A 282,624-nucleotide genomic window follows, 5' to 3' on the forward strand; every position below is an offset into this window, starting at 1 on the left:
CAACAACAGTAGTCCCAGAGCACAGAGAGACAACACACATTGGCATCTTCAAGGATGCATGTACACTGGGCAATACTCATTTACTCTGCAATCACGAATGGGAATCCTTTAAGCTGTTGGCTTACAGTATACGGAATTTAAAGCCGTGTAACCTCAGTTGGGCCATAGAACGCTCTTGTCACAGGATGAGAATAATTAATCGCGCACCGAGAACAATCTGGTATCTTGTTCACAAAGAACATCTGTCCTCTCTAAAGAGTGGTTGATAAAGTGTCTATAAGAACGCTCTCTGATTGTTGCCTTAATTTACTTCGGATTCATCTTCTTTGGTTCTTTCGGTAAAGTCACGTAGAATGAGAATAAAATGATAGAATAAAATAACACAATAAAATTCCCACGACGTTTCGGCCACAACACAAGTGGCCTTCATCAGGTGAAGGGACTGGACTGTCCAGAGGACAGCGTTGGAGTGAAGACAGCCAAGCCCAGGTCGCTTCCTTTAAGCTGTGTGGGAGGAAACAAAAAACGCCTTGACAAAGGAATTAGCATAACAATGATGTACTGGACCGGCACGGTGGGGGTGGGGGGGGAAGGAGTTTACATAATGTTGGTGTGAAGGGAAATAAGTGGCTGTGAAAGTTTGGGATACCACTACTTAAAAAAATATACTGTACCATTGAAAATTAGTTTAATGTTTGGTTTGATTTAGAACATCTTTCCAATGAATGCTTAATTTGAAATAATCCTCTCGGTTAAAATTGTGTCTGTGTTTGTAAATCTGAATTGCCTCGTGGACAATTCTCTGATAAAAACCCGTGGGTTTGCAGAGAACCTTGGTATCGGAGAAAACTATATCGTGATCACCCACAGCGTTGTAACAGCTATGTAACAGCTATTAACAGTAACTGGGTATACACTACACTATATAATGAATACCATATAGTAAACCAATAAAAAAAACTAAAATATAAACTACCTCAATGTTATCAATAAACTATATATTCTCCAATCAGCTAAGCTACCAACAATAAGTCGTTATATATCACAATGCTATATGGCGAAAAAATGGGTGGATTCTTACCCTCAACTTTAGCACCACGGATAGCTACGAGCCCCGTTCAGACGGACGAGTTCATCCATGGTCGGAACGGAGGAGGGGGAGAGAGACAGCTGCGAGGCGCTGTTATACTCCATGTTGTAAACCATACCATTAACCGTGGTGTGAGAGGTATTAAGAGTCAATGCCAGCGAAAGAGCTGCGGTCTGAAGGTCATCGTAAAATACAATTAATTAAGTACCGAAATGGTTTAAAACATCTTTCCAATGGTTACTAAGCCAGAATCCATCTTCTCGGTTGAAATTGTCTCTGTGCTTGTATATGTAAATGGCCTCATGAACGAATCTCTCATGGTAGCCGGTTGGTTTGCAAAGAACCTCCGTCTTGGAGAAGTCAATGTCATGTGAGCCCACTGAATTATAACAGTGATCTGCCACGGCAGAGGAGTTCGTTCTACCGTGTTTCAAGTCTGCTTTATATTCGCGGATGCGGTCCGAGATATGTCGTTTGGTTTCTCCAATGTAGCTACTACCACAGAGGCACTTTAGTTTGTAAACGCCCGGGTACTGTATGTCTGGAACAGCATCTTTTACAGATGGAACCTGATCACGGATTTTATGTACTGTGTTGAATCGGACCTGGATCTCGTGTTTATTCAGGATTTTGGAGATATTTTTAGTGACCCCTGCAATGTAGGGTAAGGTGATGGTTTTGAGTGGCTCCACAAGAGGATCCTTCTTCATGACTGGAGTGATGGCTTTGCGGATTGTGTAGTCGGAGTAACCATTAGCCCTGAGAGCCTGGTGTAAGTGCTTGAGTTCACTGGTAATGTGTTCCTGGTCGGAAATGCATTGGGCTCTATGGTATAGAGTCTTGATGAGAGAGTTCTTCTGGGATGGATGGTCGTGGGAATCCGGTTTCAAGTAAGCATCTGTATGGGTAGCTTTCCTGTATACAGAGTGGCTCATTGAATCATCATGTCTCGTTTTAATTAAGACATCCAAAAAGGGTAGTTTGCCTTCTTTTTCGACCTCCATGGTAAATCTGATGGCTGGGTGTATGGAATTGATGTGGTCACGGAATTGGTCTAGAGCAGGCTGGCCATGTGGACAGATGACAAAAGTGTCATCCACGTACCTCTTCCAAGGTTCTCTGCAAACCCACGGGTTTTTTTTATCAGAGATTTGTCCACGAGGCAATTCAGATTTACAAACACAGACACAATTTCAACCAAGAGGATGGTTTCAAATTAAGCATTCATTGGAAAGATGTTCTAAATCAAACCAAACATTAAACTAATTTTCAATGTTCTTTGGTTCTTTCGGTAAAGTCACATAGAATGAGAATAAAATAATAAATTGATAATATAAAATAAGACAATAAAATTCTCACGACGTTTCGGCCACAACACAAGCGGCCTTCATCAGGTGAAGGGACGAGACTGTCCAGAGGACAGCGTTGGAGTGGAGACAGCCAAGCCCAGGTTGCGACCTTTAAGCTGTGTGAGAAGAAACAAAGCGCCTTGACAAAGGAATTAGCATAGAATTTAGCATTGAAATAGCTAATCACTCAGCTATTTCAATGCTAAATTCTATGCTAATTCCTTGTCAAGGCGTTTTTTGTTTCCTCCCACACAGCTTAAAGGACGCGTCCTGGGCTTGGCTGTCTCCACTCCAACGCTGTCCTCTGGCCAGTCCGGTCCCTTCACCTGATGAAGGCCACTTGTGTTGTTGCCGAAACGTCGTGAGAATTTTATTGTGTTATTTTATTCTATTATTTTATTCCCATTCTACGTGACTTTACCGAAAGAACCAAAGAAGATGAATCCTTGCAGTCACGAAAGCTTTAAATCGAAATTTACTTTGGATTGTATTATGTTTTGTTTGCTGTGTTGACATCTTGTTTCGACGCCTTGTTCAAGCTATTTTCTTAAAATGTTATAATTTCGTGCATTATTACCGCAATTGTCTTTGTCTTGTACTTTACGTTGTCACGTAGGCCATCTTTCCAAGACTCTTTATCTTAAAGGGCGTATATATAAGTACAATTATAATACATGGACTCCTCTACTTACGAACACTTGACTTACGAACTTTCAGAGATACGAACAAACCTGTCCGTATGGCCAGTTGCCTGTTCAGACTGAGAGTTCAACTGCCGCGCAGTAGATGGCGGTGGTGGCATCTACATCTGCAGAACATGAAAAACCAGTGGCATCTACATCTACAGGAGATTATACAACTTTTAAAGCCATTCCCTGTGTTTAGTGTACATACCGTACAACATGTGTTGGAATCGACAGGTGCAACGTTGGACTTGCGAACACATCGACTTACGAACAGACCTACGGAACCGAACTCGTTCATAAGTAGAGGAGTCCCTGTACTACTATTAAAAATTATCTATGCGTCGAGTTTCCTGGCTGGCTACTTGACTGGGCTCCACGCCACCACATCAATAATTCGATTGTTAGTGGCTGCTGCGGGCCGATACCGAACACGTAGCAGTAACGAATACAGAAGACTGACATCGTTCGTTTAAATTGCCCTAACGTTCCAATGTGTACTCCTACGAATGTGATTCTTTTCGCTATAATATTCGTTGAAATCCTAGAGAATATTAATACAAATTTCCAAGCGAAAAGCGGATTGCTTTTATCGCTCCGAGTATGACAACGGCAGCCGTCTCTTATTTTCCGTTGCAGAGCAAGGGTATCTCTATTTACACATATATATTCACAATAAATTATACTTATGTAATATTTGGTATTTTAAACTGTATCATCGAGGCAGGTGATTAAGATATCTGTCAATCAACTGCTGGATGAGTGCCTCCCCATGATGTCACCCACGTGAATTGCATGAACATATACTTCACCGTTCACAGATATAGCTCGTCACCGATGTAAGCCGTGGCCAGGAATCAAACTAAGATCACTGGGGGTTTGTCGCGCAGTGCGCTACTCATTGTGTATGTACGCACTTTAAACTTCTTTCGCACCGTACATAGTCAAACCGTGCTCATCGTAGGTGCCACTTTTCCTTCTCGGCCCTGATGCAGAACTGCAATTGGAACCCCCCTCCCCACGCGTACAATGATTTGACGTTAATTAAGAATATTACTTAATGCGCTGGCTGCCTTCTTGGCGTGATTTAATATAGCTGCAGGACAGAAAGTCATCTTTCGTTCATTTAGTCATGACAAGGTAATTCTGTATTGAATAGCAAGGACGTGAGGTGTACATAGATACAAGTTAACGTAAAATGCTTTAAGAAAAAAGAAAAAAAATCCAAAATTCATTTTCAATAATTAAATCGGTAGCATGGATAGCAAGAGGGTCACGCTATGTGGCGCAAGTGACAGAGAAAAAGGGAGTGACCTACATTGCGACGTGAGAGGTCGAAATAATGTACATGTACAGTATATAGATCAGCGTTCACACCTGGACATACTTATTAATATTTCTCCCATAAACGAAACAACGCAGTGCTTAGTGTACTGGTGTACTCATGCGTCTGCACGTTACGCATACCACGATCCAAAGTAATATAGATGTCTCGACGATGTCCCATCTCAAAACACAAGTGGGTTGATGAACATCGACTCACAGTTTACTACTCCATTGGAAGTGATGTCCCACCTGAAGATAAATCGCTTGAATCACGTGTTGGTAGAAAGGCAGCTTCGTCCAGTACTCGGTGTATATATTGCCACAATGGCTCAATTGCCACCATTTCTCGGCCGACTTTGGCAATATTTCCACAAATAACAGGAGGCGCCTTTTCCAGCGGCACGCGAGTCAGTGCTCTGCAGCGCATCGTGCGCAAGCGAGCGAGCACTTGTCGCTGAACGCACGCGAGTTAGCTGGTGCGATGCAACACGCGCGGCCGTGCGTGTTGCATCCTGACACAAGGAGCATCTTCGACAATTTCTGAGCAACTATTTGACGGAAGCAAACATACCAAAAATCAATCCCTGAGATGGTTTTCAGGGAACGCATTTACTGTATTCAGTTTCCACGTTGTATGAAAGCACCCTGATAGAAGTCTCACATTCAGGCGCAATGAAATAAAACGCCCACTCTACAGGGTGGTCCAGATGTCTTGTGCCCCAAATTGAATTGATCTCGAACAAACCCCTGAGCATTGCTCCTCTCGCGTATAAGGTCTCCCAGTCCTTTTTTGTGTTCAAAATGTATCCTGTGGAAAAAGAGCTCGTGTTCCCATCTCAGTATTGTACATTTTGCTGGAGCCTCTTTGTTAATTCATTCACAAAAATCCTGTCGAGCATCTTTCATAGTTTTTTTTACCGTTGTGTGATCTTTCGTGGGGCCCATACGCTCAGGACAAGCCGTTCTTCAATAGTATAGCACGGTTGGACATGGACGGTGCGAAATAAGTTTAACATACATACAAACTCGTATCAAACCTCTCGTGACCACAAGATGTATTGGGGGTCACAATGCATCTGGACCACCCTGTACTTTGCCTCTGATTAAATCCCTGTCCCACAATTATTATTGTACCGTCATTGATCACGGTAAAGATGTGCCAATTTCAGATATATTTGCCTGTAGTGTCGAGCGCTCCCAGGTGGATAAGCTACGGATTACATTTATCTGCATTGTTACAGGTAGGGCTGAATTTCAGCCGAAGGCTTTCTGAGTTTGTGACCCGGGAAATATTTCGGCATCGGTCACACGACATCTAAACTAAAATTTAACTTTAACCTATTTTTATTTTACCAGGTAAGGCCCACTGAGCTATATAGCTCTTTTGAAGAAGCGATCTGGCCACAAATGATAGCTCAACGAAGTGGTTTGTCAGGTGTAAATGAATAGCAGCCAAATACTCTAAACGCATGTCTCGACAATCCGGAGGACCCGGAGAAAAATCCACGCGACCACGAGGACAGAGACACCGAAAATCCAAATATACAGGCGTCAGGATAGGGATCGAACCCACGACCCTCCTGAATACCGGGCGATGTAGTTAACTTCTCGCCACCGCAGCGCTTAGGGGCCGTCCATAAATGATGTAACGTCATTTTGGACGATTTTTGACTCCCCCCCCCTCGTCACACGGCGTCACAAAAAGTCAGACCCCCCCCTTAAATATGACGTCACAAAGCTCTGCCCCCCCCCCCCAAAAATAAAACATGCTTCAAATCGCTTTAAACTATTGTCATTGTAGTGCGTATTTAATGTGGCGCTGCACTCTGATGTTGTAGGAGAAAACATTTATGAAAAAGTCTATTTAATTAAGTAGAACGTGTTGTCTATATTTATTTAAGGTTGTGCATTTTGATGTGACGTCACATTTCTCAACCCCTCCCCCCCTCGTCACACATCGTCACAAATGTCTGACCCGCCCCCCCCCCCTAGGTGCGTGACGTCATTTATGGACGGCCCCTTAATCGAGTTTATCTATTGGCCGTGACTACCAGTCGCGTGCTATGGCGGTCCTGTTCCTTGGCCAACTGAAGTCTTCTTATCAGTGACCGAAACAATATTCAGTGATGCATTTAGCCCTGGGTAGAGGTAAACATTTCAAATAACAAAAACTATATATCATATTTGATGAGTCGTGAAAGATAGAGTCAATGTGTACGTAAAAATATTAATTGAAAACTTGCATTTTATAAATACTGCATACATTTGAACTATTATGACAAGTATTTATTGCACCAAAAACGACTATAATATGCCCTTTCAATTAGCACTCTCATATAAAGTTGGTTTGTTGTTTTGAATTCACTTTTTGTTCGATAAAAACTATGGCAAATAATTTTGCATTCATTCATCTTTGCATTCAATAATGTGCATTCATTCTTTCTTACACGCATTCAGAATTGCGTTCATTCAATCATATAATTCATTCATCTGAAATTATTTCAATGATTTACAATTGTATGCATTCAATCATTCACATCCTCGCATTTATTCACTCATGTCAATTCACCCATCGTTGCATTCTTCCTTATTTGCTGTCATTCAATTGACGTTCATTAATGCATCCTTGTATTCATTCATACTCGGCATGCATGTATTCATCCTTGCATTCATTCAATGAAGCAATATATTTCATTCATCCTTCATCGCATTCATCCCTACATGCCTTCATTAAATTATGACGTTCATGAATGCACCCTTACATTCATTCGTCCTGGCATGCATTCATCCTTGCATTCATTCAATTCATCAACACATCCATAATTGCATTGCTCCTGACATTATTTCATTCAATTATGACGTTCATTAATGCATCCTTGTATTCATTCATACTCGGCATGCATGTATTCATCCTTGCATTCATTTAATGAAGCAATATATTTCATTCATCCTTCATCGCATTCATCCCTACATGCCTTCATTAAATTATGACGTTCATGAATGCACCCTTACATTCATTCGTCCTGGCATACATTCATCCTTGCATTCATTCAATTCATCAACACATCCATAATTGCATTGCTCCTGACATTCTTCCATTCAATTATGACGTTCATTAATGCATCCTTGCATTCATTCATCCTGGCATGCATTCGCCCTCGCATTCATTCAACCAACCAGGCTGCCCATTCATTCGTCCTTGCATTCATTCCGCCTTGCGCTCACGGAAACACAACGCATGCAAAATCCATTCGTTCATTTGTGCCATTGACCAAACAAAAAGAGAGAGGGCCACGGGGGGGGGGGGGGGGGGGGTGGTGCTCGTGGAGCGGCGCTGTCGAGCCCCGACTCGCCGAGCTCTTCCGGGGCACGCGGAGCCAGGCAGCCCGGCCACGCTGCGTGCTTCCCCGCCGAATCGCACCACCACCACCACCCCCCTCCCACCTCGACCAGCTGCTGCTGGTGCCATGCTGGGTCCGCTGCTGACCTCGAGCCGGTGACAAAAAGTGAGTGGGCGGGTTGCGAGCTCAGCGGTCCACAGCCCTGCGTGACTGACAGCTGATCTGCTGCTGCTGCTGTTGTTGTTGCCCGCTGTGCCAGGCTCGCGTGCGTTGATGCCTGTTGGTGTGGATGTCGCTGCAGGCTGCTGCTGCCGCTGCTGACGACTGCCGATCGTGCGATTAGGACCGCTCGCTCCCCGTGCATTGATGATGACGATGATGCTAATGTTGTTGTTTGCACGATGCCGCGGGCCGGTGTTGTTATCGTTTACATCGGAGCACATATTGATGCTATTCTTCGGGTCGGCTGTCGGACCGAGGCGCTGTGGTTGCTGTTGTCCATGTTACCGAGATAGATTAATAGCGGAGGGCAATTTTTTTTGCTGATGTGTGGCCGTTATTTGTTCGCTCAGATGTCCGCGCTGTTGCAGCCGCTAAAGTGCGAAAACAAATCGTGGTCGGTCAACAGTGGCACGTGGTATGGATGTCCAAGCTCCCGCCACGGGAATGTACAGTTTCCACATGCGACTTGGAACCCTCAGTGGCAATGGTCATGCGATGTGCTCATACGTGCGGTACCGTTACAGGTTTGTTCTGGATGATTGACGTCGATCTTGCTTGTCCGCCTTGTTCTTTTGACTTAAAACTTTCGTGGCTGCAGGAATTCATATTCTTTGGTTCTTGCGGTAAAGTCACGTAGTAGATCTTTCTATATAAAAAGGGAAATTTGTGAATGTGTGTGTGTCTGTTCGAAATGTTTAGCATACTTCCCGACATGCAACACACTTGAAACTTGCCATGTGGGTAGTTTCCAGACTGTACACAATGCAAAAATTATTAAAATAGACTTTAATATTTTTTTTGGGGGGGGGGGCGCAATGATGGATATTCTATAGGGGCCGTCCATAAATGACGTCACGCACCTGGGGGGGGGGGGGTCAGACATTTGTGACGATGTGTGACGAGGGGGGGGGGGGGTTTGAGAAATGTGACGTCACATCAAAATGTGCAACTTTAAATAAATATAGACAACACGTTCTACTTAATTAAATAGACTTTTTAATAAATGTTTTCTCCTGCAACATCAGAGTGCAGCGCCACAATAAATACGCACTACAATGACAATAGTTTAAAGCGATTTGAAGCATGTTTTATTTTTTGGGGGGAGGGGGGGCAGAGCTTTGTGACGTCATATTTGAGGGGGCGGGGTCTGACTTTTTGTGACGCCGTGTAACGAGGGGGTGGGGGGGTCAAAAATCGTTCAAAATCGCGTGACGTCATTTATGGACGGCCCCATATATAAAAGGGAAATTTGTGAAAGTGTGTCTATTCAAAATGTTTAGCATACTTTCCGACATGCAACAAACTTGAAATTTGGCGTGTGGGTAGTTTCCAGACTGTACACCATGCAGAAAGTATAAAAATAGAATTAGTATTTTGGGGGGGGGGCGCAATAATGGATATATTTTGCACGGCAAGTGAGCGGTGACGTCACATCTGTAACTGCTGTGACGTCACCCGCATGCGGTCGCGTCACACAGTGTGCCTGCTGACGTCACGCACCCCTCCCACCCTCCGCGTAGGCCGTGTATTAATCCAAGAGGAATCGAAGTCTCGGGCGAAGCCGGGTAGTAAAGCTAGTAGAAAATAAAAGAAAAATAATAAAAAGTAATATAAAATATTAAAATAATATTAAATATCATTTTTAGAAAAAATAAAAATATAAAATCTTATTTTATTTTCTATCTACGTGACTTTACCGAGAGAACCACAGAATAAGCCTTGTTGTTGTTGCGGTCTTTTGTGTTTGACAAAGTGGTCCTCCTACTTATTGGGGCTGCTGTTATTGACTTTGCTCCGTCCTTACTGTTAAAGTTGTAAACATTGATGTTGCATACGGCTGTGAATGTTCTCGATTATGTTGTTGTTGTAAATGACCCCCATTGCTTACGGTTAATTTTGCAGTCCGCTATTGTTGTTTGCCGTATCACCTGCGGCACCGTTGTGTCTTGAGAAGTCTGCAGTGGGTTTGCAAGCTCCCGTCGTGGGAACGTGGACTTTCCTCACCCACGGCCAGTGAGGCGCCCAATGGAAATTCGACAGTATTAGACGTGAGCACTGCCCGAGATGAATGTTGCGGACAGATTTGCTAATATCGGGTGCCCAAAACAAAATACCCTAATCGATATCGTCATGCGAGAATCTAGAGGAACAAAATCGATGAGGACACATTGTGTGCGTACCTGTTGCCTTACTTACATTCGCCACGACGACGCTCATGTTTACATTGTGTCGTCTAGCGTGCTTAATGTTGCGTCCAACTCATACCTTAAAGAGATGGCCCTTTGCCCAAGTAACAACATCATCTTCTGGCAGCTCGCCAGCATCGATTGGAGCAAACCTGAGTCTGCTGATGAGACACTGCGTGTCGAAACCGGTTTCAGAGCTCGCGTGCAGTTGTTGAATCAGTGCTGCTGAAGTGATGGGCTTCCAGAAGGCCGTGGGGGCTGATGGGTTGAGGACATTGTTGTTACTCTTTGGTTCTATTGGGTAAAGTCACGTAGGTAAAAAATAACAAAAATCACGACGTTTCGGCCACAACACAAGCGGCCTTCATCAGGTGAAGGGACGAGACTGTCTGGAGGACAGCGCTGGAGTGAAAAAGCCACGCTCAGATCGCGACCTTTAAGCTGTGTGAGAAGAAACAAAGCGCCTTGACAAAGGAATTAGCATAGAATTAGCATTGAAATGGCTGAGTGATTAGCTTGTGACTGGTCACAGAAATGGCTATGTTAAAGTTAAAGCATACACATCCGCAAAGGCACCCCTTGACAAAGGAATTAGCATATAATTTAGCATTTAGCATTGAAAAGTTAAAGTTGTTGTTGTTGCGTGAGGAGACAGATATTTGAAGGATACATTGCCCGCTGAGATTTTTGTTGATATTACGTATGCACTGTTTAATGTTGGATACCATCATTGTTGTTGCTTGTAATTGTTCATTGTTCATGCTCTCTCCGCTTCCTGCTGCTTTTGATGTTGCTTTTATTATATTATATTATTGTATGATTATTATCACGTTTTTGTAGGTGCTTTTGAGTTTGCTACGACAGTATGTGGTAGCTATTTACCTCGCTGCCGTCCATGAGTGCTGTTCTGATGTCCGGTACCTGTTGTTATCTCTCATTAATTATCATTCTTTAAGTGCTGTTACTTTTAAAACGTTATATGCAGTCAACAATGGTTATTTATTTATTTGTAGAACTATATTTTTGCACTGCACATGTTTATCGTGACGTGCTTTAGGGGCCGTCCATAAATGACGTCACGCGATTTTGGACGATTTTTGACCCCCCCCCTCGTCACACGACGTCACGAAAAGTCAGACCCCCCCCTCAAATATGACGTCACAAAGCTCTGCCCCCCCCCCCCAAAGAAAAAAACATTTCCATTTTGAAAATAAAACATGCTTCAAATTGCTTTAAACTATTGTCATTATAGTGCGTATTTAATGTGCCGCTGCACTCTGATGTTGTAGGAGAAAACGTATTAAAAATGAGGCGTAGAAAAGCTTAAATTTAGCATAAAATTCACTTGAAAATATTCAACGTCTAACTAAACTGCAGATGTTCAGAATATTATATTTAAATTATCTTATAATTATTAAATATTAAAAGTAATTATAACTATAAAAAAATACTTGAAACTTTGTAGTAGAACGAAGCAAAATGGAGAGTACAATTAGAACAATCAAATATTCATTCCACAGAATGAAAAGCCCTGGTAGAATCAGAATTAAAATGTTTAATAACATCATTAAAAACATGTTCAAAATGTATGTTTTTCCATTCTCCCATGGAGAAGCAAAATGCTCCTTCATGGAATAAATAAAAGGTGACCTTAGTAAATTTAAAAAATCAAATAGTTAATAATGAAATAAAAATTAGTGTTATAACAATTATGTAATTATATTATTGGTTCTTTCGGTAAAGTCACGTAGAAGGGAAACAATAAAATAATAAAAATCTTTTTTAAAAATTCTCACGACGTTTCGACTGCAAAACAAGCAATCATCATCAGGTGTGAAAACCACAGCAATCAAATGTGGAAAACATTTCTTGCTGTGGTTTTATATTTTTATTCTTTTATTGTTTCCCTTCTACGTGACTTTACCGAAAGAACCAATAATACGAATCCCTGCAGTCACGAAAGCTTTAAATCAAAAGTCTATATTTATTTAAAGTTGCGCATTTTGATGTGACGTCACATTTCTCAAACCCCTTCCCCCCTCGTCACACATCGTCACAAATGTCTGACCCCCCCCCCCTCCTAGGTGCGTGACGTCATTTATGGACGGCCCCTTATCTTTTCTATACTTTGCACTCCAATCGGTTTTTGTATTGCTCTTGTAACTTTCCGACTTGCCCCCTACTGGACATCTGTGAAATAGAGCCTCATAGCTCATCGGATTCCTCCAGTCTAAATAAAGATTCTGATTCCGTGAATGCACAAACACCCGGCATACGAACGTGGAATTAACATCAATGACTTGGGAACCCGTTGGGAATGTGCGCCACTCCATGCTCAGTTTAAGCAGAGGGACACTTCGATGTGTGCCTTGTCGATAATGTTGCTGTTTTGCATTATTGTTATTGCTGGCATTGTTGCTTGTATTGCTGTTGTTGCTTTTTGTCCTTGCTCTTGAGTTTTTCCCATTGTCTTTGGCCATTTTGAATTGATCTGAAAAAATATCGTGTAATCCTTCAATGGATGTTTCCCATTATCTAGAGTTGTTCACGGTTAAGAGGGGTGACCCAGAAGCGGTGGTATTATCTTCATATTCGCATTTATCTAAAGTACAAGCGAGACCTAGAAACAGCCTCCTGGAAGTACTGTAGTTATTATATTTAACACACTAATTGGGATACAACTTTTCTTGCAACATTGCCACCTACTGGCATACCTCACGTACAAAAATTGGCCACCGTGTTTCATTTCTGAAGAGTTGCCCTCTGCAGCCCGACTAATGCCGCGTGACCTCATTTCAGCCAATCAGAGTGCGGCATGGATCAGCATGTAAAGGAACATTAATGTTGCGAGGATGCGCATCCCAAAATCCAACTTTTCTCCCCAATTCCTATTATTCTAGAACATGTTCATTGCAGAGACATGGATGTAAATATGGACTATGTTGTACTGGCAAACATCCATTCGCATTAATGTAAACAGTTAAATGATACGTCTTGATTTCAAGCTTCCATGACTGTAGGCATTCTTTGGGTCTTTCGGTAAAGTCACGTGGATAGGTTCAAAGGAAATGTGTTTGGTTATTTTCTTTAAACCTATCTACGTGACTTTACCGAAAGACCCAAAAAATACAGTTAAAGGATAACCGCTATATACAAGCAATTCACCGTTTATTGTCTCAAAAAGCTGTATGCATGCCACCAAAGCACGTCAAGGTTGTAAGTAATTCAAGCTTAACATAACTCTAACATATGTATTGTATATAACAATACATTGATTGCTAGAGATGTAGAAAAGCATTGATCAATTACTTCAAATAAAATCTAATGCTCGATGGTAACCTGTAGGAATAAATAATGATTATTAACCATTCATATATATCGTTATCTAACTAGTTCATGCAATGCCTACAGCTACGACAGGTGCTACATTGTACCACAGTGGTAAAACCAGAATTGATTCTTGAATCGAATTGTGACCCCGAATTTGGTACAAATGATCGAATTACGAGGTGGGAGCGAATTTTTGCAGGTCTATTGTTTATCACACGTAACATGTAATTTCAATATGTACAAGGTTACGAACATCCTGCTATACAACTATAATGTTATATTTCTACACATGCACACTGTAGTAATGGTGAACAAAATCAGGTTATGAGCATATTTTGTCTTAGTTTTGACAGTGAATGAGGCTTTGGCTGTAATTAAAATTGTTTCTGTAAAGTTGTACTATCTAGCTTCTGCTTAAACCACATGCAGGTCTCCTTGGCCAGTTCCAGTATTTTAATTTGAGCCGATCGTCGGTGTGATTGGCAAGGGTTGTAAATCCCTGACGATGAGAGGGAATTAAGGCACGATTGCAGAAACACACGCGCCCTTTAATTTCCATCTCTGGTTCTAACTCTCTTCATCTGCCCCGGTGAAGGCTCAACGTGATTGTTCGACATGCGAGCACATTACGCAATTCTGTGGGCAGGTTGCGGCGAGGCCACAGGGTGATCCCCTTTGTTTAAGCTCTTTGCAGGCTCGTCCGGAACACGTTTTGTTCGTGGAAATGACAGATTGTCCCATGTTAATCAATTTTTTTCCTTTCACATAATCTCTCACGCCACGGGAAGCCATTGAGCTCCTGGTGAAAATTATTGTCAGGTTTTTTTTTGCTTTCGTGGATTTTCCTTTTTTGCCAAGTGGCCAATTTCTCTGCTTTCCGACGGGGATGCGAATCGGCCGAGAGGCACACTGCACGGATATGGAGTTGGCATACATCACCTGCCGATTGACACTCACTGCGATGCTCCCCCAAGCCTGCGATGCCACATTATCTGACATCAATCCCTCTTGTCAGAACATATTGCCACGCATATCTGTAAAAGCAACTGCATATAAACGAGGATAATTTGTTGAATTGACCCCTGGCGTAGGTTTTCGTGGTTGTGCCGTCCCCCTCTCCGATGTTAGCCGGTTGTACCGCATGTGTTCGGGGCGATGTCCGACGTTTCGCTTGCTCCACACGCTGGGAGCGTCCTCAGAAACTCAACTGAACAGCTTCACTTTTTCCCTCGATTGTAGAAATCGAACGCCATAAGGGTGCAACCGATAAATACATCAGAGACATATATGTATATGTGATATAGCATGTATATGATTCATATTATGCACAAATACAAATTGGTTGATTAATAGAAAGGACACAGGCTGATTCAACATTTAGCCCTTTGTTTGTGTATGGGCCTTACGTTGCATGGTGGTTGCCCGTGCGTTGTACATATACTGCACTATAATAACTTGCTGATAAAAAAAAATAATAGCTTCGTTTAATGTCACATAAAGAATATTGACTCTTCGGCTGACTGGTTCCAGCAACTAATGAGATTTATTAATAACAATACAAACCTTTTCTTATTTTTATTAAGTTTGACAAGTTTACTGAAGCATCAAATTCATAGTTCAAAGAGGAGTAATAAACAAGCTAGAGTCTAGTGTATGTTTTGTGCAATTGCAGTTGAACAAAATAATTCAGAACATATACATTTCTACTCAAAATACGTGCGCACCACAATGGCGTACATGCAACTCACTGGAAGGGCTGAGGTATTGGGCGGATATCTGAAAAGGTCAAATATGTGAACAGCTATAGGAAATGACAGGTACACCGTCGTGCAGAAATAGGTCACTGGACAAAAATAGAGCGCAGAGTTCTTTAACCATTGGAAAACGCCTTAGTGTACTCTACCAGTTAGCAAATGCATGCGACATTAAAAATACGTTATTGTGCGTGGAAAAATAGGAATTGTGAGCATTTATAGAAGTTGATACTTACACTATGCACAAATACTGCACTGGGTGTGGGCGGTTAATCAGTCAGGACTGTAATTTAAAAAAAAAATCTTTATATGTTACGCCGGCTCCACATTTTTGTTTTCCATTATAGTATGGCGTGGTCAGATTTCCGATGGGCTGCAGTTGGACACCAACATGTAGAGCAGGCATGCCATGAAATGACTGTCTTATTTGTTTTAACCACCACTGTCGTCCCATCACAGCTGGGCGCGACCACACGTTGAGCTGAGCGAGCTGACCGCCGGCGTGCGGGGGCCCGTCGCGTGGCGGGGGGCACCATGCCCACGGCCATCCTCCTCGACTGCTCGCTCTCCATGGCCTGCCCGGTGCCCGGGGTGGCCGAGGGGGCCGAGGAGCCGACACGGAGGCAGCTGGCCACCGCCGCCCTGTCGGCCCTCTTCCAGCACGTGCAGGCCCTCTACCGCCTCGAGTTCACGGCCCTGCTGGCCTTCTCGTCCCGCTGGCAGCTGGTGGTGCCCTTCACGCGCGACTACAACGCCCTGCAGGTGAAGGTTTGAGTGCGTGCGTCGTACCCGCCCTGCCGCCGCCGCCGCCGCTGCTACTGCTGCGGCCGAACGGCACGGTGCGTTAGGGGCATCTCTACGGCGATTGCCACTAGACAGCCATCACCAACGATGGTGGGACGCACCACTTCCAATAGTTTAGTCGACACGGTTCCATCACTGCTACCGTGCAGGTTTTCGCGGCTGTGCCGTAGAGCTCTCCGATTTGGTTCGGAGGTTGCGCTACATGTCGTTCGGCACAGCGTCCGACGTTTCGCTCCACCTGCTGGAAGCTTATTTGGGAAGTGTCATGCTGTGATTAATGACCTGCGTTACCGCCTCCCGTATAAGTACAAGAGAGGTTTGAATATTGTTGTTTACATTGCTGCAATTTGTTGATGTTTCCATAATTTTATTTCGTACGGTACATATTTTAATAGCTGTGGCTAGGAAAGCTTTTAAATTTAGAATAAGAATATCGAGAGGTTCCCACAAAATGAATTAAACAAAATGTATTGAAAAGGCATGAACTATTGTCTCTAACATATACCAAATTATTTACCCAACAACACTTCAGAATTATTTGTATTGTTTAGTTCAGCATTTTATTTTCAAAGCTCTGTTGTCCCCACATTGAAAGAGCTATTTGTGCGTGCCAGTTGTTTGCATTGAGAATTAAAGTGGGAGATTCTGTACGCATATTAACTGGTACCCATGGAAACCTGGAGCTGTCAGGTTTCTTAAGAAAGTCCCATGTCTAGGATTGTAATTCTAGATTTCAAGATTTCAAGTTGAAGTAGGATTGTAATTTAAGGTGTTTTTAGGTCACTGAACAGTAAGGCATAACTCTGGTGGCCGATATAAGATCCACAATCATCGTATTTTTCTTAAACATTCTATTTCCTAACAAAATAACTATCAAATACAAAACGCCAATAATGATCGAAGTTGTAAATAAATAGCTATTATAAATTAAATTAGTGCTCTGCATAAGGGTATTCTTCTTGAAAAATTATGTCATGGAAAACATAAGGCCATCAATTTTTGTAGTCGAATTATAGTAATTATGCATTGTGTAAATGACAGCATGTGTGATATAAGTGTTATAGATTGTCAAGTTGTCATGATTTGAATGACTTGTAGTTACTCTTTGCTTCTTTCGGTAAAGTCACGTAGGTAGAAATAATCCATCACGACGTTCCGATCGCGACACAAGCGCCCGTCTTCAAGTGAAAGAGAGAGAGAACGCTACTGAAACAAGGTCTTATGTAGGCTTCAGATGGGTGCAGCCTCAGGGTAAGAGGGCGGGGCTAGAGATGGTCTGCCTGAGGCTGTGGAAGTGGCTATTATAGTGTGAGAGATTAGCATATCAATGCACGATTAGCATCAATTCATGCATTGATATGCTACCTAGGTGTAATAATGCGTTGATTCTTAAGCTCACATGAGGTGCATAGAATACTGTTTTTGAGAATAAATATTTTCAATTTGTAATATATTTAATGTGCTGCGCTCACGTGACCCTTGCAGCCACTAGAATTTTCTATGTTCGCAATGTAAAACTAAAATGTATTTTTTTTTATTGAATCGCGACCCTGGATAATGACAATTGAATCGCCAGGGGGAGGTGGTGAATTGCTCCACCCATACGAAATGGGTTACAGTTTCCATTGTTTCTCCAACCCCATAACGTCTACCTTCACCCCAAAATCAACAACGTGACGTCCAGCTCACAAGTGCGATCGTTGCAATTAGTTTTGTGTGCGGTTCACAGAGTGCAATCGTTTTAAACCCAATGGGGAGGGTAATGTCCCCTTCCAAGAACCAAAAATCATCAGGACCTCATGTGTCATGGCCTGCGTACAGCAGCATAATGAGACACTTTCCCTGCCCCATCAATGTGATGGGTCTAAGCCGGCTGACTTGAGCCAGAACCAAGCGTGAGCCAAGCCATGAATAAGTATACGGACCGAAGGCTCGACAAAAATTCTACAGGTTACCATCGACGACACTAAGACCATGACAAAAGTGGGAAAAAAAATCTAAACTAAATTCACACAAATTCACTCCACAATCCGTAGATAATAAGCGGCTGAACTGGAGCAGGGAAAGTAATTTCCTGGCAGGAGATGAAATTGGGAACAGCTGTCCTCTGAAGTTGCACTCGATAATCCATTTCACATCTTGTTCCTGGGTTCATGGAGGATTAGTCACAGGTGGAATGCAACGGGGGAAATGCCACCTTCGAATAGGCATGCTTCTTTCCAGCCCAGCCGCTTATTATCTACGGATTGTGGAGTGAATTTGTGTGAATTTAGTTTAAACATTTTTTTCCCACTTTTGTCATCGTCTCAGTCTCGTCGATGGTAACCTGCAGAATGTTTGTCGAGCCTTCGGTCCGTATACTTATTCATGGCTTGGCTCACGCTTGGTTCTGGCTCAAGTCAGCCGGCTTAGATCCACGATTAACTTGAGCCGGCTCTGAGCATGGTCCCCGGCCAAGCTCAGGATTTCCAAGAGCTAAGCCTGAGCCAACCCATGGCTGAGCCACTCGCGCATCTTTTGAAGCAACTGAGCGGCTCAAGTCTGAGCTGGGCTGCGTTACAAACCAAGCCAGAGCTGAGCCGGCCCTTAGTCTGTGCATTTCATTTCGTCTTTGTCTTAGTGCAGTTGACCAAATTAGTCGAATATGTCGTCCATCCTTTTGAGACTCAAGGGTAATTCTTCAGACTTGACATGTATTACGAGGAATGATTCCGCCCTCCCCAACCTCTCCCCTGTGATTTGATATATGTATCGTGATTCAGCTCATGAGTTTATTAATTATGACATGCCTGTGAATGATAGCGCCTCTGTATGTATGTAAGTTGAAATACTTTCGCACCGTACGTAGCCAACCATGGTAATCGGAGGTGCGCGGAAAGGACAACAAACCAAACACAAAAATCAGTTCTAAAGAAAATAGTTTTCAATCGAGATTTAAAAGGGCATAGCTCCAGCGGTTTCCTAATATCGGAAGGAAGAGCATTCCAGACGGCCGCAGAAGTGCATCTGAAAGTGTGCGATGCAGTGACCGTCTTTGTTCGATGGCCAGCCGCAAGCCGCTGCGAGGATGACTGGAGTTCGCGTGATGGTTTCTGAACCTTGAAGAGATCAGCAGGGAATTGTGGTTCACTCGTGCAATGCGCTTTGTGTGTAATGAGTGCGACCTTATGGTGGCAGCAGGCGTAACTTTAACCCATTACGTCCAAAATATGTGAATTGAAAAAAGTTAATTGTTGCGTATTTTTATGCATGTATCTTGAGCGCAATCAAAGAAAAGAAATTGAATCGTTACAATGTTTCACGTCGAATACAGTAAACACTAGAGCTAGAGGTCAGGCTTCCATATTTCTTTCGCCACCACAAAATACTAAACATTGCCACTTATCGTTGAAGCTATTGTATAATAGATGGATGCGTTGTCATGGTAGTTGCTATTCTGTGTTCGTCCAAAACGTGGTGTTGCAGGTTGTGAAAATGCCCTAAAGTTATCCTTGCCTAAAATACCTGCTGATGTCTTTCAAATATATTACTGGGTCATTATGGGATAAATAAGCTGAACAATTGGGTTGATGTGGCCTTCCAAATCTTTCCCTGAGCCTGATTGGTTCTGCAGCAAATCCACGTAATGACCCATGTTCATGTGCAGTAGCAATCTTGTTTGGGTTTTAGATCATTGTGGTTACTTCCTTGTGTTGTGTGTCAATTGTTTCTTGGGTAATTATAAACAATGTTCGTCTCGTTCAATTGGGTATGTGAGTCTGTGCACAGTATATGAGGAAACAGATATTTACTTCAGCACAAACACCTTACGTCCGCTTTCATTTTCACATCCCGTTGTATTTTACATAATGGTTTTCATTATATTTTGAACCTTTCTTTATCTGCAAGAACGAAAGCAATTTGTCCAATTGTATCAACCAAGGGCAGTGTGAGATTGGATGAAACAACTGCTGCAGCAATTTGGCCCCTGTAACAAGGGGGGGTCTGCCTTCCTTATTACGCTTGCAATTGCAGTGTTTTGTTAATATTTGTTCATACCTGTCCATCTATGCGGCTGTATGTACGTGCTTCTTCCTGGGAGTGGGGAGCGGCAGTGCAGCGGTCCGCGCGCTGCGCTACGAACCCTGCGCCCGAGTTTTCAGTCCCGCTCACAATCAACACGAGCGACGGTTATTTGAGCCGGTCCTGGGCCTCCCTAAGGTCGACTCAGCCTCAAATGCCTACTGTACCCAGTACGGTGTGTAAGCATCGCAACTGGCGAGACAAAGGTGGTCTGGCGTTGTGCTGGCCACCTACCCCCTCGTGTACCGTAATGACCTTTATAGGTGCTCGCTAAAAGCACTTGCCCCAAATGTCTGTTGAGGCTATAAAGTGGATCTTTGTCTGAGTGGGAAGTATTGGCTACGTCAGCACACTCTGCTTGGAAAACTTGAGCTCGATATCTGAACCTGTCCTGGAGCTCTCATAGCTCAACGCATCCTTTATTACGTAGATACGAGTTGATAGGTTTCAACACCTTCTTTTGATTAACCAGGTCACAAGAACTCAAGAGTTCCAGTTTCAGTGTTGATCAGCAGTGGCGGCTAGCTGGATGTGAGAAGATTATTCATTAATGAGTTGAGCCAGAACAGGGTGGAGTGTTTCGGAAGATGACATCTGATCATGAAGAGCAACATACCAAAATAAAATGTTCGACAGGTGGATATTACCTGCCATGGCATATTGATCATAACCATGGGCAACATGACACATGTGCAAGGAAGTATGAAGAAATGCATGCTGGGAATCGCACTGAGGCAGAAAGAGGAGCACATGGATCAGAGAACAAATGCTAATTTGAGACATCTCATTGACTGATTTAGGAAAGTAAGGGGTGCTTGGGTAGGACACATCGCTAGAAATTATGAGAGTAGCTCGACAAGACGTGGTGATAGAAATGCAGTCAATGCTGAAAATATGCCCCAAGAGGATCACCACGGCAGCGATGAGATCGGCTCATGCACGGCAGCGACATGTGCTGTGGAATTACACTATCCTGAGGGATGGTCACAAAGTGGTGAGGCCTTCTTCCAGCCACGGATATAATTCCACTGATTATTATGAAGCCGGGATAACATTTGTTTTTGTCTGTACTGTTCTGTAATTACAATTAGATTCTGAGCCTATTGCTATGATTAATACTCCCTTCATGGGACCTCCTTTGCCAGTCCCAAAATATGATAATAGGTTTTTCTCCTTTTATCTGTACGCCTTTTGGCGTCCTCGGGTCGAACACCGTTTGAGACGAGGCTCAAAAGAAAGCTGTCTCTGGTGTGGGCCAATCTGTTTCAAAGACAATGCATATATTATCAGAGTATGTTTTTTTGTTTGCATTTTGACCACAGGTATTGTAGCTAATGCAGACATGATTCCTTGTAAAAGGTTTCAGTTTGGTGTTTTAACATCTTAACACCTTTGATTTAAAGCTTTCGTGACTGCAGGGATTCATAGTCTTGGTTCTTTCGGTAAAGTCACGTAGAAGGGAAACAATAAAATGATAAAAATATAAAACAATAAAATTCTCACGACGTTTCGACTGCAACACAAGCAATCATCATCAGGTGTGAAAACCACAGCAAGAAAATTTGAAAAAAAAATTGATGATTGCTTGTGTTGCAGTCGAAACGTCGTGAGAATTTTATTGTTTTATATTTTTATTATTTTATTGTTTCCCTTCTACGTGACTTTACCAAAAGAACCAAGAATATCTTAACACCTGTTTTGTTGCCAGAAAAAAGGGGAAAAACCTATCATAATACTCCCTTGTGAAATGAAACAGACTACGTAACAAATTAGCATCAGGTATATTTAATTATGATCTGTTGAGGCATATTTCTGCCTGAATTATTTTAAGAAGTGTTTTGCCGTGCAAATTCATGCCTAATAAATTCTACATGTAGCATTGCTCCTGGTGATGTGATGGTTGTTGATTTATGCATTATATTCTAAATAAGCTCGTTAGTATGTATGCCCTTCGTGTAATGCCAAAAGGGCTGATTGCACAACTGAGCTCAAAGAAAGTTATTTGATTAATTCTTCAGAGTCATGGAGTTCGTAATTATTTTGAAGTTTTTCTTTTAAGTGATAAGCACTCTTTATATATATAAAAAAAGATTATAATGAAAAAAAATATCCAGGAAAGCTTCAATGCTTTTGCTGCCACAAGTGTCATCACATGACGTCAATTTGACAATACCTGATCACCTTTTGCCTTAATTATTCCAATCTAAAAAGTTTGATTATAAAGTATTGTTCTAATGCTGGAACTTAATGTTAAAAATTAAAACAGCATTCTTAAAATAAAATAACACAATCAATTTATTATTTTATTCTCATTCTACGTGACTTTACCGAAAGAACCAAAGAAGATGAATCATTGCAGTCACGAAAGCTTTAAATCGAAATTCAGCATTCTTAAGTTTAAAATTAACCAAATGATTGCATCTAGTATATAAACAAGGAGAATAAATGTGAGACGTTTAAATCTAATTTTTTTTCATAACAATTAAAATAAAAACACGTGCAAAATTATAAATAAACTCCAAAAATGGGCCATTGATTCCATCAGTGACTACTAAATCCGAAGCTCATCCTTACTGCAAAGTCTACCTACGCGAGGCGATAGCAATACCATCCTGCCTACAAGGGAGGCACCCTGTGAATGGCGAGGCGCGTGATCAAGCGATGCGGCGATACGGCTGTGCGTTGCAGGAGGGCCTGGCGAGCCTGGAGGAGTGTGACAAGACGTGCCTGGAGGGGGCCTTGGCAGGACTGAGCCGCGTCGTGTTGGAGGAGTGGGGAGTTGGGACCCCCTGCCAGGTACAGTGCACCGAGAGGTGAAACCGCCGCTACTTTCGCGTTGAATTTCGTGCTTGTGCTGCAAGGACTGCCCGGTGTGTTTCTCGGGTTCCACCGCGTGATGTCACCTGGGATGTTGCGCTACATTTTGCTCCGCGCGGCTGGGAGTATTTGAGTGAAATGTCAAACACATGCAGTACAACTTTGTAAACGCATGAGAGAGAAAGCCCCCTGCTGTCCATGAGAGTCTTTAAAGTGAACTTTTAGTGATCAGCATTGAACGAAGCTTGTTTAGGAGCATACATTCTTAAGTTCATGGTATGTGCATCGAGGTACGTATTTATGAATCGATGTTTGAGGTGTGTGTGTGTGTGTTGTATGTACCGTTCCGGCCTTCATAGGTGCTCGCTAACAGCACTTGCCCCTACAGTCTGTTAAGGCTATATGGGGGATCTTTGTCTTTGTTTCGTGTTGTATGTAATGGGTTTATGTCAGCCATGTAGAAATTCACTAAACTGATGTTCACAGCCCACTGTTAAGAGACATTTGATTATCTCGTAAATCTCAACGTTGCCCCGAATTATGACATTTCACTTGTTCGCCAAGATGATGACTGGTTTCACGCTGCTTCTCGGTCATAATTTTGACTCCTTTCTCAGAAAAGAAAATCATAAATGTTTCCCTGATATATTTCTTAAAATATGAATGTAGTAAACCAGTCAATGAATCAGTTTGCATGTTTAAAACACAAAACTTGCATTCTACATTCAGGACAATCATTCAATGGTAATGTGGTACACTTAATAAAAACAGTATACTTAAATTAATTAAATTTGATATTTACTGTTGATATTCAGTTCAATAATGTGTGGTATATATTATATTTACTTAACAAAAATCTATCTCACAACAACAGCACATTGTCATAGACTATTTACATTTTATTAAGAAACAAATTGTGTAAATTCACAACTGTCAAAATATATAAATATAAATAAGAACCCAACACGTTTCTGCCTTTTTCGTGATATCACAAAATCGCCGACCTAAATAGCCTGAAAGAGTGGCGCAAATGGTGGGACAGATTGATGTGTGAAACAAGGGGATTGAATAGCGGTGTCATTGGCGCACATTATCTTCTACCTTAGGAAATCAAAGCCATTCTTCTGTCCCCGGGGATAACGGTCCATCTCCACGGCTTGAGGGCCAGCTGGCAGGGCTCAGTAATCGATCGGGGGCCGCTATTGTGCCGGTCCAAATGAAATTGCCTGCCACAATCATTGTGCCGGCCCGACAAGCCCCCCCCCGCCTCGCCCTGCGCCAGGTGATTGTGGTGACGGACGGGTGCCTGGGCGTGGGCCGCGGGACCCTGCGGCACTCTCTCGCCACGCTGGGCGCCCGCACGGACGACGAGGGCCGCTTTCCCCTGCCCTTCCCCTTCCCCGCGCGCCTCTACGTCATGTGCCTGGCCACCGTCGATGAGGTCACTCGCCTTTTTGATTTTGTTGTTGTTGTTGTTGTTGTTCGGGTCCTCCAGCTTTTCCCCTCCGCATTTAGAGTCGACGCTCGCTCAGAGTTATTTGGCTGAAATTCATTTCAATGTTGATGAGAGGCCACTATGTTGAACTATCATTCGTGGCCAGGTCGCTTCTGAAAAGAAGCTATTTATCTTAGTGGGCCTTACCTGGTAAAATTGAAATAGCGGGAGTAGTTTGTTCTTTCTTGTTTTTTTTTTTTAATCCACACAATGTTATCACTGACTTTGCTCTAGGCCGCACGGCACGGGATGAATAATTTATTTGGCACTGTCTTGCTCCACCTCCACTCATGGGACTTTGAATGAGTATTCTGCAATGCAGGTCCACATTGATATCAATCATCAGTCCCTACGTAAGCTTCAAATAAATTGAAAATCATTTGCAGGGTATTGCACTTAGCTTGATGTTGTTAGTATTTGACCGAACAAAATATTAAATATATAGAACTCTGCATAACCATGAGGAAAGAGTAAGAACAGAATAAGAGGACAAAACATTAGAGTGGTTGAAGATGCCATGCTAAATAATGGGAGCATGAAAGCAGAAAAAATTACGTTGGTCATTGAGAACATGCAAATGGCAGCTCGAACAAATCCAGATTTAACCAGAACATACGATAGGTGAAGAGTCATAAAGTAGTGACGGATTCTTATGCTGACCTATCCAGCAAGAACACACTACTATCACAATTGAACGATAATTTTTTAAAGATGAGATCGATGACGTTCAGGAAAGTGCACCTGCCCTGTGCAATATTAAAAATAAAGAAAGTTCCCAGACCGGACAGAATAACTGTGGGCTTCTTCAAGGTAGCGGGCCCCGCTGTAGAAACAAAATGAGGGGACCTACAAAATAAGCAGGTGCGTCGGAAGGAAGCCCAAGACCACTTCACATACCACATGCCGCTGATGCTAGTTGTGGCTGGGAAATAGATGTATAGCACAGTGAGCTAACCACTGTGCCACCGCTAACCTTCAGGTACAGTGTATACGTGTTACAATGTGGCACGTTTGTCAAGTTGAGAGTTCTAACACTGTCATTATTTTATTGGTGTTTTTTTTTGTTTTGTTGGAAACCAGTGGAATTAAAGTTAGCTAGTGGAGGCTATGCGCGCCTGTAATGGAGCACTGTGGAGGTTGCGAGGGTTGGTGTATCGCACAAATGTTGCCAAACTTTCTTCCCGTGGGCATCGAGGTGCCATACTCTGGCTTGCCAGGAGAAGATTTGTAAAAACACTCAATAATTGGCTGGAAGCATCTTAATCTATACGCACCTCGACGTTTGCGGATCGTGCGGCGTTGTGTGAGTGCAGTTCCATGAATGACGCTGCTACATGAAAATGTAATATTATTGTGAGCGTTTCTATTCTTGTGGATTTACACCTAATTTATTTTGGCCAGAGCAATTCAAATCTAAATCTACCCTTGAGAAAAAGCAGTTGAGGAAATTAATGTGAATCAATTATTGTGATGCTTAAAATGCTAATTGTAATACAATCCTTATTAGCGTTCACTTAATTCATCAGATCAGTGCATGTACACAATCCCTGTGATGTACTAATTACCTTGATTCCGTCAGTGACTGAAATTCGTCGTCCCTTTCAAGCACTTAAGTACTAACGCACAGGGATGCAAAACTACACTATGATCAAAATATGGGTGCTAAAAATAAATGTAGAATTAAATATAAATATAATTATAGGTATTATAAATATGGGAACAAAAAATAATATTTTGTAACAAATAAATAAAGCACGCTTTATCTTCAATGCAAAGGCAAAAGCAATGGAATCGGCGACTGCTGGATTGCAAGAGCAGTGTGATGACCGTTATCACCACGGCAGCAGCATTAACCGTCTTGAAATAAAAAGATACAAATGACATTGTTGTTGTTTTTGCCAACAGTTACAGAGCATAGGAGCCTTGGAGAGCCTGGAGAAGCTCATAGAGCTGAACAACGGGAGCGGGCAGATTGTAGCGGTGGAGGGGCAGCTGCTGCTCAAGAACGTCCATAACATGATCAGGTATGTGGTGTGTGTGTGTGGTGTGTGTGTGTGGTGTGTGTGTGTAGGGTGTGTATGGTGTATGCGTGTGTGTGTGGTGTGTAGGGTGTGTATGGTGTGCATGGTGTCGGACGGGCAACTCTGTCGTGGACAGTGCTGTGGGGGGAGGTCCAATTCCGATTGGCTCCTCCCACATGGCGTCTGTGTCCACCACAGTGGCTAAACGGGGGCTCTGGACGGGTGCGAGGGGCTGGTAACCCCTCCATCTTCAATTAATTACCACTAAACTACGAATACAAAATGTAACTAATAAGCTTGTGCCGGAGGCCCCGGGGGGACAGGCGTCTATGACGTCTCCTGGCCAAACCCCAATTGGCGGAGCCAGGAGATTGAATCTCTACCCTCGGGGCTCCTCCAGAAACAACGAAAAGCCATTACGGATGGCCACGTGGAATGTTCAAACGCTCACTGCGGAGGAGAGGCTGCCACTCCTCTGTCGGGAGCTGGACCGGTACCGCCTGGATCTCTGTGGCATTCAGGAGGTCCGGTGGACCGGTTCTGGCTCCTGCCACCATGAGGGGTGGACAGTCCTCTACTCGGGGCAGCCCGACTGCCAAACAACAGGGTGTGGCTCTTCTTTTGAACAAAAGAATGAAGGGGGCATGGGAGCATGGCGGTGAGGTGTGGGAAGCTGTAAGCCCCAGGCTACTTTGGGCTCGCCTTCCAATCAACCGGAGGCGAGGAGTGGTGGTCGTGGTTACTTATGCCCCCACCGAAGACGAACATCCGTGGAGGGATGCAGGCAAAGCCGATGAGTCAGATGCCTTCTATGACCTCCTGTCACAGGTGCTGGCTAAAGTGGCCCCTCCGGATAGAGTCATCTTGTTGGGTGACTTCAATGCCCGAATTGGTCATGATGCTGGCACCTGGTCTGGAGTGATTGGAGGGCATGGGCCAGATCAGCTCAATAACAACGGTAGGAGGCTGCTAGATTTTTGTGCAGCTCATGGGCTTGTAATTACCAACACGCTGTTCCGGCATCAGCGCATCCACACAACATCATGGATGCATGCCGGGTCCAAGCAAGAACATCTGTTGGACTACATAGTGACGGACCAGCGGATGCAAGCCCATGTACTTGACACCAGGACCTACCGTAGAGCTGATCTGCCCTCTGACCATCGACTAGTCATCTGTAAGATGCGCCTTCCATTCTTCCACTCCGGCGGTGGGTGTACACCCAGGACCCCATTCCAACCTAAAGTGGCCTGGTCTCAGTTATCTGATGAAAGTTGCAAGCGAGAATTTCATCATCGCTTGCGGCTGGGGTTGGCATCATCCCCCACTCCTACTGATGTCGAGGGTAAATGGGCGAGGTTTAGGACTGTGACTCATGCAGCTGCAATGGCTGCTTTGGGTACGCGGTCCATACCTCCCCAGAGACCCTGGCTGACAGAGGAGGTGTTCAGGATGGTTGAGAAAAAGCGACAGGCCCACTGTCATCGGCTACAGAATCCCACGTCAGAGAATGAGGAGGCTTACCGCAGTTTTCGCTCGGAGGTTCGGAGAACCGTGAGGCGCTGCAAGGGTGGGTGGTGGTCGCGGGTAGCTGAGGAGATGGAGTCTGCCTCAGTGGCTCATGATCACAAATCTCTATTTAACTCCATCAAAGAAGTAACCTGCAGCGCCACATATTACCATCATTAGGGGAAAAAACGGTGAGCCAATCTCCGACCCCCAGGAACAGGTTTGCAGATTTGCTGAGCATTTCTGTGAGGTCCTGGGGGAGGGAAAATCCCTCAGCCAGGAAAACATCATGGCACAAAGTGAGGATGACCCTGCTGAGGCTGCGGTGCCTCAAATATTGGAAGAAGTCACCCCCTGTGAGTGGCTGGCTGAGGTGCCATCTGTTGAGGAAGTACTGAAGGCGATCCGGAGTCTGAGACCAGGAAAGGCAGCGGGCAGAGATGATCTCCCAAGCGAAATGCTGAGGGAGGGTGGCGTTTGTGCACAGACTGCCCTAAATTACATCATAACAGTCTGGACCACTGGACGGGTTCCGCTTGATTGGAAGGATGCCCTGGTCGTCCCCCTCTTTAAGAAGGGAGACCGCACAGACTGTAAAAACTACAGGGGCATCTCACTCCTCAGTGTGCCGGGAAAGGTCCTGGCAAGGATTATTCAACATCGCCTTGCCAGGCACGCTGAGGAGAGGCTTGCGGAGCCCCAATGCGGTTTCAGGAAAGGGCGGTCCTGCACAGATGCCATATTTTCTGTCCGTCTGCTACAGCAGAGGTGTAGGGAATTACAGCAAGACCTACATCTCTGCTTTATTGACCTGGTCAAGGCCTATGATACCATCAGTAGGCCTGGGCTCTGGGTTGTTCTTCGTGCTTTTGGAGTACCTGACCCTCTGCTCACAATCATTAAGGACCTTCATGATGGTGAGCGGGCCCGGGTAAAACTACGTGGCCGGGAGTCAGAGCCATTCCCTGTACACCTTGGGGTGCGACAGGGATGTCCTCTGGCTCCCACATTATTTAACATCTATTTTGACCACGTAGTTCGTGAAGCCTTCAATAGCTGTACCGGGGGAATCTCCATATGGTACAGATATAATGGGAGGCTGATCGATGCCTGGGTGCGTTCAAGGGATGGCTCCCTATTGGTCAACCACGTTATGTATGCCGATGATTTGGTAATAGCCGCTCATTCAGAGGAGGAGTTGGAGACGCTGCTGCTGAGACTGAAGCGTGCCACTAAGAGGTGGGGCCTTTCCATCAGCCCCCCCAAAACTAAGCACCTGCCTGGGTATTTTATACCATCGGACACGCCACCCCCACAACTCCCAATCAGTGATGGGGCAGTTGTGGAGAAAGTGGAGAGTTTCCCATACCTGGGCAGTGTGCTTATGACCGGCTCCAGTTTAACAGCAGAGGTCTCACTCCGAATCAGTCGAGCGGCAATATCTTTTCATCGGTTGCGTAACGCTGTGTGGAAGCTACCTGGTCTGTCGCTCCGCACTAAGCTTCAGGTCTTCTCGCCCACGGTCATTCTCTCCCTTCTCTACGCTTGCGAAACGTGGACCCCCCTAATGGAACATCTTCGCCAGTTAGAAACATTTCGGCTGGCCTGCCTAGGCTGGCCTGCCTACGATCCATCCTGGGTTTAACCAGGCTGGATTGTGTGAGGAGCTCACAAATCCTTGAAAGATCTGGGCACGGTCCCATCGGTGAGCTCCTCCGGCAGGCAAGGCTGCGTTGGCTGGGTCATGTAGCCCGCATGCCCAGCCACCGCATGCCGAAACAGCTTTTGTTCGGCCGGATCGAGGGGGCTAAACGGGCGCGGCACGGGCTAGAGAAGAGATGGAGTGATGTGGTATAGGAGGACGTAGAGCTGAGTGGACTTGCCGATGACTGGTACCAGCGGTGTCAAGATCGGCCTCTGTGGAGGAGGCTCGTGAAGGACGCTACTGGGCAGTTGGAGGCAGTCGCCCTCCAACAACAATGGAGGGCGGAGGAGCGACGCTCACAACAACGAGCGGAGCGCCAGGTGGCTAAAGCACAGCAGGTTGGCACAGTAGGGGGCACAGGTGGTGCATCAGCCAGTCATCTCAGTCAGTCGACCCGTGGCACCTGGGTCTGCCCCGTGACCTCCTGTCAGCGGGCGTTCGACACTTCACGTGGCCTCAAGGTGCACATGGCCTGGCACAAGCGTCGTGGTGACGTCACCGCCATTTAGTGGCGAATGGCGGTTGTTGTTGGTGTGTAGGGTGTGTGTGGTGCGTATGGTGTATGTGTGTGTGTGTGTATGGTGTGTAGGGTGTGTAGGGTGTGTATGGTGTCTATGTTGTATGTGTGTGTGTGTATGGTGTGTATGTGCGTGTGTGTATGGTGTGTAGGGTGTGTATGGTGTGCATGGTATGTATGGTGTATGTGTGTGTATGGTGTGTATGGTGTGTATGGTGTATGTGTGTATGGTGTGTATGGTGTGCATGGTGTGTATGGTGTAAGTGTGTATGGTGTATGTGTGTGTGTGTGTATGATGTGTAGGGAGTGTATGGTGTATGTGTGTGTGTATGGTGTGTAGGGTGTGTAGGGTGTGTATGGTGTATGTGTGTGTATGGTGTATGTGTGTGTGTATGATGTGTAGGGTGCGTATGGTGTATGTGTTTGTGTGTGTATGGTGTGCATGGTGTGTGTGGTGTATGTGTGTGTATGGTGTGTAGGGTGTGTATGGTGTGTAGGGTGTGTACGGTGTATGTGTGTGTGTATGGTGTGTATGGTGTGTAGGGTGTGTATGGTGTGTAGGGTGTGTACGGTGTATGTGTGTGTGTGGTGTGTATGGTGTATGTGTGTGTATGGTGTGTAGGGTGTGTATGGTGTGTAGGGTGTGTACGGTGTATGTGTGTGTGTGTATGTGTATGATGTGTATGGTGTATGTGTGTGTATGGTGTGTAGGGTGTGTATGGTGTGTATGGTGTGTATGGTGTATGTGCGTGTGCGTACTCTCCCTCGTGGGCAGCGGTAGTGTAACGACTCGCGCACTGCACTACGTACGCAACGACCCAGGTTTAATTCCCACTCACAACCAGCACCAGTGAGGGTGATCTGAACTAGTCCTGCACCTCCCCTAGGTCGATTCAGTCTCCAATCAGTACTTGATGCGGTGTGTAAACATCGCCATGAGGGAGACAAAGGCGGACGGGTGTGGTGCTGGGCCACCCACCCCCTCGTGTGCCGAGCTGGCCTTTACAGGTGCTCGCTAACAGCGCTTGCCCCAACAGTCTGTTAAAGGCTATAAGGGGGACCTTTATCTTTGTAATCTCCTTCACTGGCAAACAGTAAATGATATCAGTATACATTAGACCTTTTCCGCGAACTACACTCACTGATTCCTCCACCAATGTTCATGGCTAGGTCTGCCAGACTCACTGTTTTGGCTTATTCACTCTGTGTTCAGCCACCGCGCTGCAGGTTTAATCACTGCTTTCTGATTCTTCCCTTGCTCTGCTCAACTTTGCAATTCCCTCCCCATCGTCTCGTTTTCATGAGAACCTTGCTGAATTTAAGAAACGTGTCACCCCTTATCTCGTACCACTTTGATCGTGCTGGTTATTGCCGAGCCACTTCAAACACATTGGGCCTTTGGGCAAGTGTGCTCGGTCACTGGCGTTTTTGTGACACAACCAACCGCCTCTTCAACTAAGATCAGATACACTTTCTGGAGCACTTTGAAAGGAAGATTACGCAGTTTCCAATAAAATAAAATCTAGAAAAGTACACCATCACACAGCAGTATCACCATATCCTGATGTATGTATGTATGCATGTTGAACTTCTGTCACACCGTGCATAACCAGACGTGCCCATCGGAGGTGCGTGGGGAGGACAACAAACTAAAGACAAAAAGCAGTGAGAAAAAAAAAATGAGTTTTCAATCTAGATTTTAAAGTGCATAGCTCCAGTGGCCTCCTAATATCGGAAGGAAGAGGGCTCCAGAGGGCCGCAGTAGCGCACCTGAGAGCGCACGATGCAGTGGCCGTCCGTGTTCGATGGCTCGCAGCCACAAGCCGCCGCTGCGAGGATGGCCGGAGTGTGCGTGACGGCTTCTTGCTCCTTGACGAGATCAGCAGGGTATTGCTGTTCAGGCACTTTGCGCGCGATGCGGCTCAGCGAACACCGGACAGACATGGTGAGATCTGCTCGACAGAGATGTTGCCTCTGCCCCACGTGGGGGTGTAACCCAGCGGCGCGTCGTGTGCGCTTCCGCTCGTTGCAGCAAGTTCACGCAGCAGGTGTACACACCTTTCCCGGCCACGCTGCGCTGCGGGCACCTGGCGTCCGACGTGACCCTCTTCCCGCGGCCTGAGCCCGTCACCCCAGAGCACGAGTTCGATCCTCGCCCCAAGTGCATCTCCTCTGGTACGGTGCAATAGGCATAGACAACGACAAAGACCACCACCCCCCCCCCCCCCCCCGTTATAGCCCCAACAGACTGCTGGGGGCAAGTGCTCTTAGCGAGCACCTACGAAGGCCGGAAATGCACATGAGGGGGTGGGTGGACAGCACCAGGCACGGCTGCCTACGTCTCACCTGGTGGCGATGTTTGTACATCGCACCAGATACTCATTTGAGGCTGAGTGGACCTAGGGGAGGCTCAGGATTGGTTCAGTTAATCATCACCCGTGTCGCCCATGAGCGGGAACGGAACTCTGGTTGCGGGGTTCGTCACGCAGTGCGCTAATTAAACCGGGCTTGTGAATTAACTCCCACTTCACGGTATGTAACCCCATTTCTTTTAAAGTCAGATGCAATCCCTCCCCACCCCCCAAAATAGGAGTTATCTTTATTCCTTTATTTTCTTTACAAATTGTATCCATATTATGCTATTAGCATCATCCAATGGGATGTTTCACTTGAGCAGTGCAACCCGTTGTGTTAGGGAGCGGCCGACGAAAGTAGATGTTTGAGAGAAATACTCTCTCGCTAATGTGTGTCGCATGATAGTCAAACCAATACGCTTAATTTTTGGAACAAGACTTTTGCTATATTTGGTGCACAACTAAATTTAACGCGATTGTTATTTGTGCACTTATTGTTGACTGTGCCGAGACCATCGACTTGAGTACACTTTAGATCTCAGTTTAAAGATGGGCAGCTGCCTAGAATGAAACCTCGGGACTGTGACCTCTGAGCTCTGAGTCACTCATCCACCTCCACTCATTCATTATCAGTTGTTTTGTAGATGCACACCTAGACTGACACGTGCTTGAAGCTTTCCCGCACCTCTGATTAGCACGGTTGGTCATACGTATGGTGCGAAAGAAGTTCAACATATTCTTGGGTCTCTCGGCAAAGTGACGTAGATCGCGTTTTCCTGAAGACGACCGCCTGTGTTGTGATCGAATCGTCGTAGTTTTTTTGTTATTTTTTGTTATTTTCTTTGAACCTATCTACGTCACTTTACCGAAAGACCCAAGAATATGAATTTCAACATACATACACATGCAAGCTCTGTAAAAAAGAAGAATCTTGCATGAGAATGCTATTTCTGTCACAAGCTAATCCCTCAGCTGTTTCAATGCTAAATTCTCCTGCGTTGATATGTAAACTCCTTTGTCGAGGCGCTTCACGCCTCTCACCGAGCTTAAAAGACGCTGCGAATCTTAGCAGCGCTCATTGAAGCTCTGTCGTCCCGACAGTTCTGTTCTTTCACCTGAAGAAGGCTACTTGTGTTGTGGCCGAAACGTCGTGAGAATTTTATCGTCTTATTTTATTCTCATTCTACGTGACTTTACCAAAAAGAGTTAAAGGATACATCTTGATTTCAAGCTTCCATGACTGTAGGAATTATTTGGGTCTTTCAGTAAAGTCACGTGGATAGGTTCAAAGGAAATGTATTTTTGTTATTTTCTTTGAACCTATCTACGTCACTTTACCGAAAGACCCAATAATATTAATTTCAACATACATACACATGCAAGCTCTGTAACAAAAACAGAATCTTGCATGGTAATGTTTTTTTCAGGCGCATTGCCATAGCGGCCTCTAGTGACGTCGCTGGGTTATTATGACTGCCTCTCTTGCGCTGTGCGCCGTGTCCATGCAGATATCATCCCTCCATAAGGAATTATAACTAAGGCGGCGTTGTTTTGCGATAGCGTTGAAATGTTGGCAACCTGATGCTTTTTTAACATTTCTAAGCTTTGAAAATTTTTTAAAACCTGAGTTGTATTCCAAAGAACATAACAGACGGACTGAAAACAATTACAGCTGAGACGCTGACAAGGGGCCGTCCATAAATGACGTCACGCACCTGGGGGGGGGGGGGTCAGACATTTGTGACGATGTATGACGAGGGGGGGGGGTTTGAGAAATATGACGTCACATCAAAATGCGCAACTTTAAATAAATACAGACAACACGTTCTACTTAATTAAATAGACTCCTACAACATCAGAGTGCAGCGCCACATTAAATACGCACTACAATGACAATAGTTTAAAGCGATTTGAAGCATGTTTTATTTTTTGGGGGGGGGGGCAGAGCTTTGTGACGTCATATTTGAGGCGGGGGGGTCTGACTTTTTGTGACGCCGTGTGACGACGGGGGGGGGGGGGGTCAAAACTCGTCCAAAATCGCGTGACGTCATTTATGGACGGCCCCCAAGCAGTCGGGACTCTAGAATCTCGATGTGATGTGTGTCTCCCACACCAAGGCAGCTGGTACAGTCTTCATACTACAGCGTGTGTTTGTGGAGCTGTAGTGTAGCGGGCAGCGCGCTGCGCTACGAACCCGGCTATCCAGTTCGATTCCGAATCACGGCCACCAACATAAAGTGACAATTATTTGAACCGGTCCTGGGCCTCCCCTAGGCCGACTCGGCCTCAAATGAGAACCTAGTGCGGTGTGTAAACATCGCCACGAGGGAGACAAAGGCGGCCGGGCGTGGTGCTGGCCACCCACCCCCTCGTGTGCCCTGCCAGATTTTATAGATGCTCGCTAACAGCACTTGCCCCAACAGTCAGTTATCTTATTAAACTACCTCAGCCTTCTGTCTCATTATACATATTTAGTAATGGACAACACCTTCATGGGCACATTGTATTGCTATGGTGAACTATTACGAATGAGGCGTGTGTGGTTGGGGAATAACTGGTAGAACAGCACGCTGTTCCCCCTGCCTCATATACATCATCATCGTCATCAATGCCTCATGTACAGGGTGGCCACAAAGTCCCTTTGCCTGATACAACATCATGTAACCTGTATTCGAACAGTTCCGTGTGCTGTCCATGCCCATCACGTAGCTGGAGTCGTGCTCCAGTTCTCCTTGACAGATTCTTCCAAGTGGGTGGCTGCGTCACAGTACAGGCAGTTCTGCACAGCCTTTTTATAGAGTTCCTCAATTTTTGTCAACATTTAAGTGCGAAGCATTCTCCTCGATGATTCAGCCACATCACATCAGAACCGCTCCACATCTGCCCGTCCACTGAATTCCTGGTCCAAATATTCTCTCGAATTGCGTCGCACGTAGCCAACCGTGGCCACCCTGCACACACCGTCACTGCGACGCACGGTCGCACAGCGAGGGATCCACGCAGGCTCAACGCTGATCCACGGCCACGCTGGCGGATTCTCATTCACCTTCATTCGCACGGTGGGCAGCTCCGCCTTCCCCGATGATGCCACAGCGTGGGGTGCATGTCGAGGGCCTCTCCGTGATTTTGGATGCCATTTCGTACGTATGTGTGCACGTTGAACTTCTTTCGCACCGTACGCAGCCAACCGTGCTAATCGGAGGTGCGGGGGAAGGACAACCAACTAAACACAAAAAGCGGTACTAAAGAAGTTAGTTTTCAATCTAAATTTAAAAGTGCATGGCTCCAGTGGCTTCCTAATATCGTAAGGAAGAGCGTTCCAGACAGCCTTCAGAAGCCCTCCTGACAGCGCGTGATGCAGTGACCCGTCTTTGTTCGATGGTTAGCCATAAACCTGTACGAGGTTAACCGGTGTTTGCGTGATGGTTTATGCTCCTTGACGAGATCCGCAAGGAATTTTTGTTTCATGTGCGGCAAGCACTTTGTGTGTCACCTCGGTACTCTGACCTAGAGCCAGGGGCCAGAATTTGAGAAGTCACATCAACTGCTCCAATTGTCGTAGATTGGTTTTGGTTTGACATGAAGGTAAATAGCCCAAAATTAACTCCATATGCGGCTATGAGGTCGGACTTGGGACAACATTGTGTGTACTGTACGCTCTACTCAGCAGGCAGCTGTCTCGTGTAGTTTCACAAAGTTAAACTACACGAGACAGCTGCATAAAGCGAGGGAAACTCGTACAGATCTTCTTATGGGTAACCACGGTAATCTTTCCCCCGATGGATTTGCAGATCTGCTTTGTCTAGATGTGCGTGACGTGCTTGTGACATCATCATTGAATGGCTGAAGACAACAACCTACCATCCGCCCGCTTTTTATTTACAACCTTTAGTTCATATAACTAAACGCTGACGGAGTTCCTTCGTCATTGTTAAGCGGAGTCTAATTGTAGAAGGCAAGATTGCCTACTTGGAGTTTGTTGCCCATGCTGTACATGCTAATTGGTGTGACTGAAGCATCTGTCTTCATTGAACTAATGTATCCCTGCTTGCGCAGGTCACGGCACGCATAAACCGGCTGACGCTCGGTCTCAACGTAGCCGTTTGCTGCTCGGCACAATATCTTGGCGCGCGCGCGAGACATTCTTCACAGGAACCGTGCCCGCTCGCCACGCACGGGCTCTCTCTCGGCGCTGGTCGGCCAGCCGGGTGCAAGTAGTTGCGCGTGGAGTTGCAGTCTCGCGACGACGTTCTAACGCTCCCGCCATCCCGCACCCTCCCCGCACGCCGTCTCTCCCGCACTCGGCTTCGTCTCGATCGTGCGGGAAGCCTTGGAGATTGTGGGGTTCCTGGAGCTGGCCGACGTGTCCAGTCCCCCCGTGCTCTCCCGTCACCTCGTGCTGCCCATCGCTCCGGCCAGAGGTGAGGGATGGCTCTGTTGATGCCTCTTGTTAACTGCCTCGCCTGGTAAGAAGGAGGTGGTGGGTTCGATCCTGACCTTGACGCCTGCTGTATATTTGGACTCTGCGGTGTCTCTCTCCCCGTTGTCGCGTGGATTTTTTTCCGGGTCCTCCGGTTTTTCCCTCCACATTTAGATTCAACGTCACGCGTTTAGAGTATTTGGTTGCAATGCATTTCCACGTGATAAGCCACTTTGATTGAGCTATCATTTGTGGCCAGGTCGCTTCTGAAAAAGAGCTTTACAGCTCAGTGGATCTTACCTGGTTAAATATTTTTTGTAATTTTAGTCTGGCATGATTTCGCAACATTTCACTCCATGGGTTGGGAACTTCTTGAGGAACTGAAGTCAGGTCCTGAAGAAGCTCAGAGCACCATACAGCACACCGGGTGAAAAACCTATACAGTCGAGGTAAAGAATTCCATTATGAGACCTCCTGTACAACTGTACGCCTTTTGGCATCTTCTGGTGCAACACCAGTGGAGACTAGGCTCTAAGAAAAGCCGTCTCAGGTGTGGACCAATCAAATTCAAGGACAGTGCATATTATTATCAGAGTTGTCTCTTTTGTTTGCATTTTGACTGCTTGTGTTGTGGTTATTGCAAACACGATGCCTTGAATAAAGGTGTCAGTTTTTGTGCCAGTTAAAAGGGGAAAACCTATTTCTATAAAGAATTCCATTGTTGAAGAATGTATATGCTTTTGCGTGTAAGTGTACATGCATTAGATGACAAGAATATATGTTTATGTAATATAGGGGTGTGATTATTGAGCTGCGAAAATTGATACATATGCTTGTGTGTGTCGAATATAATATACACCTCCTTAGTAAATTCACTTCTGGTTCAAGGCCTCCCCAAACCGTGCCAATCATGGAGGTTGTTTGAGCATATTGCATCATTCTGGTGAGGGCTGGTTCAGGTATCATTCGCCATCGATGTTAACCATGACCAGGAATACAATTCCGTTGCCCTAACCACTTGGAACACCGCTCCCAATGTATGATAAGTAATTTATGTAAAAAGAGCCATGAGTGTGTACACACATTTATGAGCCGCAGCAGTTATCCGCTTATGAAAATGCACAAATGTATGCAGGGTTGTGTCTTTGTGTCACATATCGGAGGTCTGGTCTGGCAAAAAATGCTCGGATCAGGAGTTGGACATATTCCGCAGTGGAAAATGTTTTGTGCCTATTTCACCTGCCTGCATAAGGATGAAGAATCTGCGAGATTAATCTAGCGATATCCACGTGCCAGAATTTGTCAGTGGAAATTTAACTTTCTGGCAAAGACACCTGGTAATTCATGAATCATCGCTTTCGCCTGTAAATCTTCCAGCACCTTAAAAGTCAGTGGATTACATGGCATGGGGTCTTAGGAATGCTAAACCGGAATGTAATTCTTGAGTTGTTTCTTTTCTTAACACTGTTAATCCACAGTGTGTGCTGCTCCATTGTTACTGAGCTTGTAAAAGTTCGACAGCAAAATGAAACGCAATAATGCCAATCCGTTTTGCCCATTGTGTGCTCGTGTGGTGTCCTAGTTCACAGTGACCACAATAAGCCACAAGCGGTCCCATACTCAATACATTCCACGTGTAGATGTTGCTCACTCCAAATGTTGCTGGTTCACACATTGCTTCCGACTTCATTCTACGAAGCAACTGCACCAGTCACAGGTTCCCCATAACCCAAACTAAACTTCCTTCTGTTTAACACGTGGTAGGCTTTCGCGACCAATATCATCCATAATAGAGGTTTTTTTGGGGGGTTAGATAGCGTAAATATATAAATGTGTCGTTAAACCCACCACCACCCGACACAGCCAACTAGTAAGGGTACGCACCCAGTTGGCTGTGTCGGGTGGTGGCGGGTTTAACGACACATTTATATATTTACACGATTTAACACAAAAAAACCCTCCATTATGGATAAACTTCCTTCTGTTGGTGAGAAAAAAAAACTGACGACGGGAGTGTAATGATTCATGAATAATTCAAATTGATTCTTGTGATGCACCACCGTCGTGCAATGCGTGCGTCAATCAATTATTTTCGATTCCAACAAATGTCCCGCACGTGTTTTCTTCGGGCCAGTGGTCAGAATGAATGAGGCGAACATGACGAGAAGGTGACACATATGGGAGAGAACAAACAAGGCCATCGAAACAGAACAGTCGGGATGGGCCGAGTACTAATGGGACGATACAAACAAAAAGCATTCATCAAAATCCATCAACAGTTCCTGTACTGCTGATGGCCGTTGCATAATGCACGAGGCTGATTGCACGTTGTACGCGTTTCTGTGCTTGTCACGTGGCTCGAAAACCACGTGACGGTCCGGCCCTGCGCTGATTTTCTGCCACGATGATGGATTTTAACCCGTCACGTGTGGGCTTGCTAAAAACAAGCTCGGAAATAACTGATTCTTCAATGAAATCGTGACCAATTCATCAACTCGTGGGAAATGGGGTTGCGTTGGGCGAGGGGTTGTGTGGTTTTGGCGAATTGTTACGAAACGTCTCCGCCGATGTCTGCCAGTGGGTGTCGCACAGCCACCAGTAAAAGCGCGACGAACGAGGCCCCCCCCCCAAGTGTTTTCCCACCGTCACGAGTGCCCGCATCGCCCCCTAGTGGAGTGCTTGTGCCTCTAATTATTTACCACTGACACGACAAGCAAGGTGATTCGGTGTCTCGGGGATTAACACGGCTTATTTGTACGGTGTTATGTTTTCATTTTATTTTTTGGCAGGTAAAGCCCACTGAGCTACATAGCTCTTTTGCAGAGGCGACTTGGCCACGCATGGTAACTCATAGAAGTGGATCCCTCATCACGTGTGGGCGTTTACAGTGGCAGCCAAATGATCTGACCGTACGTTTATAAATGTGGAGCGCAAAACCGGAGGGCCCGGAGAAAAATGCTCGCAATCACAAGGAGAGAGAATGCGCGAACTGCCAATGTGCAGGCGTCATGGTCGGGATCGAACCTAAGAACTCATGCGTACCAGGCGATGGACCATACATTGCATCTGTAATGTAATCTGGGTGCGTACATTTAAACTGTACCCAGTTAATTGGTCACAATTGAATAGGCCAAGAATCCACCCGGCGTGCATTTGATGAAGGTTATAGTGGCACAGCAGTTATTAGCACACTGCGCTATAAACTCGGTGATCTGAGTTATAACGCCACTGGTGAGAGATTTGTTTTTTTGTGCACTGGTCCTGGAATCCCCCTTCAGTAATCTGCACACTTCACCGTTTGGAAGCACGGTCAATCACTCCGATAGTCACGGCACGGAGAGGCCTTCATCCAGCAATCGATCGACCAAGGGGCTGTTACTTAATCACATATTTGATACGATATTGATATTATAAAGTACATCTTATTTTAGAAAAAAAAATCCTAACCTGGTATACATCAAGAGTTTCGTACAAAATATCAATACTCTCCCGTGATATTTTTGGTTTGAGAGTTGTAAACAGTTTGAAAAACGAGGAGAGAAAGTAGTGTGGCATGATCCATACTTTTATGTGCAATGTAGCTGTTTATCGGGTAAGCGCGATGGGGTTAAAGGTGACTGGGTGGTGGAGTAAGAAGCATAACGAGGCTTTAAAGCCCCTCTCCAAATCCGCCACCACCTCTCACAATCCCGTGATTTAATCATCTAGTACCTGCACATTAGCTGAATTCATCACTCCATCTCCACGTTTGGGCGACGTTTCAGACGCGTTCCGTTCCTTGGCTCGTTTAGTGCAGTTGTTAAGAGGAATTGTGGTATTAAGAAAGACGTTCAACCCCATCTCTAGGATGGGCTGGTGCCGGCTTGGTTTACTTATTAAAGAGCCACCCTTTGTTATATGTGCGGGAATGGTGGTGTGGGGGTTAGTGCATTGCGCGACGAACCCGGCGACCCGAGTTTATTACCCACTCATGACCATTAACAATGCTGAATACTTGAGCCAGTCCTGGGCCTCTCCTAGGTCGACTCAGCCTTAAATGAGCACCTGGTGCGTCGTGTGAACATCGGCACTAGGGATAAAAAAGGTGGCTTAGCGTGGTTTTGGCCACCCACCCTCTTGTGCGTCATGCCAGGTTTCATAGGTGCTAGCTTACAGTACTTGCCCCAGCAGTTTCTTGAATGCTATATAGGAGTTGTTAGTGTATTGAAATACTATCTTCTCATTCACTAACAACACTCTCCCTAATAGTCTCCCTAGATTACAATATCACAATTGCTGGCTGGGTGAAGCTCTGGAGAAACTCAACACCCTATTGGAACGTTGTACATTGCATATTGTGTTTAAGCCTGCAATAATATCAATAGTCGGTTTAGATTTGTATTTACTGTTAACAGTGCCCAGCAAATCGTGAGCCAAATTGTGTTTAATCTTATATTTCTTGACTCGATCTCCTGGAATGATCACTTAATTTTAATATTTTGAGATTTTCCTTTGTTTTTCTTTAATTTCAATTAATGAATCTAGAGTTATGTAACAAGCTTGGCGTTTGGCCAAGTATTGCTTCGTGGACCGTGGCTCGACAAACCCGCAGAAGCTTTGATAACGAATTCCAAGTCACCAAAACTACAGTACAAATTTATTTGGCTTCAGTTGAAGAAACGTGATTCAGCTACATACGTTTTGATTGTTGGCAATATATTTTATAAACGTATTCACTACATCCTCAATTATCAACAACATTAAATACGTTATTTTATATGTTGCCGATGATTGAGGATATAGTAAATACTAAATATATTGTAAAAATCAGATGTATATATGATCCATAAAAATGCCAACAAATTTGCCAAATAAACAAAACTAAACTATTTTTTCTTTTACCAGGTAAAGCCCACTGAGCGATATAGCTATTTTTCACAAGTGACCTGGCCACAAATGATAGCTCAACGAAGTGACTTATCACGTGGAAATTTACAGCTCGACCTGGAGAAAAATCCACGTGACTACGGGGAGAACATGCAAACTCCAAATATACAGGTGTCAGGGTCGGGATCGAATCCACGACCTCCTGTATATCAGACGACGTAGTTAAAATCGTGCCACCACGGCGCCCAAAAGAGGTGATGCTTCTAGTTTTCGTGGTTGTACTCAGGTATGTTTTCAGGCCGTACCACGTGGTGTTCGGCACGATGTCCCGGCATTTCCCTCCATGCGCTGCGAGCTGCTTCAGGAAATTTTAAAGAATAATTTCAGGAACTAACGAAGACGTGAGCAAGCTCCCAGCACGTTTAGCTAAATTTAGGACATCACGCGGATATAGGGAGCGCAGTGGAGAGGTGAGGTGGGTTCATTGAATAAATAAAAAGTACTCCTTCCCCCCACCCGCAACTGCCATAGGTCTCCCACATTAGGTTGGTTATACTTCCCCTCCCCTGTCATCCCCTCCGCATTTACATTTCCATCTTCGCCCCCCTCCCCTGACGTGGTGTCCTCACGTGGTTGGGACACTTTTTTTTCACCTCGCCTCCTCTTATATGTTCCAGTTGCGTCGGGACTGTCCCCCCGGGGAATGTGACGCGGGGCGTGCTGTGTTGAGCTCGCGTCTTGTTACAACAAAAGCAACAACAGCAACGAAAAAAATTAAAGTTCTCGTCCACTAGAGGAGGCACCATGTGTGTGAGTGGAACTACCCCCTCACCCCCCACCTAACCCCACCAGCTTGTGGATGACACATCGCACTCGGTTAGTCTGACGCTCTAAATTTGCCACCGGCTCTTGGCTCTTGGGGTTGAATTTGAACGCTTGTTGTTTGCTCATTTGGTTTGTTTGCCGAACCTATTAATATTTACACGAAACTGGTGTTTTTTGTTGTTGTTGCTAGGCACGCCTCGCGCATTCACAATCCTCCAGCATGTGCACGTTTGGTTTTGTCTCAGCATTGACTTTTCAATTGCTTGCGGTGCACTTAATTACGCGAGGAGAAGGAGGGACATGGTTAAAATAAAGACAATTTTAAAAAGCCACAATAACATAATAACAGGCCAAAGAGAATATGATCTTGTTAAATCATTTAGTAGGCAGTGCAAGCTCTTGTTCACTAATTGCCTCCGTGTCTCCATGGTGTAATTAATAAATATGAATATAATTCACGTCTTTGTTTTACCACTAACTGCACAGCGAGTGGGGGGGGGGGGGCGGGGGGGGGGTACTATATTAAGCTATAGCAACTAAGTGTTTGGCACAGGCTCTATCTGATTATGAGCTGCCTATGAAATTAATGGGTTTGATTTATGCATCGTATAAATGGTGGATAATATCAAAGGACCACTCACGAAAGGTGACCGCATTATCAGAGGTTGGCGTTAAATTAAGGGGACATCATGATGTACGTCATTACAGCCATCAGTTATATTTACAGGGAAACGCCATGCAGATACATTATCTTGTTATTACAAGAGAAACACTCCATGTTCTCCTGCCATAATGAATTGCGGTAATTTACACTGTATATGTAAATGTAACCATAACTTGGACCCAATGTCCTACTCATAACCTGGGGTTGTATACACACACACACATTTTTAGCTGATTGTGTCCTTCACAAATGGTACATTTCCTACAAACTAGCCAGAACTTTTAAGTGACCCATGCCAGTCATCAAAACCTCCCCACAAATCCAGAGTCATTTGATGCAGAAGCCCTCCGAATTAAGGTGACAAAAATTAGTTTGCTTGAAAACTTTCATATTGAACGTTTTTGTTGCAAATACATTTACGTACCGTTTAATTGGCTGCTAATGAAATGATGATTATTCTTCACTTGCTGAAAATCGAAAAATTAATTCCCTTTTGGGTGTGACATAGGCACGTGAATATTTTTTTCCAATTTTCTTTAATTGTTATTATACATACAAAAAATACAATTAATGAAATAATAATCAAAATACACGAATACAATGAGTATCACATCAGGGTCAAGGTGTCCCCATGCAGATATGAGCATGGGGGTGGGGATAATTTCCATTGGTGCCCTAAACCAGTGGTGGCAATTCCACGTTTATACTCATGGGAGAAAATCCTTGGATAGAACAACTGCTGTTGTCTGTCCACATTATGGTACTTATTTCAGCAACCCCCCCCCCCACAAATGGATCATGGGCTGAGTATACCCTCGCCTCAGCACCCTTTCAATTACGAGTCCAACCCTGTTCCTCAACGACTCCTGGCCAGACGCAAAACGCCCCTCAGACACGGCGAGACAGATTTCTGTTGACCGATTAAAAAAAAATAATGCAATTCTTGCGGCGATTACAGCGTGGCAGGCAGGGTAGGGTGTGATGGGAGCCTGCGCCAGATATTTATCGCAGCTAATGAACGACGGAGACTGGCTTGCTCAGGCATCGTCCTGGCCCTGGCTCCCAGCCCAAAGCAGCAGTGGGAACCGCCGTCGTCCGATGTGAGTCTCGTCTGTGATGCCGGGCTTGGAGAACGGCAGGATTTTTTTTTTCCCCCTTTGGGCTTTTTTTTTATTTAATGGAAGTTGTGAATAGCGAGGCCCAATTCGCCGTTGCCGTCAGACAGCGTGGCAGCTTTCCAGCGAGTCGAGTTCTGGCTCGGCTTCTGTCACTTTGAATTGCTGAGGCCGAAGCTGGGTGGAACAAAAAAGAAAACCTGTATAAATAACTAAATAAAGGTGCTTACAAAGGGACATTCGACGACATCCTGTAATTGAGGATCTCTGCAGGGATTTTTGGCGCCAGAGGTAGAATTTGTCTTACTGCCTGCTTGGAGTGTGACCAAGCAAACATTTGCTCATTCTTTGTTCTCGTTGAGCTATGGGCCTGTTATGTGCCTACCACTAGCTGTCCTTAATGAACAAATTAAGCGGCGTTATGTATACTGTGCGGTATTTACGTCGCTTGAGGTCGTTTGTGGGCATTCGACTCTTGTTGTCGAGTCAAAGCGACTTCCTGTTCAAATTTATGGCCCACCGATGCTCATCGCCAATGGTGGCACTGAGCCAGCATCCTGGTGGAAACACCACATTCCTATGGCAGGGACAAGTCTCACCATCCAAACATGCCACTGATCTCCCACGAAGCGATATGCAAATTATTTCAGACACCGCAAATTGGGTAACGAGTGTGTGTAAGGAACGGCGTATAATATTGTGGTTGCTGAAAACGCCTTAAATAACCCAGATGGAAAAATAAAAATCTACGCAGTTGAAGCAATTTCGGCGCCACTAATGCAAACCTTTGCAGAATGTGGCACGATCATGTTACATTGTTACGCGTTATTTTGCGCCAGCGTCGGCGGAGAATAATTGGAAGCAGTAAATTGTTTCATTTTAATTTTCCTTTCGCAAAGTATACGTGCTAATGAAGGGAACCCATGAGGTGCTTAGCAAGAGGCTGGCTCCTTGCCAGGCTGCAGCAAAGGGAGCGCGGGTGCCTGTCACTGGCGTGAACGCGTGATTGCTGTGGGCTTGCCATTTTCGTGAGCGTGTTGCACCTAACCTGCATTCCTAATGCGTGTCCCTGCTTTCAAAGTCCGTGGAGAATAACTCCTTTAAAATTTTAATATATATATGGAAAAGTCGGTGTATTCAAATGCTGTGCTTTCTTTTTTATATGGATTTTGTTGTTGTTGCATGCACCGTTTTGTATTATACGAAGGAAACGTGTGATTAAAAAAAGAACAAGTACACGTTGTATATAGTTGTTTTTTTTTAAATAGCACCATTCGCTGGATAACGTGGTCAGATTTTAGCAGGTAAGGTAAAGCGTGCTTTACCAGCTGAAAAATGTCAAGGTGCAGTCCTACAATCGCTCGCTCACGCCACTGCTGGCAGAACGACCTCCAATCGAATCGGCTCTGAGAGAGCCCCTTTTTGAAAGTGTTTGGACTTCTCTTGTAGGCTGGCCAGACCTTTTGTAAAAGGTGGGAGTGCTGACACTTTACCCCATCAGGCAGCAGGGGGAATGAAAGAAATGCATCTCCATTGTTTCAGCTGCCACGCCTGGAGATTGAACTGGCGGCTTCTGGGTCGCACGTCCAGTGTGCTAAGCATTACATTCACGGTAACATCATAATATTATGTTTGTGTAGAAATTGAGTAAGCATCTCTTCCCGATCAAATAAGCACGGAGCTGTGCTTATTTCCAGTTATGGCCCTAATGTGCTGGTATTAGAAATGCTCCATTCTTTATGGGATGGGTCTGTCTCTTCGTAGCATAGCCCCCATTGATTTCCTACCTACGATGGGCTGAGACGACCCTCGACTGGAAATGTGAACTCGCAACTTTTCAATCACGAGTCAAGTTGCTCAAGCCGCGGTGCCGCCCAACAAATCCGTTCGAACGATAATGTTCGAAATAAGAATTGCCTCCAAACGCAATATAATCCATAAAATGGTAGCTGAGTGAAATGAGTGCATTTCACGGATGTGTTTTTTTGCTCCACATCTGCTTCATACCGGACTCTTGATCCATTCACTGCTGGACGCAGGCCTTCCCATGTCATGTCAGTTGTGGCGGTTGAATGGCCATACTTCACCAAGCTGGTCAATGTGGTTTGGCGAGAGGGAAGTTTGCCTAGGAATGGTTCAGATATAATTTGCCATTCGAGTTAGGCGTGGCCAGGACTCGAGCCCAGGTCACCGTGTCCGTAACGCAGTGTGCTAGCTACTACACGGTGACGTCCCCACGGCGCTTGTGCCAGGCCAGGTGCACTCCGTGTCCACGCGAAGTGTCGGAGGGTCGCTTGCTGGCAAGGAGGTCACGCGACAGCACCAGGTTCCATGGGTTGACTGACTGAGATGACTGGCAGATGCACCGCCGATGCGCGCCACACGGACACGCACACACGCTCCATGTGGCTGTGTGTGTATCGCCATTGAAATGGCAGCGTTAAAACTGCTTCAGAGAATTGTTTTCAAAAGACGACGCGTGTCTGCAGTATGCAACACCCGTGCTCTCAAAAACGATTCAATTTCTCGGCGCGGCAGTGAAAACATTCTGCCTAGCTTCTTAAATTACACACTCCCCGCCCCCCGCCTCTGTCCACCCAGCAGTATAAATGGATCCACCGAAGTTAGCCAATCGATCGGCAGGTGGTGTCTGGCCAGCATCGAAGAGTAGGCAAAGCACCTCACTTTTTATATATATAGAGGGGGGGGGGGGCCCTCTCTCGAGCTCGCTCCGTGCGGCATCGCTTCTGCCGGCAGCGCCCCGAGAGTGGGCGATTGCAGGGCCGCACCTTCGCCTCCAACTGTGTGCCCCGCCAGCAAAGCGTACGGGGAGTGCCGCGATCGGAGTGTCCTCCACCCCCAGGCGCGCGCCTGTTGGAGGGAGTCCAGAGGCCGCCTGTCAGGCGCGGGCGCAGTGGGAAGGGGAGGGGGAGTGGAGCCGGCAGCAGGAACCACCCGGGGCTCCAGGACACGTTGTTCCCACCGTGCCCCGGGACCCCCCCCCCCCCTCTCTCTGCCACTGCCTTTGTTTTTTGGTGTTCGGGGCAGCGGTTCAGAGTTGGTGAGAGTTTATTCCTCAACAATGCTTGTCAAGGAACGTGACTACCTCTCTGTGTTGACTGACTGAATCTGCCAGTCATCGCGGTCGGTCAACCCATATGGCACCCGGGTCTGTCCCGTGACCTCCTTGCCAGCAGCGAGCCTTCGACACTTCACGTGGCCTTAAAGCGCACGTAGCCTGGCACAAGCGACGTCACAGCCACTTAGTGACAAATGGCGGTGGTTGTTGTTGTACTTGTCCGTTCACTCCTGTCTGCGGACTCGAGATAAGATTACTGCCATGTGGCCAAATTTACTTTACCTTCCGTTGAGTCATTTCCCTGCCGGCTGCAAAAAGTAACTGACGTATTGCGGCTGACTAGAATGTCTACGCCAGGCGTACGTTTCGAGGCAGTTGATTATTATTTACGTGCATGTCCAACGCATCGTGCATTTTGACAATTGCCCTCGGATTAAGTACTCGGGAATAACTGGTTTTACGTTGCACAAAAGTGATTTGAAAAAAAAAATAATATCAACGTACCTGCAATGCAGCGTCTAATAATGTTTCTCAAGCTCCACGTGAAATGACAAAATCTGACAATTTCACGCGACAACTTCTGAAGAGAGACAGCCTAGATAATACGTTCTGAGGATATCTATGCACAAGTAAAAATCTGCCAAGTTCTCACAATCCGTTTGTGGGTGAGCCACAGCACCGCATTCAAGGTCATACCTCAACTATGGCCACATCCTGTCGGATTATAGGGCGCTCAGGGTATGGTCTAGCGATGCTATGCTCCTCTTGCCGCACTTTATATGTAGGTAGGCGAGTAGCGGTGATTTGATTCGTCGACTTAAAATCGATTCTCATGTGCACGTTATATGTTACGTACCACACCTCCGAGATGTAAATATTTACGGTTGTGTGAACTCTATGGAGTGGAAGGTGTCGGAGAGGTAGCACACCCAGGAGATGGAGTGATGAAATCAGTTCATGTACAGGTGCTTGGTGGAATATTACACGGCAGGATTGTGAGAAGTGGTGGCGGTAGCTTGGGGAGGCCTTCATCCAACAGTGGATTCGACCATGGCTGGTGCTGACGATGAAGATATCAATGACAAAATATGCAAACAAATTATATACTTCCTCCCCCATGAACCTATGACATTGTAGCTTCTGAAACCAACACAAAAAAACTGCGAAACGATAAAAACGAGACAACATTATTCCTGAATGGAATCGCAACCCTGAATCGCATCCCAGTTAATGACCCCTCGCCCCACCGCCCTCCCCCCCTCCCTGCCGGCCACAGAGAGCGAGGACGGTGTTGGCGGCCCTCCGGAGGGGCCCGAGGAGGAGAGCTCCACGGCAGCTAGCGCGGGGAAGCTGCCCTCGTTCTGCGTGCTTCTGCACGGCAGCCTCAAGGTGGAGGGCATGGTGGCTCTCGCTCAGCTCGGGTGAGCGCTCCCCCCGGACGGGACACCCGTGCCCAGAGACGCAAGCGGGTCTCGCCTCCGCGATCGTGCTCTACGGCCCTTCGACGTGCTTTCGGGGTTGTACCGCGCGTAGCTCGGGCCTGCTCCTCGCGCCGCACGTGCCGGGAGATTGTTGGGGAACTCGTGACGGAGAAGCTTCCGGCACGTGGGGGGGGGGGGCGGGGGGGGGGGGGCGGGGGGGAATGTCAAGCCGTGGTGCTGAACGACGTGCGGTACTATCCACAAACACGTCGGAGAGAGCGAGCATCGCAGGCTATTGGACGTGAGTTTGAAGCTTTGTCGCGGAGAGGGGAGAGCGGGGGGGGGGGGGGCACTCCCCGTGGTGCGACCGTGACGTTGTAGCACATTGTGACCTCTCTGACGTCACCATGGTGTGGCCACGTTACACGGCTAAGTGTTGCGTTGCTGATACGTGAAGACAGGGAGAGCGTCATTGGGGAAACCACGCTGCCCTTATCATCTGTTTACGCTCGAGCCATCTCGTGTAACTGCACCGTATCGGTGGAATGGTTGTTCGCGAGGTGTGCGATGAAATCAACGATGAGTTCGATTCCCAACCATGGCTGACTTCGGTGACATGAAATATCTGAACTAGTTTGAGTCCTCCCCCTAACTAATCCACACTGACCAGCGTGGTGAAATATGGCCAGAAAACCCTTATGACCGACATGGTGTGGGGAGTCCTTTATCCAGCAGTGGATTGACAATAGAATGGAATACATTTATATTACTTTATTCGCAGCTGCATAGTGAGATACAAGTGAAACATGTAAGACTTATTTATACCCTCAGTGAGAAGTCAAAGGGGCTCCTGGATCCTGTGCAACTCCCATTCACAAGTTTAGACCTCCATGACCCAGGATAAATCATGACTTGCACACACAGAGGGGAATTTGAGACCTCTAATAGCGGCTGCGCAGTGCTCTGTGAAGCCAAAGCCAGGATTTCAGAGGTTAAATTGAAAATTTATCTTTACAGAGACTCGATTGAAAATTGCGGCACTTCTGCAATTCGATATTGTTTTTTATAATTAAACAAAATTACATCTATTAGTTTCTTTGGGCAGCGACTCGCTTTTAAAATTCACACTTGCTCAAACAGCTGCCACCACCATCAAATGTTAATCTCTGGACAACAACACTGGGCCCCGTGAAACAGTTCCAGATGGCCGTCTCTGTGGCAAGTTCAGGATTCATTCGATATGTTCATCTCTTTCTCTTGCTCTCTCTTTGAAATAACAACACATCAAGAACGTTATATTGTGTTTCTTGAGTCTCGAGTTGGTGAGATATGTTTAGTAATGTAAAAGGACATAGACGCATTGTCTGCATTCCATGATTGACGGTTATTATATTTATTACATGTGTGCATGTAAACTAAATTACTGAACTAAACTATTTTTTATTATACAAGGTAAGGCCCACTGAGCTTTTTTGCTCTATTTCAGAAGTGACCTGGCCACAAATGATAACTCAACCAAGTGCAGGGGCGGAGCCAGGGGGGTGACAGGATAGACAATTGTCACCCCCGAAAAAAAATAAAAAATCTGAAACATTCTGCGTATAAGTGTACGACACTCGGTCTGGCGGACTCCGTGCAACTGCATTGTCAGAGTGTGTCGCCAACCGATGGCGTCTAGTTCAACAGCCTGACTCTCTTATCATTCTTGAAATTAAAATTTATTGAATGTCACCCCTGGCTGAAAATCCTGGCTCCGCCCCTGACCAAGTGGCATATCATGTGAAAATTTATTGCAGCCCAATTTTCGAACGCTTGTTTCTAAATGTGGTGGGAAAAACCACGCGACCACAGGGAGAGCATGAAATCTCCAAATATACAGGTGTCGGGGTCGGCATCGAACCCACGACCTCCTGCATACCAGGTGAGGGGAGTTAACATCTCGCCACCGTGGCGCCCCGTGCACATTGGCACGGCTCCTTGTGATGTTTCATAAAAAAAATCCGATAAGTGAAAGCAGTTGCAGTCGTTTGACCGTGCTTGGTGTACTGAATACACACACACACATACAAACTGCTGTGGCTTTCATAAAATCTGCAGGTAAATTCGCTAAAAATGAAGCTTTAAGTAATTGCCACGTCTTTTCCTTTAATCTGCATTAAAATTACACTTAATCTCAAACAGAAACGCTCCAGGCAAAAGCTACACAAATTCTCGTCCTTAAACGGTATTATTTTCTCTCGCGCCATGTACGGCAAATGCACTCCGTATAATTTTGCCAAATTCGTCCTCAGCAGCCGTTTAGAATGGCGCACCTGGCACTGGGCCGATGCACGCTGCGCTCAATCACCGGCTCGCACGGGGCGAGGTGCCTCCGTTGCTCTGTGCAACTACATGCGCCGCATGCCATCTGCGGACATTATTTTCACAAAAAGACAAAGATCCCCCGTGTAGACCTAACAGACTGTAGGGGCAAGTGCTGTTAGCGAGCATCTATGAAGGTCAGAACAGTACACATATATATACACACACACACGCGACGTTTATTTCCACAATCGTACTCAAGTGCGCGCGCGCGCTCAGTCCCGCGACGAGAGCCGTATGTTCCTCCCTCTCGGGCGTTGGCCCCGGCTTAGCAAATTTCAAGCCGCAGTTTGGACAAATGTGGACGGCTTCTTGCCATCGCCTTTCACGATGTAAACTCTGCCGCTCCCTTCTTGCGTGCACACTTTTCTGTTTCTCATATCACAGATCCCGGCCTCATGCTCAGTCCCCAGGGCGGTGCGTCCCGTGTTTGTCGTCACGCCTGTTATAAGACAACCGCGAGTCAAAAGGCGGCATTGGTGGAAGTGCTTTTGATGGTCGTTTAAATTATCTTTTCACAAAGAGCCACGGGTAGAGCGCGCCCGTGTGCAAGTTGATTTTTATTTTCCAATTATAAACCAGCGGCTTCCACCAGTTTCATCTTTTGTTATCGGTCAACGGGCCATTAGCGTTGACGAAAAAAAACCGTTTTATGTTACTTAATATGCTTCTAAATGCGCGCAAAAACAAATACACGGTTGCAATAAGCAGACGTTTGTTTTGACGGCTTGGCTTATTTGTGCAGAATTACATGGAGCCGATAAGCCTTTTTTAATTGCATGACACTGCTTATAAAGGGATTATCCAAGCATAAAAATAATCTTCCGTACAATGAAGCTGCTCAAGATGCTTTTTTGACTTTCGGCCAACTCCCGATTGTAGCTGCTGGTGGCCGCTCTCGAGGCAAGGGGTGGCACCGGATGTGGCCTCTGCACACGCTGAGCAAATGCTCCCTTCTTTAACGCCGTTCTGTAAATGTTGTCTCCATCCGAGGGTATTTAACGAGGAGGATCTCCCATTCCGCCTTATCGACTGTCGGGCTGAGTGCTGTTGGCGAGCACCTTTGAAGGCTGGCACCGGGGGTGATGTGGCCAACGCAGGCTTTTTCTGTTAAGCACTGCTACTTAAGGCTGAGTCCACCTAGAGGCCCAAGACGGGTTTGATGCTCTGCGCGACCGATGCCGTGCATGGTTAGGTATCAAATCACTGCCGTGAGGATTGTGGCGCAGTGTGATAACAAATGCGTTGCCGACACAGAGACACACACAAGCTTGTTTATAATAAATGCAGTCTTTTTATTTCCCATTGCCTTTTTAAAAAAATCCTTTCACGTACAGCCTTTAATCCATCCATTGCTGGATGACGTCCTCTCCACTCCGTATCGGTTATGCGGGTTGCTTAACCATTCTTCACCACACTGTTCAGTGTGTAAAGAGCAGAGGCCAGGACCGGTTCAGATTATCATTGAGGTTAGTTGTGCCTGGGAAATGAAACTTGGATCGCTGTTTGTTGGCAGCGCGGTGCACTCACCCCTGTACCACCACTACACTCCATTGTCATTCGTGCGGTATTTTCATTTTCTTTCGTCAGATCTCGAAGTCATTGAGGGGCATTCCATATTCTTTTGTACAGCCGACAATGAACTGTCCAATTTGCTTGAGCTGCATGGCACGATATGCTTTTGGAGGCTTGACGCTGCCCTTGTACCATCTGTCGCCTTATAAAGCCATTATTAGAATACTCGTTGAGCATGAATGTGTAATATGCCATTTCCAGTCTGCTCTGACATTAGATTTTGAGTCGCTAATGAGTCGCACCCAGGACTTTCATGCTAAGAGGCCTAATTATTTAATTTGCAAAGTTTGAATTGTGCCTGAATGTAATTTGGTCCACGGACTGTTTCTCCACATTTCTCGCTTTGAATGTATTCCATCACAACACGGTGCCGCATGTAACTTGTCGAACTGTTTAAAGTCTGGGCCAGCTGGCGCCAATAGTCACGTGGCACCACATATCTCATGAGTGGCTACGGAGCAGCAGGGTGACGTCATCATTTAACTCATTCAGGTGCAGTGATTTGAGGCAGAGGGGGGGTACCCGGGAGGAAGTGGAGAGGGCTTTACGATTCTGGAGAATTGCCCGATGATGCTGGATGTAATTGCCAGCGAAACGTCGTACTCAAATTTTAAGTGATGTTGATTCACTCTTCAACACACCGGTGGGCTAAAGTAGTGAACTATTTTGTCCTTTGTAAACGTGACACATTTTTTACTGGTTGGCCGTGTCGGCTGGTGGAGGGTTACGACACATTTATAAATAACGCGATCTAACCCAAAAACCTTTATTATGAATAATATTGGTCGCGAAAGCCTACGTGTTAAACCAAATAGATTCTCTTCGCTGATGATATTGAATGTTGAGCGTAAATATATACTCTTTCCCACTCGTAGGCCTCACATGTAATGTGGGTTCACGTGACCCCTGCAACCACAAGAGGCTGCTATATTCACTTGAGGCAACTAAAAAAATAATAATTTGGAATTCATCCTGGACCCAACATTGCGACAATTTTTCAAAATCACATGGGAATTGTCACAGGCCTATTAAGCGGAATGTGCTAATGAAGCATTTTAACACCGATATTGCATGTGTTATTACTGTATGACAATCTTTCATGCCCTGAAGATTTATTGTTCAAACATTGGTTTTAATTACATTGTTGAACTTATATATATATTTTACATTGTTAATCGTGTTTATGACTTCATTATTGGTAATAATCTTTATGAGGCCAGATGGATGACTTTTCAATTGTTTTGCAAATTGATCATTTGCTGTCATATTAATGGTAAATATATGACGAGTATGATATGGTTCCTATTTGCCATCCTACCGATATAATTACCGTTGAGGGTTAATTGTAAAACATTTGAAACAGTTGAATCCTATTCATAAAAAGCATTCATATCACAACAAAATATAACGAGGGCTGTCATAATGATAATTTAAGATGAAAACATGAAGCAATATTCGACTATAAAACAACGTAATTGTCACTGGCTCATACCACTCCTTGCAGTAAACAAACTCCAGTCGAGAGATCTATAAAGAGCCCCTCTCACGATTAGTTGGCCTACTCTTCCACACTGGTCAGATGTCTGGAAGTGATGGGAATACCCACACCAGCGTACATTATTTTTGTTATAGAAAATTGTCTCTTCATGCTCGACCAGCATTGGGCATTTGCTCGTCATTACCAGTGGTAACTTTAAACTGGTGGTGGAAATTCCGCATTACTATGGTGGATTAATGGTTTTCCAGAGGACGAAATACAGTTGTTTTCTCCAAAAAAGTGATACCTATTTTATCGACTCTGGAGGCATGATGGGCTGATTTGACCTCTAACCATAACTTGAACTTACAGTCTTGTAATTGCGATTCAAGGGCTTTGCCAACAGTGGCATCTGGCCTGATGTGATACTTCAACAGAAATGTTGTAAGTTAATGATGGGTATGTTGGCACACCCATGAGCACATTTACATGTTCGAACAAAAAGCACGACTTTAATTCCCCACGGTGTACCACCGTTTCTGCTGTATGTAACGATGATCGTGCTCAGAGGGGGCCTGGGCAGTTGTGATGTGAAGCATTATTCTTGCGGAAAAGAATATTCCCCAGTGGACAGTGGATCTGTGCCCTTCACTACTGGTGGAAAGGTTAAAGGTGCGACTCCACAATTCCTGAGAATAGGTTTTCCCATTTTTTCTGGCAACAAAACAGTTGTGTTAAGAAGTTAAAACACCAAACTGAAACCTTTTGCAAAGAATCATGTCTGCATTAACCACAACACTAGTGGTCAAAATGCAGACAAAAAACATACTCCGATAATATATGCATTATCTGTGAAACTGATTGGTCCGCACCAGAGACAGCTTTCTTTTGAGCCTCGTCTCAAACGGTGTTAGACCAGAGGACGCCTATCTGACATCACCACTGGTGAAAGGGCTTTGACTAAGAGTGAACCTTAAAGAGCACCTCTTGAGCTGATGTCGGTCTATTTTTCCACGCTGGCCACGCTTCCCCACCACGCGCAACCTCGGCACGTCGCGTGTGGCAGGTATAAAGAGGTGGGAAGGGACGGAAGAAACTTGGCCTTTTTGTTTCAACTGCCTGCGCTGGCAGGTCGAATTGAACCGGTGACCTCCGCATTGTTAAGTCCAGTGGACTAACCATTCGATCACGGCAGCGTCCCTCGCGGCAGGTACGGACGTTAAATTGATTTGCGAGGGGCTTGGCCCGGGGTTGTGTCTCTGCGTCGCAGCGCATGCGGTTAAGTTGCCATCGCGTTGAGTCGCCTGGGCTCGCTGCCCGGTAGTCACCAGCGTGTGCCCACTGGCAACGCACAAGGGACAGGTGGCGGAGAGCTTCCAGCAACCTCGAGGCTTGCACTGATCGTTCGTGAAAGCACGTGTAACCTGAATAAATGTGTCGTGCCGCGTTGGATGAAGCCCCAAGACGTCTGCAAGCTTCGAGCTTGTCTTATGTCAGGAGGCTCGTGGAAACCATTGATTTTTGTTCTAATCGTTTATTACTTCAAGTGTAACACGCTTGTTCCATCGAAGGAATGCGGGTTTTTGACCACTGCACTCTGGGACACTGCAGATAAGCCATTGCCCCACGCTTGTTTGAACACGTAATCTTTTTTTGCACTTTGACTACTCCGTCATGTCAAGACAATGTTATTACTTTGTCACCGTATTTATGTGTTTAAAATGCGTTATTTCATTGTAATTACGTCTCACAATGGTGTTGTTAGATACGTGCCAGTATAATCCCTCTATTTTTGTGTTACCTTTTAATTATTCGCAAATGCAACGTAATTGTGTGCTGAGGTCATGGTCCAAATTAGATAAATGTGAAAATTAACCACGATAATTAATTTTCAATTAACACCTCTTCTCGCCTGGGGCCTGTGCTTGCCATGTTAAAGAGAGACGAACTTTCTCAATGGATATATCCAGCCAACATGTTTTCAAACTTATAAACGATTCACGTGTACACTTAGTACAGGTATGTCTCGCTTAACGAGCAAGACGCGTTCCGCGAAAAATTGCTCGGTAAGTGAAAACTCGTTAAACGATCATCGTTCTACCATTAAAAGCTGAGCTACGCTTCAGCCCCAAAATGTTCCACTCTTGAACAACTTATTTTAACCTGAGAAATGCAAATTCTAATTTTAAAATAAGGTATTAAAATATCAAACCAAACACTTACCACAGATGAAGAAACACTGCTTGTAGGTGGCTGTCCTCAGCTTCTGCAATTTATTCGCGATGCCACCCACCCAACAAAGACAAAGATCCCCGTATAGCCTGTACCAGACTGTAGGGGCAAGTGCTGTTAGCGAACACCTATGAAGGCCGGCACGGCACACGAAGGGGTGGGTGGCCAGCACCACGCCCGACCGCCTTTGTCTCCCTATTTGCAATGTTTACCTATCGCACCAGGTACTCATTTGAGGCTGAGTCGACGTAGGGGAGGCCCAGGACCGGGCTGAGATAATTGTCACTGGTGTTGGCCGTGAGCGGGAATCGAACCCTGGTCGCCAGGTTCGTAGCGCAGAGCGCTAACCGCTACACTACCGCTCCCCCACCGAACACCCACCCAACACCCACCCAACACCGAGCCACCCACATCCCCCCCCCCCCCCCCCCCCAGTCTGCCCAAAGGATGACCACGTTTGACCTTTCCAGGAGGAGGATGGACTGAGTTGACACATGACCTGCATTCAACTTGTACCCTTTTATACGAGCCGAGTTCGCTGGTCTGGGTTTACGCGCATTAAAACTAAATATAAACATATATTTACTTTAGTGTTTCTTCACTTGGGAACACTGCGACGCCACTCCTCGCACAACGTTAGGCAAAACCGAAATGCCATATCAAAACAAGCACATTACGTACAAAGCGGAGGCTTATGGGGCATTCACACGTAAGCGTATTACGCACCTCAACCGGGGCTGTCGTGGCAATGCTGACAGGGCGCATAACAAGCCCTGCCGTCGGCTTTTCAGCTGGGTTTGAAGGTGCCAGGAGTGGGGCACTGCGTCTCTTTAGAAATCACTCGCGCAACTCGTTACGTAACACGGCACTGGGGGATGAGGAGTAGCCCACAGGAGAGATGAAGTTCAACCACGCACGGTGGCAAGTGCGACTCGCTTGTTGACTGAAGAGCAATTTCAACAGCATCATCATCCGCCATGGTCTATCCACTGTCGGATGAAAACCTCCCCGACACATCGCCATCTCTCCTCAGTCTCACATTGCAGCAATGCATCTTACTCCTGCACACGACGTGATTTTGGCTTGTTCGCTACTTTGGCTGTCACTCTGTCGTTAGTCTTGATCACGGGCGGTCATCCCTTCTCGCGACACGTATAGATCGAGGCATTCCACGATTGCGGGATTTGATTTCTGCATGAAGACTTATTCAATAGGTACACTGAGTATCTTCTGCAGTTTGTACAATCTGGTCCAAGAGCTTGCTTTGTTTTTTTTCTCTCATACTGTGGAAGGGCAGTTAACGTTTTTCATTGTGACATCTGGAACTTCCTCTGTTCGTCTGACAAAATATTTAGCAAACAGCGCTTTATTGTTCATCAGTTACTGCGAAGCATGTGCATTGCTTCTCTTGGTATAAAATGAAAAAAAAAGTTTATGTTGAAAAACCGGTTGAAATACAATAGTTAATGGAAGTGCATTAACAAATAAATCATGAAGGTTTTGTATCTTCATAGATGTGCCAGTGTTTTCTTCAAAAGCCATTTTTTTTAAATAATCCGATAACATTTTTGCACTTGCAAAAAAGCAGTCGTGGCTGTTGCTATCTTGAGTGTCCTGGTCCCCAGCATAGCACTGTAGAATGATCACGACCGGCTTAAGTCCATTAAACAAATTTGAGTAACACCGCACGTTCACAGGAGTGGGCAGACACGAGGGTGAAAGAGAATACAATAGCCTTGGGACAGACCTTCCTGCTTATCGGGGTTTAAACACGCTTACAGCACTACCGCTGCTCAATAACCTAACAAAATATCACGAGACCTCTTTTGCCAGTACCAAAATATAATAATAGGGGATTTTCCTCTTTTTTTCCTGGCACCAAAACTGAAACCTTTTAGCAATATATTATCAAAGTGTGTGTTTTCGTTTGCATTTTGACCACAAGTATTGTAGTTTAATGCAGACATGATTCCTTGTAAAAAAAGGTTTCAGTTTTGTTGCCTGAAAAAAGGGGAAAAACCCTATTATTAAACCTAACAAAATGCTCGTATAAAGCGATAAATTACCGCACGATTGCCATCGATGTGCGTCGTCTTCTGAGTGTTCCGTGATTCGCGTTCAAAGCAAAGCGGGTTTAACCTGGCCACGAATGTAGACACGTTCTCTCTGTTTCGTGTGCGTGTCTCTGTGACAATAATTGCCACGGAAATGCCTGCGCTGAGGATAATGTGTCTACCTATGTTTTTTCACGCGTGAGCGCTCAGATTACATTGAGAGCAATTGTTGTTATACACTAGACCTGGGGGCATATAATTGTGTTTATGCATTATTCATTTTTGGCGACGGACGCGGCTCCCGTGATGGAAATCTTGTTACGTGAGCCTGGCGTGCACGAAGCAGTGTTTGTATTGCATATCAAGAGGCGTGCGAGATAAAACAGACACAACATCTCCTGGCTCTCTCACACAAGGTGGTGGGGGGGGGTACATCTTACCCTAGCTGCTTAAGTGGAGAATCCTAAGCATAAGTCAAACCCAGATAAGTCAAACCCAGATACAGTTGCAATTATTGCAGCACTGTGAGTGGTTGAACCCATGAGAGTTATTGTAAATACTTCACGGCCCCTTGAGCAACTTTGGGTCTGCAGCTTTTGTTCGGTTTGCTCTGTGGTTCTGCGTCACCAACACTTTGACCGGAAGTCAAAATAACATTTGTCCTTCAGCGTAGTAGTGCTGGTGGTAGTAGTAGTACTGGTGGTAGTAGTAGTACTGGTGGTGGTAGTAGTAGTACTGGTGGTGGTAGTAGTACTGGTGGTAGTAGTAGTCCTGGTGGTGGTAGTAGTAGTCCTGGTGGTGGTAGTAGTAGTACTGGTGGTAGTAGTAGTACTGGTGGTGGTAGTAGTAGTCCTGGTGGTGGTAGTAGTAGTATTGGTGGTGGTCGTAGTAGTAGTACTGGTGGTGGTAGTAGTAGTCCTGGTGGTGGTAGTAGTACTGGTGGTGGTAGTAGTAGTCCTGGTGGTGGTAGTAGTAGTACTGGTGGTAGTAGTAGTCCTGGTGGTGGTAGTAGTAGTACTGGTGGTGGTAGTAGTAGTACTGGTGGTGGTAGTAGTAGTACTGGTGGTAGTATTATTACTACGAAGACCAGCAGTTGTACAAGAATGAACAATTCACCACCCCACAAAAAAACTAAATCTCCGTTACACAGAGACCTGTGCACGGCACCGCTTTATGCACAAAATGAAACCCCAGTACTGTGGCATGTAATGATTGCGCGGCCCCCTCCATTCATTTAGATATATTGCATCTTTAATGTCGCCCCCCCCCCCTCCTTTAAAGTGCCTCCGTCATTACTAATGGAGTCCTTTAAAAGCAAACTAAGACAAATGGAGGTCACGCAAAGGCTGCTTCTGCAACGCTTTGTACACACCCACAAGGTGCTCATGTGTGCTTTAAGGGACCCGCGGATGCCGCTCAAAGAATATCCCCACGCACACCGACGCAGTGGGCTCGTTTTCAAGAATGACGACTTTTGTTTTGTCTTACGAAGAAACAACAAACGTTCAAGTGCACCGTTCAGCTGATGTTCCATTTTCCTGATGACGGCCCACGCTTGTGCTCCGTGCCAGCAGACAAACAGCCGTTTTATTTTTGTTTTATTTTATTTTATTTCTACCTACGTGACTTTACCGAAACAACAAAAGAGTACAATACAACTGGTTCACCCATCCTCTCTTTAGGTGGTGCATTGCTGTGTCTGTATTCATTACAACGTTCAGAATATCCAAACGCGTTCGCATGTAAAGCTAGTTAATTGCTATTAAAGCCACATATTAGTCTCATGGGGAAGTCCATCTCAGTTTTATAGGGAAGTCCCGTCTCATAAACAATAGATATGCCCATATTTGTATTTTGCGGCTCGTTATATGACAGCTTTCCCTCTTGTTCACGAACTTGCTATCCGCGATTTTGGCTATCCACGAGTCGCATCGGAAACTCTATATGACTGCATTTACTTAATAGATTATTTATGTATTTACGTAATATGATAAAAAAAAAGAAATGTTCTTAGGCCCATACCATTATCCGCGAAAACTGCTATTCACGAGCATCTCCGGAACGTGTTTCTCGCATATAACGGGGGAATACTGTAGAGGTTGGAAATTACGGTTCAGTGGAAACACGGCCTGTGTTTTCCTTCTTTTCATAGTCAGTGAATCGGCAAGGAGTATCTTTGTTCTTGTTACATAAAGAGCTCAACAGAAACTTGACATTTAATGGCAAGGCGCAGCTGTAAACGGGCTGGGACACATTGGAGCCCAGAGTTAATTCCTCTTGATGGCTTGAGGGGACTTACAAGAATGTCAGGTGGAAGGCAGATGAAGCACACAAAGAAAATCAGTTACTCATGATTATCAACAACCCTAGTCTATCCACTGCTGGTTGAAGGCCTCTCTCCATTATCACCATCCCTCGTGTTTCTGCGATGGCGCACTCTATCTCGCTCCTGTGCATGATTACTCCATCTCCGTGGCAGTTGTCCTCTTGGGCACCTGTGTCCTTTTTTGGTTGCCATTCCATCGCAAGTCTTGTCTATTAGCCATTATCTGAATGTATGTATGTTGAACTCTAACGTACGTTGCCAACCATGCTAATCGGAGGTGCGGTGGAAGAATAACAGACTAAACACAAAAAATCAGCTCTAAAGAAATTAGTTTTAAATCTAGATTTAAAAGTGCAGAGCTCCAGTGGCTTCCTATTATCGGAAGGAAGAGCGTTCCAGACGGCCGCAAAAGCGCATCTGAGAACACGCAATGCAGTGGACCATCTTTGTTCGATGGCTATCCAAAAGTCGCTGCGAGGATGACCGGAGTTTGTGTTCAGTTCAGTTTCATTTATTTGGTATAGCCCTGTGAGCCATTCGGCTCTTGAATCGAGTGCAACCGCAACAAACAAAGAAACATGAACAAGAAAACATCTTAAAGTGACTATGTATGTGACTGTGCAAACAGAAAATCCAAGAAAATACAGCAAATTAGTACAGATTAAAGCACCGTAATTCCAGATAAAAGCAAGATATTGTGGCAAGCACTTTGTGTGTAATGTAAGGTCCGTTCTTGCAGTGTGTCCTGCACAAGCCCACTTACTCTTTCTAACGGTCAACGTTATACCTCTAATTTGGTATTTGTTTTCTGACCCACGCGTGCCCATTTCTGTTTCTCAGGCTCATTCGTAGCACACGTCTCTGGCGCTGCTTCTTCGCACACTTTTCATCACAAAAAAATATTATCGTGTCAAGAGTCTATGTTCGACGAGTTATCAACATACAGTAGTTCACCGCAGCTTCGTCTCAATCCTCACACGGTTACAACAAGATGCCACCTTGGGAAATGGCACCGTATCATTCATCGCGTGGGTGTTTTGCACGGCCCCGGTTGTCGCTGCTGTTGTTGGCTGTCGGGGTCGGAGGGGTGGGGGGCGGCGGTGGGCGGCTGGCGGCGCCTTATGAATGGCTGCTGTCTGGGCGGCACGGAGTCGCGTCCATGGCCACCGTGGGAGCGGCGGCGCCAGAGCGCGGGGTCGTGGTCCCAGCGTCGTGGAGTTGGAGGAGGAGGAGGGGGGGCGGCGAGGCGGACCGGGTCATCCGCAGGTAGCGGCGGGGAGAGCGACGGTCGCGACGCCACTGCCTCTCTAAACCACAGCTGTAGATCTCGACTTAAAGCTTTCGTTGACTGCAGGGAATTCATATTCTTTGGGTCTTTCGGTAAAGTCACGTAGATAGGTTCAAATTCATACAAATAAAATAAACAAAAAAAACCACTGTGGTTTTTTTTAATAAACAAAAAAACACTATAGTTTTTGGTTTATATTATTTTTATTAATTTGAACCTATCTACGTGACTTTACCGAAAGACCCAAAGAATATAAAACTACATATAATTTATCTATAGGACGTTTTTGGCAGTATCAAAACACGCTGCAAAATAATAATAATAATAATAGGTTTTACCCTTTCTGGCAATTAAACTTGTTTAGAAACGCAAAGGCATCGATGTGGTTTTTGAACATCTTAACACCTTTTATTGCCAGAAAGGATAAAACCTATTGTTATTTTTCAAACGTTTTTTTATTTTACTAGGTAAGGCCCGACTGAGCTATCTAGCTGTTTTTCAGAAGCAACCTGGCCACAAATGATAGCTCAACGAGGTGGTTTTACCACGTGTAAATTTATAGCAGCCAAACACTCTAAACGCCATGTGATGTTTATTCTAAATGTGGAGGGAAAAAAACCGGAGGATCCGGAGAAAAATCCACGCAACCACGGGGAGAGAGACACCGCAACTCCAAATATACAGCAGGCGTCAGGGTCGGCATCGAACACACGGCTTCCTGTATTCCAGGCGAGTTAGTTAAGAAAGTTACAACAAAACCAAAAATTCGATATGAATGCACAGTATGGGAAAGGATAGCAAGTCACTAAAATATATAAAATAAGTATATAAGTACAAATAGCAAAAGTATATCAAATCCTGTCGATTTTTCAACACCAAATGCAAGCTTGGGCAAGGCAGCAAAACAACAACAACAGTCCCATGCTAAGTAGGATAGGCTGATTCAATCCTCATCAGGAAGTTGTTATTGGGCGGACTTTATGGACAACTTCACGTCTCTGAACATTTGCATTAATTCAAAAATGGGAAGAAGTATATTACCCGGGCAACTGCAAGCAGATATATCGTGTTGACCCTTTGGAATCATTAATGAGCTCTGTTTCAAGGGACTACATTATTTTCCACTGCTTTCTCAAAGTAACGTAAGGAGAGCTTTCCAAGAAGCCAGTGCAATTCTCCTGACAATTGATTTGTTGTCATTAGCATCGATGACATTTCCCGTAAGCCCAATATGCGTTTAATGTACAGTTCATTTGAATCTCTTTTCTTAGACCAGATCATATTATATTGAAATGCATTTTAAAGAAAAACCTGCTCTTTTAACACATTGCAATCCTTTCATTATATTACTGTGTCGTTCGTGCAAGTTGCGTGACTAGACCACATCAACGTTTCAAAAAGAAACGGACGAGAGCACCACAGAGAAGTAAAAACAAAAACAACGGTGGTAAACACAACCTGACCTGGACTGGACGGCAGTAAAAACATGAGCTCCCCACATCAGAGAAAGTCCAGGGAATGGCCACAAAGCTGTCCAAAGCACCACTAAAAGGGCCCCACTAAACTACGTAGCTCTTTTTCAGAAGTGACCTGGCCACAAATGATAGCTAAACGAAGTGGCTTATCACGTGGACATTTATTTCAGCCAAATACTCTAAACGCATGTTTCTGAATGTGGAGGAAAAAAATCGGAGGTCCCAGAAAATAAATCCACACCACCACGGGGAGAACCTGCAAACTACAAATACACAGGCGTCAGGGTTGGAATCAAGCCCACAACCTCCTGTATACCAGGGAAGGAAGTCAACATCTCCCCACGGTGGTCACTCGAGAAGATAATAAACCTAAAATAAAAATTCAAACAGCCTGTCTATAAATAACGGACCTTGTTTTTAATACGTACAGTATATGAGACAACATTGTTAACCCTATCGTGCTTTTTTCAGGCACTCTCCTTATAGTTCCTCCTGCAAACGAAACTGCTCTTTCTCAGCCCTCGCTCTCCCCAATTGTTCCTCAACTTTTCCTAACTGACAAATCAATGTCTGTTGGCCACAGTTGCACAGATTTGTCTGCTTGCCACACCTGAGTAAGAGCTGGGCTCTCCGGTTATTTTAGTCATCGATTACTCCACCCGATTAGCGGTTTGATTACTCGACCGTTCGCGAAAACAGTTTGGGGGTGGGTGGGAAACAAACGCTTCACCTCCATTCCCACGTGTGCCTCTGGACGAGCGGTGATGGGCGGAGCTTCGTGACGACATCGCCATCGTCAGCCGGGTCATGCTAGGCATGGCTCACTGGGAGTTTCCAGCCTTCAAGAGGCAGGATGTCGGCATAGCAAATCTTTTTTGATGGGGCCTGAGTAATTGACTACAGAAAAAGAATTACATTTTTTGTTTGCCAATTGATCAACTTAATTGACGAATTGACCCAGCTCTACACTCTTAATTGAGCAGATTTTTTGTCGGTTGTACGAATCACTCATCAACTGCCAGCCTGCTATCGCTCATTGATCTCTATTTCCCATAGCTCTAGACCCTGTCTGCGACCCCCCCCTTAGACAACCGTACACAAACAAAAATCAACTCGAGCCATTCGGTCAATGCACACCGATTGCAACGTACGGCACTCCCCCAAACATCGGCCTGTATTCCGCGTACAAGCACAGTGCAATGCGTTATGACCCATTGCAAACGCACTCCGTATGCAGTCTCCTCGCCTAAACGCTGCGCCGCTGAAATGAAACCACCTCTCGCTGAACATATATCAAAGGCAACGATCGAACAAAGCGTAGTGGTGTTATTGCCTTTATGTAATTTGAAATGCCCATTAAAGGGCTTAATTCTTACCATATGCCTGATTAGACTGTCTGTATATTTGAAAACAAGCACCGTAAGGTTCAGAGGACTTAAGTATGGGAATGTGCATTTAAGGTAAACGTTTGACTTTTGGAACCGCTCCAAACAAACCTAACGCCTCAAGAAAAATCATCACACTTGCATTGCGTTAGCGCATTGTGCGGATCTGCATTTGCGTACCACGCAAGAAGCCCCTGACCAAATCACCCGAAATGCACCCGATCACATGACATCACATCTCGGGAGCTAAGCAGGGTTGATCGTGAATCTCTGATAGTTTCTCTTGTTTGGGCACACGATGCCATCGTCAGCAGGGCTCAGTTGTGGACAGCGTGACCACTGTGCACAAGAGGTTGTTGTTACAGGCTGTTCGGCTACAGTGTGTGCGCAAATAGACCGGTGCAGTAAAAGTACTGTGCACTGTTTTACTGTACTTCTATGCTTCCTGGTCTTCACCAAAACCTACACTCATCGGCTTGGTGAAGTATGGTTAAATAACCCCCATGACCTGCATGGGCTTAGGAGGGCCTCATCCAGCATTGGAATTGACAAAGGGGCTGTACCTGTACACACCATGCGTGCGCCTTTTGTTGACATCCAAGTGTCTCCTAGCGTGATCGTAAACGAGTGGTGGAAGATCCACATTCACAGAGCAGGAGCCAGGAGCTGTTGGCTTCCCACAAAGTGGTACTGTCCTTAATTCATAGACCCCAAGAGGAATGATGGGCTGAGTCAACTCCCGACGTTTTGAATTCCATCGTTAATTTTGAGGTCGACCTGTCGATCGTGAGTCCAGAGCTGTAACCGCAGTGCCACCCAGCCAATGTGCATGTCTGCTTCCCAATGTGAATTTACTGTGTGCATTCATAACAGCAATGATTTTGTCATTTTGTAGCGTCTGAGGTGGCAGTTAAGATTCGTGTCTGTACATTGTCCCCACGCGTGCCGCGTCCATTTCTGTAGGTCTCGTGGGCTTTAGCATACACCTCATTGTGACACTTTTAGGTGTCGTGCGTGAAAACATCAGCACTCGTCAATTAAAAATAGCAACAAAACAAAACGTCGCATTTTATTATAAGTGGTTTCTTTTATTGTTGTAGGGAGCATGTCCACCGAATGCCCACGTGGCTGGAGCAGTAATTATACATCGTTAATATGTGTGGCCTGAAGATAGGGCACCATTGTGGAGACACAATCACACAGTCACACAAACTGCTCAAGTCTAGCAATTGTTCAAGTACACAACAGGTATGGACGGCAATCGGAAAGGAGGAATCGAATGACGTTATTTGAATTGGTATCTTTGGAATAGAGATGCTGCCTTTGAATGGTGAGCAAACGTCTGACCTCTGTGATTGCCAACAAGGGTTTTTGCCACCAAGTACTAAGTCATGTTTTGCAGAGGGGTCAAATACTTATTTCCCTCATTAAAATGCAAATCAATTTATAAAATTTTTGACATGCGTTTTTCTGGATGTTTGTTGTTGTTATTCTGTCTCTCACTGTTCAAATAAACCTACCATTAAAATTATAAACTGATAATTTTTTTGTCAGTGGGCAAACGTACAAAATCAGCAGGGGATCACATACTTGTTTCCCTCACTGTACATTATCAGTTGTCTTTTTGTTTGCATTTTGACCGCAAGTATTGTGATTAATGCAAACATGATCCCTTGCATAAAGGTGTCAGTTTTGTTGCCAGGTAAAAGGGTAAAAACTTATTACTAATGCAGAGGTTTGATTTTTTTCCCTACCGTTCTCGATGCCGATGCGGTGAAAGAGAACTGCACGAAGGTTTTTGTGTGGCAACACAAACGTGAACCCGCCGGTCCATCGCAGGTGCCGGTGTCAAGTCCTGCTTGCGCGTAGACCCGGCCCATCATCTCTCCAAGGTCGATTGAATGTAAATTAAAATTCACCAGTGGTGTTCCTCTGCAATCTGACCCCTAGCATAGAAGTGTAGGGTGTCCACCATTGGCTCAGAACCACCAGCAGTGATACAATGACTTTATTTTAGTTTTGTTGCGGAAAATGTCCCGTTTACAGTTTGATGAAAATACTAGTGCTGCACCACAACTGTGGCTTTTTCTTGTATTCAGCCAAGGCCGTTGATGGCATCGCACTTGGCAATTGCTTTCTTCCGACTGAACCTCACAACTTTTGCACACTTGATCTCCAAGGTTTGCCCTCACAATATCTCACCGTCTCCCTTGTGCTCATTGCCTGGGTCAACATCCTCTGGGTGTCCACTCTCATGCTTCATCCGAACCCCTCCCTCCACCCATGTCAGCACCCTCTTTCTGGTTGCACGTGCGATGCTTTCTTGCACTCACTCGGTTTCTGAACTTCCAAGTGTGCGTACCCGGTCACACCATTAATTGCCTAGCACACCCCCACGTACGTGGGAGCAACGGTGGCTATGAGATGTTAACTACCTCGCCTGGTTTACAGGAGGTCGTGGGTTCGATCCCGACCCTGACGCCTGCTGTATATTTGGAGTTTGCATGTCTCCCCGTGATTGTGTGGATTTTTCTTTGGGTCCTCCGGTTTTTCGCTCCACATTTATAAACATGCGTTTAGAGTATTTGGCTGTTATACATTTCCACGTGATAAGCCACTTCGTTGAGTTCTCATTAGTGGCCAGGTCGCTTCTAAATAGCTCAGTGGGCCTTACCTGGTAAAATAAAATATATATTTTTTGTAACAAAATGTATATTCAAAGGCCAGAACTCCTCTTCTGTAAGCTTCGTCCGGCTCTCTCACTTGTGACGTGTGACACTGACGTTACATCTGCTGCACGCGCCCGTCTGTTTATTAAAATAAATAAACCCTCCCGCACGATATCAAGCAGTCTGTTCTGCATGCCTCTCACGAAGTGAGTGAACTGACACACTTCCCTCGATATGTTCGCCAAGCACAAAGCAAATAGTGTTTTATCCGAGCAGTCTACCACATTTAATCTTTATTCCTGAATTGTATAATGAATGATGTACGAGAGTTTTGTTTGTTGTTGTAAACCATCCATTCATCCAGCTGTCCCAGTTTAAGCTCAGATTGCATGCATGCGTGCAGACAAAAAAAAACACAACAAAAGCAATGCTTTATTATAAACACAATACACATTAAATAACATTGCTTATGCGTATATGCTGCCGTTCCAGAAGGCCGTACACAATTCTCCTTCGCTCCGGTTCTTTGCATGCTAAGCCGGTGGCATGTTTATTTATGTTAAGGCATTTAAAGCTTTCCCTTGACACTCGGTGAGGATTCGATGCGCAGGACTGCCCAGCGCTTCTGAGGCATGGATACCGGGCAGCACCGACTGTGAGCTCTGGCTAGACCGGAGAAGAAATATACAGTATGGCCAAAGTAAAGGATACAGCCATTAAAATTGGTTGCTCATGCCGCTCGTGATGCTGCAGTACCATAGGATTATAATATGTAAGGTGGAGTCATATTGGGTACAAATGTATCGGATTATTACGGACTAGAATTTCGGCGGCCTTATTTTAGCTCCTGTGGAGAGAGCTCTGCGCTTTGTGTCTCGCCCGTCACACCCCCACTGATGCCCCCCCCATGTCTGTAGACTACTGACGATGTTATGTAGGGTGTGTAGGCATATATGCCTACAAAATACATGTTGTTTTTCTTGGGGGGGGTGGGGGAGTGACATTTTTTGTTGACAGTTGCTGTCAACCTGTTGGATCAACTTGTTACACTCATATCTGGCAGGGGGGGGGGGGGGGGGTGGGGTCCACTTTCTATAACTTTTTGATTAAGGCCTTCTGAAAGGCTCTTTTAATTTGGTTGACGGACAAATGGAACGCCGGGCTTTTATAATAGATAGGTACTCTAGTAGTAGTGCCTTGTGCCGATAATCCCTACTGCAAGCCAGCCTTGCAGCATTCTGATATGTAAAGCCTTGGGCATGAGACATTATTGGCATGTCTGCTGTTCGGTCAATATCTATTGTTTTGTGACTTGCAGATGGCAATGAGGCAGTGATCAGAGGCAGTGATCACCGAGCTGTTAGTTCTCGCACTTTATTATTTTTGCCCATTCTCTATGTCAGGTGATGTCCACTCACAAAACACAATTTGTATTTTTTATTTAATAGTTCACGGTGTATCACTCATTATTGTATTACTTTTTTTGTAAAGTTACATGGTAAATAACGGACTAACATCTTTCAACAAATGATATATTTTAAGATATCGTGTAGACTGCATGGCAAGACGGGTGACCTTGCAACTTTCATCACCCTCAAAGAGTCAACCAAAGTGTACGCCAAGGCAGCATCATCGAGTAATTGCTTTATTAGTGCGGAACGCTGGGCAGCACCTTGTGCATCGTATGAATGTATGTTGTATTTATGTTTTATGTATGTTATGTTGAACTTCTTTCGCACGATACGTAGCCAACCGTGCTTATCGGAGGTGCCGGGGAAGAACAACAAACTGGACACAAAAAAAGCAATTCTGAAGAAATTAGTTTTCAATCTGGATTTAAAAGTGCATAGCGCCAATGGATTCCTAATATCAGAAGGAAGAGCGTTCCAGACGGCCGCGGAAGTGCATGTGAAAGTGTGCGATGCGGCGACCGTCTTTGTTCGATGGTTAGCCAAAAGCCGCCGCCGCCGCCGCTGCTAGGACAGCCTAGGCGTTGAGTCATGTTTATGCTCCGTGGCGGGAAAAAAAATATACTCGGCATACGCAGGAAAAAAGTTACAGTTTTGTGGGTGAGTGAAGGGTGAGTGAAGTGGCTCGGCAGCTCGCTCAACATTTCATCCGCCCTCGTTCACTTCCACACTTGATCTCTGGTGCCATGTGGCACGCACACAGCACCCCCCCCCCCCGCCGCATTCCATTGTCCTCTGGAAGGGGTAGGGATTCAAAGCCTGCCGTCCCATCGTCTGCCCGCAGGAATGAAGCATTGCGCGCAGACCGTGCGCGCGCAGGCGGCTTGAGGACTGACGCGGTGACCACATTGAGTCCTGCTCCTTCATTTACTCGTAATGGCTTCCTGAGACTCCTTGACCGAGTAACTGCTTGGCTCAGTAGTCCCTATAGTCAGGTTTTCAAAAGCCGTCCTCGGCAAGATTTCGAATTCAGCTGGGCGCACAGATGGCAGTGGAGTATATTTGACGTTTTTTTTTCTTAACTTGAGATCCTTTACTCAACCACTGTGACTCGACTTGATTACAAAGTCAGAGGTTCGCGAACGCTTAATGCCACTCGAGGGACTCGCCCAATGGTAGAAACAGTGGTGGATACAGTGGTGGATACAGTGGTGGAACCAGTGGTGGATACATTGGTGGAAGCAGTGGTGGATACAGTGGTAGAAACAGTGGTGGAAACAGTGGTGGAACCAGTGGTGGAACCAGTGGTGGAAACAGTGGTGGAACCGGTGGTGGATACAGTGATGGAAACAGTGGTGGAAATCGTGGTGGAAATCGTGGTGGAACCAGTGGTGGATCCAATGGTGGAAACAGTGGTGGAAACAGTGGTGGATACAGTGGTGGAAACAGTGGTGGATACAGTGGTGGAACCAGTGGTGGAACCAGTGGTGGATACAATGGTAGAAACAGTGGTGGAAACAGTGGTGGAAAATAGTGGTGGAAAAAGTGGTGAAAGCATTGGTGGAACCGGCCGACTCAAGCTCATCGCCGAGCGGTGAGAAATGTGCCAAATGTATCTGCCTGTCTGAATCTAGCAGGAACGGTCGTGCTGGTGGTGTCAAGCCTGCGATCGCGCCAGGATTACGTTTTCGGTGCAGTTTGTCTATGAGTCTTGATCCGGGTTCTGTGGAATTTGTACTTTAGGACACACTCTTTTAAAAGTGACCATTAAATATGATTGCTCTATTTTTAATATTTTCCTTGATAAATTCCACTGCTCTTGGAAGACCAAAACATTTTCATAAATTCAGAAACAGGAGTGATCCCAATGTATGCAGGGTGAGTGCCTTCTTTAGATTAAACTTACGAGATTCGGTTTGCTTAATAACAGGTGGAATAAAGATACCAATCAATATTTTTCCGTGAAAAAAAAGGAAAATAAAGCTTGGATATTGTGGCTGAGTTGGTTTCATTTCTGTTTGAAACATTTTCTGAAGAAAAGTCAGTAATTTCCAATTATATATATTTTTTGAACCAGGTATTTGCGCAACCCATCATCCATATCAGATCAATAAAATCAGTATCACTTTGTGGGAATTCTGCAGTAGTTGTCTTGTGGGTCGACAGCCCCCCCCCCCCCCCCCACATCATAGGACAGTAAAATTTCCACCACTGGGTACACGGCTAACCATGGAGATGAACATCCTTTCATGCACATTTTTAGGAAGGTGCTTTTCCTCTTCATGTATTTCTCTATTTGGTCAGTGATGGGGCAGCATTTTAATAGCTACCGTTTTTTTTCTGTTGGGCAAAGTGCGTCGTTTGACTTTGCGGGGGCTTTTGTTGGACTTGATGGCTGGCTGGCAGCTAATTCTGCGATGGAGAGTTTCTGGGTGGGCTCTCAGTGTTCTCTCTGAGGTCACCCACAGCTGTGTTTATTTGCTTTCCCCTTGTCCCCGGCATTGAACTGAATTTGTCTGTGATCCTACCGTATAAAGGATGGAAAAAGGGGCCACTCTACTCAAACTCGTTCTCCTGGAAAGCGGAGAGAAAGCGGAGCTCAGGAAGCCGGTGAAACTGGACTTTGTTGTTTTTTATTTCAGTGTTAATAAGATACTGACCAGTAGGCAGGGTGCAAGCAAGCTTGTGACATATTGAATACACGGATGCTTAAACTGCATGTTAGACATAGTCTACATTTGTTACATTTAAAATGTTTTTAAAATATATTAAGTTGTTTTGTATTCTAAATGGCTTGATCTCAAAATAGGCAATCTACCGTATAATGTTTCTCAACAGTTCTGAATGATCTCCTGGTTTCATTAAGGAGAGCATTCCTTACACGTTTAGCTTACGCTACGTGTACACATGTGACTCTCAATTGCTTGTTTCCTAATGTTCAACATTTGACAAGTTCTTCTTGAGCAAGCTGTGACATTTTTATGACAGCAAAATGTATCTAATTGCCAAGGCTCAACCAACTGTCAAAGCAATTTTAAAAGAGTGATTGTAAAATGTTTAAAAACTTTGAATCCTGAAACAAACATTTTACAAGATGTATGCTGAAAAACTAGCAATATAAATGTGTACACCACAGTTAGTCAATTGGTATGTCACATCTGGTGGGGTAAAGTGTGGGTACTCCCACCTCTCCCAAGAAGTATGACCAACGTGGAAAAGTAGGCCAAATACTCGATATAAAGGTCCTCTTAGATCTCCTTCGAGTGGAGGCCTTTCTTCCGGCAGTAGCATGAGCAAGTCATTGCAGGGCTGCGTCTTTCCATTTAAAACTTAATCTGAAAAAAATCCCCGTTAAAATAATAAAGAAGTGATACCAAGCAATGTTTCATGCATCCCATACATGCTCGACAAATGTTAGAAAGGATGGGGCAGCGAGATGGCCAGATGACAGTGCTGAGTACTGCGTGGATTCTCTCTGGGTTGTTTAGCTTCTGGCTTCATCACACACACACACACAGCCAAACAATCACTGATGGAATTGGCCAAACGTCCCAATGCAGAAACAAGTCTTGAGACTCCATGAAACTTTGCTGGGTAAATAATTGTTATTATTATAAGAAATGGTGTTTACCAGTTACGTAAAATTGTATATTAAAACATAAAAAGTCTAACAGTCAAAGGAGTTACCCAAATAAACTTACGTTTCAACTCTTCTGTGCAACCAGCCGTTTTGAAACTATTTTAATTATTAAATTGTTTTGCCCAATACGAACATATGAACGAGCTTATTTAGCACGAAATAATGGCTCACTGAAGTTTTTTCTGGGTAATTGATATTATCATTATTATTAAACAGGTGAAGAACAGAGCACTACCAGAACATTGCATGCACCATATTTATTTTTGCATTGAAGAGGGCCCCAATGCTTATGTGGTGTGCTCTTGTCAATGATATCTGCTAATCCAGCAGCATTTGCTTAACAAGCCTGACTCTGCTGATGTGACCCACAAGTTTAAACCAGTTAAGAATTTTGTTACATAAAATATTATTTCTGGATAATGTTGGTCTGGCTGGAAAATACGCTGATTATCTAAATATAGATCGATCTGTCGAGACATAACAGTTCTGCTTATACGTGCACCTACCTGAAGAGACCTGCTTGCAAGGTTCAGTGCGTAGGTCCAGTTGAATATGGCACAAATAAGGGGTTGGCTAGATAGTCTGTTTTTTTCTCATTGTATAGCATTTTCCATTGTTATGTCAATGAATATGAACATGATAATGCTTTGAGTGGCAGATTTGTACCAAAAGGAGGTGTCACGTGTTTAAGCAAAAGTAAAAATTGACTTGACTTGACTGCACACCCCATTAAGAGGCTCTTGAAGGGCTGAAAGATCCACAGGGGGCTCCTCAAGTGCCGATGTGTGTGCGATAAAGTCGGGTCAGTGCAGACCGTCCTCCTCACAATCTTAACCTCGCGGCCTTGCTCCAACCTATGGCATGTAAATGTATTCCATTCAGCTTTCACGCCTATAAAACTCCACTCACTGTAATGAGGTCCGTGAGATTTTAAGAGGTTTTCACTTCGGGAATTACCGCTGCCGATGTTATTAACCGCACTCATGCAAGTTATGTCGGCTGTCATTGCATTCTTCCAAAAATGCTCGCGAGGCAGCGAGGTGTGAAGCGCATTTTACAGGGATCCAGTGGAGGCTGTGATTGAGTTTCTGTTACGTGGTTGTTGTCAGACACTCGTCCCGAATTTGCGCAGCCCTCTGACCTGCACTGGGTTTGCTCGCCTTGGCATCGCCACAGCTCGGTTGCATTTGTAGCAGGCTTTGATTCGAGGCTGGGACACACGAGGCCAAGTCTGAGGTAAAGGCCATGAGCCACAAGGCAAGGCTCAGGCCAGTGTCAAGGCCAGTCAAGGCTGGCTCCTCTAGGCTGAGGTCAGTGTCAAGGCCAGTCAAGGCTGGCTCCTTTAGGCTCAGGCCAGTGTCAAGGCCAGTCAAGGCTGGCTCCTCTAGGCTCAGGCCAGTGTCAAGGCTGGCTCCTCTAGGCTGAGGCCAGTGTCAAGGCCAGTCAAGGCTGGCTCCTCTAGGCTGAGGCCAGTGTCAATGCCAGTCAAGGCTGGCTCCTCTAGGCTGAGGCCAGTGTCAAGGCCAGTCAAGGCTGGCTCCTCTAGGCTCAGGCCAGTGTCAAGGCCAGTCAAGGCTGGCTCCTCTAGGCTCAGGCCAGTGTCAAGGCCAGTCAAGGCTGGCTCCTCTAGGCTCAGGCCAGTGTCAAGGCCAGTCAAGGCTGGCTCCTCTAGGCTGAGGCCAGTGTCAATGCCAGTCAAGGCTGGCTTCTCTAGGCTGAGGTCAGTGTCAAGGCCAGTCAAGGCTGGCTCCTCTAGGCTCAGGCCAGTGTCAAGGCCAGTCAAGGCTGGCTCCTCTAGGCTGAGGCCAGTGTCAAGGCCAGTCAAGGCTGGCTCCTCTAGGCTCAGGCCAGTGTCAAGGCCAGTCAAGGCTGGCTCCTCTAGGCTGAGGCCAGTGTCAATGCCAGTCAAGGCTGGCTTCTCTAGGCTCAGGCCAGTGTCAAGGCCAGTCAAGGCTGGCTCTTCTAGGCTCAGGCCAGTGTCAAGGCCAGTGCCTCTAAGTCCTGTGAGCATGACCACAACCCCGAGGCCAAGGCCAGGGATGAAACCGCAAGCTGGCCTCGAGGTCAAGCACCGGTCATGAGGACCCAAGATTGCTTTGTAGTGATCATGACAATTTTAGAAGGCCACAGTTGAGGAAACGATTGTTACTTGGCAGAAGTGCAATGCATACTGGCTCAAGCTCAATCGTTTTATTTATTTAGAGCAACTGGGTGGTCTCGCGAACAGCACATTCAGCGTTGAGTAAGTGTCCTTGAAATTGATGGCTCTGTTGTCACATCAGGCAAATAACAATAATTCATAACCCACTGCTTCATGAAGGCCTCCCCGTGCCGTGTCGCGGTTATGGGGGGGTTGTTTGAACAAATCTAACAATGCTGTTCAGTGCGAACCGGTGAAGGAGGTCATGGGGGGGGGGAGGGTGGGGTGGGGCACGGTCGGCATCTAGGACCGGTGCAGAGATCGCTCTCCCCTGATGTTAGCCATGTCAGAAAATGAAACACCGATCGCCAAGTTCATAGAGCAGTGGAGCGAACCTATTGAGCCACAGTTCTATATGCAGCCAAATACTATTGAAGATTATTACTAAAGTGCGTCTTTTGCGCTCAAGTAGTCGTTAAGACGACCCATTGGGTGCTGGTGTCGCACCCAACATTTAAAATTATCTGCAGTTCTATTAATGTCCTTGCCTCTGCCCACTTAGAGTATAATTGGATACCCCGCAGCCGCCTGGCAGGTCGCCGGTGGTGTGGTAAAGTGTGGGTGCTCCCACCTCGTCCAAGATATCTTGGCACTGTGATGGCACAAACCTCGTAAACCTGTTGGGGGGCTCTCTAGAGCTGCCGTCGAGTGGGGGGCCCTTTAGCCAGCTGCGGAGAGAGCAAAGCAATTGCAGGGCGGAACCTTTCATTTTAATCTTTTATTATATTCCTATATAATATAATTACTTTCTTACTTCGGTCCCTTAAGTATATGATAATTGCAAGTCAAACGTGTTCATCTCGTTTGTTAATATTCGATTAGTTGCATTATTATGTTCTTGTTTATGTTATTGGCTTTGCTAAAATTGGGCATTTTAGGTGAATTGGCTAAATACAACTTGCGGGGCCTATTTTACGGTTCACTAAAAAGTCATTTTAATTCGTTTTGTATTTTGCAGTCCTACAATGCGGACTCTAAAAAAAAATCCATACAATTTCACTGCTACCATCTCGCTGCCCGCAGCTTGGCAGGGCGCCTTTAAAGCGGCTGCCAGAACCATCTGTAGCTTTCAACCAAACACCAACAACATCAAACTCAACAACTCCTCTAAGTTGCAGTCGTTAAGCTGGCAGTGATTAAAACTTGGCCATGATCCCAGCGCGATAAGGGTTCCTCTCGGGTGAATCTAAACACACCGCCACTGCGATCCTCTTCAAGCATAAGGGCTTCTATTTGTACGCGGTGAAACGATAGTCAATAATACAGCAATGACCCGTGATCTGACATCCCCACCGCAGCTTGACGATTTCAAGACGCTGAGTTGTGGCACACAGCGACGGCGGGCTGCGCCGTTACCGATCGGCGTGAAGCCGGCCGGCAGATTCACCACCACGCTTCGCATGGACAGCAACCTGTAAACTGCCACGGGAAGAACAGTAAAACAGATTTTGCCAGACACCACTCCCGTGTGGTGTAATTGCTACACTAATTACAGCAGGAATAGTCGCGAGAATGACGGTGATGATTCATCGCACACCCAATTAGTGAATTGTTCACTTAAGATTTTCCGCTCATGACCATTCGAAGAGAAACCAATCGGATATTTTTGTATCGCTTAATGCAAACTTAACTCCCAGTTAACGATCATTATTGGCGGAAAAATAATGCCCTCTATCTTGGCAAGAGAGCCACTCGCGGCCTCAAGAATCATTTTCAGGAGCGTCCTGCCTTGCTGTGTTTTACTGACGCCATTAATAGCACGGTTGGGACCTCTGATTAGCATGGTTAACTACGTATGGTGTGAAAGAAGTTCACATGCATTAATAACTCATTAACGCCTTCGCTCGAACTCTCTCGAGGCAAATATGTATCTCTCAGTACTGAATTAAAAACCAGTACATGCAAGGTACTTTTATAGATAAGACATTGACCTGACCAGGTAGTGCTGTGACTCGAGTGTTTTATTCACGAATTGGGATCAACTCGACTGATCATCCCCTAGAGGTCAATTTTATTGAGTACCACTCTGGGAGAAATCCACAGTGCTTAAGCTCTAGCGAGACTACCCCCTGCCATATCAATGCGTAGTTTTCAACACTGAATTTCGATTGAAAGCTTTCGTGACTGCAAGGATTCATCTTCTTTGGTTCTTTCGGTAAAGTCACCACGTAGAATGAGAATAAAATAATAAATTGATAAAATAAAATAACACAATAAAATTCTCACGACGTTTCGGCCACAACACAAGCAGCCTTCATCAGGTGAAGGGACGAGACTGTCTGGAGGACAGCGCTGTCCACAACACAAGCGGCCTTCATCAAGTGAAGGGACGAGACTGTCTGGCGCTGTCCTCCAGACAGTCTCGTCCCTTCACCTGATGAAGGCCGCTTGTGTTGTGGACGAAACGTCGTGAGAATTTTATTGTGTTATTTTATTTTTTAAACACTGGTTCAATAACACATGGAGACACTTTGTCTGCGAGCATAAAATTCAGGTTAAGGCAATTTTCTACATTTCATGACCTAACCACGTTCTCAAAGCCGAGAATCCATATTAAACAGGGGGATTGTTGGTATCATGAATGCTAAAGGCATATGTACAGCTCTTCAAAATCAAACTGTCTTCCTGCTCAGACTAGCACTGGGGTGGCACTCATTTCCTTTGGTAGCCTTGAGCCACTGGTAGACACTCCACATTCCCTTGACAGGGCCCAGTCTATCCACGAGATGACCGATGTTTACTTCTGAACAAGTAGTGCTCACTTTATTTACCCCAGCACAGTCAGCCGCTGTGATGGTCTCCATTGTCTACCGAACGCGAATTATAACTCGCATCCTTTTGATTCTGAGTAATGCAGTCTGCCCATAGCAAGACCTGGCTAGGACTCAATATATCCGCTTCTCAAGTGCGGTTTTGGTTGACATTGCCGCATTTCTGTCTCCCCACGCTTTAACTCCTTACGTCCTCTTCTTCCCCCACAGCATATTGTCAGCCATGAAAACGATTTAATGGCAGTGATAATAGTGTACTTACAATCGGTAACATCGGGAATGTCCTATATAAATGACGTATATTAATAAAGTTTTATATTGTTGACAATGTCAGTTTGCCAGTGCTTCCTAAATCAATTTCAATTCCTCGTATCTCTTCCTTGCCATGGGCCGATCAGATTTTTATATTTTCTCATAATCCCAGGTATCTGACACTGTAACAGTGCAATTGACTAAAACATTTAAAGATTACGAGTTCAAATCCCAATCAGCGGATTGATTTAATCCATCATCCCCCCACGGTCAACAACATCATAACTACATTGTTGAAAGTCAACATTGATTGTACAACAGAGAGACTGGCCCCAACGGTTCAAGGCCGACGATTGCCACCTAAATGAGTAGAGAGTTCGTATTAGCATGGTCCTTGACCGTAACCTTCTGGCTGATGACCCCCAATGTTCGAGAACGTCAAAGGTCTGGGGCCTCTAGGAATGTACCAGGAATCCTACTGGGTAATTTCAGCCCCGGCAGTATGGCACAAAAACTTGAGTTTGGAAAGCTCTGTGCTATTTAATACTCTGTAACAAGGCAATAATTAACAGTACGGTTAATGAAAATACTATCTGTGATGTTTACGTAAACAGCTGGAATATATATATATACACTGGTTCCAAACCTTTCTGGACCCACGCATCATGGTGAACTATCATTTTTCACTCACCACGTGCAGCGAAGAATCTTGTGAAAAAAAAATCACACCCGCAACAGTTCGGCGGACCTTTCCCCACTGCTCTGCGAAGACCAGCAGTGGTCACCAGACCATGGGTTAGGTGGACCACTGCATTAGAATGAAAAAAAAACAACTCAACACATTCGTCAATAACATTGTAGCCTTGAAAAGGAAAACATATATGTGTGATAGGCAACGTTTCGGGCAATAGCCCTTTTCTTCTTAATTGCATAGAGATGCCAGGGTTGCTATCGCATGGATAACATATGTATGTTGAACTCATAATAATAACAAGAGTTGGAGACTGCACTTTCTCACTGCTTGAGGCCTGATGAACATTACATTCAGAAAATGTGTTTACGATTACTCGGGTTTTTTTTTGGCTACATGAAGAGTAACCCAACAGCAGGTGACTAGCGTGTGTATGGCGTGCATTTGAAAGCCCATGTTTGAATTAGCGCTGCTTTGTGAAGAGACAAAGAGCCACCACTCTCCGTTTGTGCAAGTTCCAGACAACGTGCGTTGTTGCTGCTGCTGCTGCTGCCGCCGCCGCCGCCGCGGTGCCTCCACACGACCGACCGTTGAATGAGGGCCGTGGCGACACTCGCTGTTGTGTCGAGTCAGGGCTGCGACAGGCTGAGTGTCACCCCTCTCCATGCTGTGGCAGGACGGAGTGGTACGGGATGCTGTACTCGCAAGCGGACAGCAAGAAGAAGTCCAACCTCATGATGTCGGTGTTCGAGCCGGGCTGTGACCCCTTGCCCTGGCTCCAAGCCATCCCGCTGCTGGGCCCCGTCACAGGTACGGCTTGAGAACAGCAGCTCTGTCGCGCTGATACTAACAACAACAACACGACTTGCTAAATCCCACGGTAATCGTGAACTCAATACGGCAATAACAAAACTTTGTATTTGCCGTTTAAGAGTTTGAGCTGGAAATATTTAAGCCTGCTTCTGTTTTTTTTTAAGTTACCCCCTCTCATAATTGTTGTTTGCTCACAAACTGTGTAATAAACACAGATAAAGGTCTCTTAAACAACAAGTACACGACAGGACTGCCAGTATGCTTTGCATGTCAAGATGACTTTGCCATTCCTGTGCAATATTCTGCACGCTGCCTTGTCATAGCTACCAGCTCAGCAGAGGCCGGCCTTGTGCGCTTTCTGGGTGGCTCGCCAGTGGGGAATTGGCTTGTGCTTTCGATAAGGGGTGGCAAAATAAGCTGCCTCTGAAGTCCAAAGTTATTCGATTGAAAAAGTAAGCCCCTGCCCGCACTGCTGTGCGGCGTGCGTGGCGTTGCCCGACCAGTGGCGTTACCAGGAGCACACGGTACGCACGTTGTTACGCACGTGCGTACCGTGGATTTTGTAATGTCGATGTTGTATGTGGGTTCCCATGTGGAGAACTTGTTGACGTGTTTATCAAAGTTCACACATCAGCGTGTCGCCGTGTTTTGTCCGTGTTGCTGAATTGTCTCCCTCCCCCCCCCCGCACCTCCGATTAGCACAGTTGGCTACGTATGGTGCGAAAGAAGTTCATCATGCATAGATCGTCAGCTCAATTGCGAGGGAATGTAAGCTGTTGCCAGCAGAGGCCTTGTTGGCTGAAAAAGTCAGTTTTTTTTGCTGTCTCAGCACCATTTACATTTCCCTGCAGTTTTACTGAATTAAAAAAAAATGTTTGGTTTGGAACCGTGGCCCAAGAAATTCATAATCCATTCACAGATCCCCTAAATCCTTTAAGCACTCCCAAGACCCGCACAAGTATTTTACGATGAAGGCTCTACTTTGTTGCTGTTTTACAAACGCACAAGCATCTCACACATCCCCTCAATCCATCCTCAGCCCCCCCCCCCCCCCTAGGCCAAGTTAACAAAATGAAATAGTGACTTCCTCAATATTGATGTAATTTAAAATGACTCTTAACCTCTGAACCATACAATTCCTAGTTTCTACTGTGATCTTATACTGTGTGCTCTTTGTGCCACTTCGAATATCCTTTTAACAGGTGATCATAGCATGGTTAATAAAGGGTATAGTCACGTGAAACGCCAGAGGTTAGCTTAAATAATCTAAACCGGTATATTACCGAGAGCCGTTCAAACATATACAATTATTGCAATAATTATGCAACCTCAAATACTTTTTTTTGTGGCTGCAGGCCGGCTACGCTCGACTAATATCAAACTGCCAAAGGGTTGTTACACAGTCGCATTCTAATTAATTAGCAATGTTGATAGCATAATTTCCGCTGTGGAAATGTGATGGTGGTGGCAGCGGTTAAACGTGGACATAAAACCACAATAACAACAACAACAGAGGACAAATTAACATTTTTCAGCAAAAGGAACGAAAAAAAGAATGCACTGTCTAAGAACAACATTTCTATTCCGTTCAGACCCACATATTTATTTCGAACAGTAAACACAACGAGGTTGAAAAGCACGTGCAGTGGAGCAAAGCGCGCGGGGGGTTTTGGAAACGGCGTTCACGCAACGTGTGAGCGGCAGACAATGAAGTCTCGTCAGGACAAATAGGTGCAGAGAGAGAGAGAGAGCAAGCAGAGGAAGGCGACCAATTAAGAGGCGGTAAGGGGGAGAACACGTGCGAGAGGCGTTGGGATGACACCGGCTTAATGAGGCCCATCTGAGGGCACCTAATGAGGAGGAGGAGGATAAATAAGGGAACGTGTGTGGTAGAGAGGGGAGTTGTTGGTTGGAGTTGGGTAGGGTTGGTTGGAGTGAAGAGTGAACACAAGAGTCAGGCCGGGGTCCTGCTCTCCACACCGCGTCCTTTCCAGCGGTGATGGCTGATCCCCCACTGTAGGCGAGGGTAGACAAGCTAGCAGTAGAGAGGCTAGCAGTAGAGAGGCTAGCAGTAGAGAGGCTAGCAGTAGACAGGCTAGCAGTAGAGAGGCTAGCAGTAGAGAGGCTAGCAGTGGAGAGGCTAGCAGTAGAGAGGCTAGCAGTGGAGAGGCTAGCAGTGGAGAAGCTAGCAGAGTGTATAGTGACAGGCTAGCAGTGGAGAAGCTAACAGAGTGTATAGTGAGAGGCTAGCAGTGGAGAAGCTAACAGAGTGTATAGTGACAGGCTAGCAGTAGAGAAGCTAGCAGAGTGTATAGTGACAGGCTAGCAGTGGAGAAGCTAACAGAGTGTATAGTGACAGGCTAGCAGTGGAGAAGCTAGCAGAGTGTATAGTGACAGGCTAGCAGTGGAGAAGCTAGCAGAGTGTATAGTGACAGGCTAGCAGTAGAGAAGCTAGCAGAGTATATAGTGAGAGACTAGAAGTGGAGAAGCTAGCAGAGTGTATAGTGAGAGACTAGCAGTGGAGAAGCCAGCGGAGTGTATAGTGAGAGGCTAGCAGTGGAGAACCTGGCAGAGTGTGTAGTGACAGGCTAGCAGTGGAGAAGCTAGCAGAGTGTGTAGTGACAGGCTAGCAGTGGAGAACCTGGCAGAGTGTGTAGTGACAGGCTAGCAGTGGAGAAGCTAACAGAGTGTATAGTGACAGGCTAGCAGTGGAGAACCTGGCAGAGTGTGTAGTGACAGGCTAGCAGTGGAGAAGCCAGCAGAGTGTATAGTGACAGGCTAGCAGTGGAGAAGCTAGCAGAGTGTATAGTGGGAAGCTAGCAGAGTGTGTCGTGAGAGGGAGCAGGCTAGCAGTGGAGAAGCTAGCAGAGTGTGTAGTGAGAGGGAGCAGGCTAGCAGTGGAGAAGCTAGCAGAGTGTGTAGTGAGAGGGAGCAGGCTAGCAGTAGAGAGGCTGGCGGAGCGAGTTGTGACAGATGCGTGGTGTCGAACGCGAGGAGTCGTGTTCGACTAAAGTGACACGGGAGAAAACGAAGTTGTCCGCGTGAAATAACACCACTCTACACATGAAATAACACCACTCTAACACATGAAATAACACCACTCTACACATGACATAACACCACTCTAACACATGAAATAACACCACTCTACACATGACATAACACCACTCTAACACATGAAATAACACCACTCTACACTCTAAACATGAAATAACACCACTCTACACATGAAATAACACCACTCTACACGTGAAGTAACACCACTCTACACGTGAAGTAACACCACTCTACACATGAAGTAACACCACTCTACACATGAAATAACACCACTCTACACATGAAATAACACCACTCTACACATGAAATAATACCACTCTACACATGAAATAACACCACTCTAAACATGAAATAACACCACTCTACACGTGAAATAACACCACTCTAAACATGAAATAACACCACTCTACACATGAAATAACACCACTCTACACATGAAATAACACCACTCTACACATGACATAACACCACTCTAAACATGAAATAACACCACTCTACACATGAAATAACACCACTCTACACATGAAATAACACCACTCTACACATGAAGTAGCACCACTCTACACATGAAATAACACCACTCTACACATGAAATAACACCACTCTACACATGAAATAACACCACTCTACACGTGAAATAACACCACTCTAAACGTGAAATAACACCACTCTACACGTGAAATAACACCACTCTACACGTGAAATAACACCACTCTACACGTGAAATAACACCACTCTACACGTGAAATAACACCACTCTACACGTGAAATAACACCACTCTACACATGAAATAACACCACTCTACACATGAAGTAACACCACTCTACACATGAGGTAACACCACTCTACACGTGACATAACACCACTCTACACGTGAAATAACACCACTCTACACGTGAAATAACACCACTCTACACATGAAATAACACCACTCTAAACATGAAATAACACCACTCTACACATGAAATAACACCACTCTACACATGAAATAACACCACTCTACACATGAAATAACACCACTCTACACATGAAGTAACACCACTCTACACATGAAATAACACCACTCTACACATGAAGTAACACCACTCTACACATGAAATAACACCACTACACATGAAATAACACCACTCTACACATGAAATAACACCACTCTACACATGAAGTAACACCACTCTACACATGAAGTAACACCACTCTACACATGAAATAACACCACTCTACACATGAAGTAACACCACTCTACACATGAAATAACACCACTCTACACATGAAATAACACCACTCTACACATGAAATAACACCACTCTACACATGAAATAACACCACTCTACACATGAAATAACACCACTCTACACATGAAATAACACCACTCTACACATGAAGTAACACCACTCTACACATGAAATAACACCACTCTACACGTGAAATAACACCACTCTACACATGCAACACCACTCTACACATGAAATAACACCACTCTAAACATGAAATAACACCACTCTACACATGAAATAACACCACTCTACACGTGAAATAACACCACTCTACACGTGACATAACACCACTCTACACATGAAGTAACACCACTCTACACATGAAATAACACCACTCTACACATGAAGTAACACCACTCTACACATGAAATAACACCACTCTACACATGAAGGAACACCACTCTACACATGAAGTAACACCACTCTACACATGACATAACACCACTCTACACGTGAAATAACACCACTCTACACGTGAAATAACACCACTCTACACATGAAATAACACCACTCTACACATGAAATAACACCACTCTACACATGAAGTAACACCACTCTACACATGAAGTAACACCACTCTACACATGAAATAACACCACTCTACACATGAAGTAACACCACTCTACACATGAAATAACACCACTCTACACATGAAATAACACCACTCTACACATGAAATAACACCACTCTACACATGAAATAACACCACTCTACACATGAAGTAACACCACTCTACACATGAAATAACACCACTCTACACATGAAATAACACAACTCTACACATGAAATAACACCACTCTACACATGAAATAACACCACTCTACACATGAAATAACACCACTCTACACATGAAGTAACACCACTCTACACATGAAATAACACCACTCTACACGTGAAATAACACCACTCTACACATGCAACACCACTCTACACATGAAATAACACCACTCTACACGTGAAATAACACCACTCTACACATGAAATAACACCACTCTACACATGAAATAACACCACTCTACACATGAAATAACACCACTCTACACATGAAATAACACCACTCTACACATGAAATAACACCACTCTACACATGCAACACCACTCTACACATGACATAACACTACTCTACACATGAAATAACACCACTCTACACATGCAACACCAACAGCTTTTATTGCATTCTTGATTTGCGCCAATTTTATTTTTTGGGTAGTGGTGGTAGTGGCCACAAAGGCTTCATTATACGACGCCGCAGTCGGTGTACAGTACAAGTCGGCCCCGACGCTTGCCAACATTCGGATTAAAAAAAAATGTTGCGGTGTTGCATGTCACGGCATCCGTGATGTGTCCGGAACCCTTGACCATCCGTGGCTGGGTGCGAACATGCTGGGGGTTTCCTGCTCCCCCCTCCTTTAGGGAATGGTAGGTAGGTGTGCAAGAGGGAGGTCTGTCTTTGTGGTTGGTTTATTTTGTCGTCTAGTTGCATGCACGTTTGGCGTGTTGGTTGGAGGCGGGGCGGTGTGATTTACTCGTGGCTGCACAGATTTGGCACACGGGAGGCTCTGGGAATTCATTTGTTGATGCCAGTTGCCCGCACGGGCGGTGGCTCATGGCGCAGCCCTTTGAAAAAGGGGGAAAGCCTTTAAAGGAGGATTGCGCCCAAATATATATTTAAAAAAAAACACCCCCACGGTGAGCAGCCCTTGCCAGAGCCGACGTGTTCACGGTCCAGCAGCCCTTCGTGTTTATACCCACGAGCCCTTTATAATGTGCGCTCTCACTCCCGTGTGAACTGTACCGAGAGCTGAATATGATTAGAATAATTTTAAAGATCAGAATTTTTTTTGTTGTTTCATATATATACACACACGCGCGGCATGAGGGCATTGCAGGTAATGCGTGTGTGTGCTTCGTCAAGTACTTTGATATGTATGTAGTTGAAAAAAATATTTTAAAAAATTTCGTAAAAAAATGTCTGGAACGAAAATGTAAGGTGAAACGGCATCTAGGAAAGCGCAAAGACCAAATCAGCAAGAGAGTGCAAGAGCCAGGATCCAATGAGTCCGGGTAACTGTAAAATGCAGTTGCAAATTATTTCACCTTTGCCGAACGCTTAAAAAGATCGATGTTGCACAAATGATCAATTGATCGTTGTTTTCTTGTTGTTGTTGTTTGACTTGCATCCCACTGGGATTTTTGCACACAGCGTTGGTGTACGGTGCTATTTCAGGAATATTTTGATGTTTTTTTTTCCTGGATTTACTGTTTGCACAGTCAACACAAAGTCACTTTAAGATGTTTTCTTGTTCATGTTTTTGTTTGTTGCGGTTGCACCCGATTCAAGAGCCGAATGGCTCACAGGGCTATACCAAATAAATGAAACTATGAAACTATGAACTCGCGCTCCGTTGACCGTCAGCTGCAGCGCTTCAGTCGGTGGAGTTAGCTCGCGATCGCAAGGGTCATGGGTTCAAATCCCGGTTCAGGGTTGACTCGTCTTCTCATTCCTCAGGGGGGGTGGGGTGGGGGGCTCGCGAGATGAGCACCACCTGCTGAGGCTGTGTCGTCGTTTAGTCAGACGCCAGCAGCGATTGTTATTGTAGAGAGACTGGTCCTTGTCATGGGAATGTGGCATGGCTGCAGCGGGCCACTTATCAGCGCTCGTTACAGTGTACACGACAGTTCACAGTGCGATTTGGATTTACGTCGCCACAAAATGCAAGTGCATCTCAAGGGGCTTGACAACGGTAACAGCGTGGCACGTGCGCATCGCGTGGACGATCATACGTAGTGTACAGGCAGAACCTCGCTTAGCGCTCAAGATGCGTTCCTGGAGAAGTGAACGCTCATCGAATCGGCGCTACAAGGCAGCGGTGGGGAAGCTGCAGTGCTCCCAATCCGGGTCGTTCTCAGAGAAGAGCTCCGGGACATTCCGCGATCTGAGTGATGCCCTCAGTCTAAATGTCTGTGTTGAGTGTTTTTTTTCTTCTTTGGTGGAGCTTGAGACTCTATCCTGGTCTCGCGAGTTCTCAGCTGGCTTACGTTAGAAACCAAATTATGAAAATGCAATCGTGACTGCGAGTCGTGATAGTCGAATCGAGGGGAGGTGGGTTCTGTTTGGCTCGACGTTCGTCGCTCTCAATGGCTAAGCGAGTGATGGGGGCAGGTCCATTTCCTCAGCCAGCGCTGCTGCGCGTTCTCCTAAATGTCCTCCAGGACAAAGAGCGCTGTGACGAATCGGCGCTCTTGGGGGTTGTGCTAAGCGAGGACCGCCTGTACTATGCATTTCCGGGGCATAGAAATTCTAGAAAAAATAGACAGTCTTAGGCAGAAGGGAAGAGGAAGGTCTTGAGCCTGGACTTGAACAGGGGCAGTTGACAGCACAGATAGCTGGGGGCAGTGGAGCACCCCCTCCTCCTACTAAGGCAGAGGTTAACTGGGTGTTTCGAAAGGTTATCTTCGTGAAACAATTCTGGTGTAGGTGAGATGGTTGCAAGAGTTTGTTGGTGCGACTTGTGCGGTCCGACAAAATTATAATCTCCTTAAGTGGCCCTGAGCCAGTGGTGGAAATTCCACGTTACTTTGTAAGTGATTTATTTTGCACCGTACGTCGTCAACCGTGCTAATCGAAGGTGCAGGGGGAAGAGCAACAAACTAAACACAAAAAGCAGTTCTAAACAAATTCGTTTTCAAACTAGATTTCAAAGTGCATTGCTCCAGTGGCTTCCCAATAGCGGAAGGAAGAGCGTTCCAGACGGCCACAGAATCGCAGGACTTGACACTGGCATCCGCGATGGACCGGCAGGTTCACGTTTGTGTTGTTGACGCGACGCACACACACACACATCATCCTTCTTCGTGTGCTTCTCTTTTACAACGTCGGCATCGAGAAAGGGGGAGGGGGTGGAAAAACAAAACCTCTTCTGCATTGCCACGTGACGTTGCCGGTACTCAGGAGCACTGCTGTTAGATTCCAACGAAGCGGTACATACTTAACTAGCCAGAAGGACACAACTATGGTCGTGAGTCAGCCTTTGACCAGAAGTTTAGCATTCAATATTAATTTGAAAGTGTATGTTAAACACGTGTTACATTTAAGTCGCTCTCATGCGCTGCGAATAATCAATTCGCACGCATGTGTTCGGCATTACAGTTGAGTAGATTATACGCTAATGAGTTAAGGGGAAAAATACACAGCAAAAAATCGCAACAATAGCTTGTTTGGAGTTTTATGTTTGCTAGGTATGAATTGTCACCCTTGGTTTAAATTATATTTACAGGGCTGTACGACTAGTTCATATTTCCCTTTTATAGTTTGCCAGTTTTGTAGCTGATAAAGTTTTGGGTGCTCGGTTGTATTAGCTTCTCTAATCTCTAAAATATGACGGTGATAATGAAGGCATACGTTTGCACAGCTTTGAAGCACATAAAAGCCAATGTGATATTCAGCCTAACTTTAATACATCCTCTTAAGCTGAATTCTTTGTTTGCGTAATAGCATCTCAATATATTACATTACTCTCCCACTCTTTATAGTAACATCGTATTGCTGAAGAGTATAGAAATCATCGGCACGTGCCCGGAATGCTTTCCGTGGTGTTCCGTTCGGCGCACTGGACTTGCATTCCGGAGTTCGCCGGTTCGGTCGATTCTCCTGGCGCGGCAGTCGAAGCAACGGCGTGGGTTTCTTAAATTTTCACCGCCTCTGTCCACACAGCAGCATAAATGTTTACGTCATGCAGAGTCGATCGCCCAGTCGCGTGTGGTCGGATACAGAGTATGGGTTGTCCTAGCTCTTGCAAGACGGCTAGCCAGCATGGAAGGGTTGTCCAAATACCTTCTGGAGGGGTTCGCAAAAGCTCCCCCCCGAGTGAGGGCCCTTCCGCCAGCAGTGGTATCTGCTAATAATTGCAGCCCTTCACCTTTGCCTTTTATTTGTTTGGAGTCACTGTGAAAAGCCAGATTAGTGTAAGCATATAATATTCTCATCGAATGTTAAATCCCGATTCAGGAATCATTGCTTGAGGAGTTTTGTACAAAAATTGTACAAGCCACGGAAACCATTATCATCATCAGCTTTGTTCTGTACACCGCTCGAAGATGCCTTCCTACGCCACCGTCTGCCCCACGCGGTTCCATGTTGCCACGGTACATCTCGCTCGGGCATGTAAACCGATCTCGTCACCACTCCGTCTCCAGGGTTGGTATCCTGTAGGGCACGTTCCCCCGCCATTGGCTGCCATTCTGTCGACAGTTTCTAAAGTTTCTGCTGTAAGAGGTCAAGTTTCTGCTGCTGCAAATTCAGCTGTCTAATGTACGGGGGGCACCAGCTCAACATTGGGGTGCCACGGTGGCGAGATGTTAACTACCTCGCCTGGTATTGAGGAGGTCGTGGGTTCGATCTCGACCTTGACGCCTGTAAATTTGGAATTTGCATGTTCTCCCTGCGGTTGCATGGATTTATGTTTCTGGCGTCCTCCAGAAACATACATTTGTAAGTGATATAACATTTTCACATACATTTCCACGTGATAAGCCACTTCGTTGAGCCGGGTCACTTCTGAAAAAAATCTGCATAGCTCAGTGGGCCTTACCTGGTAAAATAACAACAAAGTTTAGTTTAGGGGAAAATGAGTCTGAAACGCTTGAGATTTAAAACGGTGGAGATTTTATAACGGGTTGCGAATAGAGTAGAGATTTATTTTGTCTGTTGTTGGTGTGGCATACAGATTACAAGGAGAACCCGTACGGTGCGGACGACTCGAGAAGCCCCTTCCCCCTGCCGCCGCGATGCAAGCGGAGCTACGCGCAGAACCTGCCGGTGTGGACCAAGCCCAGCGGCCTGCAGGTTCCGGCTCCGCGTTCACGAGCGTGGCTCCCGGCGGCTCCCGGCGGCTCCCGGTGGCTCCCGGCGGCTCCCGGTGCTTGCGCGCATGCGGACCGCGCCGGCTCCAGTGCAGTTTGCGGAAAATGCGCATCGCAAGGAGCAAACGGGTCACTGTCGAGCCGACATCGATCCGTGGCGGCGCGCGAGTTTGAATTTCCTTCTATAAATAGAGAGCTGCCGATTCACCTCCGAAGCCGCCGTCTGAGCAGCCCCATGAACGATCGCAGCCGTGACTGTTTTCAAATCCCCAGGTGCCTTTTACAATCTCTGCGGTGACTGAAACGTGGCCGGCTGCCACCCAGCGCCGCAACGTCACTAGATGCGCGCCGGTAGCGCCCGGCACATGCAAGCGCGCGCTGCGCATCGGCAAACACGTGCGGAACGATGCATACTTCACCCCCGCAGGATCGTGACCAGGGCGTGCTATGGTGGCGCTCATGAGCGTGCCCTTAAGGTCTTTCATGAACGAAGCTTCGAACCCATGCCGCTAGCCCTGGCGGCCTGCTGTCTGAGTGGGCGTCCACTCAACACGAGCCGTTTCGTTTGATGTTTTTTTTTGGTCTCGCGCACCTTGGGTTAAGGCAGGGATGCCCATTGGCTTAAGCGTTAACCTCTCCCATATGCAGAACTAAGCGAAGGAGCTGACCAAACACACCGGTGTATGACCATTACTAAAATGAGTCTGGAGACCAATTCCTGTAATAAATTAACAGCATTATTAGATTCCACAATTCCCTGCAGTGCCGCACTCAACGATGTGCTCTACGAACGTGAGTGTCCTTGAGCATCTCTCGCAGGCTAAACCGGGACCTCGTGCACGCCTTTCTGCTGTGTGCGTTCGTCTGCGTGCGTACGTGCATGATAGTAATGGGGGTGCGCGTGAATGACTCTGCCTTGGCATAAAAAAATCGGCACCAACTGCCGGGACCATTTAACAGCGAGGCAGAGTGACCAAATGCGGGGCTGGTCTTTAGCTACGACCCTTCTGCTCAGTCACCGTCTGCCCTTTGGTGGCTTAATGAAGGTGTTTGTTAATAGTGTCTGGCAGAGAACGGCTTCTGTCCCATTGCATGAGAAACGTACACAAGAGGTGTGTGTGTTTGTGTTTGATGTGTGCCTATCCCTCACAGTAGGGAGCGGTGACGCAGCGGTTAGCGCACTGCGCTACGGACTCGGTGATCTGAGTTCAATTCCCACACACGACAGATAATAGTGGTGAATATTAGAACTGGTTCTGGGTTTCTCCCTGGTGAACTCAGTCTTAAATGAGGCTAATCCCCTTTTCCTGATGAATTCCGCTTGTGTTGCGATCGAAACGTCGTGATATTTTTTATTCACTTTATTTTACCGAAAGAACCAAAGAATATGAATGCAAATATCAGCACTGAAGAGATTTCAGTTTGTTTTTCAGTTTCATTTATTTGGTATAGCCCTGTGAGCCATTCGGCTCTTGAATCGGGTGCAACCGCAACAAACAAAAAACAAAAATATGAACAAGAAAAACATCTTAAAGTGACTATGCGCAAACAGAAAAATCCAGCAAAAAAACAGATAAAGAGATAAAAAAAGAGATAAAGGTAGCCGGGCGTGGTGCCGGCCACACCACCCCTTCGTGTCCTGTGCCGGCCTTGATCGGTGCTCGTTACCAGCACTTGTCTCAACAGTCTGTTATCGGCTATACAGGGGAGCTTTGTCTATGTCCAGCATTGTCGAGAGCCGTGCTCACATCAGTGAGCAGAGTGCCATGCGGTTCTAGAGCAGCAAGCTGTCGCATTGGGCAGTGCAGGTGCTGACATCTGCTCTGTACCCCAGACGGTTAGCCCACCACACCTGGGTCTGTCCCAAGCAAATGTGGGCTCAAAGTGCACCTAGACTGGTTCAAGTGCCATAGTGATATCACTTCCACTCAGGCGGTGACGCGGCATTCACCGCTTGTCGCAGATGTTCACCGCTGGAGTCCAGCGGCCGCCCGCATCATTACTGCCGGTGTAAGAGCCATCGTAATACTACGCGGTGTCCGTGTAGTATTCCCTCACTTCATTCACAAGAGTAGGCCATTGGGTGCTGCTGTCAGGGTCCACATTTCCAATAATCGAATATTACCTTTCAAATTACTCAATTGGGATTATGCATAGCAATCATTACCCCCTACTGGCAGATTACGTTCCAGGTCACTCTTCTTAAGTTCTCTTGAATTCTCACCTCGTTAAATAAAATAAACTCTAAATTTGAAACCTGGAATGCACCGAAGGAAGCCAAGCAGGCCTTTGCCCGGCTAGTTCTTGGATGGGTTACCGTGTAGTCATAGGGCTTTTGGGACTAAGTGATAGGCAGCAGAGGGGCAGTGCAGCAAAATCCATTGTACTGTACTTCTATGCTCCCCGCGTTAAATTAGCTACTGACCAAATACCACTCACCAACAATCCGCATGGCATGGGGAGGCTCTCATCCAGCAGTGGATGTATAAGAAGGTAGTCGCATTTCAACCGGCGAATCAATCATCGCAGGATTGGCAAATAGGGAAAATAATTACCAACAGCCACGAGGTCTTACGCTTGCGATGCTTTTCCAGTGCAATTGCGCGTCACGTTTAAAATGCATGCGCACAGGCGCACGCGTGTGTATGGGTGTGTGCAGTGCGCCTACGTGCAGTGCACCCCACGTATGACCCTGGCGCCAAGCTCGAAGCGTTTGATGTCACTGACCCCCCCCGATCAGCCAAATCACGCGACGAAATTTCCCCACGTGGGAGACGACGGGCAGCCTCGCGCGTTCGCAAACGTGCCGCGTAATTTTCACAACGCGAGAGTTGTCTCGGCCGATGCTGCGTCCTCGTTTGAGGCGCAGACAGTCGGGCATCACCCTCACCTCACCCTCCCCCGCCGCCGCCGGCACCACCCCTCCTCCTCCTCCTCCCCCGAGGTGAATGTTTGATATCGTCAGCGCTGCTGCGGCAACGGCGTTACGCCGAGCGCATTTTAACACACCTTGTGCCTTCTCGTCGCCGCGCAATGCCACGTTGCGGTCGGCCGGCCGGAATTTCGTCCGAAGGTGAACGAGTTGCAGACGCAGATATTTTAACCGCGACATTTGCCAATGCAGTTTAGATTTCACTGTATAACCAGTCGCAGTGCCCAGACGCTGGGCAGACGGGGGATAAGCCATGGCACATCTACAGAGCACGAAGCACAGATATGTTTTTTTTCGAGGATATATATTTTTTTAGAGCGGAGAAAAAGAGATTATTCCTACAGGCCAGAGAGAGATAATCGAGGTTGTTTTGGTTAGATCGCGTAAATATATAAATGTGTCGTAAACAGAACGTGGCCAATTTGTCACTAGTACAGCACGCCGGTGTGTTGGAGAGCCCAAGCCACAACATTTACAAACTGAGTACAACGTTTCACCAGTAATTACAACTAGCTTCATCAGGCGACAGCCAGATATGGAGAAATCTTACTGTTTCGTTCCTTATATCGAGGCGTAGATGTGGTGACCACCCTTCTGCGCTCTTGTACAATGTGGGGGTGGGGGGGATTACTGAAGCAACGTACATTATGCATGTGTATTATGCGAGCCCTTTGAACTTGTCCTTCCTGTCTATTGTGTTTATTAAAATAGCCCTACCAACGGTAATCCCTATTGAAGTACGCTGCCCTTTATAGGCATGCATTTAAATAACGTATTATTTGATTATTCGCTTCCACGCAGCACTAAGACGGTAGCTATCCGAACGGTTAAAGTTATTTAGATTTCTTTCAATTTCGATAGATTCTCTAATTAGTCTTGGCCAGTCGTCGCTAGTTTTGCACAAAACTATCAAAATCAATTGAGTGTCCTTGTTGGCCCGCGTGTTCTGCTACTGCTGACAGTTGCATTTGGGAGAATTTAATATTTCTCTGATGTTCTTTTAGTCTCGTGCTGATCATTCGTCCTGTTTGCCCAACATAACATTTACCACACGTGCAGTTAATCCTGTACACACCTTCTGTTGATAGCTTCGGTAATGCATCTTTTGTACCAGATATTAAATTCTGTATTTTATGTACCGTGCCAAATCTGACTCGGATGTTTTGTTTTTCCAAACATCTGGCTAGTTTATCAGTTACTCCTGCAATGTACGGTATTTTTTTTATCGTTTTTATTACTTAGGCAGTTTCAATGCTCTTGTTATTTTATTTGGTTTTGGTATTCAATGCCCTGTTGATTTGTGCATCATTGTAACCGTTCATTTGCAGCGCTTCTTTAACATGTCGGATTTCACTTCTCAGACTGTCACCATCTGACACTTTCTTAGCTCGATGAATGAGCGTCTTGATAAGAGCAGATTTCTGTCCGGGGTGATGGTGTGACTCTGGATGATATTGGTCGCGAAAGCCTACGTGTTAAACAGAGAGAGATAGATGGGATACTGGTATAGTATAAGTGTAGTTGGTGAAGAGCATGAGAGAGACAGTCGTAGGTGGAAGAGGAAATTATTAGCCTGGACTCGAGCAGAGAATTGGGATTTTCAGTGTGGACTTCCAGAAGAAGGAAATTCCACATCACGGGGCAGCAGGAATAGCAGCAGTAGAGAAGGGGCGACCTCCCATTGGAACAAAGGTTTACTGCAGATTTTGATAGAAGCACTCCGTGAGCCTTCAAAAAGTCTAACAGGCTTGAGATCCGAATTTTATTAACGTTACGATTAGTATTTTAATTTTAATTTATTTCACCCACCGCATCTTTCTATCCTCATCTAAGTAATCTTCTGTATTCTTTCACTTTTTAATGCGCTCTGTGAGAAGGAGAAAAAAATATTTCGTAGGAAATTGGAAACGTTGCAGTATTTACAGTAATTGGCTTAATTGGAAGAGCTTGATACGAGACATTTTTCGCTGCGTGTGAGAAATCTATATTTGAGATGTCGGCAGCAGAGCCCACGCTCGCTTTAGCATCCTCACGATCAATTGGGCTGCCCTTTAATGAAACATTCTCGCGTTGAGGTCACGCCTTCCTCTGAAGAGTGTTGATTGTTGCAACATATCCATATCTTAGGCCACCGGCTGCCTTAGTCTGCCACCGCCATTGGGTGCCACGCACAGCTGCAGGCTGCCCGAGAGGATGATCGCGGAGATAAAACTATATACACAAAAAATTGTTTAACAGGTAAGGCCCATTGAGCTATATAGCTCTTTTTTAGAAGTGACCTGGCTGATAGCTGAACAAAGTGGCTTATCAAATAGAAATGTGTATGAGCCAAATACTCTTAAGTGCATGTTTGTTGTCCTTCCTCCAACACCTCCGATGAGCATGGTTGGCTACGTATGGTGCGAAAGAAGTTCAACATATTTACAGTTCAACATGTGGAGACAAAAACGGAGGACTCGGAGAAAAATCCACGTGACCACGGGGAGAACGTGCAAACTCAAAATATGCAGGCGTGAAGTTCTGGATCGAACTCAGGACCAGGCGAGGTAGTTAACATCTCGCCACCACGAGGCAGATGGCACGGGTTTGGTCTCCTCCATCGGTGTCGGTGCCCGCGTCGATCCCGTCAGTAATTTTGAGCAGATATTCCTCGTGGCGCCGACTGATCCCACGGGGAGAACTCTGCCGAACAGAAGCTGTTGCCCGATCACGTGACTACCCAAAATGCTCACTTTATTTCTCTGCACCGAGCCACATTGCGACAGAATAATGTTGCTCAATTGCTTTCGAGGGTTTTTTTCCTCTGTAAAATTTCATAGCTTTTTTTTATTTTGCCCGTTTTCATAGATAGCCCCCTTTTGGAGTCGGGCGCTTGCAGTTTTTCAGGCGAATATTTATCTGTTTATTTTTGTTTGCTGGAGACGTGACGAAACCATCTGACTGGCCGCCGCGGTGCTAAACCGCGTCCCTCGAGCAAGCAGACGCCAAACGGCGGAGCGAAGCGCCGGAGTGTCCGCGCCCGCTGCGAGATGGGGAATGTGTCGCTCCGTTCCCGCTTTGAAGAGGAGCGCTCCTCTTCTGTTTTTTTTTTTGCCACCGAGCTGTCACACTTTTTGAAGCGCTCTCGAGTTGTTCCGCTCCAATGAAACGTCTGTGGGCCCGTCAGGGGCGCGTGAGCTGCGCTTAAGGAAGCATTTAGTGAACTAATGAGCTTCCTGCGCTATCAGATGAGAACGTTTAATGCGAGCGCTGTAAATGAGCGCCGCTGCTTGTCGCGTGCGGGTGAGATTAGTAATTTTGCAGGTCGTGTTGAAGCTGTGTGCCCCCACCCTGGCCGTGTGCGGGTTGCGGGATGAGCGCTCCCTCCGCAGGTCGTTCCACCTGAGTTTGCACCCCGCCCCTGCCCCTCCCCAGTCGCTTGTCCCACACCGCACGTGAAACAGAGATCACGTATCTCGCCAGCGCCAGGGGTCGGCAACCTGCGACTCAGCCACGTGCGTCTCTTTAAGGACCGCTTCGTGACGTTTTTGACGCGCGTGGCGGCCCTTGAAATTTTTAGGTTTCTTTTTTTTACCAAATTATAAAAGCATTGGCTCTCCTTCCTCTTCTTGTTTTGGTTGCCCTGCACTAGGCCCTTGTCTCTGAAGATATTTTCCAGAACGCTGCTAGGCTGGTTTGGAGTCGGTCGGCATTATCGGCGTAAGGCACTACCACTGGACTACGAGATATGCCTATCCATAATATTCCTATATTGGTCTATCCTATATTACTCTAATACTATAAACAGGTTTTTTATATATATTGAAAAAAATATTAGGACAAAATAAGGTGAGACGGGATGGCGGCGCGCCAAAATAATAATTACCGGAAGAGCGTTGCGGACTCTTTCAGCTGAAATGAAGCACCGTCAATACATATATACACGCATGTGTTGTAATGCACGGCTGTGATTTGTAGGAGACGTCATTGTGTATAGAATGCAGATTATGTTTTATGTAAAGGAGCATGATTGGCAGGTCGTCTAATACCCTTAAAAACAAGATGTTAAAAGTGTGTAGAGACTCTAGCCCATTGCAATAGTCGGCTTAAATGTCAGAGCCTCGCTATGTGATGGTTTCAAGTTCAAATTCTGCTCAGGGGTCCATTGCAGGGCGACTGCAGCCCATCATCTCTTGTCTTATGCTCCCCACCGCCTGAATTTAAATGGTCGAGAATAATGACGGAGTGACAGCCGAGGAGTGGAACGCACCCGAGAGGACGTGCACCGAGGAGATGGAGCTGTGAAAGCAGCTCGCGTGCAGGCACTTGGTGGTGTATCACGTCACGGAACCGTGAGAAGATAGCGGCGGTCCGGCAGAGGCCTTCATCCAACAGTGGATTGACCACGGCTGATATGAATATGGTAGAGTATGTCCATAACTGGCTCAGGATTGGCAATGGAGATGATCATTATAATTAATTTGAGCATGGATCGTTTTACTTGATGTAGTCCTATATTAGCGTAAAGTTAGGTTGGTACATCTTTACAAAAAAACTATCTTGTTTACAAAAATACTTTCGGCCACCTGACATTCATATTGCACGCATGCACACACACACACAATGACTCCTCATTGTGACTCTTCATTATGTGAGGGTTGGTTCTGTGAGTGACCTTCTTTCAGGCCCGGCATGACACACTCAGGGAGAGGTACGGCAGGGACTAGCGCTGGTGTTGTGTTGGCACACGACACGAAGGTAGTGGTGCACATTTTACAAAAGACGGGTTTGCATGTTTGAATGTTGAACTTCTTTCGTACGTAGCCAACCGTGATAATTGGAGGTATCACTTGCATATATGACCAGGAATCAAATACAGGCGGCCTCCAGTTTGCGACAGTTCGATTTGTGACGATCCACGTTTACGATGTTTATATAATGTCACCATGGATCGATTTACGAGGCAGAAATTTTATTTACGAGGCATCTTCCGACATGATTCCAAACACAATTGAACAGAGTTGTTCTGGTTTCCGATATGACTTGGCGTGGAGCTTTTGTTTGTCTCGTGTTTTTGTGGCTTTTTACCAATTAAACCCTGTTAAATAATGATGTTTCTACGGTTTCCACTCTCTATGGGAAAATAGGGTTCGATTTACAAGGGGTTTTCCAGGAACTCATTGTGTCGTCCAAGCGTGGACTGCTTGTACTGTAGAGGCTGTTGTGGGATTACCATGCACGTAGACATGCACAAACCACGTTCACGTGCACACAAGAGCAAAGCTCCCCCTGTCTCGTCTCAGCCTTCTGGGATAAGTGCTGTTCACGAGCACCTAGAAGGCCTACATAACGCACAAAAATGGGTGGGTGGCCGTGCCCTTTGTCTTAAATTTATTGATGGTTACACACCACGTCAAGTCTTAATTTAATGCTGAGTCAGCCTTGGAGAGGTCTTGGGTTGACCTGCTTAGATATTACTTACCACTGGTATCGTTCGTGGCCAGAAATTGATGAACTTAGGTCATCCGGGTTTGTAGACCAGTGCGTTAACCACTGCACCACTGATTCCCGCACACACACGGACACAGAGTCTCCACGGGACGTTGCCTAAACCCACGCATTTACAATCTAAATGTATATTCCGTCTGATTTCCAATCAAGAGAGTTCAAACATTGCACTATTTTATTCATCTGCCATCGACCCCTTACAATCAATCGCACAAATTGCATGCACTGCAGAAAGGCAATTTGTAGATTGCCGGTGGTGGGTTGGGGGGGAGGGTGAATGAGGATTCCCCGACCTCTGGGCATGCGTGTCTTGCGAGGTAGAGGGAGTTGAATGTCGCTTGAACTTTGGTGAATATTTTTCCTACGATGAATCACTACGTGGCATTGCTACAATTTAAAATCATAATTCTGTTCCAGAATCGATTCTTTTTTTTTCCATGTTGCGATGTATGTAGTGGCCTCTGGTGGCTGCAGGGATCACGTGGAACTCCTTACGACATACACAAATGGAAAAAAGCATTTGATTTCTGTACACGTGATGTTTATCGATACGTGTATCGGGAGCTGAAAGAATCGATATTAATTGGCAAATTTATGAGCATTCTGCACCTCAGATTAGCACGGTTGGCTACGTACGGTGCGAAAGAAGTTCAACATACATACATACATCGATTGTTACACCGATAGAAATACATGGCATCCACTAATTTACTGAAACGATGCCTGCAGGGGGATTTGACGCAGATAGTTCTATAGCCTCTGTCTGGTCATTTTGTAGGGATATATTCACGATTTTCTGATTCATCCGATAAAATATAAAAAAAAATCCGGCTGATATACGAAATTTGGAATGATCTGGAAAAAGATTTGTCTTGGATTCATCCGAAAGTATGACGTTATAGGAAATTATATCACCTACCACACTACTTCCAGGCTTTTTCTGCAAAGAATGGTGTCACGTGGCATCAGATGTCGTTGCGAAGGCATGTTAAATTGTTACACCGTGTAAGTGATCCGAAACTCCGAAAACATTTCTGAAATTGTCCTTAAAAATATAATAATAATATTTTATTATATGAAACTTTTCCCAAGTATTTTTTTCTTGCTCATATGTATTTCTTCCAGATAATAACGCTTCATAAAATGTATTTGCAAATGTGTCTAAATTTCCTCATTAATATCTCTTAAAGCACTAGTGAATATTTAATGTTTATCGATTTGTAACTAAAGTACTCCATCATAATGCAATGTTCGTAAATAACTTTTGTACTTACACCCCCCATAACTTCCATCACGTGTTTGCCTTCACCCCTCTCTTGACCAGGCTGACATTCAGAAGATCTTGAGAAATGCAAGAAAGTTGCCTGAGAAGACGCAGACATTTTACAAGGTCAGCTCGTCTTATCGGTCAGGACAGCACTGAACATTCTTTCCTTTCAAACACAAATTAACCTCATGGCCGGGACCCCGGGGTCCCATAATCCCCCGGCTCTCGCATAAACTGCTTTGCGACGTCATTTTATGTCTGTTGAAGGCGAACGACACGGCAGTCTATTCCTCTCGACGAGCCCTACACGATGCGCTAATCAAAGTTTCAAAGTGTTGTTTATGACTACAGCAATTTTGGCAACGACACGACAACAGAATGATCCGCGCCAGGTGGGTCGCGGCGTTTATGTGCGCCGTGGGACGGAGTCGCCAAAATTAAATAAATCAATGACGATTTTGACTTCCGTTTATTCGGGACCCTGGGATCCTGCCATGAGGTTAAAATATTCAACTTAACTCTTTCGTCGAGCTTTATACAACTGTAAGGTTTCATCCTGTTTATTTGCGCGTGCCAAAGACGTGTTGACCAAAGGAGGGCGTGGAGGCCTTCTCAGGAGGGATTAAATGACAGAAGGGAGTAAATTTTATTATTTTCTTAAAAAAGTGAAATTTGCTTGTTTTATCCATTTTTGAGAATGTTTTGTAGTTGAGCTCCTCTGGGCTTAAAACACCTCCTGAAGCTTACTCTTAGACTTGCAAATCTCTGCACATAGGTCCCTAAGGCTAAATCGCCATTGAGAACATGTTGCACACTTGCAGCATCAAAATAAAATTATAATTCTTTACAGGATACATCCAATGCATATTTGCACATGGCATGTTCAGTGTTTTGAGATACTTGTCAAAGTAGGTCATGCGCTCGCAAACCCGAGACAACAAAAGTATTTTAAAATTAACTCGTGGCGCCCATAACGCACCGTGTCCTCTGTTGAGATCTGATTGTGACGATTGTGCCCGAGTGGTCTGTGACCAAAGTGTTGCTTCATGCTTCACTTAGCAAACATAAATGGAGGCTCTTCATAAACACAAGGTAAAATGGCATAAGTTGCCCTATTTACCCTCCCCAGCCTCCTGATTTCCCACCGGAGTTTCTGGCTGCCAGTAATAAGATATGTCAACTTCTCACGTGGGCCTCATGACCTCCCTCCCCAACACCACAACCTTGACAACTCCATACTCCCAGGGCTACTCAGTTTTCTCAAATGAGAGGACTTCCTTCTGGCCACATCGACACTTCCTATCTTAGCTTTGTGATCTCACATCTTTTGGCTGGACTTTGAAGTCAAGTCTAGGGCTAAAAACTTCTGGCCCAGAACCCTGAAGCCTTTTGCTTGGGCCCTGTAATATTTCACTTGGGCCCTTCAAATTTGCAAGGATATCTCAACCTCCAACTTGAGGTCTCCCCCGCCCCCCACCTCCTGACCTCCCAAACCCTTCCAGAGTCTCATACCACTATCACGTGACCACCTACCCATTCCATGTAACCTTCAATTTGTGCTCTCCAACTATCAGCGTGTGCCTTTACAATTCCCTTCCCAACATACGCTCTCTGCACTCCCATATTCCCACCCCTGGCCCTATAACCACCAAGCCAGCTTATTCGGGCCACCTAAAACGTGTGATTATCTACAATCGATTCCCTGCCTTCACCACAAGCTTCTCACCTACCAATATTACAGCCTCAGTTTTACTCAGCGTGTTGCTTGGTCCAACTCGCAGGGCCAAGTCTTTTGACTCAGACTCTCCACATAGCAGTATCGTGCAGTGAGGTCAATGGCTGGGGAGGCACTGGCTAGTGTCAGAGCCAGATTCACACACTGAGGGGGGGGGGGGGGTGGCCTCACTGAGGGGGGCGTGGCCTCACTGAGGGGGGCGTGTTAGACACATCCCCCTTAGTGAGGCAGATGTAATAGCTGCCTCCCCTGGTGCTTTTTCATTGCAGTTTCATGACGAGACCAGCGAGCCTAAATATCTTTATACACATACGTGAAATAAGTTACCTGGAGTATGGAAGGCGAAGACATGAAATGAAGGGGTCTACAAACATTACATTGGTGACATACTGAGATAGTAACAGGCACGCGCTTATTGCCCGCGCTCCATCCAGTTACTAAGGGGTTGCGCAATCAGAGGGGAGGCTGAGCTCGTCGCTGCCTCACCTCTCGTCTCTTCCTGTATTTGCAGCGGAGCTGTACAAATTTGGCGATTTTGACTATAAAAATGATTGGAATCGTACAGAAATGGCATTTATAACACAGATCAGTGGAAAAATCTTAATATTTATATAATTTGATTATTCTTTTTTTTTTACTTTTCGTAACAGCTACTTTCATTGGAGTGTGACAGGTGAGGCTCTGCCTCCCCTGACCACACGTCCCTGCCACATAGAGCCTGTGCCCCTCTCAACGCCTGCTCCTCGCTTCTGTCGCCGCGGTGGCAAGAAGTTAGCTACCTCGCCTGGTATACAGGAGGTTGTGGGTTCGATCCCGACCTTAACAATGCCTATTGTATATTTGGAGTTTAAATGTTGTCCCCGTGGTCACGTGGATTTTTTTTGTGGTTCCTCCGGTTTTTCCCTCCACATTGAGAAACATACATTTCGAGTATTTGGCAGCTATACATTTACACATGATAAGCCGCTTCGTTGAGCTATTATTTGTGGCCAGGTGGCTTCTGGAAAAGAGGTATATAGCTCAGTGGCCTTACCTGGTAAAATAAAAAAAGTTTAGTTTGTACGCTGTGGCTCCCTGCTTGGGCTTTGATCTCAGGTTTGAGGCTCATCTGCAACCCATGATTATTCGGCCGGGTCCTTCCAACATCATTCTTGACCCTTCACATCCTCACCTTAGCCCCACAACCTCATAACCCTTAGCCTCTTGACCTTGCCCCCTGGGTTTTTTTGATCTCTTGCCCAGATGCATCGTCTTTTCTTTCCTGGACCTTGGTACTCAATTAGTGAGAACCGCTGTGCCTCCTAACCCATTCTAGGATTTCCCCAACCTCTCACCTGGGTCTGTCAACTCATTGCCTTTTAACACACGGCACTGTTCAGCTTTGAAACTGGGTCCAGTGTCAAAGCTGAAACTAAACAAATTGTTGTATTCATTCACATAGCGAGACGCAACCCTAATATCGTTCAGCATGTTTCCAGTGATCCTGAGCCCACCGGAATTGTTGCGGTCATTGAGTCAAAAAAAAAAATATCTTGGTACAAGATGAGCTGAACTTACCCTTGTTTAGGAATGCAATAGTGAATGTTAACGCAATGGGTAAAGGTGCAGCCCTGCAATTGCATGCTCACGCCACGGTCGGTAGAGGGGCCTCCGCTCAACAGAGCTCTAGGAGAGTGCCTCGAGGGCCATGCACGTGCGTTGTTCGCACGCCAGACGTGCGTTGAACTTCCTTCGCACTCGCGCGCGGCCAACCGCGCTAATCGGAGGCGCGGCGTGGCCAGACATCTCGCGAGAGTCGGGCCCTCCGGAGACAAGCAAAAGTCTCCCCCCCCCCCCCCCCCCCTTGTCCGTGCGCGCTCGGCGCAGGAGCTGAACCGGCTGCGGCGCGCGGCGCTGGCGTTCGGCTTCTGGGAGCTGCTGCGCGGCGTGGCCGACGTGCTGGAGCGCGAGTGCACGCTGCTGCCCAGCTCGGCGCACCCCGACGCCGCGTTCCAGCTGGCGCACGCCGCGCAGCAGATGCGGCTGGCGGCGCGCCCCGACCTGCAGCCTGCCGCAGCGTACGACTGCTGCGTGGCGCCGTTGCCCACCAACTTCTCCTGCGCCGGGGTCGAGTGACCGCACACTCCGGGCGAGCGACGGCCGGGCGGACATTGTAGCTGGTGGCTGTCGGGTGAACTCGTCCGGCTGCGGTGATTTTTCCACGCGACCGGTGCGGCTGTCTCCGATGCGTGTTCGGGCTGCGACCGCGCGGTCCCTTTGCGGCACGATGCCCGACGTTTTTCGCCACGTGCTGTGGGAGCTTCTACGGGATCAATTAGTTCAATCCCTGAAGTGCGCAGCGCTTGGAATAAAATATCAGGCATGGTGCCGAACTGGCGCACGCAGTACAAGCCAAAAACGCGCATCGGAGAGTTAGACGGCACGACTCTGAAAAACCGACACAGTAAACGAAGCTTCGCTTTGGTAACAGCAAAGTGCCCTCTCCTCCTCGAGAAGGGACATAGCAGGGAGCTTCAACACGCACAGCTTGCACCCAAACGGCTGCACTTGTTGGAAATATGAAAACCCAGATCGGATGCATATGTGCACCCTGTGCAACCCACAACACTCGTGTTGCTTATTTCAGTTACGCACGTGTGTCAGCAGGAAGACGAGTATCAATACAAAGTACGTGATCCGTGCGTTCTGACACATTCGAAACGTGAACGTATCCTGATTAGCCGTGTAATGCAAGTGGGGATAACTGATTACAGTTTTGTTTGTTTGATGTATATGCTGTGTTCGTGCTTTCTGAGTGTTCCTATGGAATGCACCAGGGGTGATGTGGCACTTCAATAAAAATGTGGTAAGTCACGCAGTGTAACTGCATGGAAAGTTGTCTATAAATGAAGGACGGAAAGAGAAATGCCAGGTTTTGACTACTTGCGCAAAGCAATTCCATGGGCTTTTCCAGTTAGGGCTGAGGAATGGAAAAATTATCCCTTCCCTTTCAAGTTTCCCTTTGAGCTCTGACCAGAGAGGCTTAAACGATGCCTTTAAGTTGTCAATTTGACTTCAGGGTAATATTCTTGCCTGATAAAAGTGATGGGCATGGTACCATACAAAAGTCTATTAGGGCCATTTGCAAAGACTCCAAGTGGCCGTAAGGCAAAAAGATATATACGTTTGAAGAACATTGTCTTAAAAATATACATGTGCAATTCTTCTCATTGTGTTTATGTAACGTGCCAATTCGGTGTCTTTTTGTGCTAAGAGCTGTTGTAAATTCACTGACGGACTGTGACAAAAAATATGGTTTAAAAGTGCAGTTGGCAAGGTTACCTCTGATTATTGATTGCTAAAGGTTATACAAGTAACGTAATCTCACGTTTGTCGTTTTCAAGCTGACGTTGTTATACTTTTTACGGTTATATTTTCTCCAGTCACACATTTAGTTTACCTCAGAAATCGCAGGAATGTGTGCATATTTAGCAGCTTGACCTTTTGCTGCTTGCTGCTGTCACGACAAATACATACGCCACAGTTGTACACCATCATTCCCCCTTTGTTTTTAAAATTTTCATTTTTTTCTTTTCAGCCAGGGCCGTCTGAGCTTCAAAAAACATTCCACCCCCCCCCCCCTGCCAACTCCTGACGAAGGGGGCGGGAGGCAGGGGTGAGGTCCAGGAATCGAGAGCTTGGGAATCCTGGAAAATATTCCCTGAGGAAATAATCCCCTTTTGAGTAACCTTGTAAACTGACACTTTAACTGCCCTCAAATATTTTTTTTTTAACAGCAACGCTTAAAAGGGGGTTGCTTTGTATCGGCGCGCTGTTCATACGCTGCTGGTACCGTAGTTTGCAAACATTACTCCAGCAGCACCGCTCAAGACGGACGCCGCTGCCCACCGATCCCTTTTCTCAATTATGAGCATCCTTCATGCTGCATTCGTTAGCACGCATCAGTGCTCAATTATTCACGACACGCTGTTAAATCATCCGGCTCACGGTGACATTTAGTGCAATTGGCAGTGACAGCTACCGCGGGTGTTGTGTTTTGCCATCAACTTATAGTGGCACAGCCACCCTGCTGCCAAGCCTGATACCATTGTTGTGATGTATAAACGGTTGTGTTTTAAGTATATAATCGTGTCGTGCTTGTGACTGCCGCGCGCCGATGTCGATTGCCCCTATTTATACAACACGGTTCCTGCTGGAGGAGCACTCCAAGCCTCTCGTGTTGCCTTCTTGCAAGTGCGGTTTAAACACAGCCCGAGCAATACCACCAGCCCGGCACTGATCATCACAGCTGCCACGGTGACCTGAAGCCAAGCATGGAAATGCCGCCTCTTGACCACTGAGCACATACTCTTTGGTTCTATTCGGTAAAGTCACGTAGGTAAAAAAAAAAATCACGACGTTTCGGCCACAACACAAGCGGCCTTCATCAGGTGAAGGGACCAGCCTGTCTCGAAGACTGCGCTGGAGTGAAACAGAGCCAAGCTCAGACTGCGACCTTTAATCTGTGTGAGAGGGACTAAGGTGCCTCGACAAAGGAATTAGCATAAAAAAATAGCATTTGATTGGCGGACTTGGCATGATGAAAGGTGTAGCACGCGGCAGTGCACCTTTAAGCTGAGCACAGTCCACGGTATACGAGTTGGCTACTACATTTTTCAGTTTTATACAAATTTCCAACATTTTTAAAAGTGGAGACCAAAATTTAATGGCAGTACATTTATTTTTAACCAAATTCCAATTTGCAACCGAGTGTGCGGTTGCGTTTTGTTGTCTTTACCAGAAACAATCACTCTTGACTGATATGTATAAATAACGTCAAATTTCAAACTGCTTATTGGGCTGTATTTTATACAAACAAATATATAGATTGCAAACTGCCAAGAGGAAAACACGACACAAGTTTAGGTGAAGTGGTTAACACTACATTGAATATTATCGGAACATTTTTTCCTGGGTCGTGTTCTTGGGACAATCGCAACAAACTAGAAATGTGGATAATGCGCCATAAACTACCGCCCATTAAACAAGAGCGTGAACTTAGTATAACTTTTTCGTGTTCCTTTAAAAAAAGGATTTGCCAATCAGCATTGTTCATGTTGTGAAGGATAACGGGCCTGTTGTTGTGGAAAACAGTTTACTTTTTGATGTGCTTGCTTTAAGTGCGATGTATCCGTTTACTTAATACACGTTATTCTTAAAGAAAAATGCCTCGTCGTTTGCTGAATGTATGAAAGTCAAGCTTCACGATTACCCATGTCAAACAGATCTTGCCCTTGCCATGTTCACTTTTGGACAAAAAAGGTCCCACCTTATCTCATTTGGCGCTATTCCAGAGCAATAAGAAATCTTAATTCATAGGCTCTCCAAGTCAAAGACGCTGATTATACATGATGTAACACAACTTTTGTTCCTGGGTACTAAAAGTGTTATTTTATTATTGCTTATGCATAAAAAGCATAGAAAATGGCTATTATTCCCCACAAACTTTGCTTTTGTGACCAGGACTTTATGTGAACGTAAGATACAAAATGCACACCACGTTTTCTCATTGAAAATAGGTAAATTTCAAAATATCACTGTCCTAGTCACAAAAGTAAAGTTTGTGGGGAATAATAGCCATTTTCTGTACTTTTGAGGCATAGGCAATTAGGAAATAACACTTTCTACCCAGGAACAAACATTGTTTTTGTTAGTGTTATCATTAATACTGTTATTGAGAAAGTCATGCCCTCAATTTCACCGTGTAATTGATATTTACCCAAGGACTGCTGCCAGCCTTTTAACCGAGTTATATTTTCCTTTGTGTAGCCAAGTTTGCCGAGTTGAAATACTGGTTTTGAGGGTGACTCGTTCATTCCTACAGTGCCCCATTACATACATACCGCAATGGAGAAAACCACCAGTGGTCATCCTTTGGCCCCATTGGTACCTGGCCAAGTGATTGTGGAATTTTCATCGGTGGGTTGAGGGCCACCAAGAGAGACGGAGAGAGAGGATCGTGGCCCCATGCTGTTTTGGTAATTCCAGCCAAACGTGCAAATGGGCTAAACTCCTCCTCCGAGGAGAATACAATCAGAGCACAATTCAGGCAGGTGTATAGAAAACAAGTTTAATTTTGTTTCCTTGCATATAAAATGAGAAAAAATGTACAAACATAAGTAAGAAGCATACAGAAAAGGCCTACAGTAGTTGAGTCTGCCTGCAAATAGAGTACCGAACTTCTACATGACAACGCAGATTATAATTTTCAAGCCTACAAAGCAGGAAGTGGCTACTTTGCCTGTTATTACAACCTTTTCCACCCAGTGGTTCGGCATTTAACCAAAATATTCGACTGATACCTCAACGTGGTATTATAATCTACAATAAGGGTTTTAATGTTACAGGCGTAAGGCAATTGGCTATTCACAGAAATATGGTATTATATAAAAAGCATTATTTTTTATTTGCCTGGGCGGAAAAGGGTTTTTTTTTCTCATGTTAAATTTCTGCACGCTCACAAACACGTGATACATAAATTCAGTGCGATAATATTTACCAGTTACATGTAACAGCCCTAAAAAAACAAGCCACTGAGACGTGCATACACGAATGTGAACCTTGTTCAAAGACTACGGGAGCCGATTACGTTGTCACCCTAAACTACCAAAAGAGGAGCTGTACGATGAAAGATTACAGCGAGATTACACAAGTCTTATTTTCCAACTTTTTTTTTACTCTTCATCTTTTAATTGTTCATCATAAATTATGTGCACGATCAGCCTGGTCTTTAATTTATACATATAAAAAAAGCTTTTTTTTAACCTTACAAGTTGCCCAACAATTGCAACATCATTTCACGTGATACATACATTTTATTCAGTTTATTTGAATCACTTACAGATGACATACGTGCGCATTACTCAGTGGAATAAAAACACCACCGCCGCTTATAAATAGCAACATAGAAACTGGAACTTTATTTTAATATCTATATATCTTTTAAAAAATCAATAAGAAGAAAAAATGGCTACAATTAACAAATGTTTATTGAAAATAAATATAATTTCTTTAAAAAAATTTCTACAACAACCTACAGTGGTAACTAAGACCGTGGAATTAAAAACAACTGACCTTTACTTCTTTGTTTCAATAGGCACTGGCTGGGAATGCCACGTCTGTTAAGCCATAATGAACGGACGTGAAGTATGTACCGTGCAATATGGGACTGCACAGTAGAGAATACCAAAAGTGTTCACGGACCAGGTGAGTGCAACGTTAGGTACACATTGCCGTTTTTTTATGCACAGTATACACGTAAAAACAGTTAAATGTTTTGAGAATGGGATATTAAATGCATGCACTCAGCTCAGACAGCAATTGTTACTCTGAATACGGTGACTTCTTCGTATAAATTGAACAAAACCGGCTTAACAAACCTAAAATGCTTGTGCAGCTTTTTTAAATACCACATTCTCAAGACTCTACAACCAGTCCTTGTATACACGCACACGTGAGTAGGTGCGTGTGTTCCATGCCTCTAAGAGGCAACAAACTCTTAAGACATATCTTTCAGGTGTGAGAGAAAAAAAACCTCTATCTGTTGAAAATCAAACTGAAAAAGGTAAAAAAAAAGAGGCTCGAGAAAACAGCCCAGGTGTTAGATTGTTGGGACGGGCGGTAGACAGCCAATCAGTGTAATTGCTGGGCCTGGTTAATCATATTAACTATGCGCCATCTACAAATGTGGTTGTAACAATATCACAATCCAGCCTCGTACTCCAGTTTTAAACGAGAGCTAAGCGAAACGCTCCCTCGCGCCGTGGAAGCTCACTGGTCTACAGCCATGACATTAACTGCGATAAATCTCGAGAGATGTCAAAAACAGTCAATAAACTGGTTCATATACATTTGAAATGGGGCTCAACATAATCATAATTGGGCATTCTAACGTTATTCACTTAGCGTTCATTGAATATCGTTTGATGCGCTTCGATTGAACTCTGCGCGTGGTTATAAATGAATTCCAGGTCTATGAAATGCCACTCAAAAGACCAATGACGATTACGCTATTCTGTTCAAATACCCCACCAACATTCTCGTCTCCATTAAAGAGAGAAAAAAATACTCCGACTGAATGTACATGGATATTAAAATGTAAACGAGTATCCTTTAAAAATATAAAAACTAATTTCCATAAAAAGCACATCACGTACACGTTTAAAACGATGCAGAAAAACAGAGTGAATGCGAGTGGAAAAAAAATGGATAAATGCTTTTCGATGCAAAAGCACTTTCAGTAATACAGAGTGTAACGCTACACAATTTAGCACATTACTGGAAAAGCAACTTGCAATGTTACCTTCAGGGTTCTCTGTGCTATAGATCGGACTTTGGCTCATTACAGGACATGGCTTCCATTTCAATTTTTTTTTGTTTTCATTGTTATTTTAGAAAAAAAGAATAAAGATCCCAAAATAACCAAAGCACATTTTGTTTTGCACTTGAGCCCTGAATATCAAAATATGCATTGGATGGGTATTTCAACAAGTTTCGAAAACGTGCTACACACCCACAAAAAAAACAGCATTTCAGAATTTTACAAAATCTCATCGATGTCTTATCAGAGCTTTTTTTTTCACCATGTAATTTTTTTGTCTTTTTCTCATTACTCTTTAAGCCCAATATTACTTTTCTTTTGGTAATCATGTACACAGTGGACAAACAAGTGCGAAAATATAACAAGTAAAAAAAATAAGTTCAATGAAAAATGCGGCAGTGTACAGATCTTCAGTTTTGATTGTTCAGGAAAGGTTCTTTGTGTTTTCTGCTGATTCCAAAAGGTGCAATGGGCTTTGTTCACACGACTCTCAAAGAGTCCAAAATAATGGACGGCTGAACCCTATCCCCAGGCTTAATGTTACAAACTTCATGTTGACCCTGGGAAAGCGCTAAACCAAAACGCACACAAACACCATAGCCGATTCTCCTCCTTCATTCATGGAGATAAAACAGTGTGATCCAGGTGACTGCAGCCTCTCTGATGCGTGGTCTGCTATTATATTGATCACTGGGCAAAGACTGTCTCCGGCCGCTTGTTCTTCTGGGCTACAGTTTTAAGAATGGGAGTTCTCAATGCTTCCTGGTGCAAGTGCGAGGGACTGCCGTCATCAATGTCCTTGGGAAAGCGGCAAGGCCCGGGCCCAATGGCGGCCGTTGAGGAGCAAGGATGAAGTGGAGCAGGAAGAGGACACAGCAAGACGGTTTCACAGATTCGGGGACACGTACAAAATGGACAGGTGAAAATAAAGATCAACAGGCTTGCTCAGGTCTGTACATTGTCCACTTGTCTCAACCATGCTCCCCATCAGGAACGGCCCATGGTCTCCAAGTAGCTTTGCAGTTTACGAACTGTCGTCTTATCCAGCATGCAGAGGTCAAAGTCAAAGGTGGTTGTTGTGATTTGGAAGTGGCCCGTCTCTTCAATCAGGTTCACAATCTATGGGCAAGAAAGAAAAAACACGAGAAGAGTTTTTTTTTTAAGTTTTGATGCATGGAAATAACAATGGCAATACTGCTGCACAGCAGCCGTTGAAGATCCTCTGAAGCCTTTGCCAGAGTAGGCCATTGTGTGCAAGCGTCAGCATCCAAATTTGAAAATTACCTGCAAACCAACTCTATTGGGATTAAACATAGCAATCATGAACTCTCTACCGATAGATTAATGTCCCAGGTCACTGTTGCTAATTAAACTATCAGTGCCTTTAATCGCCACCTCGTTAAAAATATAAACGTAACTTGAACTAACTTGGCTTGCCTAACAGGGACTGAAGCAATTCAGCTGAGAGTTTAACAGTCAGGAGACTTCATGGGAGATAAATCAAAGAAAGCTGTACACTTGAAAGACATTCCGTGTTGCCAATGCAACATTAAAAAAGTTCCACATACCCTAATTAATGAGCAACAATGTAATACAATCAAGGTGATTGTTTCCAAAATCATCACGAGACGTGTGACTGCCAAAAATTGCACCTTAAGCGGCAGCTGAAAACAATTCAAACCATTTCTTTTTTTTTTTACAAAATGTCGTGAAATTAAGGTGCAGTTCATCATTCAAATATTTGCAGACTGTGCAGCAGACATGATCTTTTGGGCATGCGCATGCAAGTCGGTGCAAAGCACGGCTGCAACAGCCCTTTTGTTGCAAGCCGTGGTGGATGGCTGCCAAAACACTTGGGAAATGTGGCACGGATTAGTGCGCTGCTTTCCTTGGGAGCAAGGCCACAGCGTTTTGTGCTGGGGAGCTCTCATGGGTGGTGGGGGGGGGGGCGGGAGTTGCAGGACGGAGGAAGCCAGTACAAAGGTACGAACACAGTGGCTGTTTTTTGTTCATCTGTCCATCATGTTTGTTTAGCGGGAGGGCAGTGGCATATGTAGATGATTGCAGGCGCTTGGCTTGCACGACGGTCTAGGCAGGCAAAGCTCACGTCAACAGACAGAAGCACAGCAACATTTGATCCCACGGCGCTAGTTTCACCGCACTGAGGGCACTGGCGCAAAATGCCAAGGCTGAGGTGGGGTTTTCCGCGGCTGCGCCAGGTGCTCACCTGCTGTAGTACATGTCTCTCTCTCAGCCCCATAAGCCTCCTGTGCAGGTCCACCAGCTCGTCCAGGTATGCCTGCAAGCCAATATTGCGTGTTACGTGGTGCGCTTTGCACGCACGTGGGCTTCAAATGCAAATGGACGACGAATACACGAAACGCAAAGGGATGCTGCATTCACTCGATCAACAAATACATTAAATACCTAATCGCATTTAACAACAGACTACTTCTAAATGTAAAATGGAGCAATGACTGATGTCCAATTAGTTATTTTATTTTTTTCTCACGGGTCACCTGAATGTATGAACCCACGATTAGACTACCATACCAACAGAGTGCCTGTGGGAGTTATTTATTATAAAGAAAAAACATTGTAAATCTTAAAATATCCTGAAGCATAAGATTAGTGCTGGATAGAGTGACATTTGCAAATGTGATTTGTAACTTTGATCATTAGCTGTGTATCGATAGTTCAATGTTCCATTTTATTAATAATGCTAATTTGTAACGTGCACAATTTTCACTTGCCCGACAGCAGTGAACCTGAGGGACTGTGTGTTATCTTGTTGTGGTCTGGGACTATTTTGACGCTGTTTTTACCGCCTTGCCCAATTTAGCTTGACCAGCCCATACTGGACGTCTGTGAAAAATAGCTTTATAGCTCATCGGATTCCTCCACTCAAATATATATTTTTGTTACATCTTGGTTTGACAAAAACAGTGCACACCATAATGCCCACACTATTGTGCAAATGCACACAGCACAAAACTAAACACATCCAGACAGTGGGTTAAGGCAGTGCCTCGGCAAGGCCATAGAAAACACGACGCCATTTGCCAAAGGATGCGAGGCAAACAACGGTCTGACACTTTGCCATGGATTTCACAGACAGACCGCATCTGCTGGGCAGATGTTTTCAGGCAACGCAAACAAGGCTGCATGCTAAGTGGCCCTATGTATGGGCAGCCAACTTTTGGGACGTATCCTTGTGCAGGCTATCCAGTGCAGTGGTGCCGGAAAACGACTGGCACGTTAAAGTGTGCGGCCGGCGACGCACGCGTGCTTCGAGAGGAGCGGAGAAGCCCGCGCAAGGCCAAGAGCGGTAGAGGCGTGGCTTCATTACGAATGGCGCAGTGCCTTTGAACGCTAAACAATGCCAAGCATGCCATTAGCCCAACGGCGGCACCACTATAATTCAGTTTAGCCAACAATATTTACGAATCGATGAACCAGCCCCCAAAGAAAGCATTAGAGAACGGAAACAATTTGAGCATTATACTTTTGGCTGGGAAAACATTTTACAAACGAATGCACTCTCTTGATATTAATATGTAATGTGCCTTTTTCTGTTGTTGTTGTTTCAGGACTGTTTGTAACTTGGCACGAGAAACGCTGTCATTACTGCAGGCATTAATTGAGGCAAGGCAACAGTGCTGGGCTTGCGCCATCAAAGTATAATTACAGTCTTAAACAGCCAAGCATAAATATACAACAAATACAAGTGTCCCACGAATCTAGCCGTCATTATTTTGGAAGGCTGAAACTCACTTCATTATATATGCTTCCCTTTTCAAGTTTTAATGCTTATATACTTTCAAGAATTATTGGCTACTGGTAAGGAAAACACTGCCAAAAAGCCACTTGTCTCACGATACAAAAAACTTCAATAATTGCCCAGCCACTAGTTTTCTGGTTTAGGATGACGTTTTATACTTCCATTCACAATCATCACCCATGGACAGAGCATAAATATTATTTTATTACAAAGTTATATTAGAGCGACTTCGGCGAAGGTGCTCGAAAAATATAAAATAAGATGTTAAATATATCAAGATCATTAACATTTTGTTGGCATAAGACTTTACATATATAAAAATTAAAAGCTTGGTAGCCTGAAATTCTCATGACTGACCCTATTTCTATAATCGACAGTGTTTTATGGAAACCACCTCAAAGCAATAACCACTGGCCTTCGTCTACTGTAAGGTAAACGTCGAACACGTGTCGACATCCTTCGTAAAAAGTAGGCCATTGTGTTCCAATATAACCGCCCACATTCTACATTTACCATTTAATAAATCGGCTAGACCTCAATTGTAGAAACATCCATATCAATGGCATGGAGAGAGAATTAGTCAAGGGCTAAATTAACAAACAAGCTAATATAAATCACATGAATGCTTCTTGTCAAATTGCTTTGCCCCACTTGAGCAATACCTTATCACTCCTCAGAGCTTTGTCCACCTTCTCCTGCTTTACTGAACTCTTCTGCCCTGGCGCCTGGGGACAGAGATGCAGGCATCACCATGATCACGTTTGCTTTGGCGAGCGTCCACATTTGAGAACCGGTGATGGATAAAACGACGACGTTGCCTTTTGGTGTATTTGCTCTTAATAAACCAAGCCTTGACCGGCCAACCACCCACTCTGCAGAGGTGCACATGGTCTTAGTAAATCCACCGCTGAGCCAAACACTCTCCCCCAAAGAGGCCAAACGCATATTTGGTGAATTTATTTGGAGGTCAACAGTGATGTCTGCCTCAAGAAGAAAAGAAACAACAGCAGCGATTGTGTTGGCTCCCACAAACATTTGCATTGGTATGCTTGCACACAGAGCTCTGCAACTGAACTCAATGGGGAATGCGCGTTAAGTGGTTCAGTTGCTGTTTACCTTGGTGGAGGTGGTTTTTGGTGGGGGGTCTGTCCGAGGTGGCGAAGGGCTCCTGCTGCTCTCACTGTCACTGCCGTCGCTTAACCTGCAGTGCAGAGCGACGATGAAGTGAGGCCCAGGAGCCAATCGCATCATTCACCCATCGAGTCATTGGCTTAAATTTCCTGGAAACGGCGCATCATAGTTTAGCTTCCGACTGTCCTCACGTAACCTTATTACCTCTACGACGACACTCTGAATGCCCTTGAGGCACACAATTTTTTCCTTTGACTAATTTGCATACATCCACTGTTAGTAATGCCCAATGCAATTCTTCTTGATCCAACGGCAGAAAGATTTGAGAAAAATCCACTTCCATCTGCTTCACATTTCCTGCCGAGGTCTCATTCTGAACAACAACTCAAATGCAAGCAGTGGAGCCACGGTATCCAAGCCAGCTGACAATAATGCCTGCTGCCCTTCATTCTAACCGGCCCAAACTTTTGCGTAATCAGTCCCTGCCTGTGATATATCCAGCGCCAGGAACATGACTTATGTTAGCATGCATCCAGTTGGCACACGTTAGATGGACTACAACTAGATGTGCATGACATGACCACTTGCTTCTGTAAAAGATTTCCTAAATCACGAGCATCTTACAGCACGCGTCTTCATGAGGATGAGTTTGCGCTATCCAGCAGGTCCTGTACAATCCTGTACAATGTAAAAATTCAGGAGTCAAGGAGAGCAACGTCTACAATGTAATCGAACTGCGGACAGTACCAACGCATCAAGTTCCTCCAGCTTCAGCAAATTAATGCAACCCAGCAAAGGCAATGATATACTCCACTCTCCAATCAGTTTTTTTATTACTATCTTCAAATTGCTTCCAGTGCTCATCCATCAGCCAGGACTGATGCGTCAAGCTTGTAAAAGCCAGTTGAAATTCATCAAATTGACTTTGTGCGGGACAGACATTTTTATTCAAAGCCATGTGTTGACAACTCAGTCAAAGATCCACTCACAACTGGTACCAGCCCGATGAATGCACTACACATCTCCGTTTATGGATTCCAAAGCGAATCCACATAGATCACGCCAATAAATCAAACATAATCAAGAGAAAAAATGCCATTCTACTTTTTTTCTTTCATTAATACACCCGAGAGCAAACATGTTGTGAATAAAAGACATTCGATGAAAAGAGATAATACATCCCAAAAACCTTGCGTCTTAAAGCAACCACAACTTTTGCTATATAAAGCAACTCACGTGCCCTGAGGCTGGAAACGTCCTATTCATCGTCCTATTCACTCGGGAGCAACGTTTGTTCGCTGCGGATGGAAACGGGCACGGCGAGGCGTGTGCCAGAGTGCGTACCGGTGGTTTCTCCTGCCGCCCCCTCTCCGCCCATCCTCCAGGCCGTTTTCGTCCTCATCCTCCTCTTCCGAGTTACTCAGCTCTTGCATGAAGGTGTTGAGGATTCCTGCGGTAGCAGCACACAACAACAACACAGGGGGCGGGAAAGGAACAACCACTCCCGAGGTTTACAAGAAGAAAAAACAACCGCCATCGCCATGCACGCAAGTTGGTGTTCCCTGCAATCGGTTGCTCGCAACGTCGCACAGTGCCGCTATACGCACTGGAGTGTTCACCGACCCCGGGTTTCACGGCAGCCACGTCAGGGGCGCAATGGACCACGGTGTGATGACCGTGCCGTGTGACGGCAGGATAGGTTGCCGGCAAGAACTGCATTGCCGCGCTTTCAGATGCGCTTCCGCGCCAGTCTGGAATGCTCTTCCGCTAATCGGGAGGCCACTGGAGCTATGCACTTTCAAATCTAAACTGAAAACTCATTTGTTTAGAACTGCTTTTCGATGTTTAAGTTTGTTGTCATTCAACGGCGCACCCGACTAGCATGGTTGACTATGTACGGTGCGAAAGAAGTGCAACATGCAGGAGGCTTGTGGGAGGGTCGCTCACCTTGGCCGCCAGGCTGAACCGACGTGAAGCTGCTGCTGCTGCTGCTGGAGCTGGCAGGGCTCGTCTGCTCGGACTGCGCGCACAGGCCACACGCAAAGGCACAAAAGACAAACGCATCCCGTTTCACCTCCCGGTATGCGCAGTCAAGTGCTGCTGGCAGCCACTCACGGAGGGGTGGCACACACCACGCCAGCTACTTATTGAAAGAGGCAACCCAAAACAATTGCAAAAATGTTATCCCGTGAGATATGTTCCAACGGTGTGTGTCTCTCACTGTCCGATATACACACACACACACAATCTTCTATGTATAAAAGTCAAAAATTGTCTGTGGGCTTGTGTGTGTTCGCGCGCTTGCGAACGATTTGCCTCTCCAACGGTGGGGATTACGTAAAAAAAAATAGCCAGGTACTACGCCGTAAGCCCCGAGGTGAGCAAGCGCTATTCCTTTTTCACATCCGTCAACTTTAAATTAGTTCAATTCTCGATTTAATGGGATTTGTGTGCACTTCCCTTTTATTTATTTATGACGCGTGCACGGCCATACCAACTCACGCGCCTTTGGTGGGGGGGATGGCCCATGCCAAAGTCGCACGCCTTCGGTGGGAGTGAGGGGGACATTTTCTTTCGCGTTAAAAATGCTTTCAAAATACACTAATCGCTGACGTTAATTCTTCAGTGTGTGATGCCCCCCCCACCCCAATGCGTGCAGTTATTACTACTATACAGTCGCTAGATGCTACCACGATAGTCCGTAGATATTACTGCAGAGCGGCCGGGGAGATTGTGGCTGGGGGGGGGGGGTCAGGGGTAACAGCCCAGCCCCAGCCTGCCAAGGTGCCACGTCGGCCGGTTGGACAATCTAGGCGAGGCCGGAGGCTCTGCACGGGACTAGGCCTCACCACGCCACTCTGTCAGGTGAGTACTTTGTGCTATACAGTCGATAAATACTGCTATAGAGTAAGTATGTACTACTGTAGTGATAGCAGGTACCACCAGTCAGTATGCACTGCTGTCATCATAGCAGGTACCACCACAGTCGGTATGCACTGCTGTAATCATAGCAGGTACCACCACAGTATGCACTGCTGTAATCATAGCAGGTACCACCACAGTATGCACTGCTGTAATCATAGCAGGTACCACCACAGTATGCACTGCTGTAATCATAGCAGGTACCACCACAGTCAGTACGCACTGCTGTTAGATTTTTAAGAGTAGTTTTGAAATATTTTTAAGACCCGGGCAAAGCTGGATACTTCCCGCTAGTTTTATATTAAAGTGGAGACATACAAACAAATATCACGAAAAAAATATATCATAGCATTTATAAATGATACGAGAGAATGAAACGCTCTGAAACTTAGGACAGTCTGTCATAGTTAGTGCTGTAAGAGGGCATTTATTAAGGTCACCAGGGAATAGTGCGGGTCAGCACCATGCCACAAATCTTTCATTTCTACTTCACCTTAAAAAAAAATACACCTCCTGCTATAGCGGGTCCCCATAACGCACGTCCCATTATTTAGTACAGCGTCCGGAGTTGCATGTTGCAATGCATTTAGAGGCTCTATAAGCCCAAACAATTTTACATTTTCTTCCCCAATACGAAAAACGTCGATTGATTAATTATTCCAGGGACCCTTGTTATGTTCCGTCAACAAAGAAAAGGCCCAGGTGGTGTTCGTATATCAGCTGTGTGCGACTGATGTGCCACGCCCGCAATTGAACTCAGATTTCTGAGCTGGTGCTTTTAAACCAACAACCGTTCCCTAGCTTTCAACACGTTACCTATGCACACATGGGGGACAGAATAAACACTTTTGGGAAAATGTACCGTCAAACTCATTACATTATGCATAAACATAGCCGTTCCTAAAATTATTATTGCATTTCCTCTCTATTTTATGGCCTGTTCATCAGGATGGAGATAAAGATTACATATCCTTGTCCCTTAGGTACACGGGAGTCATTTAATAAAAATGCATTTACAAAAACGCTTTCAGAATCAATGACCATGAGGATAATTTAAAATGATTAAAGTGCAGTATTTGATTAAGAGACAGACACACGGCTATATATGTATTTTTTTAAACAGCCATTTTCTTCTTAGACACGCGATAATCATCTCTTTGAAGGTTACCTTCGCGTGCAAAACATCATCCATAATAGAGGTTTTTTTGGGTTAGATCGCGTAAATATATGTGTCGTTAAAACCCGCCACCACCCGACACAGCCAACTAGTAAGGGTTGTTACATATTAACGCGATCTAACCCAATAAACCTCTTATGGATATTGGTCGCAAAAGCCGACGTGTTAAACAAAATATTACCGTGAGACAATGTCATTTCGTTTTTTGGGAGAGACAAATGTTCGAGTTGTGTGAAGGGTCCACAGTGCACGGGACAGCACCTTTCATGTCAACTCATATATTTTTTATTCAAAGGTCTTGTAATCAGTCATCTCATTGTCCATCACTCATGAGCTACAAACCGCAAAATGAAGCAATTATTAAGCAATTGACGTATCGACACATAATTAAATATTTACAAAAACACAGATGAATTTTCATAACTTGTATAATAGTGTATTTCCCCTTAACTGAGCTCAGACAAAGATTCCTCTTTTAGCCTTAACAGACTTTTTTGGGGCAAGTGCTGTTAGCGAGCACCTATTAAGGCCTGGGACGGCACACGAGGGGATGGGTGGCCAGCACACAACGCTCGACCAACCTTAATCTCTCCTCAGTGCCAATGTTTACACATTGTACCAGGTATCTCATTTGAGGCCGAGTCGACCTAGGGGAGGCCCAGAACCGGTTCTGATAATCGTAAAAGGTGTCGGTGGCCGTGAGCGGATATCGAACTCGAGCCGCCGAGTTCATAGCACAATGCGCGAATTGCTACACTACCGCTCCCCACGAGCTAAGGTGCAATCAGTAATCTACATTGGTAACCTCGAGCTGGACATTGCACAATAAGTATAAATAAACATGACATTGTCTAATATACTAACAAGGAACTTATACGTTACGACGCTGGAGCAAACAGGAATGCATGTAAGCATTTTTACAACGATGATATTGTGAATTACCACCAAGTGAAAGTGTCTAACCTTGCTCAATGAGCACTTGGGGTAGCACTCACTTCCAACGGCCACTCAAAAGCCAGAGGTGAAAATTCGTGTCCTTTGGCAAGGGACCAGTTTACTCCGTGCACAACCACCGTTAACTTTGTTAATTTTAGCATTCCCAGGGAGATTACAGGCCGAGTGAAACCTTAGCTGGGACCTGAACTCGCAAACTTCCATGCGTGCGAGGCACGTGCTCCAACCAACTACAGTACAACCCACGTATGTATGTTGAACGTCGTTCGCAGCGTACGCTGCCAAAATTTGATAACAGGCACCGGGGGGGCACTAACTTTATTTCTCGACATAGCGATCAAGACAGTGAACCAGCATGACCTACTTACCAAACATTTACTTGGGATTCACCTTAACTTGAATTATTTCATCTGATATTCTTGCCACACTGTTTATAGACAAAATTACTGATTAGCTGAACCGTTGATTTGATTGTTGGCTCAGTTGTGGTGGGCCAGGCTCATTAGCGCATTGCGTTTGTGCTTTGCCCGGGGGCGTGCATGGCAAACGGCAAGCCCTCTGCTTTGGCGTGTTGGTGCAATGTATACATTCTGCTGGCAAAAAAGGAGGAAACGAGAAAGGACAGGAAGTTGATGCTACGACAAGCAAGGCCACTTCCCTTCACCCGTGGTGCAGCCACGTTAACATCCCGCTCCACTTGTAAGCGTGGCGACCAACCACACGTCACAATCTCAATGAATTTGCAGAAGCAGCACGACTAGCAGCGGAGGTAATGTTTATAATAAACAAAAGGGTGTGTCATTGTTGCATATTCATGGTTTGGTATTCATAACGGTCACTGCATCGCACGCTTTCAGATGCACTTCTGCAGCCGTCTGGAACACTCTTCCTTCCAATATTAGGAAGCCACCGGAGCGATGCACTTTTAAAGCTAGATTGAAAAGAATTTCTTTACAACGTGATTTTTGTGTTTCGTTTGTTCCTCCCCCGCATCTCCGATAAGCATGGCTGGCTATGCATGGTGCAAAATAAGTTCAACATACATAAATACATAATAAGAGGAATGAACTTGAAGAGTTGTCAACAAAACTGGTCAAAGCACAAGCAATTGTGGTGGCAGCACAGTTCCCACGAAGGAAGCTTGGGTTCAGTGTTCCTGAAGAAGTGGTGGTCTCTTGGCAGAATTCACCGCAGGTAAATGTTTATGCGTACGTGTCACATGGCTTTCATCATCGCAAAGAAACTCCCAACCAGTTTTGTTTTTTGGGGAATCGTGCGGTGCGAGATGTTGCACGATAATCCCGAGGCCATTTCCCAGTCTTGAACGTGAAGATTCTGCGCACGTCTCATCACCCCGTCACCCTTAAAAAATAAAAGGAGACGGAGCGGAGCTAATCTGGCCAGCATCAGCGGCAAGTGATATCCGAATCGGTCCATGCTCTCCCCTTCACCAATCTGTGGTGACCATTGAGTTAAAAGTATGGTCAACACCCCCCCCACCCCCACCCCCATGAGACGCAGCATGGTGGGGAGGCCTTCATCCAGCAGAGGATTCACACGAAGCTGTAAATAATTATATTAATGCTGGCAAGTTCAAATGCTGGACATGCAGTTTACTCAGCATATCATTCTTTTGCAGTTAGTAAAATGGATACAACTTTGCAGGTAAACCAGCTGATGCCAACCTATAGAGTGACAATCAGTGGGAATGTTGTATTTCCACCACAATTTTTCAAGTGACCCGATGAAAATTTCGGAGCATCTGTGGTCTAAATTTAAGGCAACCTCTTCAAAAGGTCTGGCGTTACCTAAAGCTTAAAGAGGGAACCCCCCCCCCCCCATATATTTTACAAACCACGATGTTTGCTTAGTTTGTCTACAGACGTCCAACTAGGTAGGCAACGTTTAAACCACTGGGCAACGCAAGCCTGCAATGAGAAAACATTTTCCAAAAGTACAAGCACGGCTTTGTATTCAATATATGTTCACTTCCCACCAGCCAACTGCCCTTTGGTTCTACCCTTAAAATAAAGGTGAAAGACCTGGACAGCATATGAACATTACTCACATTTAGGAATTAAAGTTGTAACGGAGCAGGCAATGCTCTGGCTAGCATATCAATCACCATGCAGTACAACCTAACTAGTGTTGACATGAAAGTGTACAACACACTTGACTTGCTCCTACACCAGCTACTGTAGTATAGACTTTTGAATTAATATCTAAAGGAACACAATCCACAGAAACAATCGGGCTTTTATTTTAGGAGACGTGCATCCACGCTGTGCACGCAGGGCCTCACAGATGCAAGTGCAAAGCCTCACTGAGGAGAGTGCGCACGGCATCAACAAGCATGTTGAAGTTCAGCAGTGTTTCAATCTCGACCACAGCATCGGATCGCAAGGGTATGGGCTGTCATAAGCAATACAGGAGGACTTAATGAATAACAGGAACAAAAAAGCATGCTCTCCCTGAAGAATTTACACATTATAGCTCTCCGCTATTGTGGTCCCCGACAGTTGCGAAGGGGATGCTGCTGCTGTGACGTAATGGTCAGCATGCTGGACTTTCAATCCAGAGGTCGCCGATTCGATCTCCCAGCAGCCGGACGCAAGTGAAATAAAGGGCATGTTCATTGAATCAATCCCCACCTTTGTCTAACCCAGCAGCATAAACGGGAAGACCACAGTCGATCAGAAGGTTGTAATGTAGTGAGGTAAAGTATGGGTGGAAGAGTAGGCTAAAATACCCTCGAGAGCTCTGCCTAGTTGAGATAATTCTACAAGCAGTGGTTGAGGAAACAACTGAACGGCCGCACCTTTATCCTTCAAGTTGCAAAGGTATCCGTGACAACCTCAAAACATGTCCACGCACTCACCGTGAAAGTCCCAGTAGGCATTCCTAACGTCAGAGGACATCTGAACTCAGCTGCGTCACTGTGCACGGTGTGCTGCCCGGTGTTCGAAACTGAAGCATTCACAACACGCCGGTTCCTGTGTTTTACTCAGAAGGGTGATATAGTTTAGAGGTAAAACATTCCTTTTTCTTTCAAAGGAAATGACTTCATCCGTCACGTAGCAGTGAGAGGGATACTGTGATTATATTTCACAGAAAGTAAAAAAAACAGACGCGTTAGTTCTGAGCTGTTTATATTTGAAACTCGGGTGCCGTTCATCATTCTGAATAAGGCAAGAGAAAAAAAAGCGACTAAAATTTATATTATTTGCTGGGAAATGAGAAAAGTAAAAATGACAAGTTTGGTAATATTAAACATGGCTCCGAGTACATAGAAAAAAAATGTTACATTTTAAAATGCCTAAAAGAATTGCCGCACTGCAAAGACGCACCAAAGCTGGCTGGAACGTGGCCTTTTCAAACAACATTACCATGCAACATGATACCGTAGCACAATTAACTCCCGCTTTCCAGCACATTGCGTTCACCACAATCTGTCAAGAGATGTCTCATGAAGGGAAACTGCATCCCCAAACGAGTACTTTCTGAAAAGGATTTTAAATATATAAAAAAATATTCAATTGTATCCCAGAGGCAGTCACTGGAAAGGGACCGAGGCTGTGGGGGAAGGGAGATAAACCGCAATTTCCAATGTTAGCGGAAACGCCTTCCTCAGACAGCCTTTTCAATGCGCTGTACGCAGCCAGAAGGCAGACTGCCGGACAAAACAGAAGCTTTTTATTGTATGGCAGCAATAGCCAGGAAGCACGCTCACAATCGTCAAAGTCAAAAAAAGAAAAGCGGAGGGAGGTGGGGGGGCATTCAAGGAGGGTAGTTTTATGACGCGCATATAAAACCTTCTAGCTCGAGACCCGTTTCCCACACTTACGTGGTCTAACAAGCATTAACCGGCTCTTTCCTGCCGCCCGTCTTCTATGCTCCCCTTTTAATAATTGGACCCGCTAATCTGAGCAGGGAGGAAATGAGAGCGCCGCGCGCGGGGCTGGAGTGTTTAGGAACACCCCCAGTGTGCAAATGTTGCCCGCTTAGCGTGCACCCCTTATCCCGCTGCATCCACTCATCCACCAGCAGAGCGGGCGGGCAGCTATTGGCAACGTGAAAAGGAAGGGAGAGGTCACCGCAGGGCACGGGGTGGACACCGCCAGAGGAGATCTTACGTGTCCAGCCAGCTAAATATACATTTACTTAACATGGACACGGGACCGTGTATCAAGAGATGCCCTCTAGGATAGGTGATTATAAATGGTGCCGCACTTGGCGTGATCATTCGGCAAAACAAATCACACTCCCTTAGGGTGGTCATGTCTCTGTGGTGTCACAGGAGAATCCCTGAGGGATGAAGGCAAAAACGGTGCTCGAGGGGCCGAGGCAAAAACCGGATGATGGGTCTGTGGGGATGGGTTTTAAAGAAGACTATGCGTGTTAAAAAACTGACCCCGAATGTAAAGCCCCAAATTATGACAAGACGGTGGAATGCTAATAGCACTCACTCGGGCAACCGAAATGCTGTCGCGTGCCAAAGATTATTTGGAGCAACAATTGTGTACAGACCTACGGAAAGAAAGTAAAAATATTTTGCAAAGGTGACACTGGACGATAAGCTTTTATGCATAAACATTTTAGCATTATTCAGTCTGTGCGCAATTCCATACACCATTCTGAAAATGTTTAACCATCCCTCATATATGCATTTTTTTTATACCATTACAGTAAAACCTTGGATCGCGAGCATAATTCGTTCCGGAAACGTGTTTGTAATCCAAAGCACTCGTATATCAAAGCACTCAGTTGTGATCACGTGACATTCAGCAGACAAAGCGTATACGTACTACTTGTATTGCAAGACCTCGTTCGTTTATCAAATTAATATTTTTTTTTAAAATTATCGTCTTGCAAAACACTCGCAGTCAAATTTACTCACAATCCAAGGTTTTACTGTATCGAAATAAACTACAGATATTATATACTGTACACGTGCGGTGTCTTGAAAACTAACAAGTGTGGAAGTTACCCTGAAATAATTTTTTTATTGCACTTGACACAGGTAGGGATGCATTACAGAATCAATGGCGATGACGCAATATCTACATTGATATTTGATTGGCTATTTAGAGAAGCTCAGGGAGAGCTGCCGTGGCATGATGGGTAGCACACCGGACTTGCAATTCAGAGGTCAGTGGTTGGATTTGCTCTCGAGGCACAGCAGTTAAAAGGAGCAAGTTATCTTTTTGTTATTGTATTTCAATAGGAGCCCGGTACAGAACACAAGCCATTCCACGAGGTGGGGGGCACATAAAAATCTGCGAACGCCAGTCCCGAAAAGTACGCATCTGGGTTTAGAAGCAGGGGGAAAGTGGGCTTGCTGTCCCCACTAAGTGGGGACCGTGAGCGGGGTGTATGTATATGAGCGAATATCCTCAATCCCTCCCCCCCTTGTGTACATCCAGCAGAGTATTAATGGGTGAAACAACAGCTAGTCACGCGGTGCGGTAAAGTGGTGGTATGCCCACCTCTGCCATGATGTCAAGCCAGAGCAGAATAGGAGGGGCAGCACATTCTCCCTCTTGTACCTTAAAGCAGCTCATGTTTGAGCCGTTGGGCATCTCACGGGATTGGTCACCACATTACTATCACAGATGTCTTGCAGCTCGTAGTCTGTAGCTATGATCCTGCTGCTGTCATGTCTCTAATGAATTAAAAGGCTGATTTGGGCCCCACAGTATTGTCATGGATAACAGACAGTGCAGCCCTAACTGCCACTGGGCAGGTGATGGAAGTGCAGCCAGCTAACTGTTCGAAAGGAAAGTCAATACATTTCCAAAATTATTATTTTTCAACTATTTACTATGCTTATGTTACCAGGTAAGTCCCACTGAGGTATAAAGCTCTTTCTTTGACAAGCGACCTGGCCACAAATGATAGCTCAACGAAGTGGCTTCTCGTGTGGAAATTTCTAGCAGTGAAATACTTGAAACGCATGTTTCGAAATGTGGAGCGAGGGACCTGGAGAAAATCCACGCGACCACGAGCATAGCATGCAAACTCCGAATATACAAGCGTCATGGTTGAAATCGAACCCACGACCTCCTGTAAACCAGGTGAGGTAGTTAACATCTCACCACTATGGCGCGATTGTACCATGTGATCACTGGAAAGCAGGCAGCGAGACGACTTCTGTTACAATGCCAGGTTTTTGGGAGCATTTTCCAGTCCTCATGCCAATGTGTAATGACTCTGTGCAAAGGCTACGAGAGATTCATTATGCTGTACATATTTCATAGATTATATGTGACAAGAGATTAGCGGCAAATATTTCAAAAAATTATTATATACAGCAGTGCATGTCAAGGCAGTGCTGTGGTTAGAGCATGATTTGGGATCGTAAGGTTTCTCGTTCATATCCTGATCAGGTGTAATTTCATCAAGTCATCCCTCCTCGTTCCACATTGTACTCATCGCTGAGGACCAAGTCACACTGAATGCACCCAATTTCATTGCATCTCGGAAGCTCAGTGGCGTTGAGCCTGGTGACCATGCGGATGTTTGAACACCAGTGCATACGAGATGTCCTAGGCGTGAGAGGATGTAAGGTTGTCCAGGCGGTGGCATTACGGCAATGGGTTTGATCCATAGATCATTTGATGGGTTATATCTACCTGTGGATTGAATCTGAGCAGAGCTTTAGCTGTTATCTTTTCGTACGCATGGTACTCCGGTTTCCTATAACAGGATATCTGATGCAGGAACCTTCCAGAAAATGTTATGAGACTCGGTGTAGTTTTTCTGGGTAATTAAATGGTATTATTATCATTATTATTATGGTGAAAGTCAATAGTGGTCAGCCTATGGAGAAAGTGGCTCTCACCAATGGAATGTGCAATGTACACCATTGGTTTCTGGGTCTGCCAATGAAAAGAACACACTGCACCCCATTTGCTCGTTTGAACAGGGAGATACTTTGACTCTTAACTTTTCAAGGAGACGATGAGTGTGCATATTCATAACAACTGTATTATATAGCCACCGCTGTGGTTTTTTTTAAACACACTTGAGCCACTGTTATTCCACTGTTACGTTGGGAAAAAAACACGAGCAACTGTCCCCAAAATGGCAAAAAAGGTGCTCGACTACCAGGCAACACAGCAACTGGGACACAATTGCCAATGATGCCCACTGGGCTGGCAGGTCGACTGTAGCGGCTCAAAATTAAATGCCAAATCTTATGTTGAGTTAAATTCCATTTTGAGAACAAAATGTCATTGTTATGGCTAATGTAACATTCACATAAAGTTGAATAAAGTGTTTGCTACCAACTAGTGGCACTCTTCCACCTACCCATATGCCTAACCCATTCCATCCCAATTTCTAATGCGTGCATTGCAAATTGAGATTAATAACATCAAATGGCACGCTTAATAGTTTAATTCAAGCTGGGATTACACAGGGCAAGCGGGAAGGTGCACTGAATGCAAGCAACACCCACCATTAGATTGCATCAACTGCAACACGCATCGCCAGAATTGTGCCTCATCAGATGCATGTTAAGCAAACCGAGGCCTGGCTAGGATTTAGATGGACGACCAAAGAGAGCTTGTCAGCTGTTGATGTGAGGTGGCCAGCAGAGGGCAGTGCTGAGTGTCACCCCACCCCCCTTTCGCATGTGTGGTCGCTTTTCTACGAGCATACCGTTTCCCTCCCACATGCCAACGCTCATTAATAAAATTTGACAAACATCTGAGTGTAGGACCCTCCTTAAAACGAGTCCTTAGGCTCGGGGATGTGTTCCTGGGTAAATAATTGTCGTTGAAACTACCTACACCACATTCCTGTATGAGTACCAAAAGTGTGCTCGTAATAAATAAATAAAAAACAGCCAATAAACATGTGCAAGCAGCCTTGATGATGACAAACTTGCACGGTGAAGACGTCTAATTCCCGTGCCTGCGCAGCGGTACTTTCAGGCCCGTTGGTAAATGGGCATATACAATTCAAATGGGGAGGAAAACACAGACACTGCAGGAAATACTATTTTACATACATCTTCTTGAAAGTGGAGTATCCCCATGTTTAAATATACATAGACCTGTCCTCGTACACTCATGTTATGTGATCTAACAGGGTTAAAAACGTGGATACTTTTTTTTTCAATTACTGGCTTAAAATTAGTGTTCCAAAATGGTGTAGTTTCCTCGCAGCTCTTGAACAAACGTTTTCTTCAAGGTTTTTTCTTTTGGGGGGGGGGGGGATTTTTACAAAAAAATCTGTCCAGCTTTTAACTGGCACTGGTAATTAGCGTGTGGCTAGAGGGGCAGAAGTGATTTATGACATGTGAAGACCTCTTCCCAGCGTGCTGCCTTCTCTGTTTAGCCAGGCCCCTTCTATAAGGGGTTCATCGTCTCCCATCATAAATCTCAAGCACTCTTTCAAGCGGCACCTTTGTCCGCCAAGGCCATTAAAATTGCGTGGCTCTAAAGCGTTTTGACATTTGCATGCAGACAATTGTACAAAATAGTTTTAAACAAAAAAAAACTCTACAAGCAGCCCGAGTGAACTACGATTCCTTTTGGTAACGGTACAAAAAATAATCGCATTATATTCATACAACGTATGTTTTTATTCCTACATTGTACGTTTATGGATTATAATACAGCATCTTAACCCCATCTATGTGTCTACTACTAATCACCAAAATGCTACTTACATGAATATTTGCTTAGCTGTGATAAAGAAAACCTTTCCTTCTGTGCAAAATACTTAATCACTTCAAACAGTGAGAAGTAGGGTTGGCTGGTCATTAACAGGATGGCACTATTATATTAACTTCACAGAAATCACACTTGGCAATCAGAACAGATATCATGTATGTATGATGAACTTATTTTGCACCATACGTAACCAACTGTGCTAATTAGAGGTGCTTTCAAAATATGACTTAAAAAACCTAAAGGCACTAACAACTTTCTGAGGAAGCAATAAAAAAACACATCTGGAATAGCATGAAGCAAAAAAAGCACATTTGTTATGGATTTATTGGTCTAATATTTACACTATAAAGGCTACGAAATGAAATAAAAGGTTCAGGATAAACTAATCCCATCATCCCTCCATGGTTGATAAAGCGAGCACTGCTTTGCGGAAAGTCAACACTGGTCATCCTTTGGAGGGATTGGTTACATCATGGGAATGTGGAACTTTCACCTCTGACTCAGGGCCCCCATCACACTTTCGTGCTGTCCCATTGCTCTCTTTAGCAGACACTGACTGACTTGCAATTACGAACATTGTTTTGGTGTATGCAGATTAAAAAAAAAACTCGCATCACGAAACTTTGTCTAGCATTCGCTGAACAAAGGATGCATGCATTCATTTGTTGCCATCTGTTAAATACTATCTGCCACCTCTTTGCGGAGGATCAACTCTTGACAGCTGTACAAGATGCCGCAAGGGAAAGTAGACAAGGGTTGAGGGTAGATACACAGGGAGGAGGGTGAATGAAATTGGGGAGAACGTGTTGTGATTGAGACAAAGTGGCATACATCCACCATTCCTCAAGGTTAAGAAGCCCAGAGCGCTAGGTATGAGCACTTCAGGGGGGTTCTTTAAAACTGTCTAATGGCCCTCATTTATGCAAAACATGTAAACCCACCGGCTCCCCACTGTGAGGAAGACGTTTAATGTCTGGGTGCCACAGAAAGACATCTGGAGAGGGCGAAGGAACGGGGCTGATGGCACGATTGTGCAGATTCAGGATCGAATCCATGATCTTTAAAACGGTGAACACGTCAAGCTGACACGTTCCAACAGCTTGCTTATGGATTTGATTATTAGTTTGTGTCTAAAGAGACTACCTTAGTGTTCAGGTCACCTCGACACCGCACAGGAATGCACCAGGTGCTGCTACATACCTGAGCTCCTATGGAGTACCAAGACATGAAAATCATAGATGAAAGATGTAAAGGGTGTTCAAAAGATACGATAATCAAGGACTGAAACCTTTATCTACTAGGAAAAATAATAATGATTTACCAATCCATTATCCACTGCTGAATGAAGACTTCCATGCTATGCCAGCCACAGGGGTTTTTGACCATACATCAATACGCCAGTCAATGTGGATGAGATATCTCGGCACTGATTTTATCCATAGCCAGAAATCGAACTTGGTATGTGAGATTAAAATGTTATACATATGTTTCTAACTAGCGACACCAAAACAAATCTCACAACAGCAATGCATTCTAAAAAAGTACTGTTCATGTACGGAAAATATATAAATAGGTCTATAAAAGTTATTTACAGTAAACGTTTCATTTAAGCGTTTACCTTTTATATGAAAAAAATATGAAACTGTGGTGATGTCAAGAGCCATAAATCTGAATCTACAGTTTTTACTAATCAAGTAATTACATGTTTATTCATAAATAACGCATATGTAGCGGTGCACATTACAATTAAGCTGTTTAATTGTGGCTTTGAGGTTAACCCAGCAGAAAAAAAATGAAAGGATGGCCAAGTCCCAAACATAGAAATGTGGACTTTCTACCATTAGCTGAGCCAGCAAAAGAGATAACCACCACCCAAGAACTGTTTGATCACTGAGCCACTACGAACTGACTTAAACACAAGAACTTAGGTTATTGCTGTCGTCCGCAATGAAACATCCGAAATTAAGTAGATATTAAAAAAATTAAGGAATTACCATTACACAGACTTCAATCCACCATCATTAAGGACTAAAGGAGATGTTATTTTTTTTTATTCTTCCTGAATTGTGCACCATGCATTACACGCGCCATGCAGTCAACCAACCACATGGGACGTTGGATATGGAACCCAGGAGGGACGGAAGAGAGATACTTTTTTGACAGCTACTTATGCGCATTAAACATCCCCCAACAATCCACTGCAAAACAATACTCTGCATTGGCCATATTAAGAAACACATCCCAATCTACTTCTTATCAAGTAATCGCTTTAGAGAATGAAAAAAAATCCATTCCTGATGAATATTAGGAATGCATTTATTATGCAAAGACGTACGTGCTATTTGTTCGTGCACAACTACATGCACCAAAAACAAGTGAAGCACAGTTTTACGCAGAAAAAGCATATAACCAGCTAAACACAAAGGCTTCCTTGCAAACACGAATACAATGGTTCCCCTTGTTAGACTAGTTAGGACAATGTGGCGAGTACTATTGGCAAGTGTCTATTGTGGCAGTAATACCACCACCCACCCACCGGTGGTCTCCCATCGCAACAGGTACTCAGTTTAGGCTGAGTCAACCTAGGGGAAGGCTGCACCAGACAAACCGCGACATATGCACAGAGCATTAAGACGAGGCCGCAGAGCAGTGCGCCAGCCAAAGCAACAGCCCACTCCACCACACTTTCGAATTTACCATACAATGGTTTCAACTCCTCTGAAGAGACACTGCCAAAACCACAGGTCTGTAAAAAGTAAAGGCAACCGTCTGCCCAGTGGCTTTGATGTGATTCACTGAACACTGTTTGTTCCCCAACACCATTAGCAGAGTGATAAGGTCCATGGGTGGCCACATAAATCAATGTTGCCATCTGGTATGTGGCTGTCTCTTCAGTTAAGCTGCCCCTTCCACATGGTGCAAATAGGGTGAAATAAAAAAAAGATGTATATACATACACATACAAAGGAGGAGGGTGGGTGACTTGAGGTACTGGGCCAATAGGACTATGGCATAGGATCTTGGATGACCACTTGAGGTTAAACCAATCTTGCAAGTGTGTAAACTGTGATACTTTCACCATGGCCATCAATTACCATACAAAAAACCATCAAGGAAAATGTTTGGTGTTGCACTTGAATTGGCTTCGTCGTGCTCCGTGGGTTTTTATTTTATTGGCAGAGACACAGGATAAGCAGCTGGGTAGAACGAGGTTACTTCCTGGTCCATCACCTTTTCCAAGAATAAAAGACGTGGGAAAAATACGTTGTTACTTTAAACCCTTGGAACACCATAGTGGAGGCAAACAACACAGTTGAAGTTTTAGGTCAACCGTAACATGGACAAAAGGCATGAATATTCTTAATGTTTCATTCGTGAGACAAATGAAGTCATGTTAACATTACAACCTTTACAAAACACAGGTGTCAAAACATATTTAGCAAGAGACCAAGCCATGCTCCTTTTATGAGAGCTTCACTAAAAGCCACGATGCTACCACCAACAGGCTTCACCCCATGACCCCGCCAACAGCGAGATAACCCCGAGGCTCGCAGCTCACTCATTGCAAATATACATCCATGCACTCGGATGGTCAGTGTCTCCCTGCTGCTCAAAAGAGCATTGCGTGTGTTGAAATTCTTTCGCACTGTGCATAGCTAATCATGGCTAATGAGAGGTGCAGGTAAGGATGTATGTATGTTGAACTTCTTTCGCACCATACGTAACCAACCGTGCTAATCGGAGGACAACAAACTAAAGACAAACAAAGCATTGGGTGGTGCTCATCTCCATTAGCAGCCTTGGTGGAAATGCCATATTCCTAAGACAGGGGCAGTTTATCCTAAGTGCAACTCCTGTTGACTTTTCGATTTAAAGCTTTCGTGACTGCAGGGATTCATATTCTTGGTTCTTTATTATTTCCCTCCTCTTGACCTATACTCTTTGGTTCTTTCAGTAAAGTCACGTAGGTATAAAATAAAATAAATCACGACGTTTCGGGCGCAATACAAGTGTCCGTCATCAGGTGGGAAAACATGCAAAATTCAAATATACAAGCGACGGGGTGGGGCTGGAACCCACGACCACATACCTCCTGTATACCAGGTGAGGTATTAATAGCTTGCCACCGTGGCCAGTGGTCAGGAAGCCATTTATGTACTGCCATCTTCTAGCCACATCACAGCCTCGTAAACTGGGAGTTTCGCAGCACACGTGAAATGTGTTTTTTTATCCAGAAACCTTGCTTCCACAGTGCTGGCTTATGGGAGCACGCCACGAATAATAAAATCTTATTGTAATAATTCCACTGACGTCCAGCATGCACATTTCACGATGCGTTTTGTTTAGTCATGCAATCCGTATGGTATACACACACACAAAGGTGCATGCTGGCGTACGTGGTTACAGTAACATAGCATTGCTGGACTAATTGGTCTTCCGCAGGCAGTCATGCGTTGGAAATATTTTAATTCTCTGCATCTGTGTCGTGGAACTCTTGCGTCAATCAAGCCACATGTGTTAAATTGGACAAGCAATAGCACAGGAACACAAACTGCCTTCCCTTGGGAGCAGACTTTGCATTACAGTGGGATGAAGAATACATCAGTCACTAAATTGGCACCCTTTACGTAAAGGTTCACAATCTCTTTTGCAAGGGTGGCCCAAGTAAACTCTGGTTTACTGGTAGCAATCAAGTCCCAGGTAAATTCATATGGTGCAACAATGACTTGACACCAAGAGACGATAGCATGCCTGCTCTCTATCATTCTATTTACAGTGGATGGCAGGCATTGTTCTTTTTTAGTTTTGCAAAAATTACTAAATTATAGGAAATAATTCATAAGAATTTACAAGCTGTTGAGTTCCCTGCTTTTTAAAGACTAGCACATTTATTATTTTCTTTTGTATGGTAAGGAGACATTTGCAACATTATGTGTGTATATCGGGGTTATAAAGCCATTAACAGCCTCCGTGAAGACAGGATGAATGACTGAAGAAATGGAAACATGAAGTATGTTGAAGTTCAAAACCTTAGCTTTAGGAGGGCACTTTTCAAGCCACGTTATGACCACAACAGAGATGCATTTGGCATGATGAATACATATAAGCCACTTTAAATCTCTGCATCTCATTTAAAAATAAATGTAACATCAGCTCCCAACATTCTACGGGCCTATCCATTTTTACTCAATGGAAAAATAAAAAGTCGCAATGCTTACATGCCAACTTGAGTTATTTCAGTGTTTTCTAAAAACCCGTTTGAAGCTGTAATGACCATATAGCATTTGCAGATGTCGTTATTTTATTATATTGCAACTGGATACCTGTGATTAAATCCAGAAACATCAAGAGCCAAGTCCCCTGTGACTTCAATAAATTAAAACGTTTTCCCCGATCCAAAAAAATAGCCGCAAAATGGTCTCCTCATCTCATCAAAGCCAATCCACTGATCTTAAAAACATGGCCTCTGTTCCCACAGCGAAATATATGTTGGTGAGAGTTGGTATAATGATAATCTATAATAACTAGCTCCAGACTTTAAGATGTATCACGAACAAAGCCTGTATATGTGGAGCCAACTTGTAATGCAAATTTTAAGATGTGATGACATTTCATTAAGATTTTAATGTGGTGTTATTAAAGTTTCAGTTCCATCGTATTATATTTGGGATGTTAACAAAAAGGCTCAGTCACCAAAGAGTAAGTTTCTTTTCTATTTAACCCCCTAAAACATGAGCATTGTTCTTCACAATGGCAGCTCAGAAAAATGGGCTTTTGTCATGTAATGTAGTGTTTCACATATAGAAATGAAAGCAAAGGAACAAATATATTTTAGGAAGCTTTTTATTATGAAAGTCTCCTTTTTGTTTTATTGATAAAAAAAAACAAAATTTAAATGGCATTACTTGAATCCCAATGTTGAATCTTCATCATTTATTTCACTGCACTGACATCTGAAAGGTGATGCCTAGCCAGTGTGTTTTTCATCTCGTGCGGATTACTTTACAATGCTGCACATGTAGAATATCAATTTAGGTTACAATTATTGTGCACATATACGCAGGCGTGAACACGCATGTATGTGCAGGAAACGGACGGTGTATAATATCCTGCTTTCAATCTTCTGAACCCTGTCAAAAAAGTACCATCCTTCAGACAGTTTACTCTCGAGCATTTTCTTTCTAAAGTGACAGCATCTTTCTAAAGTGACAGCATGCATCTTTCAACAACATCCGGGGCTCTTTCCAGTGAGGGTCATGCAAGCCAGAAAATGACTTCGCTTTCCTGTGTCAGGGTGGCTTATGCATGCGTGCTCTCCAACTCATCCGCATCCTGCCAACTGCAGTGTGGTTTGGAAGCGTTACGGTGTTTGTTTTGGCTTTTAAGTGGACCTTAATACGATCACTTCCTGGAATATCGGGATGCATTTCTTAATAAAAAAAATCATTTGGCCAAAGTGCATTTTAGCATAAAATTAACCAACCGGCAAAAAAGATGGGAAGAAATATAATACCTTAATATGAATATGAAATCTAGCATTTAGAAAAAATGTGTGTAATTAAATGATATTTTCATATTTTCTATGAGGAAAATACCAAATATTGCAATTTTCTTTTTAAAAACTTATTTTTTCACTTAACCTGCGAATGGTCCCTAAAGCACTAATTTGAACCAATATCCTCAGACTAGTCATGGTACATGTGTATATACTGTATACTGTATATTTAATTTGTGCTCTGAAAATCCATGAAACTATTTCAATAACAGAAAAGTAGCTGGTACTTTCTTTACAAGAATATTCTAAAAGTGTACATTTCAGGTGAATATTATTAAGCTTCACCACAGCTCAAATTAATGTCGTGCCATGTGCAACTGTAGAGAAAAATGTGCATCTTACTCCCACAGTTGGCACCAGCGGGACAGTGGGAAAGAGAGATGTCTCAAACTCCCACTTCGTGTGTTCGACATCACTCGAGTCTCTTCACACGGCACACAACCAAAGACGCGGGATCTATTTCCATCTCATGGCGTCTCCTGATTGGTTCAAAAACAGTATTCCAGATTAAAAGTGCTTTCTTTATTTCCGTTATAAAATATTCATTTTCTTCACTACCCTCGTGCAAAATACTGGCATATGACTGACGAGCTTTACTACCCGGCTTCGCCCGAGACTTGAATTCTTTCCTGCCTACGCGGAGGGTTGGGGGGGGGGATGCGTGACGTCAGTAGGCACACTCCGTGACGCTGCCGCATGCGGGTGACATCACAGACGTGACATCACCACTCACTTGCCGTGCAAAATATATCCATTATTGTGCCCCCCCCCCCCCAATATATTCAAAAGTCTATTTTTATACTTTTTTCATTGTGTACAGTCTGGAAGCTACCCACATGCCAAATTTCAAGTTTGTTGCATGTCGGGAAGTATGCTAAACATTTAGAACAGACACACGTATTCACAAATTTCCCTTTTATATATTACCAAAACATTTCCGGAGTTGGACATTACTCCAACCCGCACTGATCAGCGTGAAGTATGGCCAACGAACCCCCATGACAGACACGGCCTAGTGACACCTTCAACTGGCAGTGGAGTTACAAAGGGCTTTAAATTATTATCAATATTTATGTGTATTCCAGTATCCTTAGTATCAAACTTATGTATTCAACTCACCTCTAAAAACAGTGAACTTGTGCCAATACAGTAGATGCTTACAATAGAAAAGTGAGACTTAAAAATGAGCCTGACATTGGGTGGATGTGTTATGGTGCTCTATAAAATGTTGACTTCTCACCTTACAATTGGCTACATTCGACCTCGGTAAACCACGGTCTTATATTGATTGTGCTTTGATTATGATATTGTCCTATCTTAACCATACAAATGAAACCGTGATGGGTAACTTTGCATTGCCTAGGTAATGGAATTGTAACCTCATTTTTCAAAATACTTGCTATTGAAGCGGCTAACATTTTCAACTCTTCCCCTAAAAAAAAAACATCTGGCCAAAATTACAGACATTCTTATTTTTTACAATGACATGGGTAATCTCTGCAAATTAACAAATCAGCTTACATGACAATAATCAGAAGCTTCAAAGCAGCCAGTAGTGCAATCATAACAGTGCATTATCATAACTAATGTCTTATTTAGACCTTTATTTATATAAGTACGCTGCAAATGAAGTTTTCTGCCAGGAGCCTGCATAGTTTTTTTTGTATCTTGGGATTGTATAAAACTGACTAAAGTCCAATACAGTGGGCTTTGTGGGGTATGTAGTGTGCCAGCCTGCTGCATCGTTACATCAATGTCTTTGGCAGGCCTCTGTGTGTCCTGTGGAAAGGCACGTTACCGGATTTATTTTTTGACCATTTGCATCCTGACTTCTGTGGCCTTGAGCCCACCTCGTAAAAAAAAGCTTCAATTGGCAAACTGAATTTGCTTTCAAAGAATGGAGCCTCCTGACAGCCGTGCAATAAGAAATGTCCCTGAAATGGCAGTCAGGAAAATATCCGCAAGTAAGAAAAACAGTGGCGGACAGCCGACCATGTCTGACTGTGGCAGCTGGCAGCTGCAACCAATTGTAATTAGAAACAGGCGTGCATCTGCCGATAATCCTAGAGCAGAATTGTGATCAAGGTGATCCACAACCAAACTCTACAAAGAATTGCTCTGTAAGCATTTCACAGCAGGAAAAAAAGCTTCCAAAAGTCACAGTCAGACTATTTTTATAGGGCTGTTTTGCCTGATTAAAAGTTTAGCATTGCTACAAGTGCATACAATTAAATCAAGAGCAGCTTTCCAGCCTTACGAGAAATACATCCCAGGTTTGAATGCAAGTTATGATGTAAACCAAATGAATCCACATACGTTGTTAATCCACGCAATTTTTATTCTATTTTATGTTAGTTTATTGGCAAATATCTTACCAAAACATGCTCTAGATCAGTAGACTGATATACTAAAACGTATTGTTACGTGGAGATACAGAATATAAGTTAATTTGTTATTATATCAAATTTCACATTAGCGAATAATGAGTTTTTAATGTGAAGTAAAACATGCAGTTGATGAAGAAGAAATGTCAATGAATCGATTTAATTACAGAAATGCAGCATTAGCAGGCACATGAGGCTTTGGGAATAATGTTCAAAGTCAGTTAACTCTGTGCAATCAACCCAGCCGTTGTCACTGTAAGTCTCCGATGAGTTATTGTGGTTCCGATAAGGCCACACTTATCAAAAGGCACTTCGTACAGCAGCACTGTACAAGTTAGAATTTTCAGCGATCTGGTACTTCAAATCATGCTGCTGACAATTCTTTATTTTGAGAGGCTGAAAAGCTATTGAATTAAACTGCAGGACTTTCATTCAAGGATAGCACTGAAGAAGGGGCTTGGTGGATCGTGCAAACGTTGTAATTGTCACGACTCTTGGACTCGCACGGTTATGAAGTGTCTCTTTCGAAGGAATGCAGCAAGTCGTTGATGGCTTATTTGTGCAGACTTGTGTCACCCCATTTGTGTGCGTGCGCGTATTTTCCAGACACTGTGGTTTCCTCCTACTCATAAAAATGACGACAATCAGAAATGTGCCACAGGATCCGAAGCAGCAGGAGCCTCTCCTGCAAGCAGAATACTGAAACTCGAAGTTTCCCCTGTCTAAAAGCGCGTTCATCATAATTGTCAGCGGAAACGATGGGTAATTATTTAGTACATATAAACAGGTTAAAAATATCCACAATGTATACAAGAAAACTGCTGTAACTTTCAAAGAGCTGTCAAACATATTTTGTCACTTCGCTATCGAATCATGTTTGTGTTTGTTTGTTCAATGAAGTGATTCAACTCGTAAACAACCGAGCGAATGAAACAACTTAATGGGTAACTTGCTATATAGTTCAATTGTGGGCGCACTGTACGGTCACCACTCTTGTACCGAAGCGATCGTGAAAAGTGCGAGCGTCTGACGCGGAAGCGTGATTCACGCATCCAACTTTGACAGACTCCGGGGGGGGGGGGGTGTGGAGTGGGGGGGTGTGGAGTAGGGGGGTGTGGGGGGGGGGTGGAGTGGGGGGGTGTGGAGTGGGGGGGTGTGGAGTGGGGGGGGGGGTGTGGAGTGGGGGGGGTGTGGAGTGGGGGGGTGTAGAGTGGGGGTGTGGAGTTAGGGGGGTGTGGAGTTAGGGGGGTGTGGAGTGGGGGGGGGGTGTGGAGTGGGGGGTGTGGAGTGGGGGGGTGTGGAGTGGGGGTGTGGAGTTGGGGGGTGTTGAGTGGGGGGGTGTGGAGTGGGGGGGGGGTGTGGAGTGGGGGGGGGTGTGGAATTGGGGGGTGTGGAGTGGGGGTGTGGAGTTGGGGGGTGTGGAGTTGGGGTGTGGAGTTGGGGTGTGGAGTTGGGGGGGTGTGGAGTTGGGGTGTGGAGTGGGGGGGTGTGGAGTGGGGGGGGGGGGTGTGGAGTGGGGTGTGGAGTGGGGGTGTGTGGAGTGGGGGGTGTGTGGAGTGGGGGGTGTGTGGAGTGGGGGGTGTGTAGAGTGGGGGGTGTGGAGTGGGGGGGGGGGTGTGTGGAGTGGGGGGGTGTGGAGTGGGGGGTGTGGAGTGGGGGGGATGTGGAGTTGGGGGGGATGTGGAGTTGGGGGGGGTGTGGAGTGGGGGGGGTGTGGGGGGGTCGCGGATTTATATGCGCCGGCAGGCAGTGAGTAAGCACGAGCGAGTGCGACTAATATATTCCCAACTTTAATGAGCTCCGCTGCTCTCCGTATGGCCGGCAATGGAGGCCCCCGTCACTGATCGCCCACCGTCAGTCAGTTCATGACGCATGCCAAAGGCTGAATCAGTTTACGATAATTTAGACCACGAATGCGTGCGCCAAACAAACGCCTTTTTGGGGGGTTTTAAATACACACCAACTCTGGGTTACTTGATGATTAAGTAATATCAAAATAAAAATATTTATTTATACTCGAGGAATCCGATGAGCTGTAAAGCTCTTTTTCACACATGTCCAGTCGGGGCGGATAAGAACGTTACAACAACAAACAATGTAAAAACATCACAGTCGTGCAAAGTATAAGGTAAACAAATCACCCAAACACATACAAAAACAACACTAAATCATCCCCATACTAGCAGACATAGCCCATTGAAGTATTAACGTATTTTTCAGAAGCGACCTGGCCACAAATGAAAGCTCAACAAAAAGTGGCCCATCATTTGGACATTAATGGCACCAAAAATGATCAACATACTCTCAATGCACGTTTCTAAATGTGGAGGGAAAAACCGGAGGACCCGGAGTTAAAATTGTTTCCATGGCCTTGCTCTATTTACGGCGGGGTGGGGGGACGGGAAGAGTTATATGTCAAAAAGGTTATTTAACTAAGGAAATAATATTGCTCACTGACGGATACCGCGAGGGGCTAGAGCTTGTCAACAAAATGCCCAGGAACACCTGGCACGAGCGAGCGTGCTCTGAGAAAGCGTGGGGCTTTTGCTCGCTTCCCGTGACTCATAAAAAAAAACTATACAGCCATGTCAGCATATTCACTTATATCAACGTAATGCATGGAAATTTCCTCGGAATTGAAGAGAGTTCCGAGTACATTTTAAATGAGAAGCCGCTTACAGAAAATTGCTTTTTGGGGGGGGGGGGGGGGGAAGAAAATATTAAAGGTTAGTTTAAAAAAAACATCATGAAAAAGTTTGTTCTCCTCCAAGAACATTACACATTATGGAGATATGACCGCCTTTAGGAGCTGTCTGGCGTCTGCTGTATACGTTGTGTGCCCTGCGGTGGCTGCCTCTAGCAGACGTCCACTATACGTAGTGGCCGAATGTCACGTTCAAAACTCATCAGCCAAGACGGCCCAGACGGCCCAGACTTTGGAATTCGGGTTATGGATATGCAACGTATGACGTGGATACGTACAGACACGTTTACATCTAGGATGTGACCTATTGCATTAAATAGTAAGGACGTCTAACAATTCTTCACCCTCACCCTCCGAGCAATTCGATTAATGAGATATGCTTTCTTGTGTCACTTTTACATTTTCATTAGTATGGTATTCTTACGTTTAAGTTTGTTCACAGGTTTGTTCACTCCTCTGAGCCTAAATGGCACATCCGTGCGCAATTTGCATGCAAGTTAAAAACATAGTAAAGCTATGCTCAAACAGACGATTTGACGCATGCATGGTGGACTTAAAAAAGTAATATTAGTTGATAAATTGAGGCAAGATGAGCTCTGCTACATCGCCAACAGATCGGGTTAACAAAGATCATTGTTCAGACTTTTTTTTTTAATAAATGACAGACAGGTTTATTACTTTATCTCCATATACTGTATAATATAAAGCCGATTTAAATATGCCAACATAGCTGGGCGCTAAAATATCCTCAAGTTTGAAACAAAAATTATAACTGACGAAACAGTGAAATACAAAGAACCTGATTGTACCATTGGAACCTCCTTTGCCAGTAGCAAAATATGATAATTGTTTTTTTACCCTTTTATCTGGCAACAAAACTGACACCTTTTTTTACAAGGAGTCATGTTTGCATTGGCCACAATACCTGCGGTCAGAATGCAAACAAAAAAACATAACTCTGATAATGTATGCACTGTCCTTGAAATTGATTGGTCCACACCCGAGACAGCTTTCCTTTGAGCCCAGTCTCACATGGTGTTGGACCAGATGACGCCAAAAGGCGCACGTGCGCCAAAAAGGGTAAAAAAAAACAATTATCAACCTGATTGTAATTATATTTTATGATTGTGTGTTTAATGCATTTTTTGCTTTAGTTAGTTGTAAACATAATGAATTATAACATGTTTGTTGAAATCCTTGCAGTAAATGAACACCGTCATTCACGTTTTCTTCTAAACGATTATAATCAAGTCCTTGGATTGCTTTCAGTAATCGAGAAATAAACCACACTATGTTCTAAATGTAATAGCTCTGGGGTAAATATGATTACTGTTAAGCATAACATATTTACCTTAGCTGACATTTCTCAAATTTATTAACTTTGAGGTATAAGCCAGTCCATCTCACAGCATTAAGAAAATTGGATTAGAACTTGATAAATAAAACCCCACGCTAGATGTAAGAATGAATTAAACATACCTTGCCTAAAAAATATTCTATTCTTGGTTCTTTCGGTAAAGTCAGTAGAAGGGAAACAATACAAATAATAAAAATATAAAACAATAAAATTCTCACGACGTTTCGACTGCAACACAAGCAATCATCATCAGGTGTGAACACCACAACAAGAAAATTGGACGTTAAAAAAACGCCACTTTTTTCAAATTTTCTTGTTGTGGTTTTCACACCTGATGATTGCTTGTGTTGCAGTCGAAACGTCGTGAGAATTTTATTGTTTTATATTTTTATTATTTTATTGTTTCCCTTCTACGTGACTTTACCGAAAGAACCAAGAATATGAATCCCTGCAGTAACGAAAGCTTTAAATCAAAATTAAAAAATGCCCTCTCGGCAGAAAATCATGTGGATAAGTGGGGATACTAAAATTAATAAATAATACTACCAATTGACCTAATCTCAAGACTTTGAAAACAAATCAACCGCTAGAATATTAAATCGCCATGATGATCTCTCTAATCGCAAAAGTGTTAATACTCTCACTCTGCCTTAGCCATATCCACTCATTGAACCGCCACAGTTATTATTGTTATTATTCCCCTAATTGAATAAAAAAACCACCAACAGATCTCACTTGCAGAAACTGATATTTAAAAGCTCACTATAAATCTGATCCTTTTTAATATGGCCCAGCGGCTTCGCTTCGAGCGTGGGCACACCTCCCGTGCCAGCGCCTAACCGCACACAGAAGCGACGTGCCCCCCACCACCACCACCACCACCGTTGTTGCTGCTGCTGTAGTCGTGGGAGGGGGAGGGCAAGGCGGACCCGGCGTGCGCCGTCTGCCGCTATTGACTTTGGCGCGCCGAGAAAGGGCCGCTATTGTTCCAAGGCACGAACGCGAGCCCTCGCCGACGAGCGGTGTAACTTCACGGGACGGAAATTAAAATCGGCTACCAGGCCTAACCTGTTTTCCTCCGACGCCATGCCAATCCTAGCCACCAACCTCGCTCCTTCCCCCCCAAACCCCTACCGTCTCCACGCAATCCGCGCCACTCCCAATCCCCACCACTTTCTCGCTCACTCTCGAGCCTTTGCAATTCCACCGCACGCACTTCATTGCTGCTGCCCCTGTGACCCCAATGCGTGCACGCGAGCACACACTCCGCGCGTGCATACACCGCGGAGTGCGGAGACACGTAATGTGCATTAATACACACGCACACCATACCTACACATTTGAAAAAAAACCATATACCGCACACGTCAGACACAATATGCATGTGCACCACCGTACATTGCCATGATAAAGCCACTGCGAGATGAATGCTTTCCCAATCCATCATCAACGCTCATAGTACTGCAGTATAATGATGCACCGATCACCTGCACATCAGCTGATCTCATTCATTGTTCCACTGTTGTTATTCTCGACGACCAGACATCATCCCGTCTAGGGATGTGATCTTTCAAAGCCCACTTATTTTTGATTAAAAATCACTGTCTCAACTCTGTGTATGTTCTATAATCCACGTGTTGTTCTTACAGTCTCTGTGTAATTCTAAGCTTGCATCTCCCCGTAGTTGTCTGCACACTTTTCAGTTTTATTTGACAATGTCCACATCTCTGGTTCACATGCCATGGCAGGAAATAAACATTGATGAAAAATGTTCTACTTTAGGCACTTGCTTTTTAGTATTAAGTTCAGTTTTACAAAAAGCACTCCAACCTACCCTCGCCCAGCTCTATATCATCATCATCGCATTGACACTGAATGAAACACAAATATGCAAAGATCCCTGCTTTATAGCCATATCGACTGATGGTGAAAGCATTGTTCGCGAGTACCCACCAAGGCCAGAACAACACACGAGGGCATGGCCTTACCATCCCCATGTTCGGCCGCCTGCCTCCCCAATGCAGACATTTACACACCGCACCAGATACTCAATTAAGCCCCGCGGTCACCTTATAGTTGACCAGCGATAAATTCTGATACCACTCGCTACTGATGTTATAGCTGCGGCTGAGAATCAAACTTAGATGGCTGGGTCTTTAGCAGTGCGTGCAACCTCCATTCCCTATTAAACGACACACGCAAAATCCCTTTCTGATTCCCCCAGCTGTCCCTTACTTTCACCTTCGCACATTCCCTCCCTCATTGTTATGGCTAACCATTTTGCTCTTTTTTTTACATGGCACTACCTAATTGGCATTGCGGCATTCAGGCTGAGGCCCGGAAATGGAAAATTAACAGAGACTCGTGTTTTCATTAGGGAAAGGTCTGCAGTTAGGCTAGTGTCATTAACACACAAGGAAAGCATTGCACTTTTTAAAGTTCTCCCTCCGGCTTTGAAAACAACAATTACTCCTCACGATGGGATGGTTAACCATGCACGTGCTATGAAAAATGACTGCTGTTTAATATAACGACATCGCTTCAAAATTGCTTGGTTAGAAATACATGAAAAATTGCACATCGTTCACTGCGTGCGCACAGAGAAAATGAAATGCATGTTACCCCCTAATGCTAAGGCAAGTAAATAGGCAACACAACAGGTTTTTGATTTAAAGCTTTCGTGACTGCAGGGATTCATATTCTTGGTTCTTTCGGTAAAGTCACAACGTAGAAGGGAAACAATAAAATAATAAAAATATAAAACAATACAATTCTCACGACGTTTCGACTTCAACACTAGCAAACATCATCAGGTGTGAAAACCACAACAATATGATGATTGCTTGTGTTGCAGTCGAAACGTCGTGAGAATGTTATTGTTTTATATATTTTTTTTATTTTATTGTTTCCCTTCTACGTGACTTTACCGAAAGAACCAAGAATACAACATGTTTTGATAGTCACACACAATTCCTAAGTCCATTACGATGCTAAATTCTCAATTTCTGAATTTCACGCACATATGTACAAGATGCATACAATTTCATACGACCATTACACATGTACCATTCATCACGAGGGTAATGAATACAAACAACCATGATTTATTCATGGGCTTTGCCGATAAGCACAGCTGACATGCAATGTCTCATTTACTGTGTAGTCCAGGTGATAAGAATAGGGGACATTACACGACTCTTTCAACATTGCAAGCAATCACAACAGTATTTGATACTCACCTCACTCGAGCATCTTTAATATGTAAAAAATTATATGGTAAATGTTAGTGAGAAATGTGAATAAGTAACAAGACAATGAGGTGATGCAAATTGTCAGTGTACTTCTTTCAATTCTGGAAATGAATACAATGAAAACTCATATACCCATTGGAATAATATGAAGAAAAAAACGACCCGTATAATATTTATGGTCAGTTCACTGAAATATTGCAATTTTGTTACTGTTTTGTCTAATATAAAAAATAACTATTACAGTAGAACGTCAGATGTACACAAGATTAAGAATACATTGCAGTATTAGAAAAGGTCAGATTTGTGAATATCTATAGAATATTTCAGTTAGACCATGCACAAACGCGGCACTGGGCAAGGGCGGTTAATTGGTCATATAGGTGCCGCTTTGTTCAGAGCGCTGTACTCGCAAACGGAAGGTTGTGGAGTCTGAATCGCGGTCAAAGGTTGACTCGCCACCCTCCCATTACCCTCCCAGGGTCGATTAAATGAATCTAACTCTGTGGAAAGTCCAAAGTGCTTGTCCTAAGGAGAGCCTTAGCTTTCTAAACAGGAATGTAGCTCAGGGCCATCAACAGAAATGATCGTCAACCTCACACACATTTCAGTAGGGAGACACGAACTTCATCTGATATTTTCAAATAATTGTAACCATCTATCATGGGGGCATATGTAGACATACACACACAGAACACATAACGATGCACACACATGCAGCTGTAAAAACGCGTTAAAACATGAACAAGACAAATATAACAACACTGATAGAAATCGGCACAAGGGAGAAAAGACAATAACCCAGATCAAACTTAAAATGTGACAAAGGAGTGTATGTTTGAAGGGGCTGTGTGACTTTCACCGCACAAAGCATGGCACAAAACGCCTCACCTCTGACTTGGTCGACCTGTTGTCCTCCTCAAACTCCGAGTCATTGGGGTCCTCAACGGTGGGTGGTGGTGGTGGCGGCGGCGGCGGCGGCGGCGGCGGTGGTGGAGGTGCCGCCTTCTTCTTCTCGGGAGCAACGGCCTCCGCGTCGCCTCCCTTCGTCCTGCCGGCCGGTTTCCCCGATGCCTTGGCCTGCCGCCTCTCCACGGCCGTGGGAGACGCAGCCGCCGTCTGGGTCTTGGCTGACGAATCCGAAGTGCTCTTCTTCCTCTTCTTGGCCACAAGCTCCTCTTGCTCCACCACGGCCGAGCGCTTGGCCAAGCCAGATCTCGACTCGGACTGGTAGCCACCACTGCCGCCAATGGCGACGCTTCCAGCAGAAGCTGAGGCAGCGCTGCTGCTGCCGCCGCTGCCACTACTTGCGGCAGCACTGGACTTGTGTTCGCTGTGCAGAGGCTTGGGTTCCTTAAAGGCCATCGTCGGCGTGCCGCTGGCACCGCCGCCACCACGGGCGTCTTCCTTGGAGGGGCGTCCCACAACCTCTTTGGGCCTCTTGGGTGGCTCCTTGACAAATTTGCCTGGATCCCAGTGAGGCTCTTTGACGGAGCCCTTGTGCTCTTTCGAGTCCTTGGTTGGTTTTTCTCTGTGGTCCTTGGAATATTTGTGAGGCTTTTGCAAGCCTGTGCTGCTGCTGCAGCCACCCTTTGTAGGCTCCTGGAGATGGATGAATATTAACACAACTTTACACACTGCTAAAAAAATGCAATACAAAGTACGCAGTCACCTGATGTGCATAATTGCTACAGATTCCCAGCTCTATTGACAGTTTTGGGTCAATGTGATAGCTTGAACAGAGTTTGTAGAAAATGTAAATTCAGTATCGATATGTGCTGTTCCTACAATCCTGTGTCAACTGAGCTATTGGCATCCTTACAAGGAGCTTCACAGTTTTATATTCGGAACTAATTATAACATAAACACGTGTCATTGTGGAACTAGTGGAAATTTCATCGTAAATCTTACCCCTATTGTATACAACTATGGACTGTTCAGTTATGCAGACAACTGTGTGGGGTAATTAAAAGCCAAATATTACCAACTCTGGCATGTGTATCTGAGTATCAGGCACCCGCACCACCAAGTGAATTCATCCCCTCTCACTTTAAGAAATACTTAGTCAGAGGTTATGCATTTGAATGCCCCCTTGGATATATATTTGTTTTAAGGTCAGCAGAAAAAAGCTACCTAACCTGCCCCCACCCTCCCCCCCCCCCTCCGTGAATGTATGACCTGCACAAGGCACTGCCGGTCTGTGACGAGGAAAAGGAAACTGGGCGGATGAGCTCAATATAGTTTTCATAACCTTCCAGCCACCCGAACAGCCTCCCTTTTTTAAGGGAAGAGGTTAAGTATTTCCCAGCAGTTCATCATGCCTCTCTCTCTCTGACAGGGATTGCCCTGGCCGTAATTACCCATGCCTGTTCGCCGACGCAATTTCCTGCATGTTATCCCCCCCCCCCACGCACAATACAAATACATTGTTTGTGTGTATGAATATATGTACTTGTACACAGTATTTAAATTAGTTATGTACAGCGCTTTACTTTAATAAGGTGAGAGCCCAGAGATTCATTATCTCTGGCAAGACAGACGGTGTAATTGTATTTCTGTAGAAATCGTTTTTTTGGCTAATTTTATCTGCAGGCAATATTCAAATGTGTAATTTAGATTTTGAAACACTGATTATATGTTTATCTATGTAATGCTTAAGTTGTAAGAAAAATAGACTTTATTGTGTGCATTTGGCATTTCATCAGTGTGGTCTTCTTGAAGAATTATCTAGTCGAAGGTTAAGAGTTCAGGGGTCAACTGAGCCCATCATCCTCCAGAGTCAATGAAATGAGCATTGATTTGTTCAGGTTCGATTAAATGGGTATCACTTCATGAAAAGTCAACTGGTTGCCCTATGAAGAAACTATGCTGCTAAAAAACCGAGATGTGCACTCCCATGAAGCTTGTTCGATCATGGAGAAACTTACATCAAATATGGATAAGACACAATTAACAGAAGTAATACATTTATGTAAGGAATTAATACATATACTGTACAAAATAAGAAGCATTAATTTCTAGGAAAGCATCAGTTAAAATGTGACTATTTGTTCAGGAGTGCCAAGTTTGGGATGTTAGGCCAATTCCATGTTCAGTATTTTTACTCGTAAGAGGAACCTGGATTTGCTGAAAAAAAATCACACGGGAAAAAACACAATTCCTCAATAAAGTATTCAGACATTGATTACAGGACAACATATTTTAGATACCTTTCATTTTACAAAGGCTCAACTCTAAATTGAGTTTTCTGATTAAGCATAAATATACTTTCCAAAAGGTAGGCACGCAAAAATGTGTTTGAGCAATTGCACAATTCAAGCATTGTGAAGCATAATTTTAATTGATAGTTACAACCACAATTCATCTATTTACAATAATCCTACCGCAACAGGAGAGAAATGAAGCAAGTTGTTCCTCCATCTGTCTGCTTGTGGCCACAATGACCTCTTAAACCATTTATCCAATCCCTGATGAAATTTTCTGGGATGGTCTGCGACCCCAATGTTTCATACAGAATTGATTTTCAGTTTATAAGGTCAAAAAATCAAAGTCGCAGCATTTAGAAGACCTGCCATTCTTGTACATCTGTCTATGCTTACAACAACACTGGAGTTATTTGACCAATTTCAATGACATTTTCAAGGATGGTCCACAATCACAGAACTTTGACTAGAATTGCTTTTCATGTAACCAAGAAGGTCAAAAGGTAAATGTCACAACACTGAAACCAACAACTGTCATGAATAGAAGTGTTTACCCATGGGAGTGTTATGTTTTCAAAAGGTATTTCACCTTCTTCAAAACGCTGTAATACACTCATGCTGAATAACAAAATTTCCCAATTAGCGTGCTGTAACTACAAATATAGCTGAGGGTCTATTTGCACTTGTGCATAACTATGAAATTTTACATTCAATAATTTCTACATAAATCTTTACTTAAAGCTTTCGTGACTGCAGGAATTAATATTATTTGGGTCTTTCGGTAAAGTCACGTAGATATGTTCAAAGAAAATAACAAAAAAATAACAAAAAACTACGACGTTTCGATCGCAACACAAGCGTTCGTCATCAGGAAAAAAAAAGAGCTTCCTGATGACAAACGCTTGTGTTGCGATCAAAACGTCGTAGTTTTTTGTTATTTTCTTTGAACCTATCTACGTGACTTTACCGGAAGACCCACAGAACATAATTTCTACATACTTAATAAATGACAAACTGTACTTGAGGAAAATATGCTTGTTTAAAGTGCCACAAAAATTAAGCGAATACTGGTCATTCTAAACCAAAGCAATATTCCGGCAATTAAGGCATTCATTTGATATAACATTAAAATACAATGGCCCAGCACACAAAAGGTCTATGCGCGACCCCTTTTGCTGAAGGAGGTCACCTCGGCTAGACTGTGGGGTCAGACATGGGGTCAGCAGACAGCTGAGTGGCCCCCGGGTGTTGATACAATCCAAGAGGTTTAAATAGGGGAGGCCCGACAAACACTGGAGGGTCAGGGGCCAGATTCCATCCTTCACAGACACGATGGGGCTTAAGTAACTTCACATCAGGAAACATTACTCTCAGCAAGGCGCGCGCCCGCACACACACGCACAAACACACAAAGACAAAGATACCACGTTTTGCCTTAAATGCTATTAGTGAGCAGCTATTAGGACGTGCAAGGAACAGGAGGGGGTGGTGTGGTTAACACGGCTAACCACCTTTGTCTTCGCAGTGCTAGTTTTTAATACAGTGATATAATAAAGCATCTCAAGAGTTCATGTAAAATGTGATGTTTATGGAAACCTTCTGCCACACTTATGTTTAAATAAAATATTTAAATTGGTGTGTTTGCAGCACATTCGTCCAAATATAATAATATAAACTGGGTTAAAGGATAAATGTGTTTTAATCATAAAAGGAACATTACATCATTGTATTAACACCAAACTAATATTTAAGTGGCCACCGTTATTTTAATAACACATATAGGTCACATGATTTCACAGCACATCTACATTCACTCTTATACATGAACAAAGGCAAAGATCCCCCGTATAGCCTAAACAGACTGTTGAGGCAAGTGCTGTTAGCGAGCACCTATTAAGGTGGGAACGGCACACAAGGGGGTGGATGGCTAAAACCACGCTCGGCCGCCTTTGTCTCCGCCTAGGTGATGCTTACACGCCACAGCGGGTACTAACTTTAGGCTGAGTCTTCCTAGGGAAGGCCCAGGACCGGTTCAGATAATTGTAACTGGTGTTGGCCGTGAGCAGGAATTGAACTCGGGTCACCAGGTCCATAGCGCAGCATGCTAACCGCTACACCACTGGTCCCCACTTTTATACAGATCAACAGACTTACACACGCACACGCAAATGCAGCCGCCCCTCTCCTCCACTTCCAAAACACCTCGCACCTAGGTCGCCATCAGTCACTCCTACCAAGCGACACAAGTCATGCGGCCCCAGGGCAGCCTGGTTCAATCACACACAGCGTCGGGACGCCTGGCGCTCACTCGAAGCTCACCTTTGCCCCGTGGGGTGGCTTGCTGCGCTTGTGATCGGCCATGGCTGCAGGGTTGGCGGAGGAGGGTGGAGGCGGTACTCCCGCAGCAGACAGAGCAGCATGGGCTGGGTGCTGGCCCACATAAGGCCCGGCGCCCGGGCCAGGTGCTGCGGCAGGACCTGGCCCATCCGGCAACACCATCATCTGATAGTGCCCGTGACAAAAACACAACAAATGCAAACAAATGACCGCTGTGGCACAGGCACGAGAAAGTACACGAGCAACTAATAATTTGGATGTTTAGAAAACATTTTAAAACAAGGCATCTGTTTCCTAGCTGGGATAAAAATATCGTTGAATTCCAATAAGCAATGGGCCATTCCAAATGATTGTTTTCCAATAGCACTTGTTTAAACAATGGACCGGTTTCAACTTCTCTGAGTCTCATCAGCAGGGTGTTCCCCATTAATCAATTGCTAATGGATTTGCTGATGTTAAAGGCAATATACCCAACCACAAACACTGTAGGGCCCTCAAGTCACACAGTAGAGAACTTTTTACATATTTTGGTGGGCAGCATTCCAGAAGATAGCGTGGAAATGTTAGCAATAGCAAATAGTCTCCTCTTTGATAATTATAAACAAATTAATGATAATTAATTTGCTTATTTCTCCTGTGGGTTTTAAGTAATTTTGTTTTGACAAAAAAGTCTATTATCATTATCCACCACTTCCGGATGAAAGCCTCCCCCATACTGTTGACATCCACAAACGCGCGAGCGATATAACAAGCTCGGTCTCACTTCTACACACTCCATCCCGACGGCAGTCGTGCTCTTCGTGCATTCTCTCCTTTGGCTGCAATTCCGTAACCAGTCTCATCGACGCCTGACCCTCGATCTGCAGAGGCGCTCCCTGCACAGATTCCCAGCTGGATGGTGTTTTTTGTTACAACGAAAAATTCGGAAAGCACAAGGTGCAGTTCGCAGCTCCACAGGTTGAGGAGCGGGGGGGTTGTGATGACGGTGGGGAGGTGCACGCACTGCCCTGTCCTAGACTCCGCACGACTCATGCTTCCCTCTCTCTCTCTGCACCTGGATTCCATGCGGTCACGCGCCAATTGGCCGTCGATGGGAACAGTGGAGCGCAGAGGGGCTGTCCCCGCTTCTCACTCCTTTATCTGGAAAACTTCTCGGTTTTGCGAAAAATTACAGCTCAACAAGTTGTGTAGTCCAAGTCTACCCTAGCCAGTTGTATTATTTTTTTGGGGCTTTTTTTTTAAACCATATTTAAGTGAGATGAATACACAAAAATAAACGGAAATATTTTCGATACAAAGGTGGGAGAAGCGAGGCAGCCCTCCGCAGTCAGTCCATTATCGAGAACGGGAGTACGTGGCATTGTCTTAGTGCTTCTAAACTACCAACCTGTATTGGTGAGCACAGTACTTATGTATAGTTTTATGTTGCATAATTATGCAGTATTCCATTCCTTGTTCCAGTTTTGTATGTACATGAGTAAGATAAAGGAGTGGTGACGTCAACCTCCACTTTGTGGTGACCAGCGGTTTTTGTTGTTTGGAGCGAAAAAGCTGGATATGGGGATGGGTCTGAATGGGTCTGGAACATAACCCCCCTTGTACTCTGGAAAACTGGGTTAATTCTGCACAGATTCGCTCAGCATGGCATTTTATCAGAGTGCATCGCCCCCCCCCCCCCATGCAGAGGGAGGGGGTCAGGTGTATTGGTCATCTTTCCCGACAGTGACGTGCCCTGTCCATGCTCATTTTTCAAAACAGTCAATATTGTATTTCTGCCATTGTCATGCCACACATGCACATCTCCTTGCTTCTTTGTACACCCTTCACTAGTTTTCAAATATCTTGCCAGTGTCCTGATCGATAAGTCAGCGGGTGATAAACACAATTCACTGAGTGCAGTAAACATAATGTGTGAACACCCACACTGATTATCGCAAGAGTACGGAACTCCCTGTTTAAGCCATGAATAGACTATGCCCTGTGTATAATAATGAGGAATCCTATGTTGTCCTGCAAGAGGAAATTCCTGCACAGATCAGCATAAACGAACTTCCTATCTATCCCCAGATTCAGTAAGATCATATTTGCTCTCCAAGAAACTCACCTTGCTTATCGCATGAAAAAAGGAACTCGCCACTTAATCTAACATGAAGCACCGCTTCGCAGGCAAGGACCTGCCCTCTTTAGATTCTTAATTGTATTTCCTTGGCTAAAGTAAACCTCCCACTCTCGAGCCCAAGTAACTGTCTCTCTCAACCCTTGCCTAATCTGCTCACAACGATAACATCACCGAGTTCAGCGGAGGAATCCAGCTGGAGAAAACCCAATGGCGGGGAGGTACGGGGGGGTTCAGTGCCATCGGCGGATCTGCCCACAGTTCAGCTCCCTACACCGGTCATCTCCCACGTCGCTCGAGCCCTGCGTAACTGCCCAACGCCACGTCGCATCCCCACAACTTCCTCTGCCTGCCTGCCTGCCAGCCCCAGCCGGCGGTGCGTGGCGCCCGCTCGTGTGTTGCCCACCCCGCCGGCCTTCAGTAGCTTGCGGCGGAACTCCTCGGTGGGGTTGCTGAAGGTGAGCTTCTCGCAGCGGATGTGGTTGACAGGTGGGTGGCCCTCCAGGTTCAGGAACAGGTCGTACTCAAAGCACACCTTTTTAGGCTCCTCCTGCGAACCACCACCACCACCACCATCGGCATTATTACTTTGGTAAGTACGTATGTTGAACTTCTTTCGCACCGCACGTAGCCAACCCTGCTTATCAGAGGTGCGGGTGAAGGACAACAATGTAAACTTTGGCGAACAACGACAACAAAATGCACACTTCCTCGTCATGTAAAATAAAGCTCTCGAGTGTCTGCATGCAATGTTTGTGGCTATTGAGCGAATGCTGCAGCCAACACTGCATTTGTCAAGGTCCACCACGAAATCAAAACATGTTACCTCAATAGCCTGCGACTTAGTTTGAACGAAGGAATAATTCAACATTTCCCTGGGTAAAGAATGTCCGCTATTTTCTGCATACTTGCTGTATTTTGCATGTTGTTTATTCATACAACAAAACAGTCCAGGGAAATGTGTGCAATGAAACATTCCAATGTGACTTTCCTGACCAACATTTAACTGGCTGCGTTATTAATTAATCTATTTTTCCATTATCCAAACATTAGTTTCTTTATGACCTTTGTATACACATCCATCTCTGGTTTTAAAGTAATGCAACTTCATGGCAAAATTACACATTTTGAATATACCTGAAAAAGGTAGGGCAAACTCAATATATGAATTGATCTTTGCAGTCCTTATTACTATTCAACTTGATTTCCTGCAACAAAGTTCACATGTTGACATCTATCTTTAAAATGTCTCCATGTGCTTCGCCACTGTTTTTCAGTACATTTCCAGGTACAATTCTTGTAGTTTATATTTGAGTTTTTCTTTTTACATTTGTAATGTCATCTCACGACCCTTAATTCAAAGCAAAGCCTCGGTGTCACGATCTCCATCATTATCTTTACATTTAGCCACCCATGCCAGGAAAGACCTCTCAGATGGGTATTAACATCTGAACCAAAAACTTACATTTAATAACATAACAGGCATTTATTTTTGCTGGAACATGTAGATATGTGTCATTTTACAAAATAAAGGGACGATAAAACAAAACGGGGGGCGACTTCACAATCAACCTGAATGTGTCACACATGCAGAAGCCGACATGAATAAATGCTACGTGTAAAATGGTGCATCGCTTCAGATTAAATAAAATGTTTACTCTTTTAAAACATGTGTGGAATTGTGCAAGTGAGAATAGTTTTGTGATTGGGTTTGTGATTTTTTTTGAAACTATATGTGCATGTGCACACTTTATATCAACACAGTTCTGATATAAGCAACACATCCTTATATCACATTGGTGGAAGGTTCGGGCACACCTGATACAAGCACACTACTTTAGATACAAGGACACCGAGTTCTTGCTCCCAAGGGGTGCTATTATACCCAGCTGCTACCGTACTTCCGTTACATTTAGATTAATGGCGCAAACTAGGCTTCAAAAGAGAAAACAAAGACAAGAGAAGCAGCGAAAACAAGACCAAAAGGAAAATTTACTTCGGGGTGCGAATCGTGACGCCCGAATCGTTACAATTCACAGGGAATCGCTTGCGACGGGCGTGGGTGAATCAATGCATGCCTAAGGGGTGTGCGGCCAAGTGAGGTCAGCGAGTCGCACCTTGTTCTTGAAGTACACCTCGATGGGCATGGTGAAGCCGGCGTAGCCCGACTCCTCAACTTTGTAGGGCGGGTCCTTGCATACTGTGGGGGCGAGACACGCGCACACACGCACACGGGCTGTCATCACGACACACGAACACGCGGTAGTGTCACAACTGCTGATGCAATCGATTCTTGCAGCGCCGATCGCGCTGAGGATGGCAATGTAGGATGAACGCTAAACATGTCCACGCAGTGACACCCTCTGTGTCGCTTCGTATTAAACGTCATGCAGAACCAGACAGGTGCCTGCGAACTATGGGAACATTTCCTGCAAGGCTGCTTCATGCAGACGACTGGCAAACAGAGCGGTCATTCTGGATGAAACTAATTATTTAGTGACACTGCGTTGGCACAGGCAAAAATAACAAAAGGAAACATTTGTTATTAATAGTGCACTTTCAGATGCACTTCTGTGGCCGTCTGGAACGCTCTTCCTTACGATATTAGGAAGCTTCCCGGGCTATGCACTTTTAAATCTAACTTGAAAATGCATTTATTTTTATAACTCCTTTTTGTGTTTCGTTTGTTGTCCTTCGCGCTAACCCTACACTACCGCTCCCCACCTACACACACACACACACAAGCACACACACCTAGGCACATATAAACAAACACACACTCAGGCACGCATATATACACACACAGACAAACACGCACATGCACGCCCACAATACAAAGTTCCCCCGTATAGCCTTAACATAATGTTGGGCCAAGTGCTGTTAGCGAGCAGCACGGTTGGCTACGTAAGGTGCGAAATAAGGTCAACATACCGAAACATACATGCCTGCATCGGTATTGAAATGTCATTGCTGCGGAATCTCCCAGGTCTAATTGCGCTTCAGAAGTATGCATTCCTTAAAAGTGTAAATTATCTCACGATTCCAATGCAATGCCAAATTGTGTTATGCTTATGCTATAAAAGAACGCAATATTCCCGTAATAATGGGCATACTTTGCGTGTGTATTTACGTTAATGCCCTTTTAATGGCCACAGCATTCCAATCATAACAGTGACAGGGTCGATTACAAGTATTTATATTTAATTACAACAATGCATTCTTTACATGTAATGGGTACTTTTCTATTAGAATAGGTTTTCATTGAGGTTACTAAAATAAATGTATCATTAAATTATATAATGACTCCAACATTTACATATCATTAATAATGATAGACCTACTTTATATGGTTAATTTAAAATAATTCTTTACACGAATACATCACTGCAACATTTCTATAATTGGTGTAACGTATGGTGACGTTGATAATGACTACTGTGTCCTCACATTTTCCCTGCCATTCCCCAGTTAAACATTAATTCTGTGATGCCAACTTTTTTTTATTCTTTATACTCAGCGGAACCTGGCGGCGACATTCCAACACTCGCCTTGCGCAATCTCACGTCGTGATTTTCCATCGCTCCTAGCGATACAGACACCACGAACCTGGCCACCCCCCCAGGGTTCGATTTACACTCACGCCCAAGGCCAACACCAGTGACGATTATCTGAACCGATTCTGGGCCTCCCCCTAGGCAGACTCAGCTTCAAATGAGTACCTGGTGCGGTGTGTAAACATCGCCACCAGGGAAACAAAGGCGCTGACCACCCACCCCCGATTGTGCAGTGGCGGTCTTCATAGGTGCTCGCTAACAGCAAACAGCTCGCTCACGCTAACAATACGTACACGTTGCCACCACCTGAGGGCACTTCACCCTAAACGTCTATGAGCCTCAACGTGTTCCATTCAAGTCTAGGGATACACCTTTACAATTGTCCTACTTTAGAGGTTTATAAAATAAAGTAAGACTCTTGCACAGGATTATTACTCGGTCACAACACAGTGGCATAGGTAAACCACTGCCAGTGATTGACTAACCCTATCCGGTCAGTAAAATGACTACTACTTTGTGTAGTGGGAGACCAAAAGTAGTGATCCAACAGACAAACTGGTCTCTACTATATGAATGTGAACTTTAGGATTCACGTTTTGAAGTGTAACATTGGGATTCTAAATAATTGATTAAACTACACATATTCGTGGTTCTTTCGGTAAAGTCACGTAGAAGGGAAACAATAAAATAAAAAAAATATATAAAACAAGAAAATTCTCACGACGTTTCGACTGCAACACAAGCAATCATCACACCTGATGATCATCACACCTGATGATGATTTATTATTTTATTGTTTCCCTTCTACGTGACTTTACCGAAAGAACCAAGAATATGAATCCCTGCAGTCACGAAAGCTTTAAATCGAAACTACACACATATAACTTATTTAATTTGGTTCATGCTGCATTACAAAAGGCATGGTGATTAAGTGTTAATGTACTGTGCAGTGCCACGGTACCAATGATCCGAGTCGAGTTTCCGAGGATTAAAAATCCAAGGATTCTTCACGCACTCCACATTTACAACAAACCTCTCTCAGGTCAACACAGCCCGAAATAAGCAATTCCGTTTGCAAGCAAAGAGAAACCCCCCCGAGGGGGTCTGGGTATTGTACAAGCTTTCCAGTCCAACTTGTACCGTGACAAAACACAAGTGAAAGTTAGTGAGCATTCACCGTTTTACGCTGGCAAGGGACGACAAACGCGGCGAGCGACGATCTGATTAGTGAACTTGAAGCCAATGCTGAATGTTTTCGCCCCTCTCAAAAGGCATGCCATAACACAGTTTTTACCTCTCACTGCTTATTTTACAAACTGCACGCAGGCCGCTTACATAAACTACTCAATTTTTAAGGACCTCCCGCTTTTCTCTGCGGAGTGAAAATAAGCTGCGGCCCACTGCCAGTTTGCACACCATAAATTATACTGCAAAACCATTACAAGATGATAGCCATAAGCAGGGCAATAAACGGGGGGGGGGGCGATTTGGTAACAACTCAATTGGGTGGCTGACAAATCCTAAAGCTTCCCGCACAGTACACACAATTTACAAATTATCTCAATATTTTGTTTTGTTCCATCAACTTGCGCTCTTGCTACGGGTGCAACATTTAATGTAAATAGGGCGGCGAGCAGCAACAGCAGCAGGAACAACAACAACAAATCTTTCCGCCCGCATCGTGAAAAACAAATCTGACAAATCGTGACCTCTTGGTGCGCGGCAGCAGCGAGCCATTGCTAACGGAGAGGTTGTTACAGTGTAAAAAAAAAAAAAGCTGGCAACGCGCCAACGTACCCAACTTTGTAACGGGTGGAATGCAGCCGCTTTTACAGCCCCGGCCACAACTGCCCCAGCCGCCCTCATTCTCAACCCCACTGTCGGTCTTTTCTACCGGCTCTGGTGATTCTTCAAACTGCGGCGCCGAACAAAAGAGGGCTGATGGCACACCGCAGAGGTGTCCCCGACGCTCAAGAGGAGGGGGCCAAAAAAAGAGCACAGGGCTGAGCAGCGGACACGGATAAAATAAGGCGCGTGTCGTGCTTAACTAAATTTGACGAAAGGCTGTTTGCTTTCAATGCGCCCAAACAGTCTATCCATGCAGTAGGTAATTCTGGGGGACGTGTGCAGTGTTTTGTATAATTTTCATTTTTGTGTTCCAACTTTCAGAATCGTTTTAAAATCTCAAGGAAAATCTGTCGGGAAGCAGACCAGTGCCGTGATTTGTTCCCATCGCTTCATTATTACCTGGCATTTAGTCGCTACTTCCAGTCAGTTTTCCCGTCACAAAAGCACAACTCGCACAGAGCTCAAGGGGAATAAATAACCCCAAAGTCGAGGAGGGGGGGGGGGTGGGGAGGTTGAATTAAAATCTTTACAAGCACTCATTGTGATTAAGGGGTTTGATTTTAGGGGCAGAAAATAACACATCGTGAGATATCTTGTGTTTATTTAGGTTCCATTGAGTGCACGGTATGACAATGCTCAGAGCTTGTGCTCTCTTAACGTCTACAATCGCCAAAAACGTGAGAAGGCATTTGAGCCGTATGGGTGGCTCAGCGGAGCAATGCCGATGTCATTGGCAGCCGCAGGGCAGACAAGCACTAAAGAGCAGAAAGCGTGCCACTTCCTCCACTCTGACAAACAGCCCGTGCATGTCCAGTTGGCTGGCATTATCGGCCAAGGCACCAAATAATGAACCAGAGCAGAAGTAAAGGGACATGCAATTTCTGATAGCGCTGGCAATGCGAGTAGAAGCGGGTCAAAAGTAAGGCTTCTTCAAACTGTTCTGTTCGACGTTGGAGCGAGCAATCTGGTGGCTCTGTGACATAGCGCTTGGCTTGCAACGGAAGGTTGCGAGTTCACATTGTGATTCGGGGTAGACGAAGACCACCACTCTTCTGGTGACAACAGCTGTCATCCAATGGTAGGCTGGTCACCACAATAGGAATCTGGAAATTTCCACCATGGCTTAGGCCCACGATTGACAACACGGGTGACTATGGAGATGATCAATATTTTTTAAAATTGTAAAATATTCCAGAATACAGCATGATTTGAAAGAGGTCATTATGGTTTTGAGAACTCTACAAGACTAAAATTCTGCATTTAGTTGCGTATGCAACGACTGTTATTTAATGTCAGAGGAAAAGAATTCCCCCCAAAATAATAAATAATTAAGACATCAATGCCATGAATATCCTTTGTCGAGTCGTGTTAGTGTTTCCAAGAACGCTTCTCTCCTGTCAATGGCTTTCATGGGTAACTGCGCGTTCTTTATCACTGGGGAGTTTGGTGGAGCTCACGAAATCTCGAAGCTCCAAAAGCCATTACTGCTGGGATTGATTGGCCAGCTTGACAGTAAAACAGATGAAAACCCACTTGATTCTTTATATACAGCTCCGCGCACTGTATGGCACTGAGGCAGGTTTACGAGCCCGTTTATAATGATGATCAAGCAGCATGCATGCAATTCCAATCAAAGTTATGAATGTCAAACTGAGTCGATCATTTTTTTTACTTATCAGGTAAAGCCAAGGAATTTTACTGAATGATTGACAACTCGTTCAATGCAATAACTTTACATCCGCTAGTCCAACCACCCAAAAACCACGAGCACAATCTCATGATTACCTGCTGCGAATTATGGCGTCTGCTGTATTTGATAGTAAAATAAAATTACGTATCCATGAAAGCAATACTCCATGGCAAGGTTATATTTCAGGAGGATGCTGCATGGATTTTTTTTATTTTAAGATGTTTTTTGCCAATTAATGAGTGTTCATATGAAGTGGGAGAAAACCAGATTACCCAGAGAAATACTTGGGTGTGAGGGGGCAACACTATCCTCGTACAGAAGGAAACACGACGATTAGTCCAATTGCCGTACTGCCTTCTCCTGGCGAGCCAGGGTAAGCCGTTTCATAACATCTGTGTAATCCACCAACCCTCGCCTCCAGTGTTGGATTACAGGCATGCATCGCTGCCGCCACTCAGCGTTATATGTGATTAGTAGACGCGTGCTCATGAAGACTCACAATGAAATAACACGTTGCACCTAATGGAGTGAGTACCACTGGTAGATAATGCAGAGATAGGTGGATAATGCAGATGTCAAACTCGCCAAAGCTACTGGGCTGCAAGGTGGCCAGCAGATGGCAGCACAGCAAGCAGGCTGTCACAATCAATTTGTGTGGAGTATACCTGTGAGTTTCCTCTGGGCACTCCCGGGTTTCCTCCCACAGTCCTACACTCATTAGTGCAATTAGCCAAACAGCCCCATTGCAAGGCCCTCCCGAAAAAGAGTACCGAGATTAATTTAGGCGATGCTGGATAAACACAGAGCACTAGTCATTATTATAGTGTACAGAATATTACAAGGATGTCAGTTCTGAATGCTGCACATGACAAAATAAGGCTGCGACTGATGGTAATTATCAAGGTTGTACAAAACGTAATGTTTACTTATTTATATACGAATTCCATATTATATTATTTTTTAAATGTTTTGCTGGCTGGCAAGTGTATGTGCGCGGTGGTGATGTCACCACGCACATCTGCATGATTATGTCACCCGCATCCCACAGCATTCAGTCAGGTTCTTGAGTTGCACTGACGCCCCCCCCTCCATCCTCCACTCCCCCCACCCCCCCCCCCCCAATTTCACCTCCTCCACTCCCCTGTCTCCAGATCCCTGCACCACCCACCCCGGTCGTGGGATCCTGTGCAAATGCGCAGGCCTTGCTAGTTTTTGTGCAAAATGATTTTGACTGGGTTCAAAATACCAGCCAAAATGTATAATTATTCAGTTGAAGTTGTCAAACGATGAGATAGCTCTATGGACGCCAATATATAGGCAGATACTTCATCAATGAGGTATTACTCAAACAAACTTTTTCATGAAAATACTCAGTTATTTGTAGACTTATTTTTAAATTAATGTGTTAGTCGGTGTATACGTATATAAATATTTTACTGCATTATTTATTGTAAATACAAATATAAGTTACACAATTGGATTTGCAAAAAAAAGACTAAATTTACGTTGATTTAACACGAGAGCGGTTGCAATGAATAAATCATCGGTGATTCCATAAGCGAAATTGAGAACGGTTTAGCAGGCAAAAATAATTCATCTTTAAAAAATTATTCAATTGTGTTGAGGGCCAATTCCATCCCTGTAACCAACTGTGCGAATGCACAGTTCGGGCATTCTACCGTTAAGACAAAAAACAACCCCTCAGCTACCCCGGCACTGCCAACTGACCCAAATATCACGTCTTTTAAAACACAAAAGCCCCAACACGAAAATATCTCTTGGAATTTGCCCAAGCAAAGCCGCTCGCACGCTGCGCCGATGCGATGGCCGAACCGACCGAAGCCATGCGGTGCCTTTTGTTCGGGGTCTCGTGTAACGGTCCAGGCACCCGGCCAGACGACCGTGAACAATGGGGGGGGGGGGAGGAAGAAAACAAAAAACTAATAGAAATATTTTTCAATGCGGGATTACAAACCCAAAGGAACCTATTAACGAAGATGAAGTTTTCCTTGGAACTGCGTACGTACGTACACACACACACGTGTAAGGTTGAAAACTATTCAAGAATATGCCAGTTTAATAAAAGTGGCACACGGTTTATGTAAAAAGTCTTTCATTCAAAGGACGCACAGGATCTGTATTGGATGGTTGAAGAAATAAATTCACAAAACAGTTTTCATTTTAAAAAAAATCAGCATGTGACAGGTTCACGTTACCCAGGATTTAAAATGAATTAGGCTTTGAATACAGTTATTAAACGACACCAATGTATATTTTTTTACATGGTTACATTTTTCCGATCAAAACATTTCTACTGTGCTCAACACTAGAGAGAGCTTGTCATGCCAGTATTTAAATTGAAATGCCACAGTGCTGGCTCCCCAAATGACTATTTCCATACAATGTGTGCAAACGTGTGCCAAACGCTAAATATTTGAAGAAAGCAGATACGCGTGTGCATTACATGGCCCTCCTCGCCACCACGTCACCGCTCAGATAGACAGGCGGCCACACACGGTGCAACGGGGCACGCCAATGTGTGTAAGCACACGGAGCTGCGCATGGCTGCGGCACCAGCATTGCAAGCTCAGTAATAAAAACGAAAAAATCTACAGACGCACTTAAAACACAAGACAAAGACAAAGATCCTCCGTATAGCCTCAACAGACTTTTGGGGCAAGTGCTGTTAGCGAGCACCTGCGGCGGCTGGCACGGCACACGAGGGGGTGGGTGGCCAGCACCACGCCGGGCCGTTTTTGCCTCTCCAGTGGTGGCAATGTTTTACACATCACACCAGGTACTCATTTGAGGCTGAGTTGACCAAGGGAAGGCCTAGGACCGATTCAGATAATCGTCACTGGTATTGGCCGTGAGCGGGAATCGAATTGTTGTTAGTGCAGCGCGCTAACAACTGCGCCATTGCTCCAAACAAAATCACACAAACACACGCATATATTTCCACATTCCCTGTAATAAAGAAAATGTGAAGTTAAGCAACATAACCTTTGGATGTTACAGAGCACCAGACAACTGAATTTAACCTTCTTAATCTAAAAGTTGTGTTAATGCTTACATACTTTTGTACAATAAAATAATCATCCACGCAGTAGTTGTTTCACGGTGTACGTTTAAAAACATAATATATTCAAAATGGAAATTGCTCTCACACGATTAAAGTTTTCTTGCGATCATAAAAAATTAAGTAGCATTTATTTGGTGATATTTTCTCCAAAAGTTTGTTATGCAAACACACCGACGTTACCACCACCAAAACTCAGGTGCGCAATCATAACCCTTATGAAACGCCGTTACGGTAACAAATCTGACCCGCAGAGTAGTTGCCAAATGCCCTCATGAAAAAAATACACTATCCGCCTCCCCACGAGATAAAGAAAGCTTGACAGCTCCTCCAATGGAATTCATAGGTCATCCATGTTGGTGGCTTTCAAGCAACCACCAGGATTGCACGAACTTGTGGAGAAAGTCCAAAAAGAGTTTCATATTTACCAAGCCACTGGTTCCAATAAAGCCACGTATGTGCAGAGAAAGCCACCGTGGGACAGAAGACAATCCTAATCTGAGAGGGGCCAAGGGGCTGTCGACTGATAGTTCCTCCAGCTCCAGGAACACTGATGTATGTTCCACAGAGAGGAGGACTAGAATAATGTCCACTCTGTCCTTATTTTGTATAATGCCCGTGGGGGATTTGTGGAAAGGTAAGAATGCACACTGCAGACCGTGGCTCCAGTCTAACAGAAACGCATCCACTGACTCTGCCTGTGGTTTCCAACAATGCGAGCGGAAGGTTGCCAACATGTTTTGTGGGCCGGACACAAATGGGTTCCAGACTGGAGCCCCAAACCACTGGGCGATTTAACAGCAACACCTCCCAGTGGAGGTCTCACTCAAGCGCGTCTAGCTGCTCAATCAGTTTCACTGGCAATCAGGACACCCCTGAAATGTACCTCGCTGAGATGTTGGATGAGAAGACTTGTACCCAAGCAATGAATCACTGAGTCGGCTAGGGGCAGAATAAGTAAGGCAAGGTTCCAGTACCGGGTCTCGTGATGGTGTGGAGTTACGTTTTATATATCATTAAAAGTTTACACAGATCACGAGAGATTCAACTTGTCATTTCCCACATTCATGTTAATTTGTTTCCCCGGTCTATTTTACGTGTAAAAAAAAAATGGAACCTGGATTTCAATTGCTAATTTTTATTTACGACTGTCATAACCTAAGAACAGCAACGCTCTGTGGTGGTATCTTTGGGCAAGTGCAGAGCATCGTAAATATTAATAGAATACATTTATATATTTAGTGCTTTGTAACTCCCACTTCTGGATGAACACCTCCCTACACTATGTCGGTCCGTGTGACCATACGTCACCATTCTGATCAGTGCAAGTTGGTGAAGAGGGTGTGCTCCGAATGGTTTTGATATCACTCGCACATTGGATGTTAGCCGTGTCCAGGAATCGGACTGTGGTTTCCGGGTTTACAGGGCAATGCGCCAACATTCCACCACGAAATATATACTGGAAAGAAAATAAAAACACAGACAAAAAGACATTCCGCTTGTTAGAGATCACTTCAAGGCATCATCAGATTGCTAATGGTGCCAGCAGTCACGGAGTGTGACCACGGCCTCCGGTAACCCTACCCCAGGTTCAGCCTTTACTACAGGCAAGACCCACAAGCTCACTAGGGTCGCTGTTGACAAAGAGGTATGCAATCCCCGCAAAGTAATTTCATATACCGAGTAGCGTAATACTCTGCATCACTCTTGGTTAATGTTACTCCTTGCACCTCTAATGTATTGTGGGAATGCTACTCAAGGAAACACTTCAACACTCGGTGTGTGTTATATGTGGACCACAAGAGTTCATTTCTACGCGTGGGCATTTTTAATGATTATTTGAAATGACTTAAGCAGTTTATGGCAGTGATAATGTGACAGTAATACAATCAACTAATAAAACAAGTTGCAGCTTGTAGACTAAAGGAATTACAATTCACTGCAGTATCGTAGTAACATGTTAAGGTTTTATTTGCATAAAGATAACTACTTAAAGCGCATAACACTTGCGTGTTGTACATTCATTTCGTATAAAAAAAATACGGACTACGAACATTCGTCCTTATTATGCATGCTGCATATGAATGTAAAAAGTGACCAAAAAATATGACTTTTAATTGACAAACAATGTGTGTACTTTCTCAACGGACGCCTTATACGTTACAATGTGTGTTCAGTAAACTGATGAGTGGCACGCAAAAAAAAAAGCTGTTAACGCCACATCCTTCAGTAACAAACAGAAAGCAGACACCCCGCGGACGCGAGGATTACATCCGCATATGAAAGTTAAACCGAAACCCAAAAAGCCCGAGACACCGCGCACCCCGGGAAACAAACGCCACAGAGGCCCTCGAGCTGTGTAAAACCCGAAGCCGTTTATAGGACGCGATCAGGCGTGGGAGGCTCCCAACTCGCCCAAGGAAATCCGGAGCACAACAAAAGCCCGCAGCGGTTCTTGCCGTGCATGCGCTTACCCGCACCCCCCCGCCCGACCCGACACACAGACGAACGCACGCGCGCGCGCATGGCCCCAGAAAGAAACTTGCGCACGAGCGCGTTGACGATTGCGGAGGCCGCAATGAAAAATCGTGCACGCAGAATTGCGTGTGAAGACGCACGCTGCCACGTACGAATCTCAGACAACTGCTAACACAAATGACGATGATGATCAATTTGTCTGCATGGACACGTATTTTGTGCGTGCGTGCATGCAAGGGGTGGTTGGTGTGGATGGGCACCATGATCCGCCTTCCTTCCTAAAACCAATGTGCACTCTGTAATGGTTTGTTCATCTTAGCCCGAGTGAACCCATACGAGACCAGTGCCAGGTTGAGACACCCACGGTCGCTCGCGACGTTGCTTGACCAGGAATTGAACCCCAACGGGCAGGATTGTAACCGTACGCTGATCGTCGCAGCGCCATGTCTCTCTTCCTACCCTAACACACCGACACTTGGATGGTACACCACGACACCAAAAGTGTCGGCTTACCACCCTCGGTGTCTGCTGAAGGAACACGACTGTTAGCCGCGTAAAAGATGCATCGATTCATTGAGATCTGTTCTCACGTTCACGACAGAAACGCTCACTGGATCGCGGACGTGTGGAAATGATTCGACTGTATTCGCAAGCTGGTGTTACAGATAATCGGGTCTGAATAACCCATGCGGGCCACAAGAGGCGATACCGCTCATCACAAAGGCAAATAAATAATAAGATTGAGTCGAATCGTGATCCGAAATCGTTACATGCGTAACCAAGAGGCACAACAAAATCTATACACACTACACGTGGTGCGCCTAAGCTAAGCTCTGCTTAAACACCAGGTTACGCAGGGCACATACAACGGTAACACAGTGGCCCGCACACCTTGCACGCGATGTTCTAGTGTTACACTTCACCGGCACAATGACCTGTGCACGCAAACTGTAACACACACACACACACGACTACCAGTACACCATGCTCAACCCGCTGCCGAACATCATGGCACGTTCAGCCCACACGTTAAGCTATTCCCACGTGGTCTTTAAACAACTTTGTACATTCGGGTAGGTGCGTGAGACATTCATGAAGCCTTCCACTGCCACCGAAATTCTTGAAACACAACCGACACACACACACAACCACGTTGCTTAGACATGCGGGCGGCACACTCTCTCCGTACAAAGTCCGCACACGCTGCATGACAGGAAATAAAATGTCGATCGTCATACACGTAATATGTAAAGAATGTTGTTAGTGCATGAACTGTCATGGTGTAGCTCCTACTAAAGCAAGCCGGACTCAAATGACTATGGAGTGGCTGGCACCACAGCTCTCTGCCTTTATCTCTCCACTGCTGCTGTATACAGATTTGCTCCGGGTACAGTATTCATGTTAAGGCTAACATGACCTCCGAGAGGCCTAGGCAAGGTTTCCATTCAGTGCCAACACTGCACATGATGGAGGAAATGCATAGTGAGGCGGGTTAACAACGATGCCACCTCTATAGCATGCTACACAAATACAGACGACAACCGCGCGCCCCCCCCCCCCCCCTTATGTAACCTAGCAGGGCAAGTGCTGTTCACACTTATTAAGGCCGGCACGGTAAACGAAGAGGTGATGGGGCCCACACGACCCATCACCTCTTGAAACACCGCACCAAGTACTGTTTAAGGCAGAGTCAACCCATGGGTTACTCGGCCTTGGAGTGGTTCTGATACCCTTTTTCCACTGATGTTAGCCTTGGCCAGGAATCAGGCCACGGCTAACACTCACACACACAAATGCGCACACGCACCCACACTTACTCATTACACAGAGCCCACATTCTGTACCCACAACTCTGCTGCAATGGGAGTGCACGCTTCATTGATCCTCAAAGGCTGGCTGATAAGGCTGACCGGCTGCTAAACACTATACAGCTACGTGAAGTGTACTAACCAGCAGCCCTCCTGATTTTACAGCAAGTGGTACACACACGTTTCAAAAAGACAAAGATCCCCTGTGTAGCCTGAACATACTTTTGGGGCAAGTGCTGTTAGCGAGCACCTATGAAGGCCGACACGGCACACGAGAGGGTGGGTGGCCAGCACCACACCCGGCCGCCTTTGTCTCCCTAGTGGCGACGTTTACACACTTCACCAGGTTCTCATTTGAGGCCGAGTAAATCTAGGGGAGGCCCAGAACCGGTTCAGATAATCGTCACTGGTGTTGGCCGTGAGCGGAAATCGAACTCGGGTGGTAAGGTTCGCAGCGCGGCGCACTAGCTGCCCCCCACACAAGCTGCACCCCACACAAGCTGCACACACACGCACAACGAACTGCATGGGAGTCAGGCTCTTGAACATTAGCGAGCCCCCATTCCATAATGTGGAAATTTTACTGAGCCCACCATTTGAAGGTGGATGTTGAAAGGCCAAATTGACAGCCCACAAAACGGTGTTATTACTTTTAACTCCTAACGTCCTTGCAAACAACACTGCTTAATAAAGTGACTATGCATAGAAAGAGTAAAAACAAAGCAAAGCCAAAGCCAAGAATGGCTTACGTTTAATATTCGGGGCAAATAAAGTGCTGCAGTTGTTTAACATTCGTGCCATTGACTCTACATTTCCAACAAGCTTCTTGTTGAGGAAGTTGTAATTCTGATAAAGAGTTAATAAATGATTGCAGTCCTGTGTACTGTGTAGTGAACAAAAGCAGGACGCAGCCACGAAAAATTAATGCACTGGAAATGATGCAATATAAACAAATGATATTCTACTTGAATAAAGCCAATTATGTAAATTACAGCAATCGGTTGTGTTTCAATTGTCATGAAAACTGCAGCTCTCCTCTTTAACAATGTCCATTATATAGCGGATTATATTGTGCACACACATGAAAGGGATGCCTATAAAAAAAGACAATGAACCCTATTTAGTCACATGTGTAGATTGCCAGGGCAAGTGCTCTTATTGAGCAGCTATTATGACTGACAAGACACACACACAACAGGGCGTAGCGAGCAGCCAACACCATGCTCCAGTTTTGATAATGATAACCACATTACATTGACCTAACAGAAGCCCAGACTAGGCTGGGATACCAATTACCAGATAACAATTATCGTTCAGAACGCAATCACTCTCTACTTGAGATTATTTCAAATGTTAGTTGAAGTTTTAATCCTGCACTTAGACTTATCAAAGCAACCTAATGATAACTTTCAGGATTACTTTCTTCAAATAAACATATGTCAGGTCGATTTGATATGGGGAAAAAAACAGCACAAGACTAAGATTCTAAGCTGTGTAGCATAATCTATAAACATTATGCTGCTGCTGTCCTGGCATTAGCCGAAGCTTCTGAGATGATAATTTCCCCCATTTTATCATTTTTTGAGGTATTACACTCTGAAAATGGATAATATTAATACAGGATTCTCGTTATATGCATTAAGTAATCAGATTACAGCAACGTTGCACTTGAACATACAACTGCCCAACACCGCCAATTCCCACCGGTGTTGTGTGCGTGACCATGAATTGAACCTAGACCACTTGCAATTGTTGCACAATCACAATGCCGCCACCACCACTACGCTCAATCTTTACAAACTACACGCACACATGAATTCATTATCTAATTTACAGGGTGGTAAAACTTGTAGTATTACAAACACCCACGTGAACATCGTGGGCTTTGTGGGGGTACGTGCAGTGGACTTCATTTCGACCTCGATTTCACATAGGATTTTTTTTCTCACGAAACAATGACAAAAACGAACATAAGGGTTCACAATGTCCTCGGAAACGCATAACGCATTATCCAACGTAGCAGCATTTGAAGTGATAATTTTTAATTATTACAAAGTAAACAAATACTCACTTTTAAATTTTGATTTAAAGCTTTCGTGACTGCAGTGATTCATATTCTTGGTTCTTCCGGTAAAGTCACGTAGAAGGGAAATAATACAATATTAAAAATAAAACAATAAAATTATCACGACGTTTCGACTGCAACACAAGTAGTCATCATCAGGTGTGAAAACCAACGGCAAGAACATTTGAAAGAAAGAACCAAGAATATAAAAAGAATTACTTGTTGCCTATTTATAAATAAAGCTTTTAGGAGGTAATGCATTTGTAAGAATTACAAATTCTAAACAATCAGGTGAAAAAAGTCAAAAGCTGCAAGCGCAGCCCTGCAATTGCCTGCTGACTGCACTGCTGACGGAAGGGCCTACAGCCCTACACTAGAGGGAGCTCTAGAGAACCCAGATAGACGGTATTATTTGCCTACTCTTCCACCACAACTGACCAGAAATCTCGGAATACATAATCAGATATAGGACCACAAATTAAAATCCGAGTGGGAAGTAGAATCTGAGCCCATCATCATTCAAGGGGGGGTGGTGGCATCACTGTGTGACGTTACCGGTGTTTGTCTTATGGATACACAGGCTCCCACAGCAGAAATGTGGACTTTAGCCGCAGCCTTGGGTCTAAAAACAGACTGAGGCACCACCCCACGCTCATTTCTTTCAGCAAGAGCACACTTTGACACTTTGCCAATGTAGTTAACACAGTACATACAATTTAGACTATCTACAATGTGTTTAAGCACACTTTATACATTTAAATATGACATTAGATATTTATAACTATGAATATAGGGGTGGAATCTAGCACACAGTACAATATAAATAATATAAATAGGGTACATATGTGCTTCCATGCTGAAAACGGATTATGATAACATGCTGCCAATGTAGCACCTATGTGTATGTGGAACTTCTTTCGCACCGTACATATCCAATCGTATATATATTTGAAAAACACACGTATATACATTCCCAATCAAAGTGAATATGCCACAACTCGAACAATGTTGAAAGGTTAGTGTGATTCAAAGTGGTTAGTACTCAGCTGGGCGGCTGTCTGGGCACACCAGTTGTATACTTTGGCTGCAAGGTGAGCCAAGAGAAGGCAGGACAACAATGGTTTCTTTAATCTCACGTTAAAGAGCTTCTGAGTGTTACCCTGACGTACGTGTGGGCTTACTCCGGGCAGTCCCACCCTCCACCCACATGACAAACACAGATTTTACAGAAGTGGCCCAACAATCCTCATTCAGCAGCCGCCTGAAAAAGAGTATGTGGAGGTTCAGGGAAGCTTAGCTGGGTTAAAAAAATAATGACATCTTGATTATTTTATACTTAATACTACTACAGTACTAATAATGATTCAATGTATAAAATGCCTTTCATTGAGGATATCAAAGCACTGTGTGACAACTATGAAGCAAAAAAAACATGAATACAATAAATGATCAAATACATTTTCTGAATGAACAAACAGTTCAATAAAAGTGTATATATCATCATTTTTTAAAGACGTGGTTTAAACATTTCCACAGACTTCGGGATCCTGAAATCTCGTGGAAGAGTCTTGGGGCAACGGGGCAACTCATTACATAGTTTAGTAAACATAAACAAAACAGGCAGCTATGCACATACATTCCAACACGGGGCAATCAATGGATCGTGAATTTTCCCATGATTCCTCGTTGTATAAACTGGTCCCATATTAGTATGTAATAGCCATCATTATAACACTGTTGTTAATCTGATACATTCAATTTCATTTACGACTATGTATTCCAATATTTGTGGATATTCTGTACACTGAGCACTATGGTGTGTATAATTAATGGTATAAAAATAGGGAGCACATTTGTAGATTGTATTTTAATACACTTAAAATTCATTGTTTCCGTGATATCTCACTAACAACACCGTAAATAACTTACGCATGTTAACACGAAGTTGGCATATATCAGATATGTACTAGGACCATCACTGAGTTCACATGGACCATCACTCAGGCTGCTCCGACCACTGAGAATACAAGACATACTTAGCTGAACCTCCAGGACTACTGACACTACCAAATGATCGAATTTTAACTACGTATGTATATTATGTACACACACACACGGGTACTCACTCGTGTATACGTAAGAACATTTTAAAATGGGAAACATCCATTAGACGAATCTTGATTCCTGCAGGGAATCATGGGAATCGAACGATTCCTCCAGAGTATACTCAACCCCTCAACCCGAACGTCTGTATGGAAATCTACGCTCCTGTTTTTCTATTCAGTCATGTTGAAGTGAACTTTTTGGCACAATTGTAAAATAATTTGATCTTTTCCACCGAACGAATCAACAGTTGGCATCCGTTGCGCGTAATATGTCTGTTACAGGTGAATCGAACAAATGTGTCGATGCTGCCGAGGGATTTTATAAAAGTTTGTTTTTAAAAGAAGATTAATCGGACTGCAAATCCCATGAGTCAATTCTGTTCAACACTGCCACACACGTGTCAAGGTTGACAGTTAGGCACGTGTTTATACTTGAAACGTTTTGTGTAAACTTCCTCTCTGCAGATGGCGGCTTCTACTTGCTGGAATATCGACACCTACATGGTGCACTGATACTGATGATAAAAAAAATCAACATTAAGTAAACGCTGCTTAAAGGTAAAGGCCTCCCAAGGATTCAGTTCTCACAACCCACCATGGTCTGTATTTTCACATGCATTAGTCTGAAATGAAAATGAGGAAATGCACACGACATGCATCTAATGATAGGTAAACATGTAAACCCGTACAGAGGTCCGGCGGGAGCAAACTGGAGTTCTGGATGATGTAACATTAAATGTAGTCTAGAGGGCAAAAGCTTTGTAACTCAGTGGACTTAACATCCAATCCAACTACATGTCCTTTTGTCCTTCCCCCGCACCTCTGATGAGCACATTTGGCTACGTACGGTGAAAAAGAAGTTCAACATACATACATGTGTTTCAGGCAACAAAACTCATCTCTGTGGAACTTCCACAAACTGACGTGCTAGTTGACAATACAATTCCATTATGCTCTACGTAACAATCTCTCTTACTGCCCAAATAATAATAGTAATAGAACAGTATATACGACTGTGGATATGCAGTATAATTTATGGCAAGTTTTTAATATAAATTTGGTGCGTGATTTTTATGCTTAAAAAGTTGAATGCTAAACACAAACCAAAACATTTCATTCTTTTTTTCACTAACGGTAACCTTTAGAATCGGTGCATTCAATCAAGTGTGAAATTAAGTAGACCTATTCTATTTCGTACTTGTCTACGACGAGTACAATGAGATGGAACTTTGAAGTTGGCTCAACCTTTGACGTCCCAAGCATGCAATTGTGAATAGGACCACTTTAATGAATGTTCCAAATTTACAATTTAACATGGGGCAATGCAGTGCGTACTAGTGCAAGTACTCGGGGTGTAACGCAATGCATCCAGTGATCGATGAGCAACAATTAAGTGTTTGAGAATCTAATACTATGTATTTACAGGGTTCTCTTGATCCCTATGGCCACTACAGGCTTTAATATTCATACAAACGTAGAGATAACAATAATCAATCATGGAACCAAATCGTCGTTGAAAAGAGAACATGCAATGAATCGCAAAGGGAGGCGAATCTGTACACGCCTCGTAAGAAGTGATCTTTAATAGGGAAGACTTTATTTAATTTTCAATGGAACGGCTCTCAATAAATAACATGATCTACCAAAAACCCGCTAATCCCGAGCCCATAATAGCAATTAGCAACAAACGAACCGCACTGTAATGTGAGCACAGTAATTGGCAGTGGCATTCATTCACGTACATTTAGCGACACGCTGCTGTTCTGTTGATTTGCCACAACTTGCCAAACTGTGATGAAATCCGAGATAACCAGTCTAATGAGTACAATTATTCAGTGCCGATGTGTCGAACCCTGTCACTGCGTTCCCATATCCTCACCTCAAAATTACGGGCACGCTGATCAGACTCTTCGGGAATATGTCTTGGGGCAAACAATCAAGGTGAGTTACCCCGTTTACTCTGCCTCTCGTCTCAGTGAACAAAAAATATCCGCATCGAGGGGAGAGGCTCAGCCGCACATGTCATTCCCGATAAGGATTTTGCATTTATTGGGCGCCTGAATGTTGCGGCATTTCAAACAGTCTTAGGAAACAAAACAAAAAATATACATTACCAGGATAAATAAAGGGGAAAATATATAGGAGAAAAAGCCGATAAGAATACAAAACAAATGCATGACAAACATCACGGGAAAGCAAGAGCCCAGATGCGGCGTGTACACCACGTAAAAACCTCAGGATCAGAAGAGTCCCAGGGAAAAACCACTGACATGATGGGGCAGAGTGCCCGGCCCAACCTACCTTCCAGCACCCCAAGGAGATCACCACTTCCCATCACCACCAAACCACATCAGAATCTTTATTTCTCCTGGAAAAATCTGATGAGTGATGAAGATTTTTTCACAGATGTCCAGTAGGAGAGGCCAGAAAGTTACAACAATACAAAAACGATAGGGGTGCAAAGTATAGAAAAGGTAAGGAAATCACAAATAATAAAGAAAAAAACAGAAAGAATTTAAGTTCAAATTGCATAAGTACATCAATTCCCAAGCTTGTGCAAGGCAGAGAAACAACAGGAAAAAGTCTCAGACCACACAAAGGCAACACGTAGTCCCTCAATATAATTGGATATGAAAATTGAACGAGCACCTCCACACTATCACTAACACCCACCCCCACCCATCAAACTCACACCACCTCCACCTGATCACCACCTCCCACTCACCATCAACCCTGCACCACCTCCCCCAATCACCACCACCCATCCCCCACCCACCATCACCCCTGCACAACCTCCACCAAATCACCATCCCCCATCAACCACCAACCTGCACCACCACCACTCATCCCCATCAACCACCAACCTGCACCACATCCACCCGATCATCACCACCTATCTCCCACCGAAACAACCAACAACTAGCACCACCTCCTCCACTGTTCTGAACCCCCAAAATAATCAACCGTCACCCATCCCCCACCAACCACCAATGTATGCCACCACAAATACAGCATCATGAAGGTCCAGGGAGCATGTCCAGGCCATGAAGCAGCAGCATCAGAGTCCCTGGGAGAGTTCCCACTACGCAATGCAGCAGCTGCAAGACTGCATGAGATTCCCATACTGAAATGTAAGTGGCAGAGCCCCGGGACCAATCATTGGTTTCTCTGCCTCTTGACTCAAGCTAAACCCAGCCAGTCAGTAATGAAGAACCTATAAATAGATGTTTCAGAAGAAGAACACTGGTAATAAAGGGTTGAGGGCGATAATATAATATCACGACATCATGGAGACATTTTTAATGGTCTCAAAAGCAAAAGGCAAAGGAAAGGATCAGGAATTTCTGACACACACGTTCAGGGAAGACATTGCGTACAGAACCGAGCACATTTCATAGGCGTTTTGGCAAAATCGAGGGCTCATAAAACCGCATTCAGCTAGGTGCAAACCCGCGGAGCACTGGAAACGTGCTTGGCAATGAGAGCAAAAAAGAAGAGGGAGAAGAAGAAGAAGAAAAAACAAGCCTGAGCTCGGTGTCTATTTGTACAGTGCAGCACTGAAGCGTTATTAAGCACGCGGCCCGCAAGAATCGTGACACATGGCCGACGGACAATAGCCATCAATTAAAGAACGCGACGCGCGCACAATTCTACGAACCCAACAACCAAAAACCCGCCAACTCACCACGCCTGAAAATAAGAATTACTCCGCTGGTAACGTTCGCAACGAGACTTAATGGCGTCGCAATACACGAACTGTATATTATGCGATACTAGTCCACTGCAATAAATACAATGTGATGAATTTCACAATGCGAGAGCCCGTTATGATTCACTGTCACTTTCACAAGGGAGAACTGGAAGGCCATGGTGTATATTATCCAGTGTTTTTGTTACAATATGTTTATTGGTAATTTTGCTGCAGAGACTATGCGCCATGCATTCATCATGACTCGACTCTTGCGAATCTGTCCTTTATGGTCTCCCCAAATGTCTCACCTCCAAACTGCCCAGCTTCTTAACTAAAAATATCAACAAGAATTCACTGCAACACTGGGATCTCTCCATTGGCTTCCAATCCAGTCATGAATCAAAGAAAAGACTTTCCGTCTTCAAGATCCTCCAAGGACTAATCCCCGTCGACCTCTCCTCTCTCTTGTCACTCTGCCCCCTTCACATTCACTTTAATCAAGCAAGTATATATTATGCCTCCTTTTCCCCAGGATACACAAGTGCCGCAGTCTTGAGATGGGGCTGCATTTAAATGCTCTATAAATCAAACTGCTATTTTGTTGTACATTGGTATACAGGCACAAGTTATGACACTGGTATATAATGGCTTATTCTTGAGAATTATGTCATAGGGTTAAAATGCCAACCTTGCAGCCGAGAGCGCCCATCTATAATTCCCGTCCGAGATTAATAGGCAGCAGCGACAGGGACCGGAAGGCGGTGGTGGGAATCGAACCATTCACAAGCGGGTTTAGTGACGAGCACACTTACCGGTCGGGTATCCAGTCACTCTCGTCACATCCAATTCAACCTCCATATGGCAGTGTCGGTCACTGGCCACACGGGGTGTGGCTTGTCTAGTGGGGGGGGGGGGGGGGGGTGTAGCGGCTACCATACATCTTGTTAGTTTAATATTTCAGAAGCCCGACGGCAGTCAGCTTGAATGCTCCTAATAGCGGCCCCATCATCGGAGAATCAAGAGGCCAAGTTTGACAGAATGCCTCGACAGTTCGCAACCATGTCCGACCGAGATTAAGACAAACACCTCTCTGCACGCACACCGCCCTCCAAACCCGCACACCGCCCCAGAAACAGCCCCCATCATCCAGCGCACTCCCTCCCACCCCGAGGCAGCCTTCCAAATCCAAAGCATGCAACTCGTCAGATATCCAAGGTTTAAAAATACCCAGTGGCCCACGATGTGCCTCGCTATTAGAGAGCTAGGGTTAAATAAATAATTAAATGCTGCTCACCGTGCTGCGTCGGCGGGGGGGTCAATTTGTGTTTGCTCGCTCTATGTCGCAGATATTTGTATACTTTGTGTCGTATTGTTTTGGCAGCATTGCTACTTCCCCGCAAAAAAATATTTTGCGACCTGAAAGTGAAAATATCTTTGCACAAATTAAACCAAAGTATACCGAGGGCTTTTGTTGTTGTTAATCAATTAGACGCAAATGTATTTTTTACGAGCCCTATTGTTGGGAAAACATGCATGCAGCTGTATCACCGCTCAATATCTCAGCGGCGCAGCATGATATATCGTCCCAAATAATCACGTAACAAGACACTAAAAGTAAGAAGGCACCGTTTATTATTGTTTCTTCCAGAGCTGGTAAAAAGTATGAGATTCATCTGGACACCCCGACCATGTCACGGACCGCATTCCACAGTGGAGTGCGTCATTGTTTAACACCGTGTTTTAACATACCATCTCATGTACGTTTGGCTCCAGTTGCAAAGGAAAAGGGGATAGATGGTAGCTAAACAAGACTCAAAAGACCAGTGCAATTAAAAGCTCACTCGATTCAAAGAGTTACGACTGGCCATTTCCTCCCTCTTTCTTTCAACCACCGAAGGCATGCGTTTCTGCCTTTGCCTTACAGTCCAGTGTGAAGAAATCGACCTACAAAAGGACATAGCGGTCAGCAAAAATTCCTGAGGATGGCTTGCAGGTGTCCTGCACAAAAGGCTTTGCCCAAAGCCAAAATTCTGGATTGCAGTCGAGGGCTATAAAGCAATCTGTGCGATGGGTTGTCTTCCGCTGGCCTGCAGGGCTGCTTTGTTAGATCATTAACTAAGGGAGGAAAAAATACTTTAACGACTCTCTAAATGACCTGTACCACCTAGGAATGAAAACCAAACGGATGGCACTGGCCATTTAATGGTGTCGCCTGCTGAGCTTTCATGAGCTACATCTTAAATGTCAAATTTAAACACTTTTCAGGACTCTCATAATCATCTATACACGTTTGATTACTCAGACAGACCTGGCAATTCGTCCGTCTGCAGTATCTGAATGCAGGCACAAATGGGCTTTCAATCAACCGTCACGAGAGCATCCCATTGCCATGCAGCATGTTATGAAGAAAATATAAAAGGCTCCATTACAATGATAGCTCAAATGATTAGTCAATTTGAATAGAAATTTCTACATTTAAAAGCATTCACATGGTTTGCAAAAGAATCCACATTGAAAATTAAATTACATTTGACTTAAACGTGCTTGCGTTCCATAATGGAAGCCTTAGAGGATCTGAACAAGGATCACACCGAATAACACTTAATTGAGGACCATCAACATTGGAGTGATCACAGCTCGTACGTTACACGGCAGCAACCTAACTCAACCTTGTCATTATAGGAATAGTGCGTCCAGCCTTGTCATCACAGCTCTTCAATTATTCAGCACAAGGTAAACAGCCACCCTGATGCAATCTCCCCACATTTAGCCCAACACACACGATGTGCAGGAGACACCAGCAATGCATGCAAGAACTTTGAATATGCAGACGCCATTGTGTTACACACAAATGTCCAGGGCTGTTAAGCTGTTTTCTTTTCCTTCAGAAAGCAATGCTGTCATTAAACTGTATAAACGAATGAAGAAACATTGCATTGTGGAGGCAGAAAGAACTTGGCTTTATAATGTGAACAATACACGAGGTCTGAAAGGTTGTACGTCCTTGTTGTGAATGGCTCTGCACCCAAAACCGAAGTGCCAAAGAATTCGGGATTTCAGACTAAATTTCACAATTTTCCCTTCAAGAAAACAATCGCTGCTTGTATCTGCCAAACAACAGCCACGTCCTTGTAAGGAGGGCTCTCGGCCAGCGTTGCCTTTAATACCGCATCAACACGTGCCGGAGCGTGCAAGTGCATTCTTCATTGACGCCAACGTTACGCATGTCCAATTGGCACTGTTCGCTTGAGAAAAATATCGATACTTCTAAGGGCAATTGTGCAGTGTCATGACCAGTGAAAGAGGGAGGCAAAAGGATAGCTGTCCCAGTGGAAGAAAAAAAAGATCTGGCTCCCGTGGCTGCTCTTGGCACCCTTCTCATTGGTAATTTTAGACAGCGCATATATCTACCTTACAATCCTGCAGTTGGCCTTTTAGCCAACAGCAGGATTCTAATCGTGTAGCGCTTCACCTAATATTAGTACAACCACTACACATGACCCCACATTGCTCCCGAGGGTTGCAATACAGTAATAGCATTTGCAGTATGGCCGATAAAGTGACAATCCTTTATCCTATCACAAGACATGTATATAAGAATGTTGTGTATGATGACAATGGTGTAGTATGTATTTATTTATCCAATCTCATTCAGGCTCCTTGATGAATAGATATTCGTCGCTAAAGTCTTTGTGGCGATGCAGCAGATCAGAATCATTCCTGCCTCCATTGATACAGTCGGGTGGCCCGTGGCGGCGACTGTGCACTGCAGTGAACGGAACCAGACAACAAACACTCTCGGTAAGGCTCCTTTATTTTTCGATTCTATTTTCAGTTATGGTCCAACACTGCTCTCAACGTCATGTCTTGATAAGACATTTTGAAATGAAACTCTGCCAGAAAGGAGTGTATTTTCAATCTGTAAAATTACGTCAGAATTCATAATCAGAATATGTATTTATACTGGAGGAATCCAAAGAGCTATACAGCTCTTTTTAACAGATGTTCAGTAGGGTTGGGTCAGAAAGTTACTACAACAATGAACACGATAGCAGTACAAAGTATAGGAAAGGTAAACAAATCACTTAAAACAATATACAAATAAAACTAAACAACTTTTATCTTATCAGGTAAAGCCCACTGGGCAATATAGCTCTTTTTCAGAAAAAAAAAACATGGACACAAATAATAGCTCAACGAAGTGGCTTATCACGTGACATTTTATAGCAGCAAAATACTCTAAACTCATGTTTCTAAATGTGGAGGGAAGGAACCGACCATGGGGAGAACATACAAACTCCAAATATACAGGCGTCAGGCTCGGGATAGAACCCACAACCTCCTTCATACCAAGGGAGGGGAGTTATCTAGCCACTGTGATGCCCCTGCTATATAGAATTTGTATGACAATAGAGCATTATATTTTTTAGTCAAGAGCTCGAAAAATACCCACTATGTTAAACATTTTTCATAGAATGTGGCTTATGTGCGCAGTCATTGGTGACCAGTCTGCGACTCATCCACTTAACACCCTGAACACCAGGTGAACTGTACCATGAACTAAAGCCAAAATGTAATGGACATTTCTCAAGTGTGATGTTCAAGTCCAACCTGGCTTGCACTGCATTTCGGCGCTCTGCTGTCAGTAAGACCCTGTGGCTCTTTGCAAGCACAACTCTCCAACAGCAAAATGTGCACTATTCAGCCAAGTATTCTCATCAACGCAATACATATTCCATGTATCCATGGCAATTTCACAGAGCAGGTTTGAAATTATTATTTTAAAAAAATCCTGGCCAAGTGGTGTTGTACAAGACTACTCAACTCGCAACTTGCAGGTTGTGAAATTAAATCCTAGTCGAGGGTCTACTTTGCCTATATCCCCCTCCCCCAAGGTAGGTCAAATGATTTTGTGTTGAAAGGAAATAACTGTTGGTTTAGAGAGAGACTGGCCACCTCCATAAAAATATACACTTTCTTGACTGGCACCTGACCACCAAGACGAGCACAGCTCCCAGCTGATGTGAGCGTGGGAGACACTTCTATGTTCATTGAATCATCGCAAGCAAAGTTCCACAAAGCACACTGGAGGTGCAACCTCTGCAGGATTTTTCGTTTTGTCATGGGGACTTCACATAGACGGCTTACATTTCCCGAAACGGTCGTCCATTTCATTAGAACCCCTGCAGACCACTGCCCAATCACCCACAAAATAATTAGAAAAGGACAACTGCTGAAAGGTCTTTCCACCACATTTGTCATAAATACACATACATATTAGGGACGTGATGGATGGGCAGAGACAGCAGTGGGCTCCACAATCAAATCCACACTGATAACCACAAAAAACGATTGTAGTTTGAGCTGTTTTGTGGAAATACAGTTGAGCGGCACAAGAAGGCTTTACTTCCCATTCAATAAGATCGCAGTGCCAACTGGGGAGTAACGCTCAGTATGCAAATGTTTGTTTTCTGCACATACTACCAAAAGGCAATTTTTGGAATAAAGTTTCAGCTGTTTTGTGGATCAATAATGATTTCTTATCTCCACATATTGAGCTTCTGCGCTGCCGCACCAACCATACATCTGCTCGTTTTTTGCACTATTGTCAGGGCAAATGCCGTCGTGCGCAACAACTAGGCCACTTTCACTTACACGTGAGGACAGCTGCAAGGTTCTGCATATGTCTATCGGAGCAAGTACTGTGCTCCTGTGAACACCCGACAATGGGGGTGCGCACATGCGACAACTATAAGGCTGCATTGAGGAATATCAAAAATATAAACGTAACGTCAGTCTAAGAAAACGTATTCACGTGCCAGAGAGTTGCGATTTTCAAACGGTAGGTAAAACATGGGAAACGATCTTCCAAAACGAGACATTGTACAGCATTTGTGCTCACTTCATTTTTGCAGCATACGAGAACACTTGGAATATAGTTGCATTGCTGATCATATCTCTCGACGTTAACTGACAGCTGTACATGTAACCCAAGAGGACAGGAAGGAAAGGCAAGAGTTTAAATTTTTTTTGAATAGGTGCAAAGCTAAAACTAAACTAAACTAAGGCTCACTGAGCTCTTTTTCAGAAGCAACCTGGCCACAAATGATAGCTCAATGAAGTGGCTTATCACGCGGAAATTTACAGCAGCCAAATGCTCATGTTTCTGAATGTGCAGGGAAAAACCGGAGGATCCAAATAGAAATCCGCGCAACCACGGGGAGAACATGCAAACTCCATAATAATAGAGGCATCAGGGTTGGGATTGAAACGACCTCCTGTATGACAGGCGAGGTAGTTAACATCACGCCACCACAGCTATCCGTATCGAAAAGCTTGCCTCAAACAGCAGCTTAGAAGTTACACTGTGAGCCGAATTCGCTCATCCTGCATGTCAGGGCTATAATTGGCAACCAGAGGCCCTCTGTAGAGCTGGCACCGTTGTTGTGCTTTGTGCATACTCCCATATAAACAAAGTATTGAGCATTCCAGCCGAGTGTTCTACAGAACCTACCTGCTTTCTTGAAAACTAACAAACACCACATCTGTTGTGATCGCATGCTTTAAGTACATGCCTGATCCGCAAACTGCTACAGGAAATAGTTCAGTTAGGACAATGTCGATTTCCAAAGCTAAAAGCATTGGATTATTTGAAATGTAAATTAATTCCTGATGTTTTATTTTCTCCAAATTTAAAATACTTGAGACCTTACCAGCATTTACAAGTATGGTAATACCCTGATTCATGTCTCCCCTTTTTACGTCGTTTCGCGAATACGTCATAGCAATATCAAAAAACACAACTTACGTCGCTGACATTATCATCCATCCTTTCTCGTATCCATCGCCTCAGCCTTCGCCTCCACCTACTCTGCAAATCGCTTTGATTTACGTTGTTTCAATATTAGTCACACTTTTCAGGAACGCATCCCACCACTAATACCGTATACTGCTTTGTGTATAAAAGCATAAGCCAATAAACAAACTGTCTCCACGTTAAAATTAGCATTATCACATTGATCATCTCCATCATTGGTGGCCCTGAACCAGTTGTGTGAATCCCACATCTCCATGGATAGGGTAATTCTCTATTTTGGTTGGCAACCTTGTATTTCTAATAATATGGAATCTATTTTTATAAAGCAAAACTAATGATGGGGATGAGTTGACACCCTCAACCCCACTACCACACCCTCCCCCCCCCCCGCACCTGATTTTGAATTCACAATGATACAATTGTGAGTAAATCACTCTTACAATCGTGGCACCGAATCGGGACAATATGCATACAGCATGGCACATAAGGGCGAATGTGTAGTTTACACTGGATGGAGGTGGCAAGAGCTGATGAAGAGTGGAAGACAATAGGGGCGGGACTTTGCTCAGAAGTGGGATGCTCACAGCTAAGAAAGAAAGAAAACATGAACCTTATGGCGGGACCCCGGGGTCCCATAATCCCCCGGCTCTCGCATAAACTGCGTTGCGACGTCATTTTATTGTTTGTTGAAGGCGAACGACACGGCAGTCTATTCCTCTCGAAGAACTCTACACGATGCGCTAATCAAAGTTTCAAAGTTTTGTTTCTTCTGGGCATTCGTCCTCGCTGCTGCTACGCTTGGACACGACACGACATAACAGAACGATCCGCCCCAGGTGGGTCGCGGCCTTTATGTGCGGGGTGGGACGGAGTCGCCGAAAATAAATAAATTAATTCATTACGATTTTGACTTCCGTTTATTCGGGACCCCGGGGTCCCGCCATACGGTTCATATACCTAACAGTGGACATGGGGAGTGCAACTGTTGCATGTTCAATGAACCCGAGCCAAGTTTTAAAATAACATACTGAGAAGGGAAAAAAAACTTCTCAAACATTTATTTTCTTCCCGAAACAGATAAGACAGTGCCAATTATTTATAACCATGTAACTAACCATTGAAACCACAATGAAATAGTAGCTATTTGAACTTATTCTGCGACAACTTTTAAAAATTACAAAGGGACATGTATTGTGACTAGTTTTGAGCTTGTAGTTAAGCACTGCAAAATGTAACATATTTGAGAATGGCAGTGTTATGGTTGGTTGTTTGTGGGTTTGTCAGCAGCACAGGGGAATGCATGACTCATCCTGGTAAATCCAGCATTGGAATACTTCGCATTGTGTATACTATAGACAAAATCACATTACGTAATAAATTGGGAAACAAGGAGACTCAAAAGATTAATCAGTTTCACTCATGCAAGTTTTTTTTTTCCTTTGAACAAAATTGCACTGTATTTAATATTGCTGTATCAATGAAATAACACATTCTACGAACAACTATGTTGCTTTATACATCGTCTCGCACTCAAACTTCGCCCCCATCACGGGTTCTCGCCTTACGGATTTGACCAATCGCGCCAAATGTATGAAGGTAAGGTTCGTCCATCGCGCCCCTGTGGCTCGACCGCTCGCGGTTGACCGTGATATTCCTGGAGAAGGATGCATCGTCAAGAAGCTCTGTACTCTTTAACTGCACTGCTCGTGACAACGCCACCTCGTCTCCATCTTGTCTCCCTTGCAGCAAATCGTGGGTTTGAGTTGCACGCGCTCCCAGCATCCAGAGAAGCAGTGAAGTTCAGCCTACATTGACTGTACAAGTGACATCTAACACGTGATGTATTAATTATATTTTACATTAAAAGTACTTTCTGTTTCATGTGCGGGTTCACGTAGAGTAACGTGAAACAAAAGGAGGGCGCGTCGTATTACGATCCGTAAATCAAACCCTATTTTGCTCACATGTCGTTCAGTTTGCAGAGCGTGGATTCGCTGATTGCAGCTATTTTCAATAACGTAACCTCCGTGATGGGCAAGGTTTTGGTGTATACTGAAGATTACATTTTCTACAACAATATCCTTCAGGCAGTCAGCCGGCCCTACTATATTACTACATTATGCAAACAGTTAAGTCTGATGAACAACTGCTGCAGCTCGAGAAAGATTCCATTAAATTCCAGAGTTGCAAGCGCCATGCTTCTAAACGAGCAAATGTTACTAACCACAGAACCGCTAACAAGCACACAAGCTTAGCCCCTGACATAGGGAGCTGTGCCCCCCCCCCCCCAGAATGATGTCACATGACACAAGTCATAGGATCAGCCACTGTAAGCGAGCCAGCATGTGCTTATCGATGCAGGGTGGTGGTTCCACCAAAACAACGCAGTGAGATTTGTACAGATACGTTCGGCATCGTTTATTAAAGTGCGCGGTGTCTTAGACACAGTGTCTCCCTGCTCAAAACGAGCTACGAACGCGGGAGATAACAGGCCTAAGCCAGCAGTGACAAAAACATCCACATTCCCATAGAAGACGATCAGTGTCTCTTACTGTGTGGGATGACCACTGTTGACTTTCTTCAAAGAGGCACTCATGTTATCCTATGACTGCCAGAGGAATGAAAGGATAATTGTTTATTTAAGTGTAATAAATAAAATAAAAATGGGTCTGAAGCTCATTTTAAAAAAAAACTGTGGTGGAACTGCTGTGTGTATATTTATAGAAAAAAAAATTAAGCTCCTGTGGAACAATTATTATCTTTGATTGGAATGCCCATAAAGCACAAGGAAGCGTTACATGCACAGAAACATAATGAGACAAAGCATATGCTGCGGCTTTTAAGAACACAAATGCCTAACTGTACATCACACACTCGCTAAAATTATAGTAAGGAATACAATTATTTAAAAATTATAAAAAAAACCTTACAGCAGTCAATTGCACGATGGCTCCATCGTATTGCTAGAGTCAGAATAAATCTAAGCAGTAAATGGTCAAATTGCTTTTGCAAATTGCTATGTTATTAAACAACCACAAGGATTTGTAAATGTAATTTACATAAATATAAAAGGGGGATGAACAGAATCGATAATTGGTGTCAACTACGCTGGCTTCTTTCTAAGCAAATCCAGTCGTGTCAAAATCACGCAACTTGGCAGGTTTTTAAAAAAATACAGTACAGTTTTAAATGGTTCCTGTGCAAGAATGACCAATTTAATCGTTTATGCATGCATTCACACGCAGGCACACCGCCACCCATGGGCAGGCAAACACACAAACACACGGCTACAAGCCGCCTTCGAGCAAAGGTTCAAGAGTCTTCATGAAAGAGATTATCATGACCTCAGAGATGAGCACGATAAACATCCAACCCCACCATGGTCGCAAGCAAAGAATCCAAGTCGCCAAGATTCTCAAAGCCGCCGATAACAGCGACGTGATACCTATTAAATAAAGCCAAATCTATTAACAACAAATATTTTCCCTTTTTTTTCTCTCCCGTATTCAAGAAAATTAGTGCGCGCGCAAAGGGACGTTTACACTCAAGGGGCTGGGCACGAACGCGTGTGACGCAGCCACCATCATCACAGTGTGCCTCCGTCGGGTGAGACCCACTGCCGCATGGAGGCCCACTATTCCAGACGCAGAGCCGCCAGCGCGCGCACTCACCGGCCCTCGGCCAAGGTCAGTGAGAGTTCACGATTTATTATGTTAATATGGCGGGCACTCGTTTCAACCGAGCAGAAATATCGCAGCCAGCCACGGTGGAAAAAGAGAGCCAGAGTTCCTCGCTGCGACTACTCGATCGCTGTATGCCGAAGCGACGGCGCCTGCACGCTTCACAATTCAAAAATTCCGCTCGGGCGGAATTTAAAAAAATTATTTTAAGCAAATTACTGAAGCAATGGAGAGCTGCGTGACAGTGTTTTCCAAAAGTGGGAAAAAAAATATGCATAAGCCGTTAGTCACAGCGACAAGGTGGCTGCGCTGCCAAAATCTGTGTTTACATTTTTTGTGTTTGCGTCAAATGAACATCATCGGGCTGTTGTTGTTGTTACCGTGCCGGTAGCAGCCAGTCGGTTTTTTTTCCCCTTCCCTCTTTATTGTAAAATATTTTTTTTCTGAGAAAATACACACTCAACCAGATGTAGTGGTTCAAGAAATGAGTTTGGCTCTATCGAGTGAAATTTTTGTTACTTTTTACCAAAATGAATACTGAAATAAAATAAGTTATGAATCGCCCGAAATAAATGCAAATACATGCTTTTGCATAAAGAGGAAAAACGGAATGTTGAAGCCAATACAAGGACATACTTCTTCTTGTCGATACCCGACTACGCAAAGTACGCAAAGTACCTTTAAGTCCACTATGTTTGCATCATATTCTTCAGAGTAGACTCATTCTCGGCCGCTCCGTTTATTCTTTTGTAAAATGGGAACATTGGTAACAACAACAACAACAAAACACCCCTTACTTACAAGTCATCCACTTCAACGGCCCTGGGCACATTGCGTGACTACCAGCGTAACCAACTGTGTGCACACATGGGATTTGTATCTGCGTGCATGCATTTTCCACAGCTGCACTTGGGTTGTGACTCACCAAGTCCAAAAAAATTTTTTTGCCGTAATCGAAGCAAATAAAATAAATAATGAACGTGTAACGCGAGCAAACATAAATGGGGCTATTTTTGTCCCAAGTACTGTACAGAACAAATGTGCACGAGGGGGAAGCCGTGTGGCAGCGGTGAGCGCAAGGCACTTTCAACCCAACGCACACGAGTTTGATTCCTAGCCATGGCTGCTAACACCGGTGGCGAGCCACAGTTCTTGGGCTCGCACTCTGCATGCACCAACCTGCGCTAACCAGCACTAACCAGCAGTAGTGAAGTATGGTCAATGAAGCCGCAGGACTGACACTTTTTGGGGAGGCCCTTATCCAGCAGTGACTTGACAAGATCCTCACAACGATTTAATACTATTCATGTAAGTGTGTTGATTTGTATAAAAAAAAAATTGTGTTTTGGCAATCCCACGAAAAACAAAGGTCAGATGGGTTCATCCAGGAATTGAAAGTGTGTTAAGAAACACCAATGGGAAGTGTACCAAGGGCAGAAGCTTTGAACACTTACAAGATAGCGATCCCAAATGTTTCACATCCATCCTGAGAAATACAACCCCAGTTTACATCACAGCTCAGCATCAAACGGAGATTAAAAAAACTCTAACACTTCCCACGCTCAACACTTCCCACTCAACACAAATACGCAGAACAATGGCTGTCACGAACTATGAAAACTTTCCTTCCGAAATTCCATCAACCAAACCAAAACTACCTCGGCAATGCAGAGACACCGCAACGTTCATTCCATTTACAAAGGAATGCGATCACACGAAACGCATCTCTCCTTGAATTTTGCAGTCGCCTCACTCTGCGCGTGAGATACATTTATCTCGACTGTACACATTCTATTAAATTCACGGTGTCAGTTTAACACCATACGTGGCTGTTAACAAAGAAAATATTTAATGCAATAATATGAGACTTGCACTAGAGACTGGCGTCCCAAGGCCGCAATTTTACCCGAGGCGACTGACCTCCCCTCCTCCAGCACTCTGCCCCGTATGCCTCTTGACACCAAATGGTTGACATACATACCAGTGACACTCATTACGTCAAAAGAGATCACAACGAAGAAATATCGTAATTTTGGTAAGAAGCTGTATCTCTATACGAGCAGAGGATGACTGTACCACTGCAATAATTCACTGCTATCAGAACAACGCTCCTGGCAAACACGAACCAAGTGCAGGAAAATGTTTGTTTATTAGAATACGGGCACGTGCCAAATTACAATAATGACCCAAGGAACTGAATGATGCCAATTAGGCACAGGCTGCTCCAAGACAGAGGGAATACCTACAACGATCCAGCTCATCAGATTTGAAACCCAAAGGTTTTCAAATCCTATTTTGTGCCTGTTTAGCTGCTTCAATCACATGTAATCTAATCATGCTTGTGGTGCACTTCACGGCATCACCTTAACAATGGCATAAAAACACTGCATTTTGCCCGCTAATGCTCTCCATGTCCAATTCATGACATGCTGCCAGAGCCTTTGAACACGCACTCCACTAATGGCGAATGCATATTAAACGTCATTGCCTTCACTTGCAATCTGGGCACTCATGAGCGTTTGCAGACAGCAGTGCAAGTAACATTAGCTGCTAGCTGACAGGTAAAATACCTGCGGGTTAGCGAGGCCATGGTGCACACACAAGTACATTAACCACAGACACATATATTACACACACATGAACCGTAGCAAGTCGGGAATGACCGAGGTCTGTCACTAGCTCGAAGATACACATGTGCAACACGAATGTGACGAGTTTATTTGATTTCATAAAACAAAGATGTGATCATTTGCTTGCTGTACATAAATCATTGTTGTAATTCTTATTCAAATATGATCTTGGCATCTTCAGTAATGATGCTCTTCCATCGGCAATTTAATTAAGGTGTTAATGATTTCAATTTACGGGCTCAATAATTACAGTAGTTTAACCGAGCTTATCTTTCTGATTGTGGTGTGCTTATGCTGTCCTCCAGCGTTAATGTAAAATTCCTTATCACAAAACGCACAGTGCCGGAAGCATTGTAGGTGCATTACGTTAGTGGTAATTAGAGGGGGAACATGTTGGTACTTTGCAAGTGAGAACAAGAACTGATCAATCATTACACCATATTTTAAGGCAAACAATATCATTGGCTCACATTTCTTGCCTATTTACCTGCACCTGATAATACCCTAAACACACAAAATGTTCATCATCTTCCAACAAGTACGCTATTTATAAAGCAATAATTGAAATAAAAGTAAAAAATAACAACACGTGCATTTTACACGTAGATGGTGTTTTGTAATAACACATACAAGCAGCTGCTACTTGTGCACTTACATGAAAGTGCGTTTAATGCGATGTTGTTTACTATTAGCACACCTCACCACAGAAAGTAATGTGTGAACACAAACGAACCACACACACACATTGCCTATGTACGCACATAAACATTCACGCGAAGAGGCAAACAAAGATACAGAAGAGCGCACGCAAACACAGATACACGCCACTCACTCCAAGTGGGCAATTCTCACTAATTCCGACCCTGGATTTGTGATTATTTTCTCGGAATCGGACAGGATTCCAAGCAAAGACATGGGATCAGCAGAAACGGGGAATTGTGCTGGGGCCAGGCTATGTGAACCCCAGCATCACGTAAAATGGGACGGGGACCCTGGAGCCTCATGAAATATTTTACACACGAACTGGACATGTTTCAATGGCAATTCCAAGTGATACCATCATGGCTACATTTTATTCTGGTCAATATAAGCCTACTGGATTCGATTCCAGCTAGCTTAAATGTCGATTCTAGTTGAAACCAGCTGGCTATAATAGACCCCAATAATCGCAATTGAAACGGATGACCGATGTGTAGTGCACAGAATCTGTCCGATTCCTGTTTGGTATTCAGGCAAGATAGCAGGACATGTTGGGCCTAGCCAACCTAGTGGAATTGTAATTGAAACGTGTCTAATGCAAATATACTGGCGAGCTGGTATCAGGGTCGATCACTGCAGAAGTAGTACTGGGACCATCAAGAATACCAAAGGAACATCTCTGACTACCAATCGGACTTCCAAGATGACTGTGACAACCACTCAAACCACCAGAATTTCCCAATCAGGATCACCAGGACAATTACTTGGACCACTACACAAGGACCACCAGAGACTACCACTAGGCCTACCAATAGGACAGCTGACACTGCCGATCAGACCGCTGTGACCAGTGGGACTACCAAAGACATCAAGGACTACTGGCACAACCAAATGATTGGAAGCTCACTCCCGTATGGAATTTACAGACATACACACAAGACGCTCACTAATGTATGTGAGGAAATTAATACAATACCTGCAGGAACCTCCCAGCTCAAATGGGTACAGGGAGAGAAAAAAATACCCAAATGCTTCTTTCTACAGGGGATGACTAGCCATCACGATCAAGCAGCATCAAATACATACTAACACCTCCGCAGAGCAGAAGAATCGAACTTACAATAAACCACCCAAACGCAAGCACCCCATATAATAACGCAGCATTAATAACAATGACACAAATAGGGTTACCTCCCACAGTGTCAATGGGATGCACCTACAATATATCCAATTATACAAACAACTAAGCTCGCAACATATATCAAGCAAGAAATGTGCATTATTTTTTTAATTTTTTTCTATCTACGTGACTTTACCAAAAGAACCAAAGAGTAAGAATTGTACAATTTCATACGTGCATTACAACCGCTGCAACACGCAGCGGCAATAACAATGGCTGCCACGTAGCGTACTTTTATACACGAAGGCACAATCACTCACACCCTCCTCTGCCCTTGTGCTGCTTCCTCCTGTACTTTCACTCTTGAAGTCAAGACACTGGAGCATTGTACATCGCGACACCACGAAGCATTATAGGCCCTGAAGTAGCAAAGACCACTGTCAGCCATGTTCTCCCTCTAACCCTCGGGTTATCTAAAGTCTTTCAAATAAAAAGTTTATTCTATATTACAGTATCAATTGTGAGAAATGTCTGCGCAAAATGACAGTTGTTTTGGGAGGTGTTCTGTTATACAGGCACCCATGTTAAAAAGGAAATTCTCACATGAATTAATTCCAGATGCTTTACAAAATGAACAGAAGAAAAAACACACAGTGCAGTTCATACACGGTGACAAAGATCTCTGATTTATCCATACAGAAGGTTGAAGGAAGTGCTGTTAGCCAGCACCTTTTAAGAATGGCAATGCACTGCACAGATGGTGTATGGCTACAGGGGAGAGAAAATGATCCAGCCACGTTCAGCTTGATAAAACATTTTATGCACAGGCCAGGTTCAAACAACAAATGCCAATTAGTATCCATTGACTGACAGGCAAAAGAATGCGCACAACGCGCAGGCATGTAAACATGCCAGCGACGCGACAAACAAACCAGGTACGATAGCTTGGCATGGGGGTGGGGGGCGGAGGGGGGGGGGGCACATACCTCGCTTTGGCTTGGGGAAGCTGTCGTGCAGATGAAAGACCACCTTCTCCACAAAGTGCTGCACGTTGCTGTGCTCAGGCCCTCGGACGAACACCACCCAGTCGTGCGTGAAGCCCTCTGCCGTGGGCTTCTTGCGCACCTGGGCACGATGCCCCAGTTCGAGCTTCACCTGCACAGCGCACTGCAACACACGCGTCCGCTCATTAATCATACTGCACACCGATTGTTCAATGTGCGTCAGTATTGGAACCTTCCACGCTCGGCACAGAGGATTCCGAAATCCTGGCGCGCGTACAAAAAACAAGGAATCGCTGTTCTTCATTTATTTTCTGCTGTTTAGTAATTATGGGCAATTTTCCAAGTTTGAGTTATGACAGTGGCCAACTATGGCTTATTCTTGCAACAACAAAAAAGTTCCCTCCGCTGTGAGGTGTCCACAGCAGCTTTGTGAGAAATGAGAATGCAATGCAGTTTTCCCAAGCAGAGGCAAAATTCAAACCGCCAAACACTCATAAAAACTGCCACTTTGGTGCAAAGCATGCAGCCACTCGGTTGTCTTAGCATACTGCAACACCGATGCACTTTACTGGCAGATAAAAGGCACAATACACTGGGCACGATGGCATCGTAAAACTTCACCCCGCACAGCACGCACGCTGCCATCCCAGCACACAATGCACGCAAACGCCTTTTACCCAAACCCATAACCGATAAGTGTCACCAGATGGCACAATACACTGGAGCCTCACCTGCGCACGTTACTGACTGCATCACAAAAATGCACACGCACAAAAGACACGTGGATAATATAATTTGAACAAAGGCTAGGTGGCAGAATGCAGTGAACGCCATAGATTTTAATTGTGCAGTGGTTCTTAAAACTTCGGTCCTCACGCAATGCATGATATGCGTGGTCAAACCTTGAATGCCTACCAAGTGAAAAAGAACGCGTGCAATCCATGGGGTTTAAATATGCATAACACCGAGACAAAATAAAAGGTTGGCGGCGTATGGGAAGATAATTCTTAACGAGTACTTGGGGACGGTTTCACCACCTCCACCTTGGGACAGTTTCACGCGTAAAAAGAGCACTTCACAAGAACACGGGACACATCAACATCTTGGTGGGGGGGGGGGGGGCTCGGCAGCACAGGGCGTGGGTTGACTTGGCACAGTCGGCCAAAATACGAGCGACACCTGCACGGGAGCGCTTGCATTCCAACATGAAGTCAGCTTACAGTTCACGCGCACGATGATGACACGTGGGCATTTCAACAAGCGACACAAAATGCACGGCGCCTGGCGTCTTATCGCCTCGCACGAAGACGGCGTCGCCCACCTGGACCAGTGGGGCCGCTGTCAACCGAACACGAAAGACAAACGCGTGCATTTACAAGTGACATTAGCCCGGATGGTTTGTACTGCACAGCGATGTCCTTTTTATTTCCTCCCCTTCCCACCTCTGGCCGGGCAGCAAGCAACAACAACAACAAAAAGGACACGGACGCCTGAGCAGTGAAAAAACTGCGGACCCGGAGGCGCAGAAACCTCGTGCATTTGCACACGCAGACACAATACGTTCAACATCCAAGCACGAAGACAAAGACCCCCCCCCCCCACATGCACACACACCGTGTAGCCTTTAAAATAAGACTGTTGGGGCATGCGAAGCGAGTGAGCACCAATAAAGGCCAGCACACCGCACGAGGGGGTGGCGAACACCATGCCAGGCCGCCTTTGTCACCCCAAAAAGGCTGGTGTTGGCGCATCGTGCCAGGCACTCATTTAAGGTTGAGTCGACCTAAGGGGAAGGGGGCTCAGTTCAAATATTCGCCACTTGCTCTCGGTCGTGAGCGAGATTTGAACTTCGGGGCTGCAAGGGTTGGTTGGTCGCGCAATGAGCTCATCACGGACGCCGCTAATCCAAACACGAGCACGCATACACACGCAGGTATGGACACACACACGCACAGTGGCACACAAAGACGAACGTAAACAATGCGATTAATATTGCACGGGTGGTAAACTCGCCACGATAGCAGCCAAAAAAAAGATGCAACACTAAGCACGGCCATGCGTTTGCGCACACGCGCGTATGAAGAAGATGCGCCCACAGATATGTGCACACATAAAGAAGACACGTGCAATGCTACATTTGTTTATATGCGCGCACGTCAAGAAACGCGCGCATTAAGCACAATACAAAACATAGCACAAATATATAACCACGCGAGCGCAAACGTTGTGCTGGAAATACGTGGATGGGAAGTACTAAATCACTAAAGTGTGCAAGACACATGCACACATATACACACGCACACGGATGTACACAATAGAACACACGCATGGACGTGTGTTACGTGTACATGACCACAACATTTCCAAACATACATTTGCTTACGTGCATAAAAAACACACACAAACACAAGCTCACGTAAGCACACGCGCGCACATGCACACGCGCGCTTACACGCATCCACATGCATTCACTCACACGTATAGGAATACACGTGCGTACATAAGAATGTACACACATGCATAAAACATTTACATCTACTACGCTCGTGCACACACACATATATAAGTAAACACATAGAAACGTAAACCTACGTACATGCGGTAAACACGCCTGCACACACCTATACTGTACACATGTTCATGCGCACTGTATGCGCATAAACACGTACAAATACACGGACATATACTTACCAACATGTACTTACACGTACGCGTGTAAGTACGCGTACATGCATACACACATGTACAAAGAGAGACGCACGCATGCAGACAAGCGTATGCATGTTCACACAAACCCACACGTATACACATACACCGACGTTCATACACACATACAAGCACAAATGTGCACGCACATATACGTACCAAATCGTACGCTCACATATACATGTACGTATATTCAAACGTAAACACGTACCATACACGGATGTACGCGGCACATGCCCATACATGTACAAGTACGCACAAAAATACCCGTGTACGCATACCCGTGAATACCGACCCGTGCGCGCTCGCACGTGTACCACACCCACCAATAAATATATCCAGTGTACACACACACCCCGTGTACACACACACCCCGTGTACACACACACACACCCCGTGTACACACACACACCCCGTGTACACACACACACCCCGTGTACACACACACACCCCCCGTGTACACACACACACACACCCCGTGTATACACACACACACCCCGTGTACACACACACCACCCCGTGTACACACACAACCCCGTGTACACACACACAACCCCGTGTACACACACACACACCCGTGTACACACACACACACCCGTGTACACACACACCCGTGTACACACACACCCGTGTACACACACATACCGTGTACACACACACACCCCGTGTACACACACACACCCCGTGTACACACACACACACACCCCGTGTACACACACACACCCCGTGTACACACACACACACACCCCGTGTACACACACACCCCGTGTACACACACACACCCCGTGTACACACACACCCCGTGTACACACACACCCGTGTACACACACACAACAAAGATCCCCCATATAGCCTTAACAGACTGTAGGGGCAAGTGCTGTTAGCGAGCACCTATGAAGGCCGGAACGGTACACGAGGGGGTGGGTGGCCAGCACCACGCCCGACCGCCTTTGTCTCCCCAGTGGCGATATTTACACACCGCACCAGGTACTCATTTTGAGGCTGAGTCGACCTAGGGGAGGCCCGGGACCGGTTCAGATAATCGTCACTGGTGTTGGCCGTGAGCGGGAATCGAACCCGGGTCGCCAGGTTCATAGCGCAGCGCGCTAACCGCTACACCATCGCTCCCCCACACACACACACACCCGTGTACACACACACACACACCCCGTGTACACACACACACCCCGTGTACACACACACACCCCGTGTACACACACCCCGTGTACACACACACCCCGTGTACACACACACCCCGTGTACACACACACACCCCGTGTACACACACAACCCCCACGCCGGGCGAACGTCCTGTTCGCACCGAACACCCCCCCCGCGTGTCCCCGGCTCCACACAACTCACACGCGCCGCGCGTTACGCACCGAGCTCGCCATGTCGGGCCGGGGGCGGCTAGAGGCTGACGGCGGCCTGGGACGACGGCAGCGGGAGGCGGCGTAGGAGGAGGAGGCGGAGGAGGAGGAGGTGAAGGAGGAGGAGGAGGCGAAGGAGTTGGAGGCGGAGCAGCGGCGGCGCGGGCGGCACGGGGAGCGCAGCCGCCGTGCGGGCGATGGCGGACATTGTGCTGCGAGCCGCACGGCGCATGCGCGCACAGCGGGGGGGCGGGGCGGGGGGAAAGGGGGGGGGGCCCCAAGCGGCCACGCCGCTTGGGGCCCCCCCCCCCGCGCATTTCACGCCCCGCCCGCTTTCAATACGGGGCTCCTCCCATTGTGTGCACGAGGCCCCTCCCCCTTTAAGTTGTTCAGGTTCCGCCCATGAAGCACACGACCACGCCCATTGTTGACCCAAGCCGCCCTCGCCCGCCCCAGTATTGAGAGAGCCCCGCCTTTCGCGACCAATGGCTTCGTTCATCGGCCCCGTCCGCAAATCAACACGACCCATGGGGGCCCGCCTAGCTCCCCCGCCCCTACCAGGACCCCGCCCCTCAAACTGGGCCCCGCCCCCCACCCCAGGGCCCCACCCCAGGGCCCCGCCCCATAAATAAAACAGCCCCGCCCCTCCGGTCACGTCCCCATCCTTCAAGTGCCCTGCAGCATTTCGCGACTCCCAGTCATTCCAGCACTGCACTATTATTATTATTGTTTGGGTCTTTCGGTAAAGTCACGTAGATAAGTTCAAAGAAAATAACAAAATTTAACAAAAACTACGACGTTTCGATCGCAACACAAGCGTTCGTCATCAGGAAGAGGTGGTTAGCTTCTGTTGCGATCTAAACGGCGTAGTGTTTATTTATTTATTTTTTATTTTCTTTGAACCTATCTACGTGACTTTACCGAAAGACCCAAAGAATATGAATTCCTGCAGTCACGAAAGCTTTAAGTCACTATTATTATTGTTTGTGTGCAGTTCTTATTGTGAGATGCGCAGGCGATACGTCTTCATCCAGCAGTGGACTGACCGAGGCTGGTGATGATGAATAATCATTGAATGATGTGCGTATATTCATTGTTAGCCCTCATTTATCCACTGCTGGACGAAGACCTCCCCAAAACCATCGCCATCTCTCGCAGTCTTGTGACGATTCATCCATCTCGTTCCTCCCACACGTGCACGATCCGGTACACCTCCCACACATACACCTCCCACACATACACCTCCCACACGTGCACGATCCGGTACACCTCCCACACGTGCACGATCCGGTACGAGCTGATCCAGTACACCTCCCACACATACACCTCCCACACGTACACCTCCCACACGTACACCTCCCACACGTACACCTCCCACACGTACACCTCCCACACGTACACCTCCCACACGTACACCTCCCACACGTACACCTCCCACACGTACACCTCCCACACGTACACCTCCCACACATACACCTCCCACACATACACCTCCCACACATACACCTCCCACACATACACCTCCCACACATACACCTCCCACACATACACCTCCCACACATACACCTCCCACACGTGCACGATCCAGTACACCTCCCACACGTGCATCATCCGGTACACCTCCCACACGTGCTGATCCGGTACATCTCCCACACATACACCTCCCACACATACACCTCCCACACGAACTGATCCTGTACACCTCCCACACGTGCACGATCCGGTACACCTCCCACACATACACCTCCCACACATACACCTCCCACACGTGCATGATCCGGTACACCTCCCACACGTGCATGATCCGGTACAAGCGGCTATCGCGCGCGTCTGGCATCTTTTGCCTTCCCACTTCATTTTCAGTGTCGACCACTGAACCATCATCCCGTCCAAGAGGCGTGCGCTTGCCCAAGCCCCATAACCGTTGTCTAATCCATGCCTTCCTCTTTTGGGGTCTCGGCCTAATTCACAACAATCGTTCCTATCGTGCGAGAAACAAAAAAGCGCTGTTTCAAAGACGAATATAGTCTTCCAATGTCGCTGTCATTTCCTCTACTTTCCACCTCCAAATATCAACTGGAATTCGTATACTAATATAAACAAAAAGCTAACACGAAGGCGCTAATGAATCGCTCTCATCTATATATATTGCCTACAACTCTCATCTCTCGTCTCCATCTCTCTTATTTAACTACATTTCCGTCTCATCTGCACGTCGCATGTCACCTCTTTTCAGCTCTATCTCTCGTTCACATTTCTCGCATGTCACACTCCATCTCATATCGCGTGTCTATATCTCTTCAGCCATCTCCACCTACGAGTTTACAATTTGTAAGCGGTCACCACCCCCCCCCCCCCCCCAAAGAACAACATCTGCTTAGGGTCCCCAATGGGCCAGCACCACCAGTCAGCGCCTCGAGCATCGCCACACAGAGGAGCCAAAACACAGCCAAAGCTAGCACCCTGCACCCACTCCACAAGCTACCCGCTCCAAAGACAAAGATCCCCCGTATAGCCTTCGGCAGACCTTTGGAGGGGGCAAGTGCTGTCAGCGAGCACACCGATGAAGGCCGCCGCGGCACACGAGGGGGGTGGGGTGTGCCAGCATTACGCCCGGCCGCCTTTGTCTCCCAAGTGGCGAAGCTTACGCACCGCACTTAGGTGCCCATTTGAGGCTGAGCCGACGTAGGGAAGGGTCCAGGACCGGTTCAGATAATCGTCACCGGCGTTGGTGGCCGTGAGCGGGAGTCGAACCCGGGTGGCTGGGTTCGCAGCGCGCTGCTACCCGCTACCACTACCCACCCCGCTCCTTACGTCCCTACACTCACAACGCGTCTCCATCCCCAAACTCTCTCTCTCTCTCTGCTGTTCCCATAGCCCAACGCCAATCCACCCAATACAACCTCTGATCCCACGGCTCCCTAAGCCCCTCGCCTTACTCTGACCCACACCACCCGCTCCGCATTCCCCACGCCCTCACTCCGCAGCCCATGCTCGCGCTCGGCTCCCAACTCGACCCCCTCTCCCAGCCCCCACACCCCCCTCCAGAACCTTTCCTTCCCTACCCCCCGCCCCCCACGGCACCCAATTTGTGTCCCACACCAGTTTTCTACCCCACCCCCACAGCCTCTGATCCCCGATCTCCCAGGACCCCCATCCCCTCGCTTTCATTATGACCCCCACACCCAGATTCCCTGAGCCCCCTCCCCTCTTCCTTCTCTTCCCAGCCCCTTCCCCCAGCCACCTCCAACCAACTTCACCAACACAAATCGAAACACGAGACGGGCGCGGTGGCACTGATGAGCCCTAACTTCGGCGGCGATTCTCCGGGGGGGGGAGTGAAGGCACGGGCGACGGCGTGGATACCGTGCAAGAGGAATTTCGACCACGTTGCGGCGACAAGACGCAACTCAGACGCGACCCGAAACAAGTGCCTCACTCGTTAACGCCAAAAAAAAAACCACTCACGAGCACACAACATAAATACAACAACAACAACAACAAAATGTGATTGCTCAGCGTATTGTGGCTCTAGTCATCAGTCGGAGGGGGGGGGCACAGTGACTATTGATCTTGATTGGAGGGCTGCCATACCATAGAAGTTGATGACCACTGACCTACCTGCTTGATTGATGTAGCAGCAACAACAACAACAACGACGTCGACGTATAATGTGCTCACCTTACGCCTCTCAGCTTCCATGCTCTCGGCAGATGAGTGCTCAGTGTTGAGGTGCACGTGTAAAGTTATATCCGTACGGCCTCGCGTTGCCGCAATGCTTCAATCTCATGTTATGCTTCAATTTTTTCATACTCGTTTGAGCAGAAATATTTCTCTGCGTTGTAGCAGTCACACCAAGCCTAAGTGGGTTCGCATTTTGAACTTTGATCTTGATGTTTCATGAAAAAAAAATGAGTTTACATGAAACAAAATAGAGCAATGCCCCGGTTTACGTCAGGGATACATTCCTGAAATGTGCGACGAACATCGAAACGACGTAAATCCAAAGCAATGTACATGGTAGGTGTAGGCGAAGGCTGAGGCGACGGACACGTGAAAGGACGGACGATGCTGTCAGCGACGTAAATGTGTGGGGTTGAGGCGACGCGATTCGGGTAGTGGTGTTAATAAAGTGACGAAGGATTTACGAAACGACGTCAAAGGAAGAGACTAAATCGGGGTATTAATGTAATGACTTGTCTAAGCAGTTACCGGGGTGAAAGGAGGTGCAGTGGTGGGCGCAGTGCTTAGCGCACTGCGTTATTGAACCTCGTGAACCGAATACGATTCACGACCACGGCTAACATCAGTGGCGAGTGATATCTGAACCAGTTCTGAGCCACTCTCCCGTCACCATCCTGTATGTACGGGAGCCGTTGATTGGAAAATTACCAAACATGATTCAATTTATTGTTCATTATAAGTATCTCTGACCTCAGAGGATTCCTTCGTAAACAAGAGACCACGAGTTTCAACAAGCTCTCACAAGGTTAAATAAAGGATGTCATAATGATTAAAACCATGACTGTGTTATCTGGTATTTTGCATCTCAATGCGCTATCGCCTATTGAACTGACACACATGGACGAAATGAAGACGTTGTTATTCCCTTTTAAATTATGCTTGTGTGTGTGTTCACGTGTGTCTTTCAATTATTGTCCGGTTGCTTCATATTGAATATCAATATCAGGCTTGCATGTCTGGAAAGCGACTTATACATATTGCGTTGAAAGCGCAGGCAAAACTTCCTGGAATGGTGCAAAGATATGACGCCTCTAATGATGCTCTGCAAAAGATCATATGGCAGAGACCAGGATTCCAGAGAACAGCCTTTGTCAAGTAATAAAATGCCACCACTGTTAGTGGTACTCTGGTGCACTTTGCAGGGACTGTATTTATAACAGAGCGCGCTTTGGATTATAATTAAAGGTTGAATTATTCACCCAACCCATCAATCGATGAATTGTCGCGATTCAGGGCCATGATTTGAGTCACGAATTTATATATTTTTTTATTCGTTTGTACTGTTTCCACTTCTTTTCTGTCTCATTAATTTACATGTAACGTGAGCCTATAGTGTGCAATTTAATTCACGTAATAATCGTTGAATTGGTGCATTGTTACGCCCCCCCCCCCCCCAATAGTAAGAAATCTGCATTGTGCTACCTGGGGATTAATCGAGCGCGCAACCGAGAGTCAGAAGTTTGCAAGATCAAATCCCAGTTCAAGTGGGACAACTCATCCAATCATCCCTGCAGGGTAAATGAGTACCACCTTGTTGGAAGTCAAGAGTGGTGGTCATCATCTTTATGGTGGCTGGCCTCCACCATAAAAAATGGGGGATTTACAATTCTGGCTCATGACCACCAATGGCGATGAGGGCTTCCCCATCGCATTTTTTAAAGCCCTTTGTCAATCCTCTTCTGGATGAAGGCCTCCCCACCCCGTGTCAGTTTTGGAGGTTGTTTGGCCGTGCTTCAACTGTACACGTACATTAGTATTAGTTGGTGAAGGGGGCCCAATACCATACTCAATGTTTCTTTTCGGTAAAGTCACGTATGTGGAAATAAAATAAAATTTAAATAAATATAATAAAATTATATTAAAATAAATCACGACATTTCGAAATACCAGTTGAGATTGTACTCTCCACTGATGGTAACTGCGGCTGGGACACTGAACTCAAGTCAATAGCGTCCAGTACCATTGATTGATCTGTGACGGTGATGGAAATTCCATGTTGTTATGGTGGGAACCAGTCTATCCGCACAACCCTTCTTGACTTCCCACACAATGATGCTCATTTTATCCAACCTGGAGAGATGATAGGCTGAGTCTGCCTTGATCGGGGTTCGAACTTAAGGCAACGTGATCGGAGGCTTGCTGTTCCACTGAGCTCTATCCCTGGATCCGCACACTTGATAAAAAAATATTTGTTCAGAGAATACAATGTATTCAGCACATCTGCAGTGTTTCAGATTAATAGTACATCGTGTAACATCTCCGAGATAATGGTGACAGAAGGTGCTGCAAATCCCCTGCGCTATTGCGATGCAAAGATAGCAGACAAAATGTAAAACCCTAACTCCGCCTGCATCTTTCATGGGGAGCTTCACCGCAATAATAGCAAATCAATTTCCCGTATTTCCTCAAAGTATAATACCATTAAGATTTATGTTGTTTTGCAGAAAAAAAAGCCTTGGTTACTGTGGTTACGTATGGACAATGATTTTAGATAGTAGTGGGTAATTTTTAGATATTGGATTTAAGCTGTAACACTCTTGGGAAGGATGACATTTTGCGAATGATGAAATCAGCAGCAGCAGTAGCCATGGTCAATCCACTACTGTATGAAGGCCTCCTCTAAGTCACTGCCACCTTTCGCAACCTTGCGATGCCACAATACAACCAGCACCTGCACACGAGCTGATTTCATGACTCCATCTCCTCGGTAGGCGTCCACTACTCTCAGACAAATTCCCATGGATGCCACTCCATAATTATTCTTGACCATCGGCCATCAATGATACCCACCCCTCAACTTCCCATTGGCGATGGGGCAGTTGTGGAGAGAGCGGAGAGTTTTCCATTCCTGGGCAGTGTACTTATGACCAGCGCCGGTTTGACAGCAGAAATCTCACTCTGAGTCAGTCGAGCAACATTATCTTTTCATCGGCTGCGTAACGATGTGTGGAAGCTACCTACCTGGTCTGTCGCTCCACACGAAGCTTCGCGTCTTCTCGGCCACGGTAATTCCCTCCCTTCTCTATACTTGCGAAACATGGACCCCCCCTAATGGAACATCTTCGCCGGTTAGACACATTTATACTGGCCTGCCTACAATTCATCCTGGATTTAACCAGGCGGAATTGTGTGAGGAGCTCAAACATCCTTGAAAGATCTGGACAAAGTCCCATCGGTGAGCTCCTCCGGCAGGCAAGGCTGCGTTGACTGGGTCATGTAGCCCGCATGCCCAGCCACCACATGCCGAAACAGATTTTGTTAGGCCTGATAGAGGGGGCTAAACGAGCGTGGCACGGGCTGGTGAAGAGATGGAGTTATGTGGTACAGGAGGATGTGGAGCTGGGTGGGCTTGCCGATGACTGGTACCAGGGGTGTCAAGATCGGCCTCTGTGAAAGGAGGCTCGTGAAGGGCGCAAATGGGGAGTCGGAGGCAGTCGCCCTCCAGTAACAACGGAGGGCGGAGGAGCGACGCTCACAACAACGAGCAGAGCCCCGGGCGGCTAAAACACAGCAAGTTGACACAGTAGAGGGCATAGGTGGTGCATCGGCCAGTCATCTCAGTCAGTCAACCCATGGCACCTGGGTCTGTCCCGTGACCTGCCAGTGGGCGTTCGACACTTCACGTGGCCTTAAAGTGCACCTAGCCTGGCACAAGCGCCGTGGTGACGTCACTGCCACCTAGTGGCGAATGGCGGTTGTTGTTGTGCCGTGCTGGCCTTCAAAGGTACTCGCCACGGCACTTGCCCCAACAGTCTGTTAAGCCTATACGGATGAGCTTTGCTGGGTTTTTTTTCATGAATTAAGACGGTGCCGCAGCGATGGCAGCGTTGCTGCTCTGAACCCCGACGACCCGAGTTCGATCCCCGCTCACGGCCACCAACAACGGCAGCGATGATCTGAACCGGTCCTGGTCCTCCGCTAGGACGGACTCAGCCTCAAATGAGTACCTGGTGCGGTGTGTAGTAAACATCGCCACTGGGGAGATAAAGGCGGCCGGGCGTGATGCTGGCCACCCACCCACCCCATCGTGTGCCACAATGCGGGCCTTCATAGGTGCTACTCGCTAACAGCTCATGCCCCCAACAGTCTGTTAAGTCTATACGGGGGAGGGGAATCTTTGTCTTGGTAATGAATTAGCCGACGTGCTCCTACTGCTGCTGCTGCCACGGCTGGCTGCTCTCTGCGCTAAGCGTTCATGAACACGCGGCTTAATGAGCGAGCTGTCGCAGGGGAGTAGGTGCTGGATGACTCTGTCATTAAAGAAGATAAATAAATAAACTAACCAGCCGCGCCTCCTCGAGATATTTAATAAATACACGCTTAATTACTGTACCGCGCAAATACGTAATTGGTGGTGAAACCCACCTCAACAAAAACAAATATGCGATGAAACTGAAATCGCAAACGTGCTCAGGGTGTATTTAATTCAATTGTCTTAATTTACACGCGACACGCTGGCTTGCCAGATACAATAATGGTGTGCTGCGTTTTCATAATCTGAACGTACTAAAAAAAAAATCAGCGTTGTTATTAGCGCAGTACCGTGCCGACTTAAGAAAAAAAAAGTCGACGTAGCTAATTACATAAATGAGGGAAAAGGGTAAAAATTCCGGACGATAGACATTCACAGCGTACACGGAAATAATATTTTAACAGTTTAGACACAATCGTGCAGTGTAATTGCGGCATGCAACGAAATTCCGAAATATATATTTGAGCTGTATGCAGTTTTCATGGTGTATGTTGAACTTCTTTTGCACCGTATATAGCCAACCGTGCTAATCGTAGGTGCGGTGGAAGGACGACAAACTAAACACAACAAGCAATTCTAAATAAATACGTTTGTAATCTAGATTTAAAAGTGGGTAGCTCCAGTGGCTTCCGAATAAAGATGTATGTATCAAGCATTTACTAAACCACTATCTATAATACACTCACATTGATTCGCTTTTTTGAAATAAATTGACTGCTGTATAAAGGCCCTCCCCCCCCCCCCCATGCCGTGTCAGTCAAGGGGGTTGTTTGACCATACTTCACCACGCTGGTTAGTGGGGGCTGGTGAGGGTGCCAAGGTGGGGGAAGTGGTTCTGAACCAGCTATGATATCAGTCGCCACTGATTATAGCTGTGGCCGGGGATTGAACTCAGTTCGCCTAAAATTTTGATTTAAAGCTTTCGTGACTGCAGGGATTCATATTCTTGGTTCTTTTGATAAAGTCACGTAGAAGGGAAACAATAAAATTTTAAAAAATATAAAACAATACAATTCTCACGACGTTTCGACTGCAACACAAGCAATCATCATCAGGTGTGAAAACCAAAGCAAGATTTTTTTTTATTATTTTATTGTTTCCCTTCTACGTGACTTTACCGAAAGAACCAAGAATATCAGTTCGCCTAGTTCATAAGGCAGTGCACCTCCATCGTATATACAGTCTAACTCCTCTTATCCACCCTGATGTTGTGGACAATCAGAATATGTATTTATACTGGAGGAATCCGATTAGCTTTAAAGCTCTTTATCACGGATGTCCAGTAGGGGCAGGTAAGAACGTTACAACATCAAACAATTTCAAAAACATGATAAATTGCTACAAACATTGTGGATGCTATTTACCCACAGGATTATCTGCGAACTTAACTCCATTTATCTTGAGAAAATTGCGGACCGACGAGGATAAGAGGAAGAATCTGCCGACGAACTCTAAAAAATCTGCGTAAGATTCATGGATAATTCGGAAGCTGCTCCGCAACGCGGGATGGGAATAGTGGCAGAGAAAAATGGGGCCTCTCGTGAAGGAGCATAAACCATTAAGCGTACTCCGGTCATCCTCGCAGCAGCAGCAGCAGCAGCTTTTGGCTGCCATCGAACACAGACGGTCACTGCATCGCGCGCGTTGAGATGCGCTTCTGTGGCCGTCTGGAACGCTCTTCATTCCGATATTAGGAAGCCACTGGAGCGATGCACTTTTAAATCTAGATTGAAAACTCTTTTATTTAGAACTGCTTTTTGTGTTTAGTTTGTTGTCCTTCCCCTGCGCCTCCGATCAGCACGGTTGGCTACGTATGGTGCGAAAGAAATTCAACATACATACGTACAACTCTACAAATGATCACAGATGATAATGCAGCGGATAAGTTCCTTCATAGATGTAGCTGTAATAAATAGTCGACAGAGAAGTATGAGTCCAAGTGTGTGCGGATTATACTTAAAGTTCTCGGCTACTTATTCTGTTTGCTTTATTACATTTTTAGTTCTCTCCAAATATTTTTTTCTTAAAATAATGTCACTGTTTTATGTTTTCGACCAGTTCCCTATTCCTGTAACATGTGAAGCACGTGCCAATGCTCACTGTTTGTATCGGTAGCTATGTAACCAAAATCCTAACTTAAGGTCTGTACCGCATAACGTCTGTAACCGCCGCAAGGCGCCATTGAAACAGAGCCTAACAGCTCATAAATAAATAACGTCTACATCTGAAGAGGAGTTCTGCAACACTAACGAGTGAGGACACCAATGAAAACTATACTTGTTCTTTATTTACAAAACTTCATTTAATTCATAACTCACTGAGCCCACAATATTTATAAACAAACATTTTGCACAAGTTGCCACAACTCTTAAATACTTGCGAGCCCAAAGTGTGTCCACGCTCAACAGAACGTCCTGCAGAAGCTTTGTCCTGTTAGGGCCTTCGGGATAGTGGTGTAAATTCCATATTCCTATGACAAGGGAGCCAGGTTTTCAATAGGACAATGTTTTGAAGGGTTGTCAAACATTTCAATCAAGATGTCAGTTTTGCAGTGCAATCAAAATGAGTTATTCTCACTGGCTTGCACCAGTCCGGTGTCTGGAAGATTGATTGCTTGTAAAACGGTACGCTTGAGTTATGCTTTTAAGGTTTAGTACCACATGTATTTATATAAATCCAATGCAGAAAAACATATTTTCTTAGTACATGCATATGCGTACAATATTATTGTCTTCTGGGTATTACTTTTGGTTGCTTTATTGGTGGTGCTGTGGTTACAGTGCTTTTTATATTTTTTTCGAATTCCAGCTGTGCTAGCAGCTTCATATAATGACAGCAAGTGTCCATTTCGAACGCTCCCAGTGCAGTTCATCACTCCGTGTGGTAAAAAATAGCCCACAGAAGGAGATCTCACAAAACTTTGTTTGCAAAACCATTCAATTGACCCTTTCTATCCGCACACAAAAAGGCACACTTTCTTACATTCCCAGCATAAGATTAATGTTCGTCACATGGTAGTCAAACCAACATTTTTTTAATTATCAGAACTAGCATTTCGTCAAATTAAGTGAAAAATAAAATTTCTATGGAATTTTTTCTTGCGTGCTATCATTGGTGACCAGGCTGACTGCACTTGAGAATGCATTTTAGTCACGAGTGGCTGAAACCCCAAAACTCAGTGGTAGCAGCTCAATGTTCAAGTCATACGTCACCTGGCCACCTCCAAAAGGGCCTGATTTTATATCCAGGTCAGAAACTCCACTCAGCTAAATATCCCTTGATAGTCAATGAATTGAGTGACGCTCTGTCAGAAGTTAACAGCAGTTGTCAAATAAGGAGACTAGCCCACAACATATAAATGTGGGATTTACACCACTGGCTCAGGGCCACCAACAGAGACAGATAGCACCTCAATTGATTGTTTAAGCAGGGGATCTCTGACTTTGACTTTTTCACAACAGCCACTCACCACTGGACCCGTTTGCATGGAGTCCTTGGAATAAATTAAAACCAGCCCATAATTCTACGTGAAATATTCCAAAATGTGCCATTTGCTGCAATTTATGTTTGCAATTCAATAAAATATTTGCTTTATACAGACCACTGTGTGCCAACGCTCCTACCATAATTCCACAATCTAAACACAATATGTCTAACTGTTTTCTCATTGTATTATGAAGACACTGGCCCTCATCATAGGGAACGTAGAATGTTTGTCACTGGCTCAGTATGGGCAGCAAAAAGAGACTAGTTACAATTTGACTTGATCGTTTTATTCTGATATAACATATTGGCTTAGCTCTCCCTTACAAAATGGTTGAATGATGGACATCAATGTATTTTTGCATTGATTCCAATAATGATTTTGTAAAACGTCTCGATTTTTCACAACTAGCAATCCGCACATCCTTTGGACGTGACCATCCATCTACCTTGATAGTCCCCCCCTCCAGCCAGGCAGCCAGACATCCAGGAAGCCAGGCAGCCAGTATCCCCCCATCCCTAATGTAGTATAATGCTGATTTAAACACTGATTTAGGAAATCATTGTGTTCTCCATATCAGCATGCAGTTAGCCTGCAGTGCTGCATGCTTGCACATATAACACTTTCAGTATTTCACATTACGTAACCACCGCTGGAGCAAAAGCCTCAACGATGTCGTCGTCTTCGCCGCCTTGCGCGTGTCGCCGCTGCGATACATCTTTCCCCATTTAACTTCTCCTGGGAGGCTGGAACATTAGTGCGTTCCCTCCCCGTGAATGTTACTGACTTAGTCCATCGCATATGCCACCACTTCTGACAATTAAATATGCCTTGCCTGAGCCCATTTGCTTTATTAACAAGCGATGTGAAGCGTCTGTCATGTGTTTGCTTGTCTGATCCATTCTCTTATCCTCTCCACTGATTGAAAGCATGGCGGTGTCTTTCTCTCTGCGTCTTAGTGTGGATCTCAGCCTTATTAACATAATTCACTGCGTCCATCCATTCAGGACAATCTTACAGCATTTCAACATATTTTTTCTGCAATGCCATACAAAATTGAACAAACACATTACGAAAAAATATTAGTCAACTTTATTTGCTTATTTGCCCATATTTCAGATCGGAGACAGTGACATGCTGGTTATGGATTAAGATCATTGTCCTGCGTTGAAACAGACGTTCACACAACAGAATTCTCAAACGTGTATTGTGTAATTGTATATGCCGTGGGTATATGAGCCTTTTACACAATAGTATTATTTAGAGTGATCCATTTATAGATATTCCACGAATATATTAAGGTGGATATTACTGTGTAGAGAAAACAACATTTTATTTGAAATCCTCTACCGGTCTCCGACCATATTAGTATTGCACCTCCGATTAACTCGGCTGGCTACGTTGGATGTGACAGAAGTTCAATATACATACACGCATTACATCGTTTAACACTTTCCTATTAAGAAGTAACAAAAATCATATCAACACATTCTCAATAACAATACCTTTAAAAGAAAAAAATAGACGACAATTCGGGTAATGGCCTTTCTTAAGTTCATTTTATTTCTTCCACGGATGATCCCATTTCTCTGTGTTTCCTCTCTCTCTTAAATTTAGCTATTCTATACCTGATGATGATTGCTTGCGTTGCAATCGAAACGTCGTATGCTATTATGTAATTTTATTTTATTATTATTTCTTATTTCTACGTGACTTTACCGAAAAAAACAAAGAGTAATTCCTGCAGTCACCAAAGCACCAAATCAAGTTGAATATCCACATTCCTATTGCAGGAGTCAGTTTCTGCACAGGATGACCACTGTTGAATTTCCACGGCCGTGGTATTGTAATGACCCCTGATAGAATATGGAATGCGTTTACCCCTCACGGAAATTAATACTCAAATCCACGTACCGTGATAACTTGGGTCGCATTCTCTGCCACAATCCTGCCCAGCTGGATTAACAATATACAGTATGTGGTTACGGTTACAATCCTCATGAATTAGTATGGTTGGACAAAATTTAATTATAAATATGGACCATTTCATTTTTATGACTGTGGTTATAATTGGCCAAGACCATAATTACCTAAGATCCAGCTCGAGTGATTCACAGATGGGGAATTTAGTTATCACAAAAAGATATTAATGTTTTAATTTCATTACATTCTACAAAACCCACCCATTGTGCCTTACAACTTGTGTGAAGTTAAAGAATGAAGGGCCTAAATCATGTACTCGTGGAAATTAGCACCAGAAAAAATATACTTTTTTGCTGACAACTACCTGTCAAGTGCAATTATTCTAGTTTCACGTTTACATTTTGACACCTTAGTGTGCGATTAAAGAAAATGCGTCCATACTTGTGCTATGAATCTAAAACATAACTGACGCAGGGTTTGTGTGTGGAATTTTCAATGGAAATTACACGTGCCTATAAACATATATATCCACTGTACAGACTTTATAAAGCTGTGGGACAAGAGCTGTTAACGGGCACCTATTAAGGCCCGCACAGCGCACGAGGAAGTTACATTACCAGCACCATGCCCGGCAGACTTTGTCTACACATTGCTAATGTAAAATTTTGATTTAAAGCTTTCGTGGCTGCAGTAATTCATATTCTTAGTTCTTTCGGTAAAGTCACGTTGAAGGGAAACAATAAAATAATAAAATATATATAAAACAATAAAAAACATTTTACAATATTTTTTTTTATTGTTTCCCTTCAACGTGACTTTACCGAAAGAACTAAGAATATGAATTACTGCAGTCACGAAACGGTCGTTTGTGTTATGGTCGAAACGTCGTGAGAATTTTTTTATTGTTTTATATATATTTTATTATTTTATTGTTTCCCTTCAACGTGACTTTACCGAAAGAACTAAGAATATGAATATTGCTAATGTTTACAAACCACTACAGATACAAATGTATGCATCGAAGGTTGAGTCAGTCTGCCTCGAAATAAAATTTAAGTCCATGGGTTCGTCGTGTGGTGCACTAATCGCTGCACCAGTGAGCCACTGCTCCACACACAAATATCCCATGAGAGCCCACGTAGACACTGGGGCAAGTGCTATTAGCGAGCGCCTATTGGGGCCAGCACAGCGCACAAGGAGGTGGTGTGACCAGCGCCACATCTGACTGCCTTCTCACCCCAGCAGAGCCGGCTCTAGGTGGGTGCTGGAGTGGGCCCTGCACCATGGGTTCCTCCCAAGTTCACTCTCCTCTACTGCCTCCAACCCCCGTCTAAGAGGAGTTCAAGCTGAGACTGACTGATGTTTACACACCGTACGCGTACTCGTGTACAAAACAAAGATCCCCCGTAAAGTGTTAACATACATTTGGGGCAAGTGCTGTGAGCGAACTCCGATGAAGGCCGGCACGGCACACGAGAGGATGGGTGGACAAGCACCACGCCCGGCCGCATATACAGGAGACCCTTGAATATCGCGGGGGTTACGTTCTTGTAAATTGCCATCAAAGCCAAGATTGCGATGTTCAATACTTAAGCCTTACCTAAATAATGGGGTTAAGTACACAGCAACCAAAAATAAACGAAACACAATTGCAATAAGTATTGTACTGGATGCCATATAAACTAAAAACTAAATAATTGAAATAAACATGTAACAACCCTATACAAAATACATTCCTAGACAATAAATTGAAGTATGATTACTAAATAAATACCCAACTTACCAATGATGATCCAAAGCGAGTGCGTGTGTTTTTATCCGCAGTGGTGTAGCAGTAAGTGCGCTGCGCTACGAACCCAGTGACCTGAGTTTGATTCCCGGTCACGGCCAACACCAGTGACGATTATCTGAACCAGTCCAGGGCCTCTCCTAGGTCTACTCAGCCTCAATGAATACCTGGTGCGGTGTGTAAACATCGGTGTTGGCCACTCACCCCTCGCGTGCCGTACCAGCCTTCAAAGGTACTCGCCAGCAACACTTGCTCCAACAGTCTGTTAAGGCTATACGGGGGATGTTGCACTGTGGCTCTTCATGAATGGTAGGTATTACATTTGATGTTTTATTAGTTTATTTTAAAATAAGAATTTGTGTTTGTCATGTTATAAAAGTTGTTCAAGATCGGAACATTTTGGGATTGAAACGTATCTCAGCTTTTAATGTGAGATTTACTGGGAAAACGATGATCATTGAACGAATTTTTCGTTTACCGAGCAATTTCCGCGGAACGCATCCCACTCGTTAAGCGAGACACGCCTGTATTTGTTTTGCAGAAACATGCGGTGTCATGCAATCTTAACGGAATTGCAGTGGAGCACGATGTTAATTGAACACACATTTTGTTTTATGGAATGATGGGTTATTTAATATTGCACACTGCTGCTACTTCATAGTCTGAGTCACAGTACGTTGAAAACAAGCCTCACATTATCTCACACTTTACCCCGACTCACTGATAATTAGCAGTAAATTAATGGCCTGACGTGCCATCTAGTGGTGAGCATTCCGGGGCCTGGGTGAACTGCGAGGAATAGAGGTTGAAGGGGACCTCCATCTGGTGGTGCTCTCAATTAGAAGAGAAGACATCCCGCAAAGAGCAAGCAAAAACATTATCATGGGTCCCTTGCCTCCCCTGTTACCAAACGTGACGATTCAGCACAAAAAAAGTATATCGCTAATGTGGCTCCCAGGATGCGCCGCATTAACACATTGGAATACAGCAAGAAAATAAAAGATGATTTGGATTTACATAGCATCTACAGTGCATGCAACCGCGTCCGCAAGACGCCGCGCCAAATAGAAGGGAGGAATTACAGTGATGCAAATGTACTGCATGTGCAACTGTGTCATAGAGAACAAACCCAACAAAAAAAAAACCTCTGTAATAGCCATAGGTATAGGAGAACAGGAAGGTCTTGAACCTGGGTTTGAAGAGTGTTCAGGGGTTTAACGTGGGCGCCCAGGGGAAGGGAGATCCAGATCGTGGGGGTAGCAGGGGAGAAGAAGCCACCTCCCACTGAATGAGGGTTGACTGGGGGCCGTTGGCAGAAGGCCTGGACCACTCGAATGCAACGCAAGCGTGGGGTGTGTGTGCAGGGGTCAGTCCACCGAGGATCTTAAGGGCGGTGAGGGCGATCCTAAAGTTGATCTGGGACTCGACTGGGAGCCAGTGGGGGCGGTGAGTTTGAATTTGAGTAAATTAATTATTGGAAATGTAACGTATTGTTTATTTCTTTACTTTGCTGTGCATATTGCTTGTAACCTAAACGAGCGTTCAACATTAATTACGAGCCGATGAATCGCAGGCTAGAGGGGAGAGAGGTAAAGCATAAAACACGAGATATAAAAGCACGAAAACATTTATTTAAAAAATTGAATCTCCAAGGCAGGCCGTTTGCTGCTATTATTGAGGATACAGGCCATAACAAGTGCTATTTTAGGCAATTTGATTTATTGATAGAAATTGGAAGAAACTATCTCTCTGGCAATACGTGGATTAGACCCGAGGTCTCCCAATGTACATTGAAGTTTACACTGTCCAGATGTTGTCGCAACTGCAAACTGAAATATAAAACTTAGAACTCATTCCGGGTCGTGCAGTTTTTCTCATGAATTATTTGTTTTCTTTCTCCCAGTCTAAGATTACACAAAACAACATACCAAATGGAGCCTCGCTGTGATTGTCCCTTATTGATACGTGACCAAGCAATTTTCATCCATAATTAGCCACGAAAGTTGTGGCTTGTAAAACATGCTGTACATGACTAAGTGACTAAGCTGGAATGGGTCAATCGATCAAAATTGGTTTCTTTGAGAGCGAGTATGAGCCAATGTGAAGTATTTAGTCAAGTACCGTACGGTCCTCCGTGAAGGAAAGAAGGCACGGGGAGGCTTTCATGCAGCAGTGGATTGAAAGTGGGCTGAATATTATTACTATCGTTTTAAGAGCCCATTGGGAGCAGAAGTATCTTGTTCAATGAAGACCTGTGCCGAATTGATTATTGGTAAGAGCAAACAGGTTCGAGTGCAACACATACGACGATTCAGAGCTACGTAATCATCTTAACGGTAGACATCTTAAATTTTGATTTAAAGCTTTCGTGACTGCAGTAATTCATATTCTTAGTTTTTTCGGTAAAGTCACGTTGAAGAGAAACAACAAAATAACAAAATATATATAAAACAATAAAAAATTCTCACGACGTTTCGACCATAACTCAAACGGTCATCATCAGGTGTGTCGGTTTGCATAAATTTATTTTGAAAACGGCATATTTATTTATATATATAGAAATAACGTTTGCGTCACGCGCAACGATGGCAGTTTGCCAGGACTAGTCCATCTATTTTTTTTTTTTTTTTTTTTTTGAAAAGAGGAGGGGGGAGACGAAATTTGTTTTTATGTATGCTGTCTGAAAGGCACTGTAAGCGTGAACAATCAATCAAGAACTGAAATGATTTATCAAATCTTTCCAATGATTGCTAAGATAGAATCCATCTTCTCGGTTGAAATTGTCTCTGTGTTTGTATATGTGGATAGCCTCATGAACGAATCTCTCATGGAAGCCAGATGGCTTACAAAGAACCTCCGTCTTGGAAAAGTCAATGGCATGTGAGCCTACTGAATTAGAACAATGATCTGCTACGGCCGAGGTGTTGGTCCTACCGTGTTTAAGGTCTGCTTTATGTTCACGAATGCGGTCCGAGATATGGCGTTTGGTTTCTCCAATGTAACTACTACCACAGAGGCAACTTAGTTTGTAGACACCAGGGTATTGTATGTCCGGAATCACATCTTTTACAGACGGAACCAGATCACGGATTTTATGTAATGTGTTGAAACGGACCTGGATCTTGTGTTTATTCAAGATTTTGGAGATCTTTTTGTGATCCCAGCAATGTAGGGTAAAGTGATGGTTTTGAAAGGCTCCTCAAGAGGGTTCTTCTTCATGGTTTGAGTGATAGCTTTGCGGATTGTATAGTCGGAGTAACCATTAGCCCTAAGAGCTTGGTGTACGTGCTTGAGTTCACTGCTTATGTGTTCCTGGTCGGATATGCATTGGGCTCTATGATACAGAGTCTTGATGAGAGAATTCTTCTGTGATGGATGGTGGTGGGAATCCGGTTTCAGATAAGCATCCGTATGGGTAGCTTTCCTGTAGACAGAGTGGCTCATTGAACCATCAGGTCTCTTTTTAATTAGGACATCCAAAAAAGGTATCTTGCCATCTATTTCGACTTCCATGGTAAATCTGATGGCTGGGTGTATGGAATTGATGTGGTCGAAGAATTTGTCTAGAGCAGGCCGGCCATGTGGCCAGATGACAAAAGTGTCATCCACGTACCTCTTCCATAAGGTTGGGCGCAGAGTGGCAGTCTGGATGGCGTCAGTCTCAAATTTCTCCATGAAAATGTTAGCTATAACTGGAGAAAGGGGGGAGCCCATTGGGGTGCCCTCAGTTTGTTTGTAGAAAGTTCCATTCCAAGTGAAGTATGTATTGGTTAAACAGTGTCTCACCAGGGGGGGTACCTCAGTGTTTAGTCCTTGATGAACCAAGTCTTCAATGATTGCAATGGTGTCAGGTACAGGAACCTTGGTGAATAAGGAAACTACATCAAAACTGACAAGCAGGTCGTCTGGGGACAGGGAAATACCCTTGATTGTTGATACCAGGTGAGTAGAATTTTGTACCGCAGAGGTGGTCTTTCCAGTGAAAGGACGCAGGATTTCAGACAAAAAACGAGCTAGTTTGTAGGTGGGGGAGCTGATAGTAGAGACTATGGGACGAAGAGGTGTATCAACTTTATGTATTTTTGGTAAGCCGTATAATCTTGGTGGCCTGGCAGCAGAAGGTTTCAACGAAAACTGTTTAGATTGATCAATTAATGCGGTTGAATCAGAAATTATTTTGTTGGTTTGTGTGACGAGGCTGTTGGTGGGATCTCTTTTTATTTTTGTATAACTACCATCGTCGAGTAATTCTTTAATTTTGTTGTTGTATTCTATTTTATCCATGATAACAGTAGCATTGCCTTTGTCAGCTGAGAGAACTACAATATCATTCCTCTTTTTTAATTTATATAATTCAAAACGCTCATCTTTGCTGAGGTTGCTAGCTGGCATCTTAGCGTTTTTGAGGGTTGCAGCGATTTCAGATCTTGCTACGTCTGCAGCGATGTGACCCAGGCCCCTGAGAGCAACGTCTACTTGGGCAATTATATCATTAACTGGTATGTGTTTAGGTGTGACTGCAAAGTTTAGACCTTTAGCTAAAACGGATTTCAGACCATCGGAAATAGAACTGTTACTGCGATTAATTACGACTTTATTAACGTCTAACTTTTTGGTGTGTGGGTCCGGTCTTTTGTTTAAGAGGAGGTTAAATTTGGAAATCAGGTTTTCCTTACATTTGGTCGACATAGCAGCAGCTGAAGAGGCAGTCATATTGTCTACATGTTCCCAATCCGATGTGGACATTATTGCCGTCAATGATAAGTGTGATTTGTAGAGTGTCTTGTCTAACTGATCTAGTTCTGTGCGTATAAGTCTGATTTTTTCTGAGATAAGAGCTAAGCTAGTTTTGAAAAGAATTCGTTTCGCATTAGAAGAAGTTACAGTAGCAGAGGTGAGTGTAAATGCGATTGGTATTACCCCAGAGTCGCGGCATCTCTTCAGGAAGGTGAGAGACTCGATCAGCTGAGCTTTCTTATCCCGGAGTTTGTTGAAAGATCTTAAAGTTATGTGAAAACCCTCCCCGTAGAGGCGATTAAATTTTGATTTAAAGCTTTCGTGACTGCAGTAATTCATATTCTTAGTTTTTTCGGTAAAGTCACGTTGAAGAGAAACAACAAAATAACAAAATATATATAAAACAATAAAAAATTCTCACGACGTTTCGACCATAACTCAAACGGTCATCATCAGGTGTGTCGGTTTGCATAAATTTATTTTGAAAACGGCATATTTATTTATATATATAGAAATAACGTTTGCGTCACGCGCAACGATGGCACCATCCATCACAGAAGAATTCTCTCATCAAGACTCTGTATCATAGAGCCCAATGCATATCCGACCAGGAACACATAAGCAGTGAACTCAAGCACGTACACCAAGCTCTTAGGGCTAATGGTTACTCCGACTATACAATCCGCAAAGCTATCACTCAAACCATGAAGAAGAACCCTCTTGAGGAGCCTTTCAAAACCATCACTTTACCCTACATTGCTGGGATCACAAAAAAGATCTCCAAAATCTTGAATAAACACAAGATCCAGGTCCGTTTCAACACATTACATAAAATCCGTGATCTGGTTCCGTCTGTAAAAGATGTGATTCCGGACATACAATACCCTGGTGTCTACAAACTAAGTTGCCTCTGTGGTAGTAGTTACATTGGAGAAACCAAACGCCATATCTCGGACCGCATTCGTGAACATAAAGCAGACCTTAAACACGGTAGGACCAACACCTCGGCCGTAGCAGATCATTGTTCTAATTCAGTAGGCTCACATGCCATTGACTTTTCCAAGACGGAGGTTCTTTGTAAGCCATCTGGCTTCCATGAGAGATTCGTTCATGAGGCTATCCACATATACAAACACAGAGACAATTTCAACCGAGAAGATGGATTCTATCTTAGCAATCATTGGAAAGATTTGATAAATCATTTCAGTTCTTGATTGATTGTTCACGCTTACAGTGCCTTTCAGACAGCATACATAAAAACAAATTTCGTCTCCCCCCTCCTCTTTTCAAAAAAAAAAAAAATAGATGGACTAGTCCTGGCAAACTGCCATCGTTGCGCGTGACGCAAACGTTATTTCTATATATATAAATAAATATGCCGTTTTCAAAATAAATTTATGCAAACCGACACACCTGATGATGACCGTTTGAGTTATGGTCGAAACGTCGTGAGAATTTTTTATTGTTTTATATATATTTTGTTATTTTGTTGTTTCTCTTCAACGTGACTTTACCGAAAAAACTAAGAATAAGGTAGACATCTTCACAAAAAAAAAGTTTTAGAGTGCAACAAGTTGACATGAATTGCGATGACTAAATTACAAACGGGATGACTAAACATCAACAAAAGTGCCATCCAATTGTGATTGTTTAAAATTTTCCCCGAATGAAGGTCAATATACATGACAATATCATGGCTTCCTCATCTTGGCTCTGAAGAGGGCCTCCTACCTGAGACATAAACTTGTCAATCATTGTTTATTCATAACATTATTATAATCATGAAGAAAAAAAATGCGTTGCAAATGTTTTCTCGAATGACAATGCGGCAGGTAGCTGTGTTCTCGCATCTTTGACCGCAAATTCAGTGGAGGGTTTTTTTTTGTCTCTTTGCCACAAAAACTCCAGGGTTTCTTAAAAAGCCCAGCGAGCTCCGAAGAACTGCCGGTGGCCCAAGGACAACGTGTTAAGAAAGTCCTTCCATCTCAGTGGCCTCAAACACCTTGCTGACGAAATCCACCCCCGAAGGACCAAAAGCCAACAACAAATCCCCATCCCCCTTCGCCCATCTCTCGCCGTCTCATCAGCTTCCACGCAGAGATTAGGTACAACTCGCAGGAGGCTTTTCACGGCGGTCGGTGCTGGACCGTGCCCTGCCATGCTTTCGCCAAACAGCTTTGACAAGGAAGATTTATATTCCATATTCATCCTCAAGGATTGTGAGCGTAATGTCGGGCACGCGTGCTACGGTGGCGGGGACTCTCACTCGGAAGGCGACGGTGTTCTTGCGTGTTGTATGCGTGCTGTATGCGTGTTGTATGCGTGCTGTATGCGTGTTGTATGCGTGTTGTATGCGTGTTGTATGTGTGTTGAATTTGCTCCGCACCGCACGTGACCAACCGTGCTAGTCGTGCTTGTGACAATCGATCGTTGCTAATTGCGTAATGTTTAACGTTTGCATGATGAACGATGCTATTTATGGTGATAGAGTGTACAAAACGCAACAAACTAGCCAGAGATTGTTTTTAAATGGCATATTAGGAAAACAAGACGGAAAAAAACAATGAGTCTATATTTAGATCGTCAATGTATTCCTAATACTGGATGTGTGCTGAAATGTAGCGACCAATGTCATGTATAAGATATATTTAGATGTCAGAGGAATTGCATCACAGCACATATTGCTCGGATGTTATGCAGCAGTAAAGTAACATGCAATGATATACGGCGAAGAATAATGTGTACAGCTATTCGCAATTCCGCTCTCATTATTCATAATCATCATCACAATTCCATGACAGTTAATCGAATCACTGAGGGGGCTGAATCATTGACGTTGTTGTGGTCATCCTATGGAAAGACTCATCCCCACTTGGGAAATGTGGATTTTTTTTCTCCACTGGCTCAACGCCACCATCAGAGATGGATGGAGGTGCGATGACCTGTCATTCGCCAACAGTGAGAACATTGGTGATGTTAATAAACCCACGATCCTGAATGCGGAAATATACGAGAGCAACCCATTTTTATATATAGAGAGAGAGAGCTGCAGAAGCAATCTACTGCCATCTATTCACAGCTATGTATGCAACATAGAGGGCACATTCAATTTTACAATATCCTATTTTTACAGGAACTGAAAAATATGTGGAGTGGTATTAGATTTTCAACGTGTAAGCGCTGTGGAAAATGCCAACTAAATTGGCCGTTTAATTGGAAATGGCATTCCGTGGCACTCTGCCAAATGCACATTTACCCATGACAGCTTATAATGAATATTCCTGTTAACTGTATATAATGGCCATTAAATAATTAAACTGATTTAACGACTCATAATATGAATGTAAACTTTCTACGTAATGAAAATATATCCAGCCGCATAAGAATGATATTTGTAGTGTAATTAATAGCAGCTTCAACAAAATATAACTGATTCCAATATAATAAGCGTTAATTTAGTGTTAATGCTGTGATTAAGGAGTTAGTGGATGACTGTAACTGCTCTTGATCGCTGAAATGTTGAATCGTGTCCGTGCTTCCTGGCACCACTGCTGGTGGAAAGGCCTCCACTAGAGGGAGCTCCAAAGAGCCCCTCTATAGACGGCATTTTGGCCTACTCTTCCACGTTGACCACGGGTGACCTGCGGACAGACTAATTGTGGTGTACTCGTTAATGCTGCTGGGTGGACGGAGGTGGGGCATTTTAGTAACTTGCGCCATTGCCAAAAACAATAAAAATGTAATCATAATAATACAAATACATTTGCACCATTTCTGTAATTGCTGCGCTGGGAGAGTGAACTGGTGACCTGCAGTATGCGAACCATGATACCATGCAGGATTCCTCAATAACTTGTCTGTATACATACACAGGTACATAGTTGAGTGTGCACAAGAGGCTTGGCCCAAATGTTTTGAAAATTAGATATTGAACACCACCATTTTTCTATACACTTGTTTATGATGACTATGTATGAAAATGAGCATCGACAGTCTGTTTTTACGCAATTCAATACTGTTCTGAATGTATCTTCATATGTGTTAAGAAATCTGATGTCCAACGTCATAAGAAAAATAGATTCAGATGTGACCACAACATAGAGTGCAATGCAATATATGCAGCAATTGAGTAAAATGTTAATCACGCTGGCATTAAGGGCATCCCATTTTTTTTTATTAGATGCTCTAAAATGAACAATCATTTACAACATCTCTACAGATCTGCGCAATGGTACTTGTGAGTTGTGCAGTAAGTTTGGCATTAATTGGATTTGGAGTTTTGTAGCTTTTGCCAAAACATGTCAAGCACCCACGGACGAATAGGTCGATGGACATAGCATTTCCCAGAGAGAGAGAGCAATGAACAGGCTTATAGTCTCCCCAGATAAAACCGGGAGAAGCCGCTGGTGATGCTCCAAATCACCGGTAGAGGTGTGGAGCATTATTGGTGGGAGTTTTTGGATGGGGTTAGTAGAAACAAGGTGAAACATAGACAGGGTTATCCACTCTATGATGATAGCACTTTGTTCAACCGCATTCGAGTTCACGCATGAGCAGGCTTACTGCCAGCCTTGAACATTACTGTGAATAACCAGTCTGTGCTTTTATCATACAGTGGACATGCAGAGGATGTTACTTGAAGGGTGGGCACCAATTGTTTTATATGTTTTGTGAACGGCACAAACCTAGACTGGTTTTGAAATGCTTTACATGGGTAAGTCAAAAGTTCCAAACATCTCCATACTCAGACATCAGCGCCTTCGAAGCAGCGTTGGAAATTCCATATTAGTTACAGCAGAGGTCAACGAATATTGACTGTAATAACGTTGTTCTCATTGTTGATTCTTAAGGGACTATGGAGCTGAGGCGACCCTGAACCAGGATTTGAACTCGTATACTTTCCAATGTGAGTCAGCGTTCTCACCACAGTACCAGGCAGATACACAGCACAATGCAACATACATAGAGTGGATCAGGAAAAAAAGTTACATTTTCCCATTCCACATGAAATTATGCCTTTTAATATGGATATGATTTCACAGTTTTACACGTGAATCCCTATTCTTTTCACATCAAAGAGGGAACTTTTGTGGGGAAAAAAACTTTGATGTGTTTTATGTGCATACAGAAAGCTCAGAAGTGAATTTCCCTGTGCTGCCTTGTGGTCACGTTTAGTTAAACGTGTCTCCACAATAAAAAGTGTAAGAGTCATTCACCTAGGTAACTTCATTCATGCAGGTGGTCTGACACAATTTATTTTTCACAATAATATTACTGACAGAATAATTCATGGCCGTTTGTTAATCCGTTGATAGCTAGAGGCCTTCAAATTGGACTATCACCAGACTGGTCAGTGCGGGGTTGATAGAGGGATCGCCAGGACTGGTTCAGATATCACTCACCACCCACTGTTTTTCCACAAATATGCACAATTTAGAAGAGAAAACAAATATTTTAAAAAACATCTCATGACCCTGACGCCTCTTCCCATAGCCTAGCCGTAACAGCAGCCCATCAGTGGACACTGCCAGTAACAGCCCATGAAGTCTGCTTTTATTCATCAGGTTTCAGTTCACCCTAGTCTGAATGGCCACACCAACATTCCAATGAACCTGCTTAGCAAGAGAATGAGACCCACCTGAATTCACACACACACAAACACGGGAGCCGCTGCTGCACGCTGATGTCACGAACAAATTTGCAAGACAAGCAAAATGTATATGTGTACGTACAGCCCTTGGTTAACCCACTGCTGGATGAAGGCCTCCCCATACCTCTCATCATGGGGGTGTTTGGCCATACATCTCCATGCTGGGCAGTGCTGGTTGAGGAAGGAGGGAGCTCAGCCTAGGAGCGATTCAGATATCGATTGCCACCAATAGCGGCAAGCTGTGGCCGGGAATAAACTCATATTTAACTCAGGTTGGCCAGGTTCCTCGCGCAGCGAGCTAACCACTGTGCCATAGCTGATTAATATATATTAAGGTACAGTACAAGAACATCTTAGCTGCATAGCCGATATACTACAGTGCTAATGTGGCTCAGAATCGGAAGGTTGCGATGTCAAGTTTACCAGTCAGGGGTCCATAGACTTAGCCTCCTCCTTCAACCACTTGCAGTCGATAAAAAAACAAGTAACAATTAGTTGTAAAGTTAACATTGGTTGTCCTAGGGAAAGACTTCCACCAACCATAGCAATGTGGAATTTCCTCCGCAAGCTCAGAGCTGTGAAAAGGAGACGAGTGATACCCCACGGTCAGTCGAGCAGGAAACCTCTGCCCTTTGACCGGAAACGTTGGCCATTAGCAACTACTCCTGGGGGGTCCTTTGTGCGTGGTGAGAAGATGGACCTGCTGTTTAGTGAATAGCTGACCAGGTTTGTAGGGTAATGTTTCAAAGCGCAATTTGCATGGTGCACAGCCATACTTATACTCACTATGTCTGTGGTGGGTGTAATTATGTTTAAGTTAACATCTCGCAGTGGCGAGATGTTAACTATCTTGCCTGGTATGAAGGAGGTCGTGGGTTCGATCCCAACCCCGCCGATGCCTATATATTTGGAGTGTGCATGTTCTCCCCATGGTCGCATGGATTTTCCTCCAGGTCCTCTTTTTTCCCTCCACATTTTGAAGCAGCCGTTTAAAGTATTTGGCTGCTATAAATGTCTACATGATGAACCACTTCGTTGAGCTATCATTTGTGACCAGGTCGCTTCTTAAAAAGAGCAATATAGCTCAGTGGGCTTTACCTGGTAAAATACAAACTTGTTTAGTTTAAATTGAAATTATTAAAGATTAGCATTTTCTATTTTTACTAAAGTAATGCCAATAATGATAGGCCTACTTCAGCATTTTATTGCTGTGGTTGTTCCACCTGATGAAGATTGCTTGTGTTGCGATCGAAATGTCGTGATTTGTTTTATTTTATTTCTACCTACGTGACTTTACCGAAAGAACCAAAGAGTAATGATACGGAGCATTCTCAACCCATACTTCACCATTCTGGCCGGTGGCGGTTGGTGAATGGGGTTGTGCGGGCCAAGTTCACCGCAGATGTTAGCCAGGGTTGGGTTTCTGCCAGGTTCATAGCTCTGTGTGCCAACGATTCCGCAAGCACATTATGCAATTTGCAAATACAAGCACGGAGTTACCTGCGGACATTTTTTTATGCTTTATTATGGGTGTTTTTGAAGCGCATACATTACTACTTCATAGGCCTATGATGATTTGCACCCCTGTGACTTAATTCGTTTTCCCAATTTTGGGCTCATTATTGAATTAATAACATATATTTTTTACATTGCGGTTGAATGTAGCACCTCCTAGTGGCTGCAGTAGTCACGAAAAATAATTGCATGCAAAATTTAAATAAAATAATGGATTTTCATACGGACATTTCAATGAATGTTTTTTTTGGTGTGTAGAAATACATATGAATTAATGTGTGTCGCTGTAGCCCAATAATGAGAGATGCGATCACATAGTACGTGGGGTTGGACACACGTCTGCACATCCTGTTCTCTCCAGTATAACTACTTTACATAGTGGGGAAAGTAGAAAATAAGCGGAAAAAATAAGCGATTGGAATCTTTGATGTGCAATCCTATTCATGCACAGTACTGTGTCATTATTCGTAGAGGATGCCCCGTTTAATAATCTACTATTGCAGCAAAAAATAATAAACTGCCCATCTAAATTGAATTTCACTAATTTCAAAGCACTACGTTGTCAGCAGTGGTTGGCCTATGGTGAGAATAATCCGTGCCATAGAAATGTGGATTTTCTACCAGTGTCTCAAGGCACCATATGGAGTTGAGCACCACCGCGGCATGCTTGCTTGAGCAGAGGGCCACTTTGACCCTCTCGACTCGACTTTACAACCTTGTCTTCAACAAGTCCTCCTCGGGCCTTCCCCCTATATCAACGGTGTGCGAGACGACTGTTTGGCAGAACTGTTTTCATGCGGCATCCCACCAAACATTCCAAACCCTACCATTTTGCACGCGCCCCTGCGGCTATTGAATCGTGACAGGTGTATATGTTACAAACGTGGACATTTAAGCTGTCACCGGCCATAAAGTGAATTTCCCGGCGAGCCATCAGGGCCGATACATCACAAGCGCCTGCTCGCGCCCCCCCCCCCCCCCCCACAAAACTCCCCTCCGCCCCCCTCCCCTGCAAGCTTTTGGGCCACCCTCCCACCTCCTCCCAGTTGCGAGTCAGACAGCCCTGGGGATGGTCGCCACAGAAACGGGCCGAAAATCGAGACGGCCAGACAGATTAGGCCGCTTAGTGAGTCGGGGATGTGACACACTGAGTGAACATGACCTCCTGACCCCAGACTCAAAAAGGGTCCTTTTACTGGCTCCTTTTTTCTTTACTTCCTGATCCGTTCCGAGCACAGTGGTGGGTCAGCGGGAACTCGCTGGCGAAACCTTCTCATTTCAGTTCAACAACTCAACGCAAAACCTTTGAAATTACTGGGGCTACAGCTTATTCTTCGGCAGGCCTTTGTTGAAGTCTACAGTGTTTTCAAGATCTTTAAAATGTGTACAGTACCTCTCAAAAGGCATTTAGATCAACCGCATAAGTATAGCGCTTGTATCGTAAAAACATAGCACAAAACATACAATCCTGCCGTTCTTAAAAATATATATATAATAATTTTCAACTATTTCATTTTTAACAAAAAAACCCGCGTTATTCATCACGTGCAGTTGTAATGATGGTTCAGTATAACAATAAAAAACACATTTCTTTTACAAAGTTTGTAAGTTTGAAAGTTAGTTAAAATATTACTGAATAATTGAATGCCCCTCAGTATATAAAATATCAGTTTTTAGGTTTTATGACGTAATTAGTATTTAATTTAATTGGTTCACTGGCGAAGACTAGACTCACAATTGAGAGGGCTGTAAAATAAAGTTTGGTTGAAGGTCAATTATGTAAATAAGTACGGTACTGCTTTGTGGGAAGCCAACAGCAGTAGTCCTTAGAGAGACTTACCCTCAGCCGTGGTAATGTGAAATTTCTACCAATCAGGCAGGACTGCCAGCTGAGAAGTGCTGCCCCATTCTTGTTAGTTGTTTGAGGAGGGAGACACTATTGTAGAATGATAGAATAACGCAGCTCTTTGTCACTAGAAATTACTAGTATCGGGTGGAGTTCTGGCGCAGTGGTTAGCACACTGCACGATGAACCCCATCACCTAAGTTCGAATCCTGACCACAGTCAACATCAGTGGTGATATCTGAACCAGTTCTGGGCCCTGATTTACCAAACTCGTACTGCCCAGCATAGCGATTCTCATACAAACCCCTAAAATGGTATCCCTACATTAGCACCTCCGATAAGCACGGTTGGCTACGTACGGTGTGCGAAAGAAGTTGAACAATACATACCTGAATGGAATGGCGTGGAATTATTTTATTTCATAGAACAGTACTATAGATGTTTCACCCATAAAGCCCTATGACACATTCTGACAGTTCAGTTCCCACAGCCTTATAGTGGGTCATGCCACAATATCCACTGCTGTGAGACGTACATCTATGAGTTAGTGAGATATTTTGTAAAGTGTGATTTGTGTTCTGATGTCATACACAAAAAACAACATTTGAACATATGCACACACTAAATACCAAAATGTCTCCACATCTGGTTTGGTTGTAAACTCGTAATTTAAAGGCTATACGTTCAATTGCTGATCAGAGGTGAATTCAGCACATCATCCCTTTGGCATCAATAAAATAGGTACCGTTTTATGATCTACTGTACTGTTAGGACAATACAGTCTTGTTAAGACAATACAGTAGATCATAAGATCATAAAGCGGTCTTTTGATCATAAATTATCCGGTGTCTTCGGACGAAAGGGGACGCCGGATTTTCAAAAACGCCAGATAATTACTAATCTTAGCTTATTTTTGCGCATTCTTGCGTTTTAAATTAGTTTACTATATGAAATCTGTATAAATAAATAAACATACAAACTAAAAGAAATAACCTACTGTAAAAAGTTACATATTTACTGTACCCTACTTACCACTCCAACCTCAAACACTCTGCATGAGGTGATGTACCGAGTAGTACCACGCTCTTGTTTCAACAACTTGTGTTTAACAATCACCGGACTGATACAGCCTTTGGAGCGGTTATGCGGGACCGCCAGCTAATGTTGGAATTCGGATAATAGATGATCAACTGTATATTGGTCCCCGCCATAGGAACGTGGAATTCCCACAACTAGCTCACAGTCAGGAATTGAGATGAGCACCATCTCATGCTTGTTTGAGTTTGGTATCATACTGACTTTTGTTTATATATAAATTTGGTCCCATTCTGCATTTTATGGTTAAAAAAAGAAGCATGTTTGGTGCAATTTCCTTCCCTTAAAAATGTCAGCATAAAATTGCAACTTTGACCATAATCTCCAGCTGCATTACTTCGACAGGTGGCCTGGGGATACATTGGATGGTTGCCAATGAATCTGTCAAAATGTGCAGCTTAAATGCACAACACCCGGCTTAAAAAGTGCTGTACGCAACTCAATAGTTTGTAAAAATTCAAACTGAACGGCGAGATTTGAGAGCGATGGTTGCCACAATTCAAAGGCCCTTGAGTGATTTTTAGTCAGACCGACTCTCCTGGTGCCACACCTGTAGTTATTTATCACAATCTTGTTCTGAAATTCAGGCGAACAAAAAAACTTGCTGTCCTATAGATGAGGATTACTGGCTCTTGTCATAAACGTGCGTTTAACAGCCCACTTGTATTAACGAAGAGTGACAGATCGCCGTCCCCATCCGTCCATCAGCTGAACCCTTTCAGCTTGGTTCTGGTGATAAGGGTCTCTCTTCCTGTGCCTCATTGCTCATTCCCAATGTGCCGTGTGACAGATACCCTCATTGCAGAGAGTTGAACTTCGCCTTCTTAAGAGCAGCGTGGCACTTGGGAGCTCAGCAGAGGGGCAGGGCTCATTAGGGAGAGTTGCCTTGCCATTTGGGGCCAATGACGGGTATCTATTTGCCAAGACACGCCATGCATCAGCGCTGATTACCATCTCACCTTTGCAAAGACCCCTTGCTCGGCAGGATGTCCGGTTGGGGTCATCACCTTGATTTATTTGCGAAACTAAATTACTTTTGACAGCCTTGGAAACACAACATGCGTGTAGGTGAGCAGCCGAAACGCAAGGTTTATAACTATTACCGTAATTTAAAAAAAAAACGTGATTATGAGAGCCCCGAGAGTGATTGGTAAGTTCAGATGGGGTCCTCACGTCGTATTCTCGTGTTACAAGAGTGTTTACGACCTTCGAGGTTGACACACTGCAACGAGATTGGAACCAATATCATCATCAATTGGCGCTATTGGATGAAGGCCTTCCCATGCCACCATCACCTCCCGCACACGAGCCAAATTGCATCGCTCCATCTCCTCGGCGGACGTGTACAATTCTTTAGGCCGCCACTTCGTCGTCATTGTTCTCGACCATCTCTTCTCGCGACGTTGCCCATCCAAGGTGTCTCTCGATGCAATTCCAAGCATGCAACTCTTTGTGTTTCTTTGCGCACAACCGGTATAAAACATGAAACATTAATGTCCAAACAAAGTATATAACCACAGAATGTGTTTTTCTATATATATATTTTTTTAAATAAGCACTAACACTTAATATTCAAGTCTACACATATTGCACTGTCGAAGTCTATGCTCCCATAATAATTTCACTTCTTTACATGAAATCATACATATACAATAAAAATATATACTTTTTCTTCTTTGGTTCTTTCGGTAAAGTCACGTAGAATGAGAATAAAATAATAAATTGATAAAATAAAATAACACAATAATATACTCTCTGGAGGACAGCGCTGTCCTCCAGACAGTCTCGTCCCTTCACCTGATGAAGGCCGCTTGTGTTGTGGCCGAAACGTCGTGAGAATATTATTGTGTTATTTTATTTTATCAATTTATTATTTTATTCTCATTCTACTTGACTTTACCGAAAGAACCAAAGAAGATGAATCCTTGCAGTCACGAAAGCTTTAAATCGAAATATATACGTTTTTCAGACATTGGAATTTCGGGCCCAATTTCATCTCAAGTACCACGGTTGGCTACATACGGTGCGACAAACTTTCAACATGCATACATTGTAAATTAAATTAATGTAATAATTCTAATAGTTATAAACATCATTCACGATAACAGAGGTTTTTGGGTTAGATCACGTAAATTTGTGTTAGAACGCGTGACCTCGATTATGGATGATAAACTGATCAATCACCGAAATATCCTTTTTTACATAAAGTTTTAAAAGTTAAAAATATATTTTGACGTCATTTAAAAAACATGTAATTCCATAGTTTAAGCAAAAGGGACATCATATGATGGCACTTTTGGTAATTAGAGGAAGCGAAGTCACAATCCTCTGACGTGACGTTTTCGGATCAATCCGAATAAAAAAAAAAGTGTTTTGATCATCCAAAAAATCGTGCCGCGGCCCGATTTTCCCCCCTCACCCGTAAAGGCGCCACGGCGGCGAGATGTTAACTACCTTGCCTGGTATACAGGAGTTCGTTCGGATTGGTATTGAACCTCGTGGTACAGGGGAGGTTCGATGCCAACCCTGACGCCTGCTCTATATTTGGAGTTTGCATGTCACTCTCCCCGTGGTCACGTCGATTTTGTCTCCAGGTCCTCCAGCTTTTTCCTCCACTTTTAGAATCGTGCGTTTAAAGTATTTGACTGATATAAATTCCGACGTGATAAGCCACTGCGTTGAGCTATCATTTGTGGCCAGGAAGATTCTCAAGTGGGCCTTACCTGTTTAAAATGAAAATAGCAGTAATAGCTACTAACCAATCCTGCCAGCTTAAAACATCACTCAACCATGTCACACAAAAAAAAACAAGAATTACATTTTAATCCTGTGAATAGAAGAGCTGTTTTGGTTTCGTAAAACGTGCAGTTTCTTTTTCATTTTATTTCGTGATATACTGTGGAGTCTTATCACGTGACTAGTTTGGCTTGTGCATATCCACCAATCAATGCACTCTTACTTATGAATGGGTTGTGATTACACGAACATGTTCTCCCCCGCCCCCACAATTTCGAGACTCGGTAAATCTTCATCAGCTTGTGCTTCGAACGAAGCAATCGAAGGGACTGCCTTTGCCCCATGTTCAGAAGATTTCCATTACACACTGCGTATGGTTATTGTGCAGTGTTTGAAGGCATATTTTTGGTTACCATTAAAGACCCAATCCGTCCCACCGCATCTGGCTAACGTGCATAGGTTGTAGGTTTTCTTTTTCTTTGCATACGGCAATGCCCCATATGTATACATTTTGTTCTGCCTTTCAATAGAAGCCTTCGCTATTCCCATGGCTAATTCATACCCCTCCCCCACCTCCCTCCTCTGCCTTCCCACCCTCCCCCCCTCAAAAGCTTCTGTAAAGCAGCTACAATCGCCATTCCACCGCATGCAAAAAAAATGTGGGGGAAAAGGTGCTTTTATAAGCTCAATTTTGAACGAACGATATCCAACCTCGAGGCAAGTGGTCCCACAGGGGCGATCGGGTTTCAATGCCAATGAACCGTGGCTCTTCCAAACCTCCCTCCGAGTCTTTCCTTGCCACACTTTGATGCCACCTGGTGACTGCATTTCAGCACAGCATGCAGTTAGAATTCCTGCGACGAGTTTGCAACCTGAACGCAGTGGTTAGTACGTGAGAAGGCATGTTTTCGATGACAAGGTGCAAATAAGAAAATCATTTTTTAAAATTCAAGCTCTGGAATTATGACAGAATTTTTTTTAAATTCATAATCGCCTGTATGCTGTAGCTCTCCGATGTGTGATTTTTGAATTGTGCCGCGTGTTTTTTCGGCCCCGATGTCCGACGTTTCGCTCCATGTGCAGGGACTGAGGAAGAAGAAGAAGCTGCCGGCACACGAAGCGCGCGGTACAACCCAATACAAAAATAATCCACAGGAAAGCTTCACCGGCACAGCCACGAAATCCAACGCGAGTTGGGGGTTGTACTTTTTTGTATTGGAGCAAGCACCTGCCACCCCGATTCACGCGATGTCTGTAGAAAGGCGTTACACAAAGCGTCATCGCCAACATTCCCATTCCCAGCCAGCTACGGTACCGGTCGGAGCCGAGCAGCAACAACAGAAAGATGATAGCAAATACAACAACATCAACAACAAACAACGCGACAAAAGGGGCCAAAACAAAACGGCGGCGTGTCTGCCACTCGTCGTGTCTTGTTGTGGACATTTAGAGGGCGCGAAGGCGGCGTTTTTGTAAGGCCACCCGGGGGAGTTCTTTGTGAGCTCCTCTCCGTCGCCACACTGCCTGACCCTCCTCTGTGCGCCGGCCGAGGAGGGCACGGTCGGCCGCCAGTCACAGCCACGAGACTGACGGCTCAATGTGCCCCGGGCACCCCCACCCAAGCGTCAGCTGCAGGGGCTACCCGCCCGGCAGGACCACAGACGGACATCGTGCGTCATTTTAGCTGACAACTAAAAAAGGAAAAAAATGGTGTGGTGAAACGAATTGAATGGGATTAATTATGCGGGTCTGCCGGGCACGCTTCGAATCACAGAAAGGGTGAGCACTGAAGTGGCCAACGTACGTACACAGGTTCGGGACGTCCTTTTTGACTCAGGATTATGGTGGCTAGTAGTGAATGCATCTGCATGGATATCTGCTGTGGGGACGGAGTGATGTGATTCGCTCGCGTGCTAGATATTTGTCCTATATTTTTACACAAATGTAAACAGTACGTAACAGGGAGGACCATTGCCCATGAAAATCTGGAAGTTTACCAGCATCGGTTTAAGCAACACTGACTGCTGCTGAGACAATGCATTTATTTAACCAATGCACTAATAGGCTGTGTGGTTCATGGGATGTGTAAAAAAAATCCCACTTATGTTTATCATGGAGAGCCAAATATGGGAAGGTGTATTATGAACGTATTTACATTTTCTCTAGAATCATTTAATATAGGCCTGGAGATCTAAGTTGACTCCCAATGGGAATTTCCTTTTTGTAAAGTTGGCTTTGAGAGTCGAGTGATATAATCAGAGCTGGGCTCTTCACCCTTTATCAGTTCCTTTACACGATTCATTGGAAAACACACAAATATTTGGCTTCAAAGTTCTCATTTCTCTTCCCATGTGTGCCGCCTGCCGCTGGACGAGAGGTGATGGGGCAGGGCATGCCGATGTTTTTGTAACCATCAGCTGCGTCATACTGGGCGTGGCTTGTGGGGGTTCCTGGTCTCTCAGGCAGGATATTGTGGCTGATACGGTTTTTAAAGGTTCTGAATAATTTTACAGCAAGTGGGTAGTCGATGACAATTTCCAGTCGATTTAATCAACTTAATCGTTGAGTCTCTCCGACTTCAAAGCTATCCAAAGCGCCACCCAGCCTTGATGAATATCACGCATAACACACAAATTATTATTATGATTCGAAAGCCTGATTCGATTCACTTTATTAAAAAAACTATTGCACAACTGGAATCATGAAATATACTGTATATTGCAAACCTTTACAGTTGTACAAATGGCAAAAGCTATTTTTGCAATGAGGCCGTCCATAAATGACGTCACGCACCTAGGGGGTGGGGGTTAGACATTTGTGACGATGTGTGACGAGGGGGGGGGGGGTTCATAAATGTGGCGTCACATCAAAATGCGCAAATGTAAATAAATATCGAATTGTTATAACACTAATTTAGATAAATTTTAATTACGAAATATTTAATTATTTAAATGTACTAAAGTCACCTTATATTTATTGCATGAAGGAGAATTTTGCTTCTCCATGGGAGAAAGGAGAAGCATACATTTTGAACATGTTTTTAAATTATTGTTATTAAACATTTTGATTCTAATGATTCTACCAGGGCTTTTCATTCTGTGGAATGAATGTGATTGTTATAATTGTACTCTCCATTTTGCTTCGTTCTACTACAAAGTTTCAAGTATTTTTTAGTTATAATTACTTTTAATATTTTATAATTATAAGATAATTTCCATATATTCTCACCATCTGCAGTTTTAGTTAGACGTTGAATATTTTCAAGTTAATTTTATGCTAAATTTAAGCTTTCCAATGCCTCCTTTTTAATAAATGTTTTCTCCTACAACATCAGAGTGCAGCGCCACATAAAATATGCACTACAATGCCCATAGTTTAAAGTGATTTGAAGCATGCTTTATATTTTCAGAATGGAAATGTAGTTTTTTTGGGGGGTGGGGGCAGAGCTTTGTGACGTCATATTTGAGGGGGGTCTGACTTTTTGTGACCCCGTGTGACGAGGGGGGGGGGATCAAAAATCGTCAAAAATCGCGTGACGTCATTTATGGACGGCCCCAATGAGCTTCCTGTTTGAGGATATATGTATTGTAATTTGACAAATTATTTTGCGATGTTGTGTTGGCAGTGGCAACAAAAACACCTCAACATACCGACTATAATCACCCAGGAATGTCTGTCCTTAACGCTCCTGACATCACTCCACGTCGACCAGCCACCCTCATTAATATTCATGAGCAGGTGACGTCCACCAAATGGACACCCCCCCTACCCCTTCTCATTAATAATCATGAGTGGGTGACGTCATTCAATATGGAATACTCCCCGCCCTCACTAATAATCATGCACAAGTGACGTCACTCTTCATTGAACACCCCCCCTCATTAATAATCATGAGCAGTTTTATTTTCAACGAGTGTCAGTTGTGAGTGGGATCTGAACCAGTCCTGACCTCTCTCCAAACCATTCTAGATTTAAAACGAATTTCTTAAGATTTTGAACTGATTTTTATGTTGCGTTTGCCGTCCTTCCCCTGCGCCTTCGATCAGCACGGTTAGCTACGTACGGTGCGAAGGAAGTTCAACATACGAAGCTCCTTCGCAGGTTTCATTTTCTAGACGATTTATTTGACATTAGCGTATTTACAAGGCGAGAGTACGACTAACACGTTCCACAAGGCTATCTGCAGCCCCGGTGGTTTCCACGAGATTAACCTCGAACAGTCCGTCTTGATGGTTTCCACCATGTAGATCTCGAACAGTCGGCCCCGATGATTTCCACGATGTCGATCTCCAACAGTCGGCCCCGATGTCGTCCACCTGCAGTTGTCCTTCAGTCCCCGAGCGCCGGGCCTAGCTCCCCCCTTCTACACCCTCTCGGGCACGTCCCGGTAACTTCCAGCACTTCCCCCGGAAGATTCTTCCAGCAGACTCCACCTTCTCCTACCTCCCTTCTAGAACCTTCCCTCGTGCAGTAGCCTGCACCTGTTTACACCCATCTCCACCCACCCCATTATAACCCACTTGCCATGTACGGTACCCCACACATACAAACGCCACCAACGGCAGGCTGTACTGACAATTGTAGTGAAGTATGGTCAAACAACCCCCACGAACAACACGTCATGGTGGGGGCATTCCTCCTGCAGTGGATTGGCAAATGGCTGTAAATTATTGGTTGTTATTTTTTTACAGTGTTTAATTTACAGCGTTAGAATTGTGTTACGAATGAAGATGTCAACTTAATAGGCAATGGAACATGATGAAGCAAAGTGAAAGTGAGCCTAATGGCGTTAGCACTCACTAAACATTGCACACCTCACTGTGCTAGGTTTTATTGCATTGTTTATTTATACCTGGATTTACCATCGGTGCTGAATCTTACATGCCGCGAAGCTAAATCGCCAGGTGCGATTACAATAAAATGTTTTAATACAATTTGCATTTGGTAGAAAACAAGAACCAAATGATCTCAAAACTACATAGAGATTAAGCTTCAGTGCTACAGAGATATTACGCTTGCATAAGAGACCAATTGAAATGAAGATTCCTGTTACATCATGTACGATTATTTAAAAAAAGTAATTTTAAAGCACCATTGCAAAAAAGAGTACGTGCTTATTTGAGTAGGTGCATAGTAGTAGACATTGTAAAGCCACGTCAACGTGTTTTGTTTTTACTTTGTAATTCGATCACAATTATTTGCCTCACGATACGGCATTCTGTAAACCTGTGCTTCTTGTGTTTAACTCATTTCAACCGCCTCTCCATTCACTTTCTTTTTGCCAGAACGCTTTTTTCTGAAATATAACACAAGGGGAAGTCACATACACGGTTATTAATTTGCTCCTTAAGTTTTACGCATCAGTAAAAACAAGTTCGTTTATTAAATCCAAGAAATGAAAGCATTTGAAGTTATTATTAAGCTTACATTTAATTTCATGAGGATGTTAAGACCAACATTAAATACAATTTCACAAATAACTGTTTAACATGACAGACGGTGTATACTTTACAGATCATCATCACTTGATATTTATACGGTCCCTCCCATGCATTACACCTCCAGGCACCATGTAGCAGGGGACCCCTAGTGGCAGCTGTCCCTGGGTGGCGGCACACGGTGTACAGAGCACTTGCCAGCCAGTGAGCATGAGTCTGCCATTAGCGTGGGTTGATGTTTTGATGTTTCGTGGCTTCCCAATGTATAACATTTGGAGCATATTTGGACCATATACTGTACTCTGATCCTTATATTTCATTCAGCCAGTTCTTAGTACTCAGCAGTTAAGCCGATCCTGCCTTAGGGGTGGTCATTAAGAAAAAGCCAGATTTTGGGAGAAACTTACAACAGGAACACTTCGTTTTGAATGTGACTGTCTGAACTTTAAAGTAGATTCAATAATATATGTCATCGTAACGAATGTCATCCTCATACTAGAGATTATCATTCAGAAATATCCTATAATGCTTTCTATTTATTCATTCATTCATTTAAAAAACCTTTACTCTTTGGTTCTTTCGGTAAAGTCACGTAGGCATAACATAAAATAAATCACGACGTTTCGAGCGCAACACAAGCGTCCGTCATCAGGTGCTTTCCCACCTGATGACGGGCGTAACACAAGCGTCCGTCATCAGGTGGGAAAGCACCTGATGACGGACGCTTGTGTTGCGCCCGAAACGTGATTTATTTTATCTTCTGCCTACGTGACTTTACCGAAAGAATCAAAGCGTATGGATTCCTGCAGTCACGAAAGCTTCAAATCAACATGAAAAAACCTTTCTCAAGGCCAAGGTGGGACGGATAACGTATTCATTGTGTGTGATGTCCGTCAGTACACTGCGATGATACAGTGTCAACGTGGCATCTAGATGCGACTTGACTCGTTCAATGCAACTCGGTGGCACGGCTCAGCTTCTGCGGTGAAAAAACAACCTGGCACCTGCTAAGCCGTGCCAGGCTGGCTCGGCACAAACACAGCGCTGCTCACTTCTACTTTGGAATAGAGGTGAATGGGTCCGGACGAGAGAACGTTCTTACCTTCGCAAGAAGAATACAGTTAAGGTGGCGGCCACCGTAGCTGCAAACATACAGCCCAGGACAATCCCGGTGACAGCTCCTGATGCAAACACAATTCCAGCGTGAACGCAATGAAATTCGCGAGTCAGTTTGGTCCAATGCACATGATGTTATCCGTCTCGCCTAGTATGCAGGAGGGTCGTGGGTTCGATCCTGACGCCGATGCCTGCTGTAAATTTGGAGTTTACATTTTCTCTCCGTGGTGGCGTGGTTTTTTCTAAGGGCACTCAAGGGTTTCCCTCCACATTTAGAAACATGCGTTTTGATGATTTGGGCTTTTCTACATTCCCACGTGATAAGCCACTTCGTTGAGCGATCATTTGTGGCCAGGTCGCTTCTGAAAAAGAGCTGCATACAGTAAGGGAAAAAAGTATTTGATCCCCTGCTGATTTTGTACGTTTGCCCACTGACAAAGAAATGATCAGTCTATAATTTTAATGGTAGGTTTATTTGAACAGTGACAGACAGAATAACAACAAAATCCAGAAAAACGCATGTCAAAAATGTTATAAATTGATTTGCATTTTAATGAGGGAAATAAGTATTTGACCCCCTCTCAATCAGAAAGATTTCTGGCTCCCAGGTGTCTTTTATACAGGTAACGAGCTGAGATTAGGAGCACACTCTTAAAGGGAGTGCTCCTAATCTCAGCTTGTTACCTGTATAAAAGACACCTGTCCACAGTAGCAATAAATCAATCAGATTCCAAACTCTCCACCATGGCCAAGACCAAAGAGCTCTCCAAGGATGTCAGGGACAAGATTGTAGACCTACACAAGGCTGGAATGGGCTACAAGACCATTGCCAAGCAGCTTGGTGAGAAGGTGACAACAGTTGGTGCGATTATTCGCAAATGGAAAAAAACACAAAAGAACTGTCAATCTCCCTCAGCCTGGGGCTCCATGCAAGATCTCACCTCGTGGAGTTGCAATGATCATGAGAACGGTGAGGAATCAGTCCAGAACTACACGGGAGGATCTTGTCAATGATCTCAAGGCAGCTGGGACCATAGTCACCAAGAAAACAATTGGTAACACACTATGCCATGAAGGACTGAAATCCTGCAGCGCCCGCAAGGTCCCCCTGCTCAAGAAAGCACATATACATGCCCGTCTGAAGTTTGTCAATGCACATCTGAATGATTCAGAGGACAACTGGGTGAAAGTGTTGTGGTCATATGAGACCAAAATGGAGCTCTTTGGCATCAACTCAACTCGCCGTGTTTAGAGGAGGAGGAATGCTGCCTATGACCCCAAGAACACCATCCCCACCGTCAAACATGGAGGTGGAAACATTATACTTTGGGGGTGTTTTTCTGCTTAGGGGACAGGCCAACTTCACCGCATCAAAGGGACGATGGACAGGGCCATGTACCGTCAAATCTTGGGTGAGAACCTCCTTCCCTCAGCCAGGGCATTGAAAATGGGTCGTGGATGGGTATTCCAGCATGACAATGACCCAAAACACACGGCCTAGCCAGTCTCCAGACCTTAATCCCATAGAAAATCTGTGGAGGGAGCTGAAGGTTCGAGTTGCCAAACGTCAGCCACGAAACCTTAATGACTTGGAGAAGATCTGCAAAGAGCAGTGGAACAAAATCCCTCCTGAGATGTGTGCCAACTACAAGAAACGTCTGACCTCTGTGATTGCCAACAAGGGTTTTGCCACCAAGTACTAAGTCATGTTTTGCAGAGGGGTCAAATACTTATTTCCCTCATTAAAATGCAAATCAATTTATAACATTTTTGACATGCGTTTTTCTGGATTTTGTTGTTATTCTGTCTGTCACTGTTCAAATAAACCTACCATTAAAATTATAGACTGATCATTTCTTTGTCAGTGGGTAAACGTACAAAATCAACAGGGGATCAAATACTTTTTTCCCTCACTGTATTTACTTTGTTCCAGGGACGTATCCCTCACGTAAATGAAAAAACTTACCGTACATTTTTTAAAAAGAGCTTCTTAGCTCGATGAGCCTTACCCTAAAAAGACTGATTGACCGATCTATGTGCAACACAAGTTTATTGTATAATGCAGGTATCCTCTTTGTTTTTTTTGGTAAAGTCACGTATAAATAAGAAATAATAAAATAATAGCGTACAACGTTTCGGTTGCAACACAAGCAGCCATCATCAGGTACAGAAGAGCTAAATTTACGAGAGAGAGGAAACACATAACCCCAGATGTATATACAGACACCCAAGTAGGGGGTAACTAACACAGATACAACAGGGACACAGAGAGAGAAGCATACCAAACAAACAGGGTTTAGCAAAATTTGGAAACCATATAAAGCAACACAGACGGTCGGTCAAAACACAATTAACGCATAGTCTGGTTGATTACGCTATTTCAAAGATTGCTAAATTGCAAGTTAAGTATGAAATTTAAAATACAGACCGCGCACACACACATAGAAATCCAAGTAGAGCGAATCAGCACAGACACGCACACAGTGAAGTCGCCTTAAATAGGCAGAGAAGGTATGGCTGAGAGACAATGGGACAAATTAGAATTAGCATGAGGTAATTCCTGCAGTCACGAAAGCTTCGAATCAAGTCTGAACCACCTCTACGGGGAGGTATGAGGTCTGTGTCTTTGTGTTGTCTCTGCTTGTGTATCTGCATTTGTGCCTTGGCTGGGATTTGTGTCTCTGTGCTGTCTCTGCCTGTGTGTGGGCCTTGGTGTTTCCGAGTGTGTGCTGCCGCGCCCCCTTTGCTCCATGCATGCCTCATGCTAATTTGTCCCATTGTCTTTCAGCCTTACCTTCTCTGCCTGTTTAAGGCGACTTCACTGTGTGCGTGTCTGTGCTGGTTCGCTCTACTTGGATGTCTATGTGTGTGTGTGCGCGGTCTGTATTTTAAATTTCATACTTAACTTGCAATTTAGCAATCTTTGAAATAGTGTAATCAACCAGACTATGCGTTAATTGTGTTTTGACTGACCGCCTGTGTTGCTTTATATGGTTTGCAAATTTTGCTAAACCCTGTTTGTTTGGTATGCTTCTCTCTCTGTGTCCCCTGTTGTATCTGTGTTAGTTACCCCCTACTTGGGTGTCAGTATATACATCTGGGGTTATGTGTTTCCTCTCTCTCGTAAATTTAGCTCTTCTGTACCTGATGATGGCTGCTTGTGTTGCAACCGAAACGTCGTATGCTATTATTTTATTATTCCTTATTTATACGTGACTTTACCGAAAAAAACAAAGAGTAATTCCTGCAGTCACGAAAGCTTCGAATCAAGTCTGCAGGTATCCTTTCAAAAAGAGTCAAGTAGTGTGTACTAATGTAATCTAGCACAGCGTGGGGCTTCCACATATTCTTTTTTTAAAAAGGTCAAATTTTAATTTAAAACAAACGCGATGCAAGCGATCCACGAAATAAAGGTGCATGATGCAAAAACACCTGGCCACCATCCTCATTAACACTGCCCCATAATTGTACAATAGCTTACGTTTCATGGGGTAAACTCAAGTCCAATTGCCCACACCCCCCACCCCTCTCTGATTTTAAATCACAACATTAAGATGCAACTTAAACTGTGAGCTGAATTCATTTGTGAGGAGAGCAGCACGTACAGTGTATGCAATGTAAGCAGGCCCAACACCTGGCATTTAAAGATGCGATTCAGAACATTGTGAACAGTGTTCTTGTTTGGGAGGTGTGGGGGGGGGGGGACTGCCATACCAAATACCAAAACAGTTGAGAACCATTACTGAGTTCATCCCGTGAGATGGCAGTGGTCGAAGTAAAAAAAAAGCCCCACCCTGGTTTTTCGCACGTGGAGCAAAACAACAACGAAAATGGGACAGAGTTTTTTTTATTCTTCTTCTTCATAACACGGGGACACCTGCTCATTGTGAGCTGGCCGTGGGTGGGCCCTCTCACTGGTGGCGTCTATGAGGGGCGGGCGGTAATCTGAAGCCTTCCGGCTTGTGTCAATGTATTGCAAGAAAGGGTAAAAACTATTCTTGTTCTTTCATACTTTGATACCGGCAAAAAGGGTTCCGTTTTTGTTAGCTTGTGTCAATATTTGCGGTTTGAGGGGGAGTATGTTGGTTGGGCCCTCGTCGCTTTGACAGTGAGAGCTCAGTGGCACCATTATCCGCACATGACTCACCATGGGTCTCTTCAACCCCCCCTCTCGCTTCGAACGTGCACACAATTAACGAGGATTTTGTTCTGCTCACGACATGGCCGTCAACGTTATGCATTTGCTTTTCACTCATACGTAGAGTTAGAATGACTCTGACAAAATGTAAGAGTACAAAAAATAAACCGTTATAAAATACAATTCGTAAGGATTGCATGTAGCTGCATCTGAAAATGAATTTCAATAAATTCCACGCACACATCAGCAACATGGCACAACAAGCCCATTGATTGTGTGATTTATTTTACTTGAAAATCAGAGTTTGGAGGGGGGGGGGGTCAACTCAACCCTTTACACCTTCCAGGTCAATAAAATTGGAACTACTTTGTGGAAAGTCAACAGTGGTTGTTATTTTGTTCACGGGTTTTTTTTGCTTTAATCGCACGCGTGATATTTCCCAGTTCATGCTCTTGTTGTGCAATTTGCCTTTTGTAACCCTGGTCTCACAAAAAAAGATATGTGTCGTCTCAGTGGGCTCTCATCAGGCTGAAAATAAAGGTACTGTATCTCTCTCTCTCGGTGGAGGACCTGTTCAGATATTTGTCGCCGATGTTGGCTTTGAGGAGGAATGGAACTCAGGTAGCCAGGTTCAGAGAGCAGAGCTCTAACCACTAAACCACCCCACTCCCTAACAATAACTACAACAACAACGGACACCATTCGCCGCTCAGCTGCTGTGACGTCACCATGGCGCTTGGGCCAGGCTAGGTGCACTTTGAGGCCACGTGATGTTTCAATAGGTTTGCTGGCAGGAGGTCCCAGGACACAGCCAGGTGCCATGGGTTGACTGGTTGAGACGAGTGGCAGATGCACCACGTGTGCCCCCCTACTGTGCCAACTTGGCACAGCTGGCACAGCGACTACACGTCACACTAACACACGTAGATGACACGTTCGTCATCTGGCCACATGGCCGACCAACTCTGAACCAATTCCTCAACCACATCAATTCCATACACCCAGCCATCAAATTCACCATGGAGGTGGAAAAGGATGGAAAGTTACCATTCCTGGATGTTTTAATTGAAAAGAGACCAGATGGCTCAAGGGGACACTGACTACAGGAAAGCCACCCATACGGATGCCGACCTAAAACATGACTCCCACCACCATCCAGCCCAGAAGAATTCCCTCATCAAAACTCTACACCATAGAGCTAGACGTATTTATGGCCGTCATAACCTAGCCAGTGAACTGGAACACGTGCACCAAGCTCTCAAGAGTAATGGATATTCAGACCACACAATCCGTAAAGTTATCACCCCAACCGTTGGGAAAGAACCATCTGAGGACCCAATCAAAACCATCACCTTGCCATACATAGCAGGGGTCACTAAAAAGATTTCCAAAATCATGAGCAAACTCAAGATCCTGGTTATATTTAACACAGTACATAAAATTTGTGATCTGATCCCATCTGTGAAGGATGTGATCCCTGACATGCAATACCCTGGCGTCTACAAACCAAGCTGTGTCTGCGGCAGTAGTTACATTGGGGAAACTAAGCGACATGTCTCAGACCATTTTCGTGAACATAAGGCAGATCTGAAGCACGGTAGGACCAATACCTCGGCTGTGGCTGATCATTGTTTTAATGCGGTGGGCTCACACGAAATTGATTTCTCTAAGACAAAGGTATTTTGCAAGCCAACTGGCTACCAACAAAGATTCATTCGTGAAGCCATCCATATATATAGACACAGACACAATTTCAACCGAGAAGATGGGTACAAACTGAGCAATCATTGGAAGGACGTTATTAAACCGGTTAAAATCATAACTGGCTGTGATTTTTCCATCCTACCTTCCGATGTTAATAGTTATTTTCGACTCTCTGGTTTTTCATTAACAGATTAAATGTCTCACACTAACACAGCCACCGTCGCTTGTGTCCTCGATGTGGCGGTGGCTCTGCGATCCTACAGTTACGTGCTAATCTCTCACAATACAATGGCCACCTCCGTGCCTTCGTCGGCGTGGAGGTAGCTCTCCGATCTTACATTTATATACAAACTAGCTTGACTACCCGGCTTCGCCCGGGACTTGGATTCACCACGCCCGGCCGCCTTTGTCCCCCCAGTGGCGATGTTCACACAGCAGACCAGTTACTCGTTTGAGGCTGAGTCGACGTAGGGGAGGCCCAGGACCGGTTAAAATAATCATCACCGGTGGTGACCATGAGCGGGAATCGATCTCGGATCGCCGGGTTCATATCGCAGCACACTAACCACTACACTACAATGCGTTACGCTTCCACACACACACACAGACACACACACAGACACACACAGACACATACAGACACACACACAGACACACACACACAGACACACACAGACACACACACACAGACACACATACACAGCGCGCTAACCACTACACTACAATGCGTTACTCTTCCACATGCGTGGGTCACATGACAGATTTGACGTCACAGCTCACTTGCCGTGCAAAAAATATATATGCATTATTGAGCTCCCCCCCCCCCCCATTTTAAACCACAAAAGTGTATTTTAATAATTTTTGCATGGTGTACAGTCTGGAAAGTACCCACATGGCAAATTTCAAGTTTGTTGCATGTCGGGAAGTACACGAAACATTTTGAACAGACACACATAATCACAACTTTGCCTTTTATATATATGGAGATTTATCACTTTAACATCACTAGCCTCGCCCACTTCGCTTATGACCCCTGGTCTACACCAAATTCAAACCTTTAAAACAGCCTGCCCTCAGCAGCTTTCCCGCTCTTTTTTCTCCTGATGACGATTGCTTGTGTTGCGATCGAAACGTTGTGGTTGTTTTTGTTATTTTTGTTATTTTATTTTAACCCATCTACGTGTCTTCACCGAAAAACCCAAGAATATGAATTCCCTGCAGTCACGAAAGTTTTAAGTCAACACACTCACATAGTCTGGTCATACACGTGTGAATATAAGACGTGCCAGGGTTGACGTTAACGAATTGGAGCGTCACTTATTTTCATCAGATTTAGAGGCATGGATACGATAGAGCCCAAGTGACCCTGGAGGGGTGTGAGCATTTTAATAAACTCTCTGCCACGCCGGCAGATCGAGCGGGGGGACGTCTGGATTGCAGGTCCATTGTGCTGACCAACTTACCAACCGTGGCAGCGACCTCTGACTCTTTTTTTTTACGATCAGAGGAAAACAAAAAGATGCTCGGCTATTCGTGCCCCCCCCCCCCCATCTCTCCATACGACGGGAGTACACTTCCTGCAGGTGACAGTGAGCGTTCACAGCTGCCAAGAAAGGATCCCCCTCGAGTGAGGAATTTAAATGCTGCATGGAAATTTAGGGCCATAAATTTGGCTGCGACGCTGGGCACGCGGTGGCGGTGGCGGTGGGGGGCGGTGGTGGTGGCGGTGGGGGGCGGTGGGGGGGCGGTGGCGGTGGGAGGCGGTGGGAGGCGGTGGCAACTCTCGTGAACGGTGCCGATGCTTTTGAATTCCTTTGTTGAAGCAGACGGCACAAGTTGACGCAACGCAACCCCCCCCCCCCCCCCCGCTTTGTGAGGGCCTGTGCGCACTCCCATTGTGTGCTCGAAACGCGTTGTTGACCTTCGCGAAAGAAAGTGAATTTTTTTTTTGCAGACGGAGGGGAGACTCGCCTTGAGACAAGGTGCGCTTGACGTTTGTCACGTTGCCGTGAATACTATTAAGCAATGTAATAACCCGTAACTTATACTCTCATTTGCATTTTCCATGCATTCTATGCCAAATTGACTGCTGTTCAGCCACGCACGAACGTAACAGAAATGCCAACGCCTCTGCTCACCAAGCACCCGTGCATAACGCAGCATTGCCTAACATCTGGCTTTGAGAAAAATCCTGCGCATTTTACGTCCAATTAAAACCACGCGAGGAACAGTTTCTTAAAAAAAGCAGTCAGCCATGCTTTTGTTGATGATCAAGAAAATACCATGAAGTCCAATCACGTGCCTGTGACCAAATAACCCAGAACGCCACCAATCTCATCAGATCTGGGAAGCAAAGTAAAATTGAGCCTGGATAGCGCTTGAATGGGTGGCCATCACTTATAGCTGTGTTTGAGTTTCAGCCATCCGTTATTTAAAAAGCTATGTTCTAAATTTTTAGCAAGTAGATGGTATCAGCCTGGTCACTGTTGACTACACAATGAAACAAAGATATCGATGCCACGTCATATTTGACCTTCCAATTACTTTGGCTACAATCAAGCTCGAACAGTGAAAAACATGATTTTGATCGTCAGGCAGCAAACACAAATCGGACAGCAGTATGTGTGGGAAAGTGCAGCCCCTGCTGTGTATTACAGTGTTTCTCAAACTTTCTTTGCCAGACGACTACTCAGCCGATGAAAATTTTCTATTTTACCAGGTAAGGCCCACTGAGCTGTATTCCAGAAGCGACCTGGTCACAAATGATAGCTCAACGAAGTGGCTACTCATGTGGAAATGTATAGCAGCCAAATGCTCTAGGCGCGTGTTTCTAAATGTGGAGAGAAAAACCGGAGGACCTGAAGAGAAATCCACACCACCACGTGGAGAGAGACCCGGCAAACTCCAAATATACAGGCACCAGGGTCGGGATCGAAGCCACGACCTCTTCCATACCACCCAGCCCACCCCACTCCTGGTGACAAAACGGATTCACTTCTCTCTAAATACCGATAACCAAAATGAACATAATATTTTTTAAAATTATGATATAAGTTTTTTAGGGAGGGAGGGGGCATTTCGATTTTACGGTTCGGTTTAGTTTTACTAGGGTAAATTTTGATTTAAAGCTTTCGTGACTGCAGTAATTCATATTCTTAGCTCTTTCGGTAAAGTCACGTTGAAGGGAAACAATAATATATATTTTATTATCTTATTGTTTCCCTTCAACGTGACTTTACCGAAAGAGCTAAGAATATGATTTACTAGGGTAGTTTACCCTACTTCATTTTAAAATGAATTATTATGAATAAAAAATAGTTTAATGTCCGAAACAAAATATATGAACATTGTCATTATTGTCCAGTTCAACCTGCGTTTGCATCACAGCCTCGCAGACCACACTCTGAGAAACACTGCTGTTTAGTTTGTTGTCTTTCCTCCCGCACTACGATTATTACGGTTGGCTGCATACGGTGTGAAATAAGTTCAACATACATACAAAGGAAAAACAAGCTGTTCCAAGGGTTTTTTTCCTCCCCGAGAAATCCATTCTTAGGCTCACGTGGTACACACAGCACTGTGAGACTTTCCCAAGGCATGCATGCCTTATTATATGATGTTGCTGATAGCGAAATTATAATAGAAAAATGAAAACATCAAGTACCTGTGTCCAATCCAGAAGGGCCCGACAAAGCAGCTGACTTCTCCACCATGGTCCTCATCGCTGAAACGCCCACACACAGTCACAATCAGGACTCCGATTAACGCACGTAAAGCAGACACACTACGCTGCAACACTTGGGCCTACAATGTTTAAGAATGGCCCACATCGCTCAGTGGAAATGTTAACGAGTTGCTAGAGGTGTTTTTACTCATGTGCAGTAGTCAGGTAAAAGTATCCCTACTCATCTCCCCTGCTGGGACGGAGCCTGCAAGCAAAACTCCACATTTCTATGCCGTGGTCAGTCGTTCCCACAAAGCGGTAATAATTATATCAATCCCTGCATAGATGATAGGTTGAGTCAACTTGCGAATGGAATTTGAACTCTACATTATGAGTCAAATAATCTAACCACAACTTCATCCAGACTTTGGTGATTATTAATAGAAAACGCATTGCTTTATGGCGTTATGTTGTGCAGAGATATAATGAAAACGGGGGCTATAAGTACATAAAGTGAGGTGGGTGGTTCAGAGGGCAAAGGTAATTTTTATTTAGCGCGTCAGCACCTCCACGGTCACGTATTTATCAGCACTGAGCTCTGTTGTGGATACCACTTTAAAAGTAATGGAGATTTGCCACCTTGATCTGAATCTATAAAGAAAATGACAAACTAAACATTATTTATTTGACCAGCTAAGGCCCACTGAGCAACTGTATATAGCTCTTTTTCAGAAGCAGCCTGGACAAAAATAATCGCCCAATGAAGTGGCTTATCATGTGGACATTTATAGCAGCCAAATACTCTGAACGCATGTTGATTCTAAATGTGGAGGGAGAAAACCGGGGGTCCTGGAAAAAAAAATCCACGCGACCACGGTTAGAACATGCAAACTCGAACTATACAGGTGTCAGGGTTGGGATCGAACCCACGACCTCCTGTATACCAAGCAAGGCAGTTAACATCTGGCCACCGTGACACCTCACTCTGGCCAGGGAGTGCTGTGGCGGAGTGTTTTGGAAGGTGACAGTCAAAATCCCTATCAAGTTCTGTTCAAATCCCAGCCAGTAAACTGCTCAGGACATGGCCTAGCAGTTGTTGCAGAGGTTTCACGATTCGAATTCGCGCCATCCGCTGCACAGTTCACGTTAAAGGTCCCCTTACATCATTCGCAAGAGTAGACTAGTGTATGCTGGTGGCATGGTCCGAATTTCTGTAAAAAAAAATAAAAATTACTCGCAAATCACTCAATTGCGATTATACGTAGCAATCATTGTCGCCTCCTGTAAAACTTTGGCACAATCCTGAAAAAAGAGTCAGACTCGGTGAGGCTTTGCTGGGTAAGCAAGCGTAATTAAATACAAAAGTACAATAAGGGGAATTATAACTACATGAAAAATGTAACACAAATTTGTGGAGAATCAACAATGGTCACCGTGTGGACAACCCCATTGTGCTCGTCATGTGAATAGGGAATTTCCATGACTGGATCAGGAGCCACTGCCAAAGAGGAGCACTGGACAATTCGCAGTGTCTGTCGGTCAAGTCACGTAGATAGAAAACAAAAAATCTAATTCGAAAGCATAAAACCCACGACGTTTCGATCGCAACACAAGCGGTCTTCTTTTTTTGTCTTTCCACCTGAAGAAGACCGCTTGTGTTACGATCTTTTTTTTTGTTTTTCCACCTGAAGAAGACCGCTTGTGTTGTGATCTTTTTTTGTCTTTCCACCTGAAGAAGACCGCACGTGTTGCGATCGAAACGTCGTGGATTTTTTTTGCTTTTAAGTTAGATTTTTGTTTTCTATCTACGTGACTTTACCGAAAGAACCAAGAATATTAATTCCTGCAGTCACGAACGTTTTAAGTATTTCCTTCACTCGTTTACCGAAAGGCACTACATAGAAACAAAGGTGCGATAGGAATTGGCTCGGTGGTAGGTGGATGTTGCACCACAAGACGATGAAGGATGGTGACGGTTTGTGCAGGCCTTCACTCAGCAGTGGATAGATCATGGCTGATGATAATGATTACGACGACAATCTAGCTTCCATTATAGACCCGCTGCTCTCATAAAACTAACTACAGTACTTGAAATCTGTGAAAAAAGAGCGTTATAGCTCATTGGATTCCTCCAGCATAAATAAATATTCTGATTCTGAACCTTTCCCACTGGGAAACGTCATCTCTAGCTTCAACAAAGGCCACCATGTAGTTATTCTGATGACACTCAGCTCGATGTGCCCATTTTACTTCAGACCCAATCTCACTGTCCATTTTCACTTCCTGCCTTGATGCAGCCTCGTCTTGCATTGCGTCAAACCTTCTTAAGCGAAGCACATCCCCAGGGTGAAGGCCTAACCAGCAACAATTATTGTGTCTGTAAAGACTGCAGTTTGAGAGGGAAGGCACTCTGAACCATCACACTGGTGGACAGGGTGCACAACCCTCAAGTCGTCATTGATACTGAGCTCTTATTCTCGTTCCCCCATCTCCAAACTTCATAGATTCCCCGAGCTCGACCTATATGACATCTCCCACACCCGTTAATTCCTCGCTCCATTTGCTGTTGAGATCCCTATCCATGCCTTCGTCACTTCTGGACTCGACTTCTGAAACTCTGTTCCTCACCGCGTACCCTCCCATCCAAATAATCTGTTGTAAAAGAATGTATTTTAATCATGAAAACTGGACCAGTTTTTTTGTCTTCCCGAGTTTCATCGGCAGTCAGTGTAATGTTCCACCAAGAGACTGAGGCGTCCGTAGAGTGGCCTCTAGCTCTGCGATTGGGGAATGAACCTTATGGCGGTACCCAGGGGTACCATAGTACCCCGGCTCTCGCATGATGTCCGTGATGCAGTCGTTTTGAGTCTGTTGATGGTCGGCGATGCGGCAATCGACTCATCTCGACGAGCTGTACACGATGCATTATGGTGCACACGAGCGTTCAGGGTTTCAGCGCAATCGCGGATTTCGGATTGATTGGTACCCCAGTCGCGTTGTGAAGTACACCCCTGGTAAAAAAAAATGTGTCCCAGAAATAAAATATTTAATTGCCTCGGACATTTAGTATGATTTGGTACCCCGGGTACCGCCATAAAGATCGAATGTACATCTTGCATGCAAGTTCTACTCCGCACCCACTGTTGCCTCACCTATTGGCACAGACATTGGAAAGAGTGAACAACCATAACGTTTAATGATTAAGCATTACGATCACGCCACTGTTTGAGCAACGTGTGTGTAGATATGGGCAAAGCCATTCACAAGCTAAACCAGTTCACAGCGTATCGTTGAAAAGCCATTACAAAGGTTTTAAGAAGCCCTGCTCCTTCGTCTGGCAGACTGGTCCTTGCCATAGTAATGTAGAATTTCCGCCGCTGGTTCTGGGCCACCTATGAAAAAGAGTGCTCGCTCACGCTCATATGGACAAGGAGACTCTGACTTTAATTCTAAACAACCTATTATATTTCTCTTCTGGGTTCTTTCGGTAAAGTCACGTAGAATGGAGATAAAATAATAATAAAAAATAATAACAGAAAAAAATTCTCACGACATTTCGGCCACAACACAAGTAGCCTTCCTCAGGTGAAGAAACAGGACTGTCCAGAAGACAGCGCTTGAGTGAAACAGGACCGCTACTTGTGTTGTGGCCGAAACGTCGTGAGAATTTTATTCTGTTATTTTTATTATTAATTTTATTACTTTATCTCCATTCTACGTGACTTTACCGAAAGAACCCAGAAGATGAATCCCTGCAGTCACGAAAGTTTTAAATCGAAACTTAACCTATTATATTCCTAATACTGTATGCCCAAATAAGTCAATGTTCATCATCATCATGAGTAGCCATGATCAATCCACTGCTGGATAAATGCATCCCCAAACTTCCACTCTCTCTTCATCCTGAAATGTAATGTTTCTTAATGTGGAACGGAAAAACCCGGAGGATCCGGAGGAAAAAAAACCACGCCACCATGGGTAGAAAAACATGCAAACTCCGAATATACAGCAGACGTCAGGGTCGGGATCGAACCCACGACCTCCTGCATACCAGGGAAGACAGATAACATCTCGCCATCCTGGTGGACGTCCTCTTGGATGCGTTCAATTCCTTGGCTGCTACTTTAGGACTATTCTTAACCATCGCTTCTAGCCGCGTGTCTTGCCCAAGCCCATTTACTCTTCTGAATGGTTTGAATTCTCTTCAACCTGCCTATGCACAATCGACTCCATCACTACATTAAAGTCACAACTAAAAAATGCATCTCTGTACGCTCGCATACAACACGTAACTTACAGCCACAATTATCTTTTATATTTATGTTTCCGGGTATAACGATGCGACGATGGCGCTTTGGGTGGCACATTTGTGCCAGAAAGGCGCCACGTGTTCACCAAAAAGAAATGACATGACTTGACGATGATCTCGAATTCACGCGTTGTTCCTCCTCTTTTCCATCTCTCCGAAAAATTCCAAGCTTGCATCTCCCCACGCTTCTTTGCATGCGGTTGCTCCATTGCTGTTGTTAACGACCGCGTTTCTGGACCATATGTCATGGCGGGCAGCGTGCACCAATTAAAAATTACCATATTTTAAAGTAATACGGCCTAATTGACCGTTAAATCCGTGAACAAAGTGCACTCGTAATCTAAGAACACACAAAGCACGCCGAATAGAGACGCACACTCGCGCATGCTGCCACTCGAAATGTGCGCGTGTTTTTTTTTGTTTAACGCTCTTTTGCAGTAATACGCACGGTTCTCTCTGCGGTGATTGTGTTGAGTAGTTTATATATATCTTATAAATATTTGTCAATTTGTGTTTTTTTTGCAGCGTCTGCTGCCGTGCTGTGATGGCTCGCGCGACGGCGACCATCCCGCGTCGGTGCCCGTCTCTCTCGCCAGATGAGCCCTCGAATAAACGGCACGCGCCGAATAAACGCACGCGCCTAATAAACGGCACGCGCCGAATAAACGGCACGCGCCTGTGGCTCACAAAGGCGCGCACAGCGTGAAGGCGGCACGGTTAATTATGATCACGCGCACTTCATCTCCGAATGCACTTCACCGAGGGGGAATTTGAACGTGACGAATAAATGATTTGCATCTGCATACATTCTGGCGTCTGCGTACAAACGTCGCCACCCGTTGCGTTCAGCCCAGCGCAACGTCAAAAAAAATATATACAGCGGCGGCGGCGGCTTGGGTGGCATCGCACGTTTTCATCTCGTGACGCGGTTGTTTTTCTGCTCTGAATTATCGTTGCTTTATTGCTCTGCTCTCTTTCTATCTCATTCTTTTTTTGTTCATTCTGTTGACCGAGGTCACTCGTGCGAATGAGACTTATCCTGCTGGCCTCTTGAGTTTTCAGCTGGGTAAACAGATGCACGTTTCAATTGCCACGGAATAAATACGCGCAGATTCCCAAGCAAGCTAATCTGTCTTCGGCCCAACGCTGTCTCACTCAACATTTCCTTAGCATTGCCAATAAATAATCAGTGAAACACCTGCACGTGTCACCTTCACTCGGGAAAACCTGAGATAGAGTTTGTGGATTATGTACATTGGGGCAATGACCGGGCCTATTGCATTTCAGACTTTGGCCCTTCCTCAGAGTGCACGTGGAAATGAGGAGGACGGAATATTGTGAATAACCTTCACAATACGGTGCATCAGATACAGTTATGCTTAGAAATAGCATATGGTTTGTGAATATTGTATCTGTTAATGGCAGTCAAATTTAAATGAAATTGTCACCATGGCCAAATGGTAGTTTAATTACTCCCGCGTAGGTTTAAGTGCCTGTGCTGTAGAGCTCTCTGATTTATTGAGCTCTTTGATTGATTGCAGAGCACGTTTTTCGGGACGTTTTTCTGCACGTTCCGTGAGCTTCTTTAGGAGCTAAAGAAACCTCCAGGAACGGACGAAGCTCCTGGCACGTGGAGCGAAACGTAAGACGTAATTCCGGACAATTCAAGGTACAACCAGAAAATGCATCGGAGAACATTTTCCATTGCTGGTTCAAATTGCACATTCCTACGATATAAGCGAAGTCTCTCCATAGGACAACAGCTGTGGAAGCCTCAAACAAATATATTGGTTATATAATAAGCAAACACTTTGCTGGTGAAATGTCATGGTTCATGCCCTCCCACCACCAAGACTAAACCAGTTCTGAAGCAGAAACACAAGGCGGGGATTTTCCATACACAAACCTCGGCATTCGTGCCAACAAGCGACCGCTCCACGCGTCTCGTGACAAGACGTTTTTGAAAATGAAGCCCACGTACGTGTAAACATGTGCCACGTGACGTGTGCGGTACAGACGTGTGGCCTCATACGTAACGTTACGATAGGACAGATAAGGGGCCGTGTATGACAAGTGGGAAGACATCTCAAGACTGATCAATGGCACCAACAATGTGAAGCATACAGCACTGGCTCAGGGCCACGAACAGAAGGGTCAACTGCTATCACTGTTGACAAACTGACTGCCAGTACTTCCAACGCTTGCTTTTTTGCTAATTGACCCCCCCCTTTGGCGAAATGTTGCCATCAATTACAATGGGGTGACCCCGCACAGCTGTCAGGACCGTGGTAGATGCAGTGCGGCGCGTCTGAACGGATGAACCTTATCCCAGCGAGAAGGTGAAGAGACGGGAATCCCTTCAGGGGCGGAAGCTGCCGGAAGCAAGGCTAATTATTTAATCACGCGGCCCTTCACGACCTCCCTGCTGGAAGAGAGGGTCACATGTTTGGGAAAAGGCCCCGGATTGAGCAAATTACTGCTGGCGATGTATATTTGCACGTAGAGCCTGTGTTTTTTTATATCCACTGCTGGATGACGGCCGCCGCTCGCGTTGAGGGCCGCGAGAGATGTTTGACCATACCTCACCTGCGCTGGTCAGCTTGGGTTTGGCGAAGGTGGGCGAAGTGCAGAGGACCGATGGATTTTCCTGCACCGCGCTTTTCTGCTCACAACGTCTCCTACACCTGACTTCTTTTTTTGAATGCCGGTTCCCATCGACGCACTATCCAGGCTCCTCAGCCCTGCTTGACTACCGAAATCTGACGAGATTGGGCGCATTCTGGGTGATGTAGTTTCTGAAGGACTCTGATGGAAAAACAAAGTCAGCTTTGTCCAAGTTAAGTATTTGTCTGTGAAATCAAAGTCAAGCGTTGGATTGCTCAGACGAGCACGGGTAGGTTGTATGCTTCCATTGGAAATTTCAAATTCTCATGGTCGGGCGGGGAAGTCTTCCCATAGGATGGTCAATGTTCACATCCCACAGAGCCATTAACCCAGAGATATAATTTAGTCCACTCTTGGCAATGAGCATATAGTGGAGATTTCACATCCAAATGGCACGCCCAGTCTATCTGCGGACTAGTCACTGTTGACTTCCCCACAAAGCCCCAGTCTTGTTGATTAATTTTGGAGGTAAAATCAGCTGAATGTGTGTGTGCGTCGAGTACTTCTAATAATGTAATGACAATTACTACTCATAACTACAATGTATGTGGAATGTAAATACAAGAGCAGCTCTGGATGCCATACAGAGCGACACGTATCAACAGCAACAGACGGTCACCTCATTATCGCATCGCGCGCTTTCCGATGCGCTTCTGTGGCCGTCTGGAGCGCTCTTCCTTCCGATAATAGGAAGCCACTGGAGTTCTGCTCTTTTAAGTCAACATTGAAAACTCATTTCTTTACAACGGCTTTTTGTGTTTAGTGTGTCATCCCCCCCCCCCCCACCACACCTCCGATTAGTGCGGTTGGTCACATACGGTGCGAAAGAAGTTCAACATACAGACACACAAGCAAACAAAACAAGCTCAAATAAATCTCACAACAGCGAGGGTAACCCAGCACACAGCAGCAGGCTGAGCAGCGGAGCATCGCACCGCCTACCAGCTGTCACGACCATCACAACCCACAAGGTTGACGACAAATCTGAGCGACACACACTCATCTTCTTTGGTTCTTTCGGTAAAGTCACGTAGAATGAGAATAAAATAATAAATTGATAAAATAAAAGAACACAAAAGTATTTATTATTTCTTTATTATTTCATTCTCATTCTACGTGACTTTACCGAAAGAACCCAAGAAGATGAATCCTTGCAGTCACGAAAGCTTTAAATCGAGACACACACTCAATTAATGAAATCACGTCCTTCCTAAATATCTTTCCTGCAAAGACGTCGTTTCTTGTTCGAATTAAACGGAACATTTCTTTGCTATCAATTCAATTGCGTTCTACTGTATTACGTTACCCGAGACCTTTGTTAATTTCGAAACGCGTGACGCTCGGGGTGGGTGGGTGGGTGGGGGGCTGAAGTCGCTGAATTCAGAAGCGATGGCGAGAGCCGACGAGAGAGAGGTCTCATGGAAGTGCCCGCGCCGGTTCGTACGTGGAGCACGCGCGTCGCGTGAAGCCACAGACGCTGTCCTCGCCCCCATTATCCCCGTATTTCTGTCAATTAGGGGCCGTCCATAAATGACGTCACGTAATTTTGGACGATTTTTGATCCCCCCCCCCCGCCCTCGTCACACGGCGTCACAAAAAATCAGACCCCCCCCCCCTCAAATATGACGTCACAAAGCTCTGCCCCCCCCCCCCAAAAAACGATATTTCCATTTTGAAAATATAACATGCTTCAAATTGCTTTAAACTATTGTCATTGTCGTGCGTATTTAATGTGGCGCTGCACTCTGATGTTGTAGAAGAAAACATTTATGAAAAAGTATATTTAATTAAGTAGAACGTTTTGATTTATATTTTTTTAAAGTTGCGCATTTTGATGTGACGTCACATTTCTCAACCCCCCCCCCTCGTCACACATCGTCACAAATGTCTGAACCCCCCCCCCAGGTGCGTGACGTCATTTATGGACGGCCCTATAGCCATTAGGGGGAAAGAAGGGATAATGCACTGCATTGTAGTGTGGCTTAGCGTTGTAAGTGTTTGCAATACGCATTGATGTGTTAATATCGTCTGATGAGCCATTCCAGAAATAGTATGTTAATGGCCCGCTCCCTAATCCGCTACCAGGAAATCGGTGTCCGCTACAAAATCATTTTGCATGTAACTAAGAGGAGCTTTTGTCTTGAATAAATGTGACAATCATGTCTGGCTGGCTAACCCCTTGACAGTCAATGTGGGATGAGGTGTTTAGCAGGGAGTGCTCGCCACACTGGGAAAGGTTCACGAGGTGACATCCTCGGTAGTTCTTAGCTCAGCCCATCATCCTTCTATTGGTGGTCCTGAGCTCGTGGTGGAAATTCCACATTTCCATGGCAACGGCCAGCCCCTTCGTAAAATGGCCTTTGTTTGCTTTTCACAAAGTTGTACTTATGTTAGTGAACGCAAAGTTGAGGAGAACCCGAACTCTGATTTAGATTTGTAACATATCGAATACGAGTCAATCGGTCTAACAACAGTGCCACCATGAAAGCAAAACTGTACAGCCCTTGGTAAATCCACCGCTGAATGAAGGCTTCCTCATAAAGTGCCTGTCATTGGGGATCTTTTAAGGTCGTGCCCATCACGCACAAAGTGCTTGCCACAAATGAACCACAATACCTTGCTGATCTCGTCAAGGAGCCTATACCATCACGCAAACTGCGGTCATCCTTGCAGCCGCTTTTGGCGAACAATTGAACAAAGACGGTCACTTCATCGCGCGCTTTCAGATGTGCTTCTGCGATCGTCCGGAACGCTCTTCCCTTCCTTATTAGGAAGCTGCTGGTGCCAAGCACTTTTAAATCTAGATTGGAAATTCATGTATTTTTTCAACTGCTTTTTTTGTTTTTCCTTTGTCGCCCTTCCCTCCGCACCTCTGACGAGCAACGGTTGGCTACATACACACGGTGTGAAATAAGTGCAACATACGTACACAATTTCGATTTAAAGCTTTCGTGACTGCAATGATTCATCTTCTTTGGTTCTTTCGGTAAAGTCACGTGATGAAGGCCGCTTGTGTTGTGGCCGAAACGTCGTGAGAATATTATTGTGTTATTTTATTTTATCAATTTATTATTTTATTCTCATTCTACGTGACTTTACCGAAAGAACCAAAGAAGATACGTACACAAGTTGCACCAGGCTTCACTCTGCTGGCCAACACAGCTCGGTGGTAGAGGTTGGGGGGCAATACCAGCTCACGTATTCGCTCTCAACGGATGTCAGCCGTGCTCGAGAATTAAACCCCAGGCTCATGGGGCAGTACTGTATACTATGCCACCTCTTCCACAAGTAAATTATAGGTAAGGGTGCAGCCCTACAATTTCCTGCTTATGTCACCGCTCGCAGAAGGGCCTCCATTTAAAGATGGCTCTAGAGAGCCCCTCTAGAAAGGGATTTGGCCTACTATTTCACACTGACCAGGCGTCTCGGGAAAGGTGGGAGTACCCACGCTTTACCCCACTACACCGTGACCTTTTGATCTCTGCGGTGCACTCATTTATCCTGCCGGGCGGACAGAGACGGTGGAGGAGGAGGGGGGGGGTCGGCATTTAAGAAACTCACCATTTGTTTCAACTGCTGCGGCGGGGGATTGGAACCGGCAACCTCTGTATGTTGAAATTCTTTCCCACCATACGTGGCCAACCGTGCTAATCGGAGGTACGGGGGAAGGACAACAAAACCTCTGGCGGGAAAGCCCAGTGTGCTACCGAATACATCGCAGCAGCAGCAGCAGCGTCCGGAACTCTACACGACTGCATCGAGAGAGAGAAAACAAGAATGATGAGGCATCACTATATCTCATCGCTTGTTGTCCGATTAGCACGGTTGGTTATGTACGGTGCAAAATACGTTCAAGGTGCATACATACAATACATAAGTAGATAGCTAGATTTATGTGGTTCCAGGACTTGGGTGCCTCATACGAATGTGTTTGAAGCACTTTCTCCCAGCTGGGGATTTGGCCAACTGTACAATAGCGGCACATTCAGTCTAAACTTAGAGCCGCACTGATTATCCTGGCTCATACCCAGCTCATTAACAAGCGATATCCCGTGCGGACCCTCCGTTAAGCTTCACCCGTGTAGTCAAACAGCTGTACATTTCTTTATCGTTTGCCCAATGCTATAGGCTCGATGTAACTTGTTGTTGCGAGTGCTTGTATTCCCATCCACCTCACTTGATATGCATACTGTATCACCTCGTTATTCTATGTTCTGGAGATGAATAGCAAATTTTGCTCACGAAAACCGATCGTTTTCATCAATTACCCAAAAAAAAAACGTAAATAAACTATTAAATACATAATAAATATAACGTAAAAAAATATTAAAGTATTAAATAGTACTTTATAAATGAACTTTACCTCTGAATAGTACGGTGTGAAAGAAGTTCAACATATATACATGCTGCACTTCACATTCTCTCTCATCACTTTATCTCATCACTTTCTCTCTCTCGATGCAGTCGTCGCAGAGTTCCAGATGCGATTCGCGGGCAGCCAAAATCGCGGAGAGCAAGTTCGCGAATATGGAGGGAAATTGCCGTATCTCAGTTGAGACGTTTAATCCATTCGCATTGGCCATTGTTCCTCGTTGCTCTCTCCCGTTTACGGGAACGCCCAGGCAGTCTCTCCTCGCCAACCTCTGTGGTGTAGTATGGGATTTGTATGCCACACACAGACACACAGTGCCGCTCATCCCTATTCATGACTGCATCGTCTGTGGACAGCCAGGGTGAATCCAACGTAAGTATGTTGAACTTCTGTTGCACCGTTCAAAGCCAACCGTGCTAATCGGACGTGGAACCAGAGTGGTGCTGAGGCAGTATTGGAGATTCCACTTTTCTATCGTGGGTATCAGACTTCTCCATAGGACTACTGCTGTTAATTTTACACAAAATATTCAAATAAAACATTGTTCTTACTTCCAATCATGCCACCCCCCTCCCCCCAGTTTGTGCCCAATTGTGCCCTCACTCAGTAGTTCGAATCGAGAACGGTTTACGGAAAGAGATAAAACAGAGCTACCTCTGAGATCCCTTCAAATGATCTTTGAGCCACACGGTAGAGGCAGCACTTTCCTATCCGTTCTGGGAGAGTTGCATGGCAGTCACTCCATTATATACACATTATAAAAGTCTCAGAGCTGGAATTTGGCCAAATCAAGTGAAGAACCAAATGTAATGTGATGGGTTTTATTTGCACAAGTATTGGTGTCTAGGCTGAAAACATCAACTCACTAAACGTAAGAATCTGTTTTAAGTTTTGAGCAACTGTCTGAATTTTTAACCCCAGAATCTCAATCGTGCCGGCTCAGTGATCTGACTTCTGACCCACCTGGCCATCAAAGGACGAGAAAAAATTGTCACCCAAATTTGATGACTTAAGTTCACCCCAACCGCTTCATTCTCAGGTGCTTAGAAGGTTAGGTGCTCTGTTAGCAGTGCTGCCAATTCCGCGGTGGGTCACCTTCCTGGGTGCAGAGGCATTCCACCACTTGTATCTATAATTTGCATGTGAGTGGGTTAAATCAGTCAGGTTTGTCTAGTATACAGCAATTGATTATCCGTCTGCTTCTATAATCAGTTCGTCACGCGATTCATTAGTTTCATGGGTAAGAAAAAGCATCCCATAGAAAGGAACACAACCAGGTTTGATAAAAAAAAATACACACAATATCTTGACCAACCTGCAATTTTTTTTTGGTTTTTAGATCTGCAAAGTGTAAGCGGAACAAGATTACGCAATTACGTGGCCATGAATAAGTAAATGCAGTACTCGCTCAATGCGTGCAACCAACGAATTCGCGCTCACTTCATTCGTCACGCCTGGTTCGTGGTAGCGGCGGTTTGCAAAACCTGGCACGGGTGGGCCGCGTGTGCGTGGGACTGGACCACATCGGGGTCCCTCTCAGAAAACTGATTGAGCCGATGAAGACATCTTCACTGCGATCACTTACAGAAAGATGGGAAAAAAAACTGGCAGAAAGAGGAGGACTAACGACTCACACAGGGCGGTGTCCATTCAATCGACCTAAGTTTTACTATTTAAGGGTGTGCTTGCTACCCAGTGTTTGGTGATAGAAAACATTGTACATATCAACTGCCTCCGAATGTACCAGTGTTTGCAAAGTGCCACATTATAAGGTGATTTATACAGATATAAGTTATTCGGAACGTTATGTTTACCCTCTCGCTCTGTTCCTAAAAAGACCATTGCCTTATACATTCGCCTGCCGATATATATGTGTGTTGGTATGCATCTCCTGAATAAAGTGACTCAGAGAGAATGGGTGCTGACAGGACTTGTGCTAACAGAGGCAAGCAAGGCAATGTTCTTCAATAATATTATGGAAGGTCAAATTGAGGAAGTGGATCCTCTGAGGTGGCTCTGATGTAGATGGATTTAAATAGCAGTGTAGGAGGCACTGTAGGTGATTATCACAAAGTAAAGAGAAGCACCAACGACTAGAAGTATAAGTAAGCGTGACTGCCGACGTTTGGATCGAAGACCACACGACATGATGATGACAATAATGATGACAATAATGATGACGGCCGTGTTCATTACAGTGGTGGTGGTGGTGCTTTAATCGTTGTGCTCGTTCCACCACTGCCACTGTGATGTCCTTACATTTTATTACAATTACATTTTATTACAATTGTGCAGCTAATAAACGGGTGCTTTGAGGCAGGAGTGGCGTCTATTAATGTACGGAACAAGAAAACGAACTGAACTTTAACAACAACAAGCGGCAAGAAAATTACACGCTGGCCATTGAATTCAGGTGCATGCCACAGAGGGTGCTCGTATTTACCTAAAGAAAGACGAAAAAACAACTTGCGCCTAGGGAGTAGAGCATATTGGCAAGTGAAATGTAGCCAACAAGAAGAAGAGGTTGTGATGACTGGGAACGCGTGCGGCTGGATGGAGTGGGGCAAGTTACTGAGACAGGCAATTGAAAAGGGCACCAAGAGGTCAGCGATGAATTTTTACTCTTTCGGTAAAGTCATGTAGATATAGAAAAAAAGAAAGTTAATTAAAACAAAAAAATAATGAACATAAAATAATAATAAAACAACAAAACAAACATCAATGTACTACAGTCTACATTAGTGGTTTACTACAGTTTACATTAGTGTTTTTGTAGTTGTTTATTTTATTATTTTATTTGTAATTATTTTTTATTCACTTTATTTTTTATTCTTATTTTTCTATCTACGTGACTTTACCAAAAGAACGGAAGAATATGAATAGGTCAGCGACGAAGCGGAAGGCCCTGAAGGCAGCTGGCGGTGAAGCGACTAAGAGGGCGTGGACCTGGCAGATCGCGAGTCCATGGCACAACAGCAGCAGGCAGCGATGGTGAGGTGTGCACTGCTCATCGGCAATATTGACCGCGACGACGCTCGACGTTTTGCTTTGAATCTAACAGACACGTACCACGTCAGCATCGTGTGAACGATTGTTTAACAACAACAACAACAACACAAACAACCACAACAAAAACAACCACAGCAACAACAAAAGCTTTTTTGTGGACAACGACTCACAGAGCGGCGAGCACATCTTCTGGCACTCCTCCAGAGACTGGAAGTGGTTCCCGTTGCCACCGCAGCCGCCGTACAGAAACACGTTGCACACCCTCTGCGTGCTGTTGTAGTGCCACCTGAGCAGGTGAGCCAGGCAAACGCCTTTGTCCGGGGGAAGGATGCACACCTTGTCTGCACGAAACAAGGACGTGTGTGTGAGAGAGAGAGAAAGGCAGGGGTCACGTCCAATTCACATTCAGGTGGTCAAGCCAGACAACCGCGGAGTTGTAATATTGCTGTGATGTCTCCTTCGTGTTTGTGCATCGGGCATCGCGTCGTTAGATGGTGTACGGTCTGTTCCGGATGATAACAGTCGCACACTGGGCAGTTTTTAATTTGTGCATCAGATTATCGTGGTAGTTGCTTTTTGTTGAAAATAAAGAGCCTAAGTATCTCCCTGTTCAAACATGCCTGGAGTGGAACTCGTCCAATTGTGGCTTTTTCACAAAGTGGTACAACTTTCAATGAGCCCAGAGGGATGATGGGCTTATTCGACTCCCGACCAGGATTTGAACGAGCACGCGCCCAAATGCAATCGTTCTACTCGCAATGCGATATGTCTGGAGATTGATTTCAATTGCCAGAGCCACAAAGCAGTGACAATGTCACGTCAATCAGGGCATCATATTGAGAGAATATGCAGGGAGAGCTAAGCCAAAGCCTCTCACCAAAGAGGGTGAGCATACTTCTTTGGTTCTTTCGGTAAAGTCACGTAGAATGAGAATAAAATAATAAATTGATAAAATAAAATAACACAATAATATTCTCACGACGTTTCGGCCACAACACAAGCGGCCTTCATCAGGTGAAGGGAGCGAGACTGTCTGAGCATAATCTCATCACCAGCCCGATATGTGTTGCATTTTTTTCTTTGCTACACTTTCCAATAAATTACATTCCCAGGGGGAGGGGGGGGCATTTTCTGTCAAGCGTAGGTTAATGCTATAAAAGACGTAAATATTTACTTTTAATCAGTGCAAGTACTTTCAAATCAGCCACCGCCCATTTAAAAGCGGGTCCACAAGGTGAGCAGATGTGTGATTAAAAGATGAACATTTTAACATAATATGCTTCATCTGGTGCCACCGTTCATCTCGCTCCTGTGCATGAGCTGATGTCCCCGCCTTATCTACGTCACGGCCGTCCTCTCGGCTGTGTTCTCCGCTTTGGCCACCATTCCATCACAATGTTCCGCCCATCGATCATCATCCCTTCTGGAAACGTATCCTGCCAAAGCCCACTTGCTTTCCTCGACAGTCATAACGATGTCTGTAATTTGTTCTCGAATATTGGCGTTTTTCTGTCTCAGTGTGACTTCACGTTCAGTGTGATGGGTAGGTTTACGGGATTGCATCTCTCCGTGCTTTCTTTTGCACAAGGTTCAGATTGTGTCCACGTTTCTGATCCACGTCATCGTGGGTAATATGCACCGGTTGAAACATTTCTCCTTCAGGCACGTTGATATATTGCTTTTAATTCTAGCAGTGAGGTACATTCATTAGTAGATCTAACAATTTGAATTATACACACCAAGCATTATCAATATATGGGTGGATTTTGTTTTTGCTTCATCCCGACAAATTATACTCAGTTGTGCTATTGGCATCATGCTTTGAGATGAAGACATTTCGCAGCGAGCAGTGCACCACATTCTGTCAGAGATTGACTCCAGAAGACAATGCTTTGGAACTACTTCTGAAGTCCATTCAATAGGCTTCATTGTCCACAATAGGGACACAGCTTTTGCAAGCCCTGGAAAGAGTGTTCATCACATGTCAATCAAAATTATGTTCGTGCAGTCCTACTGTGTGCACCCCCGAGTATGGAGCAAGTGGATAAGCCGAAGTTAAACACCGCATTTATATTGATGGGGTGTTTGTAGCTGTGCTGAGGCCTGTGCTCAAACCATCGACTTGCTACGTTAATCACAAGTGGCTTAAAACAATAGAACTCAGCCTCTTGGTCGTTCAGTATTCTGACAATATAAGCCACCCGAGCCACTCAGTCATCTACATTGTTTTATATATTTGTGTGTATGCAGAACTTCTTTTGCACCGTATGTAACCCACCGTGCTAATTGGAAGTGCGAGATTTACCACTAAACTTTGCCAGTTCAGCACGAATTTACCACTGTTCCTGGAATTATTTGGAGGCACAGAGTGTATGGGCTCATATCATTCGACTTCTTGGGCTGTACAAATGATTGTCATGATGGAGGCCTTGTGATTTAGGGGCCAGAGAATTAAGCCTGCACGAGTAAGATTCTGTGATTGAATAACGGGTTTCAGCTACCGGAATTCTCTCAAGTGTAGCGAGATGATGGTCCTCACGCGGTAAACAATCACTGCGTTAATGTAGATTTTCAATTCGTTTGGTTAAATGCCAGCTCTAAGAATCTAAAAAAAACATTGGTAGAACTGGCATGGGATAAACATCGCTGTTTGAAGGGTGTTTGGGAAAGTACTCTCTCACGCAGGTGCATAAACAAAGTCACTTACATAAAGGAAATTTCATAAACAGTTCTAAATAAAAATACATTCCAGCGATTCTCAATCCATCAATTGGCGAGATGTTAACTACCTCGCATGGTATGCAGGAGGCTGTGGGTCCGATCCCGTCACTGACGCCTGTTTATTTGGAGTTTGCGTGTTCTCCCCGTGGTCGCGTGGATTTTTCTCCGGGTCCTCCGGTTTTCCTCTCCATGTTTAGAATCAACATCACGCGTTTAGAGTATTTGGCTGCTATACATTGCCACACCGCCTAGTCACTTCGTTAAGCTGTCATTTATGGCCAGGTCACTTCTGTAAAAAGAGCTGTATAGCTCAGTGGACCTTACCTGGTAAAACAATTATAATTAATTGATAAAGGCCTCCCAAAGCAGTTGCCCTTTTTTTTTGCAAAAGGCCGTTCTCTGGCACATGTTGGCCGCTGTGCTCCGCGAGCATTCTAAATTGTTTCTTCATCTCACGACACGATGGAATTTGGTGGTGGGTGGAGGGGGGGGGTGATAATAATGGAACAGTGCAAAGACGCTTGTTACGTATGCTGTAGACTGCCAAAGGATGCTTACCTCCGGCAGGGTACAGCTGGATCACTCGCTTAGAACACGTCTTCATGCAGTCGCGAAACCGAGTGAAGCGATTGGCATTTCCGCCGTTGCCCTTGTAGAAGAAGGGCAGGCAAATGTCATCCTGTACCTCGTAGTAGAACTTCAGCGCCCGCTCTACATATTCGACGGCCGTCCCTTCATCGGCCAAATGATTGCAGCTGGGATCTGCGATTGGAAATCGGGGGGGGGGGGGGGGGGAGGAAGTGGTTGGTAGCGGTCGGTTAAAAAGAAAGGGGAAAGGGAAAGAAAGACGATGATGAGATAACAACACGCCGATGTGTTTACAGCGCGCAACGTGATTCATTGTCATGGCTACATGATGTTTTCACGATATGGCTTCCTCCAACAAGATCTGCTCACTCAGGCAGCATTTATATACTGTAGCTCGTTTTAGGTCGACCTAAAAGGGATTGAAACTCTGAGACAAAAAAAGTGTCGAGGCAGTCTCTGTGTCCTAAAATGAGCAAAGGGATAGGCACATATCTCCACCGTAAGGTTCTAAGAACTTGGGATAGTAGACGATGTGAGAAGGATTCCAAAGTGGAGCAGTGCGATGGGAAGGGGCAGAAAGGAAACGTTTTGATCTGCAACTGCGGTGGTGGTGGTGGACACGTCGTGGATGAGGCAAAAGAGTCAGTCTGGTGAACCCGAGTCCACATCGCGCGCGTAGGAATCAACGAGTGAGGTTAACGGGGACAGTAACCGTGGCAGTAGCGATAGAAGAGTGAAGAGGAGGTGAGCGAGTGACCCAAGTGAATCAGTGAATGCTGCCTCTGCAGCCTATGCAGCCCACAAACTCCAACCAACTGGAATTTGAACTGGTGCCCTTGCAATTGTCAATCGAGTGGCACGAGTGGGAAGTGTCGGCGGGTGAAACGACGCCAATCACGCATGGGAAAGGTTGGAAACGTCGCCGGGGGGAAAGAATCGCCACTGCCACAGCACACGGAAGCCCCCGAGATTACGAGTGGCATCAGAGATTGTCGCCACGACGCCCACTCAAAGGGAGCTCAATTATCTCACCGAGACAGCGAAGTCATTCAATTACACCCAACTTTCATCTTCACGACGTTTAGATAAGGGTTCGGCGGCAGCCGCGTTACGTAACCGCATCTTTTGTTGTTGTTGTTGGCAAAGATTACCCCAAGCCGACGCGGTACAACGAGCGGCGGCAGTGATGGACGAACAAAAAAACAACAACAACCACAACAACGAAAGATTTGTCAGACAGGGAAACAAAAGCGAGACTGGACGTTCGCCGTCACGCAGGACCCACCACGGGGCTTGCATCGCGAGCGGCACAGTCCGTGTCCCAAGAGGACACCCGTCACCAGGGCCGGATTGAGATTTTGTAGGACCCCTGGACTACAGGTACCGTGACGCCCCACGGTAATATTTTCAAAAGGAAAACAAAGTTAAAGAAAATTGTATTATTTGCAAGGCTAACAACAAATACAATTCAGCATTCACAAGTGAAATAACCAGTGGGGTGGGGGGGGGGGCGGGGGGAGTTGCACATGCCCCCCCAATGATCCGATCGAAATCCCTCATTTAGATCGGAGCCTTGGGGTTTATTAGTAATAATTCGGCATTTTGCGACCCACACTGCCACTATGTAGCATATTATTACGTGCCAAGGACGCTATGAAATGATAGGACAATGGTCTGAGTCCAAAATTGCCAATAAGTAACGGGAAAGCAGTTATAAGTGACTCAGAATTGTGCGCAGTTGCATATACAGAGGACATGACTTCCCTGAAGACATCAACACCTTCAGCGAGCGCGATGCCGATCACACAACGCGGTTCGAATTCGACCCTCGATCGATGGCTCCGCCATCGCCGCACACGTGTCGAATAAACAGCAAGGGACAAGTCCTTACTTACTAACAACTCCTCTATCATTTATCATTGCTGGAGGGGTTGCCCCCCTCCTACCTGAAAATCCTGGCCCTGCCATTGTCTGGAGGCCCTCCAGCTGGTGGAGGCCCCTGGGCTGCAGCTACCTAAGGCCCCGTGCCTTAATCCGGCCCTGCCTGTCACACGCGCGGCTGAATAGACCGGGGGGGGGGGGGGGGGGGGGGGTCATTCCGCTTGCAGCTGGGTCACCCGCGCGGAGCAGGGCGGTTCAATTCCTGCAGCCGCTCGTTAATTTCTGTGGGGAATTAACGGCACGCGCTGCCCGAGGCGTGTGAGCTCTGCCGAACGTGCATCAGCATCGCGCGTCGTCGTGGACTGCATATCAAAATCCCACGTTGGAGAAAATGCCACGTTGTTTATACCTCCCGAGCGGCTACACATTAGCACAAAGACGCCAGAGGCTCGGTGCACGTGGGAGGAATGGATGAGATCACGGCTGCCCATGGTGGAACCGCTTAACCTCTCATTCATATCCTCCCCCACCCCCCCCACCCCCCATCGGCAACAGCCCCACTCCTCGCCCCTGCCACGCACGCCACCTTCACACAGTAACATACTCGGTGGTGTACCAATTTCTAAACTACTCACACATATTTTCCCCGTTTTATATTTAGAAAATGTCTTTGCACAAAACAAGGATCTTTGTGATGGCCATTCGGTCAAAACATTGCTTATTTTCCTGTTTGCGATGTGCTTTTTTCATGATTCATAATCATATATTTTTTATATTTAACTTGTTTTTAAAACCGGGATATCCGATTATTCTAAGAGTCTACAAATTATCAGTTCCATTGCTCGACAAATCGGAAAACACTAACATCGTTGAGGTAATCAAGTCTCGTCTCCGCTTCCACGTGCAGATGCGGGCTTAGTGACGTCGTCATCATCATCATCATACGCGTCACACTGGGTGTAGCTTGAAGGGGGGTTTCCCAACTTCGGGAGACAGGGATGTTGTGGCGGCTGCCATTTTTTAAAGGGGGGTCGAATAAGCGGCCACAACAAAGTAGTTGATTGCGATAATACACTCGCATTTCACCCTTTGCATGAGGCTGCCTACTGAATGTCACCAACATCAGATTGTTTTTTGGCACTCATGACTTATACGACTAATCACCCCAGCTCTAATCCAAACATTCGTAATTAAACGTATGTATGTATTTCCCAATTGTTTATAAGCACAGTGGGTGAGAGCACACCGAGAGTACAAGAAGGGTTTTTTGTTGTTGTTGTTGTTGTTGTTGAAATACTGGGAAAACACAAATGTGTGACCAGAGACGGGGCTGCACAAATTCGTGAAGATAAAAGCGTGCAAGAGTAGTTGACCTACTTACCTGCAGAGTGGAAATGACAACTCGCTTAAATTTAACACGTCAGTAAACATTTGGTCTAACATGTAATTTGACCTTACTTTTAAAGGACGTGTGCAGAGTCAAAACGCAACGGACAACCTGGGATCGAATGCATTCACATTCATGGATGTAAATATGTTGAAGTTATTCGCACTGTGTGTAGCCAACCACAACCGTGCTAATCAGAGGCGCGGGGGAAGGACAACAATTCACGTTGATTGTTAAACTAAACTAGAGGGGGGTAAAGCAGTCTCTCAGGGGCAGTGAGTTGATAAACTAAATATTTTTTGTATTTTACCAAGTAAAACCCACTGAGCTGTATAGCCATTTTTTAGAAGCGACCTGGCTATCACAAATGATAGCTCAACGAAATTGCTTATCACGTGGGAATTTATAGGAGCCAGAGGACCCGGAGAAAAATCCAAAAATAGAACCAGAGGACCCGGAGAAAAATCCACGTGACCATGGGGAGAACCTTCAAACACCACATATACAGGCGTCAAGGTCGGGACCGAACCCACGATCCTCCTGCATACCATGGCGAGGGAGATAACATCTCCTAGCCACTGTGAGATGTGTTATGAGCTCGAATCGCTTTATAAGCTAGAATAGCTTATACGTCTGTTGCTCTTATTTTTACCAATCAGTGACTCAATTTCTCAGGCGTAATTTTATTGACAAGACAGATACTGTCATACAAACTATGCAATTGTCATACCATGTTACACAGTCTCCTCTCAAATGACTCCCACACCATTTCCATACAAAGGGTGTCTTGATCTCTGAAACCTCACCCTGTGCTCTGGTGTGCTACAAGTCCTAATGTTCTTCCCAATCTACCGCCTTTAATTTTGGAAAATCATCTCCAGCATTAACATTGACCAACATTGCTATACTGATGACACCAAACTGTACACCTGCATTGACTGCACGGGGCCCACCTTCACTGACCAATTTCACATTTGCCCTTGACCTGCTCTCATTTTGGATTGGTTCAAACTGTCTCCACCTGCATGTTGCCAAAACAGAAGTCTTACTCATTGGAAAAATGCTTGTTCGAGGCAAATACTCCAATAATCTCTGGAGTTGTCATTAATCCCGATCTCTCGTTCTCATCCTGCGTCACTCAACCTTGCAGGACCTATGCAACATCTCCAACACCTGTCACTTCTTGCCCCATCTGCTGCTGACACATTCATCCACGCTTTCATCGCCTGTTGGGTTGACTATTGCGACTATATCACTTCTAGCGTCTCCCAAAATTCCTCACTTCCAAACTCCGAAAGATCCTCACTCACAACCATAAACAAAACCATATTACCAAAAATACTAATTTCCTTCTACCGGCTTCTCAACCAGTCGTGAATCAACTACACGATATCCGTCATAGCCTTCAAGACCTGTCTCCACCTCCATCTCCCTTTTCGTTTCCCTCGACTTCATCTCACTTGCGCGCTGCTCCAATAACCAAGGCCTTCTCTTCAAACACCCCTATCATTCTCGGCTAAATTGGGGGTCTGTAATTTGGTCTGTTGCCCCCATGGTCTGGAACTCCCTTGCTCCTGCCATCCATGCTGCTGATTTCCGACTGGTGTTCAAGTCTAGGCTCAAGGCAGTTTCTCTTCTCTTGTGCTCTTCATCCGCGACTGATGCCTCTCGTCTGCGATAACATTTTAATACATCGGATGCAGACTATCCCAGGTATGTGGTTGTTTCTCCGGGATGTTCATGTCCTGATTTTTTCGCGTAACGCTTCGAGCTGCAACTGTATTTAGACGCCATTCAACATCTCCATTGTACTAAGTGCATTTAAAAAACATATACAGTGAGGGAAAAAAGTATTTGATCCCCTGCTGATTTTGTACGTTTGCCCACTGACAAAGAAATGATTAGTCTATAATTTTAATGGTAGGTTTATTTTAACAGTGAGAGACAGAATAACAACAAAATCCAGAAAAACGCATGTCAAAAATGGTATAAATTGATTTGAATTTTAATGAGGGAAATAAGTATTTGACCCCTCTGCAAAACATGACTTAGTACTTGGCAAAACCCTTGTTGGCAATCACAGAGGTTAGACGTTTCTTGTAGTTGGCCACCAGGTTTGCACACATCTCAGGAGGGATTTTGTCCCACTCCACTTTGCAGATCTTCTCCAAGTCATTAAGGTTTCGAGGCTAACGTTTGGCAACTCGAACCTTCAGCTCCCTCCACAGATTTTCTATAGGATTAAGGTCTGGAGACTGGCTAGGCCACTCCGGGACCTTAATGTGCTTCTTCTTGAGCCACTCCTTTGTTGCCTTGGCCGTGTGTTTTGGGTCATTGTCATGCTGGAATACCCATCCACGACCCATTTTCAATGCCCTGGCTAACGGAAGGAGGTTCTTACCCGAGATTTGACGGTACATGGCCCCGTCCATCGTCCCTTTGATGCGGTGAAGTTGTCCTGTCCCCTAAGCAGAAAAACACCCCCAAAGCATAATGTTTCCACCTCCATGTTTGACGGTGGGGATGGTGTTCTTGTGGTCATAGGCAGCATTCCTCCTCCTCCAAACACGGCGAGTTGAGTTGATGCCAAAGAGCTCCATTTTTGTTTCATCTGACCACAACACTTTCACCCAGTTGTCCTCTGAATCATTCAGATGTCCATTGGCAAACTTCAGACGGGCATGTATATATGCTTTCTTGAGCAGGGGGACCTTGCGGGCGCTGTAGGATTTCAGTCCTTCACGGCGTAGTGTGTTACCAATTGTTTTCTTGGTGACTATGGTCCCAGCTGCCTTGAGATCATTGACAAGATCCTCCCGTGTAGTTCTGGGCTGATTCCTCACCGTTCTCATGATCATTGCAACTCCACGAGGTGAGATCTTACATGGAGCCCCAGGCCGAGGGAGATTGACAGTTCTTTTGTGTTTCTTCCCTTTGCGAATAATCGCACCAATTGTTGTCACCTTCTCACCAAGCTGCTTGGCAATGGTCTTGTAGCCCATTCCAGCCTTGTGTAGGTCTACAATCTTGTCCCTGACATCCTTGGAGAGCTCTTTGGTCTTGGCCATGGTGGAGAGTTTGGAATCTGATTGATTGATTGGTTCTGTGGACAGGTGTCTTTTATACAGGTAACAAGCTGAGATTAGGAGCACTTCCTTTAAGAGTGTGCTCCTAATCTCAGCTCGTTACCTGTATAAAAGACACCTGGGAGCCATAAATCTTTATGATTGAGAGGGGATCAAATACTTATTTCCCTCATTAAAATGCAAATCAATTTATAACATTTTGCATGCGTTTTTCTGGATTTTGTTGTTGTTATTCTGTCTCTCACTGTTCAAATAAACCTACCATTAAAATGATAGACTGATCATTTCTTCGTCAGTGGGATAACGTACATAATCAGCAGGGGATCAAATACTTTTTTCCCTCACTGTATGACTAAAAAAATAGATTGTAAATAGGTTTTTGAACATGGAAGAAGTGTTTAAGAGTCAAATTACAATACTTTTCCTGTGGACTCAGTAACATTTATTTTATTTCCACTACAACATTTGATAAGCTTGGTGTTTGCACAACATGCAGGCTGTATAATGATGACAATCTCCATATATGACGCACACTCACGTTGCACCCTTTGCATAAGGCTGCCTACTGAATGTCAGCAAGATTAGATATGGTATTGCGCTAATGATACCGTTTTAAACGACGTAGACATGGTATAACAGTGGAATATGTGCATACATTTAAAATAGGTTCATTAAAAGCTATAATCGGGTTTCTACTGTCTGTGAATATCCTTCAGAAAATGTTTTCAATTATTATCAATACAAATTTGAGCCAAATACAATCGACATGGATTAAAGTTCCCCATGCCATATCGTTCATGGTTGTTATTTTTTGTTTACCATACTTCACCACGAGCAGTGCTGGTTAGTCCTGGGCGGAAGGAGAATAATTCGAATGTTTTTTTTTAATTCCAAATACGTGACGCACACAGGAAATTATTTATTTTAAATGACTATTGCGCTGTCGTGGGCCACACGTGGTGTCACGTGGCATCAGGCGATGTCACGTTTAATAGGAAAGAGAGGATGCATTATTGCACGGTTGTAAATGCTCCAAATATCTGAACGTTCACAAAAAAACTTCTGAAAGTGTCCTAAAGAAAATGCCATAATCCAAAATCCATCCCCAAATGCATACATATATAATCATAAATTGACAGCCCTTTGTCAAACCACTGATGTCTAAAGGCCTCCCATGCTGTGTCTGTCTTAGGGGTTGATGGTACATACTTCACCATACCGGTGAATGGGGGTTGGTGAAAGGGAAACCCAAAGCAAGCTTAGACGCTACTCACAGATGATTTGTGGCCGGGAATTGAACCCAGATCACGGAGTTCATAACGCAGTATGCAAACCACTACGCAGTGAATCCACGCGGTACATCTCCTTGAATGAACTGTGCGCTCTATAAAGTATGAATAGTCGTGTTTTATGTAAGTCGTAATGACCACTAACTCTTGTCTCCTACCTCTTATGAAATAAAATACAAGTAAATTCCACGCTTCTGTTTACTTAAACGAAATGTTATAAACCTATGCATAAATCGGCAGTTTTAAACAGTTGTTCCTTAGCCATACGTAAGCTCCCATTACATTCTTAGTAGGGTTAATTAAACATAAAAAGTAATTTTGAGATTACCAGCTCATTCAGTATTTTTAAATAAAATTTGTATATGCCATTAACGTGTTCCACAGATGTTCATGTGATGGAGAGAATACAACTTAACAAAACACGGAACGTCGTAGAATGACACCGTGCAGACTTGTCAGACATTTTATGGTATCTGTGAGCACACTGTGTACCGTATAAGCACTTTAATAATGTACATATATTATTGTGTAACGAGGCGTCAGGATTACGATTATTTAAATATATCCTGCGAAGTAACTGTTTTAGACACCAGTACCACCCACAAATCAATATCATGGATGCATTTTAATGCTGTTATAATTACTAGAGTATTGAACGATCTTAATTAATGTTTAATTTCGTTGCTCTCTTACATTTTTTGTTTTCTCTTCAGCATCATAAATATTCTATGTGAAAACGTGAAGTCATTAAAATATAATAAGACTAAACTAAAATGCTTACGCAATCGTGGCTTTTCAATTCTCCTTGGAATATTACACAATGCATTTGCTGGACACAAAACGTTTGCTTTCAACGCTTGAAATACTGCTTGAGAAAATTTCCAACAGGACTTCAACGGAGTGCACCACGTTCTTGTAAGAAGCAAAACTTATTGGGTTCATTCGGTATCTATTTTTAAACTTGTCCGATGAGAGAGGCGCGTCTAGCGATGTGTGTCTTGGGGTTGTGCCGCGTCTCATCGTGGCATGGTGTCCGACGTTCCGCTCAATAACCGAGGAAGTGAGCCTGGGCCACTGTAGTCAGCTCCTGAAGAAGCTCCCACCACGTGGCGCGAAACGTCGGAGATCATGCCGAGTAGCACGCAGTGCCAGCAAAACACACACTTCGGACAGCTGTGCAGCGCGACCGCAAAACCTCACAATAAAAGGAAAACATCTTGAAGGGAGTCCAGAGAAATATAATTATATATGGGTACAACTGTATGGAATGAAAACAAATTAAAATCTTCTTCTTCTAGCATATGGCTGGGATGTGTAAATGATACATTCAGGTTTAAGTTCGTGAGCCACGTGATAGATTCGGGAGCAGCGCGGCCAATGCTGTCCGGTCTGCCAGAGAGTGGGCGAACAATGCAGTGGTTCGCTGCATGGTCCATTGTTTCGTTTGGGTGGCCACGATCACTGCACTATGGGTCATCTTTCATTTCCCACTCGTGGAAGATTACCGCACAGCAGCGAACGGTCGCTGTTCTGCATGTAAGTTGCACTTCTTTCGCACCGTACATAGCCAACTATGCTAATCGGAGGTGCAGGGGAAGGACATCAAACTAAACCGAAAAAAAGCAGTTCCAAAGAGGTTTTTTTTTAAAAATTCAATCTAGATTTAAAAGTGTATAGCTCCGGTGGCTTCTAAATATCGGGAAGGAAGAGCCTTTCAGACGTCCGCAGAAGCGCATCTAAAAGAGCGCAATGCGGTGACCGTCTTTGTTCAATGGGTGGCCAAAAGCCTCTGCTGCGAGAATGACCGGAGCATTCGTGTTGGCTTATGCTCCTCGACGAGATCTGGCAAGGTATTTTGTCTCATTTGTGGCAAGCACTTTGCGTGCGATGGGTTCGACCTCATAGTGTATTCGTTCGGCAAACCGGACGCCAATGCATCTCGGCGAGCACTTGGACTGACATTGTCGGCTCATGCAGCGCCCGTCACGACACGCGTCAAAGAATGTTGTACACGCTGCAGCTTGGTAATGTTTTTTTTTTTGCCAGACCTCTCGTAGAGTAGTGAGTTGCAATAATAGAGGCTTGTCGATACTATACTACACGCCACCGTGTTGGCTATGTTACGACTCTACTTTGGTCAAACGCGTCGTAGATTTCTGATACGAAAACTATATTTTGCACCTGGTGATCAAACCACATTCTTGTCGAGTGTGGTGCCCAGGCGGTTTGGTTGATGGAGCCGCCCGTTTTATTGACGGGAGAAAGCCACGTGGAGCAGCGGTGGGGTCCTCGATGATGCATTTATTAAAATGGCACGAATTAAAAAAAAAACATCTACCGTGTCTCCGGAATATTTTCTACAGAATAAGACCTGTCATTAATAAACTCCCACCTGGTTACAAATAAAGTTCATTGATCGATAGTGAGAAAATATAGTGCAACACTACAAGTATTTGGTGGAGCGGATACGTGGCGGGTTGCGCGCTGCAATATTAAACTATCTTCTTTGGTTCTTTCGGTAAAGTCACGTAGAATGAGAATAAAATAACAAATTGATAAAATAAAATAACACAATAATATTCTCACGACGTTTCGGCCACAACACAAGCGGCCTTCATCAGCGCTGTCCTACCAGACAGTCTCGTCCCTTCACCTGATGAAGGCCGCTTGTGTTGTGGCCGAAACGTCGTGAGAATATTATTGTGTTATTTTATTTTATCAATTTATTATTTTATTCTCATTCTACGTGACTTTACCGAAAGAACCAAAGAAGATGAATCCTTGCAGTCACGAAAGCTTTAAATCGAAATATTAAACTATGCAACTATTTTTTATTTTATTTTACCAGGTAAGGCCCATTGAGCTATAGAGCTCTTTTTCAGAAATGATAGCACAACGAAGTGGCTTAGCACGTATACATTTATAGCAGTCAAAACTCTAAATGCATGTTTCTAATTGCGGAAAAAAAAACCGGCGGACCGGGAGAAGAATCCATACGACCACGGGGAGAACATGCAATCTCTAAATACACAGGCATATGGGATCGGGATTGAACCCACGACCTCCTGCTATACAAGGCGACGCGATAAAATCGACGATGAGACACCTCCAATGATTGACTGGCGTTTAAACGCTCACAAAGTAACTCAACCCATTTGTTATTATGCCATAAAGCAAACCAGTCCTGTTAAATTATATCCCATGAGCCCCCACTCGCCATCCTCACACAAGTCTCTGTCAAACTCTAAGACCTGAGGGGGAGAGGTTTCTAATCAGTTTAGAGTTATGTCGTGTGTGTGTGTGTAAAGGCACAGCAAGTTTTTTTCTGAAGGAGGCCTTCTCGCACTTACTGAGGGCTTCAGAACTCTGCAGAAGGTCCATGAGGATGGCAAGCACCACCACCACCACCACATTGAGGACCCCACGGGACGAGTACGCCATGCCTTGAAGTTCTGACCGAGAAATCCCTGTAGATGGTTGCACCACCTCACCCCCCAGAGGTGGTTTGAACACACACGGGGTGCAGAGGCATGCAGAATTTATATTGCGTTTGCACACGCACTTTTGCCTCGGAGAGATGGAATGTGTTATGCATTACTCACGTCAGCATGCGAGAGATCTTTGAACCGCACGGTAGAGATAGAAGGTATAATTGGATGGGCTGGGTTAATAATTCTCCATGTTTATATCGCTGGCTTGAGTATACGAATATTTTTACAGAATGGGGCATGCTTCAGGTTGTAGACATTTAAAACATATATTTAGCTTGAACTACATTTTTACTTTCTTACCATTAAGTCAGCATAATTATCTATGTACCCATAGATGCCAGGGAAATTGTTCACATTTTGCTTATTTAGCGACCAATGGAACTGCGGTGAGAGTGATTGACCCGATCGTTCATTTGCCCAACTTTCAGAAGCCAGGAGTTTATTTCCCGCTTGAAGCCCATTAAACATCACAGCTCTTACATCATGGGACCTCCTTTGCCAGTACCAAAATATGAAAATAGGTATTTCCCCTTTTTTCTGGCAACAAAACATGTGTTAAGTTGTTAAAACACCCAACTGAAACCTTTTACAAGGAATCATGTCTGCATTAACCACAATACTTGTGGTCAGAATGCAAACAAAAAATATATATGCATTATCCTTGAAAATGATTGGTCCACATCAGAGACCAATCAGTTTCAAAGACATCGCATATATTATCAAGATAATGTCTTTTGTTTGCATTCTGACCACAAGTATTGTGGTTAATGCAGACATGATTTCTTGTAAAAGGTTTCAGTTTGGTGTTTAACAACTTAACACCTAAATTTAGATTCGAAGCTTTCGTGACTGCAGGAATTACTCTTTGGTTCTTTCGGTAAAGTCACGTAGAAAGAAATGAAATGAAATACTAAGAGAATACGACGTTTCAGTTGCAACACAAGCAACCATCATCAGGTACAAATGAATGAGAAAACAAACCTAGTAAACTCAGAAATTTAATGCAATACAACACAGAGAGTCGGCCAACAAAACAGTCAACACCCTACCTGGTTGATTAACGTTCTTCCAAAGATTCCTACATTTGAGAGAGAGAAAAAACATAGACACGGAGACACACAGACAGACGCACAAGCAGACCGCCTCTATGGAGAAGGTTTGCCGTGCTTGTTTATTTCACACTTAACTTCTAATTTAGCAATCTTTGGAACAACGCAATCAACCAGGCGATGCGTTAACTGTGATGCTAACCGACTCTCTGTGTTGCATTGCATTACACTTGGCTTGCACCACATTGATTTTTGCACACAGCGCTTTAATACGTTTTGTTGTGTGTGGAATATTTGCTGGTTTATTCCAGGATGTTTCTGTTACGCGTTGTCGCTTTAAGATGTTCTGCCTTCAAAATTGTGTTTGTTGCGGTTGCACCTGACTTAAGAGCCGCATGGCTCACAGGGCTATACCTAATAAATGAAACTTGAAACTTCCTAATTTTACTAAATTTGCTTTCGACCATGCTTGTTTATGGGTCTATTCTCTCCTCTGGCCGCTATGGGGGCAGTAAGTCCACACAACGCTCCGTGCTTGTTCGTTTAGAAGTCACGTGTCCAGCTCGTCCGTGCCCCTATGGGCAGGAATTCCAGACAACTCCCCCTCTGCCTCCCCCGTCTTTCTATTTAAGGCCTCGACACAGAGACGTTGTCTTTCTGTGTGCCTATGTGTGTGTCTCTCTCTGTGTGAGTCTCTCTCTGCTTGTGTGTCTGTCTGTGTGTCTCCATGTCTATGTTTTGTCTCTCTCTCGAGTTGAGCAATCTTTGGAAGAACGTAATCAACCAGGTAGGGTGTTGACTGTTGTGTTGGCCGACTCTCTGTGTTGTATTGCATTATATTTATAAGTTTACTATGTTTGTTTTCTCATTCATTTATACCTGATGATGGTTGCTTGTGTTGCAATCGAAACGTCGTATTCTATTATTATTTAATTTCTTTCTACGTGACTTTACCGAAATAACCAAAGAGTAACGTAACACCTGTTTTATTGCCAGAAAAAAGGGGAAGAAGCTATTTTCATCACAGCTCTTTTTTTTCTGCCGGCGGAAAATAGCAGAAGCTCAGTGTTTGAATCCTGTTTCAAGAGGAGTGAAGCCTTTCATCGCTGAGGGGTTAATACATGAGTACCATTTTACTGGTAGGAACCTCCTGGTTACACCAGCCCACAGGAGATTATTGTGTCCGTCCGTCCGTCGTGCATCCAAAAATGGGAGGGGTGGGGCTGGGTGGAGAGGGGAGGGTGGGGAGGGGCTGGGTGGGGAGGGGCTAGTCACCCCGTGGTGCCCTTATAAAACTCAACGTTTAACCTACTCACGCCGGCTTGTGCCCGCCGTCACAGTCGGGAATATTTGCGGAATACACCACGTGGTGCCGCCGTTGACCCTGGCCATTGACCGAGCAACCCAACGTTCCTACCAGCTCCCTCCGCAGGAATGTGTTGTGTGAACATTTAGCAGTGTGTTGTCCTGGATTAGCCCATGTCATAAATTAGTGGATATTTGTGTTTTTTTCTCAGGACTATGTACGTGTATGCACAGGCGTGTTGTTCTGTTTGTTAATCTCCTGCCGGAAGAGGGCCTTCTCACCTGGTGCAGGCGATGAGTATTGGTTAGACCACAGTTCACGGGGCTGGACCGTGCTGGTTTGTGAAAGCAGGGAGCATTGGGCACGGATGCATAGAAGTAATGTACAACAATGTGTTTTGCTGCACTGCCCTCTGCTGTCCACCACGTGGTCTGATGTTTAGCAGGAATCATATAATTGAAAAAAAAAAGTAGCTTGTTTAATATTTGGCCAAGAGGCATTACCAAGACTTCTCAATTCAAACACAGTCTTGTAAACCTTAAATTTTTACAATGTAAATTTTGATTTAAAGCTTTCGTGACTGCAGTAATTCATATTCTTAGTTTTTTCGGTAAAGTCACGTTGAAGAGAAACAACAAAATAACAAAATATATATAAAACAATAAAAAATTCTCACGACGTTTCGACCATAACTCAAACGGTCATCATCAGGTGTGTCGGTTTGCATAAATTTATTTTGAAAACGGCATATTTATTTATATATATAAAAATAACGTTTGCGTCACGCGCAACGATTGGCTGTTTGCCAGGACTAGTCCATCTATTTTTTGAAAAGAGGAGGGGGGAGACGAAATTTGTTTTTATGTATGCTGTCTGAAAGGCACTGTAAGCGTGAACAATCAATCAAGAACTGAAATGATTTATCAAATCTTTCCAATGATTGCTAAGATAGAATCCATCTTCTCGGTTGAAATTGTCTCTGTGTTTGTATATGTGGATAGCCTCATGAACGAATCTCTCATGGAAGCCAGATGGCTTACAAAGAACCTCCGTCTTGGAAAAGTCAATGGCATGTGAGCCTACTGAATTAGAACAATGATCTGCTACGGCCGAGGTGTTGGTCCTACCGTGTTTAAGGTCTGCTTTATGTTCACGAATGCGGTCCGAGATATGGCGTTTGGTTTCTCCAATGTAACTACTACCACAGAGGCAACTTAGTTTGTAGACACCAGGGTATTGTATGTCCGGAATCACATCTTTTACAGATGGAACCAGATCACGGATTTTATGTAATGTGTTGAAACGGACCTGGATCTTGTGTTTATTCAAGATTTTGGAGATCTTTTTTGTGATCCCAGCAATGTAGGGTAAAGTGATGGTTTTGAAAGGATCCTCAAGAGGGTTCTTCTTCATGGTTTGAGTGATAGCTTTGCGGATTGTATAGTCGGAGTAACCATTAGCCCTAAGAGCCTGGTGTACGTGCTTGAGTTCACTGCTTATGTGTTCCTGGTCGGATATGCATTGGGCTCTATGATACAGAGTCTTGATGAGAGAATTCTTCTGTGATGGATGGTGGTGGGAATCCGGTTTCAGATAAGCATCCGTATGGGTAGCTTTCCTGTAGACAGAGTGGCTCATTGAACCATCAGGTCTCTTTTTAATTAGGACATCCAAAAAAGGTATCTTGAAATAGATGGCAAGATACCTTTTTTGGATGTCCTAATTAAAAAGAGACCTGATGGTTCAATGAGCCACTCTGTCTACAGGAAAGCTACCCATACGGATGCTTATCTGAAACCGGATTCCCACCACCATCCATCACAGAAGAATTCTCTCATCAAGACTCTGTATCATAGAGCCCAATGCATATCCGACCAGGAACACATAAGCAGTGAACTCAAGCACGTACACCAGGCTCTTAGGGCTAATGGTTACTCCGACTATACAATCCGCAAAGCTATCACTCAAACCATGAAGAAGAACCCTCTTGAGGATCCTTTCAAAACCATCACTTTACCCTACATTGCTGGGATCACAAAAAAGATCTCCAAAATCTTGAATAAACACAAGATCCAGGTCCGTTTCAACACATTACATAAAATCCGTGATCTGGTTCCGTCTGTAAAAGATGTGATTCCGGACATACAATACCCTGGTGTCTACAAACTAAGTTGCCTCTGTGGTAGTAGTTACATTGGAGAAACCAAACGCCATATCTCGGACCGCATTCGTGAACATAAAGCAGACCTTAAACACGGTAGGACCAACACCTCGGCCGTAGCAGATCATTGTTCTAATTCAGTAGGCTCACATGCCATTGACTTTTCCAAGACGGAGGTTCTTTGTAAGCCATCTGGCTTCCATGAGAGATTCGTTCATGAGGCTATCCACATATACAAACACAGAGACAATTTCAACCGAGAAGATGGATTCTATCTTAGCAATCATTGGAAAGATTTGATAAATCATTTCAGTTCTTGATTGATTGTTCACGCTTACAGTGCCTTTCAGACAGCATACATAAAAAACAAATTTCGTCTCCCCCTCCTCTTTTCAAAAAATAGATGGACTAGTCCTGGCAAACAGCCAATCGTTGCGCGTGACGCAAACGTTATTTTTATATATATAAATAAATATGCCGTTTTCAAAATAAATTTATGCAAACCGACACACCTGATGATGACCGTTTGAGTTATGGTCGAAACGTCGTGAGAATTTTTTATTGTTTTATATATATTTTGTTATTTTGTTGTTTCTCTTCAACGTGTTTTTACAATGTGTTTGTTTCCACAAAATCTTGCTCTTTAAAAAAATGTGAATAAGCCCTGTCAAGTTTATATCGGGTGATAAAGCACTGTGGATTTGTGTGCAGTGATTGTAAAATCTGGGTTGGATTAAGGGACTTAACAAAACAATCTTGGCATCCCCAGGGAGATGATAAATTGCTTAAATATCACATTTCAAGCCACAAGTGTGAAAGTAAAATATGCTTCAAAACCCAGAGGAAATGCGTCAATACGAGTACAGTATTAGCTCAGTGGCATATCGGTTTCAAATTTATTTATTTTACTTTAACGTACGCTTAAGCATCAATATGTGACCGTGTTGGGGTTGAGGTGGTGTGGTTAGCATTCCGCATCCAGCTGTGCCACATTTCCTTTCTTACAGTAGTTGATTCAATGGTCTAACCAGGATTAAGACAATGCACTTGTTTATCAACAACTTATCTCCATTGCCTGCTTTGTAAAAAAGGTCGGGAGTTCAACCCCTACCCTCAAGTTTGTATACTTTGAGTTGGCATGTTCTCTCTCCCCATGCTCATGTGGATTTTCTCCAGGTTTGCCCTCCGCATTTACAAAACATGCCCTTAGATTATTTGGCTGCTACTCTAAATCCACCATAAGCCACTTCGATGAGCTATCATGTGTGGCCAGGTCACCTCTGAAAAAGATTTCATATCTCAGCGGGATGACCTGGTAAAGTAAGACACAGCACCGCAGTTTAGTTCCATTTATTAGGTGCGGTTTAATGCAGAGTTTTAGCGGTATTTGGTGAATTTCCGCCAGGTGGCGATATTTTACAAAAATTTTGACTTAAAACTTCCGTGACTGCAGGAATTCATATTCATTGGTTCTTTCGGTAAAGTCACGGAGATAGAAAATAAAAGTAAAAATAAAATAAAAATAATGTTAAATAAAAGCAAATTATTTAAATGTTATTTATATTTTCATTTTGTATCTACGTGACTTTACCGAAAGAACCAAATAATATTTTGCAAAAAGCTGAGACCAAGCCATCCTTTTGTGAATTGATGCCTGTGTTGAAAGCATTGTTGCTGGAAGAATATCTCAGGATTCAGACCATTGATAACGTTATGGTTATAGTTTTACAGGCAAACAGGCTTGTTTAGGACCATCTAACTCAAACAAATAAAACCCACTGTGATTATTATTCTGTAATCTTTCATTTAGAACTAGCTCATGAAGCCTGTCTTCGCCAGGCAACAGTTTCCAATACATGTAATAATTAACCTGATATTATTTTTGTTACAATTTTTATCTATGATCAGACACTAGCAACCATTACAAAAAATTATATTTTTCCGCAAAAACAAAACACAAACGTTTTTGACGACTTGATTCAACCTCTTATCTTTAAAGACGTACCCATCGTCAATTGCTCAATTTAAATAATCAGTTTTTTTTAGTGTTTCTCTGCCCTTTGACATTGTGCTATGAAATTGCTGTACTGCTTGCTTTCCGCTGTGCTGCACCTGGTTTTGTAATCTTTCGCAAAACAGGTCTCCGATTAAAGAGACACTTGAAGTATCAGTGGCCTCTCACATGATCACCGATACAAATTGCTGTCGGCCTGGTTGACTAAAGATGTTCCGACCATGGATGAACTCGTCCGTCTGAACGGTGCCCGTAGCTATCCGCGTTGCTAAAGTTGAGGGTAAGAATCCACCTATTTTTCGCCATATAACATTGTGATATATAACGACTTATTGTTGGTAGCTTAGCTGATTGGAGAATATAGAGTTTATTAATAACATTGAGGTAATTTATATTTTAGTATTTTTTATTGGTTCACTATATAGTATTCATTATATATTGTATTGTATACCCAGTTACTGTGAATAGCTCAGATGTGTAGGCCTTAACTTCAACATAGCCATTTCTGTGACCAGTCACAAGCTAATCACTCAGTTATTTCAATGCTAAATTCGCCTAGTTATTTCAATGCTAAATTCTCCTGTTTGATTTGTACTAGTTGCCTCGGTGAATGTATATGCTCTGACCTTAATATAGCTATTTCTGTGACCAGTTACAAGCTAATCACTCAGCTATTTCAATGCTAAATTCTATGCTAATTCCTTTGTCAAGGGGTGCCTTTGCAGAAGTGTATACTTTAACTTAGCTATATCAATGCTAAATTCTATGCTAATTCCTTTGTCAAGGGGTGCCTCTGCGGATGTGTATGCTTTAACTTTAACATAGCCATTTCTGTGACCAGTCACAAGCTAATCACTCAGCCATTTCAATGCTAAATTATATGCTAATTCCTTTGTCAAGGCGCTTTGTTTCTTCTCACACAGCTTAAAGGTCGTGATCTGAGCGTGGCTTTCTCACTCCAGCGCTGTCCTCCAGACAGTCTCGTCCCTTCACCTGATGAAGGCCGCTTGTGTTGTGGCCGAAACGTCGTGAGAATATTATTGTGTTATTTTATTTTATCAATTTATTATTTTATTCTCATTCTACGTGACTTTACCGAAAGAACCAAAGAAGATAAAGATGAATGATTAACTTGTTTTTGTTTAGTTTGTTGTCTCTCACCACACCCCGCACCTCCGATGAGCAAGGTTGGGCTACGTACGGTGCGAACAAAGTTAAACATACAATGATTAGTCATGTAATAGCAATGTTACACCCGGGTGAATTTGCCTCTGACCAACTCACTCTGAATGTTCCCTATCTCGTCAAATCTCCGAAACCAAGCAGAGGCGAGCCTGGATGGTGCTTGGACGGGTCACTGCCATGCATAACAGGTGTTATAGTCTGGGGGGGGGGGGGTTACGTGGTGGCCAGGAGAGAGCAATGCAGCAAAACCCATAGTTGTACTGTACTACGTTCATACATCTTTGTGCCCCGCCGATTCTGGGGTCGAACAAATGTTGACCATTGTGTGAATGATGAACGGCGATCAAACCAAATACCGTACACACACTGGCCCTTGCCATGAGCAGACAGAGACCATGGGATTATTGTCTGAGCGCTGACAGCAGGCATGCGCACCATTCCCAGAGCCAAGCCACAACATTTACAATCTGAGTACGACGTTGGGCCAGCAATTACAACTAGCTTCATCAGGCGACAGCCAGATTTATGAAGAAGTCCACCTGTTTCGTTCCTTATATATAAGCTAGTTGTAATTACTGGCGAAACGCCGTACTCAGATTGTAAATGCTGTGGCTTGGCTCTCCAACACACCGGTGTGCTGTACTAGTGACGAATTGTCACGTTCCGTTTACGTGAAAACCCTTACTAGTTAGCTGTGTCGGGTGGTGGCGGATTTTAACGACACATTTATATATTTACGCGATCTAACCCAAAACACCTCTATTATGGATGATATTGGTCGCGAAAGCCTACGTGTTAAACTGTTTCAATGTCGATAGCTACACTTGTTGTAGGTGCTTGTCGCAGTTGTGTTGTGTTGTACAGCTCACCGATGCGTTTTCTGGGTTGTTACCGCTTCTTGTTCTTTGTGCACGATGTCGGCGCTTTTCCCTCTGCGTGCTGAGAGCATCTTCAGCATTCATTCTTTCTTGGGTGTCTTCAAGGAAGAAACAAGTCCAATAAAAGTGCGTGAAAAAATGTTCCCAGCACAATTAGTAAGAAAAGTCGGACGGATGTAGTGCCCAACAACGCGTGCTGATCAAACCAGACAAAAAAAAAGCACACCACTGCTGCTTTTCAGGCAAGTAAACACAGGGCTGCCCGTGCTATCGCTCTAAACAGGGCTGGTTTATCGCCACCGTAAATTAATGACGCATTGTACACGGTCCGTTAATTGGCAGACACTGTGGAGCAGGACTGTGGTGGGGTCAGGAGGACCATGTTTGTCAATTGTTAAATTGACGGTGGCAATTTAAGCTTGGGGTACAAACGACAAAAGGCAAGGGTTTATCATTCCCACGGCTCTTTGAAAGGGTTGAACGAACAACACTTAATTCACCCCGTGGTGACGAATGACAACTGTAATTAGGATAACAAAATAATTTATTAATCAGACAATGTCTCCACAAATTCGTCTCAACATTCAAAATATATCAAAATATGTATTACACGACCCAACTGCACAGCCTTCTGGGAGTGTGGTCGAGTAAGTTTGAAATTCTAAAATATTATGACAGCCTGAACATTCAAAAAGTAAACAAGTCTTCAAATACAGTGGAGCAAATGCTGTCAGCAAGAATCTGTCGGAGCTCGCATGGCTATCTGCCTCTGTCCCTCCAGCACTGATGTTTACTCAGCACACCAGCAACTAATTTTAGACTCGACCAGTTTCAGATACTAATTGGTCAGAAATCATACCTGGGTCTCCAAGCTTTTAGCGCATTGCAATAACCACTTTGCCACAACTTTCCTATAAATATTGCCGCACGTGTGCATGCATCAACCACCACCACATGTGCAGAATGTACGCGTATACAATCACCAAAAATGTAAATTTACATCACAGCCACACACGCACGGGTTCTGATATTTGACCGAATATAATTAGTCGTATAACTTTATCAAATCGTGCCACATGCTATGGGCACATGCTAACAGTTGCATTTTTACAGGATGTAATAATTAACTCCTACCCAATACAAGATTACATTTTTGAGTAGAGCCTGAATTTTTTAAAAATAATTCCATCACTCACCAACTTGCAGTGACTGTGGACATTCTCAATTTTGGCTTTTAGAAGCCAGTTTAATTTTTGGTTCTTTCGGTAAAGTCACGTAAAAAGGAAAACAATAAAATAATAAAAATATAAAACAATATATAAAAACAATTTATTGTTTTATATTTTTAGAACCAAGAATATGAATCCGTGCAGTCACGAAAGCTTTAAATTAAAATTCAGTTTAATTTTATTGATCCATATTTTGAAGCTAATATATAATTGCGGATTCACAGCACAGAGTGTGTAACAAATAGTGCTGCTGACAAATAGGTCCTCCGGGCTCTTTACTTACCAACATATTACCTGTGAGTGATGTACACAGGTGCAGCAAACCAGTTGGGAGACAACTTTTAAAGTTTAAGTGACTCCTTGCTAATGGGGTGGCAATAATTTATTTCTGCCGGGGACCCCGTCACCAGTGGCGAATATTCCACATTGCTATGGCGGCGGGGCCATCGCCTTCATTGGATGCCCACCGTTTGACTGCACAAAGTGGCAACATTTTATTCAGGCCCAGAGATGAGGAACTGAGTCAACCTCTAACCGTAAATATGAGCCAAAATGTTCAGATTGCGATTCATGCTTTCCGCAAAAATGTAGGGAAAGCAAACTAGTGTATGGGCTGAAGCATATTTATGAAAAATGGGAATAGGTTTTACCCTTTCCGACAATAAAACAGGTGACACTGGTGATACTAGGCCATGGAGAAGGCTGTCTCTGGTGTAGGCCAATCCGTTTCAA

At 44.6% G+C, this 282,624-nt stretch overlaps 3 protein-coding genes across 10 annotated transcripts; 1 reads left to right on the plus strand and 2 right to left on the minus strand.

The window, feature by feature from the left end:
* Positions 1-7,769: 7,769 nt before the first annotated feature.
* LOC116957147 (integrator complex subunit 14-like) lies at positions 7,770-106,393 on the plus strand. 7 transcript variants are annotated; one of them, XM_076065725.1, is made up of 14 exons: positions 7,771-7,954; positions 8,362-8,535; positions 9,966-10,059; positions 15,741-16,043; positions 22,836-22,943; positions 24,247-24,405; positions 26,365-26,483; positions 32,244-32,386; positions 36,894-36,986; positions 48,811-48,955; positions 79,437-79,570; positions 89,632-89,750; positions 99,511-99,576; positions 103,055-106,393. In XM_076065725.1, the coding sequence occupies exons 4-14, from the start codon at positions 15,816-15,818 to the stop codon at positions 103,301-103,303; spliced, it is 1,563 nt and encodes a 520-aa protein (XP_075921840.1). In that variant the 5' UTR covers positions 7,771-7,954; positions 8,362-8,535; positions 9,966-10,059; positions 15,741-15,815; the 3' UTR covers positions 103,304-106,393. The 7 variants fall into 7 exon arrangements, with proteins under 7 accessions (XP_032835346.2, XP_075921840.1, XP_075921836.1 ...); XM_076065721.1 differs by lacking the exon at positions 9,966-10,059; XM_032979455.2 differs by lacking the exons at positions 8,362-8,535; positions 9,966-10,059 and having other exon boundaries at positions 7,770-7,954; positions 89,632-89,723.
* An 890-nt stretch (positions 106,394-107,283) lies between these two features.
* LOC116957544 (protein AF-9-like) lies at positions 107,284-194,665 on the minus strand. 2 transcript variants are annotated; one of them, XM_032979871.2, is made up of 12 exons: positions 194,455-194,665; positions 190,349-190,517; positions 154,216-154,298; positions 152,505-152,648; positions 149,965-150,147; positions 145,334-146,044; positions 116,407-116,479; positions 115,804-115,909; positions 114,445-114,529; positions 113,991-114,053; positions 111,775-111,846; positions 107,284-110,666 (listed from the first exon to the last, which is right to left on the minus strand). In XM_032979871.2, exons 1-12 carry the CDS (start codon positions 194,464-194,466, stop codon positions 110,535-110,537), a joined length of 1,833 nt encoding a protein of 610 aa, XP_032835762.1. In that variant the 5' UTR covers positions 194,467-194,665; the 3' UTR covers positions 107,284-110,534. The 2 variants fall into 2 exon arrangements, with proteins under 2 accessions (XP_032835762.1, XP_032835703.1); XM_032979812.2 differs by having other exon boundaries at positions 190,349-190,529.
* Positions 194,666-231,311: 36,646 nt separating this feature from the next.
* Positions 231,312-272,175, minus strand: LOC116941718 (boophilin-G2-like). The gene is made up of 6 exons (XM_032953070.2): positions 271,930-272,175; positions 260,907-261,110; positions 257,798-257,968; positions 243,274-243,333; positions 233,754-233,832; positions 231,312-232,509 (listed from the first exon to the last, which is right to left on the minus strand). The coding sequence occupies exons 1-6, from the start codon at positions 272,018-272,020 to the stop codon at positions 232,455-232,457; spliced, it is 660 nt and encodes a 219-aa protein (XP_032808961.1). The 5' UTR covers positions 272,021-272,175; the 3' UTR covers positions 231,312-232,454.
* Between the last annotated feature and the right edge of the window lie 10,449 nt (positions 272,176-282,624).

Source organism: Petromyzon marinus, chromosome 1 (genome assembly GCF_048934315.1).
Source record: "Petromyzon marinus isolate PM22_M1 ecotype Great Lakes invasive population chromosome 1, UKy_Petmar_22M1.pri1.0, whole genome shotgun sequence".
Classification (NCBI taxonomy): Eukaryota; Metazoa; Chordata; class Hyperoartia; order Petromyzontiformes; family Petromyzontidae; genus Petromyzon; species Petromyzon marinus.

Excerpts from the sequence above, each read along its gene's own strand:
- LOC116957147 (XM_076065725.1), top strand. The coding sequence starts at position 15,816 with ATGCCCACGGCCATCCTCCTCGACTGCTCGCTCTCCATGGCCTGCCCG. Across the intron at positions 26,484-32,243 it reads AACGTCCATAACATGATCAG|CAAGTTCACGCAGCAGGTGT; the intron begins GTATGTGGTGTG and ends CGCTCGTTGCAG. Across the intron at positions 32,387-36,893 it reads CCCCAAGTGCATCTCCTCTG|CCTTGGAGATTGTGGGGTTC; the intron begins GTACGGTGCAAT and ends TCGTGCGGGAAG.
- LOC116941718 (XM_032953070.2), bottom strand. The coding sequence starts at position 272,020 with ATGGCGTACTCGTCCCGTGGGGTCCTCAATGTGGTGGTGGTGGTGGTG. Across the intron at positions 261,111-271,929 it reads GCAGAGTTCTGAAGCCCTCA|ATCCCAGCTGCAATCATTTG; the intron begins GTAAGTGCGAGA and ends TTCCAATCGCAG. Across the intron at positions 257,969-260,906 it reads CCAGCTGTACCCTGCCGGAG|ACAAGGTGTGCATCCTTCCC; the intron begins GTAAGCATCCTT and ends TGTTTCGTGCAG.
- LOC116957544 (XM_032979812.2), bottom strand. Across the intron at positions 116,480-145,333 it reads ACAGGTCGACCAAGTCAGAG|TCCGAGCAGACGAGCCCTGC; the intron begins GTGAGGCGTTTT and ends CTGTGCGCGCAG. Across the intron at positions 111,847-113,990 it reads AAGCTCTGAGGAGTGATAAG|GCATACCTGGACGAGCTGGT; the intron begins GTATTGCTCAAG and ends ATTGGCTTGCAG.